Below are 241,894 nucleotides of genomic sequence, written 5' to 3'. Positions count from 1 at the left end.
CCAGTGTATACACCAACCCCGCACCTCTACCCATCTACCCATCTACCTGTCTACCTACCAGTGTATACACCAACCCCGCACCTCTACCCATCTACCTGTCTACCTGTCTACCCACCAGTGTATACACCAACCCCGCACCTCTACCCAGGTGCACCAGCACCAGTAGCAGTAGTTGCACCAGTAGTAGTAGTAGTAATGGTAGTAGCACAGTAGCAGTAGTAGTAGTAGTAGTAATAGTAGTAGCACCAGTAGCAGTAGTAGCACCAGTAGTAGTAGTGTTAGTAGTAGTATGAGTAGTAGTATTAGTAGTAGTATGAGTAGTATTGTAGCACCAGTAGTAGCAGTAGTAGTAGTAGTAGTAGTAATAGTAGTTGCACCAGTAGCAGTAGTAGCACCAGTAGTAGTAGTGTTAGTAGTAGTATGAGTAGTAGTATTAGTAGTAGTATGAATAGTAGTGTAGCACCAGTAGTAGCAGTAGTAGTATGAGTAATAGTAGTAGCACCAGTAGAAGTAGTAGTAGTAGTAGTAGTAGCACCAGTAGTAGTAGTAGTAGTAGTAGTAGTAGTAGTAGTAGTAGCACCAGTAGTAGTAGTAGTAGTAGTAGCACCAGTAGTAGCAGTAGTAGTAGTAGTAGTAGTAGTAGTAGTAGTAGTAGTAGTAGCACCAGTAGTAGTAGTAGTAGCACCAGTAGTAGTAGTAGTAGTAGTAGTAGTAGTAGTAGTAGTAGTAGTAGTGCAGCCCATTCCATTTCCAGTAACAGGGTTAAGCTGTGTCGACTGCAAGGGAAGTGTTGTTTATAAGTAGATTCTACAAAGTTGAAAGTTCACATTGAAAATTTAGAATTCGTGGAAGTCGTTTTACATTTTTGAAAGTATTTAAGGTGTAGGCGTCGTCCTCAGGTGTAAGAGACGCTTCAAACAATCATTGTTGTCTTAATAGTATACATAATTAATGGTTTGGTGTTCTCTTAGAAGAACAACTCTAGGAAAATACACTGTCTCTCGTCTTATGTTGTATTTATTTTGTAGGTCAATCCAAGCTGCAAGTATGATAGCCCTCCAAAGGAGGTTCTAAGTGTTTTGTTGGGAAAAGCATCCCATCTCCTGACTAACAATATAGCCCTTTTGGGGTAGAGTATCAACAACTGTTAGTAGAGATAACGTTTGTGTTTTAATACAGCCTCGGGTCAATCTACAGTCGCCGACATTGATTCCTGTATGACTTTCAGACTCCTTGTTTACGGGCGTGAATGACGGCGGCTCTTTTTTTATCCATATCAAGATTTCAGCTCCATAGGAAACAGAAACACCTTGGGGAGTCGTGATGGTATTAGGTCTCGGTTTGGAGAAGAAGATAACATGATTTAGTGAGGGTAGAATCAGGTTTACAAAAGTTGATTCATGCCAATTGGGATATCACTACTTTGCTACCACCCTGGTGCTCTATCTACTAGGTTCTCTGTTCTTGTAAGCCCCGTGCTTCAAATCCACTGTGTCTAAATACTTTTTTTAGTAAAACGCGAGGACAATCATATTTTTTTCAGCCATTTCGAAAACAGATTATGCCAACCAAACCAAATCAAGCAATGTTGCAGACTGAGACCTTTATGTATTCGCCGGATGATGTATCATGGGTGTTTTGTGTGTGTGTGCGTGCGTGCGTGCGTGCGTGCGTGCGTGCGTGCGTGTGTGAGTGTGTGTGTGTGTGTGAGAGAGAGAGAGAGAGAGAGAGAGAGAGAGAGAGAGAGAGAGGCAGAGAGAGAGAGAGAGGCAGAGAGAGAGGCAGAGACAAAGAGACATCTTCCCGAGGCAAGAGAGTCAACTGACTATAAAAGTCCCTTGCCGAACTAGGCTGGTTTTATGGAGTTACATTTTGGCTGGACTAACGAGTCTATGCATGGTCCAATCAAAATCGTGCTCCGAAATCGAAATCCGGGTCGTAAACTGTCATGCAGATTTCAGTCGATTGCAGGATTTGCTAAGCATGTGCACCGCTAACTCGTTGTCAACAGATATTTTCTAAATCTTTTCATGTTTTTAATCAAGGTGCTCACGTGATTTGATGCACTTCGCAATGTAAGACAACATATAGATCTTGATTATCCATCAGATAATCTTCACTGGGCGCCGCCGTTTTGTTTGAAGCAAATGCAAGTGATACGAGAGGTGGAATCTGATTGGTCCATAGGAGAGGCATAGAAGGGACATAACTCGTAATGGTCACTGGTGGCGCTACGATCGAGCCCAGGAATTCCAGCCTTGTCCGGCAAGGGTGGGAACTGGGCTTTTAATGTCAGTTAACACTCTTCCCTCGGGAAGATGGAGAGAGAGGGTGGGGGGATGTTGGTAAGCTGTACTTTTTACACTCCAGACACTGGTTTTAACTGGTTACTTACTGAAGACAAGGACACATGAAGAGTGATTTTGGTTTATAATTAGAATCTCACCCGAGTGTCTTTTTATATCAGATATATCAACACTCCTCCATATAAGTTTTATACTCCTCAGCCGAGGACTTTTAAACGTGTTATAGACGCGTGTTGATAGATGAGACAAGAGAAGATGTCGGGTGAGATTCTCCATGTATCATATCGTCAGGGATAGCCGTGTGTCACCGTGCCTTGTGTGAACCGCGACTCAGTCTATGTTAAAGTAGGGGGCGGTCGGGTAGCCTAGTGGTTAAAGCGTTCGCTCGTCACGCCGAAGACCCGGGTTCGATTCCCACCATGGGTACAATGTGTGCAGCCCATTTCTGGTGTCCCGCCGTGATAGTGCTTGAAAATTGCTAAAAGCGGCGTAAAACCATACTCACTCACTATGTTAAAGTGTGGAGGGGCGGAAAGGTAGCCTAGTGGTTAAAGCGTTGAGACGTCACACCAAGAAGACGCGTTTGATTCCCAATGTTGAAAACCATATCTGGTGCCCCTGCCTTGACACAGCATAGATAGCGAGACAAGCAGGGTAACACCGAATACACTCATCCATGCCACCAAATTATGGATTCAACTGTAGTCTCGTCGGGAGAAACATTTACAGTCCCCTAAACCACTCTCTCTCACTTAAACATTCACCCCCTAAACAGTAATGGTAATGTGATTATAAGCATTTGCCCATCCATCAGTAATATGCAATTTACAAGAGTAATTGTATAAACGATCAATGGCGCAACTTGTTTAAACAGCTTCCCCCCAGCCTCACAAGACACTGTCGGAAACACGGCATAATAGCGTTTCATCAGGTGTCATTTTCTACCAGATTGGCCACCTTTAATCTATGTGATGTTTTAAAAGGCTCAATAAATCAATGGCCTAAGAGACTGTAAACTTTGAAATGGCAAAGTTTATTCTTTCACTCTCGCCGATGCTTTTAAATTCCGTAAAATGTTGATTGATGGAATGGGGTACTGCGTTAGTGATGCTTTTAGCGTTGCTGTGTGTGGGCGAGCGGGGTTGTGGACAGTAATTGCTAACTCAATAACGGACGTGTTTTAGGCGATTTGTTCCTTTGGGAGGGACCGTTTATACACGAGTGGAGGGATGGACGAGTTGTCCGTGTGTCCCCGTGTGTGACTGAAGGCGTCAGAGACACCTGGCAGTATCCTCTTTTTCATAGCGTAATTCATGTTGCCGCCATGATCGTGTTTGATGTTTAAGATGTCTGCTGGTTTGTTCTTGCGTTCACTGCGCAAATCAAACTGTCGTAAATCGGCGGATTTTACGACAAGTTGTAAACCAATCTGACTCAGCTATGAAGCGATGAGGGCGACAATTGTAGCCTAAAAGTCAAATCGTTATCGTTTTATATCAAACAAGCATAGAAAATTAAAATTTCTGACAAGTCGATTATTAAAAAAGTAAATGTAAGTCTTGTCTTCATCGTAGATGCAATGTAACTGCAGAGACCGCCTCCGTGGTTAGAGTGTGCGCCCGGAGAGCGGAAGGTCCGGATACTTGTTACCCTGTCTGGCGCTCGGCATTAAGGGGCTAAAACAAGGACTGGTCGGCTCAGTGTGTCTGAATGGGGTATTCATGTAAAACTGCGGCATGGTATCTCAGTGAGCTAGCACAATAAATCGGCATCAGTCCGAACTAGTACAAGCAGCCACACACACGCGTGCATGCACGTCGCTATATAAGTGCAATAATCTTGGACGCGACGTTAAACCCCATTTCAACTCACCTCACCTCACAGCTTATCTTCGAAAGGATAAAAAGTGGAGTGTGTGTACAAATATGGGTGAACTGTGCAATTTATGATCAGAGCATGAAACTTTGTACACAGCAGGACGAAATATTAAAATAGATTTCAAGCTATTAGGCCATTACAAATTTTGCAAATGTCGGCTTTTTCGGCCATCTTGAAAAATGGCTACCACTTTCTACCTGCGATCCTGGACAATAAAAGGATAAGACTCTGAATACAGACAAGTCGGTATGCTGGAATTTAACTTCGCTACAGACATACTGATGATTTTTTAGTTTCACTTGATATAATCTTACAAATAAATAAGAATTACACGAATGTGAAACAAGATGCGTTTTCACTGATTTTATTCAAAACAAACATGGCTTCCTTATGGGATGATAACGTATGTGCATCACTTCGTGGTTCCAAGGGGCGGTCGGGTAGCCTAGTGGTTAAAGCGTTAGCTCGTCACGCCGAAGACCCGGGTTCGATTCCCGACATGGGTACAATGTGTGAAGCCCATTTCTGGTGTCCCCCGCCGTGATATTGCTGGAATATTGCTAAAAGCGGCGTAAAACCATACTCACTCACTCACTTGTGGTTCCATGGCAGACAAAGGTCCCCAGCGCCTCGTGCATGCGTTGAGAGGCTGACATGGGGATGTGTTGGTCACAATGTGTACCCTGACTGCAGACGCCTTGGATGGTTGCTCTAGCCCAGACTTCTCTTGTGCTGAACTATTGCTGAGTACGGCGCTGAAAAACATTCACTCTTTAACGTGGTAGGCGAGTCGCAATATGATCCTTGTTCTTAATAGTAAATGAGTGAGTATGGTTTTACGCCGCTTTTAGCAATATTTAAGTAACATTCCGGCGGAGAGGTCAGAAATGGGCTTCACACATTGTACCCATGTGGGGATTCGAACCCGGACCTTCGGCGTGACGAGCGAACGCTTTAACCACTGGGCTACCCGACCGCCCCTTGTTCTTAATACAGCGATTATGTGGTCGATTGTTGACGCATTTGATCGCCACGTCGAACTCCGGGTTCGATTCCCCGAGTGATATACGCGAAGCCCATTGTTAGTGTCACCTGTCGGGAATCTTTCGAATATTGGTTAAAGCGGACAAGAAACACGTACTAATCTACTCTAAGGTAATGTTTATAGATAAAAGGAACTAAAAGATGTCCACCGCTTGAACAAAACAAGCGACTGACGAGTAGTGGCTACATACACCAAGAGAACTGAGTGACTTGACCACAGCTTAATGCGCATGTGTAGAAAGCCGGATGTGTTGCGGGTCAAAGACGTTTATAATTGCCCCTTTGGTTAAACCTACGAACAGGGTGTGCCAAACCGAGAATTTAAGTCGGATATGAATAAGTCGCTGTGCAGAGTTGCGTCCCTTTGGCACTACGGGAACCTACGTGGGTTCTAATCCCGGTTCGCCCTGATTATGTTTCTAGGTTTGTCAGCACCATACCCGTGGTCGTGGGTTTCACCGAAGTAGTAAACGTCTGAGACCAGCAGTAGAGCTCAGTCCCACATTCAGGATTTAAATGCCGCCCTTGATAGGACAATTCCCGATTAAAATTTGTCAAAAGTCTGATCAAGATCCTGTGATTCGTGGCGGGAAATTCACTAACAATCAGCCTGTCTCGCATATGAGCCACTTCGTAATTTTCGAATTAAGTGCTACATGTAAAAGTCTTCCCAAGAAAACTCATTTAAGATATTCCCCAATGGTTGTCTGGGTTGTCGAATATTCTTTTCTTATGTATTGGGATAATTACCGAACAAAACCAGCTGCTGGGGAACACACTACTGTCAAACACTGAGACATTTATGAAGGAAAGGCATCATCTCAAATGTGGAACATGTTATCATTTCAGCCACAATATGGGCAGGATCAGCAGCTTTTCCTCTTCATGGGTGCATCATGGCGTCCATATCTTCCGGTGACGATGGACAATTTGTCAAAAATGAAAGCAAAAACCATCTGAAGTTAACTGAGAAAATAAGATGTGAAGAGTCGGACTTCCTCATTGATAACATCCATGTAACATGTGTGGGTGAGTCTTTTAGGGCTCAGTCACACATTCCTGTGATTCGTGGCGGCAAATTTACAATCAGATATTGTTCAGGAAGCGTCCCGATTCAGCCGTTTCCCGCCGAATTCGTCCCGATTCTCACGTTCTCAATCCGAATCTGATCCGATTTGTATCTTCCGCATGCTACTAAAAACGACCGAATCTGTCCCGACAGCGTCCCTATTCTCCCAAATGCGATCTGACAGAGATCAGACAGCGACCGGTCAGTGAACGGACAAAGACGGTTCGCATTCGGCAAGATCTGGACGCAATCTGTACTCAATCGACAAGAAACGGCAATGAACAATTCATGCCCGTTCATCACGACAGCATCCCGATCCACAGGACACCGGACATTGTTGCGATTTTGATCCGATACAGCAGAATCTGTCACGATATAGTCACGATTGTAATCCGACTAGAATGTTACGGGACGTACCATACTGTCGGGAGTGCTTTGCCGACCTCTCTGGACCTTTCCCGATCCGTAGGACTGTTACGAATGTACAATGATAGGACATTCCAGATCATTGAGGATAGTAATCCGACTTTTTCACTTTTCGTGTCGTAGCGCTGTCTGATCTCAAACGGGAGCCATAATCGGCACCGTGTGAACCGGGCCTTACCTCGGGCTTTCCTGGCACACCGTGATATAACTGGATTACTATTCAAAGCAGCGTTAAACCAAACTCACTCACTCGGGATGCTAAACAGACACGCCATACCTTCTTATCAAAGCGCCGTTTGGCACACACACATCCACTATGGAAGTCAAAGGTTACAAAAATGGCCAGATTGCACGAGCCCTACGTTTTTCTTTAAACGATCCTGACGGCAAGACCGCTGACTTTACACCGGTAGAGAAGCAGCGTGACTGATGTCTGTACCCACTCCTGGCCTTTAGTTCGGATTAGTGTCGAGTGTCAAATTGGAAGACTGTCCCTGATCAGAGAGCGTAACCAGTTTCTGTCAGATGAAACTAGATTTATAAACGGTACTTTACAGATGTGGGAGACGTTTCCAGATACTCCCTCGAGGCGGGCTAATCGTCAACGCCGAGCCGTTCGTCAGCGTAATTGAATTGAATGGTTGTTGATTACCGCCAGCTATTTCATGGCGGCCTGTAAATAATCAAGTCTCGGAAAGACAAAGCAGTGTTTTGTAGCAACGTCCAACGTCGGTGGGGTATGATGGCACGGAGAGCAAGCCAGCCTCTCCAGTGGTGTAGTGAATAGAGCGTCCGCCCGGAGAGCGAAAGGTTGGTGGTTCAATCCCCGGCCTCGTCATACCAAAAGAGGTTAAAAAGATGGTACTTCTTGTTTGCTCTCGGCATTAAGGGGATATGTTTAAGAATGAACGGATAGCGTGGAGTCGATCAGTACATTGTGATACCGGCATTAGGACACACGCGCGCGCGCGCGCACACACACACACACTCACACACACACCACACACACACCACAGACACACCACACAGACAAACACACTCACGCACACATTCACAATCACGCATACACCACACACACAACACATTCACACTCACACACACCACAGACACACACAACACACATACAGACACACACACCTTGAGCGGCTTTTGACCGCCCAATCCAAATTAAGGATGAGACGACTCTTGGGCCAATCAGAACTCCTGCATCACCTCGATTCGGCAATTTCGATCTTAGCAACAGAAGACCACCACACGGCACAACTATACCCCTTATAGTACACCCTTTGCGTGCAGATGCCAGGCTGCTGAGAAACGGCAGGATGAAAAATATACCCACAACAATATAATCGCGCGGCTTTACTTTTTCACATTCGGAATTTCCCGATTACATTCGTTTACAAGATTGAGGAATCGGATATGCTTGTTTGAATGCTTTGTTTACTTGTACCGAGCTTTTAGAAACCTTGACGCCGATTGGATGATTAGAAGATATCCGCAGATCTTCGGGCAAAGCGGTATCGTGTTGGAGTAAAAGATCAGATTTTAATTATTGGGAAGACCTCTAACCCGTGTTTTAATTGATGTCTTCATGTAGATAAATAGTAAATGACTCATACCTATGTGCGTCTGGTCTTGACTTAGACAACTGACTATAGTTGACGAGGTGTACGTATTACATGTAATCGCCCGCCTTTCGTGGTTTTACTGTAGACTAACAATAAACTACCGCCCAAATTAGACTTTTTCTGTTCTTTAATCAAGTTCAACGTTAATCGGGAACAACTGTGTATGGCAAAGTGATCTACCATTCATTCGGCGGATGGATGCGTGTGTGAGTTGGGGGAGGGGGGTTGTTAAAGAAAGGAATTTGTTTCAGTCTGCTTCAAGACACAAAATTTCCACGTTTCAGTGTCTGCTTCAAGACACAAAATTTCCATGTTGCAGTCTCTGCTTCAAGTCACACACTTTCGACGTTTCAGTGTCTGCTTCAAGACACACATTTTCCACGTTTCAGTGTCTGCTTCAAGACACACACTTTCCACGTTTCAGTGTCTGCTTCAAGACACAAAATTTCAATGTTGCAGTCTCTGCTTCAAGACACACAGTGGCCATGTTTCAGTCTGCTTCAAGACACACAATTTCCATGTTTCAGTGTCTGCTTCAAGACACACACTTTCCACGTTTCAGTCTCTGCTTCAAGACACAAAATTTCCACGTTTCAGTGTCTGCTTCAAGACACAAAATTTCAATGTTGCAGTCTCTGCTTCAAGTCACACACTTTCCACGTTTCAGTGTCTGCTTCAAGACACACAATGTCCATATTTCTGTCTCTGCTTCAGGACACAAAATTTCAATGTTTCAGTCTCTGCTTCAAGACACACAGTGGCCATGTTTCAGTCTGCTTCAAGACCGACAATTTCCATTCTGTGCAAGAAAGAGCCGCAAAATATCTTTAAAAAACTCAAAACATTTTTAGGACAACCAGAGAACAAATCATTTATTTCGGTAAACCCCGAGGACAATTTAATGCTTTCCAATTTTCAGTGGAGCAAATTTATTTTTTTTAAGTGATAAACGACTAAGATCTGCATCACTTCGGGTTTTCCTTCCACATTAAGCTGATACGGCGTAATTTTACTGGAATACCGTTCAAAGCGGCGTTAATTTATAAACCCAACTCACTCACTCATCCACACGGAATTCGAATACACTGACACAATACAATTGTTCTCTGAAGCAGTAAGAGCGCCAGAGACGATACATAATTACTGCAGGCCTAAGCCTCTGACAATCCAAATAATACACAAGCAATGTGGGCCGTATCGAGCTGATGTGCAGACACAAACACGTCTGTATTGCCCAACTGAGCTCCACCCCCATAAGGCCTCCTTCGCGGCATTACAAACAACACATAACGAAATGAAATAAAGCAAATGTGAAGATAATTATGTAACCAACACAAACAGAGTAGGTTACAGCTTCTAATTATATAGTGGCGGCGACAATGATACCCTGGCTCACGCCATTGTCGACGGAGGGATCTGGACAAAGGGGCCCTCCAATCGTGGCGCTCGGTCACTTGTGTGTATTAATCTGGTAACGTGTTAAAATAACGCCATTGTGTTGAAGCGTTGATTACACTGGTTCACGAGGCAAGGCTGTGATATGGACGCTACTCCCTGACGTATATCAAACCAAGCGACATGGTCGGTAGTGGGCGGCCGTGCCATGGTAATATTCGCTGTTCTTGAGAACTAATCATAGATACTCCCATTAGACACCAGGCCTAGGGACCATGTGGCTGAAAGGTAAGGAGTGTTTAATATCCGATGCTTTTTTATATTTGATATCTATTCAAGTTTTTATTTCAGGCCATGACATTTGTATAGGTTTAATCATATTGTGACGTATTTTTAAGCTTTGTTTTTCAATTGTCGAATGAACATGCTTCAGTCGCTTCAGCGAGTTTTTCATCGACTCATCATGTTCAATGTTATTGGAAGGTGACAACTTGTTATTTTTTTACGTGTAAACTTTACTATTTATTTTTTATTGTAGAATAAAGCAATTGTGTATGGTTTCAGCACAAACAACACACAGTAGGTGTTTGATTCTTATGTTACAAGATTGTTCACTGATGAAACATTTTTGAAGGGCACTAAATACGTCTTTGATTCATAAAAAATAAAAGAAATCTCTGCTAAAATCAGAGTCTATTTTACGATTCCGACTATATAATGAGCAAATGTCTACGAAGCACCACCATTAACACATGCTCATGATATTGTCGGAATCGTACAATAGACGCTGCTTTTAGCAGAGAGTTCTTATGAACAAGGAAAGGGTTTTGTAGCTTATATTAGTATTTCACCAAGTAGAGAAGCCGTTTATAGAAACTGCTTGGGGGTATCTAGGGTTTATCATATCCCGAAGAGTGAAAGCTTGAATTGAGATAAGAAGGATTTCATAGAGTAAATGTTTTCGTGTTTACTTCTCTATTTTTTTAAAGTCTAATATGGAAAGGTGTAAAATGAGACGGAGTACATTCCTATTAAGAACTGTCTATGCTAGTTCAAATACAACTAAGTGAATACGATATATTTATGTATGTTCAAATTCTTAACAATAAGCTGTTGGTTTATAATACCCTAGCATTTATGAGCGCTCCAATGTTTTCGTTCAAAATTCTTTACGGTACGTGTTTTTAAGGAATCATTCACGAAAGTTCACCACGTCGATGCCATTTACATTAAATGGAGGCAAAGAAAAGGCAATCAACATTTGCGAACACCCGGTGTCATCACTGTTTTAAAGTGATCCACTGATATAATTTTCACCGCTATTTTGCCTTTAACGCCACAGGGGATCTGTTTCATAGGATAATCGAGACTGGTTATTCTCTGGCATTGTCGTTTTATATTTAAATGTGACGCCTGGAAAGTCGGCTCTGTGTGGTCTTGCGTAGTACTGTAAGTCTTGTGTTACGTATAAACTAAAACAAATTAATCATACATAGCTATTTTATGTTATTTGATATTACGTGAATGATGCTCACATGAACAGGGGGCGGTCGGGTAGCCTAGTGGTTAAAGCGTTCGCTCGTCAGAAGACCCGGGTTCGAATCCCGACATTCCTGGTGTCCCCCGCCGTGATATTGCTGGAATATTGCTAAAAGCGGCGTAAAACCAAACTCACTCACTCACATGAACAGGCCTCAAATACCCTACCATCATAGGGCCAAAACAATATGCATCAGACTGCCATTATGCGAGATCAACGACCGGCTTTCACAATTCAGATAGTAAACAAAAGTGCAGAACACAAACTTATTAAATATATATTTTCAATAAAATGACCCTTTCCAACGTATTTGGTTCATTTGTCCTTCAGACTTCTTATCCCGGTATTATATAACGCTTCTAAGTAGCTCTCCAACCAGGGCTCAACACCAGACTTCAAGCATCATCGTCTGCAAACGTTGTGCAGGCTTACGCCACATTAACTTAACCCACTGCAACTCTGGACATGTGATCCGAAGCTGCAGAGCATCATCTGTCAACACCCCACTGCGCTTGGTGTACACTGCATTACTCAATTATATCAAAATGATGGCGTAATACTGACCTACCATTGCAATTTTGCGGGGCATCAAATAAGACTCCCTTTGACTCCAAGAAAACTGCGGCCATAATCGTCCACGGTGAGGACTGAGTCCGAGGCTCTCTTTGGTGCAGGATGTTTTGAATGTTTGCATTGCATTTATTCAGTGTTGGTGTCCGGTTCGCAGCGATGAACCCAACTCTTGTCACCCGTTACCAAACATAATACAAACTGGGTGGTGGGGTGGGGGGGTGGGGGGGTGGGGGGGGGGGGGGGGGGGGGGGGGGGGGGGGGGGCTTCCTGACAGCGGGTCAACTTCGAGGGACTCTGTACCATGTTCAAACTCTGGTTCATCGAGCTGCAGTCGAGTATTTAGGAGCATCACTATCCATCACGTTGACCATGTATTTCTTTAGCTGTACACCTTCCTTGGTCAAACACCCCATGGTCAAACACCCCATGACTGCCCTTTGTTTGCTCCAGCTTGCTGAAATCAACATTGCTTCATATGGTGCTCTACTTCTTGTAGTTTATTTGATTCACAGCTTTATATTTATAATCATATTATCAGTACAGGACTAACGACTAAATATCAAAACCTTCCACACTAACGGAAAAACTACTACTGATGTGGCAGGAGTTTTGGACCTCCGTCGTAATCAGCTGTGTGTCATCGAACACATCGGCATATTTGTTGCTCATGTTATCCGACCGCCTCCGTGGTCCTGTGGTAGAGCGTCCGCCCGGAGAGCGGAAGGTTCGGGGTTCGATCCCCGGCCGCGTCATACCAAAAGACGTTAAAAGATGGTACTTGTTGTTACCCTGTCTGGCGCTCGGCATTAAGGGGCTAAAACAAGGACTGGTCGGCTCGGAGTCAGTATACTGTGTCTGAGTGGGGTATTCATGTTAAACTGCGGCGTGGTATCTCAGTGAGCTAGCACTATAAATCGGCATTAGTCCGGACTAGAACAAGCAGCCACACAAACACATACTCGTACATGCACGTCGCTATATAAGTGCAATAATCTTGGACGCCACGTTAAACCCAATTTCACCTCACCTCACCTCATGTTATCCACCACTAGCCGCAATTACGACAGGCCATAATATATTATTGAAAAAATGCGTAATATTGGGGCGTGGCGTAAGACAACATTCCCTGATTCATATAATTATAATAAAAGTGCCAGAACTATTTTCATTATCAGCTAAAATCTCTAGTTCAAGTAGAGTCCATTGTACGATTCCGACTATATCATGAGTATAATTTGCCTTTTTGAATTACTATCAAAGTGTGATGCAACCAGGTGTTCGTGAAACGGCGAGTCTATGCCGCCCCTCCGTCACAAATACATGCAAGGGCAATGTAAGTTGAAAAAACACGGAAACGTGGTACAAGTCAAAATAGGTAGTAGCATCGGACATCATTTTTATCACTGATGCTTTAAAGTTGGAAATGTCATCCAAGTGTCTTCCATAAAAAATTATAAGCCATACTGAGGCCTTGACGGCTGTAACCATTAACAAACAACCTTTGAGAAAGAGTCGCATGACGCTCTTTGAAATATTGGTAGAAAGAGCAGCACGATTGTATCTCAAGGTCGTGAGAGGATGGCGACAAAGGCTGGAGCAGCTGGAGTATTGCTCGACATGAAGGGAAAGTTGACTGTTGAAAAGTTGAAGTCATCCCACTTGTCATACAATCTTGTCGAGAGTGTTTTGTCACCCCGAATCTTTATGTACAGATCGGTTTCTCTGGTGCCGTTCTTGAGTTCAGGTGGGTAAATCAGTGGAAGGGAATTGGCCATTTGTCTGTCATATACATTTGTTGCACGTCATTTCGAAGAACCGTGTTCGATTGTTTAAGTTGGGGAATTATTTTACACTCATTCTTAATGTTCCAGATGTTTATGTGTTTCGTGTTATTTTACAATAATTACATTTTCGTTGTGTTCATTGAAATTCCTGCATTCTGATTAGCTGAATTGGTCACGTGTTATTGCATTCATTTCTCAACGAATGTATAATATTAAGCCACGCCCACCGAAGCGGACTACATGTAATTACTATTGAATGTCGGGGAATAAACTACGCGGATTCATACCTCAATGAGCCGAAACAAATACACAGTCAATCCTTAATTTAATATTTTTTTAATGAAAAGGCGCAACATGACATGGAATTTAAGTCCTTTATTTTTGCTATTTCGAATATAACTAAATAAGCGAAAGCGATATGTTCAGGTGCGTTAAAAGTCTTATCAATAAGCTGTAACCAGATGCTGGTCTAAAATACTTTATTATATTTATGAGGAACGCACCTTTTCCTTGGTTTCTTGGAAAAAAGTAGTTATTCTTTTAAATTCTGTACCGTATGTAGGTGCTTTTACAGAATCATTCAAGAACGTTATGTTGAAGCTTTTCATCAACAAAATATTTCAAAATCCAACATTGTCGACAAAAAAATGCCATTATTAACATGAACTTACGTGTTATGAGAGGCAAGCTACGATATTTACCATGGAGTCTCTTACATTGTCATCATCAAATTACAGAATAACACGTTTTAAAAGCGTCAGTTTCCATGGTTATATTATCACATTCAGCTTGTCGTTAGTAATAAACGTCAGTTATCAGCTGGCGTTGACGTTTCTACATGAATATTTGTTAAACTGACGGTACACAAACTCAGAAGAGACAATAAATTATAGATAAATTATCAGAGTCTGACTCATTTCCGACATTTCTGGTCATATGGCCAGAACAAGAGCCTACCCACTATTTCACTCTCACTGGGGTCGAGAGTCGATGAAACTGACAAAAGGTTGATTTAAGTGAGTGAGTGTGTGCGATTGGTTTTACGCCGCTTTTAGCAATATTCCAGCAATATCACGGCGGGGGACACAAGAAATGGGCTTCACACATTGTACCCATGTCGGGAATGGAAACCCGGGTCTTCGGAATGACAAGCGAACGCTTTTAACCACAAGGCTACCCGACTGCCCCGGTTGATTCAAGGTGTTAAAACAACACAATGTGTGTTCGCAAATACAAATTGTAAAATATACATAAGCCACGTCATTATTCAAGAATACCTATATGATAACGTATACAAATATGGCAGTTACAGGTTTTGTTAAACTGTCAACTAACCAGTAATATACCAGTAGTATATAGTGTATATAATACATAGTGTAGTTAGTATTAGCATTAGTATTATTATTAATATTAGTATTTAGTATTAGTATTTATTATTAATATTAGTATTTAGTATTAGTAGTTAATATTAGTATTTAGTATTAGTTTGCAGTATGGGTTTTAGGGATTTTAATGAAGATTTGATACAACACCTTTTAACTAAGTAATGCTTGGGTCAGTCACTACCCTATCAGCTCCTTTGTGTCAGCCAGGGCAAATGTTCTGGTTGAGTGGTTCCCTATTGTTTTCCTTAGGGTCAGCTTTGCATGCTTTTTAACCCTCACTTGCACCTCAGTCACTACACAGACAAGTCACTGACAGGCGACAGCAAGTGGGCACATTTTACAGATTTCGTAAAGTCAAGGTACTTTGGTGTCACTGTAGCCCTGGCCATGTAGTCGTGACAGACTAAAGTGTAACCTACACCTAGAGGCCATACTTCTGGGTGTGAAAGAAAAGTATGCCATACATACTCGTCATTTAATAAAACGAATCACACCCGTAGCCATGTTTTGACATCATTTATCGCATTCGTGACCAACTCGTGTTATTCCGGGACAAGCCGAATAGCGACTCGTGCCCCTGTCGTGGCCATTTTTGTGACCGGGTTCCGTCTTAGCGCAAACGGGCATACCTAAAACAATTGTCAACTAGTTGCGTAATGGTTCACATATATTTCCCCATATATTATATATATTTCAGATGCAATTCAAAGCACATCGGGACATGCGGAATTATACAGTATGATTGGACACATTTAACTGTGTATTGGGTATATTTTTAGATGCAAGACATATGTAAAATCAAAAATTATTTCTGAGGGATTCTTTGACGAAGAACTTGAAACCATACGCGCATTCTGATTGGTTTGTCGTATTTTCGCACATAACATTCATCGAGAGGGGGACGAGCCTTCTTGCAGGTTACGGAAAGGGGCGAGTGGTGACGAATGCATTTATCGATGCACACACATATTCTGCTACACAAGTGACATATACAGTAAACTAGGTCTATAACGAACACGCTTATATCGAACTGACGGATAAATCGAAATATATCTGGATTAGGTCCATTTGCTGTATACATAATGTGACGAAATGCGCAGCGGATATGAAGTTTCAGATTTATATTCAAATATTGGTATTTGGTGGTTATATTGAATTTCAGCAAATGAACTACAAGGGAGATAACTCATCGACTTCTTGTGAAACAACTGGTTTGGGCTTAATTCTGAGAGGACCTCATATAGGTCATACTTATTTCCAACAAGTATTTACATGAATGAAAACGAAACTTGTTATCGCGTTTATTGTCATGTTAATAAGTAGATTCAGACAATAACAATCAACATTGATATCTAAACTCGCCACAACATGTCATTTAAGAGATAAATAGAGGATTCATCACGAGTGTTTTTTAATATGGGAAATATCAACCGAGTCTTAGTTAATCGGTATTTGCCGAGCCTTTGGCGAGGCAAATACCGATTAACGGGACGAGGTTGATATTTCCCATATTAAAAAACACGAGTGATGAATTCTATTTATCATTTTCATATTTTTGCTTCCAAATTAAGGAATAATTGCATTAAACATTAACATCAGCAACTTGTCGAAATCTTACGTATAGATCGTGCGTAGTGATACATGTTTTCCATAGCCATGTAAACCAAAATAAACAATTCGCTGAGAAAAAAAGTTCCTCGGATTATTTTAAACAAAATACTTGAACAGACTTTTGCAGAATAATTGAAACTTTAATAACGGTAATAACAACGATTCTGTGTAATCTGATTATATCTCTGGTGTAACTTCACTTATAATATATAGTTTCAAATCAAACCGCTCGCTCTTCCGGTTATCTAATTTGCATATCTAATTTGCATACTTATGTCATTGGGGTATGACATACATGTTTTTATGTCATAAGCTTATGTCATGGATAAATGCTTAAGTTAAATGATAAATATTGATATTTGGTGGTGTTATTGGATTTATTCATATGATTGAGTATTCTACATACATCCTTGGGTCTGTTTACCCCAATGTAGAAGTTCAAATCCCTCAAATAGGTCATCAGAGACCAACAGTGTCTTGATATTCTATGTCTAGCCATCAAACTCTTGGCGGCCCTCTTGGAATTTTGGGCCACCAGGGGGCTCTGGTGAATTTTTTATCTAAAAGTGTTAACTATACTTCAGTGAGTTAGTGTGCCAAGTTATATGCATATAAGTCCTAGCACACTGTTTTAGAGTTGAAAGATTCAACAGTGTAAACACACATTTGGGAAACTTGGCGGCCCTCTTGAATGTTTGCAGATTTGTCAATCGTCAAAAACGTTCAGTTGTTGTGAATATCTTTTTAGAAACATGATATGGCTATTTCGCAATACAACACATGTTTGTTTTTTTCATCAAAGCATTGACCCTCTTCTGATATATGGAAGACATATTGATAATTGGTGGCCATATTGGATTATGCAAATTAGACATATTTCCCAAACTGGGATTGCTAGTGACTTTTAGTATGTTGTTTTCGGGACCTTGTAGAAATGCGTTATGGTAAAATAAATTCTGTTGCAATTTGTTGCAAGTGAAACCTTATTTTGCCCGGACTATAAAGCAGAGGGCACCTTTAAGACCCTGCATACCACACCACCTTTAATAACACGTCTTCTAATTTCCACTTATTGTGTCGTCGTTCACCTTCGTACCACCTTTCAACATCTTTCACTTCTGTAAGTACCCTATACACGTACTGTATAGAAGTAGTGAATATATCTCCTCTCCCTTCTTCTAAAGTACACCAGCCGGCGATTGCTATACAACAGATTGTCGTTCCAGCGTTACATATAAATCAAGATTCTCATTTACTTAACAATTATTATGGAAGCCCGCTACCGCTATTTCTAACTCTTAAATTAAATAGTAGAGGCGCGAACGCGGCATTCATTGTAAGGAAGCCGTGTAACCTGCCTTGTGGTAGATCTGTTTCACTCAGGGAGCTGCTTGGTGGTGGATCCATTCTCAAAGCGGTAATCATGTTTGTGAAGAATACAAATAAGTCAGTGTTTACATCAGCTGCGTGGGTGTCTGGGCCTCACTTGGAACGAGTGAATGGCTGGGGTATTTGCAGTGTGCACTTTAAGAAAGGGTTTGAGTACAGCATGGATAACATATGGGATAATGCCTTGCCTTACTTCAAACCGTCAACCTCTCCACCTGCATCTGTCTGTCTGTCAGTCTCTCATCGATCTGACTGTCTGTCTGTCTGTCTCTCATCGATCTGTCTGTCTGTCTGTCTCTCATCGATCTGTCTGTCTGTCTCTCATCGATCTGTCTGTCTGTCTGTCTGTCTCTCATCGATCTGTCTGTCTGTCTCTCATCGATCTGTCTGTCTGTCTGTCTCTCATCGATCTGTCTGTCTGTCTGTCTCTCATCGATCTGTCTGTCTGTCTGTCTCTCATCGATCTGTCTGTCTGTCTGTCTCTCATCGATCTGTCTGTCTGCCTGTTTGTCTCTCATCGATCTGTCTGTCTGTCTGTCTCTCATCGATCTGTCTGTTTGTCTGTCTGTCTGTCTGTCTCTCATCGATCTGTCTATTTGTCTGTCTGTCTGTCTCTCATCGATCTGTCTGTTTGTCTGTCTGTCTCTCATCGATCTGTCTCTCATCGACCTGTCTCTCATCGATCTGTCTCTCATCGATCTGTCTGTCTATCTATCATCGATCTGATTGTCTGTCTGTCTATCATCGATCTGTCTGTCTGTCTATCATCGATCTGTCTGTCTGTCTGTCATCGATCTGACTGTCTGTCTGTCTATCATCGATCTGTCTGTCTGTCTATCATCGATCTGTCTGTCTGTCTGTCATCGATCTGACTGTCTGTCTGTCTATCTATTATCGATCTGACTGTCTGTCTGTCTGTCTCTCATCGATCTGACTGTCTGTCACTCATCGATCTGCCTGTCTGTCTGTCTCTCATCGATCTGTCTGTCTGTCTGTCTGTCTCTCATCGATCTGTCTGTCTGTCTGTCTCTCATCGATATGTCTGTCTGTCTGTCATCGATCTGACTGTCTGTCTGTCTATCATCGATCTGACTGTCTGTCTGTCTATCATCGATCTGTCTGTCTGTCTATCATCGTTCTGTCTGTCTGTCTGTCATCGATCTGACTGCCTGTCTGTCTGTCTATCATCGATCTGTCTGTCTGTCTATCGTCCCGCGAACTCGCTGGCTTTGACTTTGCTGTAGACTCTCTTGGTTTAACCTTGACTTCCGTGGATTAGCTGGCCATGATCTAGGCTCCCCGAGTTCTGCCTTCTGGGGTTTGCATATCGTTGTGGAAGCCCCTTTTGTGTGTTTTTGTTGCTATGTTTATTGATTGGCCGTGTGGAATTGGAGTTCGTTTGTTGTTTGTTGCAAGAGGTAATAAATATCCAATGTTCAAAAACAACTTCATCTCAAGTCAATCTCCCATCTTGTTGTCTCCGTGAAAAAAATAACCCGCCCCCGCATGTAGGTAATTAGTATTCATGCGCGGATGTCGATGGCGCATGAACAGCACACCGCAGCGTCAGGTTGTAGAACCGTTACAAATGTGGAGCTTGTTTCTTCTAGCGCACCGTTGTCTTTAGATTAAGCTCGCTGGCTGTGAAATTTGGTAGATTAGGTTAGTGTTACTCTCCTGTAGAACATGCATTCCCCAGACCCATAGAGCCATCTTGGGGGCTGTCAATAAACTACGTTAAATCATGGTCAACCAGTTTAGAGTTTGTGGAGGTTTTTGTTTCATAATTTTAATAACATCCATTGGAAATGTAGCACTACTGTATACAGTTAAATTCTGTTAATGTGGAACCTGTTCATTCGGACAGCCAATGATGATTACTGCTAAATGAGGGGATGTGAAATGGGTTTTTAGAGTTTAAAGAGTATTTCACTTCAATAAAGACGTATGTGTGTGTGTGTGTGTGTGTGTTGTTTTTGTTTTTGTTTTTGTTTTGTTGTTATTGTTGTTTTAGTTGTGTGTGTTTTTGTGTGTGTGTGTGTGTGTGTGTGTGTGTGTGTGTGTGTGTGTGTGTGTGTGTGTGTGTGTGTGTGTAATGCCGAGCGCCAGGCAGTGTGTTAACAAGTTCCATCTTTTATGGTGTTTTGGTATGACGTGGCCGGGTATCGAACCCCAGACCTTCCGCTCTCTGGGCAGACGCTCTATCCACTAGACCACGGAGGCGGTCCAACCTCTGGATGTTTGTCATTAGGGGTGTCTGAAGGCACACAGACACGCGTTAATCAGGAAGAACAGGATTTCGCTGGCGACGGTGTCGCTTTGATAAACATGTACTTGCTATTCTTTACGCCACTATTACCAATATTCCACACATTCAACGACAGTGGACACCAGGGATGGGTTTCATACATCCCATCCCAGTGGGGAATCGAACCAGGGTCATCGGTGTGACGAGCGAACGCTTTAACCACGGGGCTTACATCACTGCCACGACTATATTTTCTGTGTCATCATTTAATTTATTTCAAGTAGAACTATTCATCAAATCATTACATTTCATATTTTTAATCTTCCTTCAGGGATATTTGTTTTTAATTTTTTAAACTATATCATTTTTAACATGTATTTAAGAAGCAACATAGACACTTGTTTCACCGTGGATTGAAGTATGACCATTGATTGGATTGTAGTATCACCATGGATTGAAGTATCACCATGGATTGAAGTATCACCATGGATTGGAGTGTAGTATCACCGTGGATTGTAGTATCACCGTGGATTGTAGTATCACCATGGATTGTAGTAGCACCATGGATTGAAGTATCACCATGGATTGGATTGTAGTATCACCGTGGATTGTAGTATCACCGTGGATTGTAGTATCACCATGGATTGTGGTATCACCGTGGATTGTAGTATCACCGTGGATTGAAGTATCACCGTGGATTGTAGTATCACCATGGATTGTAGTATCACCATGGATTGTAGTATCACCGTGGATTGTAGTATCACCGTGGATTGTAGTATCACCATGGATTGTAGTATCACCATTGATTGAAGTATCACCGTGGATTGTAGTATCACCATGGATTGAAGTATCACCATGGATTGTAGTATCACCGTGGATTGTAGTATTACCGTGGATTGTAGTAGCACCATGGATTGTAGTAGCACCGTGGATTGTAGTAGCATCATGGATTGGATTGCAGTAGCATCGTGGATTGTAGTAGCACCATGGATTGGATTGTAGTATCACCATGGATTGGATTGTAGTGTCACCGTGAATTGTAGTATCACCATGGATTGTAGTATCACCATGGATTGAAGTATCACCATGGATTGGATTGTCGTATCACCGTGGATTGTAGTATCACCATGGAGTGTAGTATCACCATGGATTGTAGCATCACCATTGATTGCAGTATCACCATGGATTGTAGTATCACCATGGATTTGATTGTCGTATCACCGTGGATTGCAGTATCAACATGGATTGTAGTATCACCATGGATTGTAGTATCACCATTGATTGTAGTATCACCATGGATTGTAGTATCACCATGGATTGGATTGTAGTATCACCGTGGATTGTAGTATCACCATGGATTGTAGTATCACCATGGATTGTAGCATCATCATGGATTGTAGTATCACCATGGATTGAAGTTTCACCGATGATTGTAGTATCACCGTGGATTGTAGTATCACCATGTATTGTAGTATCACCATGGATTGTAGTATCACCATGGATTGTAGTATCACCATGGATTGGATTGTAGTGTCACCGTGAATTGTAGTATCACCATGGATTGTAGTATCACCATGGATTGAAGTATCACCATGGATTGGATTGTCGTATCACCGTGGATTGTAGTATCACCATGGAGTGTAGTATCACCATGGATTGTAGCATCACCATTGATTGCAGTATCACCATGGATTGTAGTATCACCATGGATTTGATTGTCGTATCACCGTGGATTGTAGTATCAACATGGATTGTAGTATCACCATGGATTGTAGTATCACCATTGATTGTAGTATCACCATGGATTGTAGTATCACCATGGATTGGATTGTAGTATCACCGTGGATTGTAGTATCACCATGGATTGTAGTATCACCATGGATTGTAGCATCATCATGGATTGTAGTATCACCATGGATTGAAGTTTCACCGATGATTGTAGTATCACCGTGGATTGTAGTATCACCATGTATTGTAGTATCACCATGGATTGTAGTATCACCATGGATTGTAGTATCACCATGGATTGGATTGTAGTATCACCGTGGATTGTAGTATCACCATGGATTGTAGTAGCACCGTGGATTGTAGTATCACCATGGATTGGATTGTAGTATCGCCATGTATTGTAGTATCACCATGGATTGTAGTATCACCATGGATTGTGGTATCACCGTGGATTGCAGTATCACCGTGGATTGAAGTATCACCGTGGATTGTAGTATCACCATGGATTGTAGTATCACCATGGATTGTAGTATCACCGCGGACTATTGTTTGATCATCTACCTGTATGTACTTTTAACCTTCATATATCAAAGTGTACTGTGATATGTAGGTCATATGTAGGTCATATATAGGTAGCATGTCACATGATTATAAGGTGAATGCAGGGTACTGCGTGTATGTCACGGGGAAGGTGTCGGTAGTTACACACCAGGGTGCCGTTGTACAAAGCGATCTTAGCGTTAAGGTGATCGTTACTCCCATACCTCAACATAGACTAACGACAGTCGTAGCACTAAGGTTGTTTTGCACATCGGTGCCCATGGGGTCTTCTCTGACGTCCCTTCATGACCCCTTCACGACCGCGACCGCGACCACGACCACGACCAATATCTCATAACAAGGTCCAACGAGATCCGACAAATATATCACTGAAATATTCAAATCAAATATTGTATCAATATCATTAGAGCCTGTTATATCATAAAGTAAAGTACTTGTGAAATTCCTGTATCATCCCCACCTCCGTGACCCTAAGCTCTACAAACCATTCAGGGAGTAACAAAATCCAAAAACAGACCACTCGTAACCGTAAGTGTAATTTATAGCTACAATCGAAACATAAAAGACACGAATAGATTCGTTAAATCAATTGTATACACATTCGGATTACCATAGCGTGATCGCCGCCCTCTGCATAAAACATCTATCAGATTTGATGGTGTTGCTCTACATCTATATTGGGTCTGAACGATATTGGCATGTGTCACCGCGAAGGGTCTTCTCGATGGCAAGTCAGCAAATACCCGAGCGCCGTGATCGAACTTGGCACAGTGTGTCTAGCGATAACGAATTTAGAGCAAAATTCAATTAAGTGGGGTCTTTCATAGCTTAATTCCCTACTAAGGGGGGTATTCTGCATCTTGGGTTTCAATTACTGTGATCATTGTGTCCAAGACAGGCTGTAACGAGGTTCCGACAGTAGATCCGGTTTAATGCCTGCGTCGCTCCATGAGGATATTCTGTTGGATAAGCATTGGTATTATGACTTGATCAGATGAAATGTTTATGTATCTTTGTGATGTACCGTAATCCCTCAGATAAACGTCTTGTGTGCGTCCCTACCTTGAACAAACAGAGGAAAGAGGATTGTGCTTTGTTTGTTGTTTAACATGGCACTGATCCAACAATATGACGGTGGTTTATAAATAATCGAGTCTGGGCCAGTCAAACCAGTGATTGATAGTATGAGTAAGGATCCACGCTGTCTGATTATACATTATTGGATGCAGTAAACATAGGTTGCTTCGGATCAGTTCTAACCTGGCATTCTCAAAGGGAAACAAATGCTATTTAAGATCACACACTCTAAGAAGTTAACGTTACCAAATATTCAACAATAGCATTGTGAAATCCGCGGTTACATTATTATTACCTCGGTCATTCGATCAGTATGTACTAAAATTTCATTCTCAGCTCCCTGGGGAGTATACTGTAGATACAGAGTTTAACTTGAACACCACATGCATCGCGATGATAATCTCCAGCAAAATATTTCCCCTTATCCATCGCCGTTTCCCTTTACACATTCACAAGAAATCTCCGCCATAATCTCCGACTATAACATGAGCATATGTTTATGTGATGATACAAGGTGTTCGCGAGAAGGAGAGCGTATCCTGCCCCATCGGTGGCACCTGTCACAAACACATGCAAAGGCAAGTCAAACACATGACTTCATTGCCACTGGTACAGCTACTAAATCCCGGCTAGATGGATGCTTTGTTAGGAATATCCTTGTCCTGACCTGGAATTAACAAACCTTCCGTCGTTAGACTGGCTTCAGCATCACGTATACGCCCGTCTCCACGACTGTCTTGTACATTCGGGGGGCGGTCGGGTAGCCTAGTGGTTAAAGCATTCGCTCGTCACGCCGAAGACCCGGGTTCGATTCCCGACATGGGTACAATGTGTGAAGCCCATTTCTTGTGTCCCCCGCCGTGATATTGCTGGAATATTGCTAAAAGCGGCGTAAAACCATACTCACTCACTCACTCTTGTACATTCGGATATAGTGAGGTTATCGTTACCAAGATTTTTGAAGTATTGTAACTCGAGTATCTTTGAACGTTATATATTAAAACTACTCAGACTTGAATCAGGTAAATTGTGAACTTCGGTCATCGATTAGCTATTGAGACAGGATGATGAGTTATACTACTGACGACATATGTACATTATGTAGTCGTCATGGACGTGATGCCAATCTCAACGATATTATTAATTTCTGAAATGTTGCAAAAAGGTTGTTTATCGACTCAGTCAGTTGTTGGACCTCTTCGGACATCGTCTAGTACATGTAGTTTCTATTCTTTTCCAAGGGCGGCGGGGTAGCCTCGTGGTTAAAGCGTTCACTCGTCACGCGGTGGGTGTAGGTTCGATTCCCACCTGGATACAATGTGTGAAACCCATTTCTGGTGTTCTCCGCCGTCCTGGAATATTGCTAAAAGCGGCGTAAAACAATACTCATCACCCTGCTTTCTGACGGCTCACACATAGCATGAATAGATAACTCTCGAAATATGTTATAACTTCCAGATAAGAAGGTGCGATTTAGCTCCCTTTTGATGGAATTGTGACATTTCAATCTCACAGAATATTTTTTTCAAAAACAACTTGTTAAATATGAACCATATATGCTGCTTCTCTCTGTATTATGTGTAAACCTGTGGTCTTGAGTGGAACACGAATTTTTTTCTTTTCTGTTCTGTCATTTTGAGTGAGTGAGTGAGTTAGTTTTACGAGGTTTTTAGTTGTAATCAATGCGTCTCCCACGTGGTACCCATGTAGGGAATATGACCGGTCTTTCTCGTCAGTTTGAAGAAACAAGTGATTGTATTTAGTACATGGTAAGTCGGGACGTTTATCTGAAACAGTACGGTAACGGCGCGTGGCCGATCAGTCAGGGCAACTGTGCTTGTTTACAACTGTGAGGGTGTCACACGGGGGAAATATGTATGCCACAATCCCTGGTCCATATGATGATATAATCTCTAGCCAGTGACAATCTGACTCCTAGCCTTCAGAATACAGGGAATATTAACAATATTAACTGTCTGTACCTGATATGTTTTGCCAGACTGTTGAGTATTCCGTGCATTTATCTTAACGTTCAAAATAAAGATACGACAGAGGGAACGCTAAGCAACGCAATTACAAGCTCCTACTTTCCCGCATGTTGTCGAATTGTCATCTAAGTTCTAAAAAACACATTTAAAATACACAGAGGAGAGTGAATGAGTGAATATGGTTTTACGCCGCTTTTAGCAACATTCCAGCAATATCACGTCGAGGGACACCATAAATGGGCTTCACACATTGTACCCATGTGGGGAATCGAACCCGGGTCTTCGGCGTGACGAGCGAACCCTTTAACCACTAAGCTACCCCAATTTACTGTTACTCTTGTCATACAGGTCCACATTCATAGCAACCGAATAACAGTAAATTCTATACTGTACGAGATAACACCTGACATCCTCACAATTTGGTAGTATTTCATAAACACAAGCTAAGCATGCAGTCGGAATCATACAACGGGTATTTTTAGCAGGGATTTAGCACGATCGTGGAAAGGGGGGGGAAGTATATTCACAGTTAACACGCTGAGGATCCATTAATGACCTAATGACCTCTCTCACTATGGGCGATGCCATTAAGCGCCTGACTAACCGGTTCCTCCCTGCTGGAGACACTGACGGTATCAACGTATGACTGGCATCAATCACGACACCCACTATGAGAACGTGTCGCCAACTGATTAATCGCGCTCATTGTAACATTTACGCCATAATTTAAACATGATGTACTATTGGTCTATAGGCCACATATACGAATAGACTGTCTGTCTGTCTGCAAAACATTGGACAAGCAATACATCTTTAGATTAATATATCCCTAAGCTTCCATTTCTCAGCCTGATGATAATTACATCCCGTCCTTAAAAACAAGAAATAATTTATTTAAAGTGTCCTGGCACATCTTTCAGAACTTTGCTTGTTCAATAGAAATAACTGTTATTCGCCCTGTTTCTACCATAGAATACATTTACACTTAAATAGACACTATAATATGAAGGGGTTCATTTCTTAAACAGCAGACAGAGCGGGAGTACTTCTCAAGTAAATATCCGTGGGGTCTTCCCGGTTCCCGGTTGAGTGCATATCTTGTGTAAAAGGAAATGATGTCCGGGATCTTCTACTACGGGGGTGCAAATACACCCATACACCGGTTACGGAAAGATGCGTGTAGTAACGGATGTAACATCCTATTACGGGTCACGTCAGACCGACCTTGCGCGAACTTTGAACGGCCAATGGATTGACCAATCAGAAGGGAGCTTTCTCGTGCTTTACGGCACTAATTTCAAATTGGCGACTACGCTTCGAAACATATTTTGAAAAATTCTCGATTACAAATTTGAAACCTGAACAAAAGAACCTTATGGAATGGCTAATAGATGGTCTAGATTGTATGGATTCTGTCGTTTAACCAGTAACTATCGTTCAGAATACCCGTGTTAACGTTTTCGAGGTTGCATGATTAAAAATCACATTCCGACTGTCCCTTTCATAATCTGGTAAGCGAAGCTCTGATTAGTCGGATGAAAGGTCGTTCTGACGTGACCCCTAATGGGACGTCTTCAGATCTTTGTTCAGCGGTAGCGAGGACTTAGGTCTGATTTTAATTAGATTGAATTTGGCATCATTGGCAACATGTCCCTGTGTAGGGTTAAAAAGCAGAACAAAAACATACAACATTTCCCAACGTTCAATAATGAGATATTACACCCAAACTCATAAACTATCTGTAAAACTAGAGGGTAATGCGTATATATTTCCCAGTTGCATTCGATGTCGTTCCTGTGCTTACATCGTATTCATCCTTACTCCTATCACGGCATTCCAAATGGGGTTAGTATCAATCTCATTAAAATCAAATGTTAGTTCTCGCTATCGCTAAACAAAGATCTGAGGGATCTGTAAAAAGGAAAACCAACAAAAAACAAAAATAATGCCTCAATACTAACCCCAATCTCATTAAAATCAGATCTAAGGCACGCTGCCGCTAAACAAAGATCTGAGGACATCCCATTACGGGTCACGTCAGAACGACCTTTAGCGAACTTTGACCGACCACTGAAACGACGAACGAGAAGCAGCTTTCTCGAGCTTTACGGCACTTGAGATTGTATAGTAGTGCTTCCCACGTACTGTGCAACGCCTCCTCCGTTCAAATGTTTATCCCACAGAAGCGAGAGACAGACGATTATTTCGACGGAATCAGTCGTATGGGCCGTAACTGTCGTTCGCAATACCCCGTGTTACCGTTTTCGAGGTTGCATGATTGTCAAAGTTCGCGAAAGGTCGTTCTGACGTGACCCGTAATGGGATGTCCTCAGATCTTTGTTTAGCGGCAGCGTGCCTTACATCTGATTTAAATGAGATTGGGGCTAATATTGAGGCATTATTTTTGTTTTTTGTAAGTTTTCCTTTTTACAGATCTAAATGTCCGAATCTAGGCGGTAAAGAAATGAAAACGAATCGTTTCAGAAAGCTGATATCTGATTGGTACAAATACCCATGCATCCTACATTTAGTTTGAACGGTCAAAGTTTGTTCGAGACAAACCTGAAGCATATCTGCAGAGTTGCGTCCCTTAGACAACTTGGATACCTCCTTGATACATCACAACATTTTGTATTCTTGTTTTGACATTCATTGAACCTTCAGAAAGATCTGTCACTACATGGCTGCCCGTGTGATCTGCTTTGATGCAAGAAGACCTGTATAAGTTACAGAGTGAGTGAAACGTATTTCAGTAATACCACGGTGTGTCAGCTTAATGTGGGAGGATAGCCCAAAGAGACTCAGATCGCAGACGTTTATTGTGGAGAAACTAACGAGCACAGATTTGATGCTTACAAGCATAAGTTAATAACACGTCAAATTTTTCAAAAAAAGGCATTTAAGTATTAGTTATGTTACAACAGCCACAATTACAACACACGGACATTTATTTTGACTCCGTGGTTTAATCAGGTTCTTTTTGTTGTTGTTGTTGTTGTTGTTGTTGTTGTTGTTGTTGTTGTTTTTAATCATTTCCCGTTTCAGTTGGCATTGGTTCATACAAGCTATTGTAGTGTACAACACTTAAGTTACAGGTCAAGTCAGTTGTCTTGCACAGTTCAATCATATTTAAGGATTAAACGAAGAGTGGGAGTTGTTTATGGTACAGGGAGAATAAAACATAAGGGGCACAGCCCCGAGTGGTGTATTCTCCCTGCAGTGTTTTATTGCACGTTAACAACGACCACGATTCTTTAATTTCTCATATTCGATATAAACATTATGGCCAGCCTCTTAGAAATATTAACCCCCTATTTAAATAATGATGACTCTCTCAATCGAATCCGACCTTCGCAATGTCGGACAAGTCCATTTTACAGATGGGTATTTCCCGCATATTCTCACTTCCCCCACGTCGATCACCTGCACCCTTTCTCGACTCCACGACCAGCCGATCTTGGAAAGGTTACTGGCAACTCTGTCGCTGTCTTTAACCACAGAGCAGTGTCCTTGACTACGTCACTTACCTCCCTTGTCTCTTGACGATCTGCTTGTTTTAATAGATAATGTCTGGTAATGTTATGCGTGCCCGATCCAAGCCTTCCGGTTTCATCTGCTGTGAAGTCATGTTTGCGAAGAAAGACGGGAGGGTTTTATGTGTTAAATATGAGCGCTTTTGAAGTAACGTTATAACACATATATATAAATATATTTATAGCATAAAATGTGTCTGCAAAACGTGGGTAATGTACGCCTGTTGTTGTCTTAAAGCCAAGCACGGGAGTAGAATGGACAACCACTTCCGTCTCACCAGACTATATCCGCTTTGGATGATGAGATGGCCCCTTATATAGAAGCTAGTCTGATACTACTGTCTTAAGAACAATTTATAATAAGCAGTTCCTTCAAAAAAAGGCATTTAACTATTAGTTATGTTACAACAGCCACAATTACAACACACGGACATTTATTTTGGCTCCGTGGTTTAATCAGGTTCTTTTTGTTGTTGTTGTTGTTGTTGTTTTTGTTGCAGTTGTTGTTTTTAATCATTTCCCGTTTCAGTTTGCATGGGTTCATACAAGCTATTGTAGTGTACAACACTTAAAGGGCAAGTTCACACGGAAATGAACCTAATTTTCTTGTACTTTTTCCACAATAAAAGTGTTAACCTAGAAGTGTCATAGACAAAAATATAAAAATATCACAATTAATTAACATATGTTTTGCATTAAAACGATTTATATTTTTCACATTTACCAAGTGTTCTATTTCCATTACAAAAACACCATGGCTTATGCCCCTTGCAATATGACGTCATTGGTGCCAATTGATAAACATTATGACGTCATCATGCTTTGTTAGAGCCGCTTCACGTGGTGTAGGTACAGGTGTGTGATTCTAGCGTCTCAGATGCCAGCCAGCATAGTGTTATGCTGAGTCACCACTGCGCCGGAGTGTGTCGTAGGCCATGTTGTTTTTTTTACCGAAAACTGGTACTTGATATCTTTTGCGTTCAGAATAGACAGGGACCCAGTTGAATTGGCACCAATTACGTCATAATCTAAGGGGGATAACTCAGGCCTGTTTAGCTCGAAAAACGAAGGCCTCATAACGGCATATCATTTTCACACTATTGTGAGCTTCATACTTTCACTGTGAAAAAAATGAGTGTATATTTTCAAACACAGATACTAACTAATTCTAAAATTGCGTTTTGTTTAGAAAAAGAAAGAAAGCGATTTTTGCGTGTACACTTCCCCTTTAAGTTACAGGTCAAGTCAGTTGTCTTGCACAGTTTAATCATATTTAAGGATTAAACGAAGAGTGGGAGTTGTTTATGGTACAGGGGGAATAAAACGTAAGGGGCACAGCCCCGAGTGGTGTATTCTCCCTGCAGTGTTTTATTGCACGTTAACAACGACCACGATTCTTTAATTTCTCATATTCGATATCAACATTATGGCCAACCTCTTAGAAATATTAACCCCCTTGTTAAATAATGATGACTCTCTCAATCGAATCCGACCTTCGCAATGTCGGACAAGTCCATTTTACAGATGGGTATTTCCCGCATATTCTCACATCCCCCACGTCGATTACCTGTACCCTTTCTCCCAATACCGATTGTCATTTATCATCCAAAACTGGCTCCCGCAGGAGATATCGCTTGGATTAGATCAAGCGATATCTACACTGTAGATATCGCTGAAATGAAATTACATCACAATGCTTTGCAGACCATTGTGAAGTCACTGGTTACCATGACGTCACAATCAAATGACATCACTAATGGCTCTGCTACTGAAGCTGATAGCAGTACTTTTTACACTGAAGACCCTGCTAATTACTGTCTACAAATTGAAAAAGTTGGAAGAATGATGTTGGATGATAAATAAAATCTCACCCTCGTGTCTTTTGATATCAAATATATCAACACTCGTTGATAAAAGTGGCAAAAATCCTCGGCAAGCCTCGGAATTTTTCCACTTTTATCAACTCGTGTTGATATATTTGATATCAAAAGACACTCGGGTGGGATTCTCTATATCTCTCCTGGTTCTGGGTGCGATCGTTCGGCCATCGCGTTTATCTGCGTTGCCCAGCTACATCTATTTGGAACAAGTCACTAGACACTTCCCTCTCAAAAACAACGTCGTCAAACATACGATGTTCAGTATATTTAACGTTGGCATTTATAACATGTGTATGGAATAGTTACTGGAAGCCATATTATTTTCCCTGATGACAATCTTCTGCAAATGATAATGCCCTGAAAAATTGCGTTACCCTTAAATTATAGCTAAATTGGATAGAATTATCATAAAGCCGCCCGCATGTTATCAGAAATGAGCGGGCCACTGTACCTTGAAAAAGACCTCATATTACTTGACGACGGGCTATTATCACGCCGGTTGTTAGGTAACGTCATAGGATGGGGATTGGTGACGTCACGTTCGATAGTGACGTCATCTGGTTTGTTCTATGACGTTTCCATATTTGTAAAGTGAGTCAGTGACATTCATGTTGATTGCAGTCACACTCCGGCGCAGTGGTGACTCAGCATAACGCCACTGCCACAGGCTAATTTACATATCACGTGACCGGACTTTTCTCTTGTTTGTAAACAAACGCGCTTTTTCAGAAATCAGTATAAATCGGACTAATGCAAGCAGTTTGGGCGCTTTACATATTGTTTTGCATAATTATATAGATATGCTACTACAACTGCGACAGTGAGTTGCATGAAAATATATATTTATACATCAAAGTGACCCTATCGCTAGCTCTCCGTTGGGCTTCGATGACAGCACGTGGAGCCGTACAACCAATGTAAACAAAGGATAACTACGCAAAAACAAGTAGATTTTCACGTATTAGCATACTTTCTTAATGAACGGTAACCATTCTTTGACATTTGTTCATGAAAATGTGTAGACTTGTCAAACATGAAACGGATAAAAAGCATATGCAATATCTTATATGGACTGTGAAAGATGTGACGAATCGTCACATGGCGCTGGCCTGTGGCAGAGGTACTATGCTGGCTGGCTGCCGGCCGCATGGAACTCTGGGTAGGAGAGTGGATTGCAGTAAATGTTTCAAAACTGATATTGTTGTTTCTTTTTATTTGATAACAAAATTCCATACATTTTAGCAATAATAACGGTAACGCTATTTTTCAGGGCATTATCATTTGCAGAAGCCCTCGGTCTTTTCAACTGCCCTCCTTCGTCGGGCAGTTAATGGAAGACCTTAGGCTTTTGCAAATGATAATGCCCTGAAAAATAGCGTTACCCTTACATTAACATGTTTAAAAAGGTCCTTGACTGTTTTCACACCGAAATAGTCATCCCTCGTGGTGTTAAAATCAATACAGTCAAGTTGGACTTGCTTGCACGTGATACTTTGATCATGAAGGATTCAGAATGGATGATCCTCACCTTTCAACAAATATTCATGAATATATCGGGAATAGCCAATACGACATCGTCCAATAATGACCTCCTCAAACCTGGACTGACAACCCAAGTAGGTGTAACCAATAGTTGTTTCTTTGAATGCGTAAATAAGGTGGTTTTAAATTATTTCATTGTTTAGTAATTAAAGATATACCATTCAGTGGATTGTTATTTTTATCTTTAATTCCAGACATTAAGAGGTTATCAAGCGATTGTGCTTTGGGACGGTTAATACCCTCATTTAGGAATAAAAAATGGATTTAGAGTTCAATTACTTCATCAAAGGGAATGTACTCCAGTCCATGAGACGTCGTGTCTGTTGGCCTGTCATACCGTCACGAAATGTAACAAGGTAACAATTCGGACATATTTCGGCCAAATCCAACTGTTTTAAAAAGGGATAAAGACCCGAGGTCGCAGAGGTCTACAAGCACATGTGTGGAGTAATTTCTCCAGATTGCAGGTTGTTATTTTTGACACGATCGCTTCTTGACAAGGGCGACGCCATGTTTGTGTTTAGACGCTGAAAGTAGTACCTACCCGCCCTTTCACATTTGCCTCGTTATCGGTATATGACCCCAACTGATACCATTCTTATCTGTTGGCCTTATCCTGTCGAGAAAATTACCCATTATTTTTATAATATACGACTGATTCCGTCAAAATTATCGTCTATCTCTCGCTTCCGTGGGATAAACATTTGAACGGAGCCACGCACCTCCCCTCCATCACTCACTCATTCACTCACGCACTCAGCTAGTCTCTGATGCACTCACTTACTCATTTCATGCAAAAGAATACAAGCGTCTGTCACATAATGTGATCTTTATATTGCAGTGATCGTCCTGCTGCTAACGGTGTACATATTACCTACTTCCGGTTTCGTCTTCAACATCCGGTCCAGTCCGGACCCCAACAGAAACCGGTGTGGCTTGAGATGGATCAAAATGACAATTCACCCCCCGATAATGTACGCCAGTCGGTGCCAGTCGGCCACTGTCTACACACTGGGCTGCAAGGGAGGGTGCGAATCCTACAGCAAAATAGATTATGAGCGCAACGCTACGAACATACAGAGGTATTGCAGGTGAGTTGACTGAGTTCTTTCTTAAACACAGAAAGGAAGGACATGGTAACAGAATGTTGTGGAGGCTGCCATCTTGTTTCTACCAAAACTTAAACCTGTGAAAATTGGGAATGGTATGCGGAAAGTAAAACTATAAGCGGAACAAAATTAATCTACTATCTACTATCCTTCACAATACCTACCTGTGGTGAGAAACCAATTTGAGACAACTGAGATTGAATTCCAGATCTGTGATTGGCTACTCCATGGTGATTACCTAAGTTCAGATTTATGCAAGACTACTTTCTTGATGGTCATTCAATGATAAGTTACTTGTGCTTGAGTCGAATACACAGACCTGTCCGTGTCGAAAATGTGGTGTTAGAGTGCAAGTAAATGTTCTTTGATCGTATTCAGTTTACATTATCATCACTGCCTTGATAATCAAAACGTTTCAAGGAGGATCACAAGAGGTATGAGTAATGAGGAGGAAGCAAGCTCCGAGGTTCATACAGTTTGGCGCTCACTCTATGAAGGTTCATACTCCAATGAACTCACACAAAGTGAAAGGCAATTCTAAATTGTATGACGTCATGAACATTTGCTGACGTCATGTCGCTTCACACTAATCAACTGCAAAATCTAAATATACATCAGCAAATATCAGACAGTGATACTATCGATCGTTCAACCATTGTGATATACTCATAACTATTTTTTAAAAGGGAAATATAACCATATTAAATTTAATTTCCAGCTGTTGCAGTCAGACGGAGGTCGCCCCCATCCGTAAACCTGCTCTACTTCCGTGTTCAGACGGAAACGTACTTCGGATACCAGTCAAGATGGCCTTGACCTGTCACTGTCGACCTTGTTCAATGTCAGTTCAACAGATAGACATTTTCGACCTTCGGAGATTGTTGGCGTCAAGCCGCCCGAGCTCGGCCATATTCGGAGGCTGATGTTTGGAGCAAGTACAACGTTCATGGATCGTGAATGATAAAATGGATTCTGTGTACTATGTGCTTAATCAGTACCGTTGTGTTAAAATAAACAAACAATATACGTTGTGAGTAGTAGATGCTGTATTGGAGAGGACGAAATAGGATAAGTGTCCTTTTTGACCAAACATTTACGGAAAATTGTGAGACATTGGCATGAAATTGTCAGACATGGGTGGTTTAATTATTTCTTACTTTTTTGGACCAATTACAAAATTATTGCCAAACTGAACGATGGACATCCATTTCAGGGACTCCTCTTAAATCCATCTATGCGACACCTTAGCCTCAACATACAATAGGTATTGATATGAATATAAAACATGCATAATTATTAAAGAACAATGCCTCATTCTCATTGATACGAACCTATTCATAACTAGGGTGTGCTTATTTCGTACAATCGCACAATCGACTCTGCTTTTGGCAGCTATCTTATCCACATTGAAAGGGTTTTGTCGCTTGTGTTCACATTCCGACATGTTACAGATCCCTTGGGACAACTGCCCCTCTTTTACCTTGTCCACCCAAACCATGTACTGAAGGAGGTTTTTTTAGATATTGTGAGTTGATGTGTACGGTTTTAAAGTAATGGAGAGATAATTATGTAGCAAGTAGTGGTTTACTTCCTAAATAATTGTGTAATTGCTTGTATGTAGACACAATAAAGACAATATAAGTCCTGAGAAAAATGGAAACTTGGAAATATTATTGTTTCAGTTAAGACCCTTGCACAGTATATATCCTTTAGAACAGAATATTGCATGACTAAATAGTAAACATTTGGGGGGTTTTAAGGGGTACGAAAATTATTCTACAAATTATTCTTATTATTCGCCATAGGATCTTAAAGATTGAGCAAAGTCTTTTCAATTTTCCTCTTTTTTTAACCTTTTAACCTTACAATTGTACATATGAACTTGCCAATTCAACTTTGTATGTTGAAATTTAAACTTGGTGTCCTAAATTGTAAGTAGGGAACCAATCTCATTGAAATCAGATCTATGTTCTCGCTGCCGCTAAAGAAAGATCTGGGGACATCCCATTACGGGTCACGTCAGAACGACCTTTCGCGGACTTTGACCGACCACTGAAACGACTAACAAAAGGTCGACATCAGCCAATTAAGAAGCAGCTTTCTCGAGATTTACGGCACTCGTTTCAACCTGTCGAATTCCATTTGAGACTACGCTTGAACAATTTATTGACACAGTTCCCGATTAAAATTTTGAAAACTGAACAAACGAACATTCCGGAGTATCTAATATATGGTTGAGATTGTATGGCAGTGCTTCCCACGTACTGTGCAAAGCCTCCTCCGTTCAAATGTTTATCCCACGGAAGCGAGAGATAGACGATAATTTTGACGGAATCAGTCGTATGGGCCGTAACTGTCTTTCGGAATACCCCGTGTTAACGTTTTCGAGGTTGCATGATTAGAAAACACATTCCGACTGTCACTTTCATGATCTGGTAAGCTACTCTTTGATTGGTCGGATGAAAGGTCGTTCTGACGTGACCCGTAATGGGGTGTTCTCAGATCTTTGTTTAGCGATAGCGAGAACTAAGATATGATTTTTTTTATGAGATTGATAGGGACCTTTAAAATATGTCACAGGAATTCCTTTATTTCAATGGCACTAACAGATATTCGTAGATTCATATATATATACTGAGTTATTAATTGTAAATTGTGAGAAATGACAAAGACCCCGCCATGTCTCACATAGTCACGTGACATTCGTGTCCATGGAAACAGCAAAAGTATGTGTTACATATAATGGACAATGCTATTTTGTTATACGAATATGGAATGACAGATGATGAGTAAGTAGGCCCTACTGTCATTCACACCAGCACCATGAGAAAACTTCGAGGAAAAAATATTGTAATGATCATTTTTTTTATCATATTGTTATAGATCGTATTAAAATCATTTGAGTGAAATAGTTAACTGGATGTCTCTCCTTAGAGTTTTAAATACTCGTATCCTTGGAAACGACTAGAATTCACTAACAAATCATGCCACACAAAGTCACGTGATACATGTTGCCATGGAAACATTTCGAAACATATTGCTTAGTAAAGTTACGCAGTTGAGCAGGAAAAAAGAAACAGTCTCTTAATCTCAGGATATGGTGCATCAACGTTCATCAAAATTAAGGATGCTGTATCACATGCCTACTGCGTATAGGCCTCGATGTTCTAGTTAACGAAGCCGCGATATAACTGGAATACTGTTGAAAGCTGCGTTAAACCCAACCCACTCACTCTCATTAACGTTAGGTTTTAAACCAACGTACACATCACTGCCGATAGATGGTTCCATGAATATTTTTAGATGTTTCTGCTGTATGTTGGTATTAACAATGTATCGTTCCAAGACTTGTCACAGTGTTGAGCTTACATAAGGGAGGCTAGGCACGGTCAGTTGATGCCCTAACAAAGGACATGGTGAAGACCCTGGATGATACGCATAATTAATGAAATTAGCAGCACTTAATGAAATTGTTGGAAAAAGTAGAAATGAGAAACAGACTTTGTTCTTTTCAACACATGCACGTTTTGGACTTCAAATAAAACTAGAGGCTATAGAAATGTGTCACGGAGGCTTATTTTTGAAGTTTCATGTTTTTTAAAAGTTAAACATAAGCAAGCCTTTGATCCTAGCCGATTTTCTTAGAATCTCTAGATTAAAACGGGGCGGTCGGGTAGCCTAGTGGTTAAAGCGTTCGCTCGTCACGCCGAAGACCCGGGTTCGATTCCCGACATGGGTACACTGTGTGAAGCCCATTTCTGGTGTCCCCCGCCGTGATATTGCTGGAATATTGCTAAAAGCGGCGTAAAACCATACTCACTCACTCACTCACTAGATTAAAACATTAATAAGGTATCATAAAAAAACATCTTGGGCAACGCACTTGTTCACCTTTTGGTTCATTCGTCTGTGATTGAATATGCCTGAAGTAAAAGACTTGATGCGAAAGAAAGAAAAAACTAGTTGTTAACCATTTCAACATGTCTGATTAATTTCACACCATTATTCCAAGTTTTCCAGAACTTGAACATTTGACATTTCCTTTGGGCCAAAGAGGGCCCTTATCCTCCTCGTCCTCTGATTCGTGGCCCTTAAATAAAAGTTCCTTGGTTTCACAATTTTAATTTTATGATTTGTACACGTTACAGTTCATTATAACCCGAACTACACAGAGACAATGTGTCAGTTTAACACCTGGTGTACAGTACATTGTCTCAGTGAATCATAGTACAGTGACAATGTCTCGACCCTGGAAGAACATGGACACCATCCATGGGTTACACTTTGTCTCGACCTTGGAAGAACATGGACACCATCCATGGGTTACACTATGTCTCGACGCTGGAAGAACATGGACACCATCACTGGGTTACACTTTGTCTCGAGCATGGAAGAACATGGACACCATCACTGGGTTACACTATGTCTCGACCCCCCTGGAAAAACATGGACACCATCCATGGGTTAACACTATGTCTCGACCCTGGAAGAACATGGACACCATCCATGGGTTACACTTTGTCTTGACCTTGGAAGAACATGGACACCATCCATGGGTTACACAATGTCTCGACCTTGTAAGAACATGGACACCATCCATGGGTTACACAATGTCTCGACCTTGTAAGAACATGGACACCATCCATGGGTTACACAATGTCTCGACCTTGTAAGAACATGGACAAAATCCATGGGTTACACTATGTCTCGACCCTGGAAGAACATGGACACCATCCATGGGTTACAAAATGTCTCGACCCTGGAAGAACATGGACACCATCCATGGGTTAACACTATGTCTCGACCTTGGAGAAACATGGACACCATCACTGGGTTACACAATGTCTCGACCTTGTAAGAACATGGACACCATCCATGGGTTACACTATGTCTCGACCTTGTAAGAACATGGACACCATCACTGGGTTACACAATGTCTCGACCTTGGAAGAACATGGACACCATCACTGGGTTACACTATGTCTCGACCCTGGAAGAACATGGACACCATCCATGGGTTACACTATGTCTCGACCCTGGAAGAACATGGACACCATCCATGGGTTACACTATGTCTCGATCCTGGAAGAACATGGACACCATCCATGGGTTAACACTATGTCTCGACCCTGGAAGAACATGGACACCATCACTGGGTTACACTATGTCTCGACCTTGGAAGAACATGGACACCATCCATGGGTTACACTATGTCTCGACCCTGGAAGAACATTGACACCATCCATGGGTTACACTTTGTCTCGACCCTGGAAGAACATGGACACCATCCATGGGTTACACTATGTCTCGACCTTGGAAGAACATGGACACCATCCATGGGTTACACTTTGTCTCGACCCTGGAAGAACATGGACACCATCACTGGGTTACACTTTGTCTCGACCTTGGAAGAACATGGACACCATCCATGGGTTACACTTTGTCTCGACCTTGGAAGAACATGGACACTATCCATGGGTTACACTATGTCTCGACCCTGGAAGAACATGGACACCATCCATGGGTTACACTATGTCTCGATCCTGGAAGAACATGGACACCATCCATGGGTTAACACTATGTCTCGACCCTGGAAGAACATGGACACCATCACTGGGTTACACTATGTCTCGACCTTGGAAGAACATGGACACCATCCATGGGTTACACTATGTCTCGACCCTGGAAGAACATTGACACCATCCATGGGTTACACTTTGTCTCGACCCTGGAAGAACATGGACACCATCCATGGGTTACACTATGTCTCGACCTTGGAAGAACATGGACACCATCCATGGGTTACACTTTGTCTCGACCCTGGAAGAACATGGACACCATCACTGGGTTACACTTTGTCTCGACCTTGGAAGAACATGGACACCATCCATGGGTTACACTTTGTCTCGACCTTGGAAGAACATGGACACTATCCATGGGTTACACTATGTCTCGACCCTGGAAGAACATTGACACCATCCATGGGTTACACTATGTCTCGACCCTGGAAGAACATGGACACCATCCATGGGTTACACTATGTCTCGACCTTGGAAGAACATGGACACCATCCATGGGTTACACTATGTCTCGACGCTGGAAGAACATGGACACCATCACTGGGTTACACTTTGTCTCGAGCATGGAAGAACATGGACACCATCACTGGGTTACACTATGTCTCGACCCCCCTGGAAGAACATGGACACCATCCATGGGTTAACACTATGTCTCGACCCTGGAAGAACATGGACACCATCCATGGGTTACACTTTGTCTTGACCTTGGAAGAACATGGACACCATCCATGGGTTACACAATGTCTCGACCTTGTAAGAACATGGACACCATCCATGGGTTACACAATGTCTCGACCTTGTAAGAACATGGACACCATCCATGGGTTACACAATGTCTCGACCTTGTAAGAACATGGACAAAATCCATGGGTTACACTATGTCTCGACCCTGGAAGAACATGGACACCATCCATGGGTTACAAAATGTCTCGACCCTGGAAGAACATGGACACCATCCATGGGTTAACACTATGTCTCGACCTTGGAGAAACATGGACACCATCCATGGGTTACACAATGTCTCGACCTTGTAAGAACATGGACACCATCCATGGGTTACACTATGTCTCGACCTTGTAAGAACATGGACACCATCACTGGGTTACACAATGTCTCGACCTTGGAAGAACATGGACACCATCACTGGGTTACACTATGTCTCGACCCTGGAAGAACATGGACACCATCACTGGGTTACACTATGTCTCGACCCTGGAAGAACATGGACACCATCCATGGGTTACACTATGTCTCGACCCTGGAAGAACATGGACACCATCCATGGGTTAACACTATGTCTCGACCCTGGAAGAACATGGACACCATCACTGGGTTACACTATGTCTCGACCTTGGAAGAACATGGACACCATCCATGGGTTACACTATGTCTCGACCCTGGAAGAACATTGACACCATCCATGGGTTACACTTTGTCTCGACCCTGGAAGAACATTGACACCATCCATGGGTTACACTATGTCTCGACCTTGGAAGAACATGGACACCATCCATGGGTTACACTTTGTCTCGACCCTGGAAGAACATGGACACCATCACTGGGTTACACTTTGTCTCGACCTTGGAAGAACATGGACACCATCCATGGGTTACACTTTGTCTCGACCTTGGAAGAACATGGACACCATCCATGGGTTACACTATGTCTCGACCTTGGAAGAACATGGACACTATCCATGGGTTACACTATGTCTCGACCCTGGAAGAACATTGACACCATCCATGGGTTACACTATGTCTCGACCCTGGAAGAACATGGACACCATCCATGGGTTACACTATGTCTCGACCTTGGAAGAACATGGACACCATCCATGGGTTACACTTTGTCTCGACCCTGGAAGAACATGGACACCATCCATGGGTTACACTATGTCTCGACCCTGGAAGAACATGGACACCATCCATGGGTTACACTCCGGAAGTCGGGGCGGACGTTGTCATTTTCAACTTTCTGTTTTTTTATTTTTAATGTTATGTTCAAATGAAGAAATCAGATTTTAAGTGCAGACTATTCTCGCTGGGTTTTTAACTTGCATGTCTGACATGTGAAGGTATAGGCGACACGTTGATCGGAGGTCACGCACAAAGCCAATGTACATTTCATAATAAATATGTATAAACTGTTTGCTGATAACGGCGTTTTTTCTTTTTGATATTCTTCAACATAGTTATTTAAAATTCAAATACAGTTATCTGTTTAAGGCGTCTAAGGCGCCGCAATTCGCTGTGCTGAGTTGCGGCCCTTGGGCACGCCAGAAACCTATGATTGTAGGTTCGAATCCCGGTTCGCCCCGATTATGTTTCCAGGTTTGTCAGCACCATACCCGTGCTCGTGGGTTTCACAGAAGTGGTAAACGTCTGAGACCTGCATCACCTCGGGCTTTCCTCCCACATTAAGCTGACACGCCGCGATATAACTGGAATACTGTTAAAAGCGGCGTTAAACCCAACTCACTCACTCACTCACTCATGAGTAAAACAGGGGCACAGCGGGTATCGTTTAATCTTACAGGTTTTGCTCTGAAAGACAATTATATAAATCATTAAGAACTGTCGTGAAGTGGTGGACTCACACCAACCACGTGGCTAACATTCACTCCAACCACGTGGCTAACATTCACACCGAACCACGTGGCTAACATTCACACCAACCACGTGGCATACATTCACACCAACCACGTGGCTAACATTCACACACAGATCCACGGAGCAAACATTCAGAAATATCCGCGTGGCTAACATTCACACACAGATCCACGTGGCTAACATTCACAAACAGGTCCACGTGGCTAACATCCACACAGAACCACGTGGCTAAAATTCACACACAGATCCACGGAGCAAACATTCAGACAGATCCACGTGGCTAACGTTCCCAAACAGATCCACGTGGCTAACATCCACACAGAACCACGTGGCTAACATTCAATCTGATCCAAGTGGCTAGCATTCAGACAGAACCACGTGGCTAACATTCACACAGAACCACGTGGCTAACATTCACACAGAACTACTTGGCTGACATTCACACAGAACCACGTGGCTACCATTCACGTAGATCCACGTGGCTACCATTCACACAGAACCACGTGGCTAACATTCAAACAGAACCACGTGGCTAACATTCACACCGAACCACGTGGCTAACATTCACGCAGATCCACGTGGCTAACATTCACACCGAACCACGTGGCTAACATTCACACAGAACCACGTGGCTAACATTCACGCAGATCCACGTGGCTAACATTCACACAGAACCACGTGGCTAACATTCACGCAGAACTACGTGGCTAACATTCACACAGAACCACGTGGATAACATTCACGCAGATCCACGTTGCTAACATTCACACAGAACCACGTGGCTAACATTCATACAGAACCACGTGGCTAACATTCACACAGAACCACGTGGCTAACATTCACACACAGATCCATGTAGCAGACATTCACACAGAACCACGTGGCTAACATTCAAACAGAACCACGTGGCTAACATTCACAGAGAACTACGTGGCTCACATTCACACAGAACCAGGTGGATAACATTCACGCAGATCCACGTGGCTAACATTCACACAGAACTACGTGGCTAAGATTCACACAGAACCACGTGGCTAACATTCAAACAGAACCACGTGGCTAACATTCACACCGAACCACGTGGCTACCATTCACGCAGATCCACGTGGCTAACATTCACACCGAACCACGTGGCTAACATTCACACCGAACCACGTGGCTAACATTCACGCAGATCCACGTGGCTAACATTCACGCAGAACCACGTGGCTAACATTCAAACAGAACTACGTGGCTAACATTCACACAGAACCACGTGGATAACATTCACGCAGATCCACGTTGCTAACATTCACACAGAACCACGTGGCTAACATTCACACAGAACTACGTGGCTAACATTCACAGAAACCCACGTGGCTAACATTCACACAGAACCACGTGGCTAACATTCACAGAGACCCACGTGGCTAACATTTACACAGAACTACGTGGCTAACATTCACGGAGCCCACGTGGTTAACATTCACAGAGACCCACGTCGCTAACATTCACAGAGACCCACATGGCTAACATTCACACAGAACTACGTGGACCTGGCAGGTTATTTGTCGTTGTACTCAGACGCCACGGATTGGTGTTCGTGCTATCAGCCACCGGTTTGTGTGCACAACGAATTGCGGTGCATTAGAAGATCATTTTTTTCGAATCAAGAAGCATTTTGTCTGGTGGTTGGATAGAGAACATTGTTAAAAGAATGATGGCGATCTTGTTGCGAATATCAATTTTCCTAGATACATTTTGTCAATTTGCTTACTTACTTTGGAGATTTAACGTGCGCTTTCCGACTGTAGCGTATTTCGCACACGGGCCCGGCCAGGCCATTTAATGCGTTTCCGAAAGGGGCGAAAGTGGTCTGTGCAACCCAAGAGGGGGCTTTAGGGGTTGCTTATATAGAATTTGGGAATTTTGAGATTTGGAATAGAAGCCGATGGGATTGGGGGGAGAACTAAGGGTGCTTGGTATGGTGGATGTTTGTTTGTTTATGTGATTTTGATTTGGTAGATTATTGTGTTTTTATATGCGTTTTATTAGTTTCGTTTTGATTAAGAATACGCCTCAGGCCTTGAAGTTTTCTAGTTTATTTTGTGGGTTTAGTATTGCTTCTAGAGTGAGAGCCTTGTTTAGATTAGGGGTGTTTGTAATGCGGTTCGATGTGTTAGGTAGTGTGTGCAGTGGATGAGTGCGTGTTCTGGGGTTTCTAGTTGTTTGCAGTGTGGGCAGTTACCTGTAGTGTGTTTTTTTTAATTCTTTTAAGGTGGTTATTTAGGTTGGTGTGTCCTGTTTGGAGTTTAGTGATTACTCTGTCGATTTTGTTTGATGGATGGAGAATTTTTGGTTTGGTTAGTGGTTTGCTGAGTACTTTTTTGATTTGGCTATTTGAGTTTAGATATAGGTTATGCCATTTTTTGGTGATTTTTTGCTTGTTTACACTTTTAATTTCTGATTTTGAGATGGGTAAGTTTAAGCTTTCCGAGAGGTTTTCATCACAAGTATTCAAATGCCCAAGTGATAGTGCTGAAATCACACGCTCCGTAATTGGCTGCCAAAACAAATCTATTTGGAGGCGTGGCGTATTGCTAATAGCACAGCGGGGACAACTGTTTTCATTAGCTGATATGTGTGCTGCGTTTATCTGTCTTGTAATTCTTAGCTGATATACATATACTGTTTCTGCTATTTCTGTTAATCCTACATAAATAACACCATTACATACATTGTTGAATGTGTGAAACGTCCTTTGACACCAGCTGCGCTCGGCCCTATTCCACACAATAGATGCCTGTCACGAACTAATCCCCTGAGTAAACAAATGAAGGCATAGTCAGTGTTGTTACTGGGGTAACAATAGTTGTGGACACGGTAATCAAATGGATGAGCAGACAGACAAAAAACGTAATGTATTAAAAAAATCCGAGGCGAAAGCAGGCAGAATGGGCGTCGGCCCGATCTTCATCATCGATGAAACTGGGCAACGCGCCAAACACCGGGAACCAGTTTTAACCCTATAACGGGATTCCCCGCACTGGCGGAATTTTTCGTTTTGGGGACGATTTCGCCTGACGTTTTTTATCGTCTGTTTTACGCTTTTTCCGTGTTTTTATATTCAGTTTTGCTCAGGCATTAGTGATTAAGAATGCCCTAAAGTATTAACATGTGAAAAGGTGCTATGTTGACTTTACTTGCCCTTTAAGGGGAAAGCACTTCAAGCAAATTGCCATTCCAAGCCTCTGTTATTCACGTCCCTCAGACACTGGTCGGCTGCGTCAGATTGTATTTATTCGATTGATTACACTTAATTACACAGAGACTGTGTCCCAGTTTCACACAGAGGTTTAATTACAATGTCTAAATCCCAGACTGGGAACCAGTCCACGGAGCATACATCTCTTTTGATATCTGATAAATATATTATCACACAGTGTTATCGTTATAGTGTTGTCGTTAATACACTCATCTGATACACTAAAACTTTGTATCTCGACCCGATAAATATGCAAATAAGGTCACTAAGAAGGAATTAAATTACGGTTATAACGATCTCAAAGGGACCACTAATTTTAGTTCGTCATAACCGCAGTTTGTTATAAGCATATATTCAGCATATAAACAGCAAATGGCCGGGGGAAAAGGTCAGTTCGTTGTATACGTCAGTTCGTGATAAGCGTGTCCGTTATTAACGTAGTTTACTGTACTTTTGATAGGGTCAATACACCGATTCGATGCCGACGTTGGTACAAAGAACAATTAGCAAACGTTCCTTCCAACTTCCCATCATTTAAAAAGTGAGTGAGTGAGTTGGGTTTAACGCCGCTTTTAACATTATTCCAGTTTTATCCCAGCGTGTCAACGTAATATGGGAGGAAAGACCGGCGTGATGTAGGCGAAACCGGGATTCGAACCCACAATCATAGGTTTCTGGTGTACCCAAGGGACGCAACTCTGCACGGCGTGGTTGGGTCCATTCAGAATCTAAGGCAGGTTGGACACTCCTAATCAACCAGTCCGATTCCTTTCTGTTTGAATAACAAGTTTCAGGTGTAATCAGCCAAGTATTGATCTCACGGATCGATATCGGAATAATCTTCGTGCGTCCTGGTCTGGTTCCCACAATGCTCCGACAGTACATTACACGACAGTGATGGTAGATTGTACGAGTGCTTCTTAAAAAAGGGAGACCGTCTCTCGTGGTGTAATGGACAAGGCGTCTGCCAGGTGACCCCCTCTGTGGCGTAGTAATAACACACACTATATATATTTATATTTACAGACACCCACCCACAGACACACACGCAACACAAAACACACACACCACATACATACACAGACACCACACACAAAACACGCACAGACCACATACATACACAGACACCACACACAAAACACACACAGACCACACACACAGATACATAGACACACTCACACACCACACACAATACACACACACCAAGAGCGCGCACACCACGCACACACGAAACACACACATAGACACATCAGGCACACACACTCCCCGCGCACACACACACCACCCACACGCACATACCCTACTCACACAAACACACACACACATACCACGTACACTCATACCACACACACACATACACACACATACACATCACACACACCACACACAGCACGCGCGCACACCACGCACACACAGAAACACACACCCCACATACCTCTCACAGACACACACACCACGTACACCCACACACCACACATACACACACACATACACCACACACGCGCACACACACCATGCACACACAGAAACACACATGACACACACCTCTCACAGACACATACAAACACCACACACAGAGACACACACACCACGCACACACATTACACACACGCCACGCACACCACATAAACGTGGCTATATAAGTGCAATAAACTTGAATGCGACGTTAACCCCATTTCGCCTCGCCTCGCTTCACCAGGATCTGCTGAGAATAAACATGGGCACTTGTATTCAAGGCGAGCTACTTCTGCAGGTTAGCAACTGGTACTGATTGACTCTGCAGGTAAATACTAGAGCAGCAGTTACTCAGTCGGAGGTTGTTCCTGTATTGTTTGGATCTACATGTCACATCAAAGAGAGAATACCAACAGGGTGAGTTTAAACTGTTCTACAATTTATTGTATTAACAATGAAAATATTATGTGAATAAACAATGCCAATGTAACAAATGTAACAAATCTTGTATTTTGGGATAATACTTTCTGAGTGGGTTAGATCGCTGACTTTGTGTGCTGACGATAAGGTGCCCCGCTGGGAGTGTGTGGGTTCGAATCCCGGATGGGACTCAACCCAAAAGAATACAAGAATTTGAACTTTTACAGAGAAAGTGTCATCCCAAATATAACATTTGTTACAATGCAAGTAGTACATAAACATATGGAAAGTGTTTAATATGCGAGCAGAACGAGCGTCAGATCCATGACAAGTAACAATCTGCATTCAACATTGTAAAAGCAAAGCGCCCCAATAAGTAGAACAGCTGATCTGAGAGGTGCTTTTTTCAGGTGAGAATCATGCGAACAAAAAGAAGCGAACATAAAATCTATATAGTCAACACATAGTCAGATCTTTGAGTGTGCTTATTACTAAACCGTAGCACCAATGAAAGGCAGGTCACAGTGACACCGTAGCGTACAACCATCAATGCTACCCGATGTTACTAAATGCGGTGTATAACCACATTATGTACAATTCAAATTCAGTGTATAATGTCATTATTACACTCCACCAAATTCAGTGTATAATGTAATTATTACACTCCACCAAATTCAGTGTATAATGTCATTATTACACTTCACCAAATTCAGTGTATAATGTAATTATTACACTCCACCAAATTCACTGTATAATGTAATTATTACACTCCACCAAATTCAGTATATAATGTCATTATTACACTCCACCAAATTCAGTGTATAATGTCATTATTACACTTCACCAAATTCAGTGTATAATGTCATGATTACACTCCGATAAATTCAGTGTATAATGTCATAATTACACTTCCACCAAATTCAGTGTATAATGTCATAATTACACTCCAGTAAATTCAGTGTATAATGTCATTATTACACTCCACTAAATGCAGTGTATAATGTCAGAATTACACTTCCTCCAAATTCAGTGTATAATGCCATAATTACACTTCCACCAAATTCAGTGTATAATGTCATTATTACACTCCACCAAATTCAGTGTATAATGTCATTATTACACTTCACCAAATTCAGTGTATAATGTCATTATTACACTCCACCAAATTCAGTGTATAATGTCATTATTACACTTCACCAAATTCAGTGTATAATGTCATTATTACACTTCACCAAATTCAGTGTATAATGTCATTATTACACTTCACCAAATTCAGTGTATAATGTAATTATTACACTTCACCAAATTCAGTGTATAATGTCATAATTACACTCCACTAAATTCAGTGTATAATGTCATAATTACACTTCCACCAAATTCAGTGTATAATGTCATAATTACACTCCACCAAATTCAGTGTATAATGTCATTATTACACTCCACCAAATTCAGTGTATAATGTCATTATTACACTTCACCAAATTCAGTGTATAATGTCATTATTACACTCCACCAAATTCAGTGTATAATGTCATTATTACACTTCACCAAATTCAGTGTATAATGTAATTATTACACTTCACCAAATTCACTGTATAATGTCATAATTACACTCCACTAAATTCAGTGTATAATGTCATAATTACACTTCCACCAAATTCAGTGTATAATGTCATAATTACACTCCACCAAATTCAGTGTATAATGTAATTATTACACTTCACCAAATTCAGTGTATAATGTCATTATTACACTTCACCAAATTCAGTGTATAATGTAATTATTACACTTCACCAAATTCAGTGTATAATGTCATAATTACACTCCACTAAATTCAGTGTATAATGTCATAATTACACTTCCACCAAATTCAGTGTATAATGTCATAATTACACTCCACCAAATTCAGTGTATAATGTCATTATTACACTCCACCAAATTCAGTGTATAATGTCATTATTACACTTCACCAAATTCAGTGTATAATGTAATTATTACACTCCACCAAATTCAGTGTATAATGTCATTATTACACTTCACCAAATTCAGTGTATAATGTAATTATTACACTTCACCAAATTCAGTGTATAATGTCATAATTACACTCCACTAAATTCAGTGTATAATGTCATAATTACACTTCCACCAAATTCAGTGTATAATGTCATAATTACACTCCACCAAATTCAGTGTATAATGTAATTATTACACTTCACCAAATTCAGTGTATAATGTCATTATAACACTCCACCAAATTCAGTGTATATTGTAATTATTACACTCCACCAAATTCAGTGTATAATGTAATTATTACACTCCACCAAATTCAGTGTATAATGTCATGATTACACTTCACCAAATTCAGTGTATAATGTCATTATTACACTCCACCAAATTCAGTGTATAATGTCATTATTACACTCCACCAAATTCAGTGTATATTGTAATTATTACACTCCACCAAATTCAGTGTATAATGTCATAATTACACTCCACTAAATTCAGTGTATAATGTCATAATTACACTTCCACCAAATTCAGTGTATAATGTCATAATTACACTCCAGTAAATTCAGTGTATAATGTCATTATTACACTCCACTAAATGCAGTGTATAATGTCAGAATTACACTTCCTCCAAATTCAGTGTATAATGTCATAATTACACTTCCACCAAATTCAGTGTATAAAACCATCATTACACTTCCACCAAATTCGGTGTATAATACCATAATTACACTTCCACTAAATTCAGTGTATAACGTCATTATTACACTCCACCAAATCGGATTTTTAATGACACTATGTACAGTTCTATTTAATCCTGCGTATTATGTAAACTGCCGGACAAAAGAAAGTATACTCTTATGTTTGATTGCGGCTAAAAATGAAACAATGAAAAAGGTGTAGTTTATCGATGGTGATGTATTTGATACGGGTATCATCAGGTATATTACACGCATCATATCAATGAGTGAGTGAATGAGTGAGTTGGATTTATCGTCGCTTTTAACAGTATTCCAGTTATATCATGGCGTGTCAGCTTAATGTGGGAGGAAAGCCCGAAAGTGATGCAGGTCTCAGATGTTTACCACTTCGGTGAAACCCACGAGCACGGGTATGGTGCTGACAAACCTGGAAACATAATCGGGGCGAACCGGGATTCGAACCAACACTCTTAGGTTTCTCGTGTTTCCAAGGGACGCAACTCTGCACAGCGAATTGCGGCGCCTTAGACGACTGGGCCACCATATCAATGAGTATCTCGCAGCAGGTGACGTGCACATGACGTCTCAGGGAACATGGGGTCGCAATCTCCTCGTACACAGTATTGAGCTGACTGAAGTGTGTACTTTCTTTTGTCTGGCAGTGTATAGTCAATCATTTAACATAGTGTGTAACAAGTACATTTCTACTAAATCTAGTGTATACTTACAAAAACATGTACAATTTCTCTTACTTAGTGTAACTATGTGTATATTGCCCTTGTTTATCAAACAGTAAGTACATACATAAAGCATAGTGCATTGTTACCAAGTCGTTCACAAGAAAATTCAACCCATGGGGATTCCAGGAAAGAATATATGTCCCCAGCAAACTATGCTTCACGTAAAAAGCGACTAAACGGTTGGGGTGGTCAGGCTCTTTGACTTGGTTGATTGCATGTCAACGATCGGATTACAGTTGCGTAGATCGATACTCATGTTGTCAATCACTGCATTGTCTGGTCCAGACACTAAGGGTGCGTCGCAAAGCGCCAATCGCTTGCAAGCGATGTACAGCGATTCGCCTTACAACAGTGCGCTAACTTTCAGCCGCTTGCAAGCGAAACAATCGCTGGCTGAGGTCGCTTCGTTCTCAAACCAAAATGGCGGCTTACTTTGCAGCGGGACAAAAAATTCTTGAGTGGATCAACGAGGAAATCAGCAAAGGAAGCGAAGACCCCATCATCCTCGGCCTGCTCTACATCTTCAAAGTAGTCATAAATTCCATCAGCTTCTATTACGTTCTTCATTACGTCAAGGCAACCAAGCGCTAGTTGCGCCGCCATTTTGGAAGAGTGGGCAAGCGCTTCGAACTGTTGCAGACATCAGGGTGAGCGATTAATTTGCTTTCTCTGAGCGATTCATGGCTTGCAACGCGCCCTAGTATAGAGCGCCCAGTACACATGAACACTAGACGTCCTGTATACCGACCTAGCGGAGGATATACATTATTATTATCTACGTCACGTGTCTGTCAATATGACGTGTGTCTACGTCACGTTTGCTTATGTCACGTAGCTGTCTATATGACGTATATCTTTGTAACATAACACAAGGAGCAACCTTTTAGTTGATTTTATCATTGATTTTCAATTGAAAATATTTTAAGTTATGGAATTATATCCACAAAATGAACTGTTCTTGCGTTCAGTCATAACTCAAAGAATACTTCTCCTTGTTTTGGGTTTTTGTTTTCAAAATATAATTCGATTTGAAATTTAAATTATTATTTTTTTTAAATAATAAAAAGGAATTTTTGCACAATACACAAATGCTGATGGCTTTCATAGACGTTATATCTTAAATCATCAAATATGGTTTTTTTGGTCCAAATTTATATTTCAAACACGGTAGGGGTTGCTAATTCATTTCTTGCGCCAGTCTTCGTTGAACCACTATATTTTTACACAAAATTACCGAGCCACATATTAGTTTTCAAAAACTGTTGCCGGGATGCGTGATTTTTAAATAGACATTATCAAATTAAACAGCAGTTCTTTCAACTGTCAATTACATTAAATACAAACTCGGTATACTCAGTTGTTTGTTTGTTTGTTTGTTTGTTTGTTTGTTTGTTTGTTTGACACTCCACCTATCTCGTAGTAACCTGAAACTACTCCACATATTCTGACCCGGAATCTCCACGGGGAATATATTGACCTGTATATTTACTTGTTCTTCATCTGGCGGCTGACAAAGGTTACACTACCTAAAGCCACCAGCAAGGCTCCCAGGTTCGATCCAGCTATGATCCATGGTCTGTAAGTACTATGCTTTGCCCGTGGGTTTCATCAATATGCCAAACAACCTGCTTTACTTTTCTCACACATTGACCTCACACGGAAAATTACCAGTACGAAGTGTTTAGAGCGGCCCGGAAACCTAGGATCCGTGTGTTCGAGTCCAGGTTCGCCCTAATTACGTTTCTATATTTATCAGCACCACACGTGTTCATGGGTTTGTTGCAAATGTCTAAGATCGAGATTCCCTCCCACGTCAAGCTGACGTGATATGACGTATTAAACACTCTTAAAAATGGCGTTAAGCCAGCGTTCTCTTCTCTCACATAAACCACACACACACACAGATACAGTAAACTACGGTTATAACGAACTCAAAGGGACCACTTATTTAAATTCGATATAACCGTAGTTCGTTATAAGCATATACACATCATATATACAGCAAATGGCCGGGACGAAACATATGTTCGTTATATCCGTCAGTACGTTATACGCGTGTTCGTTATAAACGTAGTTTACTGTATAACCGAAATGTAGAGTTCAGAGCGGCATTAAACCCCAACTCCTAACGTAATGCACGTGAACATCAATGCAGAATGACGGACTTTCGTAAGGTTGATCTCAGACAGGGCACTTGCTTGTGGCCATTGAAGTCCTTCCTAGAAACCCTGTTGCACACCTTGATAGCGATCTCCATCATGGTCCAGCCGGAGCTCCCCTTGATGGTGGAGATGAGCTCTTGCATGAAGTGAGATCCCTCGACGATGTTGCGCAGGGCCACGTAGCCGGGGCAGGTTGACAACATGAGGAGAAAGTCAGCCTCGTCGGGGATGATTTCGACACGTCTAGGTCTTGGGACGACGTCAGGGACATCTGTCTCCAACCCCTTCATAAACTTGTCTCCTTGGCATGCCTGTGGGAGAGAAGACACGTATAAAGACAAAGAGGACAATCACGTTACAACAAGTCATATAGATAACACTCAGAGCTAGAGATAAACAGCGTATTTGTGTAAAATAGCCAAAAAATATTCAAAACCCAATTACTTTCCATTAACTTGCGTACAGAAACGCATGCATTAAATGAAAAATTCAAATGTATAAAAACGGCTCGCGTAAATACCCAATGAAGCTTTTTCAGCATGCGTACAAAGGAGCTAATTTCCGGAACACAATTACGAGTTAATTTACTTCCGAGTCAAGCCTTTATATTTAAAACAGTTATATACATCTAAAACATTATTTCATTTTTTTTTTAAATCTTAAAATGTTCACTAATTTTGGGGGAAAACCCAATAGAGTGATGGATAGATGAGTGAAAAAATATTGGTTACCCAATAAAAAATGAAATAACCAAATTAAAATTAAGAAACCCTAGAGTAAACACTCAATTGCTCAAAAGGTTATCTGGAGCTCTGGACACGTTTTGACAACAAGTACGTCACATAGACGCACACGCCATTTCGACAGACGCACTGAAGATGCACGTACGTCATACAGACAAGTACGTCACGTAGACAAATCATGTAGTCACACATATAGACAGCGACCTCACGTAGACACATCATGTAGACACACATGTACACAGCGACCTCACGTAGACACATCATGTAGACACACATGTACACAGCGACCTCACGTAGACACATCATGTAGACATGCATATAGACAGCGACCGCACGTAGACACATCATGTAGACACACATGTAGACAGCGACCTCACGTAGACAAATCATGTAGACATGCATATAGACAGTGACATCACGTAGACACATCATGTAGACACACATATAGACAGCGACCTAACGTAGACACATCATGTAGACACACATGTAGACAGCGACCGCACGTAGACACATCATGTAGACATGCATATAGACAGCGACCTCACGTGGACACATCATGTAGACACACATGTAGACAGCGACCGCACGTAGACACATCATGTAGACATGCATATGGACAGCGACCTCACGTAGACACATCAAGTAGACACATCATGTAGACACACATGTACACAGCGACCTCACGTGGACACATCATGTAGACACACATGTAGACAGCGACCGCACGTAGACACATCATGTAGACACACATGTACACAGCGACCTCAAGTAGACACATCATGTAGACACACATGTAAACAGCGACCTCACGTAGACACATCATGTAGACACACATGTACACAGCGACCTCACGTAGACACATCATGTAGACACACATATAGACAGCGACCGCACGTAGACACATCATGTAGATATGCATATAGACAGTGACCTCAAGTAGACACATCATGTAGACACACATATAGACAGTGACATCACGTAGACACATCATGTAGACACACATATAGACAGCGACCTCACGTAGACACATCATGTAGACACACATGTAAACAGCGACCTCACGTAGACACACCATGTAGACATGCATGTACACAGCGACCTCACGTAGACACATCATGTAGACACACATGTAAACAGCGACCTCACGTAGACACATCATGTAGACACACATATAGACAGCGACCTCACGTAGACACATCATGTAGACACACAGCGACCTCACGTAGACACACCATGTAGACATGCATGTACACAGCGACTTCACGTAGACACACCATGTAGACATGCATGTACACAGCGACCTCACGTAGACACATCATGTAGACACACATATAGACAGCGACCTCAAGTAGACACATCATGTAGACACACATATAGACATCGACCTCACGTAGACACATGTAGATATGCATATAGACAGCGACCTCAAGTAGACACATCATGTAGACACACATGTAGACAGCGACCTCACGTAGACACATCATGTAGACACACATGTACACAGCGACCTCAAGTAGACACATCATGTAGACACACATGTAAACAGCGACCTCACGTAGACACATCATGTAGACATGCATATAGACAGCGACCTCACGTAGACACATCATGTAGACACACATGTAGACAGCGACCGCACGTAGACACATCATGTAGACACACATGTACACAGCGACCTCAAGTAGACACATCATGTAGACATGCATATAGACAGCGACCTCACGTAGACACATCATGTAGACACACATATAGACAGCGACCTCACGTAGACACATCATGTAGACACACATGTAAACAGCGACCTCACGTAGACACATCATGTAGACATGCATACAGACAGCCACCTCACGTAGACACATCATGTAGACACACATGTAGACAGCGACCGCACGTAGACACATCATGTAGACACACATGTACACAGCGACCTCAAGTAGACACATCATGTAGACACACATGTAGACAGCGACCTCAAGTAGACACATCATGTAGACACACATGTACACAGCGACCACAAGTAGACACATCATGTAGACACACATGTAGACAGCGACCTCACGTAGACACATCATGTAGACAGCGACCTCACGTAGACACATCATGTAGACATACATGTAAACAGCGACCTCACGTTGACACATCATGTAGACATGGATATAGACAGCCACCTCAAGTAGACACATCATGTAGACACACATGTAGACAGCGACCTCACGTAGACACATCATGTGGACATGCATATAGACAGCGACCTCAAGTAGACACATCATGTAGACACACATGTAAACAGCGACCTCACGTAGACACATCATGTAGACATGCATATAGACAGCGACCTCAAGTAGACACATCATGTAGACACACATGTAGACAGCGACCTCACGTAGACACATCATGTAGACACACATGTACACAGCGACCTCAAGTAGACACATCATGTAGACACACATGTAAACAGCGACCTCACGTAGACACATCATGTAGACATACATGTAAACAGCGACCTCATGTAGACACATCATGTAGACATGCATATAGACAGCGACCTTAAGTAGACACATCATGTAGACACACATGTAGACAGCGACCTCACGTAGACACATCATGTAGACACACATGTAGACAGCGACCTCAAGTAGACACATCATGTAGACACACATGTAGACAGCGACCTCACGTAGACACATCATGTAGACAGCGACCTCACGTAGACACATCATGTAGACATACATGTAAACAGCGACCTCACGTAGACACATCATGTAGACATGCATATAGACAGCCACCTCAAGTAGACACATCATGTAGACACATATGTAGACAGCGACCTCACGTAGACACATCATGTGGACATGCATATAGACAGCGACCTCAAGTAGACACATCATGTAGACACACATGTAAACAGCGACCTCACGTAGACACATCATGTAGATATGCATATAGACAGCGACCTCAAGTAGACACATCATGTAGACACACATGTAGACAGCGACCTCACGTAGACACATCATGTAGACAGCGACCTCACGTAGACACATCATGTAGACATACATGTAAACAGCGACCTCACGTAGACACATCATGCAGACATGCATATAGACAGCCACCTCAAGTAGACACATCATGTAGACACACATGTAGACAGCGACCTCACGTAGACACATCATGTGGACATGCATATAGACAGCGACCTCAAGTAGACACATCATGTAGACACACATGTAAACAGCGACCTCACGTAGACACATCATGTAGACATGCATATAGACAGCGACCTCAAGTAGACACATCATGTAGACACACATGTAGACAGCGACCTCACGTAGACACATCATGTAGACACACATGTAGACAGCGACCTCACGTAGACACATCATGTAGACATACATGTAAACAACGACCTCATGTAGACACATCATGTAGACACGCATATAGACAGCGACCTCACGTAGACACATCATGTAGACACACATGTAGACAGCGACCTCACGTAGACACATCATGTAGACACACATGTAAACAGCGACCTCACGTAGACACATCATGTAGACATACATGTAGACAGCGACCTCAAGTAGACACATCATGTAGACACACATGTAGACAGCGACCTCACGTAGACACATCAGGTAGACACACATGTAGACAGCGACCTCACGTAGACACATCATGTAGACACACATGTAGACCGCGACCTCACGTAGACACATCATGTAGATATGCATTGAACAGCGACCTCACGTAGACACATCATGTAGACACACATGTAGACAGCGACCTCAAGTAGACACATCATATAGATTGGTGAAAACTATCTTGATTGGACACGAAAGTCGGAAAATGTACTGAGTTTGTTGTTTATGTAATTGAAAATGTTGCTGAGTGCGGTGTGAACCAACCAAACAACCAACAAAGAAAGAACTGAGTATACCGAGTTTGTTTTTGTTGTAATTCAAAAATTCAAAGAACTGCTGTTAAATTTGATCTATTTAATCATCACTCATCTCTGCAACAGTTTGTAAAAAGTAATCTGTGGCTGGGTAAGTTTGTGTAAAAATAAATTGATTTTGGCTCAATGAAGACTGGGGTAAGAAATGAATTTACAACCACATGAACCCTTCCATGTTTGAAATGTGTGTAAATTTGGGCCGAAAAAAGCAAATTTATTGATTTTCAAAGATAAGATATATGAAATACCCACCAGGAGTTGTGTATTATGCGAAAATAAAATCAGTTTATGAAAGTTTTAAATCAAATTACATTTTTTATTGTATATAATGTCAATATACCATCTGACGTTGAATGTTTTGTTCCTAAAACCAGCCTCACTTCAGGGAATCTTGTCTCGCATATGAGCCGATTCGGAATTTTCGAATTAAGTGCTACATATAAAAGTCTTCCCAAGAAAACTCATTTAAGATATTCCCCAATGGTTGTCTGGGTTGTTGAATATTCTTTTCTTATGTATTGGGATAATTACCGAGCAAAACCAGCTGCTGGGGAACACACCACTGTCAAACACTGAGACATTTATGAAGGAAAGGCATCATCTCAAATGTGGAACATGTTATCATTTCAAGCCCAATATGGGCAGGATCAGCAGCTTTTCCTCTTCATGGGTGCATCATGGCGTCCATGATATCTTCCGGTGCCGATGGACAATTTGTCCAAAATGAAAGCAAAAGCCATCTGAAGTTAACTGAGAAAATAATATGTGAAGGGTCGGACTTCCTCATTGATAACATCCATGTAACATGTGTGGGTGAGACACCATGGGCACCAATTGTGTCTCCTTTCTTGTTTTTATTATTTTTACAATCTAGAAATTATGATTTAAACTAATAATTATTGCCTTTCGGACTACTCTATCACAATCAGTGAGACAAGAAATAGCCCTGAGTGTCTGTTTGCATCAATGTGACTGGAAAAACAGATCTCGAGGAATCATGACTGTGGAATATGACTTAATAGTCATAAACTAATAATTATTGCCTTAGAGACTTGTACAAGTCTATCACTATCAATGAGACACGAAATAGCCCCGAGTGTCTGTTTGCATCACTGTGACTGGAAAAACAGATCTCGAGAAATTATGACTGTGGAATATGACTTAATAGTCATAAACTGAGCTTTTAACAGCTTTAAAAGAAGACACATTATTCCCTATTGTATTGGCACATCCCTACCCCTTGAATGTTATTTAACTTACACATGTGAGCTTCAGTACCTATGGTACTCTGGTTATTGGTGTTTTTATTATTATTACAAACCAGTTACTAGGGAACTCAAGGAATTTAGCAAACACGGCAAGCAAATCACGTTATAATGCCTCCTCATCAGAATGGTGAGATCTGATTGGCCCACGTGATCTTGATAAAATACTATGTATCCCGACATGGCGGGAAATAAATTTCTCAGCGGGAGAATAAATTTCTTATACCCCGCCATAAGCAAGTGAGGCTGCACGTGGATTTCTGAGAGGGAGATTAAATCCCTTATACCCCGCTTCGAAGCAAAATGCTCACGCTTTTTCCCAGTCAATGAAAGTCACGTGACATAGCACAAGTTAACCTCAGATCAATCGAACAGCTGTTATCAATTTTGAATTTGTTTTAATTCTTTTACAATGTCATATTACAACATGTTGGTAAGATAAATTCGTTGCAGCAGGGGCACATGGTGTTTTATGCGTCCATTGTTAGGTTGTATACAACTACATATAACCTAAAACAAAATACTGTCATGGAACATTATAGGCGATATTGCTACAAAGCTAGAAACTGAAGATTTCTCTAACAGGAAATGCTAGAGAGGAAGATACATAAGTCAGAGAGCGACTTTTGTCCGAAGTAGACCGCCTCCGTGGTCTTGTGGTAGAGCGTCCTCCCGGAGAGCGGAAGGTCCAGGGTTCGATCCCGGGCCGCGTCATACAAAAAGACGTTAAAAGATGGTACTTGTTGTTACCCTGTCTGGCGCTCGGCATTAAGGGGCTAAAACAAGGACTGGTCGGCTCGGAGTCAGTATACTGTGTCTGAGTGGGGTATTCATGTTAAACTGCGGCATGGTACCCCGTGAGCTAGCACTATAAATCGGCATCAGTCCGGACTAGTACAAGCAGCCACACACACACATACACGTGCATGCACGTCGCTATATAAGTGCAATAATCTTGGACGCGACGTTAAACCCAATTTCACCTCACCTCACCTTTGTCCGAAGTTGGGTAACGAATTGGATACGGCTTTTAGCAAGGCCGAGCTAAATAAAGTGATTATGAATTTGAAGTCAGAGAAATCAGCTAGATTTGATGGCATTATAAATGATGGAAGTACTGACTGTTCAACTGTCGACATACAGTATTATTTGTATACAGTAGGAAGATGTGCATGACATGTGCTATATGTATTTCTGTTGAATTAACATGGGACATCAGCCGCACGTTAAAATGTTACTCTTAAAAGTGTCAGATCTCTCAAATAGTTAAAGTATAGTTATAGTTAAAAGTCACTTTGATTCCACTTGAGTTTTTTTCTAATCATAATTATATCAGGGTTATATCAAAAGCCGACGCATAAAAATAATAAGATGCGTCGTCAACTATGTAAAGCCATATAAAATATATATGTTATATTTCTCCTGGTCCTTCTTTTTGAGAATATATTCTTTGATTTGGATTTCATAATACGAAAGACCCGTGAATATCCGGGGTAGAATAGATCTTCAGCCTCCCAGTCTTGCCATAAAAGGTGACTATGCTTGTCGTAAGAGGCGACTAACGGGATCGGGTGTCAGACTTGGTTGATGCATGTCATCGTATCCCAGTTGCGAGGATCGATGCTGATGATGTCAATCACTCGATTGTCTGGTTCAGACGCGATTATTTACAGACAGCCGTCATATAGCTGGAATACTGCCGTTCCCGCACAAACAAACAAACATAATACTAGACATCAGAGGATATTATAATTGAACACTGTATGCTCTTCCAAAAAATCAAACACACTTATATGCCATATTCCGTGATACCCGTTTCACTTATTTTCAACACAGTCTTACAGTTACAGTAGTCTGTCAAAAGTATTCATGTTTCAAACAAAACAATCCAAAAAAATAGTTCCTAGTGAAGTGATTAATATATCGTGTAGTGTCTGCTGATTGATTTTTGATATGGGATGACAAAATGATATATTACTGATGTAGCTAAAGGTATGTGTCCTTGTAAAAACTATGTTTGTAGTCAACTAAAGAAGATCATATTGTTTAAATAATAATAAAAATAAGTCCATTTGTATGGCGCCAAACTCCATACCAGCTCGTGTGCTCATGGCGCTTACATTATTACCCCGGTCAATGGATCAGGGAGCACTCGATTTTTATTCTCAGCTCCCTGGGGAGTATACAACCCAAGCTGTGAGGCGCTAGAAGGTTAACAGCCACATTACTCACTGCTGGGTGAACAGAGGCACATGTCGAACAAAGTCACTTGCCTAAGGAGACACCACATGTGTTACATGTGCTTCAGTGTGGGGCAGGACCGAAGCCCTAGAAACTCTCAGGAGTCAAGCTGCTGTCACCAATCCAACTACTCTCCGAGACCGACGTTGCTTAACTCCACCTGAATTGTGATCTGTGCGCTGTGCACAGGACCACGTGTCACCACGTGTCTCGCCTAGTGAACACGTTCATTATTTCATTATCGTATTCAATTCATAGTACTGTACACGACATTGATCTAGTTTACACACATACGAAACCTACATGGACTATATAAACACAATTCGCGTCTGGCTTGGAGGCAGCTACAAGGGTAAACAACTTGTGTTTGTTAAACATTTTTATGTATTAAAACACGTGCTATTTTGAAGGGAGATATAAATATTACGTTGTGTGTTCAAGTTACTAATTTTAACTATTGGTTCCTGAACAAATATTATTCAAACCACATGAGCGTACCTCTTGCTGAAATGTGTGGGCCGGTCTACATGAAATATAATTTGGTATTATGTGACTCCAGCTTGTAACACCACATGTTGTCATCAACCGACACTCATGTCGAAACCAGCCATTGTTGTAGACATATATAACGTCAATGCTAGACAATAACTGGTCTGATAACTGGAATCTGATTTTCCAAAGAACCAGATTCCATTGGGCGTGAAAAGCAAAGCAGCGGTGAAAATTATAAGAGGTGAGGTGAAGGTGAAATTTGGTTTAACGTCGCGTCCAAGATTATTGCACTTATATAGCGACGTGCATGCACGTGTGTGTGTGTGGCTGCTTGTACTAGTCCGGACTGATGCCGATTTATAGTGCTAGCTCACTGAGATACCATGCCGCAGTTTAACATGAATACCCAACTCAGACACAGTATACTGACTCCGAGCCGACCTGTCCTTGTTTTAGCCCCTTAATGTCGAGCGCCAGACAGGGTAACAACAAGTACCATCTTTTAACGTCTTTTGGTATGACGCGGCCGGGGATCGAACCCCAGACCTTCCGCTCTCCGGGCGGACGCTCTACCACAAGACCACGGAGGCGGCGAAAATTATAAGAATGGATCAATGAAAAACAGAACGTATGAACAGAGAGTATTGACATCTGGAACGTTTTCTGTACACGAAGTAGACATTTGACATCACATCGGACATCACACAACGTAAAGGGTATCTCGAATCATACACATTCACGTGACTAAAGTATATTCTAAAACATTTCCGGTACATGTCTTTGAGATGTTTTCACAACATTTTTGTGGGAAATGGTCATGAGGTAACGTTGTCTCAACGTATTTTACCCTTGTAACACAAAGTTAGTTCACGTCGTCGTGACAACGTCCATGGTAGTAAACAGAATAACGTTGAAGAGACGCAATATTATAACATTGCCACAACGTAAAATACAACATTACCACAACGTAAAATACAACGTTCCCACAACGTAAAATACAACGTTATCACAACGTCGTGACGACGTGAGTAGTATAGTCTCAGTCCGCAGGAACCCCCTTTTGGTTGATCCGGTTGATCCAGGCGGATGCGAAGTTGATTGGCTGGTCCAAGTCACGTGATCGGATAGGATGACTCATGCATCAACAGCGCGTCGGGAAAGGGCGGGGAATGAAAGGTGTGTGTTTCTAAGACAGAAAAGAATTCGTAAGTAAACAAAAGTAAAGGGTATTCAATAGAGCTATGTGTATGGCGTGCTGCCCTGAATACACAAGCAGCCCAGTTTGAATTGAGCGCGCTTGATAACTCACGTGACCTCGTCGTTTCAAATTGTTTATTGGTCATAATAGTTTCGTTTATTTCAGGCGTTAGTAGAAATTACAATTAGTGTACAACTCACGTAGTCGTTTCAAATTGACCGCGCTCGCTAGAGTGTGCGACCTGGTTTGATGAATGCAGGGTGTGTGTTGAAAGTACGACCATACCGCAATAGAGACGGGTTGTGTCAACATGATATACGCCGGGTAATGTAGGTGGGGAAAAAAATGTACGTCTAGCTGGATCAAATTCATCTTGTACAGTCTACACGTTGTACACCATGAACGTTAGACAACCTGTATAGAAAAAAATATAGACAAAATAGATAAGACTACACAATCAGCAAGCTAGCAGTGTAGTTTACATTTAGCGCGCAAGAACGAGGTAGTCACGTCACCCTGCATTGACTATAACGCTGAAGACAGCCGGATTTCGAATCACCCGCGCTGCGTACTATTGTGAACCATTTGTAAAGAAGGCGTTGACTTATTCAGGTCTGTCCCGACTTGCATAGTTGATGTTTCAATGCTAGCTTTTCCATTTAACGCGATGATAAATAAGCCGTGCGGTTTGAGTTTTAACCGTGTAACATGATGTGCACAGTTTTACTTCAGCGCGTGCTATTTTGAAAATAGATAGTTACAACCTTGTCTATGTTCAATAAGAAACTGATAAGTACATGAAGCAGTGTGACGGCACGAAGCTAGGTTTGTTGGGAAAGTGATGGAAGCAATCTATAGGACATTTTCATGTTTACAATACTCACCCTTAATTCGAAGAGAGAATAGAGTTTATCATGGAAAAATGTTTCACGAGGAAAATGTTTTATTGGAAATATATGTCGAAGCAGGTTTATTCATAGCTAATGTATAGCAGAGAGACTAAGCGACCGACCGCCCATAACAATGTCAACATACCCCGGCCTTACAATTAATGTCAACATACCAGCCTCGCCTGAAGCTTCCCATTCATAAATTGTGTGACCAGTGTCCCGTATTTATGATATGTTAGGGAAGATGTGTTGTACATTTGTTATTTTAAAAGGGAGTTATTTCAGAGAGGATATAATATGGGTATTCCCCTCATTAAACCTTTCTTTCGTTGGTGTCTATTAAACGTATCCGGTATTTAATACATTTGAATAATGTAGGAAAGTATGTGCGTGTAGATGTCGTACCTATATCCGAACACGAATGTATGACACCTTTCAATAGATCAATTACGGTTCTAACCACGACACGCAACATGACTATGAGCGTGGTTAGCAGTTCATATTTATAAACACATCGTAAATGACATATTTCTGATGAATGAACTCGCCCGCACACATGTCTATAGGGTTATGTTCGCCCGAACTGTAAACAGTGACACATTGGATATCAGGAAGGGTGTGTGGAATGCACTCGTCCTTGTAAGGGTAAAATACGCGTTTAAACTCACCATTTAAACGATGACATTACTTTTTAGATGCATTGGTATCAGTGAGTGAGTGAATTTAGTTTTACGCCACACTCGGCATTATTCCAGCTCTAGGACGGTGGTCTGTCAATAAACGAGCTTGGACCAGACAATCCAGTGATCAACAGCATGAGCAGCGATCTGTGCAACTACGAACCGATGGCACGTGTCATCCGAGTCGGCGAGACTGACCAACCGATCCCCGTCAGTCACCGATAAGCATGGGTTACTGAAGGTCGATTCTATAACCTGGGACCTTCACGGGTGTAGTATGACGAAGACTATATACTAATATGCCAAAAACTGAGAAAAAACAACAACAATTCATTCGTATCATTTATTGATTCGAGTCAATCGGTTCCATACACAGCCGTGATATACGAATGGACAATAGTATTCACTCTGGAACATTATTTAGTCACTCATATACACATGCTGCTGCTGCTCGTAGGCCCTATTGTTTAAACAGCGAGTCCATGTTTTGAAACACATTTCACACTGTTGAATGTTTCCTTTCCTACGCTGTTTTAAGGTTGAATGGTTGTCTATAGTCTATGCTTTATCCATTGCTTGTAACGATTTCCGTCCAGGAGGTCCCAGTTTCACAATTCCTCTCACGTAGAGGGAAATTCGGTGTTTCTTATCGTTCAAACGCCTCAGTTTACGAGGTGTTTTCAAAATATGAATCAAACTAGACGCGTGGCGTTGACTCGGCATTCTCTTCTGACTGTTAGACTGATATAGTAGTGATGGGTATTTATGCCTAATCGTTCTGCTCACGATCATCATCCTCCTCCTCGTCATCACCGTCGTTATCCTCTGCAACGCTATCAGATTCAGTCTCACTTTCTATTTCCGGCATATCCATCAAAGGCAGGATCTCTTTCATCTTGGGTTTTAGGAGGAGTTTGATTTTATTTTTGAGAACGGATTGTTCCGTGGAAGGATTCATGTCTCCCAGGTTGTATAGCATGTTTTGAAACAGAGGTGCCTCTTTAAAGTACGTGGTATATTCCATTGCATAGTTGAGAGTACTACGCACTAGATCCTCCCACCTCAGTTTCAATCTTCTCTCAATCCATTCTTGCGTTCGTCCCTGTCGCTTGTACTGTTTTTTCTGCAGTTTCATCTTGTCATGAAACGTATCGTACACCTGCTTCCAGATGCGTTGTAAGCCTACATTTTGCCACTCCTCGGCTTCCATATTAGTGAATGTTGACTTTCCACGTGGAGGTTTGACGGCAAGACCACTGCCTTTCTGGGAAGAGGCTAGGTCGTCAAAGTCACTGTCATCGTCATCACTCTCGAGTCTGGCACACTTTCTCTTAGGTTGAAGGCTATTGGCCGGACACCAGTGTTTGATATGTCGCTGTAGATCGTGCATATTATCTATCAGCACCCCGCAATCTGCGCAAGCCGTGGCCATTGTCAATGATGTCTCACTACTCGTGTCTGAATCGGTTTCAATTGGAGTGAGCTGATGTTGGGGCAATCTCTCTTCTTGTGTCAGAGGACTATCCAGAGATTCTGTTGTAGTCAACTTCTCCCTACGCATATCAGGTTCAGACTGTGCTGTTGTTCTCCTGTTTTCCTCATTTATGAGGTTAACATGCAGTCGATCCTTATCTTTGGTGGTAGGTTTTAGATCGATGGTGAGTTGTCCATAGGGTGTTTCAGCAACCTTTTCATACATAGCCATAAAGTGATCCATATGTTCGGGGAAAATTCTACGAGCGAAGAGTTTGATTTGCTGTTTATCTATGGGGGAATGAAACAGGGTGACATAATGCGCGTTCAAAGCAATGTCTCTCGATTCCTTACCTCTCGGAAACAGATTTTGTATCAAGAGAAAGATCAATACATTCTTGTGATGTGAGGTTTGAGTAAACAGCCGCGAAATACGCTTGTCGTGCTTTGCTTCGGCCAGGAAATCATCCAGGACCAACACGTTCTGTTGACGAGCATCAAAGTAATCCTCGTCCAAGATATCGTAGGGAATTCCTTTTACAAAGGTCAGCTGAGGCAGCTGCTCACCGAGGTCCTGATATAATGGCTGCCATTGAGTATAACACCAAACGATGCGGGTAGGTTGGGGTTGGATCAGGCCATGCCGGAGTACATGAGAGGTAAACACAGACTTTCCACAACCACTGGGTCCCACAACGAGCGCATTTGAGGGAATCAGGAACTTGAATTGTTCTCGAAAATCAGATATACATGGTAAATGAGGCAGCCACGAGTGGACTTGCGATGGCGGCGGCGGATGCGGATGTGCTTGTAACGGCGGGTTGGCTTGACGCAGCGGCGGCGGTGGGTGGACTTGCGGCGGCGGCGGCGTTAGCGGCTGGGCTTGTAATGGCGGGTGGATTTGCGGCGGCGGCGGCGGCGGCGGTAGCGGATGGGCTTGCGGCGGCGGCGTTAGCGGGTGGGCTTGTAATGGCGAGTGGACTTGCGGCAGCGGGTGGGCTTGTAACGGCGGCGGCGGTATGCTATGTTTATTTCTCCTGTGTCGTAACATGACATCTCTCCTTGAAAACATTTTTTCACAGTCCGGACAGGTGGCAACCCCCATGGTGATCCAATACGGTGTGCGATTAGAGGGTATGAAGCTTTCTTTTATACCCTTGACTCTGTTGACGCTTCAAGGCAGCAAGTGCCCGTTCCACCACAGCCTTCACCTATGAGTCATCCTATATTACACACACACACACACACACACACACACACACACACACACACACACACACACACACACACACACACACACACACACACACACACACACACACACACACACACACCCCACCCCCTTGCGATCGTTCCGATAGGCTGGGGGACCCTTTCAGTCTGGTGGTCTACCATGGTCTACCAAAACCAGCTCCTGCCTGGTGACACTATACTACTGACGTGAATATGACGTATCACAACGTTAGGCCATGACGTGGTGACACATAAAACTGTCCACAGAATAACGTTATATAGACGTAATATCCCCAACGTACCACAACGTAAACGCAACGTTATCACAACGTTGTCACAACGTGAAATTGTTAGCTGGGTATAGGTTTCTTCAGTCCGAATTGAGATTTTTCTAATGAAGAACTATTCGGTTTGGGTTTTTTCGTAGGTTTGTAAAGAGTGGACATACAGATATGAAATGATGTGGATCCTCAAAGTTGTGACGACATTGACAGGGCGGTTCCGCATGCGTGTGTCTGTGAAAGGGGTAGGGGATGGGGTGAGGACATGTGTCATTCAAGCAGCATGTACACCCCACAACACCTGATACTTACGCCTCCAGTAAATTAATGAATTTATACACAAACATACAATCAAACAAGGACGTTTGAAATAATAAGGGGGTGCTCTGAGCCTCGGGAGAGTGACCTCAGCCTAGGTCCAAGTCACTCAAGAGTGACCTCAGCCTAGGTCCAAGTCACTCTACACTGATCTCAGCCTAGGCTCAAAACACTCATGAGTGACCTCAGCCTAGGTCCAAGTTACTCTACAGTGATCTCAGCCTAGGACCAAGTCACTCAAGAGTGATCTCAGCCTAGGTCCAAGTCACTCTACAGTGATCTCAGCCTAGGACCAAGTCACTCAAGAGTGACCTTAGCCTAGGTCCAAGTCACTCTACACTGATCTCAGCCTAGGACCAAGTCACTCAAGAGTGATCTCAGCCTAAGACCAAGTCACTCAAGAGTGATCTCAGCCTAAGACCAAGTCACTCAAGAGTGATCTCAGCCTAGGTCCAAGTCACTCTACAGTGATCTCAGCCTAGGACCAAGTCACTCAAGAGTGACCTCAGCCTAGGTCAAAGTCACTTTACACTGATCTCAGCCTAAGACCAAGTCACTCAAGAGTGATCTCAGCCTAGGACCAAGTCACTCAAGAGTGATCTCAGCCTAGGACCAAGTCACTCAAGAGTGATCTCAGCCTAAGACCAAGTCACTCAAGAGTGATCTCAGCCTAGGACCAAGTCACTCAAGAGTGATCTCAGCCTAGGACCAAGTCACTCAAGTGTGATCTAAGCCTAGGACCAAGTCACTTAAGAGTGATCTCAGCCTAAGACCAAGTCACTCAAGAGTGATCTCAGCCTAGGACCAAGTCACTCAAGAGTGATCTCAGCCTAGGACCAAGTCACTCAAGAGTGATCTCAGCCTAGGACCTAGTCACTCAAGAGTGATCTCAGCCTAGGACCAAGTCACTCAAGATTGATTTCAGCCTTGGCCCAAGTCGACCTATAGAGTGATCGCAGCCTAGGCCCAAGTCAACCTATAGAGTGATCGCAACCTAGGTCCAAGTCACTCTAGTGTGGTTTGAGCCGAGGCCCAGGTCACTCTAGAGTGATCTCAGCCTAGGACCAAGTCACTCAAGATTGATCTCAGCCTAGGACCAAGTCACTCAAGAGTGATCTCAGCCTAGGACCAAGTCACTCAAGATTGATTTCAGCCTTGGCCCAAGTCGACCTATAGAGTGATCGCACCCTGGGCCCATGTCGACCTATAGATTGATCGCAGCCTAGGCCTACGTCAACCTATAGAGTGATCACAGCCTAGGCCCAAGTCAACCTATAGAGTGATCGCAGCCTAGGCCCAAGTCAACCTATAGAGTGATCTCAGCCTCGGACCAAGTCACTCTAGAGTGATCTCAGCCTCGGACGAAGTCACTCTAGAGTGATCTCAGCCTCGGACCAAGTCACTCTAGAGTGATCTCAGCCTAGGTCCAAGCCACTCTAGTGTGGTTTGAGCCTCGGACCAAGTCACTCTAGAGTGATCTCAGCCTCGGACCAAGACACTCTAGAGTGATCTCAGCCTAGGCCCAAGTCACTTTAGAGTGATCTCAGCCTCGGACCAAGTCACTTTAGAGTGATCTCAGCCTAGGCCCAAGTCACTTTAGAGTGATCTAAGCCTCGGACCAAGTCACTTTAGAGTGATCTCAGCCTAGGCCCAAGTCACTTTAGAGTGATCTCAGCCTAGGCCCAAGTCACTTTAGAGTGATCTCAGCCTAGGCCCAAGTCACTTTAGAGTGATCTCAGCCTAGGCCCAAGTCACTTTAGAGTGATCTCAGCCTAGGCCCAAGTCACTCTAATGTGATCACAGGTTGTTCGATGTTACATTAAAAACAGGGAAGTATCCAACTGAGGGGTGAAGGGTGTGATACTCCCCATTCACAAAGAGTTATAAGTGAGACTACTGTCGATAATTACAGAGGAATGACACTTCTCTCGTGTGTTGATAAATGATTTAGTAATGGCCTCAATACTTGGGTCGTAGAGTGGAGTGAGAAGTAATTCAGTTCTAGTTGAAAAGCAGAGAAAATTATAGCACCATAGATTCTGATTTCGTGTTACCTGGTCTCATAAATATGGCGGTGGGGTAGCCTAGTGGTTAAAGCGTTCGCTTGTCACGCCGAAGACCCAGATTCGATTCCCCACATGGATACAATGTGTGCAGCTATGTCTGGTGTCCCCCGCCATTTTGTCTATTTATGAGACGAGAAATAATTCAGTGAAATGTTTCAGAAAGTCTTGTCTTGCATTGACCAGTATCACCATTCTTATGACAAGACCAACAATCCGGAGAACAAACAAACAAAGAACATTACCTGTATAAAGAAGAGCTTGGGTTTGCCGGCCAGGGAGGGGCAATTGCGTGCCTGGAAGGGGTAGGTCAGGGAGGAGATGGCGATGTCGCGGCAGTTGACCCCGTACACTGACCCGTGGTTGTTCTCGGACCCATGTGACAGGATACAACACACGAAACAGCTGTACCCGGAATGATCCTCTGCGTAGGCGACCACATGCGACTGCCGCAGCATCTCAGTGTCAGTGAGGTTGTCCTTCTGTTGCACATGGAATCCTATTTCCTGGAACAAATCTCGTAGCCTCCTTGCATCGGTTTCCGTGCCGTGTCGCGTGGCTAATCTTTGGTCGGGTGGGAGGTCAGTCTGGTCAAAATCTTTGTTGTTGATTATCAGACAAATGCCTTTGACTTTGGTGTTCATCTTGTATGCTGATACGTCTTTGCAAATATGTTGCGCGGGGCTATCGTAATCCATTCTAGGCGCCCTGGCGCAATGGCCCGTCTCTCCTTCTGGAAAAGCATCCATGACAGCGAGGCTGAACAAGCGTTCCACATTGTACCCCGTCTCCGCCGACACAATGAAGTGTTTGATACGCCCATGGTTTGAATCAATCTCATCGACGTCAAACACACCTCTCTCGGCATCAGCGACGTCGACGTCCGCTCTGTTACCAACAAGGAACACCTTCGCCCTCGGTGCCTTGAATTTAATTGTTCTGGAAAATTTGTTTTTAATATTGTCCCGAGAACGCTCATTTGTGGCGTCGTACAGTTTAAGGACGACGTCAGCGTTACGGAGAAGAAAGCTGAAGAAAAGACGTATTTTGGGTCCGCGCAGTTCGAAGATATTCATCTCGGCCGTTGTCCAAGGAGCGGTCACTCTTTTAGCCCAGGTTGCTGAATTCTCCATTGCCATGGTCTTCAGTTTCTTGTCGGCGGTAAACCGTCTGATGAGGGTCGACTTGCCGACAGAATCCCCGATCACAACAATCTTAATTATTTTATTTCGCCCTTCCTCAATTTTGGTGTAGCCGTCTCGACTGGGTTTTCCACCCATGATGCTGAAGGTCTGTGCGATGAAGGAATGGCAGTGTACAGTCAGCACGGCTCTGGTCACTGGTATAAGATGTCAGATTCACTTAAACGCATGGGAATTTCCAACTAACATATTATCTGTGTACAGGTCCGACTCTCAACTTCCTTGTTGCCTCTCGTGGATCGCCCAGGTCTGAAATAAGGGAAATCATAGCTTAACACAGATGGTGATACTTCCGGGTATTGATACCGCGTTTCAAGCGGGATTCAGTCTCTCTAAACTTTCTTTCTTTCTTGTTTAAAGCCGCAATATTCCAGCTATATGACGGCGGTCTGTCTATAATCGAGTCTGGGCCAGACAATCGAGTGATTGGCATCAGGAGCATTGATCTACGCAATTTGGGATCTTTCTAAACACATAAACACATCTCCTGTAAACATCAACACATCTCCTGTAAACATCTTCACATCTCTTACTTACATCATTTTGATCGGTAAATGTCCCTTATAGTTATAGGTGAGGTGAAATTGGGTTTAACGTCGCGTCCAAGATTATTGCACTTATATAGCGACGTGCATGCATGTGTGTGTGTGTGTGGGGGGGGGGGGGGGGGGGGCTGCTTGTACTAGTCCGGACTGATGCCGATTTATAGTGCTAGCTCACTGAGATACCATGTCGCAGTTTAACATAAATACACCCACTCTGACTCCCAAGCCGACCAGTCCTTGTTTTAGCCCCTTAATGCCGAGCGCCAGACAGGGTAACAACAAGTACAATCTTTTAACGTCTTTTGGTATGAGGCGGCCGGGGATCGAACCCCGGACCTTCCGCTCTCCGGGCGGACGCTCTACCACTGGGCCACTGAGGCGGTCTCCATATAGAATGAGAAACAGGGAGACATATTCGTCAACCCTGAGAACTGTATGAATAGTGTAACGGCAAAACGATTAAAAACGAGTTTATGACAAGTACTGCTTATCATGTCATCAGTTCAAAATATATATATATGAAAATCAGGTCAACAATTTCATATTTAACATCTCGTAAATAATAAGCTGATGATGTCCTCTGTTCCATGTGGCCCGTGAAGATCCGGAGTAGAATAGGTCTTCAGCAACCCATGCTTGCCGTAAAAGGGGATATGCTTGTCGTAAGAGGCGACTAACGGGATCGGATGGTCAGGCTCGCTGACTTGGTTGATGCATGTCATCGATCCCAATTGAGTGGATCGATGCTCATGTTGCCAATCACTAGATTGTCTGGTCCAGACTCGATTATTTACAGACCGCCGTCATATAGCTGGAATATTGCTGTGTGCGGCGTTAAACAACAAACCAACCAAATCTTGTCCACGTACAGTTAGAAATTGGCGTATACCATGCCGTGTATTTGAGACACTGTAAATTAACTTAACAGAACATGTATCGCCCTTTCGCCAATATGACGAGGGGCGGTCGGGTAGCCTAGTGGTTAAAGCGTTCGCTCGTCACGCCGAAGACCCGGATTCGATTCCCGACATTGGTACAACGTGTGAAGCCCATTCCTGGTGTCCCCCGCCGTGATGTTGCTGGAATATTGTTAAAAGTGGCGTAAAACAAGACTCACTCCTCGCCTATGGATGGATTGTCTCCTCGCATTTCTTGAATACACTTCTTGAACTCCCGCCCAATGTTTGTGTGGACTGCCGACGGACTATAACTCGTCACATTAGATCAAAATAACGATGTCAGAACGATTTTTTCAGAATACACCCTCATTGACGAGTTTGTTTGCTTGTATATTTAAATGGACCACCTCCGTGGTCTTGTGGTAGAGCGTCCGCCCGGAGAGCGGAAGGTCCGAGGTTCGATCCCCGGCCGCCTCATACTAACAGACGTTAAAAGATTGTACTTGTTGTTACCCTGCCTGCCAAGATGGGGAAAACCCAATAACATACGAGCTTCTACACCACTACGGAAGATGTAAGTACCAAAGTACCGAGCCCTCGGCGTGACGAGCAAACACTTTAACCGCTAGGCTACCCCACCACCTCTCGACCAGTACAGGTCGCTGGGGGCTAGTCTACCGCTACCTCGGAATCTAAGGGTTATGGAAGAGGGGAGATTATTTGAAACAGTACGGTACACGCATTTTCTATACAGACTCGGTGTCATTTATTTAAAACAATCTCATTAAAATCAGATCTAAATTCTCGCTGCCGCTAAACAAAGATCTGAGGACATCCCATTACAGGTCACGTCAGAACGACCTTTCGCTAGCTTTGACCGACCACTGAAATGACTAACAGGAAGTCGACGTCAGCCAATTAGGAAGCAGCTTTCGCGAGCTTCACGGCACACGTTTCAACCTGACGACTTCCATTTCAGACTACGCTTGAAAAATATTTTGACACAGTTCTCGATTAAATTTTGAAAACTAAAGAAAAACGAACATTCCGGAATGTCTAATATATGGTTGAGATTGTATGGCAGTGCTTCCCACGTACTGTGCAACGCCTCCTCCGTTCAAATGTTTATCCTACTGAAGCGAGAGATAGACGATAATTTTGACGGAATCAGTCCTACGAGCCGTAACTGTCTTTCGGAATACCCCGTGTAAACGTTTTCGAGGTTGCATGATTAGAAAACACAATCCGAATGTCACTTTTATGATCTGGTAAGTGACGCTTTGATTGGTCGGATGAAAGGTCGTTCTGACTTGACCCGTAATGGGATGCCCTCAGGTCTTTGTTCAGCGATAGCGGGAACTAAGATCTAAATTTAATGAGATTGATATTCAAAAGGAAATCAATTTCTTGAATACACAGACATTGAATGCGTGAGCTGTTATCAGGGTATCTATGAATGGGTAGATAGTGAATGTTATGAACAGTAAATAGACCGCTCACTACGTACTGATAGCTGTAATGCGCCATATTATAACAGGCGTGGTTATTTCCATACAAACATACACCATGTACATTACTGGGAGCAACAACATATATACGGACTGGGCGCCATTAAATGGCATTGATTCAGCTTTTAAGTCAGCTTAAGATCCAACCATTCTTTGGGGAGGGTCAAGACCATCTGCCCGAGGCAAGAGAGTTAACTGGACTTTTATAGTCAGTTAACTCTCTTGCCTCGGGAAGATGGGTCGCGACTGGCATTTAGGTTATTTTTTACGTTTTTTTCCTCCTGAAATAAACAAATGAAATGAAAACATTTGTTCTGGGGGTTTACCAAAAAGCTAGCCTTGCTCCAAGGCTGTACTGAAAGAAAAGTCCATGGATGTGTAGTAATTCTATCCTCCTTATAGGCAAGTCTAGATATGTTGACAGTACAAGGACTAAGTACAGTCTAACCATCCCATCTCTTATAGGGACAACTTGTTCTTATTATTTGCATAATCTACAAATTATGATTTAAACAAATAATTATTGTCTTAGAGACTTGTGCAAGTCTACCTAAAAGCGTACACTGTTCGCTGAAGATGATGGATTGGTCTTTGACAGACAAAATGCCTGTTTTGAAACGTTGTCTAAGGAAATACTATGTCTTCAACAGAAATCTCCAACCCCACAATATTAAATGGTGGTGCCCCTAACTAACTAACATGTCAGTGCTGCGCGCCGATTGTCACACTGTGACATAGGCAACGACCCTGAAATCACTTCCGTCACGTACATTCATGTTTGTACACAAATTAGTCTACTGCGTTAGAAATGGGCCTCAGTAATTATCATACACTCGTGACTCGCCGACCGAATAGGAATATTGATTGACAGTGAATTATTTCATGCTTGTTCCAAATGACATAAATTGAATAGACCTGACAATGTAATACTTACGCAATTTCCGAGACTTCAACCAAATATTCACATTGCTTCTCCTTTGAAACAGGAAATGCGTTTCACGTCAAATGTCAAACAAATTGTCCCAGTGCTATGAATCCAGGAATGATATGATAAATATGACAGCCACCAAACCTATGATTACAGATTTAATGTTGTGAAGTTTCTGTGTCAGAGGTCACTGCCGCTGACATCCTGTGAAGTGCACGGGTAAAAATAGACTTCTAGGAAAACGTAGTTCACCAGGAGAAGGCGTCTTTAACATTGAGACCTTTGAGGCAGATAACCAGCTTTGCAATAAACACATCTCATGACTGCATGCATCACGCGCGACATGCGTGGGTTGCGACCGTAGCCACAGCCGGTGTAGACTTGGAAGGCCCAACTCAGATTGGTATATCCCGAATTATATCCATTTGTTCTGTTCGGCGAAAAACACACAGTCGCCCGATTGCCTGTGACCCGGCGGAAGTAAACCCTGTGACCTCGATTAACTTCAATTATAGTGCTTACGCCGGGGACGATTTCAAAACATCTACAAAGAAAAATGAAAATCCCTAGCCTTGCTCCAAGGTTGTTCAGAAAGAAAAGTCTATGGATGTGTGGTCATTCTATCCTCCTTATAGGCAAGTCTTGATATGTGGACAGTATCTTATAGGGACAACTTGTTCTTATTATTTACATAATCTAGCGATTATGATTTAAACTAATAGTTATTGCCTTAGAGACTTGTGCAAGTCTTCTATATACCCATCAAGTATTCCTCTGAAAGTATTTGTATTTATATCAATTTTTTTTTTTTTGCTTGTAGTTTAACGTAACGCACCAATATTCCAGTTGCATGACTGCGGCCTGCAGGTGCTCGAGACTGGGTCAGACCAACCAGTGATTGATATAATGAACAACGATCCACGCAGTCAAGGTACATAATCAACCAAGTCACTGAGCTTGACCAGCCGATCTATTTGGTCGCCTTGTACGAGAAGCATAGGGGTTACTGGTGATCCATTCTATCCCGGAATCCCCAAGTTGCATATAAGAAATAACCCGAGGTATTAAATATCAAAGGCAGTATTGAAAATATTAAAATCGAAAAAATATTATTTTAATATAATTATCATATACATGATTGAAACACTGTTGTCTGGAGTCAGCTGACTGAATCATCATTTAATTCGCCCAGTGTTCTCAACAATATTAGGAAAGTTATTATTTTAAAGCGCTCGCTCTTCGCTCCGAAGATCAAGGTTTGAGTCTCAATATGGTTACAATATTTCTGGGATACTGCTTAAAGCGTCGTTAAAGTCATACTCACTCACTCTTAACAATAAACAATAGGATATGTGGTCAAAAGATGAAAAATGTTCTGGGTTTTCTGCCGCCTGGAGGAGTATTACCGATATATATCGGCGTGTCCAAAGGACACAGTTGTGGATGTTCTCCGCTTTGGTGAAACACACACGTTCGGGTATCGTTCTAACAAATCAAATATGGAATACCACGATCGTCGGATCCTGACATAGAAAAGGGACACAACTCTGTATATGCTCACTGATAGCGTATTGTAAATCACTTTACAAAACTTCGTTCCAATACATGTGATTAGGTCATGACACGGGTGGCTCAGTCGTCTAAGGCGACGCAAGTCACTGTGAGACGCCTATGGTCGTGGGTTCGAATCCCTCATTCGACCTGATTAGGTTTTTAGGTTTGTCAGCAACATTCCCGTGTTCGTGGTTTTCATTGGTAAAGTTTGAGAACTGCATCACTTCAGGCTTTCCTCCTACTTCAATCGCACACCCCGTGATCTTACTTTAATACACTCTTCAAAAAAGGAAGCGCACATGTAGATTTTTAGTAAATTTATTGTACCCATTAAAGTCGATATACTTAATTCAATATCATAGATACAAAAATGAAATATTGGAGCTGGATAGTCACATGTTGTCGTTGTACAAAGGCATTGAAAACTGTTCATTGTCATGTCATATAAGGCCACAGGGTTGTGCTGAACTCAGTATCTCGTGTGACCGCCCCGGGCAGCAATCACGGATCTGCTTCTCCTCGGCACTGACTGGACAAGTGTACGAATTCTGTCCTGCGGAATTCTGTGCCATGCTGCTTCTTACGCGTTGGCCAGTTGAGGGAGTGTCTTACACGTCAATCAAGTTCATCCCAGAGGTGTTCCATTGGGTTGAGATCTGGAGATCTCGACGGCCAGGGCAAGGCGTTGATGTTGGTATGATGAAGGTAGTCTACCGTGACACGAGCTGTGTGCGGTGGAGCGTTGTCCTGTTGAAACAGACCCCTCTGGCGGTCAGTGATTGGATGAAGGTGAGGTTTAAGAATTTGATTCATGCGATTTGTTGTCATATTTCCCTTAACCACAACCAAGTCAGATCTCGTGGTGAAGGATATAGCCCCCCACACCATGACACTACCGCCACCGAAATTGCCGAATTCACGTACCCAATGTACGTACTTACAGCACCCGGCCAGCAAACAAGCATCTGTTTTACATTCCAGTCCCCACAGTTCCTTTGCTAGATTTAAATTTTGTGCAAAATAAACTTTTGAAAACTGCCTTCTTTCTTGAGTTCCAGAGTACTAGTCTTGACATGTGTAAAATGATAACTCACTCACAGCTCACGTGATTTCCATCTGACATCTAACATTAGATGAGAGATGTGAGTGAGGTTTCACAGTTTATTCCAGCAATATCACGACGGGGGACACCAGATATGGACTTTAAAAGCACCCATCGAACCCGGGCCTTTAGCGTGACGAGTGAAAGCCAACAAGTGAAGCCCCCGGGGTATAGTGAGTATATAACATGTAATACATGCATTGATAACGGACTCTCTGGACGGTGGGTACAATGTGTGAAGCCCATTTGTGGTGTCCCTCCGCCGTGATATTGCTGGAATATTGCTAAAAGCGGCGTAAAACCATACTCACTCACTCACTCACTATCTGGACGGCAAGTGTTGTGCTATAATGTTATAATGCACAACAAAATATAACATGTCTTATTGGGCATACCACATATTGCTGAATGTCACTTTTAAAATACTTGTTGAAATGACAGAGCAATAACATTTTAAATATGGTGACGAAGTTTGAAATTGGATCGGAATCCTGAGAACACATCACCGCTGGGTCATGTATACATCACCTCATAGGCCTTGCAGTTGCAGTGGACATGCCAGAAACATCAAACTTAACGACGGACAACGCGCCACAACACACCCTTCTGGGTGGGTTCGATAAATTTCAAAATGTCGCAATCATATATCGTATATCATGAAAATGGTGCGAAGAAATGCGAGTCTCCCATTAAAGTGAGGCCTTTATATTTGGGAATAATGGAGCTTTGAAGTCTTATTATTTTTCGGTGTTCGTTTACTAAATTTTAGGACTAAAATGGTCGAAAACCTCCAGGTTAGTACTGCAACTAATGAATGAAAAACACTTTTGTCACAGCATCACGGAAATACGATTACGAAACGACACCGAAATTTATTTTTGGTTAAAACTAATATTTTCTACGTATTATTCACCATTTCTTACGAACAGTTGTTATAAAATATCGTCATTTTTATCATTTTTCAATTTTCGTCAAAAGTCATTTTGTTTTTCTGCACTGATTGGCAAATTCAAAACGGGGTAATTTAGCCAAGACGTTTAACTAAAGGTATATCGATGATTTGATATCATCATATAGCCAGTTCCCTTCCACTGATTTACCCACCTGAACTAGAAATAAAGGAGACCAGTGACCAGGAGACCGCCTTACCTGTTTTATATTTAGATCTATGCATAAAGATTCAGAGAGACAAACCAGTCTCCACAAGACTGCATGACAAGAGGGATGACTTCAACTTCCCCTTCATGTCGAGCAATATTCCAGCAGCTCCAGCCCTTGGGGTCTACATTTCACAACGTTTGAGATACAGTCGAGCATGCTCTTTCTTCCAAGATTTCAAAGTTGTTTGATCAAGGTCACAATATTCAAGGCCTCAGTAAAGCTTTCAAAAACAGTGTCATTGTAGATATGTGGAGTACATTTCCAAATGTGATGCATCAGTGACAAAAAATATGTCCGATGCAATTCCCAACTTGACATGTACCATGTCTTCCCGTGTATTCAGGTGAACAATTGACTTGCCTTTGCATGTGTTTGTGACGGGTGGATACGCTCACCTTTTCGCGAACACCTTGTATCATCACTGTTTGATGGTGATTCATAACACATGCTCATGATATAGTCGGAATCGTACAATCGAAATGGAAAGAGTTTTGTCGCTTTTATTCTAATTTCAGTCTCGTAAACCAACTTACAAAAGAATAAACAGTAAACTACGGTTATAACGAACTCAAAGGGGCAACTGATTTTAGTTCGTTATAACCCTAGTTTGTCATAAGCATAATACAGCAAATGGACGGGACCAAAAACAGTTCGTTATATCCGTCAGTTCGCTATAAGCGTGTTCGTTATAAACGTAGTTAGGCCGTATTGTAACGTCAGGCTCGCCACACCTACTGGTAGCCTTGGCGCTGAGCTCAGTAAACAAAGTACATTAGTAAACAGACTATATCAAGCGGAAGTGCAAATGGTTTTCCCCGGCAAGTTGAGACAGGCGTCTCACTTCCACTCAGCCATTGTGCCACTCAAGACGAGACAGTCAGCATCCTGAACATGAGAGCTTCTCTGCCGCATCGGAAGGTGAGAGTTATGACACACACAGTGACTCAGGCGATATACAGCGTGGAGCAATGTCATCGCCAGACAGGGAACTCGACAATATTGAACAGTTATTTGAAAACAAATGATCTCTCTTCATTACCAATTCAAAACACATCAGCTGACATAACGCATATTTTTCTCGAACCTACATCATACACTGGAGCTATACATATATCAGCTACACCCTAGCTACTGGAGCTATACATATATCAGCCACACCCTAGCTAATGGAGCTATACATATATCAGCCACACCCTAGCTAATGGAGCTATACATATATCAGCCACACCCTAGCTACTGGAGCTATACATATATATCAGCCACACCCTAGCTACTGGGGATATACATATATCAGCCACACCCTAGCTACTGGAGCTATACATATATCAGCCACACCCTAGCTACTGGAGCTATACATATATAAGCCACACCCTAGCTACTGGTGATATACATATATCAGCCACACCCTAGCTACTGGTGATATACATATATCAACCACACCCTAGCTACCGGAGCTATACATATATCAGCTACACCCTAGCTACTGGAGCTATACATATATCAGCCACACCCTAGCTACTGGTGATATACATATATCAGCCACACCCTAGCTACTGGTGATATACATATATCAGCCACACCCTAGCTACTGGAGCTATACATATATCAGCCACACCCTAGCTACTGGAGCCTACATGTATCAACCACACCCTAGCTACTGGAGCTATGGATATATCAGTTACAATGTAGCTACTGTGGACATTCATACATCAGCTACATTGTAGCTACTGCAGCTATGGATATATCAGTTACAATGTAGCTACTGGGGACATACATAAGAACGGTCATTCAATGTACCCTCCAGGATTCAAGCGACGAACTCACCAAAATCCCGAAATGGTGCAGTTCTTCGACATTTACCACATTGGTGAAACCCTGGGACATGGAGCTGACAAACCATTGATCAAAATCAGGGTGTAATCTGGGATTCGACCCTACGACCAAACAGGTTGTGGCTTGCCAGGTTCACACAGTGCCGATTATGGCTCCCGTTTGAGATCAGACAGCGCTACGATACGGAAAGTGAAAAAGTCGGATTACTATCCTCAATGATCTGGAATGTCCTATCATTGTCTGAACGCAGTCGTATACGTTCGTAACAGAGTCCTACGGATCGGGAAAGGTCCAGAGAGGTCGGCCAAATACTCCCGACAGTATGTTGCGTCCCGTAACATTCGGGAAACTCAGCCGATTTTTGCCTAGTTGGATTACAATCGTGACTATGCCGTGACAGATTCAGATGTATCGGATCAAAATCGTAACAATGTCTGGGCGGCATCACGTAGATCGGGACGCTGTCGTGGTGAACGGACATGAATTTTTCATTGCCATTTCTTGTCCATTGAGTCCAGATTGCGTCCAGATCTTGCGGAATGCGAACCGTCTTCGTCCGTTCCCTGTCGGATCTATGTCGGGTCGCATTCGGGAGAATCGGGACGCTGTCGGGACAGATTCGGTCTATTTTTACCAAGCGGAAGATACAAATCGGATCAGATTCGGATCAAGGACGGCAGTAAAAAATTGTGTGTGTGCGTGCGTGCGTGCGTGCGTGCGTGTGTGTGTGTGTGTGTGTGAAAACATGAAAAGTCACCAGTTCAGCATGTGTTGGATGCATGTGCGTTTCGTTATGAAATAATAAACGGTTTCCGAAACGTGACGAAAAATATATAGCAATTAAGATGCCGTAAGGGTATGATACGCTCGAAGTTAACATACTGTGTCTGATTGGGGTGTGCATGTTTAACTGCGGCATGGTAACTCAGTAGGCTAGCTCTATGAAACCAGTAATAGTCGAGATTAGTCGAGCAGGCTACAACTATAAAACAAGCATTAAACCGAAACACACACACACACACACACACACACACACGCACGCACACATCCACATCAACACACACACACACACACACACACACACACACACACCTTGCATGCACACACGCACACACGCACGCACGCGCACACACACACACACACACACACACACACACACCATGTTCCGCGCTATATATTAAAGTGCAATAATCCTGAAAGCAACGTTTGTAGCGACCAGAACTGGGATACGACCAGAACTGGGATAAACAGTCCACAATTTCGCAAAACCCCATTTACTGCGGTAATGCTTTCGGTTAGCTCTAAAACACATGGCGATATATATGCGGAATATGATTTAGTTTATATTTTGGGTGGGACCGTACTGAATATGATCTTCTGTATATTTCCATGTCCCATTCCAAATAAATAACGCACATTACATTCTTCACTATAAATTGGAAACATCTTCAGGTATTATTATTATTTTGTTATTTTGTACTTGACAAATATTCACACGCCTTTCTGTGCGGCAATTCACATTTATGCACAAATGTCAGTGTCTGTGCGATATTTCTTTTAACAAATTATGTTATAATTAGATCAATAATTGAAATCAAGGATGTGTTTCTACATCACATTGTGGTCACAATAGTATATAGAATGGAATGGAATCGTCCATATTAAAAAAGTAAAGGCGGTGCTGTGTAACTGTGCTGAAGGGAATCCTTGTAATTCACACATGAGTAGATGTGAGAAATCATATTTATATAATTTCAAAACAATTATTTCACTTGCCTCTGCATTTAGACAAGCTCTTTCCACTTCTTTTAATTAGTTCGATGGGTTAATTGTATATGGTTTGCCAGAAGATTGAGGCGAAAATTACACAAGATGAAAGTGTTTTATCATTCCTCTTTACAAAGTTACGGGAAAGTACACAGGTACATCGGACATAAAATATACATTACTCAGAATGAAACGCGGGGTGTCAGACATGTTATATACATCATTATAAATGAAAGACGCGGGGGAGTTTGTATATCGGATATAAACTATACATCACTCAGAACGATAGATAACGATAGAGGGTTTGTATCGGATGTATTATATTATACATACTTCAGAAAGCTGTAGATGCAGACCAATGTAAGCTTTGAAACATGCTGAGAAGTATGCAAGCTGGATATTGACGATTGTTTCAGAATGGCATTCTACCCACATATACAAGTTAGTGGTAACCTCAAATACCTCCTTAACTTAACCCTATCACATATACATGATGCAGGTAATGCGAGCTCAGAAGTTTGGTGTGCAAATTTATAATAAATGTATAAATATAAATGTATAACTAACAGATATAAGCGGTAAGACGGATATGACTCCTCATGCATGCAAGCATGCACCGGTAATCCAGACCTAACAGAAAGGAGTATATAGTTACTCCATAGTGTTTTAGGAACCAGGCAGCTTCGATTTGAAATAAAGGAAAGATATATTGAAGCAAGTCGAAATAATATATTTATATATCTAGCCTAAAATCACGATGATCCATGGACAGTGCATTGTGTATGTCTATGTTGGGCATTGCTTAAAATATACCCACCGCTTCGCTTGTCATGTTAGGCGACAATCGATGGTTGGTTGGTTGGTTGGTTGTTTAACGCCGCACTGAGCAATATTCCAGCTATATGACGGCGGTCTGTAAATAATCGAGTCTGGACCAGACAACACGGACAATCCAGTGATAGACATCATGAGCAACGATCCATGCATTTGGGATACGATGACATGCATCAACCAAGTCAGTGAGCCAGAACACCCGATCCCGTTAGTTGCCTTTTACGAGAAGCATAGTCGCCTTTTAGGGCAAGCATGGATTGCTGAAAAGACCTATTCTACCCCGGGTCTTCACGGGCACCACAATCGATGGACCGGGTGGGCATGCTTGTATAGTGACTTCGTTAATTGTGTGTCATGTACCCCGATATAAATACATGTAAATAAACGATTGGTTTAAGTATGAACAACGTCCCACGCCGACATGTACGATGTCTCGCAATCAACCAAATAACGAACCTGACTACCCGAGGCTCGTTAGTCGCCTCTTATTATACGATTCTAAGCCGGACTCCCCATCCGATCATGGGAATATTACCTGCATGGTCAGCTTTGCTGTTACTGGTTCTTGCAGTAAAATGTTGGTCCACATGGGCAGAGAGCAAAATAGTGATTGATATTATAAGCAAACATCCAGCACGTCGGAGGACGTTGAACCTCCGATCCATGAAGTCACCTAGTAAGACAATTAAAATTAAGCATGTGTTGCTGGGGACCACTTCTACACGAAATCAACTGCCTGAGTGGTCTAGTGGATAGACGTCTGCATAAGGAGTGAGTAAGTGGGTGAATATGTATTTACACTGCTTTTAGCAGCATTCCTGGAGTATCATGGCACGGGACACCAGAAATAGGGTTTACTCATTGAACACATGATGGGAATCGAACCCGGGCCTTCGACGTGACGAGCGAACGCTTTCACCAATAGGCTAACCAATCGCACCCCTGACAGCGGAAGGTAAGGTAAAATACACGGAATAAGATAGTACCCGTGCTTGGCGATTGGCTTTACGTGGATAAACGTGGATAAACACAGTACATATTCTGTTTTACAAAACTCATGTAAGAATCCATGTATTACCTTCACCCTCACTCGGTAAATACAAGAATTTCTGAATTCTGACACTCCTTGTGTAACACACTTACTGGTATAATACTCCCTATAAAAGTACCACTCATGACCTCCCTCAATATTTGCTAAGTTTGTGGTCCTAATCACTTTCAAAAGCTAAAATTAATTATAAATATTCAACAGTTAATAAATTTTAAAGGTGTTATGCCGCTTCTGCATGGTTTGATTACAGTAATACAAGGGTAAATATCTAATCGATAATTAATAAAAATCAGCTACAAGTATTCCATTATTTGTACATGTGAAAGGGCTATCCCATTTCTGGTCAAAGGGACATGAGTGATTATATAGTAAAAGGTCTCTTTTAAATAGCAGTATTGACCCATTACATTAAGAGTCTGCTCATAAGTGCGAAATATTATTTACTATCATCAACCGACAAGAAATCTTAAAATTCCATTAAATGTAGATTTTAAAGGCATTATCCCACTTCTGGCCAAGCTGATATGAGTCATAAAATAGTAAAAAATCTCTTAAAATTAGTATTATTGACCCATTACATTCAGACCTTTGTTCATAGGTTTGAAATGTTATTTACTATCATCAACCGACAAGAAATCTTAAGATTCCATTAATTGTAGATTTTGAAAGGCATTATTCCACTTTTGGTCAAGGTGATACGAGTCATAATATAGTCAAAAATCTCTTAAAATTAGAAATATTGACCCATTACATAAAGATTCTGTCCACAAGTGTGAAATATTATTTACTATCATCAACCGACAAGAAATCTTAAGATTCCATTAATTGTGGATTTTAAAGGCATTATCCCACTTCTGGTCAAGCTGATATGAGTCATAATATAGTCAAAAATATCTTAAAATTAGAAATATTGACCCATTACATAAAGATTCTGTCCACAAGTGTGAAATATTATTTACTATCACCAACCGACAAGAAATCTTAAAATTCCATTAAATGTAGATTTTAAAGGCATTATCCCACTTCTGGTCAAGGTGATATGAGTCATAATGTAGTCAAAAATCTCTTAAAATTAGAAATATTGATCCATTACAGTCAGATTCTGTCCACAAGTGTGAAATATTATCTACTATCATCAACCGACAAGAAATCTTAAGATTCCATTAATTGTAGATTTTAAAGGCATTATCCCACTTCTGGTCAAGCTGATATGGGTCATAATATAGTCAAAAATCTCTTAAAATTAGAAATATTCACCCATTACATTCAGATTCTGTCCACAAGTGCGAAATATTATTTACTATCATCAACCGAGAAGAAATCTTAAGATTCCATTAATTGTGGATTTTAAAGGCATTATCCCACTTCTGGTCAAGCTGATATGAGTCATAATATAGTCAAAAATCTTTTAAAATTAGAAATATTGATCCATTACAGTCAGATTCTGTCAACAAGTGTGAAATATTATTTACTATCATCAACCGACAAGAAATCTTAAGATTCCATTAATTGTGGATTTTAAAGGCATTATCCCACTTCTGGTCAAGCTGATATGAGTCATAATATAGTCAAAAATCTCTTAAAATTAGAAATATTGACCCATTACATTCAGACCTTTGTTCATAGGTTTGAAATGTTATTTACTATCATCAACCGACAAGAAATCTTAAGATTCCATTAATTGTAGATTTTGAAAGGCATTATTCCACTTTTGGTCAAGGTGATACGAGTCATAATATAGTCAAAAATCTCTTAAAATTAGAAATATTGACCCATTACATAAAGATTCTGCTCACAAGTGCGAAATATTATTTACTATCATCAAGCGACAAGAAATCTTAAAATTCCATTAAATGTAGATTTTAAAGGCATTATCCCACTTCTGGTCAAGCTGATATGAGTCATAATCAAGCTGATATGAGTCATAATATAGTCAAAAATCTCTTAAAATTAGAACTATTGACCCATTACATTCAGATTCTGTCCACAAGTGCGAAATATTATTTACTATCATCAACCGACAAGAAATCTTAAGATTCCATTAATTGTGGATTTTAAAGGCATTATCCCACTTCTGGTCAAGCTGATATGAGTCATAATATAGTCAAAAATCTCTTAAAATTAGAAATATTGACCCATTACATAAAGATTCTGTCCACAAGTGTGAAATATTATTTACTATCACCAACCGACAAGAAATCTTAAAATTCCATTAAATGTAGATTTTAAAGGCATTATCCCACTTCTGGTCAAGCTGATATGAGTCATAATATAGTCAAAAATATCTTAAAATTAGAAATATTGACCCATTACATAAAGATTCTGTCCACAAGTGTGAAATATTATTCACTATCACCAACTGACAAGAAATCTTAAGATTCCATTAATTGTAGATTTTAAAGTCATTATCCCACTTCTGGTCAAGCTGATATGAGTCATAATATAGTCAAAAATCTCTTAAAATTAGTATTATTGACCCATTACATTCAGATTCTGTCCACAAGTGCGAAATATTATTTACTATCATCAACCGAGAAGAAATCTTAAGATTCCATTAATTGTAGATTTTAAAGGCATTATCCCACTTCTGGTCAAGCTGATATGAGTCATAATATAGTCAAAAATCTCTTAAAATTAGAAATATTGACCCATTACATTCAGACCTTTGTTCATAGGTTTGAAATGTTATTTACTATCATCAACCGACAAGAAATCTTAAGATTCCATTAATTGTAGATTTTGAAAGGCATTATTCCACTTTTGGTCAAGGTGATACGAGTCATAATATAGTCAAAAATCTCTTAAAATTAGAAATATTGACCCATTACATAAAGATTCTGTCCACAAGTGTGAAATATTATTTACTATCATCAACCGACAAGAAATCTTAAGATTCCATTAATTGTGGATTTTAAAGGCATTATCCCACTTCTGGTCAAGCTGATATGAGTCATAATATAGTCAAAAATATCTTAAAATTAGAAATATTGACCCATTACATAAAGATTCTGTCCACAAGTGTGAAATATTATTTACTATCATCAACCGACAAGAAATCTTAAGATTCCATTAATTGTGGATTTTAAAGGCATTATCCCACTTCTGGTCAAGCTGATATGAGTCATAATATAGTCAAAAATATCTTAAAATTAGAAATATTGACCCATTACATAAAGATTCTGTCCACAAGTGTGAAATATTATTTACTATCACCAACCGACAAGAAATCTTAAAATTCCATTAAATGTAGATTTTAAAGGCATTATCCCACTTCTGGTCAAGGTGATATGAGTCATAATGTAGTCAAAAATCTCTTAAAATTAGAAATATTGATCCATTACAGTCAGATTCTGTCCACAAGTGTGAAATATTATTTACTATCATCAACCGACAAGAAATCTTAAGATTCCATTAATTGTAGATTTTAAAGGCATTATCCCACTTCTGGTCAAGCTGATATGGGTCATAATATAGTCAAAAATCTCTTAAAATTAGAAATATTCACCCATTACATTCAGATTCTGTCCACAAGTGCGAAATATTATTTACTATCATCAACCGAGAAGAAATCTTAAGATTCCATTAATTGTGGATTTTAAAGGCATTATCCCACTTCTGGTCAAGCTGATATGAGTCATAATATAGTCAAAAATCTCTTAAAATTAGAAATATTGACCCATTACATTCAGACCTTTGTTCATAGGATTGAAATGTTATTTACTATCATCAACCGACAAGAAATCTTAAGATTCCATTAATTGTAGATTTTGAAAGGCATTATTCCACTTTTGGTCAAGGTGATACGAGTCATAATATAGTCAAAAATCTCTTAAAATTAGAAATATTGACCCATTACATAAAGATTCTGTCCACAAGTGTGAAATATTATTTACTATCATCAACCGACAAGAAATCTTAAGATTCCATTAATTGTGGATTTTAAAGGCATTATCCCACTTCTGGTCAAGCTGATATGGGTCATAATATAGTCAAAAATCTCTTAAAATTAGAAATATTCACCCATTACATTCAGATTCTGTCCACAAGTGCGAAATATTATTTACTATCATCAACCGAGAAGAAATCTTAAGATTCCATTAATTGTGGATTTTAAAGGCATTATCCAACTTCTGGTCAAGCTGATATGAGTCATAATATAGTCAAAAATCTCTTAAAATTAGAAATATTGACCCATTACATTCAGACCTTTGTTCATAGGTTTGAAATGTTATTTACTATCATCAACCGACAAGAAATCTTAAGATTCCATTAATTGTAGATTTTGAAAGGCATTATTCCACTTTTGGTCAAGGTGATACGAGTCATAATATAGTCAAAAATCTCTTAAATTTAGAAATATTGACCCATTACATAAAGATTCTGCTCACAAGTGCGAAATATTATTTACTATCATCAACCGACAAGAAATCTTAAAATTCCATTAAATGTAGATTTTAAAGGCATTATCCCACTTCTGGTCAAGCTGATATGAGTCATAATATAGTCAAAAATCTCTTAAAATTAGAAATATTGACCCATTACATAAAGATTCTGTCCACAAGTGCGAAATATTATTTACTATCATCAACCGACAAGAAATCTTAAGATTCCATTAATTGTAGATTTTAAAGGCATTATCCCACTTCTGGTCAAGCTGATATGAGTCATAATATAGTCAAAAATCTCTTAAAATTAGAAATATTGACCCATTACATAAAGATTCTGTCCACAAGTGCGAAATATTATTTACTATCATCAACCGACAAGAAATCTTAAGATTCCATTAATTGTAGATTTTAAAGTCATTATCCCACTTCTGGTCAAGCTGATATGAGTCATAATATAGTCAAAAATCTCTTAAAATTAGAAATATTGACCCATTACATAAAGATTCTGTCCACAAGTGCGAAATATTATTTACTATCATCAACCGACAAGAAATCTTAAGATTCCATTAATTGTGGATTTTAAAGGCATTATCCCACTTCTGGTCAAGCTGATATGAGTCATAATATAGTCAAAAATCTCTTAAAATTAGAAATATTGATCCATTACATAAAGATTCTGTCCACAAGTGTGAAATATTATTTACTATCACCAACCGACAAGAAATCTTAAAATTCCATTAAATGTAGATTTTAAAGGCATTATCCCACTTCTGGTCAAGCTGATATGAGTCATAATATAGTCAAAAATCTCTTAAAATTAGAAATATTGACCCATTACATAAAGATTCTGTCCACAAATGTGAAATATTATTCACTATCACCAACTGACAAGAAATCTTAAAATTCCATTAAATGTAGATTTTAAAGGCATTATCCCACTTCTGGTCAAGGTGATATGAGTCATAATATAGTCAAAAATCTCTTAAAATTAGAAATATTGATCCATTACAGTCAGATTCTGTCCACAAGTGTGAAATATTATTTACTATCATCAACCGACAAGAAATCTTAAGATTCCATTAATTGTAGATTTTAAAGGCATTATCCCACTTCTGGTCAAGCTGATATGGGTCATAATATAGTCAAAAATCTCTTAAAATTAGAAATATTCACCCATTACATTCAGATTCTGTCCACAAGTGCGAAATATTATTTACTATCATCAACCGAGAAGAAATCTTAAGATTCCATTAATTGTAGATTTTAAAGGCATTATCCCACTTCTGGTCAAGCTGATATGAGTCATAATATAGTCAAAAATCTCTTAAAATTAGAAATATTGACCCATTACATTCAGACCTTTGTTCATAGGTTTGAAATGTTATTTACTATCATCAACCGACAAGAAATCTTAAGATTCCATTAATTGTAGATTTTGAAAGGCATTATTCCACTTTTGGTCAAGGTGATACGAGTCATAATATAGTCAAAAATCTCTTAAAATTAGAAATATTGACCCATTACATAAAGATTCTGCTCACAAGTGCGAAATATTATTTACTATCATCAAGCGACAAGAAATCTTAAAATTCCATTAAATGTAGATTTTAAAGGCATTATCCCACTTCTGGTCAAGCTGATACGAGTCATAATATAGTCAAAAATCTCTTAAATTTAGAAATATTGACCCATTACATAAAGATTCTGTCAACAAGTGCGAAATATTATTTACTATCATCAACCGACAAGAAATCTTAAGATTCCATTAATTGTGGATTTTAAAGGCATTATTCCATTTATGGTCGAGGCAATATGAGTCTTAATATAGTCAAAAATCTTGTAAAATTAACAGTATTAACCCATTGCATTCACATTCTACTCACAAGTGCGAAATGTTATTTATTATCATCAGCCGAGAACAAATCTTAAGATTCCATTAACTGTAGATTTTAAAGGTGTTATCCCATTTATGGTTGAGCGAGTAAGTGACTATGGTTTTATGCTGCTTTTAGCAATATTCCAGCAATATCACTGGGGGACACCAGAAATGGGCTTCACTCATTGTACCCATATTGGGAATCAACCCAGGTCTTCGGCGTCACGAGTCAATGTTTTAACCACTAGGCTACCCGACCGCCCCCACTTATGGTTGAGGTGATATGAGTGATAAATAGAGGTTATCACGCGAGTGTGTTTTGGGATGGTAAATATCCTGTATTAGGAATAAACATTGTATTTAGTGAGCCTTGGCTTGTTAAATACATAGTAATTGATATTTCTCCAGATTCCCGATGGTTAATTCTGACTTGATCCCCGAATGACAAGGGCGATGCCATGTTTGTTTATAAACAGTGAAAGTAGTCCCAACTTGACCTTTGACAATTGCATCTCTATCCGCATATGACCCCAACGGATATCGTTTTTATCCATTGGCTTTATTCTGCTGAGAAACCTACCCATTATATGATAATACAGTATAAAATCTCATAAAATTAGAAATATTGACCCATTACATTCAGATTCTGTCCACAAGTTTGAAATGTTTTTTACTATCATCAGCTGAAAGAAAATCTTAAGATTCCATTAACTGTAGATTTTACAGGTGTTCTCCCTTTTTCTGGTCAAGGCCATATAAGTAATAATATATACTGAACAACAAAAGTTCCTGTGACATTAAATAAGATTTAATGCAAAGTTATGTTTTTTACCAAATCTGAAACAATTTCTGTTTGCAACAGAACAAAAGACTCCTGTAAATGTTCAAATGGTTTAATTTGTCATACTAAATGTTTCTGAATCAGCTCCAAGTCATATGGTCTATGGCGAATGTGGTAGATACCCGTTATATATTTGTTCATATTTACGTTTACTCAGATACTGGCTCAAAATAACAGAGATGTCGCTGGAACGAATCCCAAGAAAATGCTACGAAATGATTGTCTATCGTGAAAGTGTTGGTTACGTAACCTGGGCATCAAACATTAAGCATTTACTCTTCTCTCTCGGATTTGGATATGTTTGGCTAAATCAAAGCGTTGGAGACAAAATGTATTTTCTTAGCTCTTTTAAGCAGGTAGCAATTGATATGTTTACTCAAAACTGGAGGTCGTCACTAGATAACAGTACACGCTACGACGTCTATAAAACCTTTAAATATTGTCTAACACCAGAGGTTTACCTGCATACTATAACAGAGATAAAAATTAGAGACACATTTATTAAACTCAGGCTAGGGTTAAATGATTTGATGTGCAACAGGGGTCGCTTCTCCTCTATTCCTAAGGATATGCGTTTTTGTCCATTCTGCGAAAACCATATTGAAAACGAATTACACTTTTTGTTTATATGTCCAATTTACGACAACCTAAGATTGAAATATATGCCTGATATCACTAAGAACCACTATTCCATGAACAAAATATTATCTTTTAATGGTATCCCTAGTAAAAAATTAACTAAGATATTACAATACATCTATCAAAGTCTACGAGTGCGTAGTAAATTACTTAGTAAATCCGATATGTCCAGAAATAATTAGTTGTTTTGAAACTTTCGCATCTAGATCAGGAGTATCTACATTTCATTTTTGTCTGTTTGTTTCTACTAGAAATGCATATACATTTAAATTGTCAAATTGTCATGACATGATGAGTATATTACTGATAGATCCTTTTGTATTGAACGTCGTATGGCTGAAAGCCTTTGCGACGTAAAACTTCATATTTCCATTCCATTCCTTTTGTATTTTATACTACTACTGCTGCCACTGTGGTTATTACCACTGTTATTACAATACCTCTATTACATGTCAAGCATCATATTAGTTATCCAATAATTATATAATGCGCTGTACAGCTGTAAATGATATTGTTTATCTGTATGTGTATATGGGCCAATGGCCTTTCATACAATAAAGATTGATTGATTGACTTCAGAAAATGTGTGATTTCATAAATCACTTTCAAAACACTTTCAAAACACTTTCAAAGACATGTTAGGAGGGCTTACTTTGATCAGAAACATTATTCTTCAAGGTCAAATTGTTGGTTCTCAAACTTGCTCCAAGAGAGCATTGCTACCTTTTATTGGTGCATTCTCACGCAATTTATTTGGTGCCGCCCTGACAGCGACGTGAACATAATACGACAACATATCAATATCTTATCAAACAGAATGAGAGCTGAAGAAGCAGCTTTTAATGTGTCACAGGATTACATGGGTTCGTACATATCTAAGGCTAATGACAGAATGGATGGTTTGAAGCAAGGTATAATTCAAATAATTCCAGTATAGTAAAATTATTTTTTTCTGCTACAACATTAACAATATGAGCTTATGACCTTGCTTAAATTTACACTGAAGTTCTCACACCCTTCATAGAGACAGTTCCTCCTTGGAATTCAAGTATCAACAATCTCCTGAGCAGTAAGAGATCTGAACAGACAACTACTCAGTAGTAATTAGGGAATCATCTTGTGACATGTTTATGGCTAGTGTGTCAGGTCAGTGCTAGCAGTAGCTTGCCTGTATTCAGTTGTTTGAGCCCTCAACAGACCAATGAACCCTTCAGTATAAACTATCAATTTCCACTTTCCCCAGTTTGGCTTTAGCAAGTCTAGAAATAGACAAATACACATATCCATGGAAGGTGGTAATACATCAATCTATACAGATGTTCACAGGTCATAATCAACCTATGACATTTTATACACAATATCATCATACAATCTACACTTAATGGAATGTTAAGATTTCTTCTTGGCTGATGATAGTAAATCACATTTCAAACTTGTGAGCAGAACCTGAGTGTTATGGGTCAATATTTCTAATTTTAAGAGATTTTTTGCTATTTTATTACTCATATCCCCTCGACCAGAAATGGGATAACACCTATAAAATCTACAGTTAACGGAATCTGAAGATTTTCTTTTGGCTGCGGATAGTAAATCACATTCTAGCTTGTGAGCAGATTCTGAATGCTATGGGTTAATATTTCTAAGTTTAAGAGATTTTTTACAATATCATTACTCATCTCCCCTCAGCCAGAAATGGGATAAAGTATATAAACTCGACAATTAATGGAATCTTAAGATTTCTTCTTGGCTGATGATAGTAAATAACATTTCTAGCCCGTGAGCAAAGCCTGAATACTTTGAGTCAAGATTTCTAATTTCTTGTCGGTTGATGATAGTAAATAACATTTCAAACCTATGAACAAAGGTCTAAATGTAATGGGTCAGTATTTCTAATTTTAAGAGATTTTTTTACTATATTACTATTCATATAACCTTGACCAGAAGTGGGATAATGCCTTTAAAATCTACAATTAATGGAATCTAAAGATTTCTTGTCGGTTGATGATAGTAAATAATATTTCACACTTGTGGACTGAATCTTAATGTAATAGGACAATATTTATAATTTTAAGAGATTTTTGACTATATTAATACTCATCTGCCCTTGACCAGAAATGGGATAACACCTTTAAAATCTACACTTAATGGAATCTTAAGATTTCTTCTTGGCTGATGATAGTAAATCACATTTCTAACTTGTGAGCAGAACCTGAATGCTATTGACCAATATTTTTAATTTTAACAGATGTTTTGCTATTTTATTACTCATATCCCCTAGACCAGAAATGAGATAACACCTATAAAATCTTCAGTTAACGGAATCTGAAGATTTCTTCATGACTACTGATAGTAAATAACATTTGAAACTTGTGAGCAGAATCTGAATGCAATGGGTCAATATTTCTAATTCTAAGAGATTTTCTACAATATCATTACTCATATAACCTTGACCAGAAATGGGATAACGCCTTTAAAATCTACAATTAATGGAATCTAAAGATTTCTTGTCGGTTGATGATAGTAAATAATATTTCACACTTGTGGACTGAATCTTAATGTAATAGGACAATATTTCTAATTTTAAGAGATTTTTGACTATATTAATACTCATCTGCCCTTGACCAGAAATGGGATAACACCTTTAAAATCTACAATTAATGAAATCTTAAGATTTCTTCTAGGCTGATGACAGTAAATAACATTTCAAACCTGTGAGCAAAGCCTGAACACTTTAAGTCAAGATTTCTAATTTTAAGAGATTTTTTTACTATATTATTATTCATATAACCTTGACCAGAAATGGGATAACACCTTTAAAATCTACAATTAATGGAATATTAAGATTTCTTCTTGGCTGATGACAGTAAATAACATTTCAAACCTGTGAGCAAAGCCTGAACACTTTGAGTCAAGATTTCTAATTTTAAGAGATTTTTTTACTATATTATTATTCATATAACCTTGACCAGAAATGGGATAACACCTTTAAAATCTACAGTTAACGGAATCTGAAGATTTCTTCATGACTACTGATAGTAAATAACATTTGAAACTTGTGAGCAGAATCTGAATGCAATGGGTCAATATTTCTAATTCTAAGAGATTTTCTACCATATTATTATTCATATAACCTTGACCAGAAATGGGATAACGCCTTTAAAATCTACAATTTATGGAATCTTAAGATTTTCTCTTGGCTGCTGATAGCAAAGCACATTTCTAGTTTGTGAGCAGAATCTGAATGCAATGGGTCAATATTTCGAATGTTTAAGTGAGTTGGGTTTAACACCACTTTTAACATTATTCCAGTTATATCACGGTGTGTCAGCTTAATGTGGGAGGAAAGCCCAAAGTGATGGTGCTGACAAACCTAGAAGCATTATTGGGGTGAACCGGGATTCGAACCAACCATCATAGGTTGCTGGCGGATCCAAGGGACGCAACTCTGCACAGACATGGCCACCTGTGCCCCCTCTAATTTTAAGAGATTTTTAACTATATCATCACTCATCTGCCCTTGACCAGAAATGGGATAACACCTTTAAAATCTACAATTAATGAAATCTTAAGATTTCTTCTAGGCTGATGACAGTAAATAACATTTCAAACCTGTGAGCAAAGCCTGAACACTTTGAGTCAAGATTTCTAATTTTAAGAGATTTTTTTACTATATTATTATTCATATAACCTTGACCAGAAATGGGATAACACCTTTAAAATCTACAATTAATGAAATCTTAAGAATTTCTTCTAGGCTGATGACAGTAAATAACATTTCAAACCTGTGAGCAAAGCCTGAACACTTTGAGTCAAGATTTCTAATTTTAAGAGATTTTTTTACTATATTATTATTCATATAACCTTGACCAGAAATGGGATAACACCTTTAAAATCTACAATTAATGGAATATTAAGATTTCTTCTTGGCTGATGACAGTAAATAACATTTCAAACCTGTGAGCAAAGCCTGAACACTTTGAGTCAAGATTTCTAATTTTAAGAGATTTTTTTACTATATTATTATTCATATAACCTTGACCAGAAATGGGATAACACCTTTAAAATATACAATTAATGGAATATTAAGATTTCTTCTTGGCTGATGACAGTAAATAACATTTCAAACCTGTGAGCAAAGCCTGAACACTTTGAGTCAAGATTTCTAATTTTAAGAGATTTTTTTACTATATTATTATTCATATAACCTTGACCAGAAATGGGATAACACCTTTAAAATCTACAATTAATGGAATATTAAGATTTCTTCTAGGCTGATGACAGTAAATAACATTTCAAACCTGTGAGCAAAGCCTGAACACTTTGAGTCAAGATTTCTAATTTTAAGAGATTTTTTTACTATATTATTATTCATATAACCTTGACCAGAAATGGGATAACACCTTTAAAATCTACAATTAATGGAATATTAAGATTTCTTCTTGGCTGATGACAGTAAATAACATTTCAAACCTGTGAGCAAAGCCTGAACACTTTGAGTCAAGATTTCTAATTTTAAGAGATTTTTTTACTATATTATTATTCATATTACCTTGACCAGAAATGGGATAACACCTTTAAAATCTACAATTAATGGAATATTAAGATTTCTTCTTGGCTGATGATAGTAAATAACCTTTCAAACCTGTGAGGAGAATCTGAATGCTATGGGTCAATATTGCTAATGTTAAGAGATTGTTGACTATATTATTACTCACATCCCCTCAACCAGAAGTGGCATAAATGTTATGCTTTCAAGAATGAAAGGAATCTTGAGAGTTTTGTTTTCTGAACATTGTCAATCACATTTACAACCTTTGAGAAACATGTACTTTGACAATAAGCTTTGAATATGAAACTACATAGTTTTAAAAAAAGCTTCGTCCCCTTCACAGCTGTAATAGGCTAACTGATCATCATGGAGGGACTGACTGCACAATGTATGACATTGTGCTAGGTCTGTATCTGCCTTGATAGAAACCACAGAAAAAAGGTAAAAAGTAAAGGTATAATGACTTACCTACACATTCTCGTCTTTCAAAGAAATATTATCTTAGAAACTTCAGCCACTTGGCCTTCAACAGCAAGGACCAGACGACCATTTTGATCAAGTTGTAAAGGGAGGATAACTCTTACTGTTGCTTTGTCTTGCAAATTTTAATGTCAATGATGACAGAGCATGAGATAACAAGTTCAGTTCTCTATTAGTAATGGGTTTATTAAATATATGTTATCTGTCTTAAGTTGGTAATTTTGAAACCTTTCTAAATATTTCAATCATATTAAATAATATCATTTAGATTCCATATGGTCTCCCCAGAAATATGAGGGCATTTTGCTGGCAAAACGGTTTTGAAAGCTTCAACGTATATATGTCAATAAGCTACCAGGAATGGTTCAATGAGTTTCCCAGTTATTTTAATACTGACCAGGAAGGAGATTTTATCATACCGGTTATTACATATGTATTTTTTCCTTTAAAACAATGAGAAAAAGAATAGTGTTGTGGGTGAATCAAAGGAACATTAAAGAAATCTTTTTTTAACAAGAGAAATCTTTTTCAACAATTTCTACTCTAATATTTCTATATGTAATTAGTTTCTTTTATTTTTTAAGTTAGACTTCTAAGATGAAGCACAAACTTTCTCACATCCTGCATCTGCTATGCCTGGAAGCAGTTACATGTACCTCCACCATTAATATAAGAAAATAGTTGCTTTTATCATCATGTACACAATAATCAAATGGAGTGATTTTGAATAATTGTTACCACTAAAATCTAACATGATAATGATAGTAATATTTACAAAAAATGACTTTGGGACTTGAGAATACAAACAAAAATACACACATCAGTTGCCAGAGGGCTGTGAGGTGATGGGGCTTAGAAATCCCTTGAACAGTACAAATTTAACTGTACCCCTTTCAACTCTGACATGTTGAGTATTCATTGTTTGATGTTAAATGACACACTTAGTTATATTCAAAATAATTAATATTATTATATTGATGTACATACCCTCCCACATATATTTTGTGAACATCATGGCCTATTGTACAATGTCATGAGTATTTATTCCTAGACATTTACCTGCTGTTTTACTGTGTATGAGAAGAAATATGTCGAACTCTCATAACTCTTGCAAAATTGCATAACACAAACATCCTAGGAACTTGAATTATTACGCTTGTATCCCCACCAATGAGTGGCATAACAACTTTAAAATACATAAATTAGAGAATAATTTTATTTTCATTTGGCTTTTGCATTTTTGTAGGAAACACTGTGTTCAGAAGTGGCCAAGATAGCTATTTAACAGAAAATTTACTCTGTTATTAAACATGTCACCACCTCACAAAGGTTATGATATGATAGACAATTAAATAATACATTTGGGAGTGATATCATGGTTAGAAATTAAACATGGCAATGGGCAGTAATTACAGATAATAAGCAACACGACCATATTTACAGGAATTGCATTTTGTCATGAGCGATATTGTATTCCGCTTTAGTTCCGCATTACCACTTTTATACGCTGCTATATTTAGCTGCAAATGTCGGACATCGAGTCAGTAGCATTGCCATTGGCGCACTTTGCAGAACGGAGTAAAAATACAAAACACAAGAAGTACAGATGATTTTGCTCTTATTAAATGTTTGTCAATTAAACACATAGTTGCATGCCACAGATATAATTCTCTACGGTGTTTATCCCAGTTCTGGTCGTATCCCAGTTCTGGTCGCTACAAACGTTAACCTCTATATCACCTTACCTAATAAACCGCTCTCTGGAACATTGCATCTATATAGAGATGAGCTGTAAATAATCGAATGTGGACCAGACAACCCAGTGATTGATGGTATGAACAACGTATAACGCCGTCGGGTACGATGACACCCAATCCGCCGAGCCGGACCATGCACCCTATCCAGTGGAAAGATAGATTATTGGAGGCCTATAATTAGATACTGACCAGGGAGACCCAGCATGACTCCCTCGGGATAACACGGGATAGCTGTAGTAGAAAGTAGTAGTAGTAGTAGTAGTAGTAGTAGTAGTAGTAGTAGTAGTAGTAGTAGAGTGGTTCAGTTTGTAATAGTTCAAAGGGGTTTTTTTTCGTAAAAGAAAAGTGAACCAAGTAATATCAACCCTTTCTTGCGGTCTGCATAAAACGTTATCGACGGGTTATTTCCCCTAAGTCAATACAATATGGCTGTGTCTGAGCGTTCTGGGGTTGTTCGTGATGAACAAACAGGTTATTTCGACTTTTAGCATTTACAAAGAGATTTATTGTGTGATACATTGTACACAAAACCTTTCTTAAAGATAACTAGTGTGAATGGCATCATCAGCTGTTTATTGGCAGCATATTTGGAGTGAGAACAGTCGAAGCCATACTAGCACATGTCAAGATTTTTTTTCTGTTGGAAAGTTGGAAAGTGAAATCAGAAAGGCACCTCTGCTTCCTTTTGTTTGCTAGACGATATTCTGAAATATTGTTATGTTTGTGGTATTGTTGATGGTCAGAAGTCGTACACGTACACTCTATGACGTTGTTATCGTTTGTGAAGATGTGTACATGGCATCACAGGCTTTATCAAACAAAGTTAAGGACACCCCATTCTTTCATATTAATATAGTTAATCTGTCATGACATCACCCTATTCTGTGATGATTTTATAGTGGGGTTATAGCGAAAACGGCACTGCAGCAAAATGGTTACTGATTTTCAAGCGAAAACGGCACACAATAATGATGAGAACGATTTATGCAGTTGTATATACTCTTTATTCCTTGGTGATATTAATTTATTTTTTCTATCATCTGTCAATGTCTCATAGATTGACACATTCCACAGTGTTTTACAACACTGGTCCATGAACGAAAAAACAAATACCATAAGATTTATGTTACGAGTCTTTACTTTTACAGTTTTCTTCTTTATGTTGCAAGTAGCTACGGTACTATATTTTTTGTAGCAAATACTCTGAAATAAAATAGTTACCTGTCATAGTCATTTTCATAATCTGAGGCTGATGATGAAGTGTTCATCTGTCCAGTTTTCTCCTGTGGCTTCTGATCATAATCTTATGTCAAAGTTCATGTAATCAATCACCTCTTCTGTAATGGGGCCTACACATATTGCACAATGGAAGGCCGAGGAGAAGTCTTCTTCATTCCCTGTTAATTTCCCTATACTGAGCTAGAGAAAGATTCATGCCACAAATAAAGGTACTTAAAACTTCAAAGCATGTGATGTTTTCACAATAAGTTTAGTTGTACCTCCCAGTCAGAGTCAGCAAGTAAACTGGAGTAGAGGGTAATTTCTAATATAAAAATGTTTTAACAGGCGATTAACATTTCACAATTATTTGTTGTTGCAAGTGAACATGTGAGTATAATATCTTTACTTTTTCTTGTTCATGAAAACAGACCAAGGTGAAAAAATATCGTGCCGTTTTCGCCTGGCTAAAGCAGCCATTTTCGCTTCCTTTTTTGTTAATGTGTGCTGTTTTCATTCAGTGCCATTTTGCTCTAACCCAACTACAGTAATATCAGAGAACTGGGTCATGCTATGACATATTAACTATAGTAATATGAAAGAATCGATTTGTCCTAAACTTCTTTTTAGTGGTATATGTGAAGGGTAATGGTCAAGTATGTTGTCAATAACAACCCATGCCATATTGCCTTTTTGTTCTTTGTTTGGTTTGCAAAATTTAAATTATATCTCAAGACCTGGCGTGACATGGATTTTATTTATGACCTCACCACCTCACCTGTCCAGTCGGTTTTTAAATAGTCTAAGAAACAAGAGTATTTGCTGACAGGTCTTACCGTGACATGAGTAGACCGTGTACTAGTAACTGTCTGCGAGTACTGGCAGTGTTGGAAAATAAACTGTTGAAAAACCATTCATTGTCATGGAATCAATCTTAATATTATTCATATGTTGTCTTTCTCTCAAGATAAACTTGATGAAAGAATGTCCCTTTCACTTGTAACCCCCTGGTTTGTGTGTTTGTGGTTCCAGGAGAGTTGTTGATCCCTGGGAGTCGACGACCTGATGGATCCTGGAGGAAGCCCAGGAGAGTGAAGGAAGGATATGTTCCGCAGGAGGAAGTACCAGTGTGAGTTGGTCCAGCCACTGTATCAGTGTTTGTGTCATCTACTGCTAGATAAGGATTGGGTGGTCAGGCAGTGAGAACTAAGATCTGATTTTAATGAGATTGTCGTATCCCAGCTGTATAGATTGATGCTCATAATGTCAATCACTGGATTGTCTGGTCCAGACTTGATTATTTACAGACCGCTGTCATACAGCTGTAATAATGCTGAGTGCGGCGTTAAACAACAAACAAACAATATTGCTCGATACCTCTTCCATTGTCCAGAGGATAAAACATCAATCTGGTTCAGGTCCCAGCCTCATTCTAAAAGAGAGTGAAAAAGATTGAACTTGGTGTTACAGTGCCTGGCACTCAGCATTAAGGGGCTAAAACAAGGACTGGTCAGCTCGGAGTTTGTAAACTGTCTGAATAGTGTATCTTAGTTAAACTGCAGCATCGTTTCTCAGTGGGCTAGCACTATCAACCCTGCATTAGTCTTAACAAGTACAAGCAGCCACATGCACATGCACACAGAGACACATACACATCCACACCAACGCACACAATGCACACACATACACATACACATCCATACCCACACACAGACACACACACAGACACACCAACACACACCATGAACACATTCACACACACACACCTTGCATGCACACATACACATCCACAAGCACACACACATACACATACACATCCATACCCACACACACAGACACACACACAGACACACCAACACACACCATGAACACATTCACACACACACACCTTGCATGCACACATACACATCCACAAGCACACACACACACATACACATCCACACCAACACACACAATGCACACACATACACACACACATCCACACCAACACACACCATGAACACATTCACACACACACACCTTGCATGCACACATACACATCTACAAGCACACACACACACATACACATCCACACCAACACACATGAAGGTTAATCATGCCAATGTTTTCAAGGATTTAAGTGGGTATATCTATTTTCAAGTCCAGAGAATTCTGGGTTATGATTTGGGGGTCAAGGCATGGACATATGGATAACAGGTTGGCGACATATGGCTGGCTTCATTTGATTTCCAAGAATGTCATATCATTGCTCGGCAATCATCGCCTATTTTGGATGGGACTTTCTCTATATTTTGCACACATTACAACCTTGGATTATGTTGTAGGTATGAGAACAAGGGGGTCCAGTGGATGAAGAGTCGCCCAGACCATCCAATAGGCTTGTGCCCAGATGATGTGGAGAAGCATCAGCATGCCAAGGATGGCGAACTGCCTCAAGCTCCAATGTCCAAAGCAGCCAAGAAAAATGCCAAAAAACGAGAACGAAAAAAAATGTTGGAACAGCAGAAAGTTGATGAAGTTTTGAACTGTGTAGAAGACATTCATATTGCTCCAAGTTCTCCCTCCAACTCAGCTGAAATACCGAAAGAGAAAGACTCTAAATCCAGTTCCAAACCTAGCAAAATATCAGAGAAGTCCACAACGAAAACCGGACAACAAGACAATAAGGTCCAAGTGGAGTCAGCGCCTGCGACAGAACAGTCCAGTACTGCTACAGACACAGTGAAGAAGATCAGGAACCTGAAGAAGAAGCTGAAACAAATCCAAGAGCTTGAGGTCAAGGCCAAAGGTGGCACGGAGCTGAGTCCAGAACAGAAAGAGAAGCTGACAAGGAAAGAAATACTTGAAGAGGAGCTGAGGGCACTGGAAGCGGCGTCATGACAACCAGTCGCTGCTGAAGGGAAACGGTCAAGATAGGATTAGGACAAATAGAATTTGGATTATTACAATAAGGGTTTGGATAATGACAATCAAAGTTACAAGCTGATAAGTCTCATGACCTTGTTTATTTCTTGATTATTGAGTTGAAAAAATATACAACCTTTTGGTCCAAGTTGAAATGAGAATAACATTTAAAAATCAATAAATGATCTGTTGAAAGAACTCAGAAATGAAATGAACGAAATTAATAATGCAGGTCTTGTAAAGATGAGTCAAAGCACAACTACGTGTGTTCTGCTACTTGGTAGTATGTCTTTTACTACGAAGTGGGGTTATGACTTTAATGCTGTGAATTAAGAGGCATATCAGTTTAAGAAATAATTTTATTATTTCACAGGCTAGCATTTCTTAAACATAGTAACTGTAGATATATATGGCATGTATATCAATGTTTAACTGTGACCTGCACAGACATAACATTGTTAACAATTACCAGGGTGCTTCATTGGTTAGACAACTAAGTATGCAATGTCATTAAAATCAGTTCCTTTACTCCGATTCCTCTCCATTAACATCTTTTAAACCCTCCATAAGAGGTTACATCAGATGAAGATATGATTTTAATGAGATTGGCTAAATATGATACTACCAACTCCTGTGATCTCAAAACTAGAAGCGGGACACTGGTGGCCCAGTTGTCTAAGGCACTGTGCAGAGTTGCGTGCTCATGGGTTTCCTAAAGTGGTAGACGCCCGAGACATACATCACTTCAGGCTTTCCTCCCACATCACGCCGTGATATAACTGAAATACTGTTCAAAGCCGTGTCATACCAAACTCACTCAAAAATATAATACATGGTAAATGGTTACTGTAAATCTTGAAATTAATGCGAGCATGAATTAAATGCGAAAAATGTGAGTGGTCTTTGTTCACATTTATGAAACTTCGCATTTATGTCTCCAAAATGACTATCAACAATAAGACAGCACACAGCACACTTTTGATAGCTGAAATACCAACTTGAATATATTCACAAACACGGTTTATTGAGCAGCAGTTGTAACAAGTACATAACAATTAACATGTCAATTAAAGAATAGGAATTGCACAATAGACATCCGATGAGTTGCCACTGCTCGGGTCAAGAGTTTCAAACTAGGCATCATTGACCACTCCAGTCATCGACCACTCCAGTCATCGACCACTCCAATCAGTGAACTGTTGTTGGTTCAGTTTTTTTATTAGTTTTTTTATTATTGCCTTTGAACATCCTTAATGCCAGTCAGCAGAATAAACATATAAACTGCTTGTTGTTTTTAGAAAATTCAGTTTATTGTTATTACAGAAGTGTTTTACTCAGTGCTAATAAGTGGTACCATCTGCTGTTTGATTGGATTCAGGTAAGGATATGTATCATTCCAACGAGGATGGGGTGGGGGGAGTCACATTGATCTTGAGTCGCATTTTTAGAGTAGGGTCAGCAGTCGTATATATTTGGAGACGCATTTATTTCAAGATTTACAGTATCTCCCCTTCGTCCAGCTCAGTCTTCAAAGATCATTTTTGTACAATTAACTCAGTTCTTCAACAGAAAAATATTCTTCATCTCATTTAAATGTATATCCCCAGTATGGTTTAGCATCTTGTTGCCATAGTTACCAACATTTTCCTTGATGTGTATTTTGAAATTGATAAACACAAACTGCATTTCCTGATATTTCTTCCCACAGTGTCAACAGTGTACAATACAGGAAAACTGTGGGTCTCTGGACACTGATCATCAGGGAGTCGCCTCCTAGGTAGCTAATGTTGGAAAGAGGGTGTTCTTAATGAACAAGTTGTAAAGATTTTGTAATGGCTTGCTTGTTGATCACCTGGGTCTACTGTGGCTTCATTGACTGTGAGATACCAGGAGTTGACTCAGACAAGAAACTTACTCATCAAGTCTTTGAATGGCATTTTAGAAACACATCGGGAAGAGAAGTTATGGATGTCATCTTTTATATGAGAAACAGATTCGGAGTATACTCATCATAAGGTGAAAAAATGCTTGATGGCATTTATTAGCCTGATGAAGAAGTAAGTATATATACACTGAAAAATGGTTATCCTCTAAATAATAAAGAAGTTGACATCCATAAATTCTCTTCCTTTTAAACTTACTCATGTTTCATGCCAACTGATAACATATATGTGAAAATGTCAGTGTGGCGAAAACAATGGGTTTCAACATGTTGCTTGTTTTCAGTGCACCCTTACGGACCAATTCAGTGTTACTTCTGTCCAGGTACAGGTAGTTTATTGGTCAATGTAGCGTTACATCCTGTAACCATGGAAACAATGCAAACTGATAAATCTATGAGATACGAGGCAAAAGATTCCCATGTCCAACGTAGTGTCCTTCAGCAACCCATGCTTGTCCTGAAAGGCAACTATGCTTGCCGTAAAAGGTGACTATGCTAACGGGATCGGGTGGTCAGGCTTGCTGACTTGGTTGATGCATGTCATCGTATCCCAATTGCAAGGGTCGAAGCTCATGATGTCAATCACTGGATTGTCTAGTACAGACTTGATTATTTACAGACTGCTGTCATATAGCTGGAATATTGCTGAGTGTGGCGTTAAACAAGAAACAAAGAACATTTACAAAATATGAAGTGGAAATGGTGAAGCATAGGTACATGACGGGAGGGGAGGGGAGGGGGAAATATCCAAACCAGCTAAATGTGCAAGAAGACATACATACGTAATATAAACTCATGTTTTCTGCTTGATATATGATTATCATATCAATGTTCATTTTGTTATTTGAATGATGAGATTTGGTTTTGTTATAAAGATATTGTCAAAAGTAGTCCAATATGTAGGATAGATATTTCAGCTATCGAGTACGTTGTCCTACTGTATGTCAGTCTGTCTTGTAGTTAACACATTGAAAGCTCCAGAATTCATGTTGCCAGAGAAAAGTGGTTTCAATCTTTGTTCTGTTGCAAAGTCATGTTGGTCCTCATTCATTAAAACCATCCAAGACACAAACTGTCAATCATGAATTGAGAAGAAATAAAACATTTTTGCAACCTATGTTTTCTGTTGTCATATCTAGAATGTTTATGTATCCTGGCTGGGAACAGATGCCACACTTAGCTGGGAAGAGTTGCTTCCCTTGCATGATCTGCTGCAATGTTCTTTCCCAAAAGGTTATTGTGTCACACCTCGTGTTGAACTTGGATGTGTTGAATTTCCAGTTGTCTCGAACTCACCTTCCAGTCCAGGCAAGTTCCTTCTGTATCTATCATCATTTATACTCCGATCTGTTGAACTGAGTGAGTCAAATTCCTGGTTTTCTCGAACTCATTAAGGAGTCCCAAGTATCCAAATTAAGAATAACACTGCCCTGATGACTCCAACACAGTACGGATCATGATTGTGTTGGTCTGTCTGTCTGTTGTATAACGCCGCACTCAGCAATATTCCAGGTATATGACGGCGGTCAGTAAATATTCGAGTCTGGACCAGACAATCCAGTGATTGACATCATGAGCATCCATCCACGCAATTGGGACATGCATCAACCAAGTCAGCGAGCCTGACCATCCGATCCCGTTAGTCGCCTCTTACGGCAAGCAAAGTCGCCTTTTTCAGCAGGCTGAAGATCTGTTCTACCCCATATCTTCACTGGTCGATTGTGTTAGTGAATCTATTATTCAAGTCTATTATTATCTATTAATCGTCATATGAAACTAAGTCAAAATAACATGTAATCTCTCAAAACTTGAGTTTGGTTTCAGGAATTTCCCTTTGTTGGTGACCTTGGACCCCAGATAACTTAACAAGGTTCAACTTTATTTATTTATCTCAACAAGGGCCCCGTGTAAGGGGCATTGAGTGTGGCGATCTGTGTCCCTTGGCTGTGTCAAGATCCATGTTAGATCTCACATTGTAAGATGACTACTGGGAAAGATTTTTGTTTTGTTTTGTTGTTAAACGCCGGACTCAGCAATATTCCTGCTATATGACAGTGAACTGTAAATAATCTCGTCTGGACCAGACAATCCAGTGATTGAAATCATGAGCATCAATCTACGCAATTGGGATACAACGACATGCATCAACCTGATCCTGTTAAGTCGCCTTTTACAACAAGCATGGCTTGCTGAAGACCAATTCTTTCCCAGATCTTCATGGGCAACCAATGGGTCAGGTGGTGGGACTTGGTGACCTGGTTGATTGGGTGTCAACCACTGGATTTCTTCCCCCGACTTGATGTTGTGTAATGCTGGGATACAGCTGGAATATTGGTCACTGTCTCGAAAACAACATTCACTCACTCACTTTAATCACCGACATTACTGAAGTGAAGTTGAGGGAATCTTTCAGCAATGCAGATGCTCAATAACATCCACATCTGAAAAACTTCTTGTATAATCATCGGTGTAAATGCTGTAATACCGCCGATTTGATGTTTCAGTCTCTGTCTCAAAAGGCTGTTTCCTGTGTAGTGTTCTTGGCTCATTTGTAATACATGTGCATCTCAAACAAACAACTCGCATGAAACATGACAACATACTTCTCATATATTTATTTACAAATTTTAAGACATATCACATACACAAATTGATCTTCCAACTAGTTCCATATCGCCACAACATCAATATTAATAAATTATCACTGAAGCGGGATGCAAGGGTCGAGTCGGGGACCCTATGTCACATGTAAACACTGTCTTTTGGAATAAGGGTAGATGATCTAACACCCGATTTCTTTTCATATGCTTATGGTTATTCTCTCATTAAAAATAAAGTTTTTGAATGTTACCGGTAAGATATATTTCTATTTTGCAGTCTACCATTCCTGGAAGAGATGATACAATGGCTTGCTGCTTATAGTATTTTCTTACTAATACTATCAGGTCTCAAACCAGTCTTGACAACCATTGAGCATGTTGTCAGAAAATAGTATTTTTACTAGACATTAGTCCATGTATAATGCACCATTTGATTCACAAAGAGAATGCTTCACATTATTATTACCCCAGTCAATGAATCAGTATGCACTCAAATTCATTCTAAGCTCCCTGTGTAGTATATATTGTTACAATTAATCTTAATCTCAAATAACATGCCCTTATACATGTATATGATGGGATAATCTCATGTCAGTATCTCACCATGCTATACAGACAGAACCATGATTGACCGATACTTCAATATATACAGTGCTAAACAAGACTGTAATTAGAGCTCCAGATAAAGGCTGTATCAGCGTATGTACACAGAGCTACAGATAAGCAGCACATTTGCGTAAAATATTCAAAACCCAATTACTTTCAATTAACTTGTGTACAGAAATGCATGCATTAAATGATAAACTCGCACGTGTAAATACCCAATGATGCTTTTTCAGCATGCGTACAAAGGAGCTAATTTCCAAAACACAATTACGAGATAATTTACTTTCCGAGTCGAGCCAATATATTTAAAACAGTTATCATGGTTATATACATCTAAAACATTATTTCGTTTTTTATCAAATCTTAAAATGTAGTCTTTTGAGGAAAAAACCAATAGCGTTATGAATAGATGAGTGAAAAAATATTGGTTACCCAATGAAAAATGTAATAACCAAATTAAAATAGAAACCCTAGATTAAAAACTCAATTGCTCAAAAAGTTATCTGGAGCTCTGTGTACGTATGAAAATATGCTCGATATGGTGGGGGGGTTGTATTTAAAAAAGGTATCAGATATGCATCACACCATAGATGTACAGGCTAACATTCATTTAAAGACGTATTTCCCAAAAACTATATTCTGATTTCAAGCAGCGTATTTTCTTGAATATAGTGCACACACTTTTTTTTAGAAAAAAACACAGCTGTGTGGAGTGCGGTGCACATTAAGCACTCCATATTGAGTTTTGATGTTTTTTTCCCCTAACACAAAAGACATTACTGTGGGCGTGTAACACTGGGAATACCACGTCAACAAATCCGTCCTGAAGTTGGCAAAATAATCCTGTAATCACACTGCCTGGTTACAAAAAGTATTCATTGTATATCTGGACTTAAGTTTCTAATCTGTTTTAATAATTTTATTCAAAATTTCATTCAATATTGTTAACATTAATTTCGGCAAAATTGCATGTATAGTGATCGGTGCTGTGGTGCATATCTAAAATGAAAAACAAGATTAATCCATTAAATTTCATTCAGTACTCTAAGTGTACTCTTTAGTCTTGCCAGTACTCCCATAATGAAATAATTAGGAGTATGTACTGATGCTGATAATTATAATTGTAATACACCACAGCAATGACACATTATAAGGTTGAACACTTGATCACAAACAGTATATAGCAGGTAGTATTGCAAAATATCAGTCTGTGCAAAAGGCCTTTTGAGTCTACAATCCCAAACGCTTCTATTGGCATCATTTTCCAGACAGAAATGTTACTTGACCTGGCCTTCGGACTATACCTGTAGTTCCAGCATATGCAACATGTTATTGACCTGGCCTTCGGACTATACCTGTAGTTCCAGCATATGCAACATGTTATTGACCTGGCCTTCGGACTATACCTGTAGTTCCAGCATATGCAACATGTTATTGACCTGGCCTTCGGACTATACCTGTAGTTCCAGCATATGCAACATGTTATTGACCTGGCCTTCGGACTATACCTGTAGTTCCAGCATATGCAACATGTTATTGACAAAAGCATATTATTATACAAGATTGAATGTCACTGCACAAGTCCTCACAATTAATTTGCGCTTTTGTATAAGTTAACGATCTTATTAAACAGTATCATATTAAAACTTGAGAGCAGGCTAGCACATAAAACAATTTCTTTTAGGGAGTAGGAGAGTTTGGTTTAATGCAGCTTTGAACAGTATTTCACTGTTGGTTTTATGTGGAATGAAAGGCCAAAGTGATGCCAGATTAGACGCGACTTTGACGAGGATGTATTTGGTTCCATCCTCGATTATCCAGGGTACTATGTCTCCACTTTATTTGATAACTACCCTGGACTTATTCCCCACTATAGCTTTGTTAAAATACCCAACTGAATAGCACAACCCTAAACATACCCGTCCAATCAAATGTTGAGCAAGAAAAAGTCTGTGCAACATTAAGAGAAGGGAGAGGTGGAGGTGGCACCGAAGCTGTGGAGGAGAATGAGTCCAGGGTAATTATCCAAACAAAATGAAGACATACTACCTTTGATAATCAAGGATGGTATGGTGCTGACCGATCTCATTAAAATCAGATCTTAGTTCTCACTACCGTTAAACAAAGATCTGAGGACATCCCATTAGGGGTCACGTCAGAACGACCTTTCATCCAACCAATCAGAGCGTCGCTTACCAGATCATGAAAGTGACAGTTGGAATGTGATTTCTAATCAAGCAACCTCAAAAACTTTAACACAGCGTATTCCGAACGATAGTTACAGGCTTAACGACTGAATCCATACAATCTAGACCATCTATTAGCCATTCCAGAAGGTAGTTTTGTTCGGGTTTCAAATTATTAATCGAGAATTTGTCAAAATATGTTTTGAATCGTAGCTGCCAATTTGAAATTAGTGCCGTAAAGCATGAGAAAGCTGCTTTCTGATTGGCTAATGTCGACTTCTTGTCAGTCATTCCATTGGTCAGTCAAAGTTCACACAAGGTCAGTCTGACGTGACCCGTAATGCTGTGTTCTCAGATCTTTGTTTAGCGGTAACGAGAACTAAGATCTGATTTTAATGAGATTGGGTGCTGACAAACGTAGGTTATTACCAAGACTATGGGACACAGGAAACGTATATAATATATATATATATTGTGCAATGCATGCCCCTCAGATATACTTTAAGCGGTCTGGCCTGGCATACAAGACACTACAAGGGGTAGCATTTAACATTTGACATTTTCCCAATGAAATTTCATATTTAATTAAAATAAATTCCCTCTAAATTTGTTTGTTACTAACGTTTAAGAATGACATCACGACAAAGGATATGATGGAGCCTGGCTTGTCCAGGAGTCTTGTTGTTGGTACAGTAAACAGGCTGTCCACATCTCTCATCTCGCAAGTGGCAGGAATGTGGAGTATTATCCAAAATGTTTGATTTCACAGAAACAGCACTCGCGTCAGTCCTCTATTCACCTGAAGAAGAAAACAGCATGTATGTTACACAGATTAACAGTTGTGATCTGTAGGTTATATTGAGGCCACAGACAAATAGTTGGGATCACTCCAAAACCATGTGTAATGTCCTACTCAAGAGAAGGGAGTAGTTCCTTATGGCATCCGTCTACAGCTGAATAAAAGTTAATACAAACCTCTTCAAAATCAGGACATCCGACAAACACATCACATTTGTTATAAATAAAACTGTATTGTGAAAGAAATATGACATGATTTGAAAATGATTACTGGTATTTTTAGGTGAGATTGAAATTGAATTATCTCCCTTTGACTAGCAACCAGCACATTTTCAGTGCTTCATTGAATTTAACCATTAAGAATAGACTTTCAATCTGTGTGAGTTCATTGACGTATGTACCTTCATAGAGTGAGAGCCAACTGTATGAACGTCGGAGCTTCTGACTGGTGGAATAAACTAAAGGTTAATTCTAGACGTGTGATTTTACTATGAAGAGTTGATATACTACAGGTGAAAGAAAAGCAAGTCCTCTGACCAATGAGCTCTCAGGTCGTACCACACAAGGGCTGGGAGTCCAAATTTACTACCCGGGTACCCACACCCATATTAACCGTACCCCACCTGGGTACCTGCTGTAGGTCTCAAGAGATAGGTACAAACTGTCCAATTCGGAAAAGTTTGACCGTAGCCCTGGCAAAATATATTTAGATGCACATATAAAACTTTCTGGTGCATACATACCCAGGAAGTGATGATGATGGGAAAACCCTGCATCAGTTTCACTTACTTTTCCTGTATGCATATTCCAGTGCACTGGATATCGTCCTCATATCTGTCTCAATGCTCTTGGCCCAGTTTTCAACATCGCCAATTTCCTGAAATATCAAACTGATCCGTAACATCCTAAGAAATTGTGTTCACAGTAAATCATTCAACACCACTTCCTGAGAGTAACATTGAGAGGATTCCTGGTTAGGATAGGCCCCTGCAACCAATGCTTGTCAGAAGGAGTCACAACATGGATGATCAGATTGGCAGACTCAGTGATTTGGTTGATTGTATGACATCAAACCCGACAGAAGTCAAGGCATGCTGCTTCCTATATTATCAACAGGGTTAGAAACTAACAGTTTTTGTCCACTAGTCCTTATAATGATAACATATAGCAAATCCCTTAAAACTGGCCAATTTCTACTGGTCCTTAGGATACCTTTACCATTGGGCAGTTTGGTAAGGACTACAGGACTAGTGCCAATTTCTAACGCTGATCAATAAAATCTAATAAAATTATGGGGAGAGACAAGTTTGGGGTGGTAGACTCCCAAGTTACGGTATTTTAACAATGAAAATGATCTACTCCGCCTGACAATCCCAAGCTGCACAGTGTTTGTGAGGCGTTACTGTGTTGAGCAACTCACTTTCAAAGCTGTATTAAAATCTTCCACCAGTTTGAGCCACTGCATGGTCTGCTTGGAGAACTGGGCAGCATTTTCTTGGAGGATCTTGGTTTCTGTATTCAGCTTCTTCTCGTTTACATATGCCTGAGCAACACTACAACATGAGGGAGGGAGTAACACACAAGGCTCCCAGTCTTAATCTCACAAATGTATACTTTTTAAAGGTGAGGAGAGGTGAAATTGGGTTTAACGTCGCGTCCAAGATTATTGCACTTATATAGCGACGTGCATCCACGTATATGTGTGTGTGTGTGTGGCTGCTTGTACTAGTCTGGACTGATGCCGATTTATAGTGCTAGCTCACTGAGATACCATGCCGCAGTTTAACATAAATACCCCACTCAGACACAGTATACTGACTCCGAGCCGACCAGTCCTTGTTTTAGCCCCTTAATGCTGAACGCCAGACAGGGTAACAAGTACAATCTTTTAACGTCTTTTTTTATGACGCAGCCGGGGATCGAACCCCAGACCTTCCGCTCTCAGGGCGGACGCTCTACCACAAGACCACGGAGGCGGTCTACTTTTCAGACTAGTCCAGAGGACTTATTTCACTAGTAGCTACTCCTGCTTGAACAAGACAAAATGTTTACTAGGGCTGGGACGAGTCCAAATTTACTTCCCAAGTACCCACCCCCCAATTATCCGACCCTACCTGGTTACGAGCTGTAATAGATAGGTACAAAATGTCCTATTAGGAATAGTTTGACCGTAGCTCTGGACAAAATGTATTTAGATACACGTATAAAACGATCTGGTCATGCGTATACAGAAGTTGACTGAAGTTTTATCTTTATTCAAACATATAAAAATCAGAAGGAATGGGTGCATAGTCAGAAAGAAATGGGAACATTAGTGACTTGTAGTGTAACCATATTTGATCTTGATCATTTTTGTCATTAAACACAATATATCACATGACTAACCACAGGTCCAGATAGTTCATTAGGAACCCGGGTCCTTCTCAGTACACACCCGACCCGAGTACCTGAGTTACCCGTCCAAGCCCTAATGTTTACTAGGTTTACATTTTCCATCAGTACTATTATTCAGTTCCAATTTGTAGCAAAATTAAAGCACTGAGAACCGGGTCAGTATTATAGCCCTCATAAGCTACTAGTCAATGAATACTGCCATCAATGGATCTTTAATTGTCAGCACAATTTAGTGGTTTATGGGTAGCGGACTAGTGTGAATTTTGAAACTAAAATACCATAATCAACCTTACAATTATCCTGAGATGAGAATGAGAACTGTATGCAACAAAAATCTTGTAAAACATACATCACTACATCTAGGCCTCTTATGTTTTATAGGGGCGGTCGGGTAGCCTAGTGGTTAAAGTGTTCGCTCGTCACGCAGAAGATCCGGGTTCGATTCCCGACATGGGTACAATGTGTGAAGCCCATTTCTGGTGTCCACCGCCGTGATATTGCTTGAATATTGCTAAAAGCGGCGTAAAACCATACTCACTCACTTATTTTTTATAATTTGGTTTTACCCTGCATTCAGATGATCGACCAGAACGTGGGACAGAGCAGTTGCAGCTACAATGGCATCCTTCTTTCTCCTTTCTAGAAACAGTCACAAGAGACATGTTAAATAAATATAAAACACAGATCCTTTGTACTGGAATTATGGGTAGAATCAGACAAGATTAATATCGCTGAACAGTGCTGGCCTACAGGCTCTCTGCCTTCAAACATCAGCATTAGTGCACATGACAAAGGTCACATTCATTGTTTGTTTGTTGTTTAATGCCTCTCTCAGCAATATTCCAGGTATATGGGCGGTCTGTAAATAATCAAGTCTGGACCAGATAATCCAGTGATTGACATCATGAGCTTTGACCCATGCAATTGGGATAGGATGACATGCATCAACCAATGTCAGTGAGCCTGACCACCTGATCCTGTTAGTCGCCTTTTACCTCGAGAGGTGAAAAGGTGTTAAACATCACATTCATGATTTCCGCACTTATATAGCGACATGCATGCACACAGAAATTAAAAAGTGTCCTTGAGGACTGCTCCTATGACTTTTTAATCCAGCACTTTTAACTTTTAACATTAAGGTGAAGACAAGTACCCCTTGACTTTCATGCTTAATTTCGACCACTGGACTGCGAACTCTTGAGGACAATAGTCACAACATGAATAGATCTATGTTGTACTGTGTGCTGAAACGAATTGTGTTGGACTGTGCGAGTTTCTTCGTTTCTGCTTTATCCTAGATTGGTAATTCGAAGTGCTGACAATGATTCACACCAATGTTTTCGTCAATAACACAATTCAGTGACATTGTGTCTAACCAAAGACGACGTATGTACAAAGCAGTCAGACACACATGACGGAATGAGAGTGAGAATCAGACAAACGAGTGAGAATCAGACAAACGAGACTCAAGCGGACACTGAACAGTGAACTGGTGAGAATTGCTGTAACCAGTGACTGGTAATATACGTCGTAATCATAACCTTGAATTTCTTTTCTGGACTGCTGACGTGTTTGGTGCTGCTTGACAAGATTGGACAGCATAACTGCTCTTGAGATAACCCTCAACTGCACATCTACGTTGTGGAAATGGGTGGTAGTCGATTTCCTTTGGCAGACAGCCGGAAGTATGTTATGGTGCGATACTATATTCCTAGCGACAATTTTACAACTTCGAAAACATTTTATAATGTGTGTCTTCTAAATAGTTCAATTGGATCTATATATATTTCGGATTAATTTATTCACAAAATAACTACTTAATTCAATAATTTCATATCTTTCTTCTCATCTCCTTTTATTACTTTGAGTCATGTAAAAATATATTTCGGACTCTGAACTGTAGTAGTATTTATAAACTAAACTGGTTCCACTATTGGCGCTTTCACGTAAAAGACAGGAACCCAGTCAATTTTAAGACCACTTTTGTATCCCAGGAGACCGCGTAGAACATAGCAGGGAGGGGGTGGGGCAGTTGATGTGACTTCAGCACACGAAATGTGTGTCTTATGGTTCATGCATTTTCATCCCTATCACTTGGGAAATACCATCTTACCTAGGCAATGGCGTATCTGACTTTAAATTCCAGTTTCCACCCTTGCCGAAATAGGCTGGAATTCCGGAGTTATATTTTGGCTGGACTAACGAGTCATTGCATAGTTCAACAAATGGACTTTTATAGTCAGTTAACTCCCTTGCCTCGGGAAGATGGGGAAATACAAACGTTCGATTCTCAAAATCGGTATTTATAACGCACAAACTGATTTTATAATAGAATTTCATGCATTCGTTGATATTGGCGCTTAATGATTGACAAAAATTATATGTATATATTGCACTGATAAACACGGATGTAGAATATTGTCTCACTAAATAGTTTTATTCTTTACGTTTTGGGGCTATATAACGCGTTTTGAACCGGCCTGTGTCAACGTATCGGTGGCGTAAATAATTAAATTTGATGTCATCCATTGTTTTTGACGTCGCAGGCGTCCTTTATGTGACGTCGTTATAACAATGGTTTAATGTGTGTCTTATCCGTACTTTTCTACATTTATCTTCCAAAATAATTTGTTTATGACAGAACTTCTGTAACATATCGTAGCCCACAATTGATTCTCATTCAGATGGTTTGACGAGAGATAATTTTGTTCCAGAAAATAAAATATTGTCCAAATGTGAAAGACGTTAGGAAGATGTATGAAAGTGTATAATGTGGAAGGGCAATGCAAGTGTTTTGATTCGAATGGCAAGACACTCAAAATAGCCGTCCAATCATGTCTCTCTCACGATCGCGCCTAGTTCTGTACAAAGTTAGCCATAGCAGAGTGCAAACGGTGATGTCACTTCCGAAAGGAAGCTATGGTGGTGAATTGTTCTGCAGTATTTATCATAACTGAATGGGGATCTAATACACCGGATACGCGAGGATGCCCTCACGTCAACTCTCATATGTCAATCAGTGAGTGAGTGTACGTGTTGTGTTTAACGCCGCTTTTAACAGTATTCCAGTTATATCACGGCGTGTCAGCTTAATGTGGGAGGGAAGGCCGAAGTGATGCAGGTCTCAGACGTTTACCACTTCGGTTAAACCCACGAGCACGGGTACGGTACTGACAAACCTAGAAACATAATCGGGGTGAACCGGGATTCGAACCCACAAGCATAGGTTTCTGGCGTGCCCAAGGGACGCAACTCTGCACAGCGAATCGCGGCGCCTTAGACGACTGGGCCACCCGTGCCCCCTCATATGTCAATCAGCCAATGAACGCTCAATTTACCTCATCGTTCTGAGATATCCTTGATCGCATACACGTACAAGTGCACGCGGGGCAGTGGGTAACATAGTGGTTAAAGTGTTAGTGTGACGAGATGAAGACCCGGGTTCGATTCCCCACATGGCCTTGTTCATGTTGTGGGACCTATATTGGATAATAATACCATTCCAAGCCCCAGTTCCCCGTACTATCGTCCATCAGGGAGTGTGCCTCCACGTGTTTGGTTAATTCTGTATTGTAGGAAATCAACCCCGCCCCCGGTACAGTGCACACGTTCTGGAGATCAACTGGAACTTACATCTCTCTCAGAGAGCATATATATATATGTTTATTTTGTTCATATCATGTACAAGTACGTTATTTCATTTACACGCACACCCACAGAGCGGATAAGATAACAGCTGGTTACTGAGCCTGAACTTATTCATTTAGGAATCTGAGCAACACGGGGTTTTAGGAAACGATTTAAATCGACACAATTATATATTTTCAACATACAGTATGTGATGTGGTGTCTAATGTCAATCACCCGCGTACCAAGACGTAATCGTTATGGAGAGAGTGAGTGAGAGAGAGAGAGAGGGAGTGAGAGAGAGAGAGAGGGAGCGAGAGATTTCTATTTTCGTATTGATATGATTTATTTTCAGAATATGATAGAATTTCTATGCTTGGTAACAAGTCGCAGCCATATAGACAATAAATCAATGACTAATCAAGGTTTAATCACTTGACACCTGGTTAATTGCCCACCGGCGGCCTGGAACTAAAACAACACAGCTGTCTATTCTGATTGTCATCGCAGCTATACATGGTATTCCGCCAATTACCCTTGAGTAGTGATAAGTCCAGTATCTTTACCCTGTGTGGTGTTATACCTCAGTTGTTTATGGTGCGATTCGCGGGTGCGCCAGGTGCCCATTCATTCAGCACAGAACCGCATGGTAAAGTTATGTAGTTGCCATTACGGATATTTATGTAATTAACCTTTCACCTGCCAAGTATTTTTTATGTACAATTCTTAGACAGGTGAACATTTAGACGAAACAAAATAATCGGCATGCACTATCAATTTGCCTATAATGATGTACAATGTTAAACATGGGGTATCTTGCGATTTATATCAAACTTCAGAAGTTGAATTTCCTATAAGTTACACATTTTCAGGGATGGTACCCCAGATAGATAGATAGATAGATAGATAGATAGATAGATAGATAGATAGATAGATAGATAGATAGATAGATAGATAGATTAGGCAAGTCTAAATAAAGGATGCCAGTCTTCATAGGATCAACTTGTTCCTATTAGTAACATAATCTAGTAATTATGATTTATACTAAAAATAATGCCTATTGCCAGTCTTTATAGGATCAACTTGTTCTTATTAGTAACATAATCTAGTAATTATGATTTATACTAAAACATATTGCCTAATAGACTTGTGCAAGTCCTCGCCATTAAAGTTCACCATAGAGTGTGAATAATAGAGAAAGTATCAAGTTCGCGTGTTTGCCATACCAAATTTAGTTACGACACTCGCGTCAGAGATTCGTTGATTTCACTCTCAGTCACACAAACAATTCTGACTATCTATTTTAGAAAAATAATTATGACACGCACATGTATACATGCTTATATACTGTCATAAATAGGTTATTTCGTCATGATGATTAACACCAGCATCGCTTACTTCGACAACAAACTGGTGATGTTAATTAGTGTCTCACAAGAAAACAATTAACTACATTGCGACACGAGACCCATACTGGGATTGTCGAATCAGAGCGAGGGTCGTTGAGACACTCACTACCTGTGTGACTAACCCAAACATAACCGCCTAGCGGAGCATCAAGGGAGACAACTGCGACAGTGACCTCATTACTCTTAGCATGGCGGCTTATGTCGGGGCTATGCGCCCTTGTGTCTACATTTTCGCTGCACTGGCGATTTCTAATGGCTTTAACTTGGACCCTAGATTCTCCGTTATTAAGAGAGGACCTGCCGGGAGTTACTTCGGATTTTCTGTAGCCGAACATCAAATCGTCACCGACAGCTTGGATGGCAAACCAGAGGATTTACCCGTTGAGCAGAATGTGTAAGTTGAGCATTGTGTACACAAGTTCGTGGGATGGTCGCACCCCCATTAGACAAGTGTGATAGTATTTTATTTGTATGTATCACGTGTCTATATATTTGTCTGCTTATATCTCGAAGCATGTGCGCTTTTGCAGTGTGGTTGTTTAGCAAATGCTCAGACAAAATGCCGGATCAGCGCACAGATGGCCTAATGCATTGTCAAGAGACAGTGTCAGGTGTCAAAGGTTGAAGTTCAACCTACCCGTCCGTGACAATGTTTGACCAGTGATGCACAAACACCGCAACATGCTGTGAAATGTGAGAAAACTACAAGTATGGACTGTCTGTTCATATTTGTACCATAGCTGTTTGTCAGAGCTAGAGCCAGGTGAAACACTGAACTGGATACAAGAATTGTGAGATAAAATCCGTGCTGAGTCTCAGGTCATTCATTAGGCCAAGTTTTTGTTATAGGGGTTAAATTCTTTAGTTTTGTTATCTCAACTAATGGTTGTAAAAGTTTACCTAAAGATCGAGAGCAAACTTCAGTCACCGTCCTGACTTTAATCGTAAACACTATAGTACCAATCAATACTGCAGGTACACTTTTCACCTGTTCCTGTAATCGATTAGAAATGGTCTTCAGCAATCTATGTTTTTAGTAAGAGGGTGGTCAGGCCTAATTGTTTGCATGTCATCATATTCTAATTGTATGGGTCGATGCTCATGATGTCAATCACCAGTTCGACAGGTCCAGACTTGATTATTTACAGGCCATCGTCATATAGACATGATAGATGGAATATTGCTGAGTGGGCGTAAAACAACAAACCATTGTATTACCTGTCACCACAAGCTACGTGCCCTTGTCCACTGTTCAGCATGGCAGTCGAGTAGCCAAACGGTTAAAGCATTCGCTCATAACGCCAGGACCCGGGTTCGATTCCCGACATGGGTACAATGTGTGAAGCCCATTTCTAGTGTCCCCTGCCGTGATATTGCTGGAATATTGCTAAAAGGGGCGTAAAATCAAACTCGATCACTTACTCACTCACTTCATTACCCCTTCTCTTCATTACCCGTGATAACCCCTTCTCTTCATTACTCATGATTACCCCTTGTCTTCATTACCCGTGATAACCCTTCTCTTCATTACTCGTGATTACCCCTTCTCTTCATTACTCGTGATTATCCCTTCTCTTCATTACCCGTGATAACCCCTTCTCTTCATTACTCGTCATTACCCCTTCTCTTCATTACTGGTGATTACCCCTTCTCTTTGTTACTCGTGATTACCCCTTCTCTTCTGTTGTAATTAATGTAGGTCATGCCGAGAATGTATATTAGATAAGTCAACATGGCTTCAGATGGTGTTAAGGGCCTTTATGGTCAAGGACATTAAAAGTCAAGGTGGGGCTTTAAGGGCTGCCTTGATGTGAGCTGTGTATGATAGCCAACGATCAGTTATGTTTGTGTGTACAGTGTTTGAAATGGGAGTGGGCTGGTATCTGGGAGGTCTCCTATAGTATTTGAATCTAAAGACCCAATAAACTTGTAACTTTAACATTAGGGTTTATATTATAACAACATGGACAAGGTCACTGTGACTTTAATGCTTATTTCAAACTGTGGTAGTGATGGTAATGGTATATATAAGTATTGTTCAAAAATAAACAATGCTACAATTACATAAGGAAGGCAATTTATAAATGTCAGCTTCTGTATCGGATGAAGGGGGAAGTATATACTCGGAGATGTTGTTCCTCATAATAAGTAGGCAACCATTAATTATCCTCCTATTGTGTATCACTTCTAAATGCCATTCAAGGACATGATACAATTATATAGACTCACACTTTTTAAGTTTGACTTGAAATTGACAAATTCTGAACACAGATAATTGGTTGGTGATGAATATTTGATTTGTAGTAGGGAATGCCAAGCACTTCTGTAGGTTGTACTGTCTTGAGCTAAAATATTGAAACATAATTAAAATTTCAACATTTGGAATTAAATACTTGGACAAGAGCACAGCTCAATATTGATTCAACATTTGTAATATTTAGTATGTTGATAAATGTATCAATGCATGTATTTCAATCAGGTTCTCTCATTCCTACCATCAAGATAGCAGTTACCAAGGTAACCAGGTCAGTAAATGTTCAAATGCCAGCATCTCCTGCTTGTTGTACGACCTCTCTGAGACAAGGACCAAGGTAGCAATGTTACCCTGGCTAATGTTGTGTCATGACGATCTCTCTGAGACAAGGACCAAGGTAACAATGTTACCCTGGCTAATGTTGTGTCATGACGACCTCTCTGAGACAAGGACCAAGGTAGCAATGTTACCCTGGCTAATGTTGTGTCATGACGACCTCTCTGAGACAAGGACCAAGGTAGCAATGTTACCCTGGCTAATGTTGTGTCATGACGACCTCTCTGAGACAAGGACCAAGGTAGCAATGTTACCCTGGCTAATGTTGTGTCATGACGACATCTAGATCACTGTTCACAGGGTGCAGCAAGCCACAGTCCTTGTACCCTATATGATGCACCAGGACATGATGTGCCACAGTCCTTGTACCCTATATGATGCACCAAGACATGATGTGCCACAATCCTTGTACCCTATATGAAGCACCAGGACACGATGTGCCACAATCCTTGTACTCTATATGATGCACCAGGACATGATGTGCCACAATCCTTGTACTCTATATCATGCACCAGGACATGATGTGCCACAACCCTTGTACCCTATATGATGCACCAGGACATGATGTGCCACAATCCTTGTACCCTATATGATGCACCAGGACATGATGTGCCACAATCCTTGTACCCTATATAGTGCACCAGGACATGATGTACCACAATCCTTGTACCCTATATGGTACACCAGGACATGATGTGCCACAATCCTTGTACCCTATATGATGCACCAGGACATGATGTGCCACAATCCTTGTACCCTATATAGTGCACCAGGACATGATGTGCCACAATCCTTGTACCCTATATGATGCACCAGGACATGATGTGCCACAATCCTTGTACCCTATATGATGCACCAGGACATGATGTGCCACAATCCTTGTACCCTATATGGTACACCAGGACATGATGTGCCGCAATCCTTGTACCCTATATGATGCACCAGGACATGATGTACCACCATCCTTGTACCCTATATAGTGCACCAGGACATGATGTGCCACAATCCTTGTACCCTATATGAGGCACCAGGACATGATGTGCCACAATCCTTGTACCCTATATAGTGCACCAGGACATGATGTGCCACAATCCTTGTACCCTATATGGTACACCAGGACATGATGTGCCACAATCCTTGTACCCTATATGATGCACCAGGACATGATGTGCCACAATCCTTGTACCCTATATAGTGCACCAGGACATGATGTGCCACAATCCTTGTACCCTATATGATGCACCAGGACATGATGTGCCACAATCCTTGTACCCTATATAGTGCACCAGGACATGATGTGCCACAATCCTTGTACCCTCTATGATGCACCAGGACATGTATCGATGCAAAACCATACAAGTATACATACTTTATGCATCGGGGATGTTTACAAAATGGCATGGACTTCAATAGTTAATATGATATCTGCCTGCATAAAGAGGTCTCAAGCTGTTTTATCGAATGACACAGATCTACCGTGAACTCATGAAATCAATATTATTTTCTAACCCTACTATTGAGATATGTTATCGTTTCACTAGTGTTCAAATTGAGGTTTCTCCCATAGCTTTTGAATCTAGGGACCCCTAATTTCTTAATATTTGACAATAGGATTATGACAAGGATGACTTGACTTTCATGTCTGACAACACAGCAACCAAGTGTCACATAGCCCTAATGTTCCAATCACCTCTGTAGTCTAGTGGAGAGAGCATCTTCCAGGGGATCGGAGACTCGATCCCTTGCCGTGTCATACCAAAAAACATTAAAAGATGGTACTTGTTTTTACTCTGGCTGGCGCTCAACGTTTTATTTACAGGGATGAAACAAGAACTGGTCGTCTCAGACTAAGTATACTGTGTCTGAGCATGCTGAGTGGGGTATTCATGTTAAACTGCGGCATGGTATCTCAGTGGGCTAGCACTGTAATGCCAGCATCAGCATTCCAGACCAGTACAAGCAGCCACACGCACATGCATGCATGTCACTATATAAGTGCAAAAACTGGAACACAACTTAAAGCCCTATTTCACCTCCCCTTGTCATTCATTCTATCATCCTCTGTTTGTCTGTCGCTGGCTCCATTTAAAAGCTACTGGTAACCATGGAGATAGATCTGGAATGTCATGCACTGGCATGATGTTTGCTTGTTGCAATGTTCCAGCCGTATGACGGCGGTCTGTAAATAGTCAAGTCTGGGCCAGACAATGATCGATATTGTGAAGAACAATCCATGCCGCCTGGGTATGATGACTCGCCATCAACCATGTCACAGAGTCTGACCACCCGATGGATTTGGTTGCCTTTGACGACCAGCATAGTCTTCTTAGGACCTGTAACTCCCCATGATCCTCAGTAAGGTGGTCTAGCTTTGGATGCTGGGGGTCTATAGGCTGGGTTTAATATATCTAATTAACCTATTGAGTAATATTTTGTTTAAATTTGACCTGGTTTGTTTTCAAAGTAGACACAATTTATGGATAACAACGTGTCCATTTTGTCATCCGTCAACTTCTAAGTAATGCCTATCAAACAATTCACTAGTTTGTTTATATTTAATTTGTGATTAATAACCTCTCTGTCTTACTGTCCTTTGTCGACAGGTATTTGACGATAGGTAACTTGGTTCTCATCGCGATATGGCTGCAATATTGCCGATGCGATGTAAAACTTTAACTCAATCACTCCCTCAGAGGACCTCCCCTAACCCAGAATCCCCGTGGGTCAGACTGACTGGCATGAAACAAGCTCCAACTGCAGTTACAGTTTTGTTCGTCATTCCGAATCATCAGTTCTTGTTGCTTAATATTATAGTGACAAGCTCCTCCATCCTTGCAAATAACATCTTTAGAAATGTTACGTCGAGGGCAACAGCTGAGTCTAATTCAAAAGAGAACATGCTGCCATGGGGACAATATGCTTTGTTGACAATACCGATTGGTTGATCAATTATGTTGTCGATCATTTGGACAATAGAACCACCAATAAAGAAAACGCTCACTGAATGGAGTGTGCTTTCAGCATGGAAGAAAATATTCAATTAGTTCACTTGGCTGTCTCAATGGATTACCAGGTCAATGGCTCAGCAATTGCAGTGAGATGAATTTGTATAAGGAATACAGAAATATGTCAGATGTGCTGTTAGTTTATATGTGATGATATTTAAATCAATTCTAACTCTGTTTATTTTGGATACGCTCCAGATGTAAAACCTTTGAAGTTGGCCATTTGACATTCTTGAAAATAAATGAATTTACTCAAAAACTTAAATGTCGTCCCAGTCAGTTTATCACCGTACCAGTAGTTGCTTCAACAGAGAAATTGTCTGACAAGGGTTAAATAAAAATAACTGTTTGTTTGAACGTTTGTGACAGACCTGCCAAATAGCATTCTGCGCTAACAATATAACAATGTTCTCAAACAAAGGATTGTTTTAATACTGACAGGACGGATGCATTTTGACAACTACAGAAATGAAAATAACCACCAAATCTGCCAGACTCTGAGTTCTGTTCTTTAGTTTTTTTGCTTGATGGCAGCAGTTATTGCAGTTTCGGATCTGTGTTATTTTGTCAATGAATGTTAACTGTAAATTGATCTGTCAATAATAACAGTCCCTGTTCAAGTACAACATTCCCAAAGGGCATGACATTATCAGCCTGGCATACACAGCAGTGTGCAGTCAAATATAATTCTCAGCTCCCTGGGGAGTATTTAGAGAATAACAACAAGCTACGACGAGTTACAGGTTATGTGTCCCATGTCAATGTAGGATGTTTTACCGAGGGACACATGAACCGTTATTTCGAGTTTTGAGTGGGTTATTGTATGTATTGTTCATTGACTGTTTAAGACTCTGTGGTCTAGTGGTAGAGTGGATGGTCTTGGGCGTCATATCAAAAGATGGTACTTGTTGTTGCCCTGTCTGGTGCTCGGCATTAAGGGGCTAAAACAAGGACTTGTCGGCTCGGAGTCAGTATAGCGTCTGAGTGGATCATTCATGTTAAACGGTTGCATGGTGAGCTAGCTCAATACAATGGGCATCAGTCTAGACTAGTACAAGCAGACAAAACACACACTCACACTCACACACACACTCACACTCACTCACTCGATCACTCACTCACTCACTCACTCGATCACTCACTCACTCGATCACTCACTCACTCACTCACTCACTCACTCACTCATTCACTCACTCACTCACTCACTCACTCGATCACTCACTCGATCACTCACTCACTCACTCACTCGATCACTCACTCACTCACTCACTCGATCACTCACTCACTCACTCGATCACTCACTCACTCACTCGATCACTCACTCACTCACTCACTCACTCACTCACCCACTCACTCACTCACTCACTCACTCACTCACTCACTCACTCACTCACTCGATCACTCACTCACTCACTCACTCACTCACTCGGGGCGGTCGGGTAGCCTAGTGGTTAAAGCGTTCGCTCGTCACGCCGAAGACCCGGGTTCGATTCCCGACATGGGTACAATGTGTGAAGCCCATTTCTGGTGTCCCCCGCCGTGATATTGCTTGAATATTGCTAAAAGCGGCGTAAAACCATACTCACTCACTCACTCACTCACTCACTCACTCACTCACTCACTCACTCACTCACATGCATGCACAATTGCTATATAAATGCAATAGTTTAGGAAATGTTAAACCCAATTTCTCCTCACATTTTATGAAAGAAAACAAAGAAAAGTTGTATGGAATGAAAATCCTTGAGAGAAACTGCACTGCTGGCAGCCTATTGTTTGGATGACGTAATTAATCAATTTGTGATGTGAACAATACTGAACACTGTGAACAATGGATGATGTCATAGATATATTTCTCAACAATGGAGCACTATGACGGCGTCGGAATGAGCTTTCAGAATCTCTAAAAAGCACATGTACAAATATCGTAAAGTTATTACATACGAACATTCTACCCTTCCCGAATAATTATCTTCAAGACTACCCACAACAAAATAAACTTGGCATCCAGAGTGGACCAACTGTTAACATTTTTGCTAGTAGTATACACGCCAAGAACGAAAAAATAAAAACTATACACGTTAAAGATTGCTTTCACAATGATATAAAACCTATATCGACAGTCTTTGGTAATTAGACCATAAAATACTTAGAAGTTAATGTTATCTTGTTTTTGAGAACATATTTGTTTCTAGAAGCAGATTTGTTTCAAGAAAGAGATTTGTTTTTGGAAACTTCTCCAGCATGTAACCTTTTTCTGAACAACTCTAAGACATCGATCAGTGTCAGTACTCCCCCTGAATGTCAGACAGTCCGGTACCATGTGTATGAGGAACAAGTACAGGGAATGTTGATAACTGTAATAGCTCACAGCAGTTCCATAACGGTAGCAATGTCAATATGCCAGGCTTATATATAGGATGGAAACTGTCATGTTACCATATGTATTCAAGTGCCTTGTTCTTAGTCAGGCCTATGGCAACAGGGGAGTGGGGTAGACAAACATCTAGACTTTGAAATGTTTGGGTGTTTTGTTTGTTTGCTGCTTAACGCCGCACTCAGCAATATTCCAGCTATATGACGGCGGTCTGTACAATAATCGAGCCTGGACCAGACAATCCAGTGATTGACATCATGAGCATCGATCCATGCAACTGGGATCGATGACATGTATCAACCAAGTCAGCGAGCCTGACCATCCGATCCGGTTAGTCGCCTTTTACGACAAGCATAGACGCCTTTTACGGCAAGTATGGGTTGCTGAAGACCTATTCTACCCCGGAATCTTCACGGGTCAGACTTTGAAATGAACATATTTTACAGAAAATAACAGTTGTTGAATTATCATGATTATAGGTATCAAATATACTATAAAGGAGCCCAGACACTTTCTTCATTTTTAGAATTCCTGATACTGCAGTAATCTAGACTTGCCAAACATTATAGACTTGCATCGGCTGTATTGGATATATTTGTTTCAGGGTCTGTATGACAGACTAGGTGGTGAGGTAGCCTAGTGGTTCAAGCAATCATCGTAACACCAAAAACCTGGGTTCGATTCCCCACATGGGTACAATGTGTGATGCCATTTCTGATGTCCCCCGCTGGATATTGCTGGAATATTGCTAAAGGGGGCGTAAAACAATACTCTCTCACTCCTAAGGCAACAATAAATAAATGATTAGATTTTCGTCCAAAATTTAAAAATGTGAGGTTACTTTCGTGAATCTTTGTTTTTACAGTCCGACTGATTTCCAAAGTGACTTTATATTACTACCAGTGACTAAGTGACAACATTTAACTGCAATAGTCATGAGTGAAAATAACTACTGACTAATGAGGACTTATTCATGATATTATTAGTCATGTTCACAGCATCATAAAGAAGCAGTTTAGACTTTCTCAGAAATAGGAGTTAAATATTTAGGACACAGAACTTATAAGCATGATAAGTCATGTGGTACTTGGATAAAGTTCAGAGGTGAATAATTTGTTTATCTGGTTTAGAATGTATGATTTGTACTCAGAATTTACCTGGATCTTTCTACCTGTCAGTCTAGGTAATTATTTTAAGGGCCCAAGCATGAAAATTGGGATACAAGTGTTAATGCCATTTATTGTCAAATGGTGTTTGTAACAGGTCTCAGAAAAATAAAAGAAATTGTCAGAAGGTCCAGATAGTGTTGAAAAGAACAAAGTCTTCGCCCGTAGGACACTTTCAGGACTAGCTAAACTTGTCTGGGTACATCTTCCCGAGGCAAGTGAGTTAACTGACTATAAAAGTCCAGTTTCCACCCTTGCCAAACTAGGCTGGGATTATGGAGTTACATTTTGGCTGGGCTAACGAGTGTATGCATAGTCCAATCAAAATCGCGCACTGAAATTGAAATCCGGTTCGTAAACTGTCATGCAGAGTTCGGTCGACTGCAGGATTTGCAAAGCATGTGTACCGCTAACTCTATGTCAACAGATATTTTCTAAATCTTTTCATGCGCCACCGTTTTGTTTGAAGCAAATGCAAGTGATACGAGAGGTTGAATCTGATTGGTCAATAGGAGAGGCATAGAAAGGACATAACTCGTAAGAGCCACTGGTGGCGCTACGATCGAGCCCAAGAAATCCAGCCTAGTTCGGCAAGGGTGGAAACTGGACTTTTAAAGTCAGTTAACTCTCTTGCCCCGGGAAGATGGTCTGGGTAGTCCTGCACCATGACTGTGGAATATATTTATTTTATGAAATATAAATAAATCTAGAAACGCATACAAAAGCAAGTCTAGCCAGCTCAAGCTAGCTCTATTCCACATAGGGAATTTTTTTATATTTTTAGAGTCAAGAAGGATATTGTGTAATATAAGATTTCAGAGACTAAATCTTAGTCTATTGTCTTGGCAAAGTATAGAGATAAGGCCAAGAACAAAGTACCTGTGTTTCAGGTATAGCCCCATCAGATTGGGCGTGTAGGAAGGTTTACTTTTTATTGAATTTGTTTCATAATGAATTATAATGATGGATGGCTTGTTTAGAACTGTTGGTAGTTGCGATGTTTGTAGAATTTGTAAGTCAAACTAGATATAGCAATGATGCAGAGACATAAAAAGAATTCTGAGAAGTCGTGGGTACAAAACTTAATGCACATGGTAAATGAATCAAATGAATATTGGCAAAGACAATGGAAGAGTTCATGTTGAAAGGGGGGTTTCAGGTATTTGGCTGAAATTCTTGGAAATAATACACGGTTAGAACAACAGAGTGACGTCACGAGAATTATTTATGACTGAGTATAGTCTATCAGTATCACTGGCCAGCTGGATCAATGACTTGAAACAACAGGAGACCCGCTATTGCTGTTGGCTTTGGACCAAAGGGCCACAGTTAAATAACTGACCCCTGAAATTTAGTTTTGTTCAAGTTATAATTATTGTTTTTGTAGTTAAAGATGAGTTTTAGATCTTTTATCAAATGATTATAGTAATCTGTAAATTTAATTTAAATCCTTACCAATTTTATTTCTTGTTCTACAGTTTTCATCCAAATTTGTCAGATTTGCCAAAATGACATCCTCCAAAAAAAAATACAAAATGATCTGGCCTTACATTCTCAATTTGAAAAATGAAAAATATTGCTAAAAATGGTTAGAATGACCTAGAACGTAGAGTAATGAGTTATCACCTGACACACATGTTTACACTTTGATATGATGTAGTCTCCACACCTCTCAGCCACCCCCTCAAATACCAACAGTCTGTGTCTTCTCACTAGCGCCATCTGGTGAAGAGCTTACGAACCTCACCCAGACCTCGCACATGAAGCAACTGATGTTAGTCAACATGTATGAGTAGCGGTTCCGTGGAGATTGTACGCTTCCGCGGCTGTTCCTCGCGATGGTAGATCCGTTTGATAGCAGTTGACTTTTTATCAGTTCCTTCCTTGCATGTAATTTGGAAAAACAGAATTATTCCTGCTTGAGATGATCTTAATTGCTACTGAGCATTACAAGTGAGATTTGAAGTGCTCTAGACACATATTCGTGTTTATGAATTCTGCTACACCATGTTCCCCCTGAGCAATGTAGGCATGGGTAATGATAGATAGAAGACCTCATTAGGAGTTGGGTTCAAATAGAGATGCTTGTATTCATTTTAAGAAGGGATAAGTATATGTGAACAAAACTGTGAAGAACATAGAAATTTGCCTTTCTCACAGTAACTGATGAACCACCATCATCCCCATCATTTTCTTGTCAGTCATAAATGTCTTGCTTGTCATCTATATGTGTCTGTACAGCTTCATCCAAGAGGCAGGCCACTAATCTATGACACGAGTTCTAATCCCATATTCGCCTTGATAATACATTTTTCCAAGGCAAGGGCGTTAACTGACTGTAAACATGTAAAAGTCCAGTTTCCACCCTTGTCGATCTAGGCTGGAATTTCCAGACTTGATCGTAGCGCTTCCAGTGTCTATTACGAGTTATGTCCCTCCTAATGACAATCAGATTCCACCTCACATATCACTTGTATCAAATCACATGAGCACCTTGATTACAAACATGGAAAGATTTGCAAAATACCTGTCGGTGCTCAGTTGACTGTACATATGCTTTGCAAATCCTGCAATCAACCTAAACCATTATGTTGAAATCCAGGTAACTCTGGAAATCTTAGTTCAGCGAGGGTGGAAATGGACATTTATAGTCTGTTAACTCCCTTGCCCCAGGAAGATGGGTTATGACAAGGAACCTTGGTCTTTCAAGCCTATGGTCAGACACTCTTATATAAACAACATTCAATCACACAGTCCCTTCACAATTTGGGACGTTTTGAAAAACAATTTTGACAAATTCCGACCATGACATACACACAACCATTATCAGGTGATATTCATAGCTCTTCATCAAGAAGGAGGAAGGATGGAGCACCTTTAGAATACAGTACCACAACTTCTTGTGAGGACGATCTCTGCCGTAGGTCACATGTCTCAAGACAAGCAACCAGTTTTTAGTAAGAATCCGTCGGACTCGAACCTGTGACCTTCGGATTGTTAGCCTGACAGCTAACCGACTGAGCTACGTCCACACTGTTAAAGTTAGTGCAAATTTACCTAGTCATGCCTATGACGTTACGGAACTGAACGAAAAGGGTTGAATAGGTGACGGACACTTACGAAGGTTACGGGTAGGCATGGTGTCTCGCGACTCCAGTCTACGGACACTTGCGAATGATCCCGATGCCATTTGGCACACTTGTTCCGTAATCTACAAGATACCGAGTGGTGGGGAATGAGCCGATATGCCGCGAACTGAAAACGACTCCAGGCGTCAGACGTCAGACGTCGAACTCGCGAGTACGCATGAATGATATGGTATTTAATAATTCGTAGGGTGATTTTTGTTACAGAAAAGTGTGGTAGGGAACACTGTAAGGATGATGTGGATAATAGTAAGGAACAATGGAGGAATAAGCATGACTAGTGACAACACAACGGTGAGTTCGCTTTTGAATCAGTACTGAAAAAATGTAGCCGGTGAAAGTGGCTTGTCTGAATGTTCCACGACAGTTTCCAGTAGCCAAAATATTCGACACAAAACAATTTCATTCTTTGTACTCAACGTTTTTGTGTGAAGAATATTAGGAGCCGCTATATAATCTATAAGAGCCACTAAACATGCTAAATGAGTACCTGACCCTAATGATCGTAAAGGGGTGATTGATCGTAAAGGGGATCCAAGGGTTAAGGATAGAGAGTTCGGGGTAACCTACCCTAAAACATTTGGATGTGTTCAGCGCCAATATAATATCCCTAATAAACTGCATTCTTGTGCATAATAATGAAAATTAATGAACTGAAAAAATAATGTATGTATATCAGTTCCGATTTATAACCATTTTATCCACTTCAATTATGAGAAAAACGAAATAAAAAATATATAAAAAATAAAAGTGCTTTCGTAAACTAGCGCTTGCTCTAAAATGCAACGCCGCAGGCCATAATTAGTAAACAAATACTCAAAACTCTCAACACCGCAGTGCGTATTCAATGACATGGCGTGTAGAGACGATAGATCACTGGGAGGAGCTTATGCGCACTCAATGAATCCTGACGTCACTTGGCATTGTTTCGGCGGTGTGACTGGCTGCAAATTACGTCATAGGGTATGATCACGTGTTTGAAAAGTTTGTGGTACTGTATTCTAAAGGTAGGCCGGAAGGATGGTGAACACTGAAAACCGTTGTAGACTCTGTCCTCCCCATTTCCTGGTTTGAAGGTTACTGTGGGTCACTGTAGTCCTGAGGTTAGAGATGATTAATCCTGGCCACTGGGTATTGTTAGATTAACCCTGCATGTGTTAATCATCCTCTGTACTCGTCAGCTACAGTCTCCTTGTTTGCTCAGCCTGTTGCCATGGAGAGATGACCCTGGAAGGGGTCCAACTGACCAGGAGCTATTTATTTACTTAACAACCAGCCAAACTTAATGTGATGAGTGATCATGTTTCCAGTTGGATATTTGGTTAAGGTCACATTTAGTACAGCTATGTTTCCTTTGAAACTAAACAAAGTCAAAGGGTCTTTGTCATAACAGGGTTCAAAATGAACATAAATCTGCTAGTCCGAGACAACCAGTTTGTTTGGGCCTCACTACAACATACTTTAGAGTTATAATGGTCGTAGCGTTACATCTCATCTGCTTCAAGCCCCCCTCCCCATCTGCTTCAAGCCCCTCATCTGCTTCAAGCCCCCCCCCCCCCCAATTTCTGCCCCCTTGATCTGCTTCAAGCGTCCTCATCCGCTTGAAGCGCCTCCCATCTGCTTCAAGCCCACTCTTCTGCTTCAAGCCCCCCCCTCATCTGCTTCAAGCCCCCTCTTCTGCTTCGAGCGTCCTCATCCGCTTGAAGCCCCCTTCATCTGCTTCAAACCCTCCCATCTGCTTCAAGCCCCCTCATCTGCTTCAAGCCCCTTATCTGCTTCAAGCCCCTCCCCATCTGCTTCAAGCCCCTCATCTGCTTCAAGGCCCCCCCCTCCCACCCACCCAATTTCTGCCCCCTTGATCTGCTTCAAGCCCACTCTTCTGCTTCAAGCCTCCCCCCCTCATCTGCTTCAAGCCCCCTCTTCTGCTTCGAGCGTCCTCATCCGCTTGAAGCGCCTCCCATCTGCTTCAAGTGTCCTCATCCGCTTGAAGCCCCCTTCATCTGCTTCAAGCCCTCCCATCTGCTTCAAGCCCCCTCATCTGCTTCAAGCCCCCCCCCCATCTGCTTCAAGCCCCTTATCTGCTTCAAGCCCCCCCCATCTGCTTCAAGCCCCCTTCATCTGCTTCAAGCCCCCCCCCCCCCCCCCCCTATCTGCTTCAAGCCCCCACTATCTGCTTCAAGCCCCCACATCTGCTTGAAGGCCCCCCCATCTGCTTCAACCCCCCTCATCTGCTTCAAGCCCCCCTCCCCATCTGCCTAAACACCCACCACCACCAACACCCACCACCACCCCCATCTGCTTTAAGCCCTCTCATCTGCTTGAAGGCCCCCCCCATCTGCTTCAAGCCCCCCTCATATGCTTCAAGCCCCCCTCATCTGCTTTAAGCCCCCTCATCTGCTTCAAGCCCCCCTCCCCATCTGCCTAAACACCCACCACCACCAACACCCACCACCACCCCCATCTGCTTCAAGCGCCCCTCCCTGCAGACCTTGTATCAACTGGGAGTCAGCTTGCTGTAGATGTTCCACCAACAGAAGGCAGGACAAGATGGAGCAGTATCCCCTTTCAATTACACTGATAGCAGGAAATACCGCCAGGCCCCATTGATACGTATCAGAGGTCATTTCATTCCATAATGTCACATATCATGTAGCTAGGTGCTGGTGAGGTTTATGGGAGTGTTCTGTTGGGAGTACCAGGTTGATGCTGATAGGAGGAATCCAAACTGCATCAACTCGGGGATCCAGAATGTGTGGAATCCGGGCTTGGAATTTTGGAATGTGGTTCCTGAATTTGAGAAGATTCTTGGAGTTTGGTTGGAGTTTCGATGACAACATGTTGGGTGTGTTATATACATGTAACAATTAAAAAAAGAAAGTAGTAAAATGGTGTTTTGATGTAGCCTTTGTATATTGCAAACTACTGATATATTAATAATGAATATACATTTCTCACAGTGATATAAGCGAGTGAGTGAGTGAGTGAGTGAGTGAATATGATTTTACACCACTTAAGCAATGTTCCAGCAATATCAGGACGGGGACACCCAAAATGGGCTTCATACATTGTACCCATGTGGGGAAACGAACCCGGGTCTTTAGCGTGAGGTGCGAAAGCTTTAACCACCAGGCTACCCCATCGCTGGTGATGTGAGCAGGGATTTTACTAGAGACATAACAGAGCTCCAGATAAGCTTTTGGTGTTGTGGGTATTTTACCCATGCATTTCAAAATCATTGGGTATCAGTAATTCTATCTGGGTATTCAAATTTCTGTTACCCACTAGTTTTTACACATGTAGGTATTTAAGTCAAATATTTAAAAACACTATTCATCTAGTACCCGCAAACTGGTGTCGTGTGGGTTCAAGAGCTTTATAGGACTCAAAAATACCACGATACTTCCACAAAAAAGTGTGATGGCAAATGATCATGATGTAACTGTCATCGTGGAGTTTGGCAAGGTTGACGGAATGCCCGTTTATAATTTCAAAATAAGTTGCTGATTTCCTAATCGAATACGCAGGGTTACTTCACAATATTTTGATGATACGCACAAGTTATATTTTTGTAGCGTATCTGTAATGATCGTTGCGTATTTGATACGCTTGGATTTTATTTTACTGCATATTTCTGCATTTCTGATGCATATTTTACGCAGATACGCAGCTTATCTGGAGCTCTGGACATAAGGCATTTGGACATTTTCATGAATTTTATTTGTTGAACTTTATGACAGGACATTCTCTATATCATTGCCAATATTAACTGTGAAAGAATTCATTCAATGCCCATGATGAGTATCTGCACCCAGTTCAACATGTTCCAAAGCATCGCTTATGAAGAAAATGTCAGCTGCTGACATGAAGTAGAGGATGTAAGGAACTTCGTCATAATGTCAGATAATCCTGATAGTGTAGGTTCCTGGTCAGACAGCCCCTGACTGGACAACCAAGTATTGCGTGGGAATGTTACCACAAATATCATTCCTTTCATCACGGCACTGATGAAGTTGGCAGGCTGCCAGAGGGATGTGGTAGACTGGCTATCTGTATGGATCCATATTTGGAGGATACTGACCTAATATATTGTATACCGATAACGGGAGGTTACACTGTCGGATCTTGGGGAGGGGGGATCTATCTGGAGGATACTGACCTAATATATTGTATACTGATAACGGGAGGTTACACTGTTGGATCTTGGGGAGGGGGGATCTATCTGGAGGAGTGGGGGGTCTGGAAGAGGGGGGGTGCAGGAGCCAGTGTGTCCGCCTATCGTACTTTTGTTAACACTTTGACTGGGTATTACACTGCAAACCCTCCTTCAAAATCCATAATCTGTCTTCGTGTTATTTGCCAGTTAACGTAATTCGTTGATATTACAGCATTTAAGCTTTTGCCATGATTCCTTGTCTATGGGCTTATAAGTGTTTTAGATTTGTCAGACTTAAACTGACACATGTTCTGATGTATCCCAAATTTGCTGTATTGTCTGGTTCTGTGAATTAAGGGTACCGTATTCGATGTAATAAGCACCCCACACTATTAAGCACCCACGGCGATATTTGCTAATATATTGGCTAGTGAACAATCCCAATTAGCACCCTTCCGATTGATCAATGTACACAAGACTTATTTATTCGTGTATAATATGCACTCATGTGTTACATGCACCCTTAATTACGGGAAATTAAATTCTCACTGGTCAGACTCACTGATTTCAATCCATGTATCCCAATTGCATGGATTGATGCACATGATGTCAATCACTGGTTTATCTGGTCCAGATTCAATTATTTGAAGTCTGCCATCACACAGCTGGAATATTGTTTGTGTGGTGGAAAACAAAAAAATTGTACCTGGAAAAACTGACACACCAATATATACCAGGATATCTGTTCAAAGCGGCGTTAAAGCTAATTCACTCACTCACTTTGCCTGCAATGTTCACTGTTATGACATCTATCTTTCTGCCTGGCAATTTGGTGTCTTTCACTCGTGTTAAGAAATGCCAGTACGTTGTGCTGGAGCTGTCTGTCACAAAGGATGATCAGAATTAACATTACAAAGAAGATGAATACCTCATGGTGATGTGAGCATTTATGACAAGAGGCGTTATATGCTGAATAACATTTGATGCCCTAATAAGTCAGTAAATCTGTTAAGGAATGTTGGCCTATATATATCATATATACGAGTTATCAGTTTTCTAACATCTAAGACTTGCCACGACATTGCATGTCCAGCATCAACAACTACTTCAAACTGTGCCATTTTTATCTCATTAAAATCACATCTTTAGCATGTTAAGTTCTCGCAATCGCTGAACAAAGATCTGAGGACATCCCATTACGGGTCAAGTCAGAACGACCTTTCATCTGACCAATCAAAGCGTTGCTTACCAGATCATCAAAGTGACACTCAAAATGTGTTTTCTAATCATGCAACCTCGAAAATGTTAACACAGGGTATTCCGAACGACAGTTACGGCCCGTACGACCGATTCCTTCAAAATTATTGTCTATCTCTCGCTTCCGTGGGATAAACATTTGAACTGAGGAGGCGTTGCACAGTACGTGGGAAGCACTGCCATACAATCGCAACCATATATGAGACATTCCGGAATATTCGTTTGTTCAGTTTTCAAAATTTTAATCGAGAACTGTGTCAATGTATTTTTCAAGCGTAGTCTGAAATGTAAGTCACCAGGTTGGAACGAGTGCTGTAAAGCTTGCGAAAGCTGCTTTCTAATTGGCTGATATCGACTTCTTGTTAGTTGTTTCAGTGGTTGGTCAAAGTTAGCAAAAGGGCGTTCTGACGTGACCCGTAATGGGATGTCCTCTGATCTTTGTTTTGGGGCAGCAAGAACTTAGGTCTAATAATGAGATTGTTTTTTACCCTGAAGGATAGGCCTATATGACGTACATATTGCCCGACTACCTACATATGATGAACGTAAAGCTTTCTGGTGCTGTAGTACATGCAGGGAGAGGCTTTACCAGAAGTCTGCTGGCTGGAATAGACTATTATCTGTGACTTGTTAGAATCTTTGATAAGTTTGACATTAGGCAACATAGTCAAGGCCAGCGTGATTAAACATAGTTTCACTAAGTGTTGGTAAGTTTTTGGAACATATTCAATGAGTTGTACTTACAACACTTTTGGTTTACCATATTCAATGTAATAAGCGCCCAGGGTGCTCTAAAAATTAAAAATAGAGGGCTCTTATTTTAATATTGTTTTTGGTGAAAAAAAACAGAATTGAAAGATCGTAAATTTCGTGGCTTATGCTGACAGCCTGAAATGTTTACATACGACGGATATATTTTTCGAGAATTTAATTGCCCGTAATTAAGGGTGCATATAACACATGAGTGCGTATCATATGCGAATAAATAAGTCTTGTGTACATTGATCAATCGGAAGAGATTGTTCACTAGCCAATATATTAGCAAATATCGCCGTGGGCACTTATTAGAGCGGGATTCTTATTACCATGATTACGTCAAATACGGTAATTGTTGTGCTAATGTTTATGTATTTGTGGTGAACAACTTTTGTTGATGAGTATACATAGTACATGTATATTCAGTTGGACAATAAATCTTTTGTCAAATTTCTCTATGGCTGTAATAAAGGTGATACTGTATATTAACTAGATGGATATATATATGTTTGGGAGAGGCATTTTGCTGGTGTTTGAGAGTAAGGCTTGATGCAGATAATGACGTATAATAATGGTTCAGTGTGTGGTTTGTGCACAAGGAACTTGACATTAATATGATAACTAGCGTCCTTATGTTGATAGATTAAACAATGGCTGACACGAAACATTGTCAGCCGAGGCACAACCCTATCATGGAAATGTCCCAATATCAATATCAGTATTACAATTTATGTTGTGATAGGACTTCTCCTTGAATATTATATTGTATGTTTGAACCGGACGTCACAAGAGAGAAAAATTCATCAGGCCTGTAGGAGCAGGGCCCCCTACTTTTTCCCAATGAGGTTTTCTTTTTTCATCATCAATTTTTAACAAGGAGAATTTTGTTCCCCACACACACAGACACACAGACACACCACACACATAGTGCTTTCGTCAGGGTCAGGTGTATAAATATTAGATATAGAAAAAACAGAATCCAGATATTCGTGCTTGTCCAAACTCCTTTATCCACACAAAATCTTTCGCCGTTCACGAATATCTGGACTGGTTTTTTTATATTTATTAATACTTATACACCTGACGAAATCACTTGTTTATATATTTATATATATATATATATATTGATCAATGTACACAATACTTATTTATTCGTGTATAATACACACTCATGTGTAATATGCACCCTTAATTATGGGCAATTATATATCAGTTTTATATATATAAAATGATGTGCTATTACTTCTGACCTTTGGTGATCCTGAATCAGTGCTATTGATGACAAAGGACCCTTTCCTCTCCACAGTTCATGTTGATAGACCTCTATTATTATATGATGCCCTGTGATGGTAATAAGAGATGGACGTAGGGTGTGTCGCAACATCTGTTGGGCAGAACTGACATTTCAATGGGTTGGAAGACAGCAGGTTATCAAGTCGGCTTAACCATACATATTTATAACTTGAGTGAGTCCACCTCAGTTGAGCAATATTCAGCCTGATGAAGGAAAAACACTTAGATTATTGTACATGAGCAATTAGCAAATTCGAAGGTCATTTAAAATGTTTGAAGGAATGAAGTAACGTATTCGACGTAATAAGCGCCCACGGCGATAATTGCTAAGATATTGGCTAGTGAACAATCCCAATTAGCACCCCTTCCGACTGATCAATGTACACAAGACTTATTTATTAGTGTATAATACACCTCATGTGTAATATGCACCCTTAATTATGGGCAATTAAATTCTGGAAAAATATATCTGTCGAATATAAACATTTCAGGTTGTCACCATAAACCACTAAAGTTATCTTTATTCTCTGTTTACCAAAATAATATTCTAATAAGAGCCCCCTATTTCTAATTTTGAGAGCACCCTGGGTGCTTATTACATCGAATACGGTACATTGGTGATTCTTTTTAAACATTAACATGATTAAGTGTTCATTTTTTTTCATTTAGTAATAACATGAATAAGTTCTTAAAAGATTTATGCAAGTGTAGCTGTGACTATTAAAGTGACCCTGGCTCTCACCTGGCCAGCATTCCTCACCCTCTTGTCTCCCCGGGGTGCAGGGCTCATACATCAACCCTCCACCTCCAGTGACTTGCTCGGCAGGGTCAGGAATAGCCTCTCTCACAGTCCATGAACCATATTATTTTCCTTTCCGCCCCTTTCGGAAAAGCTCTAAGTGAAGAAGCAAGTCTACATTTTCCTCAGGTTCTGAATCTCCCATCTCACTGGGGCTCCTTTCAAATTTAAATGGCATTATTTGTTTCTATCAAAGTTATATATTTTCAGAGACTAAGCGTTGGTCCAGGTCAGGGAGGTCTGGAACTCTCTAATCCTGTTGACTCTTTTGTCGTGGAAATATAGAAGTCTGTTTGGACAGCCTTGGGTCTGATTGGACAGATTTCGGGGTTCATGGTCACTTATGTACAGCAGTATGTTAGCGATAAGAGTAAACTTACCTAGGGATTCACATGATGTTATTAACTTGGGCCGCAAACTTTGATGTCGTAAAGAGATTTTCTCACCTACATTTTGTACTGTTTCTGATTTCAGTCTCAAATAAGGAATCATTTGATACGGGGCAGGAATTTTTTAAGGAAAATAATTATTTAACAGGTTATTCAGAGACAAGGACTTGATGATGCACTATCAATTCCCATTGCTCTGCTCTTCCTTTAAACAATTGTATATCTTGGAGCACTCAATCTTCTCTACACACAGAACACAGCATCAGAACGAAGGAACACAGAGCATCAAAACAGTGACAGACCACCAAATGACAAAACCACAGAACCAACACACACAGTACGGAGCGCCTAACCACAGACAAGACATCCTACAGTCCCAACAGACAGCACTAGACAGACAGCACCCATCCCTCAGTCCAGACAGACAGCACTAGACAGACAGCACCCATCCCTCAGTCCAGACAGACAGCACTAGACAGACAGCACCCATCCCTCAGTCCAGACAGACAGCACTAGACAGACAGCGACCATCCCTCAGTCCAGACAGACAGCCCTAGGCAGACAGCGACCATCCCTCAGTCCAGACAGACAGCACTAGACAGACAGCACCCATCCCTCAGTCCAGACAGACAGCACCCATCCCACAGTCCAGACAGACAGCACCCATCCCTCAGTCCAGACAGACAGCACAAAGCAGACGACACCCATCCCACAGTCCCCATCCCACAGTCTAGAGAGACAGCACCCATCCCATAGTTCAGACAGACAGCACTCATCCTACAATCCAGACAGACAGCACTCATCCCACAGTCCAGACAGACAGCACTAGACAGACAGCACCCATCCCACAGTCCAGACAGACAGCACTCATCCCACAGTCCAGACAGACAGCACTAGACAGACAGCACCCATCCCACAGTCCAGACAGACAGCACAAAGCAGACAACACCCATCCCACAGTCTAGAGAGACAGCACCCATCCCTCAGTCCAGACAGACAGCACCCATCCCTCAGTCCAGACAGACAGCACCCATCCCACAGTCCAGACAGACAGCACCCATCCCTCAGTCCAGACAGACAGCACAAAGCAGACAACACCCATCCCACAGTCTAGAGAGACAGCACCCATCCCATAGTTGAGACAGACAGCACTCATCCTACAATCCAGACAGACAGCACCCATCCTACAGTCCAGACAGACAGCACTCATCCCACAGTCCAGACAGACAGCACTAGACAGACAGCACCCATCCTACAGTCCAGACAGACAGCACTCATCCCACAGTCCAGACAGACAGCACTCATCCTACAATCCAGACAGACAGCACCCATCCCACAGTCCAGACACACAGCACTCATCCCACAGTCCAGGCAGACAGCACCCATCCCACAATCCAGACAGACAGCACCCATCCCACAGTCCAGACAGACAGCACTAGACTGACAGCACTCATCCCACAGTCTAGACAGACAGCACTAGACAGACAGCACTCATCCCACAGTCCAGACAGACAGCACTAGACAGACAGCACTCATCCCAAAGTCCAGACAGACAGCACTAGACAGACAGCATCCATCCCACAGTCCAGACAGACAGCACTCATCCCACAGTCCAGACAGACAGCACTCATCCCACAGTCCAGACAGACAGCACTAGACAGACAGCACTCATCCCACAGTCCAGACACACAGCACTCATCCCACAGTCCAGACAGCACAAGACATCCAGCACTCACCCCACAGTCCAGACAGACAGCAAAAGACACACAGCACTCATCCCACAGCTCAGACAGACAGCGCTAGACATACAGCATTGATCCCACAGTCCAGACACACAGCACTCATCCCACAGTCCAGACAGACAGCACTCATCCTACAATCCAGACAGCACAAGACAGACAGCACTCATCCCACAGTCCAGACAGACAGCACTCATCCCACAGTCTAGACAGAAAGCACTAGACAGACAGCATCCATCCCACAGTCCAGACACACAGCACTCATCCCACAGTCCAGACACACAGCACTCATCCCACAGTCCAGACAGACAGCACTCATCCTACAGTCCAGACTGACAGCACTAGACAGACAGCATCCATCCCACAGTCCAGACAGACAGCACTCATCCCACAGTCCAGACACACAGCACTCATCCCACAGTCCAGACAGACAGCACTCATCCCACAGTCCAGACAGACAGCACTCATCCCACAGTCCAGACAGACAGCACTCATCCTACAGTCCAGACAGACAGCACTAGACAGACAGCATCCATCCCACAGTCCAGACAGACAGCACTCATCCCACAGTCCAGACACACAGCACTCATCCCACAGTCCAGACAGACAGCACTCATCCTACAGTCCAGACAGACAGCACTAGACAGACAGCATCCATCCCACAGTCCAGACAGACAGCACTCATCCCACAGTCCAGACAGGGAGCACTAGACAGACAGCACCCATCCCACAGTCCAGACACACAGCACTCATCCCACAGTCCAGACACACAGCACTAGACAGACAGCACCCATCCCACAGTCCAGACAGACAGCACTCATCCCACAGTCCAGACAGACAGCACTCATCCCACAGTCCAGACAGACAGCACTCATCCCACAGTCCAGACAGACAGCACTAGGCAGACAGCACCCATCCCACAGTTCAGACAGACAGCACTAGACAGACAGCACCAGACAGACAGCACTAGGCAGACAGCACCCATCCCACAGTTCAGACAGACAGCACTAGGCAGACAGCACCAGACAGACAGCACTAGGCAGACAGCACCCATCCCACAGTTCAGACAGAGCATTGGCCCACCCCAGGCTCCCAGGTCCAGATGTTGTATATCATGAATAATAGATGTCCTATCGGCCAGCCCTTCCCCAACCTGCTACACCTGCTCCCCATCTCCAGCCAGAGGTCTGTGGAAAGCACATGCTGCAGACAGACACCCGTGTGTACTCCATGTTTACCCTCATATAAGTAATGGCCCCGGCTCCAGTGTCATGATATTTCCTCACATTATTACAACCAGATCCGTTATGGCAGCATACACAGCAACCAGGCGGTACAAGGCCACTGTGTTATCACCCGTCAAAGACATTCCAGGAATAAGTCTTGGATAATCGGCATGTGGTGATAGAAGCGTTGACAGGAAGCGTAGATTGGACACTGCAGCTATGTAGCTACATGAATTCTCAAACTAATGGAATGTGCTGGAGGAAGATGATTGTTTTTAAGAGTCTTAATCATGTTAATTAATTTCATCCTCAAACATGTCAAATGCTGGGGGCCCCATTAGCCTCATGAAGTATGGGGCAGGTCCTTCATAGTACAGATAACATAAGATATTTATAGCCTAACATTCCATCAAGAATCAGGCAGTATCTACAAACTACAAAATACATGCACTCTGAGTGCAAAACACACATAGATTCTGGATACAAAGGCATGTGCAAGGCATTTGGGGCTATCGTTACTGAATCTTGACAATGCCTTTAAGATGTTGATTCATTGATTCATGCTGCAAGGTTTTAGAAATGCAAAGCAAAAAAGTCCTATGATTAAGAGAGGTTTTGTCTGTTTGCAAATGATTTAAGTATGTCACAGTAATGAACTTTTTAGTTGTGGTGTAGTTAGGACATCCACTGAACAATTTGTTGTTTCGTAAAATTGTTTGTTTCCAGCAGATTCTGGAACAATAAATTATTTTTTAAATCAATTATACCAAAATATGTCAGTTTAAAAGTTTAAGATCCATCCAGAAGTATTCTATCCAAAGGAAGTTAAAGAACACCCGATTCTATCATGTTACCAGGCGTCCAGAAACCATCATATGCGCCGGACATGTCCGATTGGGAATCTCAAATTCCGGTTTAAAATATTGCTTACCAGACATTTAAATTTTTCTGTCCGGACATTTTAAAAAGGATTGTCTGGACATTCTTAGATTTTGACCGGGCATGATCAACAGTTAGGACTGAGCAGTTTCTGTCTGCAGTTGTAACACAATGAAGATTATCTACACTGACAAGCTTTGTTTGTTTTGATTGCTGTAAATACATCGTACCTACATGATAGTCCAAGCGGTCAATCACTGTAATAACTCGAGACAAGAAGCGAAAGCGTGACGACTGCCAGTCGACCGATGCAGATTAGTCAGTGGATCTGCCAAACCCTCAAAGTCTGGACGATCATTTTGTAAGTCGTGGCTAACGAGTTTCACTTGGTTGACATACAAAGAGGATTTGCAGATTTTATTGTTTTCAGTAGCTAGTCGTATATTGAATCGTGATTGACCGCCATTTTGCTTTCTGTGACGACCGATATCAAATTTTTTTAGGGTCAATAATTAAGTACAGATGAAAAAAGTATTCAAATAACTATTGCTATCAACGATACTTTAGTATTTGTGATTATATTATCTGTCTTGTTTTTAATAATCTTTAGTTTTAAAAAACTTTTTCCCGTCAGGTCATGTGATAACCAAATATTGGATAATAGTCTTGATCCAAATGTTACAACGCATACACTTGAGCAGATATAACTCATAAATATTAATTAGACCGTTCACTACGTTAACAGATCGTTATTATAACAGAAGCAAAAGTATGTTTTCCATGTATATCTAAAATGATATTATTTGTTATTAATTGTCCGGTTAATTAAACAATTTAGATTGAAATAATTCATCATATTGTGAATACGTAACAACTTGTAATGTGTGTGATAAGTCGTACTAAAATACGCTATTTGAAGGGGGTGTGGCCTAAACATGCTAAATGCAAATGTCCGATTGGGATTTTAAATTTTCCGGACCCCTGCATGTTACTATAGTTACTCTGTCATTCCATGACCAATAAACTATAGTAATATGAAAGAATTTGTGTCCTTTAACTTATTTTGACACATGTTTGAGTTTCAAGAACTTGGAGCTCATGGTATTTGTCAAATGCTTGCATAGATCTCTGCATGTAGGTCATTTTGTGTTTTGCCAGGATTGGAAACCTAGACTTGCACAAGTCTCTAAGGCAATGGATATTAGTTTCATTCACAATTCTGAGATTATTAAAATAACAAGTTGTAGCTATAAGTGACTGGCACCCTTACAGTCTGCTTTTCTAGACTTACGGATTATGAGATTAATGAGAATTACTGTACATCCATGGACTTATCATTGAGTAGAGACTTGGAGCAAGGCTACTGGAAGCCAGGTATTCATTTAGTTCAGTATTTATGGTGAAGTGTGCTATGATATTTCAACAATTAAGGTATAATTCATAGGTGATCTGCAGCTGTTGCAATCTGACAAGGCTTCTATGCTGCCCTGTTTATGTCTTGTGGCTGAGACTGCCTCCATGGTCTAGTAGTAGGTGCTCGTCGCTATAAGCGTGCAATAATCTTGGACGCAACGTTAAACCCCATTTCACCTCACCTCTTGCAGCTGACACAGAGAGAACACGCTTTGAGGAGGTATAGATCACTTACAGTGAAGTCCATCATGGAGAACTAGTTCCTTGATATCTCACTGTTTAATGGAAATATACTTTATGCTGGAGATATCTTCCAAACAACTTATTATATTCATATGGCTTTTTGGTAACTTTCCCTGCTTCAACCCAGAGCTACAGATTTAAGCAGCGTATTTGCGTAAAATACCCCCCCCAAAATTCAAACCCAATTACTCTCTATAAACTTGGGTACAGAAACGCATGCATTAATGAAAAACTCAAATGTATAAAAACAGCATGCGTAAATTCCCAATGATGCTTTTTCAGCATGCGTACAACAGAGCTAACTTCCGAAACACAATCACGAGCTAATATACTTTCCGAGTCAAGCCTTTAGTTAGAACCCTTAAATACATTATTGTATTATTTTTTTTGTGGAAATCTCAAAATGTTAGCTCATTTTGGGAAAAACCCAATAGAGTGATGAATACAGGGATGGAATAGATGAGTGAAAAAATATTGGTTACCCAATGAAAAATGTAATAACCCAATTAGAAACCTTCGAGTAAAAACTCAATTGCTAAAAAAGTTATCTGGAGCTCTGTTCAACCCCGGTGAAGGTCCAAGTTAAATGTTCTTCAGCAACACATGCTTGTCTTAAGGCGCTAACAGGATCGGGTAGTCAGGCTTGCTGATTTGCTTGATGTATATCATTGTTTCCCAGGTGTGTAGATCGATCCTCATGATGTCAATCATTGGATTGTTTAAGCTAGACTTGATTATTTACAAACCACCGTCATATAGCTTGAATATTGCTGAGTGAGGTGTTAAACAACAAACAAATTCATGCTTCTTAACTAAGAGGTTGAAGTGTGTTCGTATTTGTTTAGTACAGGTGCACTGGCAGGAGCAAGTATGTGTTTGCAGGTGGCGCTGTTGTGTCAATATACACCCACTTCAAACTGACTGGAAGGTGGACTTGTCAGACTGATATGACTGTTGTGACAAACCCTTTTTACCAATAAAGTATTTTGTGATTAGATATGCAAGAAAGTCTCTGAATTTTAACTGCAGGTGTTGTATATTTTCTGTTTGAAATGTTTTCCGTGTAATAGAATATACGGTAAATAGAATTGGCCTCAGGATGTTATGTATTCTTAAATAAATTTTTATGAGGATAGCGAATCTGAAATTTGTTATGTGAAAGGAAAAGGATGACCGTATTCAACGTAATAAGTGCCCCGCTCTAATAAGCGCCCACAACGATATTTGCTAATATTGGCTAGTGAACAATCCAAATTAGCACACCTTCCGATTGACCAATGTACACAAGACTTATTTATTCGTGAATAATACGCACACGTGTGTTATATGCACCCTTAATTATGGGCAATTAAAATCTTGAAAAATATCTCTGTCGTATATAAACATTTCAGGGTGTCAGCATAAACCGCGAAATTTACGTTCACCATTTACCAAAATAATATTCAATTTTCAATTTTGAGAGCGCCCTGGGCGCTTATTACGTTGAATACGGTATTGAGATTTACTGCAGCTGGAGGAAGGTTCTCAGAAATATTTAAACCACAATAGTAGAGATGATGACTACCCGTTGTTGATAATTTGTTCAGTTATGTATTGTATTGTTTATAATAATGTAATTGAGGCCACTTAAGTATGTGGGGGCTAGGGTGGCCAAGTCATCTAAGGCGCACGATTCGCTGTGCAGAGTTGTGTCCCTTGGGCACGCCAGAAACCTATGATTCGATGGGTTCGAATCCCGGTTCGCCCTGATTATGTTTGTCGGTTTGTCAGCACCATAGCCGTGCTTGTGGGTTTGACCGAAGTGGTAAACGTCTGAGACCTGCATCACTTCAGGCTTTCCTGTGGCCTTAAACACAACTCACTCACCCTAAGTATGTAATTTTAAACAGGAAGATTTTGATAAGGACCCCTTTTTTTAACAATTTGTCAGCAGTATAGAATTTCTCTTTCAGTCCATGTTTTAGTAATAATGGCTGCAGTAGAAAACTGTATTTTCCTTGATAAGTCCACTGTACATCATTTGATGCCACTTTTAGTAATATTTCAGTGGGAGACACCAGAAATGGGCTTCACACTTTGTGCCCATGTTGGGATTCAAACCAGAGCCTTTGGCATGACAAGCTAACACTTGAACCACAAGGCTACCCGCCACCCTCAGTTCATCATGCTTGTTGTAGGAACATAGTCAAACGTATTGTAACAATGTATGACCTGGATTGTTGCTCATGCCATCAGCCCCTGGTTTGCCTGGCTCAGACTCCATCACAGGCCACCAGTATATAGCTGGAATAATGCAGAGTGTGATGCTGAACATTCACTTACTACTGTAGAACGTTTACACGAACTATTGACTGGTATAAAAACAATAAGCGTAACTGCAAGATGTATGGCGGAAATATAGCTGACTGCAGCATAAACAACACTCTTTCTCTACTGTAGAAACATTCACGGTTCCAGCATGTCTAGAGATGGCTAATAAATGGTGAACAAAACTGCAAACTTCATCCTGCACGATGACTGAAATATTTGCTTTTTTTAAAAATAATACCGATCTAGATTATAAAAAAGCTGGTCTAGTCGGTTCTTTCAGCATCAGGCAAAAATAATTTGAACAAAACTTCAAACTTCATCCTGCACGATAACTGAAATATTTGCATTTTTTAAAACAATACCTATCTAGATTATAAAAAAGCTAGTCCAGTCGGCTCTTTCAGCATCAGGCAAAAATAATTTAAGATGAAAGATACATATTTTGTATTAAAAGCTTTCATGTTAGTCTACTGCCACATAGTGGGGCAAAATATCCTCTCAATTAAGCCCCAACCCCAGGATGTAATTTTTTGTGAGTATTTTTTTGCTGATCATTTATGGAGGAAAGTATTGCATAGCGAGAAATTTGTAATGAGGACGTCATGTTCATTCCCTCTTCACTTCCTGTTTGTGGCACACGAAGCTCCATGGATATATATAGCACCATAGTCAGTTGTCAGCATCCTTTGTTTTGACTTAATTGTGCCGCCAGTTTGTTGACTAAGCTGAATGGGATGAGCCAGGAATGTGTCAGGTCAAAGGTCGCCTACCACTGACATTCATATACACGTCTGACTGTTACCTCTCACTCTGACTGTTACCTCTCACGTTATCACTGAGCCAGGGGGTCTAACACTGTCACATTGTTTTACCATGTTTGCCCTGGAAAAATAAATTATTTAGAAGCTGTTGTGTTTCAAATTAACTGTATCACTGCTTCTACTTGTGTTGTCCTGTAGGTCTTATATAGTGTTCTTGTCATAGTTTGAAGTTATGAGTGAGTGAGAATGGTTTTACGCCTCTTTTAGCAATATTCAAGCACTGTCATGTTGGGAACACAAGAATGGTCTTAATACATAGTACCTTTGATGATAATTGAACCGGGGTTATTGGCCTGACGAGGGAACGCTTTAACCACTTGGCTTCACAACCAACTCAAGACTTGCGTTAAGTGCTGATGCTTGGGTTATATGGTATAGCGTACAGCGTTCTGGTTGTTGCTGTAGATGTACGAACAGAATCAGGTGGCCATGCGGGCTGACTTGATCCCTCATATCCCAATTGCGTGAATCGATGCTGATGATGTCAATCACAGGATTGTCTGGTCCAGACTTGATTACTTAAAGACCACTGTCATATAGCTGGAATACTGCTGAGTGCGGCGTTAAACAACAAAGCAACCAACCACTATTGGCAGCGTTAGAAATTGGCACTAGTCCTGTTGTCCTTAACAAACTGCCCAATAGTAAAAATATCCTAAGGACTAGTAGAAATTGGCCCATTTTAAGGGTTTTGCTATATGTTATCATTATAAGGACTAGTGGACAAAAACTGTTAGTTTCTAACCCTGCTATTGGGCAGTTTTATAAAGACTATAGGACTAGTGCAAGTTTCTAAAGCTAATTACATGTACTAATAATGGGCTATTACAAATTAATTAAAATGTTTACAAACTGACATGGGCCATCGACGCGATGGAGCTAGTGCGTGTCAGTTTATTAATTAGTGCTTTTAATTAATTCATAATATTACCTTGTGATGGTTATAGAAGTTAAACACACATGATCTACACCATGATGTTGACAATAAGGCCTGAAACAATTGAATACACTTTGTTAAACAACATGAAACTGAAACTGTAGCTGGTATGAAATATGTTTATCCTGATTAATATGGTATTCATGGCGGACAACCCAGGGCTGACCCTGGCGTAGATGCCGAGGTGGAAGTGGGTCACCCGTGGCCCTTCATGGTGGAGCTCCTCAGATGAACAATAAATGACATTTTATGGTCAACAACGAGGTGACTTTGTGGCTGCTGTCCAACATGTGACATTAGACAGCTTGGATGGTTTTTGTTCAAACTTTTGTACCAAATATTATATGATAAATAGAATTAATACCGTATTCGACGTAATAAGCGCCCCGCTCTTATAAGCGCCCACTAGCATGACTATAGTGAACAATCCCCATTGCACCCCTTCTGATTGATCAATGTACACAAGACTTATTTATTCGTGTATAATACACACTCGTGTGTTATATACACCCTTAATTATTGGCAATTAAATTCTGGAAAATTATATCTGTCGTATATAAACATTTCAGGCTGTCAGCATTAACCACGAAATTTACTATCTTTCAACTCTGTTTTTTTTTCCACCAAAATAATGTTCTAATACATGTAATAGGAGCCCCCTATTTTTAATTTTGAGAGTGCCCTGGGCGCTTATTACGTTGAATATGGTAAATGTTATTGTACATATACACCAGTAGGTCAGGGGACAGAGACAAAACACATGCATTATGACAGTAAAAGTTTTTATACAGTAATGCTAATAATGACACACAATGTCTGAATATATGGTAAATAACACCATAATAGCACCCTGGTGCAAGGGCCGATCCAGCATTTCTAAAAGGGAGGGGTCCAAAATATCAAAATCCTCTCACTCAATTTTACTGCTCAACTTACTACATTTGGTTTAAAAAAGGGGGGAGGGGTGTGTGTGATGGTCCTGACCTGGACCCTTGTCCAGATCCACACCTATGTGGTGGAACCTGAAGGGGGAAGGTCCTGACCTGGACCCTTCTCTGGATCAATGCCTATGTTGTGGAACCTGAGTGGGGAAGGTCCTGACCTCCTGGACCCTTCTCTGGATCAATGCCTATGTGGTGGAACCTGAGGGGGGAAGGTCCTGACCTGGACCCTTCTCTGGATCAATGCCTATGTTGTGGAACCTGAGTGGGGAAGGTCCTGACCTCCTGGACCCTTCTCTGGATCAATGCCTATCTGGTGGAACCTGAGGGGGGAAGGTCCTGACCTCCTGGACCCTTCTCTGGTTCAATGCCTATGTGGTGGAAACTGAGGGGGGAAGGTCCTGACCTCCTGGACCCTTCTCTGGATCAATGCCTATCTGGTGGAACCTGAGGGGGGAAGGTCCTGACCTCCTGGACCCTTCTCCGGATCAATGCCTATGTGGTGGAAACTGAGGGGGGAAGGTCCTGACCTCCTGGACCCTTCTCTGGATCAATGCCTATGTGGTGGAAACTGAGGGGGGAAGGTCCTGACCTCCTGGACCCTTCTCTGGATCAATGCCTATGTGGTGGAAACTGAGGGGGGAAGGTCCTGACCTGGACCCTTCTCTGGATCAATGCCTATGTGGTGGAACCTGCACAGTGTTCCTACTTTTCAAAAGTGCAGACTTGAGCTAGACTTGCACAAGTCTCCAAGGCAATACTTATTAGTTTAAACCATAATTTCTAGGTTATGTAAATAATAAGAACAAGTTGTCCCTCTAAGAGACTGGGGTACTTAGGGTAACTCCACATCCATGGATTTTCTTTCAGTACAGCCTTGGATCAAGGCTAGCTATGAACATGATGAGGTCTGAACAAACTGGGACTGGGTTCAGTGGGAATTTTAAGGGTGGGATAGTATCACCCTCAGAGATGCTTTTGGTGATAGGGCTGGAAATAATAATCTTACAGAGGCAGAGATCAGATAAGGGGTGTTCATCACCACCCTCTCCTGAGTGGCACATTACGTAACCCGAGTGTAAGTAATGCATCCTCTATATCTCTAGGGCTCCGGTTTCAGTAAACCTACACGAGCCCCTGGACCCATCCCTATGGCTCTCGCAAGCACAAATTACCTGCACTTGATTTTCTTTGACACCTTACTGACCAATCAAACGTAGAGATAAAGAAACAGAAAATGGGTAAGGGAGGTAACTTGTATTATCTAGAAACAAAAGCCACCACCAGTTTTGATGGACACGAAGACATCCTTTCAATGAAAAACATTTTTTAGGGCTTTCTTTTTCTTGTCTTGTCAGTTTTTTGTTGGGCGGGGGATATAGAAACGGGCTCCATCTGTCCGTCCGTCACGTTGTGTTTCCGGAGCATAACTCATAAACCGTTCAATATTTTTCCACAAACTTTGCAGGTTTGTCGGGTACATGCTGAACTGGTGCCTTTTGCTATTAAGAAATTTTAGAAATTTTATTTTTTACGTTTCCATGGCAACAAGATGGACTTAGGTTCCAAACTCTTCTTTTTTTTACAATTTCCATGACAAGTTCCACCTCGGTTAAAAAAGGTTAGGGTTTGTTTAGATTTAATTTTGTCATAAATTCTGCAACAGGGGCGGGGGGTATAGCCAAGTTAGTGGCAAACTCTTGTTAAACATTGAATTTGTATCTTGTCGGGGATTTCAGTCCAGGAGAAGACTTCAAGTGAGGTACAATGTTCAACTCATCGTCCCCAAAACAGCCATATGGTGTTTAGGGGAAGAAATGCTGTTATTTGACGTGGTTTGCTCTGTGAAATCGAACACTAACGGGAGACAAGAGATTTGTCCAAATGTCATTGTGACTGTACAAGGAGAGAAAAGGTTACCAGACATAAGTATTTCCTGTTACAGATTTTCTAACAGGTGGACCTGTAACCATGGTAACTCAAAGAATTAATGTCGCCTTATTTCAAAACATTTCCTGAAATTTAGAAACTGGAAGTCACTGTCTTGACCTGCCATGAAGCAAACTCCAGATAGACCTGGGGTAGAAAATATGTGTGCCCTTTTGATTGGGAATCAATCCTTCTGAATTCTCCTTTGCTGGGGGAGTGTGGAGGGTTTGGCGGGTATGCTTATAAAATCTTCAAACTTTGAAGACAGCTGGATAGAAGTTCTCATATGGAGATGTGAAGTTGGTTGGTTCGAGGAGGAGTGTTAGTTTGGGAATGGCTGTTTCTTTTTTACTTTTACTGAACACTTCAGACTTTAAAGAGAGAATGACAGAAGTATGTATGTCAGTGTGCGTCAGGCTACCTATGAGGAGTGTTATGTGGGAAGGGCTGGGTTTTTTCTTCAACTTAAAATCTTCAGACTTTGAAGACAGCAGGATGGAAGTGCATATGTGTAGACGTACATTTTGTTTTCTATGAGGAGTGTTGGGTCTGTGTGTGTTGTTTATCAGAGCAGTGTAGTGCTGTTGTAGTTGTCAGTGGCCTTTGTTGGATGTGGGACCGCCTCAAGGGCTCTATATAAAAGCCAGATGTCACTGCAGGAGTGTCCGGACATGTTTCTGGATTTAGAAAAATTGTCTGTCAGAATTTGTGTTGTGTACTAACTGTTGTCTCAGTAATGACCTCTGATAAAACATAGCCTTCCATTTCTGGTTGTTGTGGATCCAGAGGCGGATCTAGAGGGGGGTCCTGAACCCCTTCCACCTTTTGAAATCCAAATGTCGTATGTTGTAGCAGTGTTCGAAATACCTGCCTGCCCGACCGTCCGAGACGAGTTGATTTCAACTCGGGCTGCCAGATTTTCAAATCCCCCTGCCCGACGGGTTATATTTCATATGTGACAATATTCTAAATATTTCCCGATGATAATCATTAATTCACATGTAAAGATGAATGATAAAATGTAACCAAAAAGAAACCCCGTAAGCTTATCCTGAGAAACATATGATTATAGTGGGCAGGCAGGTTTTGGTCAGGGCTGGCAAGTATTTCAGCTAGCCAGTCCTGTGGTCTGGCTGAAATTTTTGGGAGTTTCATACCCTGGTTGTAGGCAGTAAAATTATCTGATAGTGTTTTCATATTTTGGACCCTTCCCTTATAAAAAGGGGGACACGGTTGGCCAAGTCATCTAAGGCGCTGCGATTCGCTGTGCAGAGTTGCGTCCCTTGGGCATGCCAGAAACCTATGATTGTGGGTACGAATCCCGGTTCGCCCTGATTATGTTTCTAAGTTTGTTAACACAATACCCTTGCTTGGGGGTTTCATTGAAGAGGTAAACGTCTGAGACCTGCATCACTTCAGGCTTTCCTCCCACATTAAGCTGACTCCCTGCGATATAACTGGAATACTGTTAAAAGCGGTGTTAAACCAAACTCACTCACCCTTTTAAAAATTCTGGATCTGCCCCTGTATGTATCTGAAGTAAAGCCCATTGTTTTCAGAGTTGTGGTGGCAGTGAGGCCTAGTGGTTAAAGTGTAGGCTGTCATGCCACAGACATGGTTTGCAGGGATGCAAATTGACATTACTAAGCTCCCTAACCAGTGTCAGCTTGTACACATTAATTTGCCAGGCATTTTTATGTGCAAAATTCCTAGAGCTAAATAGAGTTATCTCCCCTTGTCATGATGGTTTATTCAAAATAAAAATGTTTTTAAAAGACTGTCAGACCAATTAACATGTATTCAATTGTTTGAGGCCTAATTGTAAACATCATGGTGTAGATCATTTATGTTTAACTTAGGTGCTCTATAAACATGATAAACATCACCAGGTAATATTGTAAATAAATTAAAAGCACTAATTAATAAACTGACATGCACTAGCTCGATCATGTCGATGGCCCATGTCAGTTTGTAAACATTTTAATTAATTTGTAATAGCCTAATATTAGTACATGTAATTAGCTTTAGAAACTGGCACTAGTCCTAAGTTTTATCAAACTGCCCAATAGTGAAGGTATTATAGGGACAAGTAGAAGTTTGCCATTATTAAGGGTTTTGTTATAAAGTAGAGACAATGTTTGGATAACAACTTCTTTATTTACTGTAGAGGCACAACAGTATAAGGATCTATACGGAAATGTCACCTTACAGTAAATAAAGAAGTTGTTACCCATACATTATCTCTACTCTGTAGGGGGCACGGGTGGCCCAGTCGTCTAAGGCGCCACGATTTGCTGTGCAGAGTTGCGTCCCTTAGGCACGCCAGAAACCTATGATTGTGGGTTCGAATCCCGGCTCGCCCCGATTATGTTTCTATTTTTGTCAGCACCATACCCGTGCTCGTGGGTTTCACCAAAGTGGTAGACATCTGAAACCTGCATCACTTGGGGCTTTCCTCCCACATTAAGCTGACACGCCGCGATATAACTGGAAAAAAGCGGCGTTAAACCCAACTCACTCACTCACTCACTCACTCACTCACTCTCTACATTGTCATCTGTCAACTTCTAAGTAAAATTCCTATCTAATGGTTTTGTTAGATGTTATCATTAAAAGGACTAGTGGACTAAAAATATTAGCTTCTATCGCTGGTAAATGAAAGTATGATGAGTGTCTTTACTTCCCCCTTGTTAAATAATATAAATTATTTAAAAGCACTAGCCCACTAACTTGCTAGCCCAAATCAGTTTGTAAACGTTTTAATTAATTTGTAATAGCCTAATATTAGTACATATCACTTGCTTGATAACAGTGTTAGAACCTACACTGAAACGTCACTCCTAATTGTAATAAAGAAGTTGTTCATCCATATATCTTATCCTGACATATAAGTGAAAGTATAAATAGTGTCTTTAATTAGCCCAAGTAAGTTAACAACTTTGTGCTACATGCAGAATCCATGGTACATTAACAGGCAGTCAAGCCTACAAGTAACCCTCTGTTGGGTAGTCAGTCACTTGTACGTGTAACGAGGAACCCGTGTAACGAGGAACCCGTCTCCTCTCCTCTCCTCGTACAGCCTCTACTGGTGAAGTGATCGACAACATGGTGGTTTGGGGGACGTAATGAACTCTTCTGTGTTTAAATACTTCTTAGTGGAATTAGTTGGACCTTTCAGCCTGTTCAGTGATGTTAAATGTGTTTATCTGCTTGGTCCAATTCACGCTGTTACACACTGTTAACATGGTTAACACTGTTACACGCTGTTAACACGGTTACACGCTGTTAACACAGTTACACGCTGTTAACACGGTTAACACTGTTACACGCTGTTAACACGGTTACACGCTGTTAACACGGTTACACGCTGTTAACACGGTTACACGGTTACACGCTGTTAACACATTGACGTTGTTGAAGGAGTGAGCAGCTCTTCACATACACTGAGTTCTGTCCTGGTCGTGGCATTATTTGGCTTTACCCAGTCACTGTGAACCTAAACAATGCGTCTGACCTCTCGCTGACGCCCTTTGATGTAATGGTTGCCATGGTAATTGTGTGTCCTTATCAGTTGACCAGGCCTAACCGGTTCCATTGTTCTGTTCAGCGTGTAATTACAGACTCTGACAAACAATTAGCTGTTAGATAACACTTGGCATTTGCTGTCCTTTGTTGTGATTACCTGTGAGTTATGTGTGAACTTAAGTGTTATGGCATTTGAGTTGTTATGGTGTTTGAGTAAATATTTGTTTATGTTTGACATGAATTGAAATATGAAGCAATTTTGAGGCCTGTGTTGATGAAGGTACAGATGCTGCTGGTTTTCATATGGGTGGCTTTTGTGTCCGTGGTTTTTGTGTCGGTGGCTTTTGTGTCCGTGGCTTTTCAGATGCCTGAATCTTTCATTTGGCTCCGAACCATGCTTTTTGTTTGTTTGCTCGTTGTTTAACATCGCACTCAGCAATATTCCAGCTATATGACGCCAGTCTGAAGATAATTGAGTCTGGACCAGACAATCCAGTGATTGACTTCATGAGCATCGATCCACGCAATTCGGATACGATGACATGCATCAACCAAGTCAGCAACCTGACCATCCAAATCACTGGATTGCCTGGTCCAGACTCGATTATTTACAGACCATTGGCATACAGCAGGAATATTGCTGAGTCTGGTGTTAAACAACAAACAAACATAAATTTACCAGGCACTTTTATGTGCAAGTGAGTTAATCCTAAAGGAAGATAGAGTTATCTCCCCCTTGTCATAATAATGGTTTGATCAATATGAAAATGAAAAATACTGCAGTCAATCTAATGAACCTGTATTCAGTGGGTTTGAGCCTGTTGGCTACATGATGTAGATCATGTATGTTAAAATCGTGTGCTCTTAGAAACATGTTAATTAGTAGAATTTAGCAAGAGCCAAAAAACTCTATGGCATATTGTTCATCAATCACGGGAAAACTAAGTCAATATTTGCATGTTACGGACAGATTGTTGGGTTAGTGTGACCTGTATTCAGACACCGCCTTCTATCAATAAACTGGCCACGAGGAATACGATAAAGATTTATGAGATATAATTGCGATGATTAATCTGTCCCAGCCTGGACAACAAGGCCTTGGATACTGATTACAATTATTTGGTCAGATAAAATATTGGAAGTATTGTTAATTCCTTGATTGGGTCTCTATGGCAACAGTGAAATGGGTTATTTTTTCAATAAACAGTTAATCATAGTTATATTAATTCAAGCAGAATTTTTAGTCTATTAGTCTAATGTGTCGTTATGTTATCCGATTAGGCCTCATTAAATCTGTGTTTAACTTGACAATTTATTCGCTAAATTCTTTGTACAAGAAAATTGAGGATGTGAAAACTTATTATCACCTCATTACGTCTGCAGCTCCTATTCAAAACACATCTGATTCAGTGAAAGACTTGAGACTATGACATCAGGACACAATCATGGAGCTTGGGACTTTTTCAGGCTGGAAATTTAGCCACTTGTCCGAAGCCTGTGAGTCCTAGTAAAATTCTGTTTGGTCTAGTAAGATCAGCTGCCAGTAATCCTTATGATAACAATACAATGTACAAGACATGATTGTAACTGCCAAGTCCGGGCTAATGGACACAAAGGCTTTTCCCACAGACTGTATTTAGGATGACAATCAGTCAATGTACTAAAAAATGACCTGCTCTGAAAACCTGAATTTATATGTGATTGACCAGAGCAGCAGCTATGGTCAAGGAAACAAGTAGCAGTGAAGGAATCATTACACATTTCGGGGGAGACTTACGTAAAAACAATGTGGCTGTCATGGCCATGGTATATTGACATGGACTGTCCCTCCAACATGAAGGAAGTCCTCATTAACCACCAGGGCAATATGAACATGCATCTCCCCAAGGCAAGGCAGTTAACTGATTGTAGAAGTATGGTTTCCACCCTTGCCGAACTAGGCTGGAATTATGGACTTAGATTTTGGCTGGACTAACGAGTCTCAGAGCTCCAGATAAGCTGCGTATCTGCGTAAAATACGCATCAGAAATGCAGAAATATGCAGTAAAATAAAATCCAAGCGTATCAAATACGCCACGAACACTACAGATACGCTACAAAAATAAAACTTGTGCGTATCATCAAAATATTGTGAAGTAACCCTGCATATTCGATTAGCAAATCAGCAACTTATTTTGGAATTATAAACGGGCATTCCGTCAACCTTGCCAAACTCCAAGATGACAGTTACATCATGATCATTTGCCATCACACTTTATTGTGGAAGTATGGTGGTATTTTTTAGTTCTGTAAAGCTCTCGAACCCACACGACACCAGTTTGCAGGGACTAGATGAATAGTGTTTTTAAATATTTAACTTAAATACCCACATGTGTAAAAACTAGTGGGTAACAGAAATTTGAATACCCAGATAGTATTACTGATACCCAATGATTTTAAAATGCATGGGTAAAATACCCACAACACCAAAAGCTTATCTGGAGCTCTGGAGTCTTTGCTTAGTCCAACAATACCGCAAGATCCCAATACGATACGTATCACTAAACATAGATCATGATATGATACATATCGCAATATGTGTATTTACGTCAAATCATGTGGAAACTTCTTTACAATAGATATTTCAGTGCAGGTTAAAAAGGAAAACCTAGCTGTAGACACATGTTTGTAGTGGCTATTTTCAGTAGTGAACTGGAGAAGCTAATTACAACACATTTTGCAATATTTGACTGACAAAAACACTAGGTTGGGGGTCAGTAAACGAGTAGCATGTGTATCGGTTTGGTAGATGAAAACTCAAGATGCACCAATGCATCGTTTCGCCTCAAAGAATTAAGCTGGTGTTATACTTATCGATGTGATCTTGTCTTACAGATTGTTGATAGGAGCACCCAAGGCTGATTCTGACGTACTGAGTCAATTGAAGAGAAGTGGCGCCATCTACAGGTGTCCTGCAGGGAGCACACTGGAGGATGACTGTGAACAGCTCAAGGACGCACCATTCGGTCAGTTTGTCATTTTTGTTTCCTTTAAAACACATTGTATCTGAGCAGTTAACATTGTATCTGAGCAGTTAACATTGTATCTGGAGCAGTTGACATTGTATCTGGAGCAGTTGACATTGTATCTGAGCAGTTAACAATGTATCTGGAGCAGTTGACATTGTATCTGGAGCAGTTAACATTGTATCTGGAGCAGTTGACATTGTATCTGGAGCAGTTAACATTGTATCTGGAGCAGTTAACACTGTATCTGGAGCAGTTGACATTGTATCTGGAGCAGTTAACATTGTATCTGGAGCAGTTAACACTGTATCTGAGCAGTTAACATTGTATCTGGAGCAGATAACATTGTATCTGGAGCAGTTGACACTGTATCTGGAGCAGTTGACATTGTATCTGGAGCAGTTGACATTGTATCTGAGCAGTTGACATTGTATCTGGAGCAGTTGACATTGTATCTGAAGCAGTTAACATTGTATCTGGAGCAGTTGACATTGTATCTGGAGCAGTTGACATTGTATCTGGAGCAGTTGACATTGTATCTGGAGCAGTTGACATTGTATCTGGAGCAGTTAACATTGTATCTGGAGCAGTTAACACTGTATCTGAGCAGTTAACATTGTATCTGGAGCAGATAACATTGTATCTGGAGCAGTTGACACTGTATCTGGAGCAGTTGACATTGTATCTGGAGCAGTTGACATTGTATCTGGAGCAGTTAACATTGTATCTGAGCAGTTGACATTGTATCTGGAGCAGATAACATTGTATCTGGAGCAGTTGACACTGTATCTGGAGCAGTTGACATTGTATCTGAGCAGTTAACATTGTATCTGGAGCAGTTGACATTGTATCGAGAGCAGTTGACATTGTATCTGGAGCAGTTGACATTGTATCTGAGCAGTTAGCTTGTATCTGGAGCAGTTGACATTGTATCTGAGCAGTTGACATTGTATCTGAGCAGTTGACATTGTATCTGAGCAGTTGACATTGTATCTGAGCAGTTAACATTGTATCTGGAGCAGTTGACATTGTATCTGGAGCAGTTGACATTGTATCTGGAGCAGTTGACATTGTATCTGGAGCAGTTAACATTGTATCTGAGCAGTTGACATTGTATCTGGAGCAGATAACATTGTATCTGGAGCAGTTGACACTGTATCTGGAGCAGTTGACATTATATCTGAGCAGTTAACATTGTATCTGGAGCAGTTGACATTGTATCGAGAGCAGTTGACATTGTATCTGGAGCAGTTGACATTGTATCTGAGCAGTTGACATTGTATCTGGAGCAGTTGACATTGTATCTGGAGCAGTTGACATTGTATCTGAAGCAGTTAACATTGTATCTGGAGCAGTTAACACTGTATCTGGAGCAGATAACATTGTATCTGGAGCAGTTAACACTGTATCTGGAGCAGATAACATTGTATCTGAGCAGTTAACATTGTATCTGGAGCAGATAACATTGTATCTGGAGCAGTTGACACTGTATCTGGAGCAGTTGACATTGTATCTGAGCAGTTAACATTGTATCTGGAGCAGTTGACATTGTATCTGGAGCAGTTAACATTGTATCTGGAGCAGTTGACATTGTATCGAGAGCAGTTGACATTGTATCTGGAGCAGTTGACATTGTATCTGAGCAGTTGACATTGTATCTGGAGCAGTTGACATTGTATCTGAAGCAGTTAACATTGTATCTGGAGCAGTTGACATTGTATCTGGAGCAGTTGACATTGTATCTGGAGCAGTTGACATTGTATCTGGAGCAGTTGACATTGTATCTGGAGCAGTTAACATTGTATCTGGAGCAGTTAACACTGTATCTGGAGCAGATAACATTGTATCTGGAGCAGTTAACACTGTATCTGGAGCAGTTAACATTGTATCTGAAGCAGTTAACATTGTATCTGGAGCAGTTAACATTGTATCTGAGCAGTTGACATTGTATCTGGAGCAGTTGACATTGTATCTGGAGCAGATAACATTGTATCTGGAGCAGTTGACATTGTATCTGAAGCAGTTAACATTGTATCTGAGCAGTTAACATTGTATCTGAGCAGTTGACACTGTATCTGGAGCAGTTAACACTGTATCTGGAGCAGTTGACATTGTATCTGGAGCAGTTGACATTGTATCTGGAGCAGTTAACATTGTATCTGGAGCAGTTAACACTGTATCTGGAGCAGTTAACACTGTATCTGGAGCAGTTAACATTGTATCTGAGCAGTTAACACTGTATCTGGAGCAGTTGACATTGTATCGAGAGCAGTTGACATTGTATCTGGATCATTTAACACTGTATCTGGAGCAGTTGACATTATATCTGGAGCAGATAACATTGTATGTTTGTAGAAAATACTTGTGCTGTTGGATTTCAGCTGAGTGGTAATCATGTAATACCTGCATCAACTTGGACTTTCCTCCCACAATAAGCTGACATGCAGTGTGCACACATAGTGTGACGGAAAACTGTTCAAAATGGCGTTAACCCTATCTCACTCACTCACTCACTCGTGGTTCCTGAGCTGGTGGCTGACACCTGCTCCCTGAACATGCAGCTTGCCTCCCACACCGCGATATAACTGAACAGAGCTATTCATAAGCTGCGTATTTGCGTAAAATACCCCCAAAAAATATTCAAAAACAAATTATTTTCAAGTAACTTGCGTACAGAAACGCATGAATTATATGGCAAACTTAAATGTCTCAAAACAGCATGCGAAAATACCCAATGATGCTAAGAGCTAATTTCCGAAACACAATTACGAGATAATTTTCCTTCTGAGTCAAGCCTTTAGTTAGAACCCTTATATACATCGAAAATATTATTTTATTTTATTTTATTTTAAATCTCAAAATGTTAGCTCATTTGGGAAAAACCCAGTGGAGTGTTGAATAGATGAGTGAAAAAATATTGGTTATGAAATGAAAAATGTAATAACCCAATTATGATAGAAACCTTCCGAGTAAAAACTCAATTGCTCCAAAAGTTATCTGGAGCTCTGTTGAAGCACTGTCCTAAACAGCAGTGACCCCAACTCCCTCACTACTTCAACACTCACTGCATATAGCTGCATATAAGGTGAGGTGAAATGACACATTCAAGATTATTAAACTTATATGGCAACCTGCTTGCTTGTGTATGTATGACTGCTTGTACTTGTCTAGACTTCACGTTAGAAAGGTCTTCAGCAACCCATACTTGCTGTAAAACTAAAAGATGACTATGCTTTTCGTAATAGGATATAATCAAGATATTTCATATCATAGAATTGAGATAATATGCACCAGATAATCAAGGATTGTTGTCATGGTAACAGAGATTGTTTGGTATTCAGATTCCATTCCGGACAAGGAAGAAAACATGACGGACCAATGGCTTGGTGTTGTTGTCCAGAGTCAGGGGAAGGGACGCAACGTGTTGGTAGGTGTTGTCCGATAGGGTTAGTTATCAGTTGGTTCTCTCATATGAAGGGCGGGCACGGGTTGCACAGTCGTCCAAGGCGCCGCAATTCACTGTGCAGAGTTGCGTCCCTTGGGCACGCCAGAAACCTATGATTGTGGGTTCGAATCCCGGTTCGCCCCGATTATGTTCCTAGGTTTGTCAGCACCATACGTGTGCTCGTCGGTTACACCGAAGGGGTAAACGTCTGAGATCTGCATCACTTTGGGCTTTCATCCCACATGAAGCTGACACGCTGTGATATAACTGGAATAATGTTAAAAGCGGTGTTAAACACAACTCACTCTCATATGAAGGTAGGACAGCCGACGCCAATTTGACACAATCTTGTTGACTTGTTATCAAGTGGACCATCGTGTGCCAGAAACCAGGCATGAATTCCCTACCTCTATTACATCATTGCCATAGATCAGATCCGGGGTAGAACAGGTCTTCAGCAAACCCATGCTTGCCGTAAAAGGGGACTATGCTTGTTGTAAGAGGCGACCAACGGCTAATATATAGGATTTATCGCAATGATGTAATCAAGGTAGTATTCTGTGCATCATTTAAACTATTTTTAAATTTCTCCAAAGTTGCGAACTTATACTGTATATCACTGTAGTACTGTTTAAAATAATAAGTTAGCATGATTTATTTAAATTTTGTTATAATATTAACTGCATGGAATATGCTGCTTGGAGTTATACCTCCTTCTCCCTTCCCATGTCAGTTTACTTTGAATTGTTGTATCTTGGAAATTTGGCAAAAGAAGACATTACATTTCAATTACATTCTGGTTTGGTTACATTATGGGTGGGTGATCAATGAACTCAATAATAATAAAAAAACAATCCTTGTTGATTTCCAATTGTCTAACAATGGCTGTGTTTGTACGTCAGACGTGCGCTCACCGCTACATGCGCAGCAACTACGGGCTGGGGATGTGCTACACGCTGCTGCAGTCCCTCGACTACCAGGAGAAGTGGCGGCCATGTTTGGGACGTCCCGTGGAGCAACTACATCGCCAGTTCGGCGTGTGTCAAGCTGGCGTCAGCGGCATGTTGTTAAAGGTAGGTGGTCCACTCATACTTTGCGTGTGTAGAGTTATGTCCCTTTGTTGTGCCAGGATCCAGTGACTAAATTCAAACCCCTGATGTGCCCTGTAGTTATGACTGTCTCCCTTATGGTTTCCCTTGAATATAAAATACAGGATGAATTGAGGTTGGTGGTGCACTCATACTTGGTGTGTGTAGAGTTGTGTCCCTTAGTTGTGCCAGGATCCATTGACTGTAAATTTAAAACCCAGATGCACCCTTTTATTATAATTATCTCCCTTTATGGTTTACCATTAATACAAAATACAGGATGAATTGAGGTTGTGGTGCACTTATACCTGGTTTGCTGAGCTGTGACAGGATCCATTGTTCAAACCCCAGATTTTTCGTTTGTTATCCTCTCTTTGTCAGCACCATACTCTCACTTGTGGGTTTTGTCAGAGTTGTTGCCATCTATGACCTGCATGACTATGAGATTTACTCTCACATTTAGCGGTTTAGCTGACATGTTGTGTTATACTTTGATATGCTGATATGCTGATAACACTCAGTCTTATTTTGTCAGAAAGTGTCTTTCAAAGGTTATCATTGCTCATGCTATCCAGGTTTGTCTGTCCCAGAGTGGAGTGTGTGCAGGCTAAGGTGACATAGCTGTTATATAGCCTTCCCATGGCCCTAATGTATATAATATCACTTTGACTTATGTCCCAACAAGGCTAAAAAACAAATAGTCTTGGTTCTCAGGCACCGTCCGCATAATCATGTAGTTTTTTGTTTTTTTCCATTTTCAAAAAAATATGAAAATCCTAATACTTAAACACAATGCACAAAAAAGTTGAAAATGGAAATAAAAACAAAACATGCAATGAACTTTATGATGATGATGATGATAAGCCTTAAAAACAATGTGATCCAATATACCACACAGTTACTTCCCTTTACATACGCACTGTTTTACCGTGCATCTCTCGTTATGGTCATGGCAGCAATAGGAGTTTGTGTGCTTATTTCTGTAGGGAGGCCCTTTCCCAGGTTGATGGTACACAAAAAAACACACACCGCTACCTACCACAAACTACCGGCTAAATATATGCTTCATCTTGTATCATGATCCTACGTATGCAACTGGCAATAATAGTCATATAACTCACCTTTGAATATGACATATCTTTGTTGCTTAATGACTAAGTTTGGTTTGGGCATGCTCAGTGAACTGTACCTCATATCAACATTTTGGGCTGTATATTCAACCTGGTGTGTACAGTTGTAAAGACAGTACCGGGGTTCATTTTGTTGAGATGTATTCATTTGCGGGTCCATCTGTAAGATTGTGGTGATGACATTGATGAGGGCCTTACAGACATATCGGATGCGCCAATGCCTTGCAAGGACCTGGTTATTGTGGAAAAAAAGGTAACCATATCCCCAGATTCTGAATATTTAACGGGTTGATTGCCAATAGTGTTAAGCCATTTTGGGATGGTACAGTACGAGCCACAAGGGCTTGAGGCTGAATTGAAACTACACCCACCCTTACTACCAGTCATGGGGGGCACGGGTGGCCAAGTTGTCTAAGGCGCTGAGATTTGCAGTGCAGAGTTGTGTCCCTTGAGCACGCCATAAACCTATGATTGTGGGTTCGAATCCCTGTTTGCCCCAATTATGTTTCTTGGTTTGTCAGCAACATACCCGTGCTCGTGGGTTTCACCAAAGTGGTAAACGTCTGAGACCTGCATCAGTTCAGGCTCCCACATTAAGCTGGCACGCCGCTATATAACTGTTATTCTGTATAAAGCGGCGTTAAATTCACCTCACTCACTCACTCACTCACTCACTCACTCACTCACTCACTCACTCACTCACTCACTCACTCACTCACTCACTCACTCATGAGATGCAGCATTAGATTCAGCACAAACGTTAGTGGGGCCACAAGTCCACTTTTACATGTGGATAAAGGCTGCTCATAAAAGAAAGATGTGTCTCAATCTCTTGATTAAACAATCTTCTTGCAGGATGACGGTTTCATAATGGGAGCTCCAGGGTCGTTTGACTGGCGTGGCGTGATGTTCAAGGGGAACATGAGCGAGGTGCTGGGTGCGGACAAGTCCTTCTACTATACCCCGGTGCCCACAGAGGGGGATTCCCCTTCTCCGACAGAACCCAAACCCCCTGTGGACAAGTATGCATACCTGGGTGAGTGGACCCTCCTTTTGAAAATCAAATGTAGTATGTTGTAGGAAGTAAAACTGACCGAGTAAGGATTTTGATATTTTGGACCCCTCCCTTTTAAAAATGCTGGATCGGCCCTTGTGATACTACTAAATTGTGCTTAGGACAAGTAAGAACCCAGTGATGCTTATTGAACATTTGAGCTTGGAGGGCTATAAATCTTACCCAGTGCTGAATGCTTCTGTTTGGAACGGAATTGGCATTACAGATCATGTAAACATTTTTGTCTTGTTCATCCAGTACCAACTACAAACTCTTAGCAATAGTGAAATACGGTTTTCGATAGCCCTCTGGAAGTCTTAAATCTTTCTTGTGACTGCCGTCTTACTCCGTATGGTAACTCCAAGGCCAAACAAGGTCACTTGTGATGACACAAGTGATGTAAGGCATTATGAAGTCTTGATATACATACAGACCTGGCTTGGGACCTTCTTCATGATGTCATCGTTGTCTGTCCGGCCCATATTTTATTATTTACAGTCCGCTGTTGATCAGTTGTTAAAAAGAAGCTGATTGCAGAGGAACACAATTGCTTACCGTTATCTCCGTAATCAACGCCCCAGGCACTTAGAAAATTGACAAAGGGGGCATTAACTCCCTCACACACTCCATGTTTCCTGAGGGTCAGTTGGGTAGCCTTGTGGTTGAAGCGTTCCCTCGTCACGCCGAAGACCCGGGTTCGATTCCCGACATGGGTACAATGTGTGAAGCCCATTTCTGGTGTCCTCCGCTGTGATATTGCTGGAATATTGCTAAAAGCGGAGTAAAACCAAACTCACTCACTCACTCCATGCTTCATGATGTCTCCGTGTTTTTGTAGGTTACTCGGTGACCAGCGGGGTGTATGATAAGTCGAACCAGAAATACTACATAGCAGGTGCCCCTCGCTCCGGACAGACAGGAGAGATTGTCATCTTCTCACAGATCCCCGGCCGAAATCTCCTGTACGCTGAAAACCAGATCCTAAAGGGCCAGAGAGACTTCTCATCATTCGGGCATGACCTACTTACGATCAATCTGAATAATGACAAGTAGGTGGTTATTGTCTTCATCAGGATTTTTTTAGCTGTGGAATTTCCTGCTTTATTCAGCTGACATGCCATCATTTACCGTATTCCACGTAATAAGCGCCCAGGGCGCTCCCAAAATTAGACATAGGGGGCTCTTATTAGAATGAAATTTTGGTGAGAAAAAAAACATAGTTGAAAGATCGTAAATTTCGTGGTTTATGCTAACAGCCTGAAATAATACAAAAGAAAAGTCTGTGCATATTATACAAGACAGATATATTTTCCAGAATTTAATTGCCCATGATTAAGGATGTGTATAACACACAAGTGCGAATTGTACACGAATAAATAAGTCTTATGTACATTGATTAATCGGAAGGGTTGCTAACTGGGATTGTTCACGAGCCAATATATTAGCAAATATCGCCATGGGCGCCTATTAGAGCAGGGCGCTTATTACGTCGAATACAGTAACTGAAATACTGTACATAGCTGTACAAACCCAACTCAACCCATCCATGATACTGATAGGCGGTGATCTGTTCCCATGACTGCATATATCATGCAAGCCTTGCACAATTGTTTTATATCATATTTAGTTCTGTGTTGAGGTTTGTTCATGTTCTATGTGTTCTTTCAGATATGATGATCTTATAGTCGGAGCTCCCTTCTACCATGATACCAATGTAGGCGGCGCCATCTATATCTATCTTGGTGGAGGAACTGCAGTAAGTGACAGGAATAGTTACCATGGTTACCAATGATAGATCAAATTAGTAGAAGTAGTACCCCATGCTTGGCACAGAGCCAGTTCTCAAATTGGAATTGAAAATTTGCCAAGTCATGTTGTTATAGTCACAGCTAATGTTTTTGCTTGAGGTTGGTGGTGCTCTCATTCTTGGTGTGTGTAGAGTTGTGTCCCTTAGTTGTGCCAGGATCCATTTGCTTGGAAATGTTAAAATTTCCCTGAATTTACAAATATATGGAAAATCCCAAAGTTTAAACAAAATGACCTCAGTGTGGATACCTTGTTGTCATTGTTTTGTTTTTTTGTTATTAGCTGAACAAGTACACGGATCCCATCGTGATCCTTAGCCGGCAGATGAACGACCACGAGTGCCGAGAGCTGCAGTGTGAACACGCCAGGTTCGGCTTCAGTCTCAGCAAGGTCGGAGATCTCAATGGAGATGGCTACCAAGGTGAGCTACAACAGTCTCCTGACGGGAGTACAGGATAGAGTACGTCCCCATAGAGATACAACAGTCTCCTGACGGGAGTACGGGATAGAGTACGTCCCCATAGAGATACAACAGTCCCCTGACAGGAGTCCGGGTTATAATAGGTCCCGAAAGAGATACAACAGTCCCCTGACGGGAGTCCGGGTTATAATAGGTCCCGAAAGAGATACAACAGTCCCCTGACGGGAGTACAGGATAGAGTACGTCCCCATAGAGATACAACAGTCCCCTGACAGGAGTCCGGGTTATAATAGGTCCCGAAAGAGATACAACAGTCCCCTGACAGGAGTCCGGGTTATAATAGGTCCCGAAAGAGATACAACAGTCCCCTGACGGGAGTCCGGGTTAGAGTAGGTCCCGATAGAGATACAACAGTCCCCTGACGGGAGTCGGGATAGAGTATGTCCCGATAGAGATACAACAGTCCCCTGACGGGAGTCGGGATAGAGTACGTCCTGATAGAGATACAACAGTCCCCTGACAGGAGTCCGGGTTATAATAGGTCCCGATAGAGATACAACAGTCCCCTGACGGGAGTCGGGATAGAGTACGTCCTGATAGAGATACAACAGTCCCCTGACAGGAGTCCGGGTTATAATAGGTCCCGATAGAGATACAACAGTCCCCTGACGGGAGTCGGGATAGAGTATGTCCCGAAAGAGATACAACAGTCCCCTGACAGGAGTCCGGGTTAGAGTAGGTCCCGATAGAGATACAACAGTCCCCTGACGGGAGTCGGGATAGAGTATGTCCCGATAGAGATACAACAGTCCCCTGACGGGAGTCGGGATAGAGTACGTCCTGATAGAGATACAACAGTCCCCTGACAGGAGTCGGGATAGAGTATGTCCCGATAGAGATACAACAGTCCCCTGACAGGAGTCGGGATACAGTAGGTCCCGATAGAGATACAACAGTCCCCTGACGGGAGTCGGGATAGAGTATGTCCCGATAGAGATACAACAGTCCCCTGACGGGAGTCCGGGTTAGAGTAGGTCCTGATAGAGATACAACAGTCCCCTGACAGGAGTCCGGGTTAGAGTAGGTCCTGATAGAGATACAACAGTCCCCTGACAGGAGTCAGGGTTATAATAGGTCCTGATAAAGATACAACAGTCCCCTGACGGGAGTCTGGCTTAGAGTAGGTCCTGATAGAGATACAACAGTCCCCTGACAGGAGTCCGGGTTAGAGTAGGTCCTGATAGAGATACAACAGTCCCCTGACAGGAGTCCGGGTTAGAGTAGGTCCTGATAGAGATACAACAGTCCCCTGACAGGAGTCAGGGTTATAATAGGTCCTGATAAAGATACAACAGTCCCCTGACGGGAGTCTGGCTTAGAGTAGGTCCTGATAGAGATACAACAGTCCCCTGACAGGAGTCCGGGATAGAGTATGTCCTGATAGAGATACAACAGTCCCCTGACGGGAGTCCTGGATAGAGTACGTCCCGATAGAGATACAACAGTCCCCTGACAGGAGTCCGGGTTATAATAGGTCCCGATAGAGATACAACAGTCCCCTGATGGGAGTCCGGGATACAGTATGTCCCGATAGAGATACAACAGTCCCCTGACGGGAGTCCGGGTTAGAGATGGTCCTGATAAAGATACAACAGTCCCCTGATGGGAGTCCGGGATACAGTATGTCCCGTGGAGATACAACAGTCCCCTGATGGGAGTCCGGGATACAGTAGGTCCCGATAGAGATACAACAGTCCCCTGATGGGAGTCCGGGATACAGTATGTCCCGATAGAGATACAACAGTCCCCTGACAGGAGTCGAGGTTAGGATAGGTCCTGATAAAGATACAACAGTCCCCTGACAGGAGTCCGGGTTATAGTAGGTCCTGATAAAGATACAACAGTCCCCTGACAGGAGTCCGGGTTATAATAGGTCCCGATAGAGATACAACAGATACCTGACGGGAGTCCGGGTTAGAGTAGGTCCTGATAGAGATACAACAGTCCCCTGACAGGAGTCGAGGTTAGAAAAGTCCTGATAAAGATACAACAGTCCCCTGACAGGAGTCCGGGTTATAATAGGTCCTGATAAAGATACAACAGTCCCCTGACGGGAGTCCGGGTTAGAGTAGATCCTGATAGAGATACAACAGTCCCCTGACGGGAGTCCGGGTTAGAGTAGGTCCTGATAAAGATACAACAGTCCCCTGACGGGAGTCCGGGTTACAGTAGGTCCTGATGGAGATACAACAGTCCCCTGACAGGAGTTCGGGTTAGAGTAGGTCCTGATAGAGATACAACAGTCCCCTGACAGGAGTCGAGGTTAGAATAGGTCCTGATAAAGATACAACAGTCCCCTGATGGGAGTCCGGGTTATAGTAGGTCCTGATGAAGATTCATTTATTCAACACATGATATATTCGTTGAATAGGATAATAAATGTTATATTATGTGGCTATTATTCCTGTATACAATTCAAAACAGATTTCCATGCTCGTTGGTTTCACAAACATCGGACACCTGCTTCGCTCCCACGTTAAGTAGACACACTGAGATGTTACTGAAGTATTGTTAAAATAGCATTAAACCAAACTCACTCACTCACTCACTCACTCACTCACTCACTCACTCACTCACTCACTCACTCACTCACTCACTCTATAAAATAGAACTTCGAAGCTTGAACATTTTTCTTGCCACTTTATTAGCATGAAATTAAAATGTTGATGGCAATAATTGGAGGAAAGGGTTTTGATTTTATTATAAAGTTGAATTATTCTGGTAGTTTTAATCATTATAATGCTTACGTTTCAGACTTCGCTGTGGGTGCCCCGTACGAGGGGAAGGGCACTGTCTACATCTTCCATGGCTCCAAGAAAGGAGTCGTGGAGAAGTACGCTCAGGTGAGGTCAAAGTTCGACATTGGTTTGTATGAAAGTGAAAATAATTAACCTTACTGGAAAATAAACTTTTGATGTTTTCCAATTTGAGGTTTTTATCAAGTATTTGATACTTATAAAACCAGCACCTGCAGATTTAATTTACAAGAGTTTTTACAATTACCAAACTTTACCAAGATTTTTCATCTAAACTTGGTGGATATATTAATCAGGGGATAAAGTGGTGCCTTTTGCTATTTTTTAAATTTTTATTTTTTCTATATCCATGGCAACAAGTTTGAATTTTATTCTGTTCATAGTGGTGTGTTTGTCCGGGCCATACCTCTAAAACTAATAGGTATTCTTTCATGAACTTTGCACACACAAAGACCATGTTGTCAACTAGTGCCTTTGCTACTGAGGGATTTTTAGAATTTATTTTTTTCCGTTTCCATGGCAACAGGTTTGACTTTGTCTCTGTTCATAGTGGTGTGTACCGACATACAAATGCAAAGTTCCAAGTCCCAATTCCATGATATTGATATAGCTCAATTACTACTCTTGTATACGGACAGACAGATTAGATCGATAATTCTCTCATTAAGTTTGACTAACTGAAACAGTCAGATGTTTGGTTCTTTTGAATTTGTTGGGGCTTGGGGGGATTTGTCGTCTTCTGATGACTCATGTCTATTATCAGCTGTTAATTTAGTATGTTTTGCATAATGGGATGCAAATTTGAGATTTTATTTTATTGCTTGAATGATAGAAACAATGTTTTTTGCATCAATGATCAACTTTCGTTTTTAGACCATAACTTTATCCAATTCTTTAGTTTCCTCATTAGCTGATATCCCCCTGATGTTAAACTGGTTTGTGTGCTTGAATGAGATCATCTTACCGAGGTCGGCCGGCACTGGACCAAAGTGGTGACTTTCTATGACCAGCCTTTGGCACTCCTCCAATGTTGACCTGAGTAGGGATTCTGGGTCAGCAATCTGTGCCGGTCGTAGGAAACAACTAAAAGTATCGGTCTGATTTGGTGACTTGGTTGATTGCGTGTCATCCTACCCCGACATCTTTGATCTCACAATATCAATCACTTGATTGTCTGGTCCAGATTCGAATATTTACCAACCGCCATCATACAGCTTGAATATTGCTATATGGCATGTGACATTAAACAACAAACAAACAAACAAACAAACAAACAAACAAACAAACACTAAGCTGTTAATTACAGTCGGCTGTGAAATAGAATATTGCCAAGTCCTTATAAACCAAGAAACAAACCTTTCACTGCAGAGAATCCCAGCGGAAGACCTTCCCAGTCCCAACCTGTCATCATTCGGCCACTCTCTGTCGGGGGGGATGGACCTGGATGCCAACGGCTACCCGGACCTGCTGGTGGGGTCGTACGAGTCCAATGAGGTGGCACTGATCAGGGCGCGACCAATCATACATCTGATTTCTAACGTGACCCTGAAACCCGAGATGATCGACCTGTCGGAGCCCCCTTCCTGCCCGTTCGAGCCCGACGTTAAGAAACACTGTATTCAGATTAGCATTTGCCTTAGTTTCAAGGCAGAGCCCCAGGAAAGGTAAGAATATGCTTAGGGTTTAATAATATATAAAAAATGGTTCTCAGGCAACAGCTTTTGAAAATATAGTGCGGGCGGGTGGTGTGTTTTTGTTGTTGTTGTTCAAGCTAGTATGAAACCTTGTATATTAGTATTTCATTGCCAGGGTCATGTGTTCGAGACGTGGAATATTTAAAGATTTTTTTTTTTAAATGGAAATAATACTGAAACATGCAGCAGACTTTATGATGATGCGGGCGGTGCCTGAGAACCAAGACTAGTATGTTTCTTAGCCTAGTTTCTCACAATTATTGTATGTAGTTTGCAGTCCTGTGGCAGTAGACCAATGCTGACTGATGCGATTTAGTCAATATGATCGGTGGTTAGTTCCGTATCTGAAATAACTGCCTGCCTGCCTGCCCGTGGCTGGTAACTTTTCTGTCGGGCTGCACGAAATTTTCCTCCACCTGTCTGACTGTCTGGCAGATAATTTTTTGAATACTTTGTATTCAGTCATTATAACTCCTCGTAGATTCTCAAGTAATTGTTTTGTATTATTTCAACTGAATCAAGATGCGATTTGTCACTTATTTGTCACGATTTTTCAATATATATTATGTCTGAATTCGGGCGGGTAACTTTGAAGATGGGCAGGCAACACTCGTGGGTCACCTGCCCTGCTGTCTGGTTGGTTCTTAGATTATTTCAAACACTGGGCTAGATCTCAGACCCAGTTATTGTCAATCAAAATAATAAATAGGGATTATGAGGCAAAAATGATCACAAGAGCTGAAAGGTTGTACTGGGTGGTTGCAGTGTGTCTATGAAATATATCCTATCTGTCTGTCAGTGAACAGCCATGGTCTCTGCACTCCGTCAGCCATCATCTCTGCCCATGGTTTTTGTCGCTAGTTTGCCTGAATGGATTATTTAAGGCACAAAATGAAATAATGTGTCACCGAATGAAACTTTGCTTAGTGGTTTTGAGAAAAGTTAATTTCATGAAAAAAAAGGAAAGTGGCTCTTATCAAAATGTATTTCATATTTTTCTGTCTTTATGATTCTAATGCATTATTTCTTGTATTTCCAGTTTTACGAACCGACCAAGAATTGTCTACAAGATAGAAACTGAGAAATCGCGAAGTATCTCTCGTATTTTACTGAAAAATCCATCCGAAGCTAATGGCCGTATAAAGGAAGCCACTCTCACCCTTCGCCAACAAACAAACCCAAAGCCAAAATGCACCAAGGAGATAGCTTTTCTGGAGGTGAGTAGATTCCCCGTATAACATGGTCAATACTTCATGTGTTTGTGTTCACGTCATTCCTCCATCACAAATAAGACAGTGTGTATCCCAAGGGTATCAACTGAGACAGTGTTTACCTCAAAGGTATCAAATTAAACTGTGTAACTCAAGGGTATCAAATGGGACAGTGTGTAACTCAAAGATATCAAATTAAACTGTGTAACTCAAGGGTATCAAATGAGACAGTGTGTATCCCAAGGGTATCAACTGAGACGTTGTTTACCTCAAAGGTATCAAATTAAACTGTAACTCAACTGTATAAAATGGGACAGTGTGTAACTCAAAGATATCAAATTAAACTGAGTAACTCAAGGGTATCAACTGAGACAGTGTTTACTCAAGGGTGTCAAATGACTCCAGTTTCACAGCTTCCACAGCTTCCACGGTATATTCACATGTCTGTCTAATAGTCTCTCTGAAACACCTTCAACCAAAGCAGGTCTTGTATTTAATGCAAGGCCTGAAATAGCGTCAGGTATTCACAAACTTCTCCCTAATATGAAAAAGTAGAAAATTATGTATTCTTAGAATAAATAGTGCCAGACCTATTTAGCGACTGGTCTGGGAACTGGCTGTGAAAATAAGCACCTGGGTCCATTCCACAGAGTGGTCTTAGCGCTGCGATTGTCATAAGTCTGTGATAAAGTATGGGAGTTACTATCGTCTTAGCGCTAAGATTGCTTTGTGGAACTGGGCTTTGGATGTGTAAGGTTGAAATGGGTTGTTTGGTAATGTATATTTCGTAACTATCTTATTATTTTATTTTCTGAAGAGACATCGGTCTGTGTTTCAGGACTCATTCCAGGACAAACTGAACCCACTGATCTTCGACATCTCGTACAAGTTGGAGGAACTGTCGTACACACGCCCGAGGCCAGGTGAACCCATGCCCGACGTCAACGACTACCCCATCCTCGCTACCGCAGGGGCCGAGATGGAGACAACCAAGACAGCGCTCACTGCCATGGTGTGTAGTAAACTCACAGGGCACTGTAGCACTGTAGCACTGTAACACTGTAATACTGTAGCACTGTAATACTGTAGCACTGTAGCACTGTAACTGTAACACTGTAACTGTAGCACTGTAACTGTATCACTGTAACTGTAGCACTGTAACACTAGCACTGTAACACTGTAATACTGTAGCACTGTAATACTGTAGTACTGTAGCACTGTAACTGTAGCACTGTAACTGTAGCACTGTAATACTGTAACACTGTAGCACTGTAACTGTAGCAATGTAACTGTAGCACTGTAACTGTAGCACTGTAACTGTAATACTGTAGCACTGTAACACTGTAGCACTGTAATACTGTAACACTGTAACACTGTAGCACTGTAACTGTAGCACTGTAACACTGTTTCAAACTCCTGTGACGACTGAAACCTGTAGGGACTCCGGGTTACCATCAGTGTTTGAAGTAAATCAAATTGTCAGGCTGCCATCAGGACCCACAGACTTTAGAAGCTGCAAGCCCTGACTCAACTCTTCAGGCTGTCATTTAAGAAACTGCAGCTTGTTGGGACAAATTGATCGACATGTAAAAAATATATTCAAAATTGTGATTTTTAAAAAGTTCTTTTTATCCTAAATCCTGTGGTACTTTGACATTGCAATAATGCAATAATAAGCATTAAGACCTCTTCCTTGTTATTGGTACTGTTATCAGTGATGGCGTGATTAGCATGAAATGGGAATTTTTTTATTCCAATTTTGGAATTTTTACTAACTTTTTCTCCAGACTGGGGGCAGAATATTGCTCTAAGCAGGTCTAGACAAACCCCTTATGGACCCCTGGATCTCTTCACACATTCAACGTTAAGACAAGGACCCCTTGACTCTCATGCTTAACTTCACACAGAGTAACCTGCAGGGCAAGACAGCGACCCGGCCAGGGACCGCCTCCGTGGTCTTGTGGTAGAGCGTCCGCCCGGAGAGCGGAAGGTCCGGGGTTCGATCCCCAGCCGCTTCATACCAAAAGACGTTAAAAGATGGTACTTGTTGTTACCCTGTCTGGTGCTCGGCATTAAGGGGCTAAAACAAGGACTGGTAGCCTTGGAGTCAGTATACTGTGTCTGAGTGGGGTATTCATGTTAAACTGCGGCATGGTATCTCAGTGTGCTAGCACTTAAATCGGCATCAGTCCGGACTAGTACAAGCAGCCACACAAACAAACACACGTACATGCACGTCGCTATATAAGTGCAATAATCTTGGACGGGACGTTAAACCCCATTTCACCTCACCTCACCCCAGCCAGGCTTGTTGAGACTCAACCCTTTGTCCTTCATTTCAGGTGGAGTTTGTCAAGGACTGCGAGGGAGAGTGTAACAGCAATCTCCAGTTCGAAGCCACCCTTGACCTGCCAAAGTAAGTTACTTAAACACCTACACTAGTAAAGATCCGGGTTAGAATACGTCTTCAGCAACCCATGCTTGCCATAAGAGGCAACGTGATCGGGTGGTCAGGCTTGCTGACCTGGTTGATGCATGTCATCATATCCCAATTGCGTAGATCAATGTTCATGATGTTACGCACTGAATTGTCTGGTTCAGACTCGATTGTTTACAGACTGCCGTTATATAACTGGAATTTTGCCAAGTACGGCGTTAAACAACAAACAAACAAGAAACATAAACACCTATGATGGGGATATTTAATGCAGGGCGTGGAGTCAGCACATGACATCTTTACCTGGTCAGCTGGCTGATGGGGCTCTCCTGTTAGGTCATGTGGACAAGGTGTCTGACCAAACAGAAGGTCTGTGGTTCAACTCCAAGCACAGGATTATATTAGTTATGTAGCTGTTACGTTTGCACCCGAGCGCCTCCGTGGTCTAGTGGTAGAGCATCTACCCTGAGAACGGGTGGTCGGGGGTTTGATCCTCAGTTGCATCATACCAAAATATGTGTTATTATTACCAAGTGTTATTATTTTTATTTGCTTTTATTATCCCCCGCCACGTCCGTCCATCCGTCCGTCCATCACATTTCGTTTCCGGAGCAGATCTTGAAAACCGTAACATATTTCTTCACCAAACTTGGTACATAGATAGATCTAATGGTGAACTGGTGCCTTTTGATAGTTTGGGATTTAAAAAAAAAGTATTTTTCGAGTTTCCATGGCAACGACTTTGATTTAGACTGAAAATGGCGGTAGTCCTCGTTTCCGGAGCAGATCTTGAAAACCGTACTATATTTCTTCATCAAACTTGGCACATAGATAGGTCTACTGGTGAACTGGTGCCTTTTGATAGTTTGGGATTTAAAAAAATAAATAATTTCGAGTTTCCATGGCAACGACTTTGATTTAGACTGAAAATGGCAGTAGTCCTCGTTTCCGGGGCAGATCTTGAAAACCGTACTATATTTCTTCACCATACTTGGCACATAGATAGATGTAGTGGTGAACTGGTGCCTTTTGATAGTTTGGGATTTTTTTAAAAAGTTATTTTTTTAGTTTCCATGGCAACGACTTTGTCTTAGACTGAAAATGGTGGTAGTCCTCGTTTCTGGAGCAGATCTTGAAAAACAAACTATGTTTCTTTACCAAACTTGGCACATAATGTCATCTCACAGTATTGAATACATTTCCTTTCTTTTTGGTAAGTTCTGCATTGCTTGAGTGTATGTTCCTCCAAAAGTGGCATGGACACAGTTGTTGCATTCACTGACTAACTTCATACAGAAACACAACTCATTACAAATACAACAGTGTAACTGATCTTAAACCTACTCAACTGTATAAACAATATATATTCTTGTCAACCATACTCTGTACTTCACTTGCTTGATAATGATGTTAGAACCTACACCGAAACCATCGCTCCTAATTGTAATAAAGAAGTTGTTCGTCCATATGTCTCATCCTTACTCATTACAAATTCAGTAACATATTCTATCATAAACTGCAGACGGAAAAACAACACCAGTAATAACTTTTTTTTTAGTGCTGCAATTAGGCCATGTACAAAAAGGCCCAGTGAACATAGTTCACAGCAGTTAATGCATTGCACACACCCGACATGTCATATTGGCGGGGGATGTGAGTATTTCAAGCTTGTTATTATTGTTTTGGATGTAACATATTGGCAATATTTTGTATGTTGCAGGGATACTGCAGGGCGGTACGTGCTGAGCCAGGGCGATCAGCCTGTTATCACCATGACGATGACGATCCGCAATGTTGGTGAGGCTGCCTACCTGACAAGGGTGTACGTGAAGAAGCCAGAGACGCTCCACTACCAGGGCCGCGACACGCTGGACGCAACCAGCAAGGTAGACACTTCATAAGTAGTTTGTCATAAGAGTTGACGACATTGGCCCCTTGGGGTAGAATTAGTCCATCCTACCCAGGCTTGTGGTAAGAGTAGAGACATTGGCCCCTTGGGGTAGAATTAGACCATCCTACCCAGGCTTGTGGTAAGAGTAGAGACATTGGCCCCTTGGGGTAGAATTAGTCCATCCTACCCAGGCTTGTGGTAAGAGTAGAGGACATTGGCCCCTTGGGGTAGAATTAGTCCATCCTACCCAGGCTTGTGGTAAGAGTAGAGGACATTGGCCCCTTTAGGGTAGAATTAGACCATCCTACCCAGGCTTGTGGTAAGAGTAGACGACATTGGCCCCTTGGGGTAGAATTAGACCATCCTACCCATGCTTGTGGTAAGAGTAGAGGACATTGGCCCTTGGGGTAGAATTAGACCATCCTACCCAGGCTTGTGGTAAGAGTAGAGACATTGGCCCCTTGGAGTAGAATTAGACCATCCTACCCAGGCTTGTTGTAAGAGTAGAGGACATTGGCCCCTTGGGGTAGAATTAGACCATCCTACCCAGGCTTGTGGTAAGAGTAGACGACATTGGCCCCTTGGGGTAGAATTAGACCATCCTACCCAGGCTTGTGGTAAGAGTAGAGGACATTGGCCCCTTGGGGTAGAATTAGACCATCCTACCCAGGCTTGTGGTAAGAGTAGAGGACATTGGCCCCTTGGGGTAGAATTAGACCATCCTACCCATGCTTGTGGTAAGAGTAGAGGACATTGGCCCCTTGGAGTAGAATTAGTCCATCCTACCCAGGCTTTTGGTAAGAGTAGAGGACATTGGCCCCTTTGGGTAGAATTAGACCATCCTACCCAGGCTTTTGGTAAGAGTAGAGGACATTGGCCCCTTGGGGTAGAATTAGTCCATCCTACCCAGGCTTTTGGTAAGAGTAGAGGACATTGGCCCCTTGGGGTAGAATTAGTCCATCCTACCCAGGCTTTTGGTAAGAGTAGAGGACATTGGCCCCTTGGGGTAGAATTAGTCCATCCTACCCAGGCTTTTGGTAAGAGTAGAGGACATTGGCCCCTTGGGGTAGAATTAGTCCATCCTACCTAGGCTTTTGGTAAGAGTAGAGGACATTGGCCCCTTGGGGTAGAATTAGTCCATCCTACCTAGGCTTTTGGTAAGAGTAGAGGACATTGGCCCCTTGGGGTAGAATTAGACCATCCTACCCAAGCTTTTGGTAAGAGTAGAGGACATTGGCCCCTTGGGGTAGAATTAGTCCATCCTACCCAGGCTTGTGGTAAGAGTAGAGGACATTGGCCCCTTGGGGTAGAATTAGACCATCCTTCCCAGGCTTTTGGTAAGAGTAGAGGACATTGGCCCCTTGGGGTAGAATTAGTCCATCCTACCTAGGCTTTTGGTAAGAGTAGAGGACATTGGCCCCTTGGGGTAGAATTAGACCATCCTACCCAGGCTTGTGGTAAGAGTTGACGACATTGGCCCCTTGGGGTAGAATTAGTCCATCCTACCCAGGCTTGTGGTAAGAGTAGAGGACATTGGCCCCTTGGGGTAGAATTAGACCATCCTACCCAGGCTTTTGGTAAGAGTAGAGGACATTGGCCCCTTGGGGTAGAATTAGTCCATCCTACCCAGGCTTGTGGTAAGAGTAGAGGACATTGGCCCCTTGGGGTAGAATTAGTCCATCCTACCCAGGCTTGTGGTAAGAGTAGACGACATTGGCCCCTTGGGGCAGAGTGTAGACTTGATTCAAGTTGTTCATATACCACTTTGCTTGTCTGCAACTCAAATGTATGATGTATTAGAATCCTGCAGTTTATGGCTGCCCAATAACACACAGGCAATGTCCCAGTTCACTTGTACCACGATGGCGAGACCAAGACTGATGGACTCCAGGATGTGGAGTAGTCTCCCTTTAAATGGATCAGGTGGTCAGACTGTGATACGTCTGATCGTCTGTTATTGTGCCTGAATGATGTTTATGTATGCTCAGACCGCCTCCGTGGTCTAATGGTGGAGCGTCGGCCCGGAGAGTGGAAGGTCCGCGGTTCGATCCCCGGCCGCGTCATACCAAAAGACAATAAAAGATGGTACTTGTTGTTACCCTGTCTGGCGCTCGGCATTAAGGGGCTAAAACAAGGACTGGTTGGCTCGGAGTCAGTATACTGTGTCTGAGTGGGATATTCATGTTAAACTGCGGCATGGTATCTCAGTGAGCTAGCACTATAAATCGGCATCAGTCCGGACTAGTACAAGCAGTCACACACACACACACACATACACGTGCATGCACGTCGCTATACACGTGCATGCACATCGCTATATAAGTGCAATAATCTTTGACGCGACGTTAAACCCCATTTCACCTCACCACCTCACCTTATATATGCTCACTGAATAAACACAGATTTATTTGGTCCAGACAGGATTATTTACATGCTGCATCTATACAGCTGAAATTATTCTGAGTGTGGTATAAAACAATATTCATTCACTCCCTGTGACGGCGTAGCACATCTCATAAAAGGATGAAATTTGAGACAATGAGAAACATACTTTGTGTTGTAATAGCAGCATATGTTTGTTCCAAGTTAGCAAAGTTTACTAAGACTTGATTTGGAAACAACCTCTTTGTAAAACTAAATCACTCAACTTAGGGTTGAAAACTTGACACATTGAATTGATTTGCCAGGACACGGAAGTGAAGTGTGACACGGTGGAGGGCAATGCGTCACTGATCAAGTGTGGAGACATCGGCAACCCGCTACCCAAGGACAACTTTGTCCGTTTCATAGTGAAGCTGGACCCTTCCAAGCTGGAGCCGTCGCAGGAGGACCACCAGATCATCGTCTGGGCCAACACGTGAGTGTCTCCACATTTCATAGGCCTGGATGTTTGAGTAGCCTCGTGGTTAAAGCATTCACTTGCTTCACCACACGCCTGGGTTCGATTCCCCTCATGTGTGAGGCATATTTTGGGTGTCCCTTGCCTTGATATGAAGCATAAACGTTTTTTATCATATAATGGGTAGGTTTCTCGGCAGGATAAAGCCAACGGATAAAAACGATATCCGTTGGGGTCATATGCGGATAGAGATGCAAATATCAAAGGTCAAGTAGGGACTACTTTCACTGTTTATAAACAAACATGGCGTCGGGGATCGAGTCAGAATTAACCATCGGGAATCTGGATAAACTACAGGGATAATTGCTATCATTATCAAAAGAACAGTCTAATATACTGAAAATCTGTGTCTAACTGTGACGTAGCTAAGGCATTTTATAAGTTTTGTCAACTTTGGAGATATAAATTTCGAAACAATTTGGCGAGGGCACGAGGCCTAGCCAAGCGGGATCAGTAGCCATATCTGTGCTTGTAGACCTCTGCGGCTTGAAACCTCCTCCACAAATTAAAATAGTTGGATTTGGCGGAAATATGTTTGAATTGTTACCTTGTTTCGTTTTGTCGCTGTGTGTAAATCTGACTACACTTCTTATTGTAATGACAGGACAGACCGACTGTCAACAACGTCTGACCGTGGCCGTGACGTCTCATAGACTAGGGTTAGAGTAGCTTCCCTTTGACAAAGGGCAGTTACTCTAGCGGATAGACCGATGGATTGCCGCGAAAGGCAATTAAAAACAATTGTTGTTTTGCGTATATGTTGCTTCGCCACTGTATAAGAAACAGATTTCAGTTGGAACTATATTGGCTACTGTCACTGTCCGACTGACACATCACTTACCCTGTGACGTAATAAATATTAATGCGCGCATTCCAGGAAAACTCGCAATGTTTCGGTAATGTTTGTGAGAGAGGGAAAGCGATTTTGAAGCACAGAATTAAAGAATGACATTATATGATAAAGAGGTTATCACGCTTGTGTGTTTGGGGATGGTAAATATCCTGTATTAGGAATAAACACTATGTATTTAGCTCGCCAAGGCTCGCTAAATACAATGTTTATTCCTAATGCAGGATATTTACCATCCCCAAACACACTCGCGTGATAACCTCTATTTCCCCTGTCAGGAATATTGCTAAAGTAGTGTAAAACCCAACTCACTCACTAATACATTGGCACAAGTGGGGATTCAGGGTTAGAATAGGTCCAGCGTCCTGTGCTTGGCGGGGCATCTGAATGGATTGAGTGTTGTAGTGGGGACTATTGCGGCTATTTTCTCTATTGTGATAGCATTACAACAGTACCCCACGCTAGTACGGTAGCATTGTGATAGTAGTAAAACAACTTTAAGGCGTGATAATTGTTTTAATCAATTTAATAGAAATGGATAAAGCATTGGTGACAATGTCAAAGTCTGCCATTTTTCCTCTCTGTTGGTAATCAAAGGGAAGTAACTCTAATCTGAAATTGTCATAATCTTGCTAATCAACCCATCACAGTTTTGAAATGTATATTGTCAGTGAGTGAGTTAAATTCATGAAATTCAGAATTTGGGAACAGACTTCTGTGTTGGTAAAAGTGAAACCTTGGCAATCAGTTACTTGTATACAGGACTATGCCATTGTGAAAAATAGGGGGTATTTCTATTTAGGTTCGTAGCAAATTACCAATGAAAGAACACATGCAATATATTGTGTTATGTATTGCAATAATTGAATTAGCGTTGCAAAAATTGCTCTACAAAAGTGAAACCAATAAACATCACGGACTGTTGACGTGTATCATCATACCCTGGTCACTTCTGCACGCGATGGGTGGCCCAGTCATCTCAGGTGCCGCAATTTGCTGTGCAGAGTTGCGTCCCTTGGGCATGCCAGAGACCTATGACTGTGGGTTCAAATCCCAGTTCACCCCGATTATGTTTCTAAGTTTGTCAGCAAAGTGGGAAACATCTGAGACCTGCATCACTTCGGGCTTTCCTCCCACAGTAAGCTAACACGCTGTGATATGACTGGAATACTGTTTAAAGTGGCATTAAACCCCACTCACTCACTCACTCACTCACTCGGGTAGCCTAGTGGTTAAAGCGTTGGCTGGCCATGCCGAAGATCCGGGTTCGATTCCCGACATGGGTAAAATGTGTGAAGACCATTTCTGGTGTCCCCTGCCGTGATATTGCTGGAATATTGCTAAAAGCGGCATAAAACCATACTCACTCACTCACTCACTCACTCACTCACTCACTCTGCATGGGATGTCACAGCTGGAATGTTGCGTCAAACAGCAGACACCTGTTTCATTTATTGTGTGGCTTCAAGTATGAAGTAGTGCTTGTAATCTTGTGTTTTACTTCACCCACTGTTTTCTGCTCTACAGGTCCAGCTCCGAAATAACTCCAGAAAATGACTTGCATCAGATGAGTTTCCGTGTCATCATTATTGCTGAGATGACCGTCAATGGGTGAGTATATTTGACAACTGACTCTGTCAACCAAGGCCTCTGACAGACAGACCCCGACCATCGAGCCCCTGACAATCAACCCCCCAACAATCAAGATCGTCACAATCAAAACCCAGACAAGTCAACATCCGACAGTCAGGACCCTGAAGTTACAGACTGACACTAAAAGCCCCAGACTCTGACCTTGACCGTGACCCCCAGACCCTGACCAGACCTTGACATGCCCCTGACCAGACCTTGACATGCCCCTGACCCCCGAACCTGACCCTGACCAGACCTTGACCCTGACCCCCTTACCCTAAACAAACCTTGACCCTGACCCTTGACCCTAACCAGACCCTGACCCTGACCCCCTGAACCTCTACCAGACCTTGGCCCTGACCCCCAAACCTGACCCTGACCAGACCTTGACCCTGAACCTAACCAGACCTTGACCCTGACCCCCTGACCCTGACCCCCTAACCTCAAACTGACCCTGACTCGAAGCCCTGATGACCACCCTGACCAATGTGGACCCAAGCCTATGACTATGAGTACCTGGACAAGATGAAGACAACCATCTTTGCAAGAAACAATTTATCAATTCCATCGAGTACCTTTCACTTATTTCTCAGTTTAGAACTTTCTGTGAATGTCATACCTGATTAGGCCTGAAGTCAGTTCACATTACGTCACTCCTGTTTTCAGTGTATCGAGTCCTGATGACCCCATCATCTTTAGTGGCAGTGTGCGTGGAGAGAGCGCCATTAAGATTGAAGATGAGATTGGACCACCTATCAACCATACATTTGTGGTAGGTTAAACCATTCAGTGAGTTGTTTTTTATTTATAGTCCAAGGGACATGCTAGACCCCATGTATCACTTGGAGTCAAAATAGACACCCATGTCAGGCCCCAGTTATCCGAGTCAAAATAGCCACCAATATAGGGTCCCAATTATATCTGTGAGTCAAACTAGCCACCTATATAGGGCTCCAGTTGTCTCCGTGAGTCAAACTAGCCACCTATATGGGGCCCCAGTTATATCTGTGAGTCAAACTAGCCACCTATATAGGGCCCCAGTTATCTCCGTGAGTCAAAATAGCCACCTATATAGGGACGAAGTTATCTCCTTGAGAGAATAGCCACCTATACAGGGCCCCAGTTGTCTTTGTAAATCAAAAGGTCCACCTATATAGGGCCCAATTATCTCTGTCAGTCAAACTAGCCCATATATAGGGCCCCAGTTATCTCTGTCAGTCAAACTAGCCACCTATATAGGGCCCCAGTTATCTTCACGAGTCCTTTAGCCTCCACCTATGTTAGGCCCCAGTTATCATTGTTGGTCAGCACAAAGGTCACATAGGTAAATTTGATAAGCTAACCTAACACAGCATCTGACCATCACTCAACATAGATAATGGTATCTGTCCGAACAATGCCTAGGCCAGTCCACATGCAGTTTGGGGGGTGGAGGGGATGGAAATCAGCTGTGTCATGAGATAGCAGACCCAGTTAGACAGACACCAGTATGGTAGCAGACAACTTGCTGATGTTCTTGTGGTAGGATTATTGCACTGACTAAAGAAAACAATGCCGGTCACCTATGGGTTGATTTTGAACTATGTGGGGAGACTATTTGCATTCCTCTGGCTTTGATGACCCATAACCACGGGGGATGTTGCTTGTGCTCAGTGATCCATGACCCCTTTATTTTGAAATTGTATCTTCTTGGGTTTTAGTTACATTTGGCTATTTGTTCTCAAAGGTGACTAATTTTGGACCAGGCACTGTGTCTCGATCTGAGCTAACCATCTACTGGCCTTACCAGACAGAGAATGGGGAGCCCCAGGGCAAGCACCTGCTGTATCTGATGCAGGCACCACAGGTAGGTGTCTCCTGTAAATACTAAGCAAGCACCTGCTGTATCTGATGCAGGCACCACAGGTAGGTGTCTCCTGTAAATACTTGGTAGCAAGCACCTGCTGTATCTGATGCAGGCACCACAGGTAGGTGTCTCCTGTAAATACTTGGTAGCAAGCAACTGCTGTATCTGATGCAGGCACCACAGGTGGGTGTCTCCTGTAAATACTTGGTAGCAAGCACCTGCTGTATCTGATGCAAGCACCACAGGTAGGTGTCTCCTGTAAATACCTGGTAGCAAGCACCTGCTGTATCTGATGCAGGCACCACAGGTAGATGTCTCCTGTAAATACTTAGCAAGCACCTGCTGTATCTGATGCAAGCACCACAGGTAGGTGTCTCCTGTTAATACTTAGCAAGCACCTGCTGTATCTGATGCAAGCACCACAGATAGGTGTGTCTCCTGTAAATACTTGGTAGTAAGCAACTGATGTATCTGATGCAGGCACCACAGGTAGGTGTGTCTCCTGTAAATACTTGGTAGCAAGCACCTGCTGTATCTGATGCAAGCACCACAGGTGGCTGTCTCCTGTAAATACTTGGTAGCAAGCACCTGCTGTATCTGATGCAAGCACCACAGGTAGGTGTCTCCTGTAAATACTTGGTAGCAAGCACCTGCTGTATCTGATGCAAGCACCACAGGTAGGTGTCTCCTGTAAATACTTGGTAGCAAGCACCTGCTGTATCTGATGCAAGCACCACAGGTAGGTGTGTCTCCTGTAAATACCTGGTAGCAAGCACCTGCTGTATCCGATGCAAGCACCACAGGTAGGTGTGTCTCCTGTAAATACTTAGTAAGCAACTGATGTATCTGATGCAAGCACCACAGGTAGGTGTGTCTCCTGTAAATACTTGGTAGCAAGCACCTGCTGTATCTGATGCAGGCACCACAGGTAGGTGTCTCCTGTAAACACTTGGTAGCAAGCACCTGCTGTATCTGATGCAAGCACCACAGGTAGGTGTGTCTCCTGTAAATACTTAGCAAGCACCACAGGTAGGTGTGTCTCCTGTAAATACTTAGCAAGCACCTACTGCATCTGATGCAAGCACCACAGGCAGGATTTGATAAGATTTGAAACATGTTTCTAGAAACTTGAGTTTCGAGCCAAGAGATGCTGATGTACACTTTCCCTGCAGGTGATGAACGGCCCTGCAGAATGCATCATCACACCGGAGATCATCAACCCACTGGAGATTAAGGTAACACTCAATGGACTGACTCAAGTGACACAGTAGATATCTTGACATTACCAGTCGCAAATAAGTCCAAGTCTTCACAGAGAAGGTGTTGAATTCCCACCCACATACCATGTCGTTTTTTGTCATGTGTTATTGTACATTTAAAAAATCTCAGTCTTGTTCACTTTTGACATGATTTACTTTTAAACCATAGAGATTCTTGGACAGAATAGGTCCTGGGACATTTGAGACTTAAGTGAGTATTAATTGGTCTCAAAGGATTAAAGATGGTGATTACAAGGGCAGACAACTCTTGACCTGACTGATGTAGTGAACACCCACATCGTTCCTTGGATTCTAGTGGTTAAAGCGTTCGCTCGTCACGCCGAAGACCCAGGTTAGATTCCCGACATGGGTACAATGTGTGAAGCCCATTTCTGGTGTCCTCCGCCGTGATATTGCTGGAATATTGCTAAAAGCGGTGTAAAACAACACTCACTCACTCTGGTGCACTGTGAGGCTTCTATGATACAGCTTAGAAATAATCAGGTGTCAGCTGTTTGTTCGTTCTCTCCATTCAGACTCAGCGCTATTTAAGTGCGACATTGATGACGTCAGATTCAATTCACTCACACACCCATACACAATCAAAATGGACCTGTGAAGATTCGGGTTAGAATTGGTCTTCAGCAACCCATGCTTGTCGTAAAAGGCTTGCTGACTTGCTGACTTGCTTGATGCATGTCATCGTATCCTAATTGTGAAAATCAATGCTCATGATGTCAATCACTGGTTTGACTGGATTGATCATTAACAGACTTCAGTCCCATAGCTGGAATATTGCTGACTTTGCCTGAAACAACATGCTCTCACTGACTTACTCTCCAGGGGAGGAGAAATGTTGTGTGGCACTCAGAGATAGGGTGCTGTACAGAGTTGTGTCCCTTGGGTACGCCAGAAACCTATGACTGTGTTTGCCCCGGTTATGTTGGTCAACACCATTCCCATGATCATGGGGTTCACCGAAGTGGTAAAAGTCTGAGACCTGCATCACCTCGGGCTTTCCTCCCTCTTTAAGCTGACACGCCATGATGTAACTGGCATAATGCTCAAAGCAGTTCTAAACCCAACTCACTCACTAGGGCACTGTTTTACTGCCAAGTATAAGATGCATCTGAAACATTGTTAACTTGAAGTCACCATGCTTGCTATATCATTGACCATTTGATGACACTGGGGCCTTGTAGAATTCTTTCGGGTGCTGCTTTCCTCCCACATAAAGCCGGCACAATGTCATATAACTGGAACACTGTTCAAAGCGGCATTAAACCCAACTCACTCACTTATCAGCACTATGGTCTAATGTCATAATACCCTGCTGCTGCTTATAAACTACAGATACCTCGATAGATTTTTACGGCTCATCAGACTTCGAGTAAACAAGGTTTACTGTTTATATTGTTGTGTTTATCTGCCATGTGTATGTTAGACAGTACCATAACATGTAGGGCTGGGATGAGTCCAAATTTACTACCCAGGTACCTGGGTACCCGGCCCCCTATTACCCTACCCTACCTGGGTACCCACTGTAGGTCTCAGGAGATGTCTCAAAATGTCCGATTGGGAACTTTTTCAGCATAGCCCTGGCAAAACGTATTTAGATACATGTATTAAACAATCTGGTCATGCATACACTGAAGTTGACTTTAGTTATATCTTTATTCAAACACGTGAAAAATCAGAAGGAATGGGTGCAGAGTCAGAAAGAAAAACAAACATTAATGACTTGTAGTGTAACCATAGATTTTAAGATAAGTTTAGTCATGACACAATATACCACGTGACTAACCACGGGTCCGGGTAGTCCTGTGGGTACCCGGGGCCTACTCTGTACCCACCCGACCCGGGTACCCGAGTTACCCGTCCCAGCCCTAATAACATGCATTGCATCGGATGTTTGGCCATACCAGTTATGTTACTTTACTTGTTGACATTTTGTTGCTGATATATTAAGATGCTGGGGTTTCTTCCATAAATTGGAAACATGGTTTCTAAAGAAGATGAAAAAAATCAGTGAGTAATTAATCAAGAAAAAATCAGGATATCTGTTCGTATATTTTCATCAACAGTTTTTTTGTAATTATGTCAAACTTCTCACAGCTTTGGTGTTGAAATAACATATTTGTTTTCATTAAATCTTCCTTGCAAGTTTGCTAAATATCGGTCAGTCAGTAAAACAAGCAATAACTTTGGTTTGGCCTAACATGCCCTGAAGGGTTCTAGTTTTAAGGCAAGTTGTTGCTTTGAAGTTGTGATGGGAATGTTTTAGTGCCTTTCATGAGTCTTGCAGAAAACACTGTGAGCCGGAAGAAAGGTTGGCTTTGAAAGGAGAGCTTTTTATACGCATGTTCCAGTAGATGTAACATTATTCTAGTGTATGACCTTGATCATTGACATCTCCTAGTTGTGTATTGTGTGCACATAGAGTCTCATACTCTTAAAACTATGTAATTATATTCCCTTCCTGGAAACCGAGGGGTATCTGTGTCATGTTGTTAAACCCTTATATTCCCTTCCTGGAAACCGAGGGGTATCTGTGTCATGTTGTTAAACCCATAACTGCTTTGAAAATTCTTCGATACCTTTAACTATTACAGCATCGGTTTTTGTGCACTTTGGATTTCAGTTACTTATTTGCTGAGCATAGAAGGAAATATTACTAAATTTCAAGTGACTTTTGTGGGCCAGTGGTAAAAAATACCGCAATTCTCTTTGCAGAGTTGCGTCCCTTAGGCATACCAGGATCAGCTAATTATGGGTTCGAATCCCAGATGTGCCCTGATTTGACCCTTGGACTAGTTGTCCCCTCAGGACAAGTGTAAGGGTCTTTACGAAGGGAATGTTATGATCAAGGTCGAGAGATGTTTTTAACATGAATGATTTCTGTAAGAAGCTGCATGCATGCCTGACGTAGATGACGTATGTTCTCTGCTTCACGCCAAGGAGGCTGCAACGTTTGCTGTGTGTGACTTGTGACTTTGAATGTACTTCCAGGTTAACCCAGATTTTAACATCCGCCAACCGGCACGGAATGTAAGTGCTTCAACTGACTTATCATTTTATGCCATTTATATAAGTTTTTATTTCATTAATTGGATTGAGTATGGTTTGCCCTGCTAAGCATCAGTTTATGTAGCGCAATACTATGTGCAGGATTGCCTTGGGCAAGTTTCCTCTTTATTTTGCTTATGTTGCAATTATTTTTTGTCTATGGTTGTGTATTTCTGTGGTTGTATGTGATCCACAAACGGTTGATGTTGTATGTTGATTTTGGAATAGTGTTATGCTTTATTGGTGGGAATCTCATCCATGTTATCTTTTGTAGGTAGGTATCCATGTCATCCTTTATTGTGGTGCCCTGTCCATGTATCCTTTATTGTGGTGCCCTGTCCATGTCATCCTTTATTGTGGTGCCCTGTCCGTGTTATCCTTTATTGTGGTGCTCTGTCCATGTCATCCTTTATTGTGGTGCCCTGTCCATGTTATCCTTTATTGTGGTGCCCTGTCCATGTCATCCTTTATTGTGGTGCCCTGTCCATGTATCCTTTATTGTGGTGCCCTGTCCATGTATCCTTTATTGTGGTGCCCTGTCCATGTCATCCTTTATTGTGGTGCCCTGTCAATGTTATCCTTTATTGTGGTGCCCTGTCCATGTATCCTTTATTGTGGTGCCCTGTCCGTGTTATCCTTTATTGTGGTGCTTTGTCCATGTCATCCTTTATTGTGGTGCCCTGTCCATGTCATCCTTTATTGTGGTGGCCTGTCCATGTCATCCTTTATTGTGGTGCCCTGTCCATGTCATCCTTTATTGTGGTGCCCTGTCCATGTCATCCTTTATTGTGGTGCCCTGTCCATGTTATCCTTTATTGTGGTGCCCTGTCCATGTCATCCTTTATTGTTGTGGCCTGTCCATGTTATCCTTTATTGTGGTGCCTCTCCATGTCATCCTTTATTGTGGTGCCCTGTCCATGTCATCCTTTATTGTGGTGCCTCTCCATGTTATCCTTTATTGTGGTGCCCTGTCCATGTCATCCTTTATTGTGGTGCCCTGTCCATGTCATCCTTTATTGTGGTGCCCTGTCCATGTCATCCTTTATTGTGGTGCCCTGTCCATGTCATCCTTTATTGTGGTGCCCTGTCCATATCATCCTTTATTGTGGTGCCCTGTCCATGTCATCCTTTGTTGTCGTACTCAACGGTCTCCAGCCATCAAGTGGATGGGGGATAGGACTGGGAGACTTGGTTGATTGTGTGTTGTCGTACTCAATGGTCTCCAGCAATCAAGTGGATGGGGGATAGGACTGGGAGACTTGGTTGATTGTGTGTTGTCGTACTCAACGGTCTCCAGCAATCAAGTGGATGGGGAATAGGACTGGGAGACTTGGTTGATTGTGTGTTGTCGTACTCAATGGTCTCCAGCCATCAAGTGATGGGGGATAGGACTGGGAGACTTGGTTGATTGTGTGTTGTCGTACTCAACGGTCTCCAGCAATCAAGTGATGGGGGATAGGACTCTGAGACTTGGTTGATTGTGTGTTGTCGTACTCAACGGTCTCCAGCAATCAAGTGGATGGGGGATAGGACTGGGAGACTTGGTTGATTGTGTGTTGTCGTACTCAGTGGTCTCCAGCCATCAAGTGATGGGGGATAGGACTGGGAGACTTGGTTGATTGTGTGTTGTCGTACTCAACGGTCTCCAGCAATCAAGTGATGGGGGATAGGACTCTGAGACTTGGTTGATTGTGTGTTGTCGTACTCAGTGGTCTCCAGCCATCAAGTGGATGGGGGATAGGACTCTGAGACTTTGTTGATTGTGTGTTGTCGTACTCAACGGTCTCCAGCAATCAAGTGATGGGGGATAGGACTGGGAGACTTGGTTGATTGTGTGTTGTCGTAAATGTCGGCTAAATGCAGCAGTACATAACAATGAAAGCTAAAAGCAGTGTACACACTTGTCTTGTATGTCTAGCTTCTCAGTTAAGTCCTAAGTTCTTGGATTCATTCAATGGTCTATCGTTTTATCAAACCAAATCCCATGTTGGATTACTGACATAGGTCTCATGGAGCTCAGTCTTTATGTCCCCCACAGTGCTGGAATATTGCTGAAAGGAGCATTAGACATTAAACATGTCACGTCTTAGATAATGTTTCCAGTCACATGTTTGCAGTATAACTTGCACGGTAGTCGTACAGTAACTAGAGGAAATCACCACTAACCTTCCCAGCATGCTTGGTCACAAACAAAATAACAAATTGTAACATATTGTTGTAAATAGTATACTGCATACTTTGTTTTGCCATACGAGACAATGATGTTCATGATGTCTAACACATGGCATGTTTCTAGTCCCGGACAGCGGCCATCCCGGCCCCCGCTCTCAGCCCTGATGCTGCCCCCAGTCGGAGACGTCGGGCGTCAACAGGGGAGTCGCGGACAAAGAGGAATGACAATCGACGAGATGTCGTCTTGGTAGGTTACACCAAGAACCCAACAACTACTATACTCTTACATAGACTTTCAATAGTCAAAGACTTAAAATTGTCATAGATTTATTTTATTTTTTAATTACAATACTGTGAAATAGACTTACGATTGTCATTGATTTATTTTATTTTTTAATTACAATACTCTGAAATAGACTTACGATTGTCATAGATTTACTTTTGTCGTAATTGCAATACTCTGAAATAGACTTAGGATTGTTGTTGATTTATTTTTGTTGTAATTACAATACTCTGAAATAGACTTACGATTGTCTTAGGTTTACTTTCGTCATAATCACAATACTCTGAAATAGACCTACGATTGTCATTGATTTATTTTGTCGTAATTACAATACTCTGAAAAAGACTTACGATTGTCATAACTGCAATATTGTTATGACTTATGACAGTCACAGTGCTTAGAGATGGTGTGGAACAGGGCCCTTTGATGTGGGGATGCGTACATCATCACCATCATAGTGATAAATGCCTGTCAGTGCTTCATTATGATAGCAACTGAATGAAAGATTGAGTTAGGATACTTCTCAGGGAGTGGAGATTACAAAGGTGAATTTTGGTTTTTTGATTTTAATCATCTGTAATACCAAATACATGTAACTGAAAAAAATAAAACAGTTTCTTATTGTATCTGTTTTACCAGGACTGTCGGCGTAAAACTGCGAAATGCCACAAGATCAAGTGCAACATCGGGGAGATGGGGAGGAACATGTACGTGCAGATCAAGATCCGGGCCCGGCTATGGGAGAGCACTCTACTCCAGGTGAGGGCTGGACACATGTACATCCTTAGAAAGAGGGGACACAGTGAGAGACATGGCAGGGGGAAGAGGGACAGCAGTGTTGGGGGAGGGCTGGACACGTGTACATCCTTAGAAAGAGGGGACACAGTGAGAGACATGGCAGGGGGAAGAGGGACAGCAGTGTTGGGGGAGGGCTGGACACGTGTACATCCTTAGAAAGAGGGGACACAGTGAGAGACATGGCAGGGGGAAGAGGGACAGCGGTGTTTGGGGAGGGCTGGACACGTGTACATCCTTAGAAAGAGGGGTCACAGTGAGAGACATGGCAGGGGGAAGAGGGACAGCGGTGTTGGGGGAGGGCTGGACACGTGTACATCCTTAGAAAGAGGGGACACAGTGAGAGACATGGCAGGGGGAAGAGGGACAGTGGTGTTGGGGGAGGGCTGGACACGTGTACATCCTTAGAAAGAGGGGACAGAGTGAGAGACATGGCAGGGGGAAGAGGGACAGCGGTGTTGGGGGAGGGCTGGACACGTGTACATCCTTAGAAAGAGGGGACACAGTGAGAGACATGGCAGGGGGAAGAGGGACAGCGGTGTTGGGGGAGGGCTGGACACGTGTACATCCTTAGAAAGAGGGGACACAGTGAGAGACATGGCAGCGGTGTTGGGGGAGGGCTGGACACGTGTACATCCTTAGAAAGAGGGGACACAGTGAGAGACATGGCAGGGGGAAGAGGGACAGCGGTGTTGGGGGAGGGCTGGACACGTGTACATCCTTAGAAAGAGGGGACACAGTGAGAGACATGGCAGGGGGAAGAGGGACAGTGGTGTTGGGGGAGGGCTGGACACGTGTACATCCTTAGAAAGAGGGGACAGAGTGAGAGACATGGCAGGGGGAAGAGGGACAGCGGTGTTGGGGGAGGGCTGGACACGTGTACATCCTTAGAAAGAGGGGACACAGTGAGAGACATGGCAGGGGGAAGAGGGACAGCGGTGTTGGGGGAGGGCTGGACACGTGTACATCCTTAGAAAGAGGGGTCACAGTGAGAGACATGGCAGGGGGAAGAGGGACAGCGGTGTTGGGGGAGGGCTGGACACGTGTACATCCTTAGAAAGAGGGGACACAGTGAGAGACATGGCAGGGGGAAGAGGGACAGCGGTGTTGGGGGAGGGCTGGACACGTGTACATCCTTAGAAAGGGGGGACACAGTGAGAGACATGGCAGCGGTGTTGGGGGAGGGCTGGACACGTGTACATACTTAGAAAGAGGGGACACAGTGAGAGACATGGCAGGGGGAAGAGGGACAGCAGTGTTGGGGGAGGGCTGGACACGTGTACATCCTTAGAAAGAGGGGACACAGTGAGAGACATGGCAGGGGGAAGAGGGACAGCGGTGTTGGGGGAGGGCTGGACACGTGTACATCCTTAGAAAGAGGGGACACAGTGAGAGACATGGCAGGGGGAAGAGGGACAGCGGTGTTGGGGGAGGGCTGGACACGTGTACATCCTTAGAAAGGGGGGACACAGTGAGAGACATGGCAGCGGTGTTGGGGGAGGGCTGGACACGTGTACATACTTAGAAAGAGGGGACACAGTGAGAGACATGGCAGGGGGAAGAGGGACAGCGGTGTTGGGGGAGGGCTGGACACGTGTACATCCTTAGAAAGAGGGGACACAGTGAGAGACATGGCAGGGGGAAGAGGGACAGCGGTGTTGGGGGAGGGCTGGACACGTGTACATCCTTAGAAAGAGGGGACACAGTGAGAGACATGGCAGGGGGAAGAGGGACAGCGGAGTCCTGGGAGGGCTGGATATGTGTAGATCCTTAGAAAGAGGGGACACAGTAAGAGAGATGGCGGGGGGGTGGTGAGAAGAACAACAGTGTCGGGGGGAGGGACAGCTGTGTTGGGGGAGGGCTGGTGGAGGAAAGACACGGAGGGAGAGATAAAGATCAGGAGGAAGGGCTGCTTGTGGTCAGTGTTGTTTGTTTTGGATGAAATGAATTCCCAATGTGATATGACAATGTGGGGTATGACTGTATTTCCAAGTGACGTATGACGTTGTGTGTGATATGACTGTGTATTCCCTATGCAGGGTATGACTGTATTTCCAAGTGACGTATGACATTGTATGTGTTATGACTGTGTGTTCCCAATGTGGGGTATGACTGTATTTCCAAGTGACGTATGACATTGTATGTGATATGACTGTGTATTCCCTATGTGGGATATGACTGTATTTCCAATTGACGTATGACATTGTATGTGTTATGACTGTGTGTTCCCCATGTGGGGTATGACTGTATTTCCAATTGACGTATGACATTGTGCGTGATGCAGGACTATATGAACGTTGGGGAGGTGAAGATCCGGTCCAAGGCAGAGCTGTACATAGATCCGGCACTCAACATCGAGTCCAAGGAAACCACCAATGAGAACTATGTAAGTACTCAGGAAATGTTGTCTTGAATTAACATTGCATTTATTAAGTAAAGCTATCATTCTTTATTTTTTTAAGGATTATGTTCATTCAGAGTCAAGGAACAATACCACAATTTTGTCCATAGGCTCCCACTATAGCTATTCTGTATTGTGTCCACAGGATACCACTATAGCTATTCTGTATTGTGTCCACAGGCCACCACTATAGCTATTCTGTATTATGTCCATAGGCTACCACTATAGCTATTCTGTATTGTGTCCATAGGCTACCACTATAGCTATTCTGTATTGTGTCCATAGGCTACCACTATAGCTATCCTGTATTGTGTCCACAGGCTACCACCATAGCTATTCTGTATTGTGTCCATAGGCTTCTACTATAGCTATCCTGTCTTGTGTCCATAGGCTTCTACTATAGCTATTCTGTATTGTGTCCATTGGCTACCACTATAGCTATTCTGTATTGTGTCCACAGGCTACTATTTTAGCTATTCTGTATTGTGTCCTTAGGCTACCACTATAGCCTTCCCGTATTGTGTCCACATGCTACCACCATAGCTATCCTGTATTGTGTCCTTAGGCTACCACTATAGCTATCCTGTATTGTGTCCATAGGCTACCACTATAGCTATTCTGTATTGTGTCCATAGGCTACCACCATAGCTATCCCAGATGTGAAGGAGCAGAAGACGGTTGGCCTGGAGTGGTGGATCATCGTGGTGGCTGTGTTAGCAGGAATCATCCTGTTAGCGGGACTCATTCTGCTGCTGTGGAAGGTAATAACCATATCTCTGATCGCTGAATGTGGCATCACACCCTCCTCCATCCTTCCATCCCTTGGCCCCCTGTCCCTCTCTGACTCCCTCTGCCCTTCATCCATACATCCGCCCCTCCCTCCTTCACTCTGCCCTCCCATCAATTGACCTCCTCCGTGGTCTAGTGGTAAAGCGTCCGCCCCTCCTTCCTTCACTCTGCCTTTCCATCAATGGACCACCTCTGTGGTCTAGTGGTAAAGCGTCCACCCCTCCCTCCTTCACTCTGCCCATACATCAATCGACCGCCTCTGTGGTCTAGTGGTAAAGCGTCCGCCCGGAGAGCGGAAGTTCCAGGGTTCAATCCCCGGCTGTGTCATACCCAAAAATGTTAAAAGATTGTACTTGTAGTTACCCTGTCTGGTACTCGGCATTAAGGGGCTAAAACAAGGACTGGTCTGCTCGGAGTCAGTATACTTGGTCTGAGTGGGGTATTCATGTTAAACAAGGCATGGTATTTCATTGTGATAGCACTATAAAATCGGCATCATTCCAGACTAGTAAAAGGAGCCACACACACAAACACTCACAAACATGCACGTCGCTATGTGAGTGCAATAATCTTGGACACAACGTTAGACCCCATTTCATCTCACCTCACCTTCTGTCCCCTTTCCTCCCTCCATCCAACCTTCCCTCCCACCCTCCATCCATCCTTCCCTCCCACCCTCAATCCATCCTTCCCTCCCTCCCACCCTTCATCCCTCCCTCCCTCCCTCCCTCCCTCCCTCCCACCCTCCCTCCCTCCATCCTTCCCTCCTTCCCTCCCTCCCTCCTTCCCACCCTCCATCCATCCCTCCATCCATCCCTCCCTCCCTCCATCCTTCCATCCTTCCCCCCTCCCTCCCACCCTCCATCCATCCTCACACACTGCCTCGTCGTGTGTTCCCCCTTCCCTGCCCTGTAACTCACACACTGCCTCGTGTGTTCCACCCTCCCTGCCCTGTAACTCACACACTGCCTCGTGTGTTCCCCCTTCCCTGCCCTGTAACTCACACACTGCCTCGTGTTCCCCCCTCCCTGCCCTGTAACTCACACACTGCCTCGTGTTCCCCCCTCCCTGCCCTGTAACTCACACACTGCCTCGTCGTGTGTTCCACCCTCCCTGCCCTGTAACTCACACACTGCCTCATGTTCCCCCCTCCCTGCCCTGTAACTCACACACTGCCTCGTCGTGTGTTCCACCCTCCCTGCCCTGTAACTCACACACTGCCACGTGTGTTCCCCCCTCCCTGCCCTGTAACTCACACACTGCCTCGTCGTGTGTTCCCCCCTCCCTGCCCTGTAACTCACACACTGCCTCGTCGTGTGTTCCACCCTCCCTGCCCTGTGACTCACACACTGCCTCGTCGTGTGTTCCCCCTACCCTGCCCTGTAACTCACAAACTGCCTCGTCGTGTGTTCCCCCCTCCCTGCCCTGTAACTCACACACTGCCTCGTGTGTTCCACCCTCCCTGCCCTGTAACTCACACACTGCCTCGTCGTGTGTTCCACCCTCCCTGCCCTGTAACTCACACACTGCCTCGTCGTGTGTTCCACCCTCCCTGCCCTGTAACTCACACACTGCCTCGTCGTGTGTTCCACCCTCCATGCCCTGTAACTCACACACTGCCTCGTCGTGTGTTCCCCCCTCCCTGCCCTGTAACTCACACACTGCCTCGTGTGTTCCACCCTCCATGCCCTGTAACTCACACACTGCCTCGTGTGTTCCCCCCTCCCTGCCCTGTAACTCACACACTGCCTCGTCGTGTGTTCCACCCTCCCTGCCCTGTAACTCACACACTGCCTCGTCGTGTGTTCCACCCTCCATGCCCTGTAACTCACACACTGCCTCGTGTGTTCCCCCTCCCTGCTCTGTAACTCACACACTGCCTCGTGTGTTCCTCCCTCCCTGCCCTGTAACTCACACACTGCCTCGTGTGTTCCCCCCTCCCTACCCTGTGACTCACACACTGCCTCGTCGTGTGTTCCACCCTCCCTGCCCTGTAACACACACACTGCCTCGTCGTGTGTTCCACCCTCCCTGCCCTGTGACTCACACACTGCCTCGTGTGTTCCAGCTGGGGTTCTTCAAGAGGAAGAAGCCGGAGGACATGGTGACCTACCAGGGAGAGGTGAAGAAACAGAAGGACATGGACGAGGAAGAACAGTGATTGACACAACGCCTGGACCAGGAAGACGAGCCGTGATGAAGGAACAGACTAGGGATGTAACGATTCACTGAACATTTCGTGTATGGCGATACTCGGTGGAATGCTGTGAATATTGTATCAGTTGATCACCTATTGCTACAAAACAACACAAGTCCATAAGGGGGACATGTTAGATGGTATGAATATCCATCGTAAAATATCAGTTTCTGTTAACATGAACAAGAGGTCTCAAGCAAGTCTTTAATGAATTGACTCAGATCTACTGAATGTAAAATTATTTGGGCTTCTATTAGTTACCTTTAATGATGAAAATGTTTCCTTAAACAGGTAAATGTGGAGTTTTCTTGTATGAACTCTCTCCATCGAAGTGTTAGGGTGTGAATGGTATGGCTACAGAGTGTATCGTTACAGTTCTAGTAAGTGTGTTACAGTATTACCAGAACCACCAGCCCTCGTCACGGTGGAGTACATACAGCTTCAGCTGTACTTGGCACTTGTTATGAAACCTGGGTGCTCACCAACAATTTCATCGCAGTTGTTGGGATTCCTTGAGTATGGATTTTTCCTTGGTCATGAATTTGGGCTTGGGGTTTCAAGGGGCTCAGTTTCCTTGGGCACAGATGTGAGTTTAGGGTTTCAAGGGGCTCAGTTTCCTTGAGCACAGATGTGCGTTTAGGGTTTCAAGGGGCTCAATTTCCTTGGGCACAGATGTGGATCTAGGGTTTCAAGGGGCTCAGTTTCCTTGGGCACAGATGTGGGTCTAGGGTTTCAAGGGGCTCAGTTTGCTTGGGCACAGATGTGGGTCTAGGGTTTCAAGGGGCTCAGTTTCCTTGGGCACAGATGTGAGTTTAGGGTTTCAAGGGGCTCAGTTTCCTTGGGCACAGATGTGAGTTTAGGGTTTCAAGGGGCTCAGTTTCCTTGGGCACAGATGTGGGTCTAGGGTTTCAAGGGGCTCAGTTTCCTTGGGCACGGATGTGAGTCTAGGGTTTCAAGGGGCTCAGTTTCCTTGGGCACGGATGTGAGTCTAGGGTTTCAAGGGGCTCAATTTCCTTGGGCACGGATGTGGGTCTAGGGTTTCAAGGGGCCAGTCAGTGACCCCATGTAGTGCTTGACATTGAGATCTATTGACGAGTAATGTGTATGGATTCTGTGTGGGATATGAAAGTGCTTGAAATGTCTTTTGGAATGTGGACTTATTTACTTGTTTAGTTTACCGGAGTAGCCTTGATTCCTGAGCTGCAAGGCTTGGGTCAGCCATGTTGGAATGGATCAGCCTCTCTTTGAATGGAACAGCCTCTCTTTGATATCAACTGTACATGGACCATTATTGTTTGTTGACAATAAAATTAGAAGATGCATTTTGATATAGTGATAAGGCATTTTTACACATCTGATGTGGGGGGTTTTACCCTACTTTTTGCAGCAAGATTTGACCCCAGTACAAAAGAAGAAGTTACTTACATCAAGTCAGAAAAATAATTTTTTAAGAACACCAAAACATCCCCAAGCAATTTAAATGTTCCACCGAGAGACAATATTTGTGATTAATGAAGTTTTGAATCAGATCAGTTGGATCAAATTGGTTTCCTAGAGAAACTACATTCTTGAATACTAACTATGTACATGCAATTTGTTCACTCTTCATGACTGTGCCTTTGTGTAGTCTTTCAATATCTGTATGGTTCCTGTAGGTTAACCAGTAGAGCAGTATTTATGCATTTAACTGTGTAAGAATTAGCACACATTGCTCTGAAGAATGCAAAGATCAGTTCCTAGTAAATGATTCTATGTATATTCTGCTTAAAAGCATTTGTGCTGCTTGAATGCATATTTTTTGTAAGTGATTATAAATATGCCATATTTGACATATTAAGCTACAAGCTATGTAAAATGTTGCCAAGGCTTCTTAAGAAATGAGACAGTATTGGTTTAATGGTAGCTCTCTTGGTTGTCCAATGGCGCCATTCATAATGAGGGTCTGTGACTAAGAGACTCCGGGGGGAGGGGGTACAGTGTGTATCTGAAATCTGTTCTTTGGTCAAAGGAGTTCCATGCCAAACTTGTCCAAAGTAGGGCAGTAATAAAGTAATTAATTTTGTTTTAAAAAACGTTGGAGCCTTTTATTTTATCAGGGCACTTAATGTATTCAATAGAGTGCTGTCATCTTCAGCGTTAGCTTATAGCTCAAGCAGGGTACTAGGGATTTGGAAAACCTTTATGCTGTGTCATGTAATGAGGAATATCAATGTTGGTGATTAAGGGAACAAGAATAATCAAATATATGCTCAGCAACTTTATAAAAATGTTTAATAACTATGTTTTAACGACTTTGGATTTTGTGGGGATATTTTACGTCTTGTTGATTTTTTGCCGAAACAGTTCAGAGAATTGTATGGGTTGATGGATAATGATAATGTATTGATCTGTGAAGTTGAACAGGAGGAAGGGACTGACCACCTCATCCCATGTTGAGGGTTAGTTTATAGAACTAGGGGCTTGGTACAGCAGTTTGTACTATGATATTATTTTGAATGATGCATATATGCTTATGGTGTGCATTGAAGTGTTTTATAATACCGGATGTAGATATTTGTTACTTTTTATATTTATGAGCGTACTTGTATTACATGGTGATGTTAGTGTGGAATGATGCGTGAACATGTCAGCCAGTGTGTCACACTTCAGTTGAAAACTTTAGAATATATTTCAATTTGTAAATACTGTTTTCGTTTAATGTTTATGTATTAATCATTTGGAGTTCAAAAGTTCAAAGTTCAAAAAAAGATTCAAGGAAATGATTTAGTGGAATTTAGTATGTTTAGATGTTAAATGATACATGGTGATAAGAATGTAAGATGAGAATGTGAAATGTGGCAAAATGTGGCAAAATGTATCCTGCTTACAATGGGTAATCTGGTTGGAAGTCTGACAGGTTGACATGCAGTGTGGCTTGGACGCAGCAGTTCAAGCAGAACCTGTTGCTGTGGCCAAAATTACATATTGAGATGATTTGCAATAATCAGTGATGTACCGTAAATGTGGGCTGAAGTTAGCAATATGGCATCTTTCACCCTGGGCATTATTTCTGTTGCTGTCTTGCTGTACATAGCCTTGCAATCTTGCTTGTTCATTTAAAGGAGGACTTGTCGTGGCAGCTACCATGGGGTGTCTGTCTACTGGAACATTATGAGGGTGGTCTGGTGGTTAAAACGAGTCTTGGCTTTCCCCCTATGATGTAAGTGGCACAAACTCCTAGGGGCACGGGTGGCCAAGTTGTCTAAGGCGCCACGATTCGCTGTGCAGAGTTGCGTCCCTTGGGCACGCCAGAAACCTATGATTGTGGGTTTCAATTCCGGTTTGCCACGATTATGTTTCTAGGTTTGTCAGCACCATACCCGTGCTCGTGGGTTTCACCGAAGTGGTAAACATCTGAGACCTGCATCACTTCGGGTTTTCCTTCCACATTAAGCTGACATGCCGTGATAAAACTGCAAACTGTTAAAAGGGGCGTTAAACCCGTCACTCACTCACTCAATCATAAACACCCTACTCTCCCACTCAGGGAAACAAGAAAGCAGTCTGCAGGTTGTGTTTATACCACAGTTGAATTCAACATTGTCTTGTTAACGAACACCTTACCTCTGATTCATATCATATTCATTAATAAGTTGAATTTTCTAATGCTGACTGCACTAGCTATCACAGGTCCTCCTTTAAATGTATTTTAAAGCCTGTATGTTGATGTAAGTTAATGGTGACTGACCCTACCATGCACTGAACAAGTCCTTCTTTCAATCTCTGCCATCTTATCTGAGTGTTTAGCTGACAGAACAAATGTATATAAGACTTCATGGTGTCCTCCCATCATTCCTTTGTAACCATGGTAACCAGACATAGATGTGTTGGCGTTGTAGTTGGAAATCTTTCACATCATTGCTCATAGATGCATTGCAGGACTCGGTACCAGATTAACCCAGGCCTCGAGCATTCATAAAACTTAATTATCTTTTCAATTTTTCTTTATTTGATCATCCAAACCATGAACAACTCCCAGGTCAGGCAATGCACTTGTTCACCCTGTTTGACGTATTTAGCACCATGATGAGCAAATACCCATAGAGTATTCTCCCTTCTCACAAGAACTTATCCCCTCCAAGTGACAAAAACAGTCTTTCTGACATTACTTAAAGGATTCGGTGGAAGATTATGATTATTTTACCAAATTCTGGAGTGGAATTTCAAAAATGACACATTTTTCTTTATGTTGATATTTCCTACTTGAAACTGATGTTATTTCTGTTGCTTTTGCATTGTGGCTCTTTAGCAGTAGCCCAGGTGCTAAATACGACAACTACAGTAATTGTGTCTGAGCCTGACTGTCAGAAGACTATTCCAGAAAGGCTGACGTCATCCCTTAAGATTCTACGAACTAGATCACAGGTTGAATTTCTTGGATGTATCATGTACTGTTATGTCACCAAATGTTCCCAGCCACTGCAAGTTCAGATTGACATGGAAAGGAGTGATGAATTTATGTGAAAGTGAATGGATTGAAAATAATGATTTATTATGAAGCAATACATCAGCCATGACCATCCATGGATTTCTTTTGGGGTGGTTGAGAGTAGGTACCACAGAAGTGTACCGTGGTACATCCCACAGAAGTGTACCGTGGCACTTCCCACATCTTGTACCTTTGAGGTTATTGAAAGCTGTACTTGCAGCAACCTGTGAACCTGGGTAGGACTCCATGTTTTAACGGGTCTGAACTCGGCAGAATCAATGGTTGGCAGTGAGGTAGCCTAATGGGTATGGTCTTGGCTCGTCACACTCTAGACCTGGTTCCATTCCCCCACATGGGTGCTGTTTGTGATGCCCAGGTTTGGTGTCATTGCTGTGGTAGTACTGGAAGATTGTTAATATTTGGGTAAAATCTCACTCACTTGCCCATTGGTGTGAAGGTTTGCCATGTTGATTGTCTTGGTTTGAATCCCAACATGGTGTAAATATTAGCTAAAAACAGTTCCCCCACCTGTCACAGGATATATCAAGGTACATGATGGTATCGTGCCACACCTCGAGTACTATGCCATACCTTGGGTACCTAATGGTACATGACAGTATCGTGCCACACCTGGGTACTGTGCCACACCTCGAGTACTATGCCATATCTTGGGTACTTGGTGGTACATGACAGTATCGTGCCACACCTGGGTACTGTGCCACACCTCGAGTACTATGCCATACCTCGGGTACTTGACGGTACATGACAGTATCGTCCCACACCTGGGTACTTGACGGTACATGACAGTGGTACCTGCATCAACAGTTACATCTCAGAAGTGACAGCATCATCAGGTATACATGTCACTACCTCCACAACATCATTTGTAGGATTTGGACATAGAGATGTTTTTACCATGTAGCACCTGTTGTGATGTAGACATCTTGTGCTCTTTGCATGCTCATGTTAACATGATATACCTGTAATTGTCATATACTTACCTGTCGCCTCTATCTAAATCTATATATACCTATTACATGTACCAGTGTTTAGGCTGGACATTGCATGTGTTTTTCATAGTCTTTTCAGTGTCATCAAAATCAGTAAAAATTCATTCTTAATGAAAATAATAATTGCATGCTTTTTTTGATAAGTGTGATATTATAAATGATTTTACACCAACAGAACATTATAATGAGCCATAAAAACATCACTGCAGCTATAATTAGTAGCAAGACAAGTAGTATGTAGTAGCGTGTGTGTATGAGACATATTCCATGATTCTGTGTTATACCGCACCTGCACTGTAAATATCTCCCACTGTGTGTAGATCTGAGTGTCCCATCCATTCCTCAACGTGCTAGACGGAGGTGCTAGACGTAGGTGCGCGTGGCGTCCATGGAGCTGATTCCTTGCATTCCTGTTGTTTATTTATTATGAGTTTCCCAATGTAGAGGACCCCTTGTAACATGTGGGCAGAGCAGGATGAGGGAGCCAGAATTGTCCATTTTGTTGAATTTTAAGATAAAAATTTGCCTTCCTGTTGATATGATACCAGAAAGCAATGTTTCTTCATGAACTTGTATCTTTTCTAGGAGATCCTACAGTTACAATATTTATTGTGATAGCCCTATAGTTCATGTGTTTGATCACAACAAGGGTCTGGTTTTATTTCCAATGAAAAACTTAACTTAACTCATTGATTCGTGTGAAGCAGTGAAAGTCATCTCCCCATCCTGATGCCCATTTGTGCAGGGTCACCTCATTATAGTGCGGGTGTTTGGGGTGCTGTATATAGAGGATTCAGACAGAGGCGGGAGAGGTAGGGAGCAGCTGTGGCCTCTGTTCCCTGGCTTTAATACACTGCAGGAGCAGTAGCAGTCTTGTAGACACGATGTCCTCGTGTAATACTTACAGCGGCCCTATTGAATGGAGCAGTAGCAGTCTTGTAGACACGATGTCCTCGTGTAATACTTACAGCAGCCCTATTGAAGGGGAGCAGTAGCAGTCTTGTAGACACGATGTCCTCATGTAATACTTACAGCAGCCCTATTGAAGGGGAGCAGTAGCAGTCTTGTAGACACGATGTCCTTGTGTAATACTTACAGCAGCCCTATTGAAGGGGAGCAGTAACAGTCTTGTAGACACGATGTCCTCATGTAATACTTACAGCAGCCCTATAGAAGGGAGCTGTGGCATTGGATTTAGCTCTTCTGGTGGATGCGATGTCCTCTTGTAATACTTACTTCAGCTCTGTAGGAAGGGAGCTTTGGCATTGGATTTAGCTCTTCTGGTGGATGCGATGTCCTCTTGTAAAACTTACTTCAGCTCTGTAGGAAGGGAGCTTTGGCATTGGATTTAGCTCTTCTGGTGGACACGATGTCCTCTTGTAATACTCCTTCAGCTCTGTAGGAAGGGAGCTTTGGCATTGGATTTAGCTCTTCTGGTGGACGCGATGTCCTCTTGTAATACCAACAGCAGCCCTAAGAAGAGGATCAGTAGTATTAAATGTAGCCCTTCTGGTCAAGGTGGACATGATGTCCTGTTGTCAATCTTCCGTGCATTTTCTACAGTGCATCAAGTCTGGCCATGTTACTGAACCGCAGAATGTAGTCCTTCCACAGTTACAGAAGGATTTGACCTGTGATGTTGACATTCTCCTGTTAGTCAGGTTTGGCTTGTTCGGACTTGATTGTTTACAGACGCCATGATGTAGCTGGAGTATTGCTGACTCAGCGCAACACATTCATTCATTTATTCTGGCATATTTGAAACAATTCATTTACTATTGTGATCTCACTCAATGACATACAGTTCAACCCTGCTCAAGATGCTGTTGTGGCGTTTTCATCCCGTGGGTTGCAGATCACGGAGTTCTTGTGGGCTGTGTAGGAGCTCCTTTGGTTTAGGAGTCTTGGTGCTTGTGTGCTGCAGTAACCATGACAAGCCCAAAAGTGCAGGTCTCGGTCCAACTATAGTCTGCAGATCTGAATTTTGGGGCCTTTTCATGAGCACAACGACGACGATGGTGCTTCCAGAGGCCTCAGCTGCATCTCTCCTGCCAATGTCTTGACCTTGACCTTGACCTTATTTGTATTTTGTATTCTTGTGCTGCCTTTCACGAGTGGCTCGCTTGAGATATGCTCTCCACATGTACAGCTTAGCATAGTATCCGTGTCTAGTTAGCTTGTAGTGACCTTGACCTCAGACTGCTCAGTTCAACAGTTTCAGAAATTCTCGCACCAAAATGTACCAAGGCATTTACCAACTTACTGCATTGCCAGTGATAGGGGCCTTTCTTTTAGCCTTACCAGCCCTTAATGAGCATACAGAAATCCTGTCATGGGCAGTTTGAGGTCAAGGTTTTAGTTCAGTGTGTTTCTGAGCCCGGCTGATAGTTTTGCAAACTTTGCACATCATTCTTAATCGTGGTATGAAACCTGTACATATGTATCCTTTGTAGACATCATCTATTTGTGAATTTCAGAAGTGAGAATGATGGGAACATGAAACGACTAAGGATCCAACCATTTTATATTTAGGGGGGTGGTGGGTGTGTGGACATTTTGATTACGAGACAGAAAGAAGAGCCAAAACATTTTTACACCTTTTTTTTCAGAAATGAAGTATGTTCAGAAAACTTCTTTTTTTTTAAACTTAGCCAAATTATTTTTTGCCAGTATTCCTTGTGACTAATCATTTTTTTAGAAACTACACCGCCCCCCCTCCAGAGTATACAGTAGTTGGTTCCAGAGTGGAGAACAGAGTTACAGTTGGAGTTACTCCATTAACTGGTCCTCATGTCAGATAATCAAAATAATTACTTTTGTCATTTTACTGATTATGTATTCGTATTAATTCGTAGTGTCATGTGTAATCTAGAGCCTTGTAACGTTTGAAGATGTCGAATCAAGAAGGAGAATGTGGACCTGTGACTGATCTCCTCTGTATCAGACTGAGTCAGTATAACCCCAGCACACCTGGGGGATCTCCCAGCCACACTTAGCACTGACTCAGCAGTTAACTGTTAACTTGGTGATTGTGCTTGTGGAATGTTCAAATCTTGTCCTTATCGAATATCGTTCTAAGCCTTTTGCAAAACATCCTTTATAGATACTCTTTCGAAATATAACTTGTATATTTTGTTTTTAACAATTCTCTAAATTAACTTCTCAAATTTTATCTCATCTCTATATGGTCTTTATGATGTTAAATTTTTACTCTCCCCCTAAAACCCTGAATTTTATTATTGAAAAAGAAGTATGTGTTTTGGTTTTAGAATGGTCACAGCTTGTCCTTGAGCTCATTCACGAACCCGTCAGTTTGTGTACATGGTTGTGAGATGTATTTTGTTTTACTTAGAGTTGTGTCCCTTTGCTAGTGTGTACATTTTTTTCTGGCCGTGCGGCCGCTTGCCTCGTCTGTATAGCTCTACAACTAACTGTGTGACACAAACAAATTATCGACCAAGTCTTTGACAGGTGACATCTGCTCCACTGATGTTGTCCACACTGTTACAAACTGGGGGTCTGTTGAAATCGCAGCTTCCTTTATTTCAGCCAGACCAATTTTGGGTGAAATCGATCAATATGTTAGCGTTGTCAGGATATTTTTTTTTTTAAACTCATCATGTTTCATTATTTATTTATTTCAAAATCAGGGAAAAATCAGTTTAGGGGAGCTGGGCACCGTTCCACAAAGTGATCTTAGCGCTATGACTATCGTAAGTCAGTGTTAAAGTATTGGAGTTCGATCACCTTATGGCGATGATGGCTTTGTGGAACGGGGCCCTGGTCTATTAATGAACTGATCTGATCTTGTTAATATAAAAACAGCAAGTCCTGACAGTGGAGACTTTATTGGTAGTAGTGTACAAACTGACCCTACAAATGATGGAGTTTTCTTCAAGTAACATATCTGGGCCAGTCACAAAAAGAACAAAATCAGTTCATGGCAGTTAGTGACTAGAATTAGGAAGTCATCTATTTGAATTGTTTTTAGATTATCCGTTTCACATATTGTACTTTATCCACCAGTGGAAGTGTATACTATAGTTGAGAGTTACAGTATTTCATTCTGGTGTCAGCTGTGTTGTAGACCACTCCCATATCTCTACTAACAAGTGTGTAGAATGCGTTACGCTGAGGATGTTAATCAACATATTCCTCTTCCAGAAATGTTTTTTCATAGTTACTATTTATAGATCTGTGGATATCCGTCGATTGTCAGAAGCATTCCATCAACATAACACGAGATAACTAATGTATCATCCTCATTAATCAAGACTATTTATCTCGAGGCCAAACCAAAATACTGTACACAGACCAATCAAATTGAAAGGTGACCAACCGGTCAAGTTCTCGGCTATTGATTGGCTGCTTAGTTTGGAGATGAATGTTTTTTTATTATATGAGGATGTTGGTATTTTATCATGTGTAATATTTGTATGAATATACTTATAGGTTTTTAGTTTCTTGCGTTGACTGTTTCATGTGTTTCTTCAAGTCCGAGGTTTGCTGGCGTGAACATTTCCTTGATGTAAGTTGTCTGTAGGAGGACCCTATGAGTACACCACTGTAGCAATACAACGTCAATTTGAATATCTTATTATTTCTTGCAAGTATATGTATCATAGAAAGCTCTCATACATGTTTATGAACTTAATTCTATCTTTTAAAATTAGATTGATGACGATCCTGACAGGGCGTCCTTGTTTCTGTATGCTTACGTACTTGCTGGCATTTATGAACCATGTATGCATTTGTCAATAAATCTTATTTTTATACAAACTTGGTTCTGTGTTGAATCTTTTCTACCTGTGCTAGAGCTGTGAGATGTCCTGGGTTGAATCTGTTCTACCTGCCAGGGCTGTGAGATGTCCTGGGTTGAATCTGTTCTACCTATGCTAGGGCTGAGATGTCCTGGGTTGAATCTGTTCTACCTGCGCTAGGGCTGTGAGATGTCCTGTGTTGAATCTGTTCTACCTGTGCTAGGGCTGTGAGATGTCCTGGGTTGAATCTGTTCTACCTGTGCTAGGGCTGTGAGATGTCCTGGGTTGAATCTGTTCTACCTGTGCTAGGGCTGTGAGATGTCCTGGGTTGAATCTGTTCTACCTGCCAGGGCTGTGAGATGTCCTGGGTTGAATCTGTTCTACCTGTGCTAGGGCTGTATATAAACATGGGAGTATATCTGTGGAGCCTATATTTGGAGCTGTGGCTCATGGACTATTTTGGGAGTATATCTGTGGAGCCTATATTTGGAGCTATGGCTAATGGATTATTTTTGGAGTATATCTGTGGAGCCTATATTTGGAACTGTGGCTAATGGATTATTTTTGGAGTATATCTGTGGAGCCTATATGTGGAGCTGTGGCAGAGGCAGTGAATGCCCGGTCCGGAGCGACTCCTGGCACAGCTCCACTATCTGGCAGATGGTGATGACACTCTCGGCTGTCATGTCACACTCGCTCTCACCTGCAACACACAGACTTGGGTCAGACAAAAATAGTTTCTGTCGGGACAAAAGATGAGAATACACAAAGTGACTTTGAATGCAGGTACTTTGTTTCTTACAGGGGAAAAAAGTAACTGCGCTGCATAAAAAGTTGAGTAAAGTTGCAGCAGGATAACGCTTCTCACACGTTGTACATGTAACAGACTTTCTAAGGCAGCATACCATTGCTGTACTCCCTTGAAGTATCTTGGATGAGGCAGAACGATGACCAGAACCAGCCGTTCATGCTTGCTGAGTTGGGCTAATCTATGGTTGACATTTGGAACAACATCTCCCAGGTTGTTTCCAATCATCAGTGTCTTCAATGCGCCGCCGCTGCCTGGCTTGTATCAGCGCAAATGGTGGTCACACCAGACACTGATATTGTTAATTGAGTTGTTACACATCCCTCCTTTGGAGCGTGTCGCTCTATCTCCTGTTACCAGGTATGAGTTTGTGAAAATGAATTTATGCTGGAAGGCTAGACGAAACCGACAGCTTTACAGTGGAAACCGTTCCATAGCTAAATTAGTCAAACCAACATCACGATAGGTTGAAATTGTATATATTAGATCTGTGTCATTGCATTGATAATAAATTATATGTATATAAGTTATGAAAGAGGCACTTGAGTTTATTCTTTTATTCACACATGAACATTCAACAATAGATATGAGGTGGGCGTGGCCAAATGCAAATGTCCACTTGGCAAAAAATATTTCCGGATCCCTAGACAGATGAATGACCAAATATAATGTTGTTAGTTTCAATAGCATAACATTTACACCACTTTATATGAATTATATGTATATAAATTATATGTATATATGTTATGAAAGAGGCACTTGAGTTTATTCTTTTATTCACACATGAACATTCAACAATAGATATGAGGTGGGCGTGGCCAAATGCAAATGTCCACTTGGCAAAAAAATATTTCCGGATCCCTAGACAGATGAATGACCAAATATAATGTTGTTAGTTTCAATAGCATAACATTTACACCACTTTATATGAAGCACAGTTACTTTTTCCATGGGTATATTATGATCTGAGCTGCTGTATGTAGTGAGGTGGGATGTGTTGGGCAACGATGAAATACTAGTAATAAAAGTATATAAGGAATTATATTTACACAACCCCTCTCCGACCCCTCTCCAGAGTATACAGTAGTTGGTTCCAGAGTGGAGAACAGAGTTACAGTTGGAGTTACTCCATTAACTGGTCCTCATGTCAGATAATCAAAATAATTACTTTTGTCATTTTACTGATTATGTATTCGTATTAATTCGTAGTGTCATGTGTAATCTAGAGCCTTGTAACGTTTGAAGATGTCAAATCAAGAAGGAGAATGTGGACCTGTGACTGATCTCCTCTGTATCAGACTGAGTCAGTATAACCCCAGCACACCCGGGGGATCTCCCAGCCACACTGAGCACTGACTCAGCAGTTAACTGTTAACTTGGTGATTGTGCTTGTGGAATGTTCCGTTTCAAATCCTGTCCATATCGAATATCGTTCTAAACCTTTTGCAAAACATCCTTTATAGATACTCTTTCAAAATATAACTTGTATATTTTGTTTTTAACAATTCTCTAAATTAACTTCTCAAATTTTATCCCATCTCTATATGGTCTTTATGATGTTAAATTTTTACTCTCCCCCTAAAACCCTGAATTTTATTGTTGAAAAAGAAGTATGTGTTTTGGTTTTAGAATGGTCACAGCTTGTCCTTGAGCTCATTCACGAACCCGTCAGTTTGTGTACATGGTTGTGAGATGTATTTTGTTTTACTTAGAGTTGTGTCCCTTTGCTAGTGTGTACATTTTTTTCTGGCCGTGCGGCCGCTTGCCTCGTCTGTATAGCTCTACAACTAACTGTGTGACACAAACAAATTATCGACCAAGTCTTTGACAGGTGACATCTGCTCCACTGATGTTGTCCTCACTGTTACAAACTGGGGGTCTGTTGAAATCGCAGCTTCCTTTATTTCAGCCAGACCAATTTTGGGTGAAATCGATCAATATGTTAGCGTTGTCAGGATATTTTTTTTTTTAAACTCATCATGTTTCATTATTTATTTATTTATTTCAAAATCAGGGAAAAATCAGTTTAGGGGAGCTGGGCACCGTTCCACAAAGTGATCTTAGCGCTATGACTATCGTAAGTCAGTGTTAAAGTATTGGAGTTCGATCACCTTATGGCGATGATGGCTTTGTGGAACGGGGCCCTGGTCTATTAATGAACTGATCTGATCTTGTTAATATAAAAACAGCAAGTCCTGACAGTGGAGACTTTATTGGTAGTATTGTACAAACTGACCCTACAAATGATGGAGTTTTCTTCAAGTAACATATCTGGGCCAGTCACAAAAAGAACAAAATCAGTTCATGGCAGTTAGTGACTAGAATTAGGAAGTCATCTATTTGAATTGTTTTTAGATTATCCGTTTCACATATTGTACTTTATCCACCAGTGGAAGTGTATACTATAGTTGAGACTTACAGTATTTCATTCTGGTGTCAGCTGTGTTGTAGACCACTCCCATATCTCTACTAACAAGTGTGTAGAATGCGTTACGCTGAGGATGTTAATCAACATATTCCTCTTCCAGAAATGTTTTTTCATAGTTACTATTTATAGATCTGTGGATATCCGTCGATTGTCAGAAGCATTCCATCAACATAACACGAGATAACTAATGTATCATCCTCGTTAATCAAGACTATTTATCTCGAGGCCAAACCAAAATACTGTACACAGACCAATCAAATTGAAAGGTGACCAACCGGTCAAGTTCTCGGCTATTGATTGGCTGCTTAGTTTGGAGATGAATGTTTTTTTATTATATGAGGATGTTGGTATTTTATCATGTGTAATATTTGTATGAATATACTTATAGGTTTTTAGTTTCTTGCGTTGACTGTTTCATGTGTTTCTTCAAGTCCGAGGTTTGCTGGCGTGAACATTTCCTTGATGTAAGTTGTCTGTAGGAGGACCCTATGAGTACACCACTGTAGCAATACAACGTCAATTTGAATATCTTATTATTTCTTGCAAGTATATGTATCATAGAAAGCTCTCATACATGTTTATGAACTTAATTCTATCTTTTAAAATTAGATTGATGACGATCCTGACAGGGCGTCCTTGTTTCTGTATGCTTACGTACTTGCTGGCATTTATGAACCATGTATGCATTTGTCAATAAATCTTATTTTTATACAAACTTGGTTCTGTGTTGAATCTTTTCTACCTGTGCTAGAGCTGTGAGATGTCCTGGGTTGAATCTGTTCTACCTATGCTAGGGCTGAGATGTCCTGGGTTGAATCTGTTCTACCTGCGCTAGGGCTGTGAGATGTCCTGTGTTGAATCTGTTCTACCTGTGCTAGGGCTGAGATGTCCTGGGTTGAATCTGTTCTACCTGTGCTAGGGCCATGAGATGTCCTGGGTTGAATCTGTTCTACCTGTGCTAGGGCTGTGAGATGTCCTGGGTTGAATCTGTTCTACCTGTGCTAGGGCTGTGAGATGTCCTGGGTTGAATCTGTTCTACCTGTGCCAGGTATTAATGTGCCATGTAATCTGTACATGTTTGACACATCCCGTGAAAGAGAGACGTTATAACGTTATAACAAATGATGTTAACATTTTATTGAACATATCTCCATCAGAAAGTGAACAGAACATTTGACATGACAAAATGAATATATATTTATGATATGCTATCAAGCTTATATCATATATGAAGTGGATCTGTTCTTTTATTGAGTTTACTGCAAGGAACTCGACGGTGTTTGTTTCCCATAGTACACTTGGACCGAGCAACACTGTAACAGAAGTGAGTGAGTATGGTTTTACGCCGCTTTTAGCAATATCACGGCGGGGGACACCAGAAATGGGCTTCATACATTGTACCCATGTCGGGAATCGAACCCGGGTCTTCGGCATGACGAGCGAACGCTTTAACCACTAGGCTACCCGACCGCCCCTGTAACAGAAGTAATAGTGTAACGAGGAAGGTGCAGATGAACGTGGGGCCACACTCGGAGCATATATGTCACCACATGGAGCTTTATCACATGGAGCCTCTGTGTGGTGCTGTGGCTCATGGATTATTTTGGGAGGATATCTGTGGAGCCTATATTTGGAGCTATGGCTCATGGACTATTTTGGGAGTATATCTGTGGAGCCTATATTTGGAGCTATGGCTCATGGACTATTTTGGGAGGATATCTGTGGAGCCTATATTTGGAGCTATGGCTCATGGACTATTTTGGGAGGATATCTGTGGAGCCTATATTTGGAGCTATAGCTCATGGATTATTTTGGGGGTATATCTGTGGAGCCTATATTTGGAGCTATGGCTCATGGACTATTTTGGGAGTATATCTGTGGAGCCTATATTTGGAGCTGTGGCTCATGGACTATTTTGGGAGTATATCTGTGTAGCCTATATTTGGAGCTGTGGCTCATGGACTATTTTGGGAGTATATCTGTGGAGCCTATATTTGGAGCTGTGGCTAATGGACTATTTTGGGAGTATATCTGTGGAGCCTATATTTGGAGCTATGGCTCATGGACTATTTTGGGAGTATATCTGTGGAGCCTATATTTGGAGCTGTGGCTCATGGACTATTTTGGGAGTATATCTGTGGAGCCTATATTTGGAGCTATGGCTCATGGACTATTTTGGGAGTATATCTGTGGAGCCTATATTTGGAGCTGTGGCTCATGGACTATTTTGGGAGTATATCTGTGGAGCCTATATTTGGAGCTGTGGCTAATGGACTATTTTGGGAGTATATCTGTGGAGCCTATATTTGGAGCTATGGCTCATGGACTATTTTGGGAGTAACTGTGGAGCCTATATTTGGAGCTATGGCTCATGGACTATTTTGGGAGTATATCTGTGGAGCCTATATTTGGAGCTATGGCTAATGGACTATTTTGGGAGTATATCTGTGGAGCCTATATTTGGAACTGTGGCTCATGGACTATTTAGGGAGTATATCTGTGGAGCCTATATTTGGAGCTATGGCTCATGGACTATTTTGGGAGTATATCTGTGGAGCCTATATTTGGAGCTATGGCTCATGGACTATTTTGGGAGTATATCTGTGGAGCCTATATTTGGAGCTGTGGCAGAGGCAGTGAATGCCCGGTCCGGAGCGACTCCTGGCACAGCTCCACCATCTGGCTGACGGTGATGACACTCTCGGCTGTCATGTCACACTCGCTCTCACCTGCAACACACAGACTTGGGTCAGACAAAAATAGTTTATGTCAGGCCAAAAGATGAGAATACACAAAGTGACTTTGAATGCAGGTACTTTGTTTCTAACAGGGGAAAAAAGTAACTGCGCTTCATAAAAAGTTCAGTAAAGTTGCAGCAGGATAACGCTTCTCACACATTGTAACAGACTTTCTAAGGCAGCATACCATTGCTGTACTCCCTTGAACTATCTTGGATGAGGCAGAACGATGACCAGAACCAGCCGTTCATGCTTGCTGAGTTGGGCTAATCTATGGTTGACATTTGGAACAACATCTCCCAGGTTGTTTCCAATCATCAGTGTCTTCAATGCTCCGCCGCTGCCTCGCTTGTATCAGCGCAAATGGTGGTCACACCAGACACTGATATTGTTGATTGAGTTGTTACACACCCCTCCTTTAGAGCGTGTCGCTCTATCTCCGGATACCAGGTATGAGTTTGTGAAAATGAATTTATGCTGGAAGGCTAGACAAAACTGACAGCTTTACAGTGGAAACCGTTCCATAGCTAAATTAGTCAAACCAACATCACGATAGGTTGAAATTGTATATATTAGATCTGTGTCATTGCATTGATAATAAATTATATGTATATCATGTATATATGTTATGAAAGAGGCTCTTGAGTTTATTCTTTTATTCACGCATGAACATTCAACAATAGATATGAGGTGGGCGTGGCCAAATGCAAATGTCCACTTGGCAAAAAAATATTTCCGGATCCCTGGACAGATGAATGACCAAATATCATGTTGTTAGTTTCAATAGCATAACATTTACACCACTTTATATGAAGCACAGTTCCTTTTCCCTGAGTATATTATGATCTGAGCTGCTGTATGTAGTGAGGGGGGATGGGTTGGGCGACGATGAAACACTAGTAATAAAAGTATACAAGGAATTATATTTACACAAATGCACCCTGGTAGTTGAAGGACTGATTCACCTCGGACTTTCACAGCTTACCTACTCAGTAAGGAAAGTTAAATAAGAAAAAGGCATGTTCTATTACAGCTGGGAGAGTGAGTGCGTTTGACAATGTTCCAGCAATATCACGGCATGTCAGGAATCGAACCCGGGTCTTCAGCAAGACGAGTGTATGCTTTAACCACTAGGCTACCCAACCGCCCATCAGCTGGGACAAGTTCAAATTTACAACCCGCGTACCCGACCCCCTATACCCGACCCTACCCGAGTACCCGCTATAGGTGTCAAGTTAGGTACTAGATGTCTAACTTGGATTTCGTTTTACTGCAGCCTGGCTAAAACTAGTTGGATACATGTATTAAACCATCTGATCATGCACACACTGAAGTTGAGTGAAGTTTTATCTTTACTCAAACATATACAAGTAAACACGAAGTGTGAACATAGGGTTACCATGGAGTTTCACATCTTCCCGAGGCAAGAGAGTTAACTGACTGTAAAAGTCCAGTTTCCACCCTTGCCGAACTACGCTGGTATTATGGAGTTACATTTTGGCTGGACTAACGAGTCTATGCATAGTCCAATCAAAATCAAGCAACGAAATCGAAAAACCGGTTCATTAACTGTCATGCAGATTTTGGTCGATTGCAGGATTTGCAAAGCATGTGCACCGCCAACTCGTTGTCGGCAGATATTTTCCAATTCACGTTTTTAATCAAGGTGCGCACGTGATTTGATGCATTTAGCGATGTAAGACCCGTTTTATCACAATATAGATATTGATAATCGATCAGATCATTCTGGCTGGGCGCCGCCATTTTGTTTGAAGCAAATGCAAGTGATACGAGAGGTGGAATCTGATTGGTCCATAGGAGAGGCTTAGAAGGGACATAACTGGTAATAGCCCAGTTATTCCAGCCTAGTTCGGCAAGTGTGGAAACTGGACTTTTAAAGTCAGTTAGCTCTCTTGCCTCGGGAAGATGGGAGTTTCATTGTTCTGTCAAGACCCGTGAAGATCCGGGGTAGAATAGGTCTTCAGCAACCCATGCTTGCCGTAAAAGGTGACTATGCTTGTAAGAGGCGACAAACTGGATCGGATTGTCAGGCTCTCTGACTTGGTTGATGCATGTCATCGATCCCAGCTGCGTGGATCGATGCTCATGATGTCAATCACTAGATTGTCTGGTCCAGTCTTGATTATTTGCAGACCACCGTCATAAAGCTGGAATATTGCTGAGTGCGGCGTTAAACAAACAAACATGAATAGAAAAATAATCTTCACAAAACATATGGTAAACATTAGATTTCCTTTAAAACTTGGTGTCACCTTTCACAATGTCAGTGAAGTGGGACATCTCACTCTTGTACGCTGCAAGGTATCGCTGTATTCCGTCGTGAACCATTGGCGCCAGCACAGTCCCTACGTCGCACCACTGTTGAACGCTGCTTGTCCGAGGATTCTCAATCTTCAACATCCCTGAAGAACCCAGCACCTGTTGGGAATAGTACCAGTTACACAAAACCAAGTCTCAGCTCCATAAATTACTAAATTTTCTCAAAAGTTTAATATAAGAAATTTATGAAAAAGGCTTAATTATTAATCTGAGTGCCATGATTGACATACTAAACTCTCAGCTGGCGCCTGCACATTTTCCACTATTGAAGAATATTTGTATTTTTGTCTTTTGGATTCCATGCCATTATATTAAGTTAGTCTTTCATTGCCTCTTACTTATTCATGGAGTTCCAGCTCCCAGGGCTTTGTGGATTTGAGAAGACACTCAAAGTATAAATATATGTATTTGTTTAAAAGTTCGTCTTTTATAACTTTTTATTGGTGCAAACAAATCTGCAACTCGCTGAGGTTTTTTTTACATTGCTACATCCTAGACCTTGTAATATTTTTCTAAGACTTTTTTAGGATGTTTCACAGTTAAGATTCTACCTAAACAGTCTCCATGACAATCATCATATTATACCTCTAGCCTCTGGACATATCAGCATGGATCTCTTTCTAAACTGTCTCCATGACAACCATTATCTTACACCTCTAGCCTCTGGACATATCAGCATGGATCTCTTTCTAAACTGTCTCCATGACAACCATTATATTACACCTCTAACCTCTGGACATATCAGCATGGATCTCTTTCTAAACTGTCTCCATGACAACCATTATATTACACCTCTAGCCTCTGGACATATCAGCATGGATCTCTTTCTAAACTGTCTCCATGACAACCATTATATTACACCTCTAACCTCTGGACATATCAGCATGGATCTCTTTCTAAACTGTCTCCATGACAACCATTATATTCATACCTCTAGCCTCTGGTCGTATCCATACTCTGCTCCTATCCGAGAGTTGTCTATGGTTGCTATGGCGCCGCTGGGGAACTTGATCATGATGGAAGTCATGTCTACATCCTGGCACTCAGCAAACATCTCTTCATGGGCGTGGCCGTACGCAACTAAAGACAGGGGGCGTTCCCCAGCCAGCCAGCATGCAGCGTCCAAGTCATGAACACAGCTGTCCAGAAATATTCCACCTGAGTATACAACCATTCGTATAAGTATGATGATATATATACAACAATCTGTGTAGGTGTGACGATATATACAACAATTTGTGTAGGTATGACGATATATACAATTCGTGTAAGAGTGATGATATATACAACAATTCGTGTAAGTATGATGATATATACAACAATCTGTGTAGGTGTGACGATATATACGACAATTTGTGTAGGTATGACGATATATACAATTCGTGTAAGAGTGATGATATATACAACAATTCGTGTAAGTATGATGATATAAACAACAATTTGTGTAGGTATGACGATATATACAATTCGTGTAAGAGTGATGATATATACAACAATTCGTGTAAGTATGATGATATATACAACAATTTGTGTAGGTATCACGATATATACAATTCGTGTAACTATGATGATATATACAACAATCTGTGTAGGTGTGACGATATATACAACAATTTGTGTAGGTATGACGATATATACAATTCGTGTAAGAATGATGATATATACAACAATTTGTGTAGGTATGATGATATATACAATTCTTGTAAGAATGATGATATATACAACAATTTGTGTAAGTATGATGATATATACAACAATTTGTGTAGGTATCACGATATATACAATTTGTGTAAGTATGATGATATATACAACAATCTGTGTAGATATGACGATATATACAATTCGTGTAAGAATGATGATATATACACCAATTCGTGTAAGAATGATGATATATACACCAATTCGTGTAAGTATGATGATATATACAACAATTTGTGTAGGTATGACGATATATACAATTCGTGTAAGTATGATGATATATACAACCATTCATGTAAGTATAAGGATATATATACAACAATTCATGTAGGTGTGACGATATATACAACAATTTGTCTAGATATGACGATATATACAACGATTTGTGTAGGTATGACGATATATACAATTCGTGTAAGAATGATGATATATACAACAATTGGTGTAAGTATGATGATATATACAACAATTTGTGTAGGTATGATGATATATACAATTCGTGTAAGTATGATGATATATACAACAATTTGTATAGGTATGACGATATATACAAGAATTTGTGTAGGTATGACGATGTATACAAACATTCGTGTAAGTATGACGATATTTACAACAATTTGTGTAGGTATGACGATATATACAGGGAAGAGGGAGAGAGAGAGTATGTATGACATGATGGCAGTATAAACAAGGAAGAAGAGAGAGAGAGTATGTATGACATGATGGCAGTATATACAGGGAAGAAGGGAGACAGAGAGTATGTATGACATGACTGCAGTATATACAGGGAAGAAGGGAGAGAGTATGTATGACATGATGGCAGTATATACAGGGAAGAAGAGAGAGAGAGTATGTATGACATGATGGCAGTATATACAGGGAAGAAGGGAGAGAGAGTATGTATGACATGATGGCAGTATATACAGGGAAGAAGAGAGAGAGAGTATGTATGACATGATGGCAGTATAAACAAGGAAGAAGAGAGAGAGAGTATGTATGACATGATGGCAGTATATACAGGGAAGAAGAGAGAGAGAGTATGTATGACATGATGGCAGTATAAACAAGGAAGAAGAGAGAGAGAGTATGTATGACATGATGGCAGTATATACAGGGAAGAAGGGAGAGAGAGTATGTATGACATGATGGCAGTATATACAGGGAAGAAGGGAGAGAGTATGTATGACATGATGGCAGTATATACAGGGAAGAAGAGAGAGAGAGTATGTATGACATGATGGCAGTATATACAGGGAAGAAGGGAGAGAGAGTATGTATGACATGATGGCAGTATATACAGGGAAGAAGAGAGAGAGAGTATGTATGACATGGTGGCGGTATATACAGGGAAGAAGAGAGAGAGAGTATGTATGACATGATGGCAGTATATACAGGGAAGAAGAGAGAGAGAGTATGTATGACATGATGGCAGTATATACAAGGAAGAAGAGAGAGAGAGTATGTATGACATGATGGCAGTATATACAGGGAAGAAGAGAGAGAGTATGTATGACATGATGGCAGTATATACAAGGAAGAAGAGAGAGAGAGTATGTATGACATGATGGCAGTATATACAGGGAAGAAGAGAGAGAGTATGTATGACATGATGGCAGTATATACAGGGAAGAAGAGAGAGAGTATGTATGACATGATGGCGGTATATACAGGGAAGAAGAGAGAGAGAGTATGTATGACATGATGGCAGTATATACAGGGAAGAAGGGAGAGAGAGTATGTATGACATGATGGCAGTATATACAGGGAAGAAGAGAGAGAGTATGTATGACATGATGGCAGTATATACAGGGAAGAAGGGAGAGAGAGAGTATGTATGACATGATGGCGGTATATACAGGGAAGAAGAGAGAGAGTATGTGTGACATGATGGCAGTATATACAGGGAAGAAGAGAGAGAGAGTATGTATGACATGATGGCAGTATATACAGGGAAGAAGAGAGAGAGAGTATGTATGACATGATGGCAGTATATACAGGGAAGAAGAGAGAGAGTATGTATGACATGATGGCAGTATATACAGGGAAGAAGGGAGAGAGAGTATGTATGACATGATGGCAGTATATACAGGGAAGAAGAGAGAGAGTATGTATGACATGATGGCAGTATATACAGGGAAGAAGGGAGAGAGAGAGTATGTATGACATGATGGCAGTATATACAGGGAAGAAGAGAGAGAGAGAGTATGTATGACATGATGGCAGTATATACAGGGAAGAAGAGAGAGAGAATATGTATGGCATGATGGCAGTATATACAGGGAAGAAGAGAGAGAGTATGTGTGACATGATGGCAGTATATACAGGGAAGAAGAGAGAGAGAGTATGTATGACATGATGGCGGTATATACAGGGAAGAAGGGAGAGAGAGAGTATGTATGACATGATGGCAGTATATACAGGGAAGAAGAGAGAGAGAGTATGTATGACATGATGGCAGTATATACAAGGAAGAAGAGAGAGAGAGTATGTATGACATGATGGCAGTATATACAGGGAAGAAGGGAGAGAGAGTATGTATGACATGATGGCGGTATATACAGGGAAGAAGAGAGAGAGAGTATGTATGACATGATGGCAGTATATACAGGGAAGAAGAGAGAGAGAGTATGTATGACATGATGGCTGTATATACAGGGAAGAAGGGAGAGAGAGTATGTATGACATGATGGCAGTATATACAGGGAAGAAGAGAGAGAGTATGTATGACATGATGGCAGTATATACAGGGAAGAAGAGAGAGAGAGTATGTATGGCATGATGGCAGTATATACAGGGAAGAAGAGAGAGAGAGTATGTGTGACATGATGGTAGTATATACAGGGAAGAAGGGAGAGAGAGAGTATGTGTGACATGATGGCAGTATATACAGGGAAGAAGAGAGAGAGAGTATGTATGACATGATGGCAGTATATACAGGGAAGAAGAGAGAGAGAGTATGTATGACATGATGGCAGTATATACAGGGAAGAAGAGAGAGAGTATGTATGACATGATGGCGGTATATACAGGGAAGAAGAGAGAGAGTATGTATGACATGATGGCAGTATATACAGGGAAGAAGAGAGAGAGAGAGTATGTATGACATGATGGCAGTATATACAGGGAAGAAGAGAGAGAGAGAGTATGTATGACATGATAGCAGTATATACAGGGAAGAAGAGAGAGAGAGAGTATGTATGACATGATAGCAGTATATACAGGGAAGAAGAGAGAGAGAGAGTATGTATGACATGATAGCAGTATATACAGGGAAGAAGAGAGAGAGAGAGTATGTATGACATGATGGCAGTATATACAGGGAAGAAGAGAGAGAGTATGTATGACATGATAGCAGTATATACAGGAAAGAAGAGAGAGAGAGAGTATGTATGACATGATGGCAGTATATACAGGGAAGAAGAGAGAGAGAGAGTATGTATGACATGATAGCAGTATATACAGGGAAGAAGAGAGAGAGAGAGTATGTATGACATGATGGCAGTATATACAGGGAAGAAGAGAGAGAGTATGTATGACATGATGGCAGTATATACAGGGAAGAAGAGAGAGAGTATGTATGACATGATGGCGGTATATACAACGAAGAAGGGAGACAGAGTATGTATGACATGATGGCGGTATATACAGGGAAGAAGGGAGAGAGAGAGTATGTGTGACATGATGGCAGTATATACAGGGAAGAAGAGAGAGAGTATGTATGACATGATGGCAGTATATACAGGGAAGAAGAGAGAGAGAGAGTATGTATGACATGATGGCAGTACATACAGGGAAGAAGAGAGAGAGTATGTATGACATGATGGCGGTATATACAGGGAAGAAGAGAGAGAGAGAGAGTATGTATGACATGATGGCAGTATATACAGGGAAGAAGAGAGAGAGAGAGTATTATGACATGATGGCAGTACATACAGGGAAGAAGAGAGAGAGAGTATGTATGACATGATGGCAGTATATACAAGGAAGAAGAGAGAGAGAGTATGTATGACATGATGGCAGTATATACAGGGAAGAAGAGAGAGAGAGTATGTATGACATGATGGCAGTATATACAAGGAAGAAGAGAGAGAGAGTATGTATGACATGATGGCAGTATATACAGGGAAGAAGAGAGAGAGAGAGTATGTATGACATGATGGCAGTATATACAGGGAAGAAGAGAGAGAGTATGTGTGACATGATGGCAGTATATACAGGGAAGAAGAGAGAGAGAGTATGTATGACATGATGGCAGTATATACAGGGAAGAAGAGAGAGAGAGAGTATGTATGACATGATGGCAGTATATACAGGGAAGAAGAGAGAGAGTATGTGTGACATGATGGCAGTATATACAGGGAAGAAGAGAGAGAGAGAGTATGTATGACATGATGGCAGTATATACAGGGAAGAAGAGAGAGAGAGTATGTATGACATGATGGCAGTATATACAGGGAAGAAGAGAGAGAGAGTATGTATCGCATGATGGCAGTATATACAGGGAAGAAGAGAGAGAGAGAGTATGTATGACATGATGGCAGTATATACAGGGAAGAAGAGAGAGAGAGTATGTATGACATGATGGCAGTATATACAGGGAAGAAGAGAGAGAGTATGTATGACATGATGGCAGTATATACAGGGAAGAAGAGAGAGAGTATGTATGACATGATGGCGGTATATACAGGGAAGAAGAGAGAGAGAGTATGTATGACATGATGGCAGTATATACAGGGAAGAAGGGAGAGAGAGAGTATGTATGACATGATGGCGGTATATACAGGGAAGAAGAGAGAGAATATGTATGACATGATGGCAGTATATACAAGGAAGAAGAGAGAGAGAGTATGTATGACATGATGGCAGTATATACAGGGAAGAAGAGAGAGAGAGAGTATGTATGACATGATGGCAGTATATACAGGGAAGAAGAGAGAGAGAGTATGTATGACATGATGGCAGTATATACAGGGAAGAAGAGAGAGAGAGAGTATGTATGACATGATGGCGGTATATACAGGGAAGAAGAGAGAGAGTATGTATGACATGATGGCAGTATATACAAGGAAGAAGAGAGAGAGAGTATGTATGACATGATGGCAGTATATACAGGGAAGAAGAGAGAGAGAGAGTATGTTTGACATGATGGCAGTTCATACAGGGAAGAAGAGAGAGAGAGTATGTATGACATGATGGCGGTATATACCTGAATGTTGGAGGAAGGCTGATGTATTGTGGGAAGGGCCATCTCGTGATGTGAGCTTGAGGATGCGGAGTTTGCCGATGACCCCCTGCCTGATCTTGGAGTACACTTCACTAAAGTCTGCATCCTTTCGTCTGTTGGGAATATTATTGTACGCTCATTAATGCCGTGTTCAAGTAGAGATGATTCAGGTATTTTGTTGCACAATTTGCATTGACGCTCTGAAACGTCATATGAGCAGACCCTGAAGATATTGTTATTGTTAGATATAGAGCTGATTTGGGAGGTCAGGGATATAATACACTACACCTTACACCATATTGCTAGCTGCTTTTATACTCTGGACAATGACCAATAGTGACTTTCTGCAGACAGATACTATTGTCTTAAAATATAAGAGAACTTAAAAGAATGAAATTCAGTTAAAACAAAAATATCCTGTCAATCAGGTGAGTTGGGATTAATACAATATTATTTCATTGATAATGGCGTGATGACTTAATGTGGGTAGAGGACACACAGCGGCACTTGCCCTCTTGGTGAATGTCTTACAAAAATGGTTCAGTCCGCTTTCAAACCGAACTCACTCCCTCGCTCCACAGCAGCAGAGTTCCCCTCACCTCTGGAAGCCACAGTACAGTGTGAGGCGCTTCTCCCTCGCGAGGCGGTAGCTGGACGTGGCGCTCTCACAGCTCAGGCCGATGGGCTTCTCACAGAACACATGCTTCCCTGGAGCATAAACATAACCAGCGGCGTCTTGATATGACTGTTAACACAACAGTATACCTGTGTTCAGTATAACACAATGATATACAGGTAATCATTGTGTTACATACTTGTGTTCAGTGTTCCGTGTGTTATATACCTGTGTTCAGTGTGAGACTTACCTGTGTTCAGTGTGAGACATACTTGTGTTCAATGTGACATACCTGTGTTTAGTGTGTGATATACCTGTGTTCAGTGTGTGACATACCTGTGTTCAGTGTGTGACATACCTGTGTTCAGTGTTCAGTGTGAGACATACCTGTGTTCAGTGTGTGACATACCTGTGTTCAGTGTGTGACATACCTGTGTTCAGTGTGTGACATACCTGTGTTCAGTGTGAGACATACCTGTGTTCAATGTGAGACATACCTGTGTTCAGTGTGAGACATACCTGTGTTCAGTGTGAGACATACCTGTGTTCAGTGTGAGACATACCTGTGTTCAATGTGACATACCTGTGTTTAGTGTGTGATATACCTGTGTTCAGTGTGTGACATACCTGTGTTCAGTGTGTGACATACCTGTGTTCAGTGTGTGACATACCTGTGTTCAGTGTGTGACATACCTGTGTTTAGTGTGTGACATACCTGCGTTCAGTGTGTGACATACCTGTGTTCAGTGTGTGATATATCTGTGTTCAGTGTGTGAGATACCTATGTTCAATGTGAGACATACCTGTCTTCAGTGTGTGATATATCTGTGTTCAGTGTGTGACATCCCTGTGTTCAGTGTGAGACATACCTGTGTTCAATGTGACATACCTGTGTTTAGTGTGATATACCTGTGTTCAGTGTGTGACATACCTGTGTTCAGTGTGTGATATACCTGTGTTCAGTGTGAGACATACCTGTGTTCAATGTGATATACCTGAGTTTAGTGTGTGATATACCTGTGTTCAGTGTGTGACATACCTGTGTTCAGTGTGTGACATACCTGTGTTCAGTGTTCAGTGTGAGACATACCTGTGTTCAGTGTGTGACATACCTGTGTTCAGTGTGTGACATACCTGTGTTCAGTGTGTGACATACCTGTGTTCAGTGTGAGACATACCTCTGTTTAGTGTGTGATATACCTGTGTTCAATGTGAGACATACCTGTGTTTAGTGTGTGATATACCTGTGTTCAGTGTGTGACATACCTGTGTTCAGTGTGTGATATATCTGTGTTCAGTGTGTGATATACCTTTGTTCAGTGTGTGATATACCTGTGTTTAGTGTGTTACATACCTGTGTTCAGTGTATGACATACCTGTGTTCAATGTGAGACATACCTGTGTTTAGTGTGTGATATACCTGTGTTCAGTGTATGATATACCTGTGTTTAGTGTGTGATATACCTGTGTTCAGTGTGTGATATACCTGTGTTCAGTGTATGATATATCTGTGTTTAGTGTGTTACATACCTGTGTTTAGTGTGTGACATACCTGTGTTCAATGTGAGACATACCTCTGTTCAGTGTGAGACATACCTGTGTTCAGTGTGTGACATACCTGTCTTTAGTGTGTGACATACCTGTGTTTAGTGTGTGACATACCTGTGTTCAGTGTGATACATACCTGTGTTCAATGTGAGACATACCTGTGTTTAGTGTGTGACATACCTGTGTTCAGTGTGTGACATACCTGTGTTCAGTGTGTGATATATCTGTGTTCAGTGTGTGAGATACCTATGTTCAATGTGAGACATACCTGTGTTCAGTGTGTGACATACCTGTGTTCTGTGTGTGACATATCTGTGTTCTGTGTGTGACATACCTGTGTTCAATGTGAGACATACCTGTGTTCAATGTGTGACATACCTGTGTTCTGTGTGTGACATACCTGTGTTCAGTGTGTGACATATCTGTGTTCAGTGTGTGACATACCTGTGTTCTGTGTGTGACATATCTGTGTTCTGTGTGTGACATACCTGTGTTCAATGTGAGACATACCTGTGTTCAATGTGTGACATACCTGTGTTCTGTGTGTGACATACCTGTGTTCAGTGTGTGACATATCTGTGTTCAGTGTGTGACATACCTGTGTTCAATGTGAGACATACCTGTGTTCAATGTGAGACATACCTGTGTTCAGTGTTCAGTGTGTGACATACCTGTGTTCTGTGTGTGACATGCCTGTGTTCTGTGTGTGACATATCTGTGTTCAGTGTGTGATATACCTGTGTTTAGTGTGTGAGATACCTGTGTTCAGTGTGTGACATATCTGTGTTCTGTGTGTGACATACCTGTGTTCAGTGTGTGACATATCTGTGTTCTGTGTGTGACATACCTGTGTTCAGTGTGTGATATACCTGTGTTCAGTGTGTGACATATCTGTGTTCTGTGTGTGACATACCTGTGTTCAGTGTGTGACATATCTGTGTTCTGTGTGTGACATACCTGTGTTCAGTGTGTGATATACCTGTGTTCAGTGTGTGACATATCTGTGTTCAATGTGAGACATACCTGTGTTCAATGTGAGACATACCTGTGTTCAGTGTTCAGTGTGTGACATACCTGTGTTCTGTGTGTGACATACCTGTGTTTAGTGTGTGACATACCTGTGTTTAGTATGAGACATACCTGTGTTTGGTGTGTGACATACCTGTGTTCAATGTGAGACATACCTGTGTTTAGTGTGTGATATACCTGTGTTTAGTGTGTGACATATCTGTGTTTAGTGTTTAGTGTGTTACATACCTGTGTTTAGTGTGTGACATACCTGTGTTCAGTGTGTGACATACCTGTGTTCAGTGTGAGACATACCTGTGTTCAATGTGAGACATACCTGTGTTTAGTGTGTGACATACCTGTGTTCAATGTGAGACATACCTGTGTTCAGTGTGAGACATACCTGTGTTCAATGTGAGACATACCTGTGTTCAGTGTGTGACATACCTGTGTTTAGTGTTTGACATACCTGTGTTCAGTGTGTGACAAACCTGTGTTCAGTGTTCAGTGTGTGACATACCTGTGTTCTGTGTGTGACATACCTGTGTTTAGTGTGTGACATACCTGTGTTCAGTGTTAGACATACCTGTGTTCAGTGTGTGATATATCTGTGTTCAGTGTGTGATATACATGTGTTCAATGTGAGACATACCTGTGTTTAGTGTGTGACATACCTGTGTTCAGTGTGTGACATACCTGTGTTCAGTGTGTGATATATCTGTGTTCAGTGTGTGAGATACCTATGTTCAATGTGAGACATACCTGTGTTCAGTGTGTGACATACCTGTGTTCTGTGTGTGACATATCTGTGTTCTGTGTGTGACATACCTGTGTTCAGTGTGTGATATACCTGTGTTAAGTGTGTGACATACCTGTGTTCAATGTGAGACATACCTGTGTTCAATGTGAGACATACCTGTGTTCAGTGTTCAGTGTGTGACATACCTGTGTTCAGTGTGTGATATACCTGTGTTCTGTGTGTGACATACCTGTGTTCAGTGTGTGATATATCTGTGTTCAGTGTGTGATATACCTGTGTTCAGTGTGAGACATACCTGTGTTCAATGTGAGACATACCTGTGTTTAGTGTGTGACATACCTGTGTTCTGTGTGAGACATACCTGTGTTCAATGTGAGACATACCTGTGTTTAGTGTGTGACATACCTGTGTTCAATGTGAGACATACCTGTGTTTAGTGTGTGATATATCTGTGTTCAGTGTGTGAGATACCTATGTTCAATGTGAGACATACCTGTGTTCAGTGTGTGACATACCTGTGTTCTGTGTGTGACATACCTGTGTTCTGTGTGTGACATACCTGTGTTCAGTGTGTGATATACCTGTGTTAAGTGTGTGACATACCTGTGTTCAATGTGAGACATACCTGTGTTCAATGTGAGACATACCTGTGTTCAGTGTTCAGTGTGTGACATACCTGTGTTCAGTGTGTGATATACCTGTGTTCTGTGTGTGACATACCTGTGTTCAGTGTGTGATATATCTGTGTTCAGTGTGTGATATACCTGTGTTCAGTGTGAGACATACCTGTGTTCAATGTGAGACATACCTGTGTTTAGTGTGTGACATACCTGTGTTCTGTGTGAGACATACCTGTGTTCAATGTGAGACATACCTGTGTTTAGTGTGTGACATACCTGTGTTCAATGTGAGACATACCTGTGTTTAGTGTGTGACATACCTGTGTTTAGTGTGTGACATACCTGTGTTTAGTGTGTGACATACCTGTGTTCAGTGTTCAGTGTGTGACATACCTGTATTCAGTGTGAGACATACCTGTGTTTAGTGTGTGACATACCTGTGTTCAATGTGAGACATACCTGTGTTTAGTGTGTGACATACCTGTGTTTAGTGTGAGACATACCTGTGTTCAGTGTGTGGATTACCTGTGTTCAGTGTGTGACATACCTGTGTTCAGTGTGTGGATTACCTGTGTTCAGTGTTCAGTGTGTGACATACCTGTGTTCTGTGTTTGACGTACCTGTGTTCAGTGTTAAGTGTGTGACATACCTGTGTTCAGTATGTGAATTACCTTTGTTCAGTGTGTGACATACCTGTGTACAGTGTTAAGTGTGTGACATACCTGTGTTCAGTATGTGAATTACCTGTGTTCAGTGTGTGACATACCTGTGTTCAGTGTTCAGTGTGCGACATACCTGTGTTCAGTGCAGCCTGTATCAGGTTCTCGTGGGTTGAGGCAGGTGTACAGATCACGACAGCTGTCACCCTCAGAAACAAAAATTAATTCATTAAAGCTGCGTCAACTTGGACTACAGGACTAAGAAACTGACAAACTATTTTAAAAACACATTTCTTTAATTACTAATGAATTCCTTCATTAGATATTTGATATTCTACATTAATTCATGAACTCTAATTCATGAACAATGCTTAAGATATTGGTATGAAATCAGCCATCATCAATTAGTGTCACTCCGTATTGTTCCTGTGTTTGTTGTTCCTCAGTATAAAGAGACAAACTACGGACATGGTTGAGTACAGCTTAAGAAATAACAAGTACATCCCCAAACGACAAAATATCCACACGAGGATCCAGTGTTTGATTTGTTTATCGCCACACTAAGCAATATTCCAGCTTTTGTATGGCAGTCTGTAAATAATCGAGTCTGGACATAAAATAAAAACTACTGGTAATGGTGATATGTGTTTCACAAAATAAGAGTGAGTGAGTGAGTATGGTTTTACGCCGTTTTTAGCAATATTCCAGCAATATCACGGCAGGGGACACCAGAAATGGGCTTCACACATTGTACCCATGTTTGGAATCGAACCCGGGTCTTCGGCGTGACTAACGAACGCTTTAAAACCACAAGGCTACCCTACCACCCCCACAAAATAAGAACCTAACATAAATTGTATTTTAAGTACACCTCAAATTTTTCAAGAGGCAGTTTACTGGATTGGGTGGCAGACTTGGTATAAGGTGTGTCATTGCACCTGACAATGTGTCTTGTTGCTCATAATATCAATCACTGGATTGTCTGGTCCAGACTCAATTATTAATAGGTCACTGTATTAAAGCCGGAATATTGCTAAGTGCCAAACAAAACAAACTTTCCTGGCTTGAAACATCCCCCAACTTGAAGCGTGAAGTGCCACTCACTCCTTGTCTTCTAACACTGTGTTGATGTCCGTGATGTCAGCAATGTCTGTGGTCGGCAGTCTGAGGGAAACAAGCACCTGCTGTACTTGAGGGTGAACACCGGCTTCATCTACCACCCACTTCACCCTCACCCCCCTCAGCGAAGCCAGGGTGGTCAGGTGTAGTTTACCCATCCGGCCACAGCCAAACACAGCAACAGTTACAGTTACTGCAGCCATTACAATATCTATCAAGGGATAGTATCAAAACCTTTTTAGTATTTCTTTCATCATTCACATTCCTTGTAAAGCCTTAAGGTGTTCACTCATTTACAAGTGATTGTCTGGTCTCATTTATTTACAGGCCGCAGCCACATAACTGGAATATTGCCTAGTGAAGTGATAAATAGTAAAAAGACAAACTTTCACCCTCGTTCAAGAGGTCTGTATACTGTCACTGGTCACAAGCTCCTTTGCTTTCCGTAAAAGGCGACTATGCTTGCCATAAAAGGTGAATATGCTTGCCCTAAAAGTCGACTATGCTTGCCCTAAAAGTCGACTATGCTTGTCATAAAAGGCGACTAAACTTGCCCTAAAAGTCGACTATGCTTGTCATGAAAGGCGACTATGTTTGCCCTAAAAGTTGACTATGCTTGCCATTTTATAGCTTGCCCTAAAAGGCGACTATGCTTGCCATAAAAGGCGACTATGCTTGCCCTAAAAGTCGACTATGCCCGTCATAAAAAGGCGACTATGCTTGTCATATAAGGTGACAATGTTTGTCGTAAAAGGCGACTATGCTTGCCGTAAAAGGCGACTATGCTTGCCCTAAAAGACGACTATGCTTGTCATAAAAAGGCGACTATGCTTGTCATATAAGGTGACTATGATTGTCGTAAAAGGCGACTATGCTTGTCATAAAAGGCGACTATGTTTGCCCTAAAAGTTGACTATGCTTGCCATTTTATAGCTTGCCATAAAAGGCGACTATGCTTGCCATAAAAGGCGACTATGCTTGCCCTAAAAGTCGACTATGCTTGTCATAAAAAGGCGACTATGCTTGTCATATAAGATGACTATGTTTGTCGTAAAAGGCGACTATGCTTGCCGTAAAAGGCGACTATGCTTGTCGTAAAAGGCATCTATGCTTGTCATAAAAGGCGACTATGCTTGTCATAAAAGGCGACTATGCTTGTCGTAAAAGGCATCTATGCTTGCCCTAAAAGTCGACTATGCTTGTCATAAAAAGGCGACTATGCTTGTCATATAAGGTGACTAGGCTTGTCGTAAAAGGCGACTATGCTTGCCGTAAAAGGCGACTATGCTTGTCGTAAAAGGCAACTATGCTTGCCGTAAAAGGCGACTATGCTTTTCGTAAGGGGCGACTAACACGATTGGATGGTCAGGCTCGCAGACTTGGTCGATGCATGTCATCGTATTCGAATTGTGTGGATTGATGCTCATGATGTCAATCAATGGATTGTCTGGACCAGACTTGATTATTTACAGACCACCCTCATATAGCTGGAATATTGCTGAGTGTGGCGTTTAACAACAAACAAAGAAACATCAATACCTCATTCCAGCAGTATTTTTACTGCCACTGCCACAAGCTCCTCACTGTGCTACGCAGCCTTCAACCCTGTGCGGGTCATGCAGACTTAATGGAAGATTTTACAATTTTGCACAAAGATAAATCAACTCTGATATCTTCTTAAATTTTGTGAATAAATGGATAAATTAAGTTTTGAAAGTATCAACAGCTGTTTCCACATCCTCTTTGAATATCTGTCTTTTGAGTGTTTGAGATGGCCCCTAACCTACATGCATGCATCTTGCCCCACATTCCACGCTTGTCACACCACATCAACTACTATCTTAAGAGACCAAAGATCACTGCTGGGGGTGTCAGTCTCAGAGATTCCATTGATATCAAATAGGAAGATATGATATAAATCTAATACAAACATAAACAATAACAATACATCCTCTCAGCATACACTCCATGTCGAGACCCACAGTGAAGCCTCTTACACTGTTTGCCGACAGGTAACAAAATTAACATAGAAAATGCACAAGGTAATCTAAATCCCTGGATGTAAAACAATGCCTAGCAGAGCAAAACATACAATTTGAACGGTAAATCAACATGTCTGGTTATTTTTAATCTCAAATTTCTCATCACCCGTTTGTTTACCGGATTTCGCTAAAGGGGTATGGTGTAAGTTTTTTCTGCACATAATATTCTTTTTTTTCCCTCCAAAATACTGAATCCATTAGAGGATGTGTGCGCATAATGTTATACTAGGGTGTGCACTATACTCAAGAAAATATGGTATACACTGAAAATCCAATATAGAAGTTTTATTTGTATTATTCCCATGACAAAATTAATGGGTCAGATCTCCAGCCCCTGAGATCATCTCAGATGCCAGGAACACAGTGGGGGTCAGCAGGGAGATATCCTCCTACCATATACTATTAGCCGGACAACTTTCCAGGGAATTATGGCAGAGTGAGTGAGTGAGTTGGGTTTAACGCCGCTTTTAACAGTATTACAGTTATATCGCGGCGTGTCAGCTTAATGTGGGTGGAAAGCCCGAAGTGATGCAGGTCTCAGACGTTTACCACTTCGGTGAAACCCACGAGCACGGGTATGGTGCTGACAAACCTAGAAACATAATCGAGGCGAACCGGGATTCGAACCCACAATCATAGGTTTCTGGCGTGCCCAAGGGACGCAACTCTGCACAGCGAATCGCAGCGCCTTAGACGACTGGGCCACCCGTGCCCCCTGAATTATGCCAGACGTGACCATCAGTGAAAACAGTTTTCTTGATTAGGCCTTGCTGTCTATGGAGTAATATAGGATAAATTGGCCATTATTTGATCATTTGTAGGTTTAATTTATTATTCTGTTAGAAAAAGGACACCCTTTATTATTGTTGATGGCCGAGGTGGCATATTGTTTGCTTACAAATAATAACTTGATGTAATTTGATTTGCTGAATAGAATACTGGACTGATTTAAAGACGTGTAAGTGCAGGAGTCAGAACCAATATTTAGTTTCAATTATTTCACCATCATTGTAACACAAGAAAGGAATATATTGCTGACAAATCAAAACAATGATAATTGTTCCATAGTTAAAGCAGTATCACATTTGACTGACTTCACAGTATCTCGTTTTACAGACTTCACGTATCCAAGCCGTTTGGTCATGATGAGGTTCAGTCAAGCAGGTCACACATCTTCATCTGGAATCTGGGGTACTGCAGTCAAATCCTCATCTAGAATCCCCACAGGGAGACAAGCTTTAGGTACTGGGGATCTCCAGTCTGTCCTGGAATCCCCACATGGAGACAAGCTTTAGGTACTGGGGACCTGTTCTGTCCTGGATCCCCACAAGGAGACAAGCATGGGGTACTGGGGACCTATTCTGTCCTGGATCCCCATAGGGAGACAAGCATTGAGTACTGGGGACCTATTCTGTCCTGGAATCCCCACAGGGAGACAAGCTTTAGAAACTGGGGACCTGTTCTGTCCTGGATCCCCACAGGGAGACAAGCATAGGGTAATGGGGACCTGTTCCGTCCTGGAATCCCCACAAGGAGACAAGCATAAGGTACTGGGGACCTGTTCTGTCCTGGATCCCCACAGGGAGACAAGCATGAGGTACTGGGGACCTGTTCTGTCCTGGAATCCCCACAAGGAGACAAGCATGAGGTAATGGGGACCTGTTCTGTCCTGGAATCCCCACAAGGAGACAAGCATAAGGTACTGGGGACCTGTTCTGTCCTGGATCCCCACAAGGAGACAAGCTTTAGGTACTGGGGACCTGTTCTGTCCTGGAATCCCCACAAGGAGACAAGCTTTAGGTACTGGGGACCTGTTCTGTCCTGGATCCCCACAGGGAGACAAGCATAAGGTACTGGGGACCTGTTCTGTCCTGGAATCCAACAGGGAGACAAGCATAAGGTACTGGGGATCTATTCTGTCCTGGATCCCCACAGGGAGACAAGCATGGGGTACTGGGGACCTGTTCTGTCCTGGATCCCCACAGGGAGACAAGCATAGGGTACTGGGGACCTATTCTGTCCTGGATCCCCACAGGGAGACAAGCATGGGGCGCTGGGGACCTATTCTGTCTTGGATCCCCACAGGGAGACAAGCATGGGGTACTGGGGACCTGTTCTGTCCTGGATCCCCACAGGGAGACAAGCATGGGATACTGGGGACCTATTCTGTCCTGGATCCACAAAGGGAGACAAGCATAGGCTACTGGGGACCTATTCTGTCCTGGATCCCCACAGGGAGACAAGCATGGGGTACTGGGGACCTATTCTGTCCTGGATCCCCACAGGGAGACAAGCATGGGGTACTGGGGACCTATTCTGTCTTGGATCCCCACAGGGAGACAAGCATGGGGTACTGGGGATCTCTTCTGTCCTGGATCCCAACAGGGAGACAAGCATAGGCTACTGGGGACCTATTCTGTCCTGGATCCCCACAGGGAGACAAGCATAGGCTACTGGGGATCTATTCTGTCTTGGATCCCCACAGGGAGACAAGCTTTAGGTACTGGGGACCTGTTCTGTCCTGGATCCCCACAGGGAGACAAGCATAAGGTACTGGGGACCTGTTCTGTCCTGGAATCCAACAGGGAGACAAGCATAAGGTACTGGGGATCTATTCTGTCCTGGATCCCCACAGGGAGACAAGCATGGGGTACTGGGGACCTGTTCTGTCCTGGATCCCAACAGGGAGACAAGCATAGGGTACTGGGGACCTATTCTGTCCTGGATCCCCACAGGGAGACAAGCATGGGGCGCTGGGGACCTATTCTGTCTTGGATCCCCACAGGGAGACAAGCATGGGGTACTGGGGATCTCTTCTGTCCTGGATCCCAACAGGGAGACAAGCATGGAATACTGGGGACCTATTCTGTCCTGGATCCCCACAGGGAGACAAGCATGGGGTACTGGGGACCTGTTCTGTCCTGGATCCCCACAGGGAGACAAGCATAGGCTACTGGGGACCTGTTCTGTCCTGGATCCCCACAGGGAGACAAGCATGGAATACTGGGAACCTATTCTGTCCTGGATCCCCACAGGGAGACAAGCATGAGGTACTGGGGACCTGTTCTGTCCTGGAATCCCCACAAGGAGACAAGCATGAGGTAATGGGGACCTGTTCTGTCCTGGATCCCACAGGGAGACAAGCATAGGGTACTGGGGACCTGTTCTGTCCTGGATCCCCACAGGGAGAGAAGCATAGGCTACTGGGGACCTATTCTGTCCTGGATCCCCACAGGGAGACAAGCATAGGCTACTGGGGACCTATTCTGTCCTGGACCCCACAGGGAGAGAAGCATAAGGTACTGGGGACCTGTTCTGTCCTGGATCCCCACAGGGAGACAAGCATAGGCTACTGGGGACCTATTCTGTCCTGGATCCCCACAGAGAGACAAGCATAAGGTACTGGGGACCTGTTCTGTCCTGGATCCCCACAGGGAGAGAAGCATAAGGTACTGGGGACCTGTTCTGTCCCGGATCCCCACAGGGAGACAAGCATAAGGTACTGGGGACCTGTTCTGTCCTGGATCCCCACAGAGAGACAAGCATAGGCTACTGGGGACCTATTCTGTCCTGGATCCCCACAGAGAGACAAGCATGGGGTACTGGGGACCTATTCTGTCCTGGATCCCCACAGAGAGACAAGCATAGGCTACTGGGGACCTATTCTGTCCTGGATCCCCACAGAGAGACAAGCATGGGGTACTGGGGACCTATTCTGTCCTGGATCCCCACAGGGAGACAAGCATAAGGTACTGGGGACCTGTTCTGTCCTGGATCCCCACAGAGAGACAAGCATAAGGTACTGGGGTCTGCAGTCTCCCGGAATCCACACAGTCACCTTCAAACTCACACAAGATGAAAAGCAAAAACTGAGATGATAATTTTTTTCCAAACTTTCTTTACAAAACTTCACGACACTTTGCCACAAGATACCCGATGTAACAAGTAAGGTATACAGTCAATAACATCATCTCAATCAGCATCAGGTCTATTTATCCATCAACGGGTCCCATGGCAGCCATATTGAAAATTAGCTTGAAACCTCTTTAGTGAGTATGGTTTTACACAGCTTTTAGCAATATTCCAGCAATATCATGGTGGGGGACACCAGAAATGGGCTTCACACATTGTACCTATGTCGGGAATGGTCCGGGTTTTGGCGTGACGAGCGAACACTTTAACCACTGGGCTACCCGACCGCCCCTGAAACTCCTTGAACAAAGTTATGAATGGTAGGAACAGCTGCATAGTTTGAGAATGTTTATAATTCACCATGGACAACGCATGCTGGACACCAGACATGGACAAACGGGCCAACATAAGCTCACTATACATTCAGTCAGGTGAGCTAAAATTTGGGGAAAGAGTTAAAATATGTCTCCTTTCATTCTTAAAATGTATTCAGAATAAGCAGTTGACATGTGTGAAAGAAAAAATATAACTCAGCAAGTAGACACAAATAATAGTAGTTGTCGTGATATTTCTGACAGCTTAAACAGCTGTTTGTACTAGTCCGGCCTGATGCCAATTTTAGAGTGCTAGCCCACTGAGATACCATGCCGCAGTTTAACATGAATACCCCACTCAGACACAGTATACTGACTCCGTGCCGACCAGTCCTTGTTTTAGCCCCTTCATCCCAAGCCCCAGGCAGGGTAACAACAAGTACCATCTTTTAACGTCTTTTGGTTTGATGTGGCAGGGGATCGAACCCCCAACCTTCTTCTCTCCGGTCGCACGCTCTACCACTACACCACAGAGGCAATGAAATGCATGAAAGAAAAATATAAATCCAATTGGGTGACACAAATATCAGTAAATGTGTGGTGATATCTCAGAAAGCTGAGTAAAACAGAATGCGAGTCCATATCACAGTGTACTTTATTTATACAAATATACAGAAAAACAAAAAATATTATCCTAACAAGTACAAATAGCAGACATAACCGCAGTTTGAACAACAGTTCTGTAAATATGTAATAACGATAGTTTTTCTGAGTCAGAAGTTAATGTGCGTTAATCACTGATTGGAAATAACAGCAATGACATGAAAACTCCACGAGGTTTTACCACAACAGTGAAACCAACGAGCATGGCGAAACCAAAAATCAATCAGGGAAAATCTGGGATTCAAACTGGCATGACACACCTAAGGGGGGCAACTCTGCGTAGCAACTGGGCCACCTGTGCTGGAAGAAATCTGTGAACAAGGAGCCAGATGCGTGATATTGATTTTTAATTTTTCCTGATAGACATGAAGTCATAAATTGTGCTTGAACAACTAACATAACAGCACATAAAGATGACATATATTTAAATTTCGAGAGTGAGTGAGTGAGTTATTAGGGACTCACAAAACTATTATGTCCACCAAGCAAAACGCCACATGACACTTGAGTGATGAGTGAGTGGTGGATGGGTCATTGGGTGAGCGAGTGAGGGTGGGCAGGCGTGTGTGAGTGAGTGAGTGAGTGAGTGAGTGAGGGTGGGTGGGCGTGTGTGAGTGAGTGAGTGAGTGAGTGAGGGTGGGTGGGCGTGTGTGAGTGAGTGAGTGAGTGAGTGAGTGAGGGTGGGTGGGCGTGTGTGAGTGAGGGTGGGTGGGCAGGCGTGTGTGAGTGAGTGAGTGAGTGAGGGTGGGCAGGTGTGTGTGAGTGAGTGAGTGAGTGATGGTGGGCAGGCTTGTGTGAGTGAGTGAGCATGCGTGGGCGAGTGAGTGAGTGAGGGTGAACGGGCATGTGAGAGTGAGTGAGTGAACGAGCGAGCTAGCTTGTTATCGTGGGTAGTCTAGTGAGTAAGGGTGGATGGGCATGAGTGAGTGAGTGAGTGAGTGAGTTTGATTAACGCCATCTTGACCAGGATGTCTGCCAGCTTCATTCGGAAGCCAGTAGTGACGCAGGTCATAAGACATTTACGTCCATAGTGAAACGTACTGGCACCATTATAGAGCTAACAAGCCCAGAAACAGGATTCAAACCTGCAATCATAGGCTTCTGACATGCCTAAAGGAAGAACTGTGGCACCTTCGACCACTGGGCCACCTGTGCTCCCTGGATGCACACATAACCTGTCCCTATACCACAAAGTTCACCCAATGCAAATACATTTGGAGTGAGTGAGTATGGTCTTATGCCACTTGTAGCAATATTCCAGCAAAATAATGGCGGGGGACATCAGAAATTGGCTTGACACATTGTACCCATGTGGGGATTCGAACCCAGGTCTTCAGCATGAAGTGCAAACGTTTGGAACCACTAGGCCATCACGCACCCCTCAAATACATTTTGAAGAATTTGAAAATTTTGACTTAACATGGAGCCAACAATTTCATGCTGGTGTTCTTTCCATTTTGAATCTTAACAAGCAATAAATGCATAATTTCAAATATATTGAAACAGATATAACAACTACATGAAAAATACAATGTGCGATTATTATGTAATATACAACATACAATAAACATACATGTAACATTATACACATATGACTGTACAACATGGGGAATATGAGTGATATACTTACACCATCAGTGTATACACAATCTGATATACACAAGTAAGGTGAGTGAGTGAGTGAGTGAGTTGGGTTTAACGCCGCTTTTAACAGTATTCCAGTTATACCGCGGCTTGTCAGCTTAATGTGGGAGGAAAGCCCGAAGTGATGCAGGTCTCAGACGTTTACCACTTCGGTGAAATCCACGAGCACGGGTATGGTGCTGACAAACCTAGAAACATAATGGGGGCGAACCGGGATTCGAACCCACAATCCTAGGTTTCTGGCGTGCCGACACAAGTAAGGACACAACATTGATGTGTAGTATATCATGTATATCCAATATACACCACAGACCACCATCACAAGGTATTGTAAACACTGCGTATAAACATATGTAAGAAAATATCACTGATCAGATGATACCCATCCTTGTAAAATTATGAATCATTTGATTGACTAGATGAATAAAAACAATAATATTCACCATAAACAAAGCACCACAGTCACCATAGAAACCACTTTTGTAAGATCATTGGATAAAACTGAAATTTGTAAAATGTTTCTGACAACCAGTGACAAAGTTTAAAGATGTAAAAGAACTCAAATCTAACAAACAATTAAGAGTATCGCAAAGAAACAAAATGATAAAAATCACCAAAATTGGAAATACACAATGTTTGAGTACAAAATGTTTTAGCCAACTGTAATTAGATGACATAAATTATGTTGAAACTGTGAGATGTATTCTGTTTGAAATATTTTCTATCACCCACTTCCCATCCATTCTGACAAAGACTCACAATAATTGTAGGCTAAAAATGCACCAAGACAGCAGACACAACCAGGAAATCATATATTTCATTAAAATATTTGCCCTTGAAAACAGGTTCCAAATAATACATATTGTCTTCAATCCAATACATAGAATGAAATATCTAATCAGGATTAATATTTAATTATTATGCAGAACATTTCTCTTGATATCATATGTCAACCATGCCGGCCTGAGAGTCTGCAGATTTAAGCCTTTTGCATATTCCTGAATAACAATTTCTTTGTCAAGTCTTTGAAAGGCATTTAGAAGTGATACATATAAGGAAGAGAATTTATGGATGTCAACTTCTTTATTATGAAGAACACAATTTTCGGAGTATATACTTACTCCTTCATAATTCACCTGATGAAGGAGTAAGCATGTACTCCGAAACGTTGTGTTCCTCATAATAAAGAAGTTGACATCCACATACTCTCTTCCTTGACTTCTTTGTCTTTCAAGTTTTGTAATGTCAAAATATAATAAAGCAGGTACAGTGCTAGTTGAACAAGAATTTTGAAAACATACACCAAAAAGAATTACCATATTTCCCCAAATAAGCATACCAGGCACTTAGGAAACTGACAAAGTGGGGCGATTATCAAAACCATATCTGAGTTTAATTACTGTCAACCTACAAAGACTTTTGCAAGAATGTAAATCAGCATGATCATTTTGGGACAATTTGTGTTCATTAATTTCTGATATAATTTTACCAGACCAACTGACCGACACAATGCTTGGTAGGACTGTTGTGTAATTAGAACTGATACAGAAATGTATTAAGTACAGTAGATGTATTGCCTTGTATCATAAAATACAGCAAGTATAATTATCAATGAGTCGAGTAGGAACCAATTTTCCATATCAGATGAAACTACATGAACTCGTATCCTTGCATGGACACAAGTTTTGAGATGGTCCCTGTCACTGTGATATGCAATAGTTTGAGATCATCCAACAGAATACTTAGACTAACTGATATCACATTGGCACTGTCAGTAGTCATTTCAGGGAATGTATCAAATTTGTTACAGTGGTAATATAAGCTGTATTCTCTCCTAGACTTCTGTGGACACATGTTTACACTGTAACCTGTCTCAGTTGGAGGGTAGAGAGATTATATAAGGCATGCGTAGTGTGATCGCTTGACAAGCAACTAGCAGAGGCATACATAGCAAGATTTCACGTGACTAGCAACTAGCAGAGGCATATATAGCAAGATTTCATGTGACTAGCAACTAGCAGAGGCATACATAGCAAGATTTCACGTGACTAGCAACTAGCAGAGGCATATATAGCAAGATTTCACGTGACTAGCAACTAGCAGAGGAACTTATAGCAAGATTTCACTAGACCAGCAACTAGCAAAGGCGTACTTAGCAAGAACTCACTTAACTAGCAACTAGCAAAGGCGTACTTAGCAAGAACTCACTTTACCAGCAACTAGCAAAGGCGTATTTAGCAAGAACTCACTTGACCAGCAACTAGCAAAGGCTTATTTAGCAAGAACTCACTTGACCAGCAACTAGCAAAGGCGTATTTAGCAAGAACTCACTTTACCAGCAACTAGCAAAATTGATTTAGCAAGAACTCACTTGACCAGCAACTAGCAAAGGCATACTTAGCAAGAACTCACTTTACCAGCAAATAGCAAAGGCGTATTTAGCAAGAACTCACTTGACTATCAACCAGCAAAGGCGTACTTAGCAAGAACACACTTGACCAGCAACTAACAAAGGCGTATTTAGCAAGAACTCACTTGACTAGCAACTAGCAAAGGCTTATTTAGCAAGAACTCACTTTACCAGCAACTAGCAAAGGCTTATTTAGCAAGAACTCACTTGACCAGCAACTAGCAAAGGCATACTTAGCAAGAACTCACTTTACCAGCAAATAGCAAAGGCGTATTTAGCAAGAACTCACTTGACTATCAACCAGCAAAGGCGTACTTAGCAAGAACACACTTGACCAGCAACTAACAAAGGCGTATTTAGCAAGAACTCACTTGACTAGCAACTAGCAAAGGCTTATTTAGCAAGAACTCACTTTACCAGCAACTAGCAAAGGCGTATTTAGCAAGAACTCACTTTACCAGCAACTACCAAAATTGATTTAGCAAGAACTCACTTGACCAGCAACTAGCAAGGGCATACTTAGCAAGAACTCACTTGACTAGCAACTAGCAAAGGCGTATTTAGCAAGAACTCACTTGACCATCAACTAGCAAAGGCATATTTAGCAAAGTTCACTTGACTAGCAACTAGCGAATGCATATATAGCAAATATAAGACTAAGTGTTCCTTCACAGATACTGGGGATTCCTGAGCGCAAAGCACGGTCCCTGTTCCCCATTGATATTGTAAGAGCCATCATGACGACCCTGTGTTCACTCCGTGTGGCTCAGCTGTTTGTTTCCTGCGGGGCACACTACCAACCAGGTCATAGTTTTGGGTTGCGTGATACGGCTGAATATTGCTGACTCGAGCATAATTCAACATTTAGTTCATTCAGTGTGAGATCAACCATAAAATAAAGAATGTGAGTTTTCAATGTCAAATCAGGAGTTGTGAGAATCTGTTAATTATCCTCACTATTCCGGAGGTTGTTAATGTAATAATTTTACAATTTTCTCACTATAAGCAAATAGTGCCTATATTCTGCTGGAATAGCATTAAGACAGCTCCAAATGGGAAGCTGGTCATCACACAGACATCACATAATGCTACATCTTTGAAAACTGGTAAATGAAAGGCAAAACCACAGAATGTCTTCCAGTCATGTTGAGGGACCATGCAGTATCCTGGGGGAGGGTGGGGAGGACGAAAGTGGGAGATCCTCAAAATTTCTTTTGGAGACAGTACATTTGTTTTACATCCCTACTTCAAAACACATTTTATCTCTCTTGAATTTTGGGGGTAAAAAAACAGGAATTATTTTTCTCAGTAATTACTTTTGCACAAAGTATCTTTTTTAAAATCCGAGGCCTTGCAGAATGTCAAATGATTGGTCCCTTAAGAGAGGAAGGGAGACAAGTCTATTGATGTGTTTGTCCCTGAAGAGAGGAAGGGTGACAACTCTCTTGATTGGGCCGTAAAGGGAAAAGGGAGGCAACTCTATTGATTAGTCCCTAAAAAGAAGGGAGGCAATTCTATGAGATCAGTTTTCACCAAGACACATGATGGGAGAAGGCAGAGGTCGAGGATCTATCATCACTAGTGTAGATGGTTATCAAAATACAGTACATGGTGCCATCGTCGGCAGGCACAGAAGATTGGAACAGGTACATATACAAATAGATACTCAACATAAATGTTTTTAAACAAATACGTACTTCCAGACAAGTCTCATATGAGAATTATTGCCCTTTTTCAGTCAAGCACTGTCCTTGCGATCCTTAGGGTTAGCACCCCTTTTCTATCAACCAAACTTTCATTTCTGACGATTAGGGTGAGTTAGGGTCCACTGTCTCACCTATTTAACAAATATTTCTTATTAAAGGAGATCCAATGTTATCTGAGGTCACTCCCCACTTATATTGACAAAACACTTTGGGGTGCCTAGTTTCGTACAAATTCACAAGATTTGTGCAGCCCCTGAACAGACAATGACCCTAACTGCTG

The 241,894-nt window shown here is 41.6% G+C and overlaps 6 protein-coding genes across 7 annotated transcripts; 3 read left to right on the top strand and 3 right to left on the bottom strand.

Moving 5' to 3' along the window:
• The first annotated feature begins 9,738 nt into the window (after positions 1–9,738).
• Positions 9,739–35,985, top strand: LOC124151139. Its single transcript, XM_046523485.2, has 3 exons — positions 9,739–10,034; positions 33,427–33,676; positions 34,413–35,985. The coding sequence occupies exons 1-3, from the start codon at positions 10,022–10,024 to the stop codon at positions 34,615–34,617; spliced, it is 468 nt and encodes a 155-aa protein (XP_046379441.1). The 5' UTR covers positions 9,739–10,021; the 3' UTR covers positions 34,618–35,985.
• Positions 35,986–51,003: 15,018 nt separating this feature from the next.
• Positions 51,004–74,997, bottom strand: LOC124151146 (caspase-3-like). The gene is made up of 3 exons (XM_046523491.2): positions 74,529–74,997; positions 69,686–70,891; positions 51,004–52,922 (listed from the first exon to the last, which is right to left on the bottom strand). Exons 2-3 carry the CDS (start codon positions 70,718–70,720, stop codon positions 52,596–52,598), a joined length of 1,362 nt encoding a protein of 453 aa, XP_046379447.2. The 5' UTR covers positions 70,721–70,891; positions 74,529–74,997; the 3' UTR covers positions 51,004–52,595.
• A 23,771-nt stretch (positions 74,998–98,768) lies between these two features.
• LOC124151147 (partner of Y14 and mago-like) lies at positions 98,769–105,531 on the top strand. Its single transcript, XM_046523492.2, has 3 exons — positions 98,769–98,825; positions 100,605–100,701; positions 101,897–105,531. Exons 1-3 carry the CDS (start codon positions 98,780–98,782, stop codon positions 102,450–102,452), a joined length of 699 nt encoding a protein of 232 aa, XP_046379448.1. The 5' UTR covers positions 98,769–98,779; the 3' UTR covers positions 102,453–105,531.
• A 4,595-nt stretch (positions 105,532–110,126) lies between these two features.
• LOC124151148 (biogenesis of lysosome-related organelles complex 1 subunit 1-like) lies at positions 110,127–114,705 on the bottom strand. The gene is made up of 5 exons (XM_046523493.2): positions 114,544–114,705; positions 113,569–113,641; positions 112,029–112,161; positions 111,398–111,485; positions 110,127–110,609 (listed from the first exon to the last, which is right to left on the bottom strand). The coding sequence occupies exons 1-5, from the start codon at positions 114,602–114,604 to the stop codon at positions 110,602–110,604; spliced, it is 363 nt and encodes a 120-aa protein (XP_046379449.1). The 5' UTR covers positions 114,605–114,705; the 3' UTR covers positions 110,127–110,601.
• A 3,501-nt stretch (positions 114,706–118,206) lies between these two features.
• LOC124151149 (integrin alpha-PS1-like) lies at positions 118,207–211,308 on the top strand. Of its 2 annotated transcripts, XM_046523495.2 has the most exons (25): positions 118,207–118,432; positions 157,807–157,937; positions 161,279–161,364; positions 162,285–162,455; positions 164,456–164,636; positions 165,493–165,703; positions 166,323–166,410; positions 166,743–166,881; positions 169,696–169,784; positions 171,066–171,361; positions 172,431–172,608; positions 173,441–173,614; positions 174,945–175,018; positions 176,760–176,925; positions 179,618–179,787; positions 182,207–182,290; positions 182,978–183,083; positions 184,038–184,157; positions 185,330–185,392; positions 188,426–188,464; positions 190,779–190,901; positions 191,577–191,696; positions 194,017–194,118; positions 194,769–194,894; positions 196,991–211,308. In XM_046523495.2, the coding sequence occupies exons 1-25, from the start codon at positions 118,227–118,229 to the stop codon at positions 197,081–197,083; spliced, it is 3,336 nt and encodes a 1,111-aa protein (XP_046379451.2). In that variant the 5' UTR covers positions 118,207–118,226; the 3' UTR covers positions 197,084–211,308. The 2 variants fall into 2 exon arrangements, with proteins under 2 accessions (XP_046379451.2, XP_046379452.2); XM_046523496.2 differs by lacking the exon at positions 188,426–188,464.
• Positions 211,309–212,926: 1,618 nt separating this feature from the next.
• On the bottom strand, positions 212,927–229,130 carry LOC124151150 (uncharacterized oxidoreductase YrbE-like). The gene is made up of 7 exons (XM_048382997.1): positions 228,909–229,130; positions 227,941–228,011; positions 223,193–223,301; positions 222,576–222,706; positions 216,603–216,829; positions 215,605–215,770; positions 212,927–213,322 (listed from the first exon to the last, which is right to left on the bottom strand). The coding sequence occupies exons 1-7, from the start codon at positions 229,124–229,126 to the stop codon at positions 213,204–213,206; spliced, it is 1,041 nt and encodes a 346-aa protein (XP_048238954.1). The 5' UTR covers positions 229,127–229,130; the 3' UTR covers positions 212,927–213,203.
• Positions 229,131–241,894: the final 12,764 nt, after the last annotated feature.

Source organism: Haliotis rufescens, unplaced genomic scaffold (genome assembly GCF_023055435.1).
Source record: "Haliotis rufescens isolate VD_foot unplaced genomic scaffold, xgHalRufe1.0.p SCAF_43, whole genome shotgun sequence".
Classification (NCBI taxonomy): domain Eukaryota; kingdom Metazoa; phylum Mollusca; class Gastropoda; order Lepetellida; family Haliotidae; genus Haliotis; species Haliotis rufescens.
Note: the sequence above shows the minus strand (reverse complement) of the source record. Positions and strands in the feature narration are given on the sequence as shown.

Bases quoted from the DNA above. Each gene is read 5' to 3' on its own strand.
- LOC124151139 (XM_046523485.2), top strand. The intron at 33,677-34,412 runs GTGAGTTGACTG...TTTAATTTCCAG, and splicing joins AACATACAGAGGTATTGCAG to CTGTTGCAGTCAGACGGAGG.
- LOC124151146 (XM_046523491.2), bottom strand. From the start codon at position 70,720: ATGGGTGGAAAACCCAGTCGAGACGGCTACACCAAAATTGAGGAAGGG. The intron at 52,923-69,685 runs GTAATGTTCTTT...TCTCTCCCACAG, and splicing joins CCAAGCTCTTCTTTATACAG to GCATGCCAAGGAGACAAGTT.
- LOC124151147 (XM_046523492.2), top strand. From the start codon at position 98,780: ATGGCTGTGTCTGAGCGTTCTGGGGTTGTTCGTGATGAACAAACAG. The intron at 98,826-100,604 runs GTTATTTCGACT...TTGTGGTTCCAG, and splicing joins TGTTCGTGATGAACAAACAG to GAGAGTTGTTGATCCCTGGG. The intron at 100,702-101,896 runs GTGAGTTGGTCC...ATTATGTTGTAG, and splicing joins CCGCAGGAGGAAGTACCAGT to GTATGAGAACAAGGGGGTCC.
- LOC124151148 (XM_046523493.2), bottom strand. From the start codon at position 114,604: ATGCTGTCCAATCTTGTCAAGCAGCACCAAACACGTCAGCAGTCCAGA. The intron at 113,642-114,543 runs GTTATGATTACG...GACTGTTTCTAG, and splicing joins GTCCAGAAAAGAAATTCAAG to AAAGGAGAAAGAAGGATGCC. The intron at 111,486-112,028 runs GTGAGTTGCTCA...TTGATATTTCAG, and splicing joins ATTTTAATACAGCTTTGAAA to GAAATTGGCGATGTTGAAAA.
- LOC124151149 (XM_046523495.2), top strand. From the start codon at position 118,227: ATGGCGGCTTATGTCGGGGCTATGCGCCCTTGTGTCTACATTTTCGCT. The intron at 157,938-161,278 runs GTCAGTTTGTCA...TTTGGTATTCAG, and splicing joins GCTCAAGGACGCACCATTCG to ATTCCATTCCGGACAAGGAA. The intron at 194,895-196,990 runs GTAATAACCATA...CGTGTGTTCCAG, and splicing joins TCATTCTGCTGCTGTGGAAG to CTGGGGTTCTTCAAGAGGAA.
- LOC124151150 (XM_048382997.1), bottom strand. From the start codon at position 229,126: ATGGCTGCAGTAACTGTAACTGTTGCTGTGTTTGGCTGTGGCCGGATG. The intron at 223,302-227,940 runs GTATGTCGCACA...TTTATGCTCCAG, and splicing joins ACAGGCTGCACTGAACACAG to GGAAGCATGTGTTCTGTGAG. The intron at 216,830-222,575 runs GTATATACCGCC...TTGTATACTCAG, and splicing joins AGCCTTCCTCCAACATTCAG to GTGGAATATTTCTGGACAGC.